Source organism: Cygnus atratus, chromosome 3, assembly GCF_013377495.2.
Source record: "Cygnus atratus isolate AKBS03 ecotype Queensland, Australia chromosome 3, CAtr_DNAZoo_HiC_assembly, whole genome shotgun sequence".
NCBI lineage: Eukaryota > Metazoa > Chordata > Aves > Anseriformes > Anatidae > Cygnus > Cygnus atratus.
In genome coordinates, this window is record NC_066364.1 from 114512157 (window position 1) to 114717265 (window position 205109).

General features: G+C 38.0%; 1 protein-coding gene across 5 annotated transcripts; it reads right to left on the reverse strand.

Moving 5' to 3' along the window:
- Positions 1-1291: 1291 nt before the first annotated feature.
- Positions 1292-204543, reverse strand: PLCB4 (phospholipase C beta 4). Of its 5 annotated transcripts, none has more exons than XM_050709677.1 (40): positions 204401-204513; positions 202503-202657; positions 184261-184321; positions 93465-93565; positions 89335-89415; positions 88982-89041; positions 87497-87640; positions 77734-77813; positions 77147-77200; positions 71737-71818; positions 70513-70613; positions 69838-69895; positions 65017-65125; positions 63838-64048; positions 63131-63224; positions 62411-62490; positions 61865-61949; positions 59314-59404; positions 58309-58404; positions 56685-56785; positions 54944-54979; positions 52101-52242; positions 51400-51484; positions 51044-51168; positions 49065-49116; positions 46665-46767; positions 44250-44414; positions 41273-41477; positions 36307-36395; positions 35593-35743; positions 32784-32833; positions 32597-32662; positions 25083-25198; positions 20805-20880; positions 14810-14985; positions 10342-10443; positions 8621-8678; positions 8124-8210; positions 5999-6035; positions 1292-3226 (listed from the first exon to the last, which is right to left on the reverse strand). In XM_050709677.1, exons 2-40 carry the CDS (start codon positions 202503-202505, stop codon positions 3138-3140), a joined length of 3702 nt encoding a protein of 1233 aa, XP_050565634.1. In that variant the 5' UTR covers positions 202506-202657; positions 204401-204513; the 3' UTR covers positions 1292-3137. The 5 variants fall into 5 exon arrangements, with proteins under 5 accessions (XP_050565634.1, XP_035408816.1, XP_035408817.1 ...); XM_035552923.2 differs by lacking the exon at positions 202503-202657 and adding an exon at positions 172085-172169 and having other exon boundaries at positions 1298-3226; positions 204401-204507; XM_035552924.2 differs by lacking the exon at positions 202503-202657 and having other exon boundaries at positions 1298-3226; positions 204401-204534.
- Positions 204544-205109: the final 566 nt, after the last annotated feature.

Genomic DNA, 205109 nt, shown 5'->3' on the forward strand with positions numbered 1-205109 from the left:
TGTGCAACCAGGGTGTCACAACCCTCCCCATCACAGCTGCACTGACTTTATCTGAAGAAATTAAGTGAGGGAGAATCTACCGCTTCCCTGGATAAAATTTCAGTGAAGTGGAATCCATCACCCTGGTGGAGAGTGACATTTTAAACTGCTTCAGCTCACTATCAATGTTCAAATTGATTAGCCTATTTTATCTCAATAGAAATTCTCACCTCATTACATTAGCAGCCAAATTTCAAATAATTTTTGAATCAAATACTACTTAAACTATTTCAAAATACTTAGCTGACAAAATTCATCACTTAATTTCAAATTACTGTCTGCATTTTATGCTAAATTGTCAGTGGATGAAATACGCAGCAGTTCTATGAGCAGAGCCTAGACACAGAGGCTACCCAGCTCTGTGCTTTCACAGCAGCACGTTTTCTCTCGGACTCGATCAATGTCTCACTCCTGGCTGAGCAGTGAGCACAGACTCACAAGGAGGCTGTGGACAGTTTTTTTTCCCCTCCAAAACCAGCTAATCCCCTGATGTATATGATATTTGTCAGAGAATTATGACGGGGAGATTTGATTTTCCTCAGAGAGGGAAGTGAACTGAACCCAGGTCCTCCATTTCCAGTTAGTTCTTTAACAACTAGAGCAGTGATTTTCAGCTAGGCTGTAACTGAGCCTAGGAAGACTAGTAATGTTCAGTTGTTCACCATCCAGTTCCCTCCATACCTGGTCTGTCGTTTTCTTCTGTCTAGAAACCACAGTAGTATGCATCAGTATTAAATTCCAGCTCACAGCACTGTCTCCACTAGCTGTATTTTGGAAGATATTTTTATTACAAAAATAAAATAAAATTCACCACCCTTTTTGAGCTGCCAGATCCTTTCCAGCATGCTCTGAGAACACTGCTGCTCCCAGCTCCCTCCAGCACTTGGGAAGAGGACCAGCCAAGCTCAGAGAGCAGGGACAGCTGCTCCCAGTGCGGTGGTTCAGTGCGTGTGCACACAACCTGTCTTTAAAATATTACAGATCATAAGGAGCTGGAGGTGCCTCCACAGGTTAAGTGCATCAGAATGGGAATTCTGAATTGGCATCGCAAGTTTGTTTAAATCCTGCCTTAAACACCTAAATACTTCACTGACCTCTGTCTCAGCTGTGTTCTCTGCTACACTGTACTCAGGTTCTTGGATTCTCAATGTAGTGCTGCTACACTGTACTCAGGCTGTTCTGTAGTACTGCAAAGACCAACGCTGCACAGTTCTTCAACCACTTGAAAGAAATAAGACTCATTTGAATAAATAAGCTATGATATAAATATATTTACACTATGCACAGTCTTACAGGAAATACATCTTATTAAAAAATCATAGGCAATAACAACAACACCCTACAATCCACTATGGTCACTACAGGTTTTGAATTTTAAGTTTTTTATTAGAGAAGTTGAAAGTTTCATCTCAGGACCAACAATAACATAATTATCTCTTTTCATTTATTTTGTTTATAGGAATATGTAGAATTCATTTGTACAGGCATATACAACAAAGTAATCGGTGCTTAGTACATTGAAATCAGGAATCTGATTTGTTCTAAACTACCATTTTTCCATGCAGTCATCTTTGAACTGGCAGCATGGACAAATTTCAAGCGGAATGCTTACATGCATCGTTTTGCAATATAACTACAGCAAGCTTTGGAAACATGCAAATTAACACATTAGCAAATTGTTTTTGTATCTAATGGACATAAAAAGGTTATTCCTGATATGAAATTCTGAAAATCTGCATAAATACTTTTGTGTAAAATTAAATTAGTTATGTACTTTTCTTTTACTTGAAGTATCAAGAATGCCCATGTAATTAATATACACACATATATAGAGAGACCTTGTTATGCTAAAAGTCTTTGTAATTAATCAAACAATATTCTGTGCCATTTATTTATTCAGTATTTACTGGCTAAAAGAATGACTGTGGTCATATAGTAGGCATTACAGTCTTATTAGCATTTGTATCACATGCAAACATACTCTTAGCATTTCTGTTTACTAATTTTATCATGTGGCAACATGTATGTGAATTTTTCTACAATGTTGTGATTCTGAAGTGTATAAATACTTTTTACATTTTCACAGTTACAAACTTTTTGCCAAAAGCCATTTAAACAATCTTTAAGTTACAATGAACTGTAATATCTGGGATCTGCAGCAACAGGATCAAAATGCAATTTCTGTACAAGCAATATATGATGTAAACTTTTCTTAAAGTGCCTAATACATAATCCCTTAGAGCACTGAGCAAGTTTGGCACAAATACACTGTATTTCCCTCATGCTAACCATTGCAGTAACTTTCACAGGATATCGGCTTCTTTCAGACATGATGGAGTTGATATGGCGCTTGTGAATTACATCATTGTACTGCAGAAACATCCTGTGAAGTTACTGTTACAGTTGATGAATTTGACAGATGACTTTGTACATATTGTACTTTCAAACATACACAATGTTCAGCTGTTTACCGTCTGCTGCCTGAAAAATACTTTGAAATATAAATTAAAAATTGCCCCAATTCTACTCCTTACTAACTTGATTGGGATCAATATTATTACAGTGACCTAGCAAAAAATCCAGTTCAGTGGGCTCAATGACAGCAGGTGCTGAGCAGCTGATATGTTACGTGTTGTGGTTTGGCGGCATGGGCTTTCTACACAATACATCACACATGAGAACACAAATGGTAGGTAACATGACTTGACTATGGTTTTGTTGCCATTTGAGATAATGTTAAAAATATCTGTTGTGTTTCAAGGCTCTGATTGTGTAATTGATACAGGCAGTCTGCCTGTGGAGATACAGAAAGGAATACAGGACTGGATTTAAAAACTGTGTTCATCTTCTGATTAGTGTTTTCCTGAACCAAAGAAATTCTTATTATGGAAATCCAACAAAGGAAATTCAGTGCTCAGTGTTAAAAAGAAACAATGCAAACCTTAAGACTTGGTGGTCCATAGCTACATTTTCTATATATCAAAAAGAAAAAAAAGAAAAAAAAAAGGGGGAGAAAACAAGGAAAAAGCCCACTTTTCAACCACAGCAATAGTATTTTGAATTTTGCTCTCATTTTAAGGATGCTGTGTTCTCCAACTTCAATTTACATGTTGAGGCTTTAGACCACTGTTGCTGGCCTGCGATCCATCTCTGCTTCCAGCTTCACCATCTGCTGCATCTCCTTTGCCTGCAATCCAAAATAACCACATGAAGCACTGCATCAGATCGTGTGTTCAGAATGATGCACATTTTATATGATAGCATCTGGGTAAAATACAGGCAAAACACACTGAAGATACATGTAATAACACTATGTCTCTCCCCCCTCCCACCACGTCATTATGTTTTCAAAATCAGCTGTAATTCTTATGTCTACAAATTCTAGGAAAATATTTTTGATTTTATTCCAAGATTCATGGGTTGAATTTCTGAAGAAACACACAGTAAAATGCAAAAGCACTAATTTTAGGGAAGAAAACTATTCAGATGCTCATTCAACTGTTTCTCCTGATAAGAAATGTCTTTGGGAATGTATGGTCAATCACTGCTGTGAGAGTACTGCAATATACTTTTTACTTCCTGAAATGTTCAGAGTTAATTTATGATCTGGACCGATTTCTTTCCATAAAGACAACAAATGATGAAAATCTGTCAGCGTAACATCTTTCTTGCAGTATGTTATATAGTTTGCCTTTTTTTTTTTTTTAAATAATCTTTATCTGGCCTGGAGATCTTTCTTGTCTTTTATTATTACAGATGTGAACTATTTCACCTCAAGATTAGACTACTGCTACATGTCCTCCATGGGATTACGCACATTGAATCCACCTGAAATTGCATCCAATTGCATTGTGCAGAATACAGCACTGAATTTATGCCAGATCTTGCAATAAACTCTGCATGTCTCAGGCTTTGCAAGAAGAGTTAAAGCACTGTATAAAAATGTTATCTGGCCTGGGAATCCTCTGCTTAGAGGGAGCTTTTAAAATTCTCTTTCTCTCCATCGCACATACATACTTGTACATGCTTACTCCTCCTGTGGCTCAGCTACAGATTATAAATTGTACTTTGGTTGAAACTCTGTGGTTTGAAAGAACTGGGAGTCACCATCTCTTCATTTTCTGTGACGACTCTCAATCTGTGAAGTTATTTAAATCCATATCCCAAAGGACTCCGAATAACTTGACCCAGAGGGCAAGCTATCTTTACAACCAAGCCTCTGGAGATTAGGACAAGTTTAGGAAGAGGAAAACCAAACTAATCCTTTCTTCAGCGTACCTCCTTTGTATCCGCTAGGCAGGGAAGAATGGTTACTGAACTTGATTTATGTGAACTCTTCCTCAGAAAGTTGTAAATGTTGCTTTGACAGGGAAATTTGATATACAAACTCCTGCTTAAGTAGTCACCTATTCTGGACATGCAAAGACATATATGTGAACATGGGCAGATGTAGATCTAAAGTAATGAGATGCACAGCTATCCATTTTGCAAGGTAAACGTGGGTTTGTACAGATGTGATATACGTGCCTTCTTGAAAAATCTAGCCCTGTACTTTCACAATCATCATCATCATCTTGGGGAAAAAAAGTAATTATGATAATAGCAAAGAAACTGTCATAAATATGATTAAAAATTAATCAATGCTCTCCATTTAAATGAGTTAAAAGCTTGAAAGTAATGAAGAAATAATTTTAACATGGAAATGTGAAAACATAATAAATAAATTAATATGTACAACCTCTTCTGAAATGTTGGCTGGATTTTGCCTGTGTGTGAAGTGCAATTCCAGATAAAACTCTGTGTTTGTTTTTTAGTGACTCATTCATTTTACATTTTAGAGTTGTGACTTAACTGCTGGCACATAGTGTCCTATAAATATTCTGCACGCCAGTGTATAGCGTAGGGAATTATTTTAGAGATAACCTGGTTTCAAAGAACACATTAGCATAGGATCACAGTGCCTATTTTTGCTACTCTGAGGCCAGTTCAGACAGTGCACTCTGACGTGCACACACAAACACAATATGACGAGCTTTCTGGAAGGCAGTGCTAAAGCTACAGTGAATCCGTGAAGTTAGTGGCAGTTAATGGATCCTGCTTGCAAAAGATGCTTGCTCTCTAGTGAAATCTGAGACAGGCTAAGAACCATATATATTAAATGAAGAATCTTTTTTTTTTTTTTTTCTCTAGCCTAATGAATGTTTTTTTCCTCATTAGATGTCTGTAAATACATGTTGCAAAAGTGTGGTGCAATATGTGAGTATGTTATCAATTCAAGAAGATAATTCAGGTCAGGCAATACTGTAAAACTGGATGTTCAAGCCTAATACAACTATTTCCCTTGGAAAGAGAAGGGTTAATAGAGATTTCTTGTGAGTAATGATTATTTAGGAAGCTACAGCAGCACAGCCACACAGTATAATTACCATACTTTGTAATGCGCTGGATTTTAAAGTGAATTTTGAAGTGCTGGAACCCTCTTCTTCAAACACTAAAAAGCTATTTCTAGCAATCTATTTTATACTTCGCTATTTTTAGTGTGGAATTTCTTATTTTATTACCATACTAATATATGTGAATATTCTTTGTCTATCAGCATTACCAGTTAAGCATATGTATGTTAACACTAAAATAGTTTTCTTCAATCAATACACACTTTTTGCAGACAGTTTAGAACTCTGAATGTATCTTTCAGTAACAACAGGTAATGTACAATACAAGTTAATCTCTAAATATTTCCTATTTACATCATTGTTCATATGCATCTGAATTGGAGATGCTAAAGCACAAAATACTGTTAGGCTCAAATACTTGTGTGCAAAAAAGATTAACATTGTGTTCACTATGTCAATGGTACTTCCCAATGGTTGCATTTACAAGGAAGGCTCCAATGATAATGATTCAATTTAGAAGGAAAGCACACTGAAATAAGAGTTTGCTTATTATACGTCCATCCTACCTTGTGTTTGAGACACTGCATGACAGGATTTCAAAAGCTGTTTGTACAAAAATAATAATGTCAAAATTGAGTAATACAAGGAGAAACAAATTAAATGAATGAAAACTGAGGTGAGACTAAAAAATTAATGCAAGGAAAACATACATAAAACAAAAATTTAAATTATAACAGCTTGTATTGAAGGCTGTTTCCACCCATATTTCTACTTTTTACGTTCTATATTTGTATGAAAAGTTTCTTCACCCATTTGATCAGAAAAAAAAAAAACACAACATTTTGAAATGTGCATTAAACAAATACCACCTTTATTTTGATCCAATTAGCTTTCACACATCAATGCATATAGCAACAAAACCAGACCTTGGGTTTGCATTGGTGCACTTTAGGGACTGAAAGGAAGTGGTCAGGACAGCACGTGTGGAAGTATATTTTCTGATGGATTAAATCAAGTGGGTTAAAAAGCTGTTAAGGACTGCCCGTGGTGGAGGCCTCCACATGCCCCCACAAAGTGATAACCTGACAGAACCTGCATGATTTTCCTCTGTTTCATCGCTGATGATGTGGGCTGACCTGCACTGAAATGGAGTATGAGCAAGCTCATGTAGGCTGTTATTGCCTCTCAGCAGTGGAGGCTGTAACCCCAGGTGAGGGAAGAATCTAACTGCTGAAAGAGGTGACTCCTTTAACAACCCACAATTATTTCCCAGCAGCCTATCTCCCTTATACATGATGTGTTTGCCACATTGTGGTTGAAAGTACAACTGTAATCATTCCCTCTTGTCCTTATGTGTTTAAACGCTGGATCTAAGACCCTCTGAAGCCACCAGCAGAAAGACACCACTGATAACACCTGTCTTTGGATCAAGCCCACTATTTTTTGTCAACTAGTTCAGTTTACAGAGTTCTCTGTGATGCTCTCTAAAGTTAACGCTACAGGTCCACTGTACCCCAATTGCCTCCCCTAGGTGTCCTCCCACCCCATCTTTTGATTATGTGCAGCTATTGCTCAGGAGCAGAATGACCAATAGGTTCATTCGTGTTGTATGTCAGAGATGGCATCTACAGAAACCCTGGCAGGGGACAGACTGGAAGTTTTGCTTGCTGTCCAGAAGGAAGGTGGAGCAATCAGAAGGCAGAGCCACAGTGGCCAGGGTTCAGTAGTAGCAGCTGCCTGTGACCCTACTTGCTGTCATCACCCCAGAAGTTAACCCAGTCACACACAGCTTTTGGGACTCTTGTGATACTGGAAACACTTGATTTGGACATACTCTTCCCTCCCCCTCTGCAAGATTACTTTAATTCATAGTATAGTGTCTGCCAGAGAGTTTAAGTTCAGAAAATTTAATAACAAAGAATTAAGTGCATAACCCTTGAAAGCAACAGGTATTAAACACATCCTTTCTCTCTCATCTTACTGAACTGCTGGGTATATCCCCCTTGCAGTTTACACTTGTGTAAGTGCATTACTGCAAGTTCATGCATATTACAGCTCTGCTGGCTCAACCTTTCAGCAAGGGAACTGCTCAGAACAGTACTGCTTCTACCAGAATTAAGATTAGAATTTTCCTTGCCTTGCCAAGTAGCTTTTTCAAATTAAAAAAAAATAATGATTATAAACTAGCAGAAACTAAAAGGTATTTTAATTAGGAAAGGGTGTATTAGCACAGATTAAACTCCCCGTGCTACTATACTCCTCTATTGTTCAGTCCAAACTAAAGTGGCTCTTGGAGTTCAGAGATGCTCTGTGCACATGCTTTACCTCTATTTCCCAGTCAGCACTAGAAATATAAGTTCAAAAGCAACAGAAACAGATTTTCTTGAGGTAGTTTTGTGGAGTAATTAAAATTTGTATGCTGGGCTTTTTATTACTGTCATATCTAGCTAATGAGTACCAAAGTGGCTGAGCTGCTAAAAGGACAGACTGACTAAACAGTTAAGCTTTCACATCTGAAACAGACCGAGTTCTATATCATTCATTTTAACTCCCCCAGGTACTTGAGTGACCACGAACAAGCTCATTTTCCCCAGTTTGGTAATGATTTATATTTAGAAGCATTCTGTTCAGCCTGATTCTGGTTACCATTCTTACTAGTCTGCTTTTATTTTAAGCATTTTTAAAAAATACCTGCTCATTCTGCTTCTCTAAGACTTCTAAATGCTCAAGCTGAACTTTTTTCAACTGATCCATTTCCTTTGACTGCTTCATTGCAAGCTGTAAGCAAGAGAAAATATTGGGAGAGAAATATAATGCATTATTGAAACACAAAACAAAAACTTAATTGAAATATATATATACTGTGTTGCCTCCTTTGGATAGTACAAAACATCACAGGAGGCCCTGTCTTAAGAAGAGTCTTAAGAAGAGCTATTAATATAACAATAATATATTTATACATATTGCATATAATATATATACTACATAGAAGTCTAACAGAGACACATCAACCTTAACTTTGTTGTTTTAAAGTTTCCTCTTATATAGATGTTAGATCTTTATACTACAAGCAAGTGGAACAAAACAAGGACAATCATTCATTTTTATTTATTTATTTTTTTACTAGAGCTGTATTCTCAACACAGAAATGAAAATGAATATCCAGAAATAGTCAAGGTTATAGTTACCCTTTTTCTCTCTTCGAGGAACTTTTTTGTGTTGCTGCTGTTCAGTTCTCTGACTCGTCTAAAAAAATACAAACATTGTCCATGAAGACTTGTTAGAAAAAAAAAAAAAAGAAACTCAAAGGTACCAGCAGAGAGAACCACAAACTTGTAAATTGTATTTTAATTTTTGATTATTTGTCACATATGGCACTAATGGCAAGCTGAACAGTCTTCTAGTTATTACACTTTATTGTTTCCAATGAAGTTTTGACTTTTTGCCTTACTCAGGAGTGGTGAAGAGAACTTAAAAAACTGTTTAATTCATCTGTGTATTCTTCATTTCACTCTCCATTCATCAAAATAAATTGATTACAGAGTGCTACATCTCCAGCAGTGGCAATGGAAAAAACATCTGATCATCATATGTAAAGTTATGGTTTACCAATGCTTTAAGGTTCTTAAAGATATTATTTATACAAAGATAAATATACAATACTAATGTAAGAGACATAATCATAAGACTCTCTTCTTAGGATTCATGTCATGAAATACACCAGAAATAGTTCAAAGAACTGAATCAGCCTAACCTCAAAGCCTGAAAAGTGGAACTGCATTCAGACTGCATTCAAATATCAGAAGAGATTTATTTTCAAGTTGTTACTGGAGGTCTTACATAAACTAAGCATACAGTTACAAAGGCCTCTGACAACTCATCTTTCTGATGAGCTAGGAATTTGTAACACTTAAGAGGCTTAATTCAGTAGGAATAGGTTCAAGCCTTTTGGCCAACACAGCCCAGTATCAAGGAGAAAAAGTAAAGAGGAAAGAATGAGCCAGATGGCAAGCCCAAAGTGAAGGGGAAACCTTGAAGGCTTATGAGACATCATCATGTACATTCTGCTTCTATCTACTTATTTGGAAACGTAAAGAAGAAACTTAAAATAGATATAATACAAATCAATCTTCCAAAAAAGTCTCAGTAGCTGGTACTGGCAAGTCTCTCAAGTCAATTGTGGCTGTCTTCCCCAAACATGCTTTGAACAACCCACTTTTAGAAGTGTAGTTGTGCCCTTGGTTCGCTGAGCTTAGATGCTGGCCAGGTTCCTAATACCAGCACATAATAACGGAGAGAGCTGTGGTTCTGTTCAGGACCAGAGGCAATACACGTGCTGTTCAACAGTACACCTCCAGCTTCTTCACTCCTATCTTTCATCACCCTCTCCATTCATTATCATCGCTTTTAGCACACCTGTCTTCTGTTCCATCTCTCTTCTGTGTTATCAGTAGAAGATGGAGAAAAGCATTCACTGGCACCACCTCCTGTGTTTTTAGTGATGCTGCCTCTTAAGTTATTCTAAGTCCACCTAGCACCAAACCTCAGACTCCCTTTTCAGAACAACCCTAATGTCATTTAAAAAAAAAAAAAAAACAAGTGCAAAAAAGTATACTGCACTCCTAAGTACAGTCATTACAACTCTTAGACTTACACCAGTCACTCACAGATAGTAAGTATAAAGTTCAGGACATTTTTGTTTCCCTGAGAAGGGCATCACATTTATTAAAAGAATAAACACGAGAAAAGTAACACCTTTCTTAAAATGGTCATTTAAAAGTATTCAGCACAATCATTAGACATTGTTTCCCTACATAAAAGCATGGTTTTAACAGAATTAATCTGTGAGTTCACTTGCCAGCTTTTGATAATGTTCTTCTCTTCTCAGAAAGGAAGCTCTGGTACTTACCTCTCTCTTTCTGCTTTGTTTTTGATAGATTTGTCTTGGCTTATGGCTTTGCTGTTCTCCATAGATATTTTAGCCTGGTTGGCACGCATCTCCTTGCTTTCCCTAGGCAAAATCAAATAAAATCATGAATATACAAAATGCAATTGCTGATGAAGTTGGTTTCCTGGTATTACTCTGCATCGTAGCTTATTTTGTCCTTGAAGTATTAGGGAAGAGGAAAGACCAGACTATAACAAAATTGCCTTCCTTTAGGTAGACTTTATACAATTTGAGCAAGCATTCAGAAATCTTCATTTGTCCTAGAGAACATAATTGGAAAGAGAAGCTTTATGCATTTTACACTTTGAATGTTTTTAAAGGGTGGAAAATAGTCTTTTCTCCCTAGTATAAAGTTGTCTGAACATGAGCTACTGTCAGCTATGTAGAAAATGCAACTTACCTATTACATATCCTGCACTCTGAATATGGCTGCAATACAAATAGTAGTAGTACTTCCTAGGGTGGTATGAGCTGACAGCCTTCCTTTCAAGACTTCTACGCTGGGACTGCAAAAAGCCCTATGTTTTAGACCATGGCCAAACCTGTGCTTGTTTTCTCCTTCTGGCCCAGAGAACTCTGCAGTCTTTTCTGTGAAACTGTGTAGCTTTAACAGGAGTTATGATTCATTGTTGGGACTAACAGCACAGATGCTGACTTTCAGAAACGGCTTATGAACTGTGAGTGAACAGAATTTGGCTCAGTCTTGGTAAGCCAGCCGAGCTCCAGAAAGGCCTTCCCTGAAGGCTTTCTCTTACTTTCTGCCTGCTTAGTATTCCAGCTCTGGCAGCTCCTGATCTTAAGTGCTTATTTGAACAGGAATTATATATGGAAATTAGACAGTGAATAACTGGCAATAGTAATTGTGAAGTCCCCAGCAGTGCATAAGCATGTAAAAGTTACCTGTTGCAAGCCAAGGCAGTGCCTCAGTCTCTTTTTCTGGACATATCTTAGAGTAGAACACTGATTAATTATTGTACTTATTAACCCCAAATTTTAAGTATGCACAGGAGAAGAGTGGCACAGAACAGAGAGCTTAATTTAATGAAATGTTGACACAATTTTTGAGGCACTCTTTAATCTCTAGAAGACATTGATGATTAAGTAGCATGAGTAAACTTTGTTCCATAACTTACATTTTTCATACATTGAAACTTTTTTAAAAAAATGCAGCACTCTTTTTTTCCTCTAAGAATTCATAAGAAACATTTCCTGAATACAGACTTAAAAGCAGTAAAAATGAGACAGAGCTCTAAAAAATGTTCTTTTGAGAGCACATTTCATTCCAATTGTCCCTTCTCCAAATAAAAGCTTTTATTTTCTATATTCAGTTTAAAGTAATTTTCAAGAACACTACCTTAAGAGCAGTACTGAAATAATTTTTTTTTAAATTCCTGTGCACAGGGATATGAAAAATGTTAAGTGTGGGTGTTCATACTGACTTAATCTATTTGCATCAGATATAATTTCAGAGTGAAAGCAGTTAAGAGGATTAGAGGACTACTGTGCATCACTGATGACTTAAAATGAGGCTTTGGCCACGGATATGGCTAGAAGAGCCAACACCTATCCATGTGCAACTGTTTCTCTGTTCTGGCAGCTATGATTTAGCTCTCAGTTGCACTGCTAATGGTCTTCCTGGGTGTTTTTGGTTTTCACCACTTGCAGGAAATAGAAGATATTTTTAATAGAAGACATGAAAAATCTCATTGTCCTTTTAAAATCACCAACAAGCGCTTGTAGGGACCACTTCTTGTTTCTAAAATAGCATTTCCCAAAGACAGGGCCAAAGTTCTAGCATCAGTTCACTGCCTAACTGCCTGACCTGGGGCTTCACGTGAAATCCCAAAGTTCAGCCCATATGCCACGAGTAAAGAACTCCCTCCTGCTCAGAGGTGATGGGTATACCTATAGTACAAGTTAACTGCAAAAAGTAGATAAGCCGGGATGGCAAAGGAAAAAGGGATTCTGAAAAAACACCATATGTGACTACAAAATTTAACTGTTGGGTTCCTACTGTATCATACTGATTGTAACTCTGAAATTTGTACAAATGTCTTCTGAAAGGATATGTGAGTTTAAACACGTGAATCTATCCTGGGAATTAATACATATATTTAGATTACATTAAAGTGCATTAATGTTATATCACCAGTCTTGTTTGAGTATCTAGAAAACTCCTTTTGTATTACAAAAAAAAAAAAAAGAAAAAAAAAAGAAAAACATTTTTCCTTTCTCTCTCATGTTATTTAAATACAAAATGCTTGCAGATATGAGCTTCAAGTCCTCAATTTCTGAAATGCTGCAAGCTCACTACATCACAGTCAGTAAAGCTAACCCATTCATGGTAGGTAGGGGGGATGGCATCCCTAGAGTTCAATAAGCTTCAGATTTTTAGTAGTATTTGCTGTCTTCTGCTTTGTTTTTAAATGAGCTCAAAGCATAAACTGTAATTGCTTTTCCCACTGCACATGAAGGGAAACAATCTACCCTGCAGCAGATAACTATCATTTTAGATTACTGATCTTTTCTACCAGCTTTGTGTCCTCTGTTGTGATAGCTAACTGATTACTTCAGCTCACAGAGAAGGGAAACAGCAAGAACAGCATGCTGAGAGTATGGTTCACCTCCCACACTGCTCTCAGATAGATCCCTCTTTTCCTATGGTTACCTGAGCTGTCTCTTGGTTATTACATGCACCTATACATATAAATGTGTATGTGTTCCCACATACAATGCATTCTCTGAAATAGTTCACAAATGATTAAGTGTAAAATTTCTTTGGGGGCATTATTATTCACATTTCAAATTTCCCATTCCAAATTCTTCTGAAATATTCATAGATGTAGACACACTCCTACATTTGTTTTAAACAGGAAAGTTCCCGGTCTGCACATTTGGGGATTACATACAAGCTCCTGAATAAGCAGAAACACTAATTGCCATGAATAAAGCAAAACAAATTTTGAAGGTTGTTACTCCTGGGACAGCTGAGAAGAAAAAGTTCTCAGCATTTATCAGGATGTAAATTTTGAGGTCTGGTTCTTAGGAGCTCTAAAAATAGAACAATATGTGGACTTACACATAAGTGATTGCTATGAAGAGAGAAAAATCCATTACTAAGAATATATGTTCATATATTCATTTACAATAAATTATACAGGGCCAACACAGAGATGCAGAAATTCTAAACCCAAGAGAGCACGTATGGAAAACTAACAAAAACTTAATTTCAAAAAGATGAGGACAAAAATATCCTGTTCCACAAGCAGGGTATACATCAGTAGAATATCTTCTAAGTGCTGGAGTGAATTTCAAACAGGACAGAAAACAGGACTCTCAAAACCAAAGAGATATGATTTCTCTGGGCTGGATGATGCAGCCCAGTAAGATTCAGAGACACAATGCTAAGGACTGCACCTTCCTCTGGCTAGTGTCTTTTGAACAAAGCATTTGTATTATAATTTAACAATTTTCTGACTTTAGTTTTGATGGGGTATGTATTGAACGACAGCTTGAATACATGGGTTAACACAGAGATTAACATAAAGATGAGCTCACTAAAAGCCTTTTGCTGGGACAATTCTCTGTTGGATGGAAAGCTTGCAGGTCCCAGCATGTGTTCTCTGATGCAAAGATAAGCTGCTTTTTTCACTCAGAATTTTTTAAAAAAATAATTTAAATTCCTTCATTAAATGTGATTTATTTATTCCTTTTTCCCTATGGTTTTGATGTGAAAGATGCTGTAGACAATTACATATGAATATGTATATATGTAAACACACATAGTGCATTCATGTGCTTTTAAGGCTGCTTCACATATTAGATCATAGCAGAGGAAAATGATTCCTCTCCTTACTTCCATTTTTTAACAGTCCGGATACTATTTGTATTTAATTTCTTCAAACTTCAAATGTGCAGGACAGTTAATCATACAAGGAATGTGACAGTAGTGTCATGCAGTATCTTCTGCGTTCCCAGTGATTATGGCGGTATATTGTGTGAAGATATTAGTCTAACACAGCCTACCTCATTATCCGTTCTTTTTATGATCTTATGTTTTGTAGATCTTTCTTATAATCAACAACGTTATAAATACATGTACCCACAAGTGCTAGCAATTTAAAGAACATTTCCATATTTGATCTTTCTCAGTTTTTCTGGGTAAAGTCCAGACACATCCACAGCTGATGTGAACTACCACCACTTAATCGCATCCACTGCCTTTAATGAAGTTCCTGCAACTTAATCTGCCAAGAAGCCCATTCCTGCACCTCTCTATTCCTTGCCTGGTAACTTAATTCACTTCTACCATGCATGCAGTCCAGTACCTTTGACAGCAGTACAGGAGCTATCAGCACAAGAAACTAGAGCATTCTACAAAACAGACACCAGCCAAGCCCTCGTCATCAAGTAGCACTGCCCTGCTCACCTGTCATGTGAAAATTTTAGCTGCTGGGTTTGTTGTTCATGAGCATTAATCAGCAGTTTCTTCAGTAGTTCACACTGTTGGTTCAAGTGTAAATCACGGATTTCTTGCTCTTCAGCACTGTGTGTATTGATCATCTCAGACCACTCTTTAGTGTGCTGTGCCACAATCTCTTTGACCTGTAGAGAAGGAACAGCAACTTTGCCAGTGGTTCTCAGGCTATAAGACCAACTATTACTGCTGCTGAAGATGATGTAGAGACAATCATTAAAAAAAAGATTAGAAAGAATGCAGCTAAACTGTGAAAACGAAGTTACACAAGTGAAATTGCTTCAGAGTAATGAAGCCACTGAGGACACTACAGGGTGTTATAAAAACAAATATAAAGCCACCCCCTAACACCTAAAGTGCCCTGAATGAATTGACTGCATTTATGCTTTTGACTGTACTAACATTATTTTAAAACCTTCTCTAACACCAAGTTCATTATAAAATGCTTCCATATTCCTGGTTGCAAGGAAAAAAAGATATTAAGAATATTGAAAGTAACAATGGAAAAACCTAGTGAGTGGGACTTCTCTGAGGGCTTAAATACAGTCTTTGATTTTGTGAGACAGCTTTAAAAACAGTTAGTTTACAGAGACATCCTGTATTTAATACAACCTGAATCTTAGGATAGGTTACGTATTTTTGTTTTATATTCGTTAAGTCAGCAGGGAATCTGACAAGCATTCTTCTTTTGCTTATCTCCCAAGACTCACAAGAAAAAAGAGATTAAAGTTTTGGAAAGTTCCCAAGACACAGTTTGAAGAAGTCTAAATCACTAGAGTTGTTATTATAATAGTATATTACACTCAATGATTTAGAAAAGAAGCTAATAGAAAGATATATTTTATTATCCTTTAATAATCAGCTTTGTGTATTTTGACAAGCTATCCCACTTTTCCATAAGTGGTATACAAAATGTGCCTCACGAAAAATAAACCTATTTTCAGGTACTCATTTCAAGTTCTGCTATAGTAACTAATCGCATTTGGGTTGTCTTCTATCAAAGCTAAACATTACTCTTCGAATCAAAAATTGCCACCATCTTGCTCAAGAAGTGATTGATGCCAGTATTTCAAGTGTGGGCCCACAGAAGCTCTGCATAATGCAGAGCTGATCTTCCTACACACACTGGTGATGGTGAAAGAAGAGGGGGTTGAAAAGACCCAGTCCCCATTCTGCCCTGGAGAGGCTCCTCTGAAGGCCACCCTACACAAAGGACATGTGTAATAAAGCTGGATTCATAATAACAAAAAAGAGCAAGTAATTTTCTAACAGATCTGGGTGACTACCACTACATGAAAAACAGACCTACATTTAACTACAGTTAAACAGGTATTTCATATCAAAACGGATAGGATGTGAAGCAGAAGCAGCTGCAGGTGAGCTACCTGTAATTTTCTGCAGCTGTCATAAAAAAAAAAAAAAAAGCACTTTGAGGGAGGACATTGTAAGACCAAAATAGGCTTAATTCAAGAGGATATTTAAGTGTGAATGTGCCTCCAGAGAAACGAGTCATACTTAATTTTGTGCATGTGGGTAAGCATACTACTAAAACAGAACCTGTGAAGTGATATGAGCACTGAAGGATGTGGAGCTGTTAGTGGGAGTAATAGCTTTAATAAGAAGTTCCTAAGGCAGTACTGCCTTTGGAGCCAGAAAAAAACATAAAGATTTGGTTTTAAAATGGGTCAAAACAAATGCTTGGAAGTTGGTAAGGAAAAAGCACTTATTTTTCAGATGGAGTTTCTGAAAGGTTAAGGGGCAGGCACTCCAACTCACCTCTAGCACTTACTATGGCACTTAGGTTAGGACCAAGTTTAGTCTAAGCTCCTTGTAATGGTGATGAGGAAAGTGGGACAGATTCATAGCAGGATTAATCACACCTACAGATTAAACACTCTCTGGAGATGTCCCTGTAATATTTATAGGGCCTCATGCAACTAGACACTTCGGTTATGAATTTCCTCTCAATACTGATCATTTGGCTTACCCCCAGGGAGACCTGGAGTCTACTTCAGTGGAGCTAAAAGTTAGCCATTGATGAAGTTTTTGGGAAAATCCATTCTTTTTTTTTGATTTACTTTCAGCATGAGTCTCCAGATGGATTCAGCTTCATCCATAATTTGGAGAAAAAAGATTCAGGTAGATCCAAAGTCCTTAGTAACTAAGTGTAATTGCAGAAAATGGACCACGCACTCAGAAAACTTCTATTGTCACAATGTTAAAAAGTATTAATGTTTAGAAAAGAATAATGTAATTATGAGACCCATGATACAGGCAGAGCCAGCAGCAAATCACGTACCATATACCTTGGCACAGCAGCCAACACATGGTTTGCTACAAAGATTTGTGATTCAAATTACCTTCCTATAGAGAATACCCTGACTAGCCTCTGTCCCCTTTCAAAGGTCAATAAAACTGTAGCAGGCGCTGTGAGAGAGCTGTCCGGGTAATCTTCTCCCTCACTTGCTGCTGTGCAACTCTTCCATACAGTCAGTCACTTGGGACTGGGTTTCAGACTACTTTAAATTCCCAGAAAGTGCAGGGGATATTAACATATGAGATCTGATTCCTAGTCACAGTAAGGCTGTTCTACATTGACCCAGAAGGACAGGCATGCGTCCAAGTAAATAAAAGAGTTTGCTTTTATTTAAAGTGTCTTCACCTTGTACAGGAAAAGCAAACAAACTTCGCATAAAAAAGAATTGTGACTCAATAAAACAATGAAACATATAAATGCATAAACAGTGGAAACCTTGGTGAAAGCAAATATTCTGTGACTTAAGTGCAAAGAGCTTCTACAAAGCCCAAATAAATACAGAGAAGGAAAGAATCAAGTGCCCATTACAAATGTTTAATGTGATCACAGTTTTAAAATGGTTGATATATACACTACAGAAGAACTCTAAGGCAGAAATCCTGCATCTCAGGTACACTGATAGCAAAGAAGAAACCCCCAAGGAGACTTAAGCATGGCAGTACTCTTAAGTATTTAATCTGAAAATACAGATAATAAGAATAGAAAAATTGCTTCTGTTCATGGACAGAAATGCTACTATGTGCTACTAATTTCAAAATCAGCATGTAATTTAAGTGGCAGGTATGGCTCCTTGTAAGACGAGTTTTTCTCTTGGGGTGGGAAAGAAATGGAAGATTTCTTTCTTTTTTCTTTTTCTTTTTTTTTTTTTTTTTTAAATATCCTGCAAGCTAGAAGTCTTATTTCAGGAACGGCAAGATATAACTTGATGAGTAGGATGCAAGGGATTTGCCAAACAACAGTTACAAAATTTGAAATACTCAATTTGACTCAGATTCAGATGACCTTAGAACTCAAGAATATTAAATCATCTGAAATCCAATTTTGCTACAGATCTGTGATACACTTCAAAGTTTAGATGTAATAAATTCAATATACATCCTTGCTTTCTTCCAATTTATTAGCATTGCAGTTAAAATGACTATTTCAATTGGGCTGCGTTCTTGTCCTACTTTCCACTATTAAGGTAGTGTTGCTTACCAAAAAGATAAAAAAAATAACCATTAGCTAACTTCACTCTTCTCTGCTCTACAAACTGTGTTTGTAATCCTGTCCTTTCATCTGTTCCTACACTGTGCCTAAGAGACTAATTAATATCTTGATAAGGAACTTTCTTTTGCATAGGATATATGCAAGATGTTTGTTTAGTCACTAAGTTCAAGCAGGAATAATCTTTGAAGTAATCTTTCGTTTTACTTCTTTTCATCCTCTGCCTGTGTGATGCTGGGACCTACTTTTCTAATGCAGGAGAGTAATTTGCGTCTGCTATGGTAACTGTGTGAACTACACATTGGGACATTCAGATCTAATTTAAATATTTTATGCCAAATTGGGCTGGACGTTTCCTCATGACAAGAAGACTTTTGTAGATGAAAAGGCACTTTGGTGCTAAAAGTGTGCATGCACATTGACACAGAGCTACATTGAAGGACATGAGCTGTAATTAAAGCTGAATTATGGTACCATCCAATTTCATATTAGTGGGCCAAATACTGAGAAATGCTGAACAACTGTTAATTAATCAAACTGCCAGTATATCAGTGTAATGCATTCAGCATCTCAGAATTTCATCTAATAGTGCACCTACGTTCATCTATGATAAAAGATAATTTCCCTATGGTCTTGAGCACTGTTTTCTAACTTGTTGCTTGCAACACTGTGAACAATCTCTGGGAATAATTCAAGGGCCCACACAGAGTAATTGAAACAAAGAAATGTGTGAGAATACTAAAATTGGTATATAATGTGGAAAATTTTGATGGAAGCACAGCAAGCAAGATATTGAAAATCACTGACCTAGAGCAAACCACAGAGGTAGATATCTTACAGAGGAATTCTTCAGAAATTTTCCAACATAGAGAGAGAGGCTTGGCATTTCAAAGGAGCTTAGATTTAACTCTCTTTGGAAAATGTCATCCTAAAACCTGACATGGGAGTGGAAAACATCAACCTTTTTTCCAGATACGGATTATAATTTAAACGAACTGTTTTGAAAGCAGGATTTTAAAAGGAACAGAGCTCAGAAATTGCATATATTTGTGGAAAGGGGAAACATGAGTCACATTTATCAGGTCTGGAAGATTAATGAACACTTGGACGGTCCTCGTGTACAAATCAGATATCTTAACTCCAGACTGCCAATGACACAAGCTGAGATCACAGCAAAGAATTTTCTACACAATATAACTTAAAATGAGTTTTGGAGCTCACGTCTGGATGATAGGGACCTAGTGCTCCTCAGAGAGTTTTTTCACTAAGAAATAAATGAATTATCTTTTTAAAGTTGTCAACAAATCTGCTTTAATTAAGAAAACAATTCTGGGCTTATCATAGGAGAAGGAGATAGGAAGATGAGAAAGACACACCAGATATTTTTTTCCTGGTGGTTCTCCTAAATCTTTGGCTGAAGAGGCAACAACAAGAAACAATCCTTGTTTAGAAGACCAGGATCTTCTCCACATGAAATAATACCAAAGAATAAAATTAGGAGAAGAAAAGATGAAAATAACCTTAATTCTCTAGTCTCAAAGATGTGGCTGCTTTTGTTTGTATTATCTATGCTCGTCTGATTCATTTCATGGGTTTCAGCTTTTACATTAACACTCCTGCTTACTTACTGTGTTCAGTCTCCTGCACACTTCTTTCTTCAGACCATTTTGTACATGGGTGTGTCTTCTAATATACCTGCCACCTTCTAGTTTGAATATCTTTTAGAAACTTTAATGCATGTCAACAAGTGGTAGGTAAAACTTTCAAAGAAAATACGCAGTCAGTGAGCATAGTGATAGTATAGAGTTACAGAGGAAACAGCTCTATGCAACTCAACATGAACGATGAATCACAACTTGAAAACAGCTTTTTCAAATGAACTGAGGTTTGGCCTCTGAGCACTTCTATTCTCCAGCACCTTGGAGAAAACAATATAACTAATCCCTGGAGGAAAAAAAAAAGAAAGAAAGAAAGAAGGTGGCACTTGGCTCAAGAGCAACCTGGTCTCCTGCTTCTTTAAAGAGACAGACTAGCAAGTGTTGTCCATGGTGACAAAGATGGAAAATGAAAAAGAAACTTTTATGTATGTATTCTGGGAATGTAATGAATACTCAGATTTCATATAGCTTATTTTTTGTCTCTTTGTTTAGCTAAAACTGACACAAATGGACTCAAATGACCAGTTTTGCCTCATGAGGCATGCATATGGTGCTTTCTTCAATAATTGTTAAAGGGCAGGAAATTGATGTTGCTTTTTAAATATTTTTTGAAGAAACACTTTTAGACACTCAATTACTCCTATTCTTTTTGACACGTTATTATTGCCAAAAATCATTCATATGCTTCCAAGAAAATTAACTACCACTTGGGTCTCAAAATCTCTATTTCAGATGTTGCATGTGTTAAAATTGGCTGTTTGCTTACCTTAGATTTGTGATCTGATGTTAGTGCCTGAATTTTAATTTCAGTTTCTTTCTTCAATTCAACACAATTACTTCCTCTAAAAAAAGCAAAATTGAAAATGTGTGCCACAAGTTAAACATCTTCCCATTCAGTCAGCTCTTACTAATTAAAATGTTAATCAATGTTGAAGTGCTACAGCGTATTGGAATGAAATTATTTCTTCTGGCAATTTATTCACAACTTACAAAATATTGTTGGATTAATGATCATTTAATTCAAACTCCACACAATTAATTCTAGATTGGCCCCGCAATTATTCTGTTGCTGAGGATATGTCAAACATCTCCATTTATAGTACTCAGTTTCTTTTTCCTTGCTAAGATAATCCAGTTTCTGCCTGAAAACCTACAGGCGTACATGTTACCTTGCCGTGATTTTATCCTCTGGTTTAAAAGCCATTTTTGTTATTGTTTTAGTTCAAGGCAGAGAAAAAGAAGTCACTTGAGTAACTGTCTCATGGGGCAATTTGGGCATACTGAATTTGAATGCCTGTTGAAAGTCTCGGTACCCCTTGGTGGGAAAACAGAAGTAAAAGGGTAGCAAAGAAGGGGTCCCATGCGGACGAATCCAAGCATTAGGTGCCTTATGTGACTTGCAGAACAACAATCTTGAAGACAGCCCTTGCTCCTGCAATAGGCTGAATACAGCATGGCCTTTGTGACCAGGTAAAGTTAAGTGTGTTGAATGCAAGTTGCAAAGTTTGTTTTGAGCAGGAGGAAGACTGTGATTCCAAGGAACAGGCTGGTAAAATGGCTGCAGAGGGCCCATGCTGAAGCCCCCCTGACATGCCTGGAGATGAATGACATCTACCTCTCACCCACAGAATTTCCTTCACTAAAGATCGTTATTTGGGCTGTGTACTGGGTAGGGTGGATGCACAGTAAAACTATTACTTTGCAACTACAACAGCAGTTCCAATTACTATGTCACCAAAGTCTATGAATTTTTACAGGCTCCATCTGACAAGCTCCATCTTTACCTATCTAGTTGTTCCCCTTTGTGCAGTAAAACGTTTTTAGAACACAATACAAATCCACACATTGGTAGTCTCAGTTTTTCAGTTTGTAATAATAAAACAAATTTAGAGGAGACTACTTTGAGATCACTGCAATAGTTCTGTGATGGATCATCTGCTGATGTAAACTGATGTAATGCCACTGAATGGATGGAGGTGCATTCATTTTATAATCCGAAGCTGGCCCTAATAAGAATGGTTATTGCTTGACTGCTGTAACATTAATCCATGCTTGCTCTAGAAAAGGAGATTAATGAAACTCTTAACAAGTTTATATCCTGTTTTAATATCAAAGTACTGCTAAACTTATGGAAATTAGCTGAAAACTTTATCATCAAACAGTACCAGGAAAGCCCTTACTGAAAATAGTAGTGTTACGTGCCTTGAGTTCCCAAGGGCCATCAGAAGGACTAGTCATTCATTTTCTGGTTGCAGCAGGAAAATTTTTGTACAGATTTTTAATACTTGTTTGACACTTTGGAAGTAACAAAGCCATAGAGACAGGTTCTGACCATAGTTACCTCTGCCTGATTAAGAAAGAGCTGCAAAGAAAGAGTCTTTGCTTATGCACGTGTGTAGCTGTGATCAGAATCTGGCTCTAATTCATATATGATTTGTCACACACTATGAAAAAGAGTGTTCCTTAGGGGAATTAAACATATTTTTATCCCAAATTAGCCTAACTGGTCCAATCACCAGATTTTTTAGAATCCCAGTCATCAAAACTACCGGTTGAGCCCTTCTCTGGAAATGCAGCTTTCATGACATCTGAGGGAAACCTTCAAGCCAGGCTGGACGTAACTAGAGCTGTCCACACCTGCAGTGACATACAGGATTAAACTGTCAAGTCATAACTGGGGATAAATACCCAGCAATGGTCCAATACAATGTAACATGTCCACACTCATGCACACATATACACTTGGATAGTCTTGATAAATCAGAGGGATCTCTGTGTGTCCCTCAAACTCCATTTCACAGTGGGAACACAAGCATACATATCTCCATAAGCCTCCCCAAAGATTTGTGAGCATTTCAAGTGTACAACAGAATTAGCACAGGGAGCAAAATCCTGTCCATCTGTTGGTGAATTAGCATGTGATTAAAATTTTTACTTTGCTGAACATTATGCAGTTGACATTTTGTCACACCATGTGGCAGAAATGGACCACAAAACACTGCACAACAAATCAGAAGAGAAACTCTTCTATATACCGATTAAAAAGGCTTTTTTTTTTTTTTTTTAGGAAGTGTCAAGTATCTGGCACTTTTAAATATGACTACCTTAAAAACACATTTTACATGCTCATTTACAACTTTTACTGGCTTGTAAAGGCTTCAAAATAATAGCCAAGGAAAAGGAACATGTCCAATACTCACTGAACCCAAGATCCCTTAGTCATCGGATTGTTTCAGTTCCAAAGAGTGTTCAAGTGTCAGCCAGTGTATCCACTTTAAAAGCATGCCCTGAAATACACTACCCAGCTGGGGTGAAGAGACCATGTGTCTAAATACCTGGGTGAATGGGGTTTGAGGGCTGCATACGCAAAGACCCTGAAGGAAGCCCTTACAACATTTTGATGCTCAACTAAAGTGTTTTCACAGAAAGCCTGTGGTGGCATAGGATTTTGATTTGGTTGGTAATTAGATACCAATTGTTATTCTCATAACAAGAAAGAGCCATCAGATGATTGACAGCTCTGAAGTCCCCAAAAAGTACAGAGTTCCGGTGAAAAATAGTATCTGGCTGTGTATTGGATCTGCTTCTGAAGTAGTTATTTACAACTCTTAAAAAAAAAAAGTCAAAACCCAACAATGAACAAATAACTTTGTTGATAATTTAAAATTATCATAAGGGCTTTGGCATCCACAAGGGAGCTGTTATAAAAATTAAGGGAAGACTCTGCAAGTAGCCAACTAAATGATGTCAACCTGGGAATCAAATTATCAGCTACTTTTATACTTGTCCCAATTTGGTATTATTCTCGAAAGCATTGTTACACATGGCTTTCCACTATTCACTGCCCAGAGACAGCCATTACCACCTTCAACTTTGCAACATAGCCTCATTTGCTATTTTACTATGCCAAGAAGAAGCACTGGCCTCTTCTCAAGCCAACAGGAATACTGAACAACAGGAATATTCTCAAATAGCACAGCACTGGGAAACTTTTCTCCCCTTGATGATGGTACAATGTCCAGGGCCTAGTTCAGTGACACTGTAGTAAATGCCCTGGTTTCACGTATAAATCCAGCTATGTCAATAACCTTCTGCTGTGTTATATTCAATGGAAATTGAATCAAAGACAAATTAAATTAATTTGCCCTGTAGTTAATCTCTCTGTTTGATGAATTGGTCATTTTCTGGAAGAAACTACTTAGGTTAGAAGTATTTGGGTGCTTACAATTCCCCCTTCCTGGAAAAAAATCCACAAACTTTTTATAGTTTATGTGCGCTTGTCATTATTTAGTGAAGAAAATTCTCCTTATCTTCCTTACTTAATTCTATTTCTGTTTTAAGTTTGTTATATGGACCCCCGAATATTAAAATAAATAAATAAATAAAATACAACAACTCTGTTATTCCAAATCATTTATAAAACACAAAGTATTTGTGGGAGAATCCAATGCTAAAGATGCATTCATGTTCAGTATTCAGTTAGTGAGCTGGTTGCCGGTTGCTGTTTAGAGATGACAACAATATGCAATTAAGGCTAACTATTAGCACAATTTTATATAGGACTAAATAAAGCAATTGCTGCTTTAAGTCCCAATGGACTTAAAAATGGACTTTTGCATGGCAAACATCTATTATTTTAAAACTAACAGGATTTAGAAGCTAGATTTTTTTCTCAAGATCAATCATTTCCTTCCGATCATTAGTGAGATTGAGGACCTTGGTCAGCTCTCACTGAACACAACAATGACATTCCCTGGAGAATGCAGTGAGACCAGATCAGGCCAAGGAAATGAATATTTGAGGCAATGCCTTTGCTTTCATGTTTCACCTACTGACAGTAGAAAACTAGAGAAAGGCAAAGTGAGTACAACATTTATGGCCCATGGTCAGAGCCTTCAAGCAACTCAAACGCAGTTTGATGTAATATGCTGGTTCAAGCTGCAATTAATTCATCTGAATGACCATTTTATGAATGTTTTATTCCAGAACACAAAGCATAAAAATCTATTTTTAGTCTACAAAAAAATTTAAAATGGTATCTTACCCTTTCTTCTTGATTGCCTTCTCTAACATTTTCTCGTATGATACCTTTTCTTTATCATATTGTGCCACTATTTTGTCAATTTGTGTGCAGTGCAACTTCTGCATAGCGCTGTGCTCCTGGAAAACAGTAGGACCTTACAATTAGGTTGCTGGATTTTTAATGTTTAGTTTTCTTACAGTGTAAAAATCAATGGATGAACAGATAACTTTGACAATGGAATTTAATCTGGGTTAGCCATCTGCTATTAAAGGTTCCAGATATTCCACCGTAAGTGCTACAGCATTTCTCCTTTGTTTGAAAAATGAAAATCTGTACTAGACCTTAAAAATATGGTATATGGTTACATCGAAACAAAATAATTATGGCAAAAAATACCAACTGGTACTATACGCTTAACTTCATCTTTTTGAACAAATGCCCATTTAAGTGCTAAGTTAAAAAAAATAAAAAAAAAAATCAGATTTATAAGCTCAGATCATACACTTTAAATTTTCTGAATACTGAGGAGAACAAAATTCATCCCAATCCCCTTCCTTGACATATTTCATGCTGAATACAGAACTAGCTCCTAGGCCACTGCAAATCAAAAAGCTTCAAGTCCAAAAATAATAGCTAAAAATCAAATAATTAACAACAGAAAATTCTGAAGATCTGTCCTATGACCCCTAATGCAGCAGCAATCTTATCATTAAGAAATTCCATCTTGTTGTAGGGCATCTTCCTTTGCAAGCAATAGTAATCAGTGAAATATGGCATTCAACTACACATGCAGACTGCTGCAAATAACCATTGTCTTGTTTTTTTTTTTTCCCCAAGCAACACAGCACATGTTGACAAACTGGACTTCACAGGGCTATTTGTAAAATATTTCACACTAGGGGTAACTTGCTGTCACTACTACAGTTATGTTATTTACACTGGTGAAGTGGCAGAGGAGGTTTATCCATGGAAAGGGAAGAAAAACCTTTTATAATGAAAAGATAGATCACTAACGCTCCCAATTGGGTCTAGCGCACAGACAGTTCCTTCCCATTACAAGACTGTACTGGAAACAACACTCTTAGTACTTACATGTAGACTTCATTATTAAACTTGACTTCATATTCTCCTTTATCAGAACAGCTGTTCGTGAGGCAAATATTTAACTACAGCTGAGAGCACTAAATATTGAATTTACATTATAATATGAAAATTGCTTGTTAATTTACATTATTTTATTAATATTCAATTGCTCCACATTTTATCTAATCATGACAGAAAGTCTTGCATTAATTAATATGGCCTCTTACCAGGACTTTATCTCTATTTTGCTTTTTATAGCTCGTTTTGAAGTTACACTACCCTTGTTACTCTACTGCTCTTTGTTGTTATTTTCTATACACCTGTGTTTGCCTTATCACTGTTTCTTCCTTTAAAAATACTAATTAAAGACTTTTGCATTCACTTTTACTAAAATGCTAATACAAATGTTGCGATGCTTTAAAAAACATAGCAATGGGATGTATGCAAGCACTCCAACATCTGCTAAGCACTCCCCCAGGGAACATATACAACTCCTGAATTTTATACTTAAGAGTGGAGAATTGAATTTTCTGTTCTACAAAGGGTTTAAAAGGAAACAAATAGATTCCATCAACATTAAAGCATGCCAGCCTCACCAGGGAGTATCTACACTGACTAACCATGTAGAACAAAATATGGGCAGCAAAAAGAATGGCATAAGCTTAACAGTACAACAGTGCCACAGGTGAAGTTGAGGAGAGTATCTAATTGTCCAACTACACACTCTCCCCAAGTCTAAAAGAACAATACAATTGCTGCTATGCAAATATTGAAAAGTATGAGCCATCTGCATGCTCACGTGGCACTTCTGCATAATCTGCACATCACTTGAAACTAGAATACCTGCTTTTACCTAAGGACAACCATGATTTAAGCCTTATCTCTATCACAAACCCACTGTAACCTTTTGCAGAGACTCGCCTCTGATGCCATTGCTCCAAGACAACTCTATCTTATATATGAAACAGACATACTGCAGACTATATCCTTGCTCCCATTTCCTTCCTCCTGCCCACCCAGTTCAATAAACGTGAATTTGAGCACAAATATAAACAGAGCTGGAAGAGGAAGATGGGCTACTGTCAGCCACTGCATGGAAGGCACAGAGTACTGGAAGTCAGCACCATACCAGAAGTCTCCTGAACTACATGACCTTCAAACCCTGGAACACTATTTAAAATGGTTTAGCTGATGTGAGTTTGTTTTTCTGTCTGTGCTCAAAGGAAAATTCATTACAGCTAGCTGTTGCATCCAAAACTGTCAAGATTCTAGGAAATACGAGTAATATCTTAAAACACACTTTCTCAGTATACTTTGTTTTCAGATGCAAAGTTTCAGGCAGAAAAATTCTTGATTGATTCAGAGTATGTTTGCAGATAAAGCTCTTCTCAGCTAGATCTCTCATGATTCTCTTTTTTGAGTTTGCATTTTGAATTCATGCAAATATATTTAAAAATAGATATATTTAAAATAGCACTTAATGATTATACTGATATACATAGATATATTTAAAAATATATATTTTACATAGATATATTTAAACATAGCACTTAATGATTATACTGAAAATTGAAGCCACGGTTCAGCTGGGGCACTGGGTGGTCAACTAACTGATATAAAAAGATGCAAATCAGAGCAAGACTATCTATGGAAAAAAGAAAAGAATCATATACAGTTCCATTAAAAGGAATGTAAAGAAAATCAAAATTCCACCTATTGAAGAGAAGAAAAAGTAAGTTCTTATGATACAAACTGTTATTCCTACATGGTATCTCCCTGACGTAACATTAAAACTCCTTTATACAACTGAAAACTGAAGTACAGAAGACTCTCATTAAAGAATAACAAAATGATGAAACGACAAAAAACCTATTATTTCCAAGTTCACTATCTCTTTCACAGAACTTTATTCATCTAGAGCCCCCAAATCGTTTGTACTGTCTCTTTTGTGCTATGAAATGGAGATTTTTTTTTGGGGGGGCGGTTGTTTTCTTGAAAAAGCTTCTTTTCAAACGGTGCATACATTTAGTGTCAATATAAATGTGTGGGATATGATTCTGAGATTCATGTTTTGGGGTGATAATTATGCTGTTCTGGTTAGTGTCTATGGTCATATTGAATTCTTTTAGGGGACATTTGTGACTATTGCTTTCTTGTCTGAATCTACAAAACCGTATGCTACAGTGACCCGTTGTACCTTTGACTAGTAGAGAATATATTGAGATAATCCCTCATTATCTTGCCTCCTCCTCTGTCTAATGCGAGAGTCACAAAAGCTATGTGACATACCTGCAACAGATTAAAATTCAGTAGGGGTCCATAGGAGCAGGTTGTTAACAGATCAGAGGCTCTGACTCTTAACGTAAGTATGCCTCCTTGTCTTTATAGCTCATCTACCTGCGATGCCACCCAAATCATTTACCTAAACTGTACTCCATATCTAACTTGATAAAAAAATATAAAAACTAATGGACATCATTCATCCATTCTGTAGTTCTACAGTAGCATTCATATGAAGAGACTAAAGTTACTTAAAGGACTGTAGGCAGAAACTACTGTGTTTCAAAAGCTGTCCAGCGTTTTTAAACATTTCTGCAATATGCAGAAGTGGCTGGACATATTATTTTAACAACACCAAAAGCACAGATTACTAAACCTAAGATTCAAGATGAAGTTATTCTTAATATGGATTTTTTAAATGGTGATCATTACACAAACTTGCCACTATTTTTCAAATGTCAAACAAAACAAGGATTGTAGTATAAGAGGCAATTTCAGTTTCAGTGTGCCAGTATAGCTTCTCTGCTTCAGAAGAAGCAGTTGAGTTCTGCAACAGCGCTGTTGAATCAGTTTTTGAACCCAATCCTCTGCTTAGTTTGTGGCCTGGGTAAGAACAGAGAGACTTGTAGAAGGGAGAGTGAACTTAATAGAATCACAGGACTTGTTGTGAAACATTGTCACTCTCCAGTACTCACTACAGTTTGTTCTGCCTTTAATCTCTACTCGATCTCTACTTACTCTATTATTCCCTTACAATCCTTATGGATTTCTCTGAAAACATTCTGCCTTTACAGAGCTTTGAATATGCGCCCTTTACATCACTCTGTCCTGAGTGAAATCTCAACTCTTCACTATTCATACACTTCATGAAATCCAAAATTCTGCATTCTTTGGCAAGCCACTAAATCTGACATCAGGGAATGGGCAAATTTAACTTTATCTGTCACAGAATGTCTGTGTTGTAATGACGATACTAAGAACAGTGATCTTTTTGCAACTTTATGAGCTCTATCAGGAGAACAGAGAAGATCAGAGAAGAGGAGTTGGAAGAAACCGACCAAGATCATCAAGTCCATCTGCCTGATCACTACAGGGCTAACCAAAAGTTAAAGTGTATTATTTAAGAGCATTTTCCAAATGCCTCTTGAATACGGACAGACATGACCAGATATCACATTTTTCCCATATGAAAGTGAAAAAAGTAACCATAAAGATTGTAATTCCAGCTGCCCAAACATCCTATATAAAAATTAACTGGTGCCAGGCTTTTCAGAATACAATACTCTTTGGCTTTGTACTTCTTTGATACTATCTTTCTTTTTATTTTCAATAGTTCAATGTTTCAGCCATTTTCACTCCGGCAGCATAATAAAATTCTCTCATCCCTCTACATATTACTATTAATCTGTTTTTCCTACATGGCATAGCTCCTTGCAACTGTTGTACCCTGTACACACACCCTACATACGGTGACCAAACTTTATGGTTTTGTTATTAACTAATTTTTAAGAGAATATTTATAATTATTTAAGTCAGTGACCATTCATACTCGAAATTTGAGGAGGCATTTCTAAGGAATGCAGAGTGCAAAACTGGCCAGACCTGTGATGTGCAGGAGAGGGATAAATGGATTAATACCTTTTGAAAGGAACTGTTTAAACCTCCTTTCTTCAAGGTCTCCTGAGGATGAGGTGACCACTTGTATTATTGTGCCTCCAATATTCATCATACTGAGAAGTTGAAATAACCACAGAATTACTCCATACAGACCTGGCAGACAGGGCCACTTTTCAAAAGCCCTGTAAATGCCTAATTGACTAAGCTGCACAGAAGTCCCTGGGTTCATAGCCCAACTCCGCAAAAAAAAAACACAAATTTTCCACTGGGCCTTCTGTGCTGGAGAGTTTTACATCCTTCCTGTACCTTTGGCATCAATTCTGTACTGTAGGTGGTACAAAAGTAATTCTGGTAATTAATCTGGAAATGCGGTGCCTGTAACTGTCCTACACATTTACAAACCAGAGACTGACAATACTACGTGTGTTTTCCTACAGAGCAACCAACCTCCACCTGCCACCATTTCAGCAGAGCTGCTAATACTTCTCTACACTGAGTGGATGCTATCAGTGATGAGGACCCTTACTGCTGCCATTTCCTCAGCTACCTCTGCCCAGGGCTATCAGTTTATCTCTGACACTGCTTCACTGCTTTGATCAGAGCCCCTTCCTCTCCCACCCCTCTCTTCCACACTTGCATGCATTAATTTTCCATAATGAATTTTCCACAAAGCCAATTTTAGACAGAGAAGGGTTGGACTTTTTTTTTTTTTTTTTTTTTTGCCTTAAACAATATGAACAGGTTTTTTCGTATTTTCTTATTCCTCCAGACCTCAGGAGTGTCTATGGTTAAATGAGAGCCAACCTACTCCTGCAACTTCTAAGTTCAATGTGCTTAATACAAAGGCTTTCTCTAATTGATCATGGATAACTGACTGCATAGCTCTCCTGCTCCCTCACAGCTTATAAAATGCATTAAGAACACACTGATGAGTACACAAAGCACTTTCCCAAGATCATCTCTGAGCTGCTATGGTCATACTTTTCTGCTCAGATTCTCTTCTCCAAATTCAAGAAGTTGCCCTTTCCAAGGTCTTTAGCAAGACATGCTCTAGACAGGCACTTTCTTGTTAGGACAGACTTGTATTCACTCAGCTTGTACTTGAAAGCAGCAGGACACAGGCTGGCTCAGACCAAAAATAGCTGTGCTTGAGCTAATACTGAAAGCTCTTCTGAGTGCACAGCATCTTCAGATTGTGGCTGGCAATTTTTCCCCCAGATTAGAGGAAGCAAGTGCAAGCCTGAACAAATGAATCAATTTTTTAACATTAGCCAGCGCAGTGTTGGCTAAGATATCCTTACACTGCTGTGGGTCACATACATCAGGGATATATATCATTGAGTATGGCTGTTTCCTACGTAACCATGGTACCATTTTCATTTGCAAGAAGTTGCTACAGCTGACTACTGGGATGTTGTCCAGTGAAAGAGAAAGTAAGTGTTTAAAAATGATAAGCCTAGAAGAAGGCCTAGAAGCTGCCCATGACACAATGACTCACGTAAGAATAACCCATACTTGTAAGATAATCACAGCTGTCCATCATTATGAGACAGAAGTGCTACTTTTGACATGGGTGACACACTCTTGTTCATGAGCATCGGCTTTGTAAACAACACTAAAATGGAGAAATCACTCATTTGCATTCTGCACACAGCCAGTATGGGGTGTTAAAGTTAACTATTTTCTTATACTGCTTTTAATAATAAGAGCCCCAAAAAAGTGTTGATTATTCAAAGTATTTTCTTCATACTTAATTGCACAGACATAGTACTCCATATCCAAACAACAGTCATGAAAAGAAACACAAAGAGTGATATTAAAAAATGTCCAGACATTACTACGTTAGGTCAGATTTGCAATTTAATCTGCAATCAAAGAGAACAAAGGAGTAACTGCTCTAAAAGCCAGAAAGGATTTGTATGCATTGCTAAAATTGAGAATAGTTTCTTCACTTGTTTTGCCATTGTTTGAAACAAGACTAATGGTTTCCTAATGATAATGGGCAGGAGAAAATGGGCCATAATTTTCTAATGTAAAGTATATTTGTGACACTGTTGTATTTGGGATATCACTGCCAACAGTATCAAGCAAAAAGCTAACTATAAAGTGGTAATATATATGTGAGATGGAATAGCACATCTCATTTTTTCACTTACACATTCCAATTCTGTTTGACAATTTTGCAGTTTCTCCTCTGTCTTTGATGCAGCACCCCCTCACATCATTACTGCCTTTCTTCCAAGCTGCCTGCCAATATGTCATGCAAGAGGAAGCTAGGTAAAATCATTATCTGGAAAAGGTGAGCTTTGGATGCTTAAGTGGGTCAAACAAAAGCACACCAAAAACTCAGGGAGACATAAAAAGGGTTGCTAAAGGGAAAATTAACTTACTGGAGCATATTTCAGTACACTTAAAACAGATATGCCCTTTCTTGGTGGTCCAAATACTGTTCCTTAGTTTTTCTTTTCATTTTAATTAGGAGCTGCCTATGCTAGTGAGTGCTGCAACTTATTTCAATTAGAGTGTGTTGCTCAGAGAGCTTTTCATGATCATACCTTTGCATGCTTCTTCTTTAAGGCATTCAGCTCTTTCTGCTGTTTCTTTAAATGCTTTATGTAAGCCTACAAAAAGAGAAGTTGGATCAATTTTTCTGTGGTCATATTGACTGCAGCCAGATAAAAACCTGGCTACTTAAAACAAATAATTAGGAACACATCTTGAAAAGCCTGTGCCCATGCTTACCTTCATTTGCTTTAAATCTTCTATCTTCACTTGAGCAATAAGGTCTATACCTAGGAAGATATTGGTATGGTTTATCTAAAAAAACCTTCATGCATATTACTGTATATCACACTTTTCAATATGAGTTTTACCACAGAAATCTACATTTAAGTTAGCAATTAATTACTATTTTACACCATAAAAAAACTCAGGTTAATGAGAAAATTATTCATTGACATAACAAAGATACAGTTAATTTCCTTTTCAAATGCACTGCTCAGTCAATTGCCTTGTGAAAAAAGGGAATTGGTGAGTGTATTTTAATCTCTTAGAATTTTTCACTGAAGTGTCAAGACACAGCAATCTAAAAACTGGAAAAGCTCCTTTACTGAAAACACAGCAAACCATTTATACACACTAAAGTTGAACTATGCAAACTTCAGAATTTTGGTAAATAGCTGAAGATTGCTCTGGTACTTCTCGTTTCAGGGGGAATGTTTCTTTGGTAAGGTTGTGCATGACTACATACAGAGTTAACTAAGGTTAAATATACTTATTCTTCTTAATTTAAAACACAAAAATTGTGGGAGTGAAAATTTATTTGCAGCCTGTATGTTAACAGAGGTAAACTTTGCATTTTAGTTAATATCAGGCTATTAGAAAAGGAACAATAGTACGGTCCAAGACTAAAGGAGAATTAAAAGAGGAGAAACAAAAAATCACAGTAAGTAGAAATTCTAATGAAAATTCAATGCCACAATCAAATCTATCATGCAAGAATTAATGTACTACTTAGATGAATGAAAATATATTCTGATCTCCTGAACTGTAATGCAAACAAGAACAAATCTAATTTCATCTTTATGGTTTCATGAATGTTTTGTAACATATTATGACTTTTTTTTTTTAAACTACTCAGCATATCCTACATGTAACCATGAATAAAAATGTCAATACAATGCCATGAGAGCTGTAATTTGGGGGGGGGGGGGGGGGGGGGGGGGGAAGGGGTTTTTACATAAAAACATTAGATTGTTCCTAAATACACTGCAAATGTATTTGGTTAAATGCTATTAATAGTGCCCATGGAGAGTAAGGTTCCTCCTTACTTGCAATGAAGTTTCTGCCTTTTAAGGTGAATTTAACTGAGAAAAATCCAGATGCTGTTAAAAAAAAAAAAAAGAGGGGAGGGGAACTGGGGCAATCTCCTTAGGGAACAAGATTTTTCGATTCTCTTAGAAGCATGACATTTTGCTCAATTATATGCTATTAACATTAGTCTTGTGAATGAGACTGGAACAGGCTTAAGCATAGATAAATACAGAGGCTCAAGTTTTCAAAATTGCAGATCACCTAACTACTACTGAAAGTAACATAGAGAACAACGTAAAAAAAACAACATTCTTGTTCATTTGAAAACCTTCCTCAGACACCCTCTCTTGCTGGATATGTAATTTCTAATGGTGAGGTGCATTAAACATTGTAACAGTGGTAGAATTATTAAGATCTTAAAAGATCATAGAGAGAAGTAATACAAAAATAAGGCCTGTTAGTCAGGTATAAAAATGACCAGCTCCATTTTAACATGAGAGAATATGAATAAAAACTGCTTGCAAACAAGAACACACTAGTACCAAAACCTCAGTTTAAGACCAAATCTTAAACAGGGCACCACCAAGTGTGCCATATTCTAAACAAACTTCCTGAGGCTTTTATTTTAAAATGCCAACTCATTTACTTTGTTCACCAGATCTGATTCCATGACAACCAGGAACTAGTTGCCAACCCCAGCAAATTTCATGCCCAATTAATGCTCAATACAACTAATGTTTGTGCATCTTGGTGATGATACATGAAATATTAAAACACCTTGCTGCATAAAATAATCTGGTTTGAAGAACTTTGAAAGCATTCAGGTGCTAGAGATGACCTGTTCTATTGCCAAAAGTGACTCAGGACAGATCACAACTTGTTTCTCAAGAGATTCCTTCACATGTTTGTATTCAGCTATGTCTGCTTATGTTTGAGAACAAGAGCAGTTAGTACTCCTTTGCATTCCTATTGATCCTTTTGGGCCAAGATGGATGAAAGAGAATGAATCAGGCTAATTCTTGAGGGCCATTAACAGAAATATTTATTGTGTTCCATTCAGCTGTACCAAGTTGTTTTCTCACTTAATCTTCATTACCTGTGATGAGCTATGAGAAACAAATAATCCCATCTGACTCTATAAGATGATTTTGTAGAGTGAACAGTGTATAGTGAGAAAAAAATACTTATTCATTTCTAAATGAGCACATTCAATATGGGTATTTTTGACAATAAACACACCATTTCCATAATCACTATTCAGAGTAAAACCACACAATGAAAACATTCCTAATTGTGGGGAAATCTCAACAGAATCCGATGAATTCTAAATACCTTTAATTACTTAAATCTGCAACTCTGCCAAGGGATTTGTGGAGGGAAAAAAGAAAGCAGAGGAGTTCTTGTGGAGTGTGCCAGAAAACAGTCATTCCCGTTGGTGTGGCTCTAGTAAACCTTTGGTAAACTTCTCCCAGAGTCACGTAGGTTGCTACTATTAGCAGTGGGCATACAGCTACACAAAGAGGTCACTAAGTAAAATAAAGCTATATTGGATTTGTGCAGCCTTTTTGGTAATACATGAAATTTATTTGCAAATAGACCAAGACCACTACCAATAGCAGAAGTTATTTTCTAAAGGGTAAGAATAAATAGACCTGCAAAACCAAAAATGAGTATTAAGTACTCTGTGACTTTCTGAACCACATCAGAGCTGATGGAGAGGCCCCTGATTTTTGTTTACCTTTCTTAGCATCAGTCCCAGATCCAAAGCCTGCCGTGGTACTTGGTCGAAGCTCAGAGCTACTCTGAGGAGTCACATTTGCTTTGGCATTATTGGCTTTTCCTCTTCTATCATTCTTTGACGTGTCATTTGGTACATCAGCTATATCACTCTGGAAGAAACATGAACATTGTAACAAATTAATTGCTGTCTTACCTGCAGTACAAGAGTTGGGGTACAGGAGATTTCTGAACTTGTTTGCTTTATACATAATTAGGAACGTTGCAACATATTTTCAAATAACACTATACTCAATAAAGTATTTGTAACCTATTTTAAACGGCTATGAACTAAAATATGGCTCTTTCCTCACTTCTCAAAACTTTCACTTCTATAGGATGTGTTATCATGGCCTGTGGAAAGTTAAACAGTGAACAGGATTTCAGTGCGTGTTAGCACAGGCCAGTGTTATTCAGAGCAGGCCAAAGAGGCTTACATTTGCAGATGAGAAATGGTAAGGTAATATGCATCCATGGGAAAAGGTCCAGTTTACTTAAAAACAAATAACAAACAAAACACAAAAAAGCAGCAATCCAAAAATCAAAGAACTAAACTCACAGACAACTGACCAACTGACGGTGATCTTTTCACAACCTACATTTTACATCCTCTATTATAAAAAAAACTTTCATAATATGAACATAAATGGGCTGTTTGTCATTAAGTTCTACTTACGGTTTCAATGCCCATAGCTCTCATTTGGTCTGCTCTTTTTTCTGTTATAGACAAAAATTTCTTTGGATCCGACAAAGCATCCACAATATCTGTAAAAAAAAAAATAATCAACTTTTTATCACCTTCAGAGGCAGTTAGAAATTCATCTTTTATAAGACCTTCATTCTACTACTGTTATATCAGCCATGGCTTGCAACAACACCCCAGATTTCTACAGTGAATTTGCCTGGACTGAAAGCACTCATCACCAGAGCACCTGAACACATCAGGAACATGAATCAGTTTATGAAGTGCCAAGGGAGTGACATTAATCCAGGTGGTTTATTTTGGAGAGCAGAGCATAGTTACTTTAAGTTCCTCACGGCTGATGTCACTAGAATTTGACACCAGAATGGGATGTCCTGAGTGACACAGTACTAACAACTTCGCCCCTTGGTTATTTGAGGGGGTGCTGACTGACGTGGGATTGCAGGGAATTGTAGAAGATGCTCCGTTATATCTCCTAGTTCAAGCACAAAGCTAAACAGCAATTTCATTTGGGTTGTTTAAAGTGATCAGATAAATCCAGTCTCACTCGCCTTTGTGATGCTTCACACTTGCAACATGGAAGGCTGTGAAATGGCTTTTCTGTGAACCGTTAATGACCAATATTTGAATCTGGCCCATGCCACAGTACTGCTAGTGGTATTGTAGCTCTACTCAGTAACGGACACTATCAGGCTCTTCTGCTAAAGCAGTTAGTATTAAAGACAAGCTCCAGGAAAAAGTAATGATCTCCCTTGTTTCCTCGTATTCAGTAACCCTTTTCCACTCTCTGCTCCCCAGTAGACAGTGAGGATCTGAGGTTGGTTCCTCCAGGATTTCACGCCAGAGTGAAGGCTGTACTAGGTGCTGGCATCGTTTCTTCCAACCTGCTGTGTGAATGAGTCTACAGAGTACAGCGCTGTGATCATTTTGGCCATTGGCACACCAACTACCTGAACCACAACCTTAGCTCTTCCCAATAAAATTGGACACCGCCACTGAAGTCAGTGCACAACTGGCATGACACCAGAATTTGGGCCAGGAGTAGGGGCAAATATGTTATGTGTTCAGCCCACCAGCCCCTGCTGGAGTGTGACAGAAATATATAAAGCTAAAATTAAGAATTGCACTGTGTAAGTTTAACCATATAGATTAAAGAATGCTTTTTCCATATACAGTGATAAAGCTGTAAGCATAGGTCCACGGGAAGACAAAGAAACACAAATCTTTACCTGCATACTGAATAATCTTTTTTCCATGACTAATTTCAAAACAGTCAAAGAATTCACAAATGACAAAGGAGGCCCTCCGCAGCAAGAAATGATTTTACAAATTACACTGGTTCACTATCTACAATACGAACACATTCAGAGACCACAGCAGCGATCTGTTTTGATGATCCTTCTGACACTTTAACTTCAGTATTATGGACAAAAGGGTCACTGGTCTCAGTTAATAAGCCTCCCTTGTCAGAGCAGTAACTTAGGAAAGGAAGTTTAACTGCTGCAGCCCGACTCATCATTCATTACAAAATGTTGTCATTTAATTAACTCAGGCTTTTTGTCATGACCATTAGGGAGACCAAGGAAGGTGACTCACTTGCAAGGAATCTTTTTTTTTCTTTGCAGAATGCTGCTGAGCCCTATTTTCAGCTGCTTACAAGTAAAAGATAAATGTTTTTGTACCCTTACATTTTAAATGGACTCACTAGCATAATAGACAATTATTTCTGCAGTGACAGTTCTGACACTCACAGTTTTCATTATTTGAATGTTGTCCATGTTCCATGTCATATTTTTGGCTATTTTCCAAATTAGCTTACAGCAATGTGAGACAGAGAAGCCAGCCCACTGACTATGTCTGTAATAAACATCCAACCCATCAAAAGCTTCAGGAGGAAGTTTCTATCTTGTTCCAATGGGGGGCTGCACTATATAATCTCTTTTTCAACCTAAGTTGTCTGTGAACTCCTTTGAAGTCACTGGATGCATTTCTCAAGCAAAATAGCACAGACTGGGCTGCCATTCCCACAAAAGTTGTATTAAATAGGCAGCATTAATCTTGACGGCTCCCTTTATTTTCCCAAATAGGTTGCTTCCAGTAACTGGTGACCCAACTATGTCTTCAGAAACTGTACTTTATATACACAAAAACAAAGAATTTATTTTCAGCCATACCCATGGCCTTAGGACCATACCAATGGTAGCGTAGAACTGAGTGCTTCCCTCTTGCCTAACTTAGTAACCATGTATTTTTGTCCTTGGCACTTACTCTTCAATGAAAACCCAGGACTACCCTGCTAACACGATGCGTCATTTGAAAATAGAAGCTGATTATCATCAGCTTCAAGGTAAAAATGACTAACATGTTTGGGAGAATGAGACCTTTGTGCATTGTATTACTAACCATATGAGCACTACACCAATGGCTCAGCATTTCTACAAGTGGGATGTGACTCATCACTGCTTTTCACACTGTCATTTGTCCTCTGTTTACGTTTCTCTTTCCTCAGTGAGGTAAAGTTGGGGTAGGGAATAGCATTCTATAAAAGAATCCCTATTAAATATAGAAGGGGGAAAATCATGGGAAGAGTACATTACAGAGGACTCTAACCACTAACCTAAGCAGCCATGATTAGTGATGTACAAATTTCTACTACAGAAGCTTCTCTTTGGAGAATGCTCCTTCATCTGCATTAATTTGCACCAGTGTTTTGTTTTATTTGGACAGAGTAGCTGATGCAGATAAACCACACACACAAATAAGTAAACTGTACAAAAAATAAAATTATGCATCTTTTAAGAACTATAATAGATTAATGATGAGTTATTATTCAGTACAAGTTTTTAAATCCTACTCATACAAGTTAAAAAATCAAAAGAAAGCAGGCAGCTATTGAATCAAGTTATACCTTCCTACAGGTTTGCTAAAACAATCATGGAGATCCTAATGATAGCTCATAAAACAATAAGAGGTGCACTGCAGATGATAGGTACTTAAAAACACATGCCAGGAGAATATTAATGATTCCACATGAGCGTCAAAAGTTATTTCACAGTTGTTCATCAGCTTGCTCTATATCGATGAGAAAAATAGATGAGGCACATCAAAGCTATCTGGGGAAGGGAGAGAAGAATAAGTGAACTCATTTAGTTCATATTAATATGGAGCCTGTTTTTCCCAACACTACAGCAAGACATGACATCCAGTTTTCTCACTCTAGCAGCACTTCATTGTAATTATAATTATACTTAGGGGTTGTAATATTTTTCTAAGTCCTCAAGTCTGCCAGATAAACCACCTGTAGTAATTGTGACAATGCAGTAGATCAACCAGTACTGAGCTGCACACAATTTGCAAATTCTAAACCAAATTGTTCAAATTCTATATGAAAAGCAATTCTTTCATTTACGAATTTGCATAATGTGCTTAAAAAACAATAATACTTTCTTACTATACAACCAGCACACTCAGCCACTTGAACCATACTAAAGTCCTCTAAGTTTAAATTCTACTCTTAAAAAAAGGGTGGTATCATTCAGAAAAATGTCAATCCCAAATCAGAAGCATGTCCCTAGTTTAGGAAATATTTTAGCTGAGTCATCTACTGGCAACTTTTCTGTCCTTAAGTTCAGAAAAAAATTAAAGCACATGCTTAAATGTGTTCCTTAGATTCATGATCCAATTACAGCCTTGAGGATCTCAAGCTTAAGCAGAAGCTTACATTTGTCTTCAGAGTCCCTGAAGTTAAATACTGTTGATGAAATATGCTGCATAAAGGCATGGCAGAGCTCCAAGACCTGTGGCAAAACTCCAGCTGACTTGCAACAGTCAGGGTTTCACATGTGACCTATATAAATGCTTCTGTAAATATTTCTTCCATGGAATTATTGTTATTGAGGTCTAGGCCTGTTTATTTTTTAAAGTCTGGATAAATACCAGCAAACAGTCTTTTAGATACATTATCTAATGTACTAGGTAAATCTTCTCTTTCTCCAATTTGTACTACGGAAAAGCCACCAAGAATTCTTTGCATAGATACCAAATTTGATATTGTTTTTGCAAAAAGCAAAATATTTTTTTTATTAACAATGTCTCACCAATCAACTTCAAGTTGAGCTTCATTTTGCTGCAGAATCAGAGCACAAACATTTAATATAATTTCTAGTTTACAGTTTTAAGTAGTTTACATATTGTCTAATACACAAGTGAATTTCATCTGCAGTGAAGAACACAATTCCCAGAGGTACACCCTGAGCGTGAACTTACACATTACACAGATTTAAGTGGTGTAATGATTATTCTCAGCTGCTTGCTCGTATCCAGACATGGCAATTTGCCACTGCTCAGTATAAATGATGATAGCCCTGCCAAACTGATCATGGAAATGGCTCAGATTAAAAACAACTTCCCTGAAAATCCAAATATAATTACAACATGCTAAAAACATATAAACTTGGGAAAGAAAAACGCAGAATGTTTTCAGACACTAAGTTCTTTCACTGTCCATTTTTAACAACAATACACCAATATTCTCAGGACTACCAAAGTGGCTTTGTTTGATAGAGTACATGTCTAGACCTATAGGACAAACACTATAGCTTAAACACATTTCACCCTTGCAAACCTATATATCAGAAAAAAATAAAAATAAAGCCTTCCTAGTATTAACAAACAGAAAACAAACTCTAGCATTAGTTTATGTCCCATAATTTTTTGTAATTTAACAGGACACATTTCGTTACCATTAACACCGATTTACTTGGTCTGAAACCTGGTTTCTAAACTGAAGACATGAGGTTTCCACGGCATCTTTCCAGCAGAAACCTCATCTTTCCAGTATTGCATGTCTACTCCTGGCTGGTATACTGACACCACAGTACTTCAGCACTTCCACAACAACACAAGATTTACAGTACACGGAGGTACAGGTTTATCTCACCTCCAAAACCATCAGGCACATATGTTTTAAGCACAATGTTGCAGAAAACCGTTGGAAGAGAGAGTGGTTTGTTGCCTTCATTCCGAAGTGAAATGTGTCTGTAACCTGCTTGCAGACCATCCAGAGGCAGGATCCTCTGACCAATCAACTTATTATTGTCATCATACACTGCTATTCTCAGGACAGCCAGATCAGGAAGAATAACCTGGAAAGCCATAAAATGAAGAAATTTAATGACTAATACAGTAGCACCCTCCCCACCTCCCATGTTTGAAGCAATCTGCTCATTCACTTTGTATGCTAGAAACAGACTCATCACTGAAAGATAACATCAGTCCTTGCAAATCACATACTTTCAGATTCCCTTTCCTAGATTTTTTTTTCACCATAAATAATAGGTAATTTCAGAATTATCCATTCTTACACTTACACTAGCTAAATATTTTGCGTATTTATTTTACGTTACTGGTGACATCAATAACAGGCAGGTAAATACTATTTGGGAAATGGCAGATACCATGGCAACTGAAGAGTAGATAACACTGAATCAGGAGGAATTGTGACCCGAAGACTGGATTTGGGATGTATCCAAAAGGGCAATTAAGAATGGAAGGAATGCAAGCACAAGCTAATGGGGATGTATGCTGAACTTTGGGTTCTGCAGAGTGGAGAAGCAGACAGAGGACAAGACAGGGTGAAAGACCTGCTGAAATGGTGCGCTGCCAGCCAAAGTGGGTAGTCACAACATGAAAGGTATGCATGGTGGGCAGGAATGCTGCCAGCTATCTGCATCTGTCAGCTCTCACCTTGAGTGACCAAAAGAATAGCAAAAAATTCCCTTCCTTCCCAAGAACAAAGATGCTGCCTCTGTGTGGAGCAGCAAGGAGGAGACAGACTAACCAAGATGTGCAGCCTCTGTGTCAGTCTGCCTTGACTGTATGCTGGGAAAGGTTTTCCCAATCTTTCCCTACCCAGTTCTATTCACTGATGCTTATGGTACAAAAGACCTAAGTAAATTGCATCTACCATCAGCCTTGGACTTTCCCCCTAACACTTTAACTTTAGGTTTTAGAAGCCACAAAATAAAGTATGCTTTTGGTTTCTGAACCCACCTGAGCTATTCATAGATGTCCTGCTCTATTGCTCAGGATGAGTGATAACTACTCACTCACAGCACAGGTTACCACCAGGACTGACCCACATTTCCCCTTACACAACAGAGTGACAACACAGAACTTGATTAGAATGACTGAAGCTTTATTTTAATTAAAAACAACAAAACATGACAGAAGAACAATCGAACATGTTACCTGAGAACAACTGTGTAGGATTGAACATCAGCTTAAGGAGAACATTGTAACCCAAATAGGTCAGGTAAGATCTCTCCTCTACAGGCCACAGATGAGTACATCTTTCGTTACTTGATGGGCTCAGAGACTGACTAGGGAGCAGGAGTGGGGACTGAGAGGGTTATAGTTCCCTCTCTATTCATTTGTTCTAGGGTATCCTCGAAGGCATTCCCACCCTCATGACATTTTAGCACTGTGCACCTCACATTTTCATTTCCTTCAATCAGAAGAACTGTTCCTGCTGTGCTTACGCTATTCATCTGCCTTGGTCAACAAAACATATATGTTTTGATTACAGTGCTGAGCTTGATACAATAATGACCTGGGATGAAGAAAAATAATCTCTTGGCTTACAGTATGAGTTACTTGAGAGAATGTATGACCATGTAATTGTTTATTGCAGAGTAGAGCAGAAAGTCCAAGGAATATTAGCATCAGCCATCATATTCATGTCATGATATACAAGTTCCCTGCTTTTACAATGAAGCTGAGTGCACCCTGTACTTTATGGGCCTTTTGATTTGACAAATTGGAAAGCAGCAGATGCTGGCCATATGGCTAGCAAGCCATGGGCAGCATGGTTGCCTGTCATGTGCTTAAGCACTTTCCCTGGGCCTTCTCATACACAGGGTAAAGCGCTTGAATTCACATTCATTTCAGAAAATATCTGAGTCCAGAAGAGTCTCTTGCATTAATTACATTTCTATTAAAAATAGTTATACTGTTTAGAAAGCAGATGATGTGTGTCGTATACCCAAGAGTAAAGTGGTATCACCACGCGGCAAAGTCTGTCACTTTGGAATAAAAGAGCAACAATTCTGCATGACAACAAAACAGGTGTAAGCAAAACAGACACTCTCAAAGACAGCACTGCTAACACATGTAGTCTGGATGAAACTCCAGCTGACAAAAAATATATATGTGTGTGTCATATATATAAAGACTGAGAGATAAAAACTGAACATGGGCAATAACAACTGATCTCTCTTTTTAAATCCCCCATACTAAGAAAAAAAGGTTTGTTTTTCTTTTGTTATTGAGGAAAAAAAAAGGTACATAATGCACATGGAGGAGGGAGCTGGCAACACATCTGAGGAACACAGCACCCTTCCAACTTTTCCATGTAACAACATTGACCTTAGCTTTGGATGCAGCATCTCACCTGCCCTCTGGGCTGAAGGAACAGTGCAAGATAGCAGCCACTGCCAGGGCAGGGAAGAAGAAATCTCCAAGGAATGATGGTGTCCACCAGCGGGGGCTCATTCTGAGCAGACTGCATACCTTGAACACAGGCATGGCCACGATGGAGGTGGCTACCTCCGAGTGGGAAGAGGAAGCAAAGGGGAGGGAAAAGCCAAACAGAAACAAAAAATCATGTGACAGCTACAGAGGTTATCCATTAGAAAAGCAAAACAACACAAAATTAAAAAAAAAAATCTCTTGAAAGCTTCTTTCAGCTTTAGATTGTTTACTGTAGTAAACAGAAACCCTACAAACCCTTTTTCATGGGAGCAGCACTTATTCATGTGAGCAGTCAGACTGAAGCAGGGAAAGGTAGCTCAAGTGAGCAAGGATGCTCATGTGCAAAAGGGCTGGCAACGACAAACCGTACTTTCCAAATATCCTACCTTTCGAAATACAAATGATTCTTCATTGTAAACAGGGTTCAGACCATTGTTCATCACCATGCGTGTTCGAAATTCTTTACGTATTGTGTCCGTGGGTAAACCATACATATCCACTTCTACATACGTACCAATTTTTTTGTCTGATAAAAACTGACCAGATATTACCTGCAACATAATAACAGAAGAGTTAGGAAAAGCAGTACAGAGAATATCAACAATACAATGTACACAGCACAACATGAATACTGGAAATATGGATAATTTTTTATTTAGTGAAGGCACTCTGACAAAAGCTTTATACAGAACAGATATGTTTTTAATCATATGAAAATGGTATAATTACTGCTAAAATTGCACTTACTTGGAAAAATTATGATAAGACCTTGAATATAACCTTAATTTTCATTTTAGTTCTCTGATATGAACTTACAGAGTAAACTCTATAAATGTGAAATGTGACAAAAAATTACTTCAGTCACTATGTTATGGTATTAAAAGTTATAAACAAGTTATAACACAAGAGCCCAATTAGCTGCTGTCTACAGAGGCATTCAAAATTTTAACAAAATATGCTGAATGAAACAAGCACATTGGGCACTACTATTTTGCAACTGCTCTCAAAACATGCTTTAAACTTTTCTGTTCAGAATCTATTATGTGTCTCATCTACAAAGATGTAAAAGGAACCTGTTGCTCTTCTTTCTCTTTGGTGCAGGTTTTATAGAAATCACATGTCAATCTAATTCCATATTCTTTGTCTGGGAAATGCATGATGCTTAAAAAGCAAGCAAACAAACAAACAAAACACCAAGCATGACTCCTCTGTATTGCTATGTATATAAAGATTTGCTGTGATTTTACTTCAAGTCAAGATTAATCTAGTCACAGCAGGTGATTACTCCAGGGCAAATTTATATTCCACCAAGATGATCTATTACTTAAAAATACAGCTAATGTTTTCATTACTAAGATCAAGGAGGGAAGAAAATCATTGAAACGCAATTTTGCAGATCTAAGCTCATTTGAGACATTCTTTTCTTTTCATGATCTAACATTCTTCCAGGGAACACTCTGGATAACAAACCTGAAAAATGTTGTGGCTGTGGGGCACCAGCACTGGCTTTGGTCTACTCTTACAGTTTTTTTATTTTTAAATAACAGTATGCATCTACAAGGGGAGTCCTGCTCTTTGTCAGGGCTTCTAGCTATCACTGCAGTACAAATAAAATTCAGAATCAAAAGACTATGCAGCAGAAGATGGACTCCTTATATAACCCTGATCCATCTCTTTCTCTCTCTTCTGTGCACTCTTCCTGCTGTTTACATCCACCGAGCGTGTTTTCTATTTAATAAGATAGTACATTCTCCTCTGTAAGGACTGTATCTTCCCATGTATCAAATGTGTACAGCATTCTTCAGCAAAGCCCCAACTCAGAGTAGGCACCAAACAGTAATCATTGCAAACTAAACCTTTTATATTTTTCCTCCACAATTCTTGAATGAATTGGTTGACATTATTATTCCATTCTTACGGGTTCAGGGAAGAAGCATGGAATTATACACAAGTTTTAGTCACTCAAGAAAAACAAGTGACAAAATAAGTGATCTAAGAACCATCTCTAGTGTTTTGTAGCACTATGTTCTCACCGCCAGATCCCACTTCCTCCTTGGAGAGATTGTACTGCCTTTAAATTTTGTTTTAATTTTTAAGTTTTTATTCTTCTGGAGGTGCAAATGAAACTTAATTCTCTACAATGCACAATGAATCCTCGTTCAGAGAGACTTTGAGATCTCTATGCTACACACAGAAAGAGACAACTGAAAGCCAAACTTTTGTTAAGCTGCACATAGGGTATTTGAGCAAAGAGAGCCAAGTGTCAAGTCAGAAAACAGGATTTACAAACAATTACCAAAATGCGATGCCTAGCCATGTTTTGGAACCACAACAGAAGATTTATGGACTTTGCTAGTCATAGATGAGTCTAAAGTAATGACCTCAATCACAGGAGCCACTTTTCTCTACTTATTTTGAAAATATCCTGTCCACATATGCCCATATTCCTCCTTGCCCTGTGGTGAGGAGTGAAGTTTGTACAGTTTCATATTATCCACAGAAATGAACTCCACTCATTTACTCGTTTCTGATGTAAATCAAGAAGAGCATGAGGGGGCTTAACATTCAGTGATAACGTGTAATAACAAATCATTTCTAATTATATCACGTTCAATTCAGATCAAGTAAACACAGATGTCTTAACTTGCAATCAAAAAACAACAACAGCTAACAAAAAAAAAAGAAAAAGAATCTGAGGACATACAGACAACCCAAACAGTTTTTGCAACTATCCTATTTCTATTCACATTTAAATGTGATTTTGGATGTCCTGAGATGACAGAAGTCTGTAGCAGTTTTACCTGTACAGAACATGTTGCAGCAATTACACCATCTACAGGAGTTTCAGAGAAAGGGTCAAACGTTCGATCTGGTCGCCGCATGAAATCTGGTTTAAGTAGATAGCTTATTTCAAGAAAAAGAAGAAGAAAGTTATTCTTTTGTGGAAACTGAACTTGTATTAACTACATAATAAGTGGAAATGGATGTTCTAGCTTTAAACAATGAACTCTCCTACAGCACTGTGAAATACAGACTCATTCTAGCTGCAAGTGTGAGGAAATAACACTGCGTACCTAGAATAGAGATAAATGTTAATCTTAATTTTGAATTACCAGCTACTGAGGGATTAAATCAATCCTGGATTTCAAGAGGAAACTAAATGTAATGTAATAAAGGACAGTTCAAAAAAATTTAGTAACACATTTTAAAAATACAGTGAGTTATCATATAATAAAAAATAGATGCTCTCATTTACTTTATTTCTTTAATGCTTTTGAAAAATACAGAGAAAAATGCAGAAAAATACAGTTGAAAAAAATTATTATTATTTTTTTTTTAAATGAAGCACTTCCAGAGAGTCAAGACTCATACAATAAATTTCAGCTTGAAGCTAATTTTTTCATCTCGGTTATAAAACCTTGGGGAAAACAGCTGATATTAGTACTGACAGATTGTTAATTATAGTAGCACGAAAGGTACTACCATAATAACACTTACAATACATCCCTGAGGACTATACACTGGATCAACATATCAATGAAGCTAATACGTGCACTGGTGAATCAAAAGCCAAGGATTCTGCCATCAGAATAAAACAGTAGCTGATCCACAAAAATGCTACGCTATATGACAGGAATTTTGTTCCACTGGTGGAAGAAAATGTGTAACTGGAGTCATCTTGCTAATTCTGTAGCCCTGACAGACAGCAGTTGCTAGGTTTTTTTTTTTGTTGTTTTTTGTTTTTTTTAATCCACATTATAGCCTCTCTAGCAAATCACTGGTACACAATGTTATAAAGTCCTACACAGGATTCAGGAATAACTTAAAAAATGCTAGAAAAACTCTGAAAGACAGACTCTCAATGCATTTTCTCCTATTTTTCATAACATGGTTTCTGTTTAGGAAAGTAATATTGCTTACTATTCTCCCATTAAAAATGTGTGTAATTTCATAATATTTTACTGATTTAAAGTAGACTATGGGCAGAAGGGAACTATCTGAAACATGCTAAGCCTAGACTTCAGGCCTGCTGAAATAAAAAATGTTCATGCTCTCATTTCACCAGCATGAAAACTGTAAATCAGAGAAAAAAAAGGATAACAGACTGAAGGAAATGTAATTTCTAATTTTCATTGCCCTGAGTGTTTTCTCTCTGTGATGAAACAGCACCACATTTACAAAATATTACCACTATATTACTATTACCACTATATTACTGTAATACCAGAAGACTCACACAAGATCCAAGAAATTTAGTGGATAATGAAGCCTGTCTCAGAGAATTTGCCAGAAGTACATAGTTGCTCTTCTACTAGGCTAATGAATCAAATAAAAAAGGAACCATATTCTGGCATAAAGAATTTTGTTTTCTTCTGTTTTTGTTATTTTGCCTGACATGACCAGAGATTGCACTTTTGAGAAACCCAACAGCGTCTATCGGAAGAGTTCACATTTGAAAAGAAGGCATGGAGAGGCGAAGTACTATGCTGACCATTCTGCAGAAGAAGAATTTTTACCAAGCTCCATCTACTCAGATTTTCCTTCTGAATAAGACTTCTGTGAGTAAAAGAGATGTTTCTTCTCCAGGATGAGTTTGCAGACTTTAATGTGTTTCTGGACTGTCATTTCCTACAATTCCTCAAACTTTTTCCCTTCTCTTGATATTAAAGATCAATCTATCCTATTAAGGTATAAACTCAGCATCCAAAAAAATCTATCAACATCGCTTTAGAACCCCTTTTCATGCAAAAATAATGAGCAAGAACCTAGAGATGAAACACCGTTTTCTGTGAAATCTGCTATCCACACAAAGTACAGGCTAAAAACCAAACCCAACCAACAACAAACCTCAATTTATTCCAGGGAAATTTGGCTTTTCTGTGAACTTGCAATGAATCTTCATTCTGAGTCATATTTTTGAAAAAAAAATTGAAAACAGAAGCTGAAGATGGATTTAAGTACCCGTGAATGGTATTCCTGATCATCTTCATAATTTGTACACAAAGCTTCTTCTATCTCATCTTTAAAAACTGGGCATCATTAAAAAGCATACTCATTTCCCTGAATTCTGTTAATTTCTACTCCTCACTTAGCATCCCATTTTTCTTTTTTAACATATAATTAATAGTGACAGAATTTTATTAAAGCCACAGTAAAGAATTCTGATACACAGTGACAACAGTTTAAATCACATCACTCACCCGCATGATCCATTATATTCAAATTTTCCTTGATTCAACTGCATTGCTAAATCTGTCAAAAGAGAAGAATATTACTCTTTCTTCCTGAATAATGCAGATCATGAACAATCCTTTTTAGAGAAGAAAATAAGACTGCGTGTCCAGAATAATCAGTTTAAATGAAAATTAAATTTAATGCATATAAAATACAGACCTACAAACCAAAAGGAAGCAATATGAAAACTTCAGGTTTCTTCACATTTATAACAGCTTTATCAACCAAGCTGAAGCACAAGCTGTGCTTAGAAAACAGCTTCTCCCTGAATTCAAACATAGCCAGTGGTTGTGTTAAGTACCTGGGATAGGATTTTAGTCATCTAATTTTTGGCATTTAGAGTACAGATTTCTCTATTCATGCTAGTGATCTAGAATCACTTTAAATAACAGACACTTTTAACAGTGAAATTAATTTTGTTCTAAGATAGACATCTAAAGCAAACATTCTGGAATTGTGTATTTCTCTACAGTGACCATACAGAACCACCTCTGATGAAGATGCCTGTATCCTGATGTCTTAAAGAAGGCGAGATGAATATTGCACTTTTTCTAAGGGTTTAATTGAATAACGTGCCACAAAAAGAAATCACAGATATCACAGCAGCATTGCTTAGTTTCAACTTTTAAGGCACCTGAGTTTTATTCGGTGCATTATTATGGCATTTGTCTATAAAGACAGAAGAGTAAACTGAAACCCTCTCCCAAACTTCATGATATGTTTTCCTGCAGTCTTCAAATTACACTGGAATACAACATCCTTGTTTAGCAATAACGAAGGTCTTCTTTTGCTCATAGACACTACTTATTAAAGGGAACAAAATTTCTTCTATATATTCTCTGTTACACAAAATACAAGATTCTCATATGCTCATATGAGGTATTATTTATTCTACTGGACAGCCTTAGCTTCTATTTCCTCAACTGTTCTTCAGCTTGCCAGCACTGTTGGAACATGGAAGACTAACAGAGGAAAGTTGTTCATTCCCAATTACAAAATTAACACTCTTACTCTGCAATACAAAGGGGCTGAGAACAATGTGCAATGGCAGAGGCAGTACTGGGAGAAGGGTGAAGCTTGCATATGTGCTCTGATCTCCAAACCATGTTCAGTGACTGGCTTACGAGCAGTGTACTCCAGTACAGCTTTCTCTTGCCTCCTCAGTTAGAAAGCAGTCATGGCAAGGGTGCAAAGCTTTGCAGGACAGAGCTTGTGATCATTAGAAGTTTCTACAGTACCAAAATCACCACTGAAGGAAAAGAAAAGCAAAAAAATACAGAACATTGGTCCTATCACAGATAGAAGATGAAAATGGAAAAACTGCTCTGTTACATATATAGCTGAAGACTTTCCTGTATTAATTAGGAAAGGAAACAAAACAAACACCCTGTTAGTTATACTCACACCTTGATTGAACAGAACAATAGATCTCCTCTCAGTATTTGCTGTGGAGAGGCATTTACATTCCTGGGTATTGTTCTCCAAGATGTGATCTCAGACCTCATTCTTTGATGCTAAACACATGACTCTCTAACACTTCACATCAGTTGGTCTAGAAATGCACTTGGCACAGTCACTACTTTTTACCATCTTAATTTGTATACTCACTTCATCTTTACTTTGGAGACGTGCACAAAACTGTGCCAAAGCAGTGTTTTGTGAAAACAGGGATTCCCCTGCAATTAATATTTTTATTAATAAAACATTATAATTTGAGAAGTTATAGTACTCTATTATTTTTCCATGAAAGGAGGCTAAATTTTCCTTCAAAGTAGAGCTTTTTCATTACTCCTTATCTTACGCTTCCATAATTCCCCCCCACCACATTATTTAGCCATATGTCCGTTTCCTCAAAAAATGCCAGAAGCAAATCCATGGCATCTGTTTGAGAGTTACTGCCCAAATCATTCTTTAGGATCGAGGTTCATTGGTCGTTGCTGCCTACCTGGGGTCTGATAGTTCAGTGAGACCATCTGGCAGCCAGCGTTCCAGAAAATTTGAGGCATGTAATTACTTGAATCCACTCGGCCTCCCTTTGGGTATATCCGACTCATTTGTCGTTTATTATAACTGTATAATTCATCAAGGAAAATGAAATAACATCATAGAAATGTATGGTCACGTCCTGGTAACTTCAGTATTTCTTACATTAATCTTACTATTTCTTATCTTATAAAGCTACTTTCTTTGTTCCACTATAGACGTGGAACACTGCAAACCCAGAAATGTTCATTTGTTGTTTATCTGTAGCATTAATAGAGAGGAGGACCTAGTAATAGCCAGGAAGACTTGAAAGGATACTTCACAAACTCAATGGCATGGGTCTTCAAATACCCTAGTCCAACTGATTCATTGAAAGAAGACATGTTATGATGAATATTACGTTCTAGAAAGAAGAGACAAGATATTTTAAAGCACTTTTGTAATGTCATATTCAAAATAATACACTATGGCTAACAGAAGGATATAGCAAATTTAGGTCTGCTTCCCCATTATCTGTCACTCATTGAATCAAATTATACTGCAGAGAAATTAAGCAACAATTCTGACTTGCCACTTTCTTTCACTTTCTGGGAAATTAACGAAACTTTAATTTTTTCATTACAAGAAAATTGCTCTTTAGAGCCTATGTTGTGTTGCTAGATAAGACAAAAAACATGATAAATGGTCTAATGGTGCAATATGAAAACTTCAGCTAACTGCTGACCACTGTGACAACCACTCTCACCTTACTTTACAGAAAGATGAACTAAAAAAAAGTAATTTATTTGAAAGGGTCTATAGAATATAATCAACCTCAACAGCTTCATATTCTCCCGGTAATTTAGTGACTCCTTGTGGATGATCAATAGAATAGCATGCTAACTTTATATTCAGGGAGACAGATGACAGTCATTAAAATAAATCTTCCACCATTTCTAAATTCATGAAATATAGAGATTAAAAGAACTACCTAGAATAAGCAGACAAATACTTTTATTTCATTCAACCTTTTATGTTACCTTCTGCTACATCGAAACCTTGAAATTTTACAGGCTGAGCATAGTTGACCATTGTTGATAAATATGGATGTATATTTGTTGTGGCACCTACATATTTGTAAGATGCCATCCACGCTTGTTCATCTTCAACAGTTACTAAACCCTGAAAACACATTAAAAAGAATAATCACTATTTGTGTATGCAAATACTGTTAGACTTTCAAATGTGACACAAAATTATACCCGAATCTGCAGAAAGTTAAAGAAAATGCATATTTATATCAGAAAAGAGGAAATTTCATGTCACAAATTATGATTTATTTTCTTGCTGATATATGCACCAAACATTCTCAATATTATAGGATGCATGTGAGAGGACCAATGATTAAAAAAAAAAGATCCTAAGCAGTGGGTAAATATTTCATGATGTTAGTAGGGTAATTTTGGGGATAAAAGAGAAATGTTACAATGGACTGAACAATGCTGGGAGATCATGCTCATTGTCATATAAATTCCTAAGAACTGCAATTTAGTACACACTTTCTGATAACAATTGTGGCAGTAGTGCACACTGTATACTGAGTACAACTTTCTCAGCATCAAAACACAAATTGATTCAATTGCTAATTGTTACTAATAAAAGCAAACCAAAAAATAGGATTTACAGCTTTCATTGGAGAGATGGATGTCACAAGACCAACAAGAGACACAGTACCAAGCTCATATCTCTGGCCACTTACAAGAATAAATATGTGAATCCATCATTTACATGAGGATACACTATATTTTAATAGAACTGCAAGTTTTCTGCAAGTATCTCACATCATAGAAAACCACAATATGAAGCACTTCTCATGTGGATCTACCTGCCAACTTTTGCGGATCTGTCTACCTGTCAATCTTCCTTCCACTTTTTCCTTTCCCTAAATTAGTTTGAAACATATTCTTTTCACTGGGGAGAAGAAAAAAATCTCTGTAAATCCATGCAAATTCTGCAAGGTTTACAGTTCACAGCATTTTCCCACAAACTTGTTTGCTTGTTCTCCTACCAGTGAACCAACAACCAAAAAATCTAGCATCCTGTAGGCTGACTATGAACTTCAGCAAGGAAGTACTAAGTATCTTCAAAATTTCTTAAAGTACAGCTTTTTATTTTCAGAATGCAATCTGTGCTTGTCAGGAAGTTCTCCTCCATTATTGTATCAGCAAATAGTGAATAACAGTGAATAACTGCAAAGTTCTTTCTTAGGCAGTAAGAGTCATCATACTTCACAGCATTAAAACATGGAAGAAGACGACAGTCCACAGTACCTAAACTACTGCAACTCACTTATTCAGGAAATGGAAGATAAAAGTAAATGTGAATCTACTTATCAGTATTATGGGCATGTACCTGCACCTGCTATATAGTTCTGACATGTTTCAAAAAATGAATTTCAAGAAAAAGTATATGCCCTGATATGCTAAGATTAGTCACAAGTACTGCGTGGAATATACAAGTTACCAGAATGAGTCCAGGTACACATGGTTTTATTCACAGTTTAGACTGAATTAAACTTCCAGAGGCCCATGAAGTCAAACTGATGCCTATTTCAATGTTGCTCACCAGGGCTCAAAACAACTGCTTTTCAGGAATCCAGATGTTGAGGGTTCACAGATTTGTTTCCTGAATATGCCAAATGATACACGCTTTTATTAGTAGAATATAGGCTTTTTTGTTAGCAGGTCAATATTTTGTAATATAGTTTAGATCAAATTAAGGCCAAATTCCTTCAAAGGAACTAGTCCTTTTCAGGTTCATCATCATTGGAAGGCCAATATTCAGGAAGATCTAAAAACCCGGCTTCTTCAATGTGCCTTCTGCTGACTGCTCAGAATTGCTAATCATATTTTACTATCTTGATCCAAAAACATCTAAGTACTGAATCACGGTGAAAAGGAATTCAAAACTGTATGCATTAGTGCTGAACAATAGCACCCTGCAGGGTATAGCTGTATGACTAAATTACTGACACACCATCTCTATGATCATTTTCTAAGAAAATCTACTGGCCACTAATTTTATCTTGGTTACCTGCAGACTTGCAATTTTTAAAAATGAACAGCCTATGCTTTTTGCAGTGTTCACAGCTAATAATTTTGAACTTTAAAATTATGAACTAGGGAGGTGAAGTAGGGATGGGATGTTTCTTAAAGCCTACAGAGACAAAGTAAAGGTTACGACAGGACATGACACTTTTGGGGGAGAGAGAGAGAACAAAGGGAGAGTTGATCTTTCTAGGTTATTTGTACCTCCCCACCATCAAGAAAAGAATCAGAACCCACTTAGAAAACAAAATAGACGGAAACAAAGTGTGGTTAGAACAGGAGCAATTTTAATGACAGAAGAGAAGGATGGAGAAGAGTGGAAGGAGGTGGAAAGAGTCTTACAGAAGGGATTCTTGGGAGAAGAAATGCAGAAGTCCCAAGGGAGAGCAAAAGGAGGAAAAAGAGAGAGGAAAACAAAGTGCAGTCAAGGTAAGGGAAAAGATTAAAAAATAAAACAAAACACAACCAAACAAAAAAATGGGAAAGATGCATCTCAACACCATTCAAAGAACTGCTGTTTCCCAGTGCATGACATTTGAGACTGAGATCAGACACTTCTAAGCAGGCACAAGTCATGCACTCCTGTCTGTCCCCATGTCTTCTGAGACCTAACACCAGTATACAACTAGAGGAGGAAAGGAGGCAGAGTCACTTTCAGAAATATACTGTAGGAGTAGTGAAACTGCACATAAAATTGGTAAACCACTAAGAATGCATGTAATATGTATTTTATATATAAAGCAATAAAACAAACTATGTAACAGCCTACATGTCACCTTTTTATTGTTTTCCTGCTCAGAATCTTCAACAGCCTAAGGGGAAAAAATATATATGCATTACCCAAGGAAAATGCAATAGGAGACACTCACAGTAAGGAAAAAAAAAAAAAAACAACTCAAAAAGTTAATGCATTTAGCAAAAAGTACACCCTTTTCCACTTTGTTGCATGGCTCATCTGTCCCATATGAAAAATTTGAAGTTTCTTTCAAATTTGGGTACACAAAGTATGAAATTCAGCAGCTGGCTAGCAGTTAGAACAGGAGAGAGGATGCCAGACAGTTAAGCCCAAACGAGCTCTTATCACTAGATGTTGGGGACTGGAAATTTCAGAGAAGAATGAAAGAATGTCACACCAGAGTACACAAAGGATCATCTGGATATGTAGGCTGCCCAGACTCTGAAAACTTAAGGGTTAAGAAAGCTGTAAATGTGCTTTAGATGTCTACATTTGGAAAAGGCCTATCTCAAGATGCTATTTGCAATGGGACAAGTAAGCCTCTCTGCTGTCTGTCTTCAATTATAAACTACCAGTACCAAGTATCTTAGATAAATGTTGACTTGGCACTGAATATACATTCCTAAAGAATAAGGATCAAGTCACTGACCAGCAAAGAAGCAGAGTAGTTAACAAAGGGTATATACTGATGATGAGTGACTAATTTGAAAAACAAAATAAAAATAATAAAAAGAAAAATGCTCAGGTAGTTAAGGACAAGCTGATTTAGCAAGTGAAACCAGCCCTAGAACAGAGGAGTTAAACAGTTCATTGGGAAGATCCACAAAAATACTGAAGAAGCAAAGATGGAGAACTGAAGAGAAACCAAGAAGGTGACAGGTCTGTTGTCTCTGTGATACTGCTGAAGAGAGAGACAGTGCCAACAGCAATGTCTACTACGAAAGATTTTCTGTACCTATACTTCTATCTGTAGTAAGATCCAAAGGTAGCCAGGCAGGCGAGAAGAAGTGGCCAAAACACTTGAGTGACAGAGGAGCATGATCTGATAAAGCACCTTAGTACTCAATTTTTGTTTTGTTTTGTTTCCCTGTAACAAGTAGCAATAATGTCTTCCGTACCAGAGCAGGCTTAGTTTTGAATTCCAATGTTCTGTATCTAATTATTGTCAAGTAATATTCTGTTCCTGAATACTAAATTTCACTAAACCAAGCACCAGTAGAACAAAGGGGACTCTTACGCTATCTGCCACCTGGCTCTCTGGTACTGCCCCACTGCAGTACCACCCCACTGGAGAGTGATCTTCCTATTTTGCCTTTACTGCTGCAGATGAAAGGGACAATCTACCCTAAGAGTTAACAATAAAGAATCCCTGAAACAAAGACATAGGATGCAGCCTTCCAAAAAACTTTACTGAGCAAGAAAGCTAATACTCATCTCATATTAGGGCTCTGAAACTGAGATGCAAAGTAAAATATCAGAGCCAGATGGAAGAAACTGCTTGCTGCCTTTAATTAGTATGTTTGGTCAAATCCTCCAACTTCATGTACACATTTTTTCCTACATACATTTCTGTTTCCTAAATAAGTATTCTGCCCGAACAAGCAGGGGGTATTTTGATCTACAAAATTTTGTTTTCTCATGAAACTAAACATTAAGAATCTGGTGAAGATCTTGTGTTTGACTCTTCTGACTGTGCTGTGATGCTTCCACAAAACACAATGTCTTTTACACCCGCCTCCATGGAAAGCTTTCAAAGAGATATAAGAAAGAAGCAATCCCACCTTTTTGACACTGATGGCAACAGCTTCTTTTTGACCGTAATCATCTACAGTAAGGTCACTTCCAAATTTGTATTCTGGATGAGCTTCTTCTTCCTGGTCAGCTGCACAAAAAAGAAAGAAGGATCAGTGCAAAAACCACAGCAAACTGCTGTTTTAGCGTGAAACATGAAACAAACGATAGTTGAATACACAGGTTTGGTTACAGCATATCTTTATATAGAAATAGAATCCAGGGTATTAGATTTCCAAGGATTTAGTACTAATAAATTACAGATAAGGCCTGAGATTCTTGTGGCTTTGACATGGTTAATAAGGGAGATTTTTAGTGTATTTCTGAAGGAATCATTGATTTAAAAAAAAAAGGCAAAAAAACACCACCAACAAAGAAACAAACAAACAAAAATGCACCAGCAATATAGGTTTGGGGTAATAACAAGAAATGAAGGCAGGGTGCTCTAACTAAAGATGAAAAAGGTTGCCTGCATCCAAACTCCTCATGTGGCTAGTCAGTCTCTCTTCATGTGCCCCTGTTACAGGGGATCCTTCCCGTTTGCTTTGAGGGTGATTTTCTATAAGAACGTGGTGTTCTCAAAGAAGCTAAAAAGGTCCCTTATGAACACAACATCATTAACCACATTACGCAGCTGGACTTAAACAATAATTTTAGAAAATACTTATTTGAGCCTCTTGGAGGTCTAGCACATAATTAATAATAGCATTATTAGAAATAAGCATTCCAATGGAAATCAGCTTGCCAAACAACAGAATCACCTCTGTGCTCTTAGGTGATTTGAAGAAAGAAACTAAGAGGCCTCTCCAAAAAATCACTGTACTTCAGTCTCTTTCGGAACTGCAAGGACAGACACCATGGATCACCAAGAATATCTACCACGTTGAACTCTACTGACTGTAACAGCAGTGGCTTTGTGCTAGGAAAAAATCAAGGAGAGGATCAAGGGATAGGCTAAAGCTGGGACATTTGGCGTCAGATGGGTCACAGACCAGCAGGTACTGAATGATTTAACTCTTCAGAAGGTGGACATAGGTGAGGTAAATCACAACCTAAAAATGTTTTTTTTCTCTGTTGGCCATAAAGACATTCCGCATCATTGGCTCATATCTAGATGTTTAAACTGAAGGCATCTGAAGTTTGGCAAGAAAAATCCTATCTTCGATTTTATCCTTATAAATGATAATGCAATAATCCCATCTGATGTTGACACAAGCATTATAAATAGTAACAAAATCTCTTTTTGAAACAAAGATTACAGGTTCCCAGTCACTCTACCCCCTCCCTCCCTCAACACATATATGTACAGTGAAAATTGACTTTGTTTCTGTTCCAGTATGATTTCTGAACAGTGAGTAAAAGTTAAAAATTATCCCTAGTACTAACTGAGCTCACATTTCTACCACAGCCTACAACAGAGCCAGGAGCTGCTGTAGTATCTATCTGAGATGAGATGGTAAGGCTGGAAGTCTGTATAAATGGTCCTGCATTGAGCCCATACTTTCTGCTCCTGCCACAGGCTGTGACTCTGTGGGTAATGCAGATACTACTTGATGCCAGTCTACTGTTTTACAATAGGCAGTGTTTGAGAGCCCTTCTCTATGAAATCCTCACCACTTTCTATTTCTTCTTCATTATCATCCTCCAGGATATTTACAGGAGCAGCAGTTTCTCCAGCCTCCATCATCTTTTTCAAAGCATCAAGCTGTTCTGTTCATAAGAAAAATAAAAAGTAATCAGTCATGACATCAACAGTTTGTAGCATAATTAAATACATCAGAACAATCATAAATGATTCTCTGATCCTGAGAGCTACTTTTATTTAAGGGGATCTTTAAGATCGAGTTTTCAGTTAGCAATAAAATTTTACAGAGCATGAGCATCATTAGGCACATACTGTTCTTAGATCTGAAAAGTGGTCAGTAAGAGCTGTATCCAAAGCTCACTGAAGTTACAGAAAATATTTCCATAGACTTCAAAGGCCTTTGGAGCGAGCATATTATTTCTTCAAAGAATAAGTAGACAGCTATCTCTTTGGTGGTTGATGTATGCAAATGGAGACAAGGCACTTGAATTTTCAATTGTGTTGCCATGTGCGTTTCAGCTAGACAGTATGAACACAATCATGTATCGCTGAAGTCAGCAGAAGGTCTGCATGCTTATCTTTTACTGGAGAAGGACCAGGGTCTATCACTTCAGCCATACTGGGAACTAAGATAGCAACATTATTACTGAAAGGAGATAAATATCAGAACTAGCAATAACAAGAAGAAGAGCAATTTGAAATTCCATTTCATTTTTTGCTTATCCTGGAAAAACACAGCAATGTAAACATACCAGTGTAGGCAGAATTTACTAGAGATCCTATCTGTGTTATATTTTAGCTTGAACAGCAATCTGATAAAGTCCCAGGGTTACATTTCCAGGTCTGTCTATGCCCTTGCTGAATGCAGATAGCAAGGCCTAAGCTCTGTCAGTCATATGAAACACAAGGGCAAACAAAGTATCATTTACATGTAATTCATATTCTTTAACAGAAATGTATGAGCAATTTGGAAGCCTTAGTAACAAAGTCCATTCAAATTAATCTAGACTTTTGTTTAAGACAAGATTACTTACTTTTTTCTACTTCAGGTTTCAACCTTTTATTCTTTATGAGAATCTTTCTTTTGAGGTCATTAGGAGAAGGTAAGGCTTTACCTGGATCAAGCTGTAAAATAATTTATAGAAAAGGTTTTAATAACACCTATTTGACCTCTCTGTAACTCAACTGGGGATTTTGACTTTAGGACAGTAATGGTAAGGGGCAGTGAACAAGCAGTGCCACCTCAGGCACAACCCTTGGAGGCAGTCTGACTACAGTTGTCTCCTCTGATTCTTCCCTATCTCATGGGAAACCTGTGCTCATCCCCATCTACACTGGTTATAATGTCTCCCATTCTGTCCTGCCTAGCAGTAGGCACAGAAGAGACCGCCAACCATTCATCAGAGGACTTCCTACTTTCCTTCTCTACATGTGGCTCACATGCAGTTTAAGTCAGAGTTTAGCCCTTTTTAATTTCATCTCTAAATAACTCACCTTTTATAGTCCCTTCAAGCTGTAATAATGGAAGTGAGGCTGCCCACATATGCAGAGTAAAAGTGGGCTGGCATTGGTGAATGGAAAACTGCCCAGTCCTTAGCTAAGTGGTGAAGACTATTTTTGCCAGTAGGGCTACAGGGTCACATCTTCAGTATTTGTGAAAGCCAAATGGCAAGTCTGACATACACAGGAAGTACTACTAAAGGTTTTGTTCCAACTCTGGGAGGGAGAAAATATATTACTGGAAAAAAAAAAAATCCTCTGATTTAAGCCTCATCACACCACTGAGGCTAAGAAACAGATTTGGATATGATAAGTAACACACTCTCCACCTTAGGCTTGCTAAGGATATTATAGAGGGAGTCACTACTATAATGGATTGTGGTTCCCAGATAACTATAAATAGTACAGGAGTAGAAAATATTGCCAGGACTAGTAAAAATTCTTAGAAGAAATGCTCAGGTATTCTGATCCTTAAATCCAACTCTGAGCTACATAGAAGCAGCATTGTGGACAAAGAAACAAAAGAACAAAGCACCACAACTTGAAACCCAATAAAAGAAGCAGAGGTGACAATTAACAACCAGGGAAAAAACAACAACAACAAAAAAAAACAGCCCAACTCCACAAGAATGGGTGCAAACCTCCTTCCAAGAAGGTAACGATATCCATAACTACCAGGGCTAGCATAGTCATTGGAGTTTTGGCATGCTGGATGAAGACAAAATACAACTGTTCCTGAGAGTGCCTGAGTTGTAATTCCACTAGATGTCAGTGCCGCAGAGCTCGTTCATCCCCAAGCACCCCCTCGCACAGGGCATAGCTGCATGCCCATTTGGACGAATATTTCCTTAAAACTAAATCTGCTTCAGCCAGTGCTGTCTCTCTCTGAAGTCTGTCCTCCTCAGTCTGTAGAAGTACCAGAAAACAAGCACTCATACACAATTCAGGCTCCTGTGGCCATCTCTGCCACATTTGCTTTGGTAGCAGCTGGGGACTGAATTCACCCACAACAAGGAAGGGGCACAAACTGCAGAAGGCTCAGTAGTGCTACAGAGCACAGGCATCTGAGACTAATTACTGGGCCCTGAGGTAGCAGCATGGTTCTCTTTGGCCAGCTTTATTTTAGGCTTGCCTGAAAGCTGCTGGAGGTTGTCATTTATGAGGAATGTGGCAAGGTGCTACATACAGCAGGCAACATTACAGGTTTAGTTCTCTCAGATGCACCTTTCATGGCAATGACCTGATATTCACCAAGCCTGGTGAGTTGCTGTCCCTGCAACATGCAAGGAAACCCAAGAAAAGCACAGTTCTGAAGATGATAATACCAGGAGGCCCCTGGCAGGAGACGACAAATAAAGCAGAATATTCTTTGACATGGTCTCCCACAGCACTGAAGAGTGCCTGTAGGTTTTGGGTGGCTGCTGGCAGACAGTGAGCACATTGCTCAGGAGAGTAGCAAAGGACTGGGGGAGTAGTTGCAAGCAGTGGATAACAAGCTATTAAAGCCTCAAACACTGTGTTTGTGGAGGAGTGCCTGTTATTACCTCCTGCCACGCAGGAGAGTGAAGTGCATGCAGATTACAGTGCACTTGATAGTCCAAATGAGACTGCAGGGAACTCTGCTTAATTTAATTGTTAATGCAGTAGTGGGGGCCACCTAGACTTCAGGGTCTGATCTAGAGCATAAAGCATGCAAAGTGTAGCTGAAATAGAAGGTTTCCCCAACTGAGACCATGCAATTTAAAATTAATTGTTTTTCAACAGTGACTGGCAAGTTGCAGAGTTATGTATGACCTGGAAATACAATGTATGCGGTGTATTTTATATAGGAGCTGATATTGCATCACACATCAAGGGGATGGATTTCCCCAGGCTGCTTGCCAGAGCCCTGTACAGAAGAGATTGAACAATCAGATAAGGATGTTTGTACCAAAAAGCGTAGACATTCAAATACACTAGTCATTTTTGAAAGCACAGGACTGGTAGTGATCAGCACTCCAACTATAGGTGATAAGACCCCAGTTTATTGTCTCTTTTAAACACAGATAATGTAAAAAATAGAAACACTGTCAGAAGATAACATACTGGATGTGTTTCTAGAGGCTGCTTCAACAGGAGATCTCCAAAAAGATCTTCACAGTATTTTGACATCTTGTACTGCTGATATTTGCTGTAAAAGATGATGTTGGTTCATTTTTTAAATATAAAAATGAAATCACTATTAGTCAGCAAAACAGAATAATACTAAGTAATGTAGACTTCCCAAATTATATACTACCCAATTTCTCTCAGCTGAGACACATTACTTTACTGTAATTAAACTGTCAAAAAAGGTCTATTATCTGACAGAGATGAATTTAATAAGACCAAGAAAATAGATTAACTGAATCCCACACAACTAATGGAACATGCAAATATATTTCACAGCTTTACCACAGATAAAAAATATTGCTACTATTAAGCTAGCTAAAAATCGACCATTAAAGTACATTCCCTTCCAAGTAACACCCAGCATATCTGCATAGCCCAACACACTTTTCAAGTACATTCAAATAGTAGCATTTTTGAGCTTTATCACCTTTCTCATCCATTGTACTAAAAAAAAAAAAATTTAAAAAGGGCACTATATACCTGCAGTGATTTTCAAATGAAAGAATGACGGGGTATTCTGATGTAACAAACGCTGTTTCCTTAATGGCTTGAATTACATCCTTTAAAATGCAATAATAGGATTCAAAATTAGAACAGATCAAATTACAATCATAATGAAAAAGATTTTTTTGTCCTCCTCCTCATCCTCAGAAACACAGAACTGAGTTTCACATGTGCCAACTGAAACCAGAACTAGAAAAAAAAAAGTATGCTCCTTCTTCTCTGTTCACCCCCCACAAACAACCTGTGCACCAGCACCCAACTGCAGCTGCAGTTTCACCTGCAACCCATCAATGCTACCCTTGAATCTACTACCATCTCCATCCTGCCAGGAAGCACTTCTGTTCCCTGAATGACTCCTGCATCTTCAGGCTGTTTCCACAGCTAAGGAACTTCTCAGACAGCAGGGAGGATATTTACTCTGCTGTTCAAAGAGCCACCGAATATGAAAATATTGGGCAAAGTAATCAAGCCTGCTTTCTGCATTTTTTGTGGAAAGGCAGCAGTAGCACAGGGGTATGTAACGTGAGCAGGAAATGAGCCTTAATATCTGGGAACAAGAAACCATGCCTATGCAATTTGTCAGTCTGTCAAAATGGAGCAGTGGCAGATGCTGAGGAAGAGAGGGGTGCCTTGCATGGATTCTTGTCCAGGGGTCCTACTGGGGTTTGTTGCCAGGTGGAGAGGTCAGGCATTTACCTTGAAAAGAATATCTGTACACATTGCTTTTCCATGCGTTATTATTGGTTCTTGGTCTTCACCTTTTCCATCCCAACAGTCCAGCTCAACACATCTAAAGACCCAAGAAAAATATCACCTTTCTTAGTGCTTCAGTACAGGTGAGCTGCCTGGGACAAGTTCTGAGCAGCAATGTTCAGAGCAGTAAGTTACCAAGCAGTTTTGGGCATTATGCAATTCCTTTTAAGCTGTACCTGTGTAATTTCAGACTGCTTTTATTACCTCAGGTATTCTACCGTAAACACAGTATACGTGGGGCAAGATATTAATACCTGAAGAAAAAAATAGCACTGTAATACTCTTCTATTTATTATCTTACTCAGTTAACTGTGACACATACTAGTAGGTCAAGAAATCAAGCAGGAAATCATAAACATTCTCATTTACTTATAGGGTTCTTAATTACAAAGCAAGAAGCACTCTGAAAGTCTTTGTTTGTCATTTTGATATCAAACTTATCTTTCTTACAACCCAACTCCAGACACCAATTTCTACATCCCACTGCCTTCCAATGTTTTTTGTGACAAAGTCTTAAATATGTATGTTTTCATTTACCACATTGATATCTTTATGCATTCAGTTATACACTATATCTTCACCAAAGTATACTATGTAGTCTTAAAGTATTAGATTCACAAATATTAAAAGACTTATCTACTGCTTCCAACCTGCATCCAGCCAAAAGTACTTGTCTGTACATCTCCACCGAAGACTTGCCACCAAACTGCCTGCCCGTTAAATACGTATTGTGAGAGGAACTGATAAAATAGTGAGCCAAAGGATGGTCCATTTCTTGATATAATTCCAAACGATCTAAGAAAACTGGTGCATTTTCATCTGACATCAAGTATCTGCAAAATCCATCACTTGATATGAGACCTAGAAGGCAGAAGAAATCATAGTAAATTACTACTAGAAATTTATAGTGGGTAGGATTCAAACTATCTTTCAGAACATGAACCCTAGCAAAAAAGGTATGTCTCTAAAGGTTTCTGCAAGCAAACACTTCTTTTCTTCCAGTGCTCCAAGCTGACCAGCAACTGTGTCCTTGATGCAAAATCTGACACTGTGTCCCCAGATAATAAAACCAGATGTACAAGAAAGAATCCTGACAGTAGATAAATTTTTTAAAGGTTTCCCAAATTTATTTAAGACCTCTTGGAAATATAAGTCAAAGAAAGACTCTAAATAATTAGCCACAATTCAGTTCTTGGCTAGAAGAATAAGCCAACATCAATCCCCCGCTACAGCTTTGTGCTTGCAAAATCCTCTTCCTTGCAAATTAGTGAACAACACTTTCCTGTTCTAGATTAAGTCCCACCTTCATAAAACATGATTTTATATGTTCCATCCTAAACAGATGGCAACTTCTGTAGTATACACTTTTTTATTTTGAAAAGCTTGTAAAACTCACTGGAATCAAGAGTACTCAAAGAAGAGTGAATTAAAAAAAAAAAAGTCAGAATTAGAATCAGGTAATTAATACTAATATTTCTATTTCATACATGGCACGTGCTCGATTGTTTCTAGGAGGAGTCGCCACGTTGTTCCCCATTTACTAAATCCGAACGTCAAGCTAACCTCTCCCATTTTGTACCAGGCTAGGCTGTCTGTGTGGCCACAGTGTAACCTGGATCAGGGAATTAATCCTTCTGAAAAATCGCTGATTTTGAGGGGGAGATATTTTTCAGCAAATCAGTTTCCCGGTCTACTTCACTGGTTAGCCCTGCAAGTGCTTGCCCCTGACCACAAGGACCGTAATCTCCCTTCAAAAAGTTTGCAGGCTTCAGAACAAATTCCCCAAATGCCTAAAAAATACCAAATCCTGAATTTCCTCCCACATTTACCTTTACTCTTCAAGTCTTCATCCGGCTCATATGTCTCAATTATCTGCATTGCTCTTTTTGTGTCATAAAAGGGAAATAAAATTTCATTGAGCCGAGGATCTCGTTGATGCTAAGGTCAGAAAACAACAGAATTCAGCAAAACAATATAGTGCATGGCTACCATCCAAGAGCATTTCATTACTGCAGATGAGAAAGAAAGAAGTGGACATTTAAAAAAAAAAAAAAAGCCCTAAAACTTTCAGACTATCCAACAGCAACTTTAGCTTTAGACAGAAAACAAACCTTATCTTCCATAAGAAACTTAGGCAGCTTTATTACAAATATTTCCAAATAAATCCACTGTAACCGTATAACTGGTCTTACTGTTGCTTGTTCATGAAAATAATGACTGCACTTGGTATACATGCCAATGAAGTGTTGACAATAGCTAAGCTCATCTTTATAAAATCTCTCTTCTTCCTTCCAGTCTTTTGTGTAGATCATGTAAACTGACAGGCTTGACTGATGGCACAGTAATCACCTCCGCAAAAATGCATGTCTTCAGCAATATCTATAGCTGAAGTAAAAATTGAAAGTAAAATAAAGCTATACTATATATACATAATTTGAAACCTGAATTTAGAAATATGAAACTACTGATGATTATTTGCGAATCCTAGAAACACTGTGCACTATTCAAAAAAAACTTAAATTCTTAGAAGAGATATATACAATTTAGAAGAACTTTATAGTATCCTCAATTCACAGTAATTTATGGTATTAAGATTTCATAATATATTTAGTATTTCTATGTATTCTAGATGCAATTTAGCAGTGATTTCTAATACACTAAAATTCAGAGGTTTTTTGTTTTGGTTTGGTTTTGCTCACAGTTGTGCTATATAACATTTGTTTTTCTCCATGCTGGATTACAGCTGCACACTGTGTGCCTGATTCTCCATTAAAAGAAAATTAAAAACAGAATTGAACGGAGTAGTGGCATGTAAGCAGATGCAATAAAATGTAAAGAAATAAATACGACCATGAAAACACTCTTTTACCCCAGTAGATGCAATTTTCAAGGTGCAGTTTAAGCAGAATTCAGAAATGTAACAGGCCACCCCCATATCGGTGATCAGTAATTTGGAGTGGACAGGATGGTGTTCACATGGCTTGGCACAGCATTATCAGCATTTGCTGTAATTCCTTATGTATATATATATTTTTGACAGTTTTTCAGGAAGAAAAGTAGTTTCCAATCAAAAATAAGCACTTGATCTCTTTTCTTACAATCAATACATTGATGAATGTGCTTTATTGATTCCAAGAAATTACAACCAATGCCAATTTAATCATGCAGTTAAAGAGGGATCTTTCAAGTAAAGCTACTGACAGTATGCAGCATCTAAATTATAGCATTTTCATTCACTACAGATCGGCTGTCTGGATATCTAAGTAAAACTCAGATGAAATATGAAATGAGAGCAGCTGGATGCAGGACATAACTTGCTAAGCAGAACAGAACAGCAATACAACACTGGCATGCAAAAGCACAGTCTAATATGACAAATGACAAGCTTTATATCATGAAAGACATTTCACTACTTCAAAAAAATTTAAGAAGTAGAAAGAAAGGTTCTTACTCAAGAAGAGTACTCTTACCCATTCTTCTACAGTTAAGCATACAGAATAAAATAAATGGGATAAAGAAAAAAAGCCTCCTCTAGAATAAGACTCTCCAGAATTACTGTAAGGAGCTAAGAGCAAAATATTCTTCTTGTAGCAATGACCATTGCTCATTATCAACTTTTTTACCCATTATAAAATTATGTCTCCATGTTTACTTAGTTTAAAAACCAAAGCAGATCTGACAACTGATGATGTGTTATTTAAAAAAAAAAATGGAAGAATGCTTATTAGTGTATCTTGGGGAAATCTTCTGCATTACTGAGCTTGCTGGCACAGCTGTAACATAAAAGCTGACTGGAACTAAAAGCATGAAGTTTCATCTAGAAAGACAACATGTCCCTGGACTAATTGCATATGTCCAGAGTTGCCTTTGCTTGGTCTAGTTACCATATGAAGTAGAGAACCCCTACCCTAGACATTCTTAACCACGTGAGGGTGAACCATCTAAAAGAATGGGAAGAAAAAAAAATCCTGTATAGTTCTGGAAAGAGAGAAAGACCATTTAGCCTCCCCGACCTGGCCTCCACTCTACTCTCTGAGCAGATATAAACTGAGATGTAAAGTAGCTTTTGTGCCCAAAATAATTTTACTTCTTGAATTTGTCCTGTGCAGTGGGGTAAGAATGGCATCCTTATGTGGAGATGAAAAAACAGAGGGAGACAGAAAAAGAGAGTAAATGAATGGGAAGAAGAGAGTAAGAGCAAGCAAGAGAGTGGAAGGGAGGGAGGAAAGGAAGAAGAAAGGGAAGAAGACAGTGGGAAAGAGAGGGGGGCAGTGGGAAAGAAAGGGAAAGAAAAGGATCTCCTCATACCTCCTTCCCAGGAGAAAGGTTGAATCCTGGTCAGACTACTGAATTTCCACTTTGACATTTACTTAGCTTATAATTTATTGCTGCAAATGAATGGCAGGAACAAATCTCAATAGTAGTGACCTCAGCTGTTTTTCTATTACATTTTCTTTTTTCTAAATTGATCTTAATAACAAAAACAACAAAAAAATTCTAAAACTTAAATTTCTAAAATCTTCCTAGAAGTTTTAATACTGATACACAACTAAATCAGCTGTCAGCCAGAAGCATTTAAAAGGCAAATAGAGACAGCATTTTGACTGGACAGATGCTCACCCTCCACTTATACCCAGTAACATACCATCATGCTCTCTTAAAAAGCTGTAATGCTTACAGTTTTTGTGGCCTGCCCTGGAGGTTATGGAATTCAAATTAATTTAGGCTAAAGACTCCTCTCATGAATAATTGCCCTGCCAAGCAATTCCCTTCTCCTAAATAATCTTCTTGTATTTTCCAGCATTAAATATCACTACTAATTGCAGTACTGGCCTGTTGTAAAGGGGACAGAAATGATCAAATCAGGTGGGAGAATTTAGTTTATTTAGTGCATTTCAAATCATGACCAAAATTTTAAACTCCAAATATATTTGAAGACCAAAATACCTTAAGCACTAAGCCAAAGGCATTGGCTTCAAGTCATCAGACTAAATGTGCCATTCTATAAAACTTTTCTATATTTTTTTCCCAGCTCTAGTCACCAACTAAAGGGAAACAACCATTAGTCATGAAGTATTAATCACAGAATCACAGAACTGTAGGGGTTGGAAGGGACCTCGACAGATTATTGGGTCAACCCCCCTGCCAAAGCAGGTTTCCTAGAGCAAATTGCACACACAGGCGTCCAGATGGGTCTTGAATATCTCCAGAGAAGGAGACTCCACAATCTCCCTGGGCAGCCCTCACCATGAAGAAGTTCTTTCGCATGTTGGTGCAGAACTTCCTGTGCTCCATTTTGTGGCCGTTGCCCCTTGTCCTGTCCCCACAAACCACTGAAAAGAGGTTGGCCATATCGCTTTGTCTCCCACACTTCAGGTCTTTATAAACATTGATAAGATCCCCTCTCAGTTTTCTTTTCTGAAGGCTGAACAGACCCAGGTCTCTCAGCCTCCCCTCACAGGGGAGATGCTCTTCTTTTTGAATATTATTTTTTATATGTAATTTGGTTCGATGAAGAATGAGTGCATTCCCAACTGAAAAAGAAAATTTTACTCTGAAATTGATCTATGAATTCTGAATATGATCTATTTGATTTTTCTATGGGGGAACTTATTGCTTGAATCTTAATATAGCAGTATCAGAAATATATACATTTCTGATATAAATATAAATGGATTTGTAAATAGTAAAATAATTTTAGAAGGAAAGAATTTTGGTAAGGCTTTTGGTCCCTAAAAGATCATGCATCATGCAGAGAAATAAAGCAGCTACCCATGTTCTAGATGACAAGAATGTATTGGTACAAACCCAGGTAGAATGTACTTATTTTCCATGTGTAAGTTCTTGTTAAATAAAGCAGCTACCCATGTTCTAGATGACAAGAATGTATTGGTACAAACCCAGGTAGAATGTACTTATTTTCCATGTGTAAGTTCTTGTTAAATCTACATAGTGCATTTGCTGTTGCAATTCTGATAGAGTCAGCCTTCCACAACTTACTGTGCTTTAGGAATAGAAAAAAAAAAAGAAAAAAAAAAAAGAAACCCCTCACACTGTTTATTTGCACACTCATGATGTTTTTAAGAAATACTAAATACTCTTTCCAACAACTGTATTCTGGAAATACAGCAATAAAAATATTTCCTCTTATGCTGCACACATACTATTTTAAAAATCATATACAAACCCTTAAAATACCCTCTTAGCTCTTAGATTTGTAATAGATAGAAATATACTGTACAGTAGAATCAAACCAATGTTTTTAAAAGCCTATTTCATTTCTTCTATTATTCAAAGGGATAAGCAGATATATTTATCTGTGGCCTTTAGGTAAAAATAATTGCTTATAATAAAATACTGGATGTATTTTTAATAAAAACGCATCGAATGTAACAGTATAAAATGTATTAAACATACACAACACAAGACAACAAGCAAATAATCTACAGATGCAATCTGCAAAAGCCAACATGTAGAAAGCACAAGAACATATGTTGGAGCTGATTTTTGCACCTGGATGTTACCATAATGGAAAGATCAGCAGATCAGAAGCATAGCAAATCATGGCATGATACATGCAATGGATAGACTGGAAGAAGCAAGCCACTGCAGACAGACTTGTATGGTAGTTAATGTATGAAAAAGCTTACTTCATTTAGAAAGCTCACTAATTGGTCTACCGTTAAATAATCAGTTTTGTCTCCATTGCTGAAAAGAAATTTATTAGAGAATGTAAGTTTTCATATATGATGCTACAAGTAGGTATGATTTACATGTTGACATTGTCAATACTTCTAAAACCTTCCACTTCTCTACCTAAAATAACTTTATAATCTCAAAATGAATAGTCACAGAAAACAAACTGTCTATGCTTGACACAATATATCTCCTTTACTTGCTATAATTTAACATACATTACTTCATAAAACAACATGTAAGTCCTCCAGCTGAGAATAAATTGAAGGAAGAAACTTTTAAAACATCAAATTTCTTACTTAATTTAGTTAGTTCACATAGTGTGTTAATCACCTAAAGGAGCAAGTTAAAATTACAGTAGTTAGTAAAGCCAATGCAAAAAAAAAAAAGTTCCAGGTGCTTCTTCTAACTCATGTAAAAGTTGCTCCAAGTACAGAGTGAACTTTTACATTAACAATCTGAGAGGGAAGGAAGGGGAAAAACATAGACTTAAGGCTTGTCTTAACATATTGCTGATGATACTAGGATTCAAGGTTAAACAATCTTTACAGCATTCTGTCACTATTAGATATGGACTAAAATTACAATAAAATTAGTTTAAAGGAAGATTATATTACATTTGAACTTACATCTTCTTAAAGAGGTCCTCTATGTCAGTTCGGGGACATATCTTTTGGGTGAGCTCATAAAATTTGTCATAAGTAAATGCTGCAGGCTCAATTTCATCATTCTGCAACAAAATGCAAAGGCACATTTATTCAGCAAAAGACTGCTTATATGCTTTATTCCTAAGAGTGTTATCTTACATCACAAAAAGCAATCAAATACTGTTTTAGCTCTTTACCCATTATACATTTACTTTACCTAGTTTATTTTGTATTTTTTCCAAACAGTTCTCAATTCATCTTTATCACAGATCTGTCAGTTGTTCATATATTCTGACCTCACAGCAACATTAATTCTACATACACAGATTTGGAACCCAGTGTTTATTTTTTCTAATGAAGCTTAAAAAAATATATCCAAACTAGTGTATTAACTTCAAGATACTTATGCTGAAGCCAAGACACTTCAAGAAAATGTCTCAGGTTTGGTACAGTGGTTTTAAATAGCAAAGCAGCTCTCATACAGGGGTGCATAAAATTTCCATGAGAGGGAATGCACAGCTAACACATTCGGTATCGTGCCCTTCTTTGGCTGAACAAGATGAGAACTGCAGCTGTGAGGAAAAAAAAATCACCCTTGGTGTCAAGCACTGCAACCGCTGGACACCCAGTTTTCTACGCTCCCCCTCCCTGGCTGGAGACAGCGAGCTGCTGAGCCTGCAGGCTGCCTCCCACCAGCCTTGGCAGGTGCCAAGCCAAAAACTATGGGCTGGAGTCTCCAAAATGAAAAAAGGGAGACTTGGCAGGGAGCAAAGGTGAAGAAACCAACCATGACTGTAGCCAGCTGTCACCCCTCTGGGGCTGCTGACAGGGGCTCCAGCTGCAAGCAGGACAGAGCTGGAGAGCAGTTCTTCAGTGGAGGGGAGCAAAAAGCAGGAGGAATCCAAGAAACACAACTGAGAGGGCAGCATGCAGCCATGTTCTGCACTCATGTGCTTTGCATAAATTCATGGGGCGAGGCAGTTATTACAGAAAAGAAGACAAGCCTCATTTAAGAGGTTTAAGGATCGCTATGTCATAAAGATTTGATTACATTTTGATTTTAGTAAACAACCTACAGTGATGAATAAGCTACTCACGAACAATACACATTTTTGCAAGATGCATACGACTTTGATCACAGATATGAATATGAATGATTCATCAGTTTATTAATGTACAAAGAAGTTATTCAGAAATGCAAAATACCTTTCCACTGGGAAGACCTAATTCCTTAAGTGCCTGAAAGATCACTTTTTCTGTTTTACCTGATGCAAAGGTTCTGGTAATGCTAAAACAAAAGAGTGGGGGAAAAAAAGGGAAAAATGTTAGTAACTTTTTAAACAATCAGTTCTCTCTCTCTCTTGCTTTTTACTGCCAACATTTTCCTCCAACTTCAACTGATGAATATAAGCATCTTCCAAGTAATAGTGCAGCTGAAAAAATGCTCCATGTTTCACAGAGCAGCAGTGTTCTGCCTGCAAGCTATCCATTAGAAAACATCAAAATAATGAACTGCAAAAAGAACAGAAGAATTGCTGTTTTTTTCAGTATACTGGGATATGGAGCTATGAAAAGCATTATTCTTTTGGATCTTTTCACCTCCACACATAGATAAATGACTGTTTAAAAAGTAGCAGATTCAACAAGTGAGAAGACTCATGGCTCCAGGCTTTCCTGCTTGCGGTGACTTCTCTTCCTTTCCAAGCATTAACCTATGCCTCCCACATCACCCTTAAGGTAGGCCTGAACCATTCCCAATGGCAGGTTCCTTCCTCTTTCCTTTTCAAGCAGCCTCTGCTAGCCAGGGACTCCTAGATGCATGTCAGATCTTATTCCCTGCTCCTTCACCAGCTGCAGTGTTCACTCCTCCCTTCGAATGCTCCCTTGCCTTGCACGCATTATGAATGCCCCTGTTCTAGATGTACTATGCAGTTAAGTAGGTTTCCACCAAACTGATTAACATCCATTTACTTCCACAAAACAGTAATTCCATTTAAAGCTTAGATATTTGGCATGTTTAATGTAAAAACATTTGGTCTATTTCTGTTTCCATTTGAGACAAGTTTTCCAGAGCCTCTGGCTCTGGAAAAGTAGATCCAAATTTGACACTCTCCTCCTTTCCAGGGTCTAAGCTAAAAAGATGCATCCCAGAACTCCTTGATTTTGATGTCTCAATCTGGAGGGGAAAACTGAGGTCTGTATCCAGTATCTATTGCTAATACTAAGAAAACCTGTATGGGGGAAATACCCTATAGCTGCCTTATGAGAATAAGTTGCTTGTTATCATCAAGACAATCGTTTGCGGAGTCTTTTTGTTAGTCTCATGCATACTAAATAATTTCACAAGGTGAAAGATGTGAAATCAACAGTTGCTGTTATTTGTTGCCATAGCAATTCACAGTTGTTCTACTCTCCAAAACACTCTAAGACTCCTATGTAAATATTTTCATACTAATAAAATGAAGATCAGGAAGCCAAAGATCCAAGTGATGAAGTAGTATTTTAACCTATCTTGGCTATTTTTTTACTGGGTTCTTACAACAGGTTCCCATGTCCCTGTTTAGGTACATAATTAAGTTATTTGACTTCCAAAGCTAAGTACTGTGATGTTTGCACTGAATTATAGAATGAGCTTAACTTTAGGCACCTGTTTCTTAAAAAAAATATACATCTCAAGCAGCTATTTTCTCCTAATGCTATGACACTGAATAACATCAGGTCTATAATTTATAATCTGTCTCCAGCCCTGTAAAAATTCTATGCCTGTTCTAATGAATCAGGCTCCAATAATAAATATAATGCCAAATGTGTAATATTGGCATAAGTAATTACTCAGAAACGGAGAGCCAAGATCCCATGGCTGCAGAAAACTTCTTTTTGGTATCAAACTATCTACTTCACTAAAGATAACAGCAAATATAGCAATGATTTGTAATGAGAGCAGCAGTCTAGAAACAAGTACATGAATTAAAAAAGAGTTTAAAAGTATACTTTCATTTTGCTAAGGGTACTGTAAATAAAACTATTTTTTATTCTATCTGAAGAGACTTCATCCTAGCATATTTACATTCATCTTGTTGTATACCTTGGAAAAAAATTGGATTATTTCTGACACAAACAAGTTGCTGGTTGATAGATACCTACAGGTGTTAACTCCTCATGTTCTATGGTGGATTTTTTTTTCTTTCTTACCTTTTTTTTTTTGTTGTTTGTGAGGGTGGGGGACAATGTATCAATGTGCTCTTTCATTTTTTAAAATACTTCAAATCTAGGACTGAGGGTTATCAATCTACCTTGCCTTTTGATGGATTCAATAACTTAGTTATTTCAAAATATTTACCACTTTCAAATCATTACTTCAAATATCAAATCAACACAGAGACTGTTCAAAACAATCACTTATTCTGGCTACACTGAATTTATCAGTTTGGCTAGAACTGGAAGTACCACTGTGTATACTGTACAAAAAAATCATCTAAAACTACGATTTCCAACCATCATCTAACTATAGGAGCAGACATTTCTTCCAGGCACTCTGGAGTAATCAATACAAAGCTTATTTACTAAAATGTGTAATTTCAAATTAACTTAATTAAACCAGTATGAAACAAATTTAGTCTTTGTGCTTTTTTTTTTTTTTTTTTAATCTTCATAGTTAGATGCTAAATTAACTCAAACTCTTTTAAATGTAGTCATACCAATGGATGATCATAGGTTGACCTAAGTTCATTTCCAGCCAGGCTCTATCTAACAGGCACAACTTTCACATACAGAAAACCTGTTTTCTGCCAATGGAAAGCTGCAGAAACAGAGTATTTTTTTATGTTAACAAGCACTGACCTTTTCTGTTATCATTTATAGTAGTTTGAAAATCTGAAAATACAAAATATTTTAACCAGTGTTCTCCTAAGGCTTTTGCGCTACTAACTGCTAGTATTTCTCTGTCAAGCACATTACATTGATAGTAATAAATATATGCCCCAGACTAGGTTCAAATCCAATAGCAGCTGAGAAGAATCTCCATGACCTTGCAACCCCGACAGTACTAACAAGGAGTCAGGAATATTTGCACCATTTACCACTGACAGCCTAAGGATTTTCACCTTCTCAAGCTTTGTCATTTTCTATGCCCATGTGTTGGCTGCAACAATCTGTATTAAACCTAGAAAGAAATGCAGAGCTCTAACTTCCCAGGTGAGATTTTTTCCTCGGGATTTTACTTCATTTCTGTGTAAAAGTGAACTAAAGGGGATCTTGCGATACATATTCCTATAGCTTAACAGACCTGCTAGGTATTCTCCTTCTGAGAGGATAACATTCCTATCTGTATCCCCAGAGCTACAGTCACTGCTATAGGGGTCTCTGAGCAGCAGGAGGAGGTGGATGTTTGACAGAGCACAGCTGACTAGAAGACACTGAATTTTAAAACAAGGAGGTAATATGGGAGTGACTGACCATAGCAATCTGGAGGTCTGTTGAATGTGAAGCATCAGTAGTTTAAATCAGTAGGAAGATTTACTTGGGTAAACAACCTGAAACTCAACGCATAGCAGAAGCATTCTGCCCAAATTTCCTGGTGCTTCTTGACTTGCCTTCCTTCAGCTGGTTTCCTCACCCGCGTACCCTTCTCCTCATGCATCTAGCTCCTCCTATTCCTTGTCTTCTCCCCCATACTCTTCCTTTGCACTAGTGCTTGTGGGAGGAGGAGAGGTTACCCAGTGATGAGAGATCTGTGTGCCTGTGTCTCACTTCATAATAAGCAGGTGTTGCTGGATCAGGCCACTTTCATGATTTCACTGTCCTCCATCAGGGCTCCGCTGTGGAGGGGAGGACAGAGCTCTGGTTCAACCTTTTTTCCAAGACAGGTCTAGAGAACAGTCTGATTTTTCCCCTGCGTTGTCATTCCTCTTGCTGACATCTCTCCTATTCCTTTCAGCCCGTGATACAGTGCTTACTGGATGAGCACAAAAAGGTTGCCACATTTTACCCACAACAACGTAATGAATTCCTTGAACATGTAAAGATTCAGGTTCCCTCAGCACAGCATGGAATAGTAGATTCTTTACAAATTCACACTGCAAATCGTTTTTGTAAGAAATTAAGCTTTTAGAGACCAATTTGTGTCAACCTGGCACTCTTGGAACTGGAAAGTTCTTTTTAAGTTCACTTAAAGTGAACTTAACTTCAAAGTTACTTGTAAGTTACTTTTCAAAGTTACTTTTAAGTTACTTTTTTCAAAGTTCACTTTTAAGAAAAACTATTCAACTTTAAGAGACTGTTTAAGTCTTCCACAATCCAAACTCTAAATCTGACAGGATGATTTAATTCACTGGAATAACAAGCCAGTGGACTGGACTCTCTTCAGCAATATGCGGCCTTGTCTGCATAAGTAAATTAGTCTGCTATAGCACAGCAGAGAGAACTTGTGCCTCCCTAAATGAAAGGTAAAATATTTCAAGGTGGAAAAAGTTTCAGACAAGCTAGCACACTATTCATTCAATTCTGAGGAATAAAGCTCTGTGTTCAAACACAGACATAAAGCTCTGACGTCTTGAAAATGAATTTGCTCGTCTAATACTGTTCCCACATCTTTACCTTTCAGCTGATATCACTCATGGGACCTCTGCACAGGAGATGCCTCATGGCAGTTCAGTTCAAGTTTCAGGAATAGGCAGGAGCTTGGCAATGTGAAAGCTGAAAAATTAATACACTGAAGCAGCCTTAACATTGTCAATGTGTCAGGTGTTACTTGAATCATGAAACTAAAGAAACCTGGAGGGCAGCATAGCAGGCCCTTTATCTTTTTGCAGATTCTGAAGATGCATAATCCTCTCTTTCTTGCATGGAAAAAAATATCTGTAAGGTTTACTTTACAAAGTCCTTTTTATTGTTCTTTTCTGTGTGTTCCTCCTCATGAAAAATCAGCATGCTCCAAAAGTGGGGGTTCCACATACTGGATGAGAAGGAAAGAAGCTCAACGTATTGGCAAGAACATCTAGAGCAGGGCAGGGAGAATTATTTGCCTAGCCAGAGAAGACTGAAAATCAGTAACCTGAAATAGTTAACAGCTGTACTGAAAATACACTGTTCTAGCTTTTCAGTCACTGACAACTAACCAAATGATTCATTTACCATGTGGAGAAAACCAAATGTTATCCTGGGGGTTCCTATAAAAGCAGAAATAATTTTGGCAGAGCTGTATCTCTCTCTTTTATGAGGAACTACATTTTACAATGTACCTCTTTGTCCCCTACTTAACTGGCCTGCATTTTTATATAGCTCTTCTGTTAAGTATTTTATGAAAAACCCTTCCCAGAGTTTGAAGAGTTGTAAGCTGAGAAAGCTGATGCTCTTAGCTCTTCGTGACTGAAAACAATTACAAGCAATCATATCTTTAAAACGGACTAAGAGAAAAATCATTAGGCTGATAAGAAGTCCTCCCTAGTTTCCAAGGAGGCATGTAACTCAGCTCAGTATATCTAGTTCTATGCTTGTTCTTATATACGTGTTAGACAGTGATAAAGTTGGTATTGTATTTAGTTACTAAGCCATAGAATTGTTATTAACATTATATAACCAGTACTTGATAAAAACTTGAATGCCCAGTTGAGCTTACCTCCGAACTGGAATTTTCCCATTTGTATTTGTTAGAAAGGCCAGCTTCATCCAACTGAAATTAAGAAACAAATATTTTAAAAATACTATTTGTTAAAATTAGGATACTTATATTAAGCTTCAGATTACTGACATCCTTGTGAAATGAGTATAAAGAGATGATTGTTTGGTAATAAAAAATATTTCTCTGTAGTCTTTTAGTGTTTGAGGCAGAGCAGTTCTTTAATTGTAAGGGCAAAAAGCAGCCCAAAAGAATCAGCATATCAGTTAACAGGAGTTTGAAAAGAAGAAAGACTCATGGGATTCTGTTTCCATATACATCAGCAAAAGAACAATCCAGACAATAATTAAAACATACAACATCAACTAATCAAATGAACGGTTATAAATTCTCTTATAATTTCTCTTGGGCAGGTGCCAAATATAGACTTGAGACCTCTTCTGATCACAATGAAGGATAAATCTTAAACTAATTTAACACCATTCAGTTTATTACACTGTATTTTTAAAAATAATTTAAAAGAAATGTAAGAATGAAATTATAAGGCTAGAAAAAAGGAGAAAAGGGGAGGAAAGAAGGTAACTTACTGTTTCTTGAGACATGTCATTGGACTGACATTGTTAGCTCTAAAGTTATGTATGATGGATCCAAGTCCTTCTACCCATTGCTGAAAAACATGAAAATACAGAAGCACCAAATTAGGGAAACTGTAGATGGAAGAAATTGGAAAGTTTGTCTTGACGGAAGGCTTTTCTTCCTTGCAGCTATGGATAATGTTAATGTTCTGAGTTAAGGAAAAGAACTCACCCACTTCACAGCCTACAACACCACAAAAAAGTCCAGCTGCATTTTACCCATTGATATGTTATCCTTCACTAAACAAAGTGATTGTGCTTTCTATTCTTCTAAGTACCACATGCAGCATCTGTGGTGCTATTAAAACAGTTTACTGCCAGCAAAGGAAAGCAGTCCACTGATTGATTTATTAAGCTTTCTAGTTATAGCCCATATAAATATATGCCTCCCTTTCAGTCGTTGCTGGCATTGTTAGCTATTACTAAGCAACATTATACAATATGTGATGACATATTTAATTGGTCCAGTGTTAGAAAAAGGAATGAAACAAAATATTAATAAACTAGAGCAGACCACAGGGATGTACAACAGTTGCTCTCTGATGCTGACCTCATCTAAACACCCTGTTACATATTTAGTCCTGTTTTCTTCCTGGCTTTCATCCTTAAAAAGCAAACATTCCAGTAATCATTGGGATGACTTTTAGCCAACAGCAGCATTACATCACTTATGTAATTCCTTTTTATGGATCTTTTTTTCCACTATAGCTTGTACCTAGACTTGGTACTGCTGTATAGCAGAAGCTTAAGGATTAGACCTTAACATGAACTCTCATTGATTTCACTGAGAATCCTGGCAGGATGAAGCTATAGGAAGAGAAAAAACGATAGCATTACAGGCCAAGTTTGATCTCAATTATGCCATTGTAATGCTAGGATTACTCAACAGATAAATTACACTGGTGAAACCGAGAGGAGATTCAGTCCACTGCTTAACATCAACCTTATGAATAAAGCTTCTTGCTTCCGGCCAAATTCTGTGTGTGCTGCTTGAACTGACTTGGGCAGGATCCAGAATTTGACACTCAAAAATAGATGGAGATTAATATATTTTCATTTTCATGAATGAGTGCTGTACATCTGAAAATCAGATTAAAAAAAAACAAACAGCATTTATATAGGAGGAATACTAGTGTCTTTGGAGATATTGTGAATTGCATGTATTTAAATCCCATTGGCTAAAATAATGCAAAAAAAAGGTTTAAGGTGTCCACTCAACAAATAAACACACTCAAGCAGACCCTTGTACTTGTGACACATTACAAGCCCATCACAAACTTCCTTTTAAACAACAAATTGTTGTCGGACTCCCTTAAATGAACCTTATAGATCTATCTGACTTTGGACAAATCATCCACTTACTAAGACATTTATTAATACTTATATATTCCTTTTTAAGTTATTCTTTTTTTAGGAAGTAATGCATACAAATAGATAAAGTGTGTATCTGAGAATCATCTGAAAATAAAAGTCTGACTTAAAAGAAAGGCATAGTATGTGGGGTTTCTCAGGTGTGTTTTTATGCTTTTCAATCATTCTTCTTGTTATAATTCACAGAATTATTTACCTTTGATTTTGTTATCACATTTGAAATACACAAGATACCACATACATTCATCACACGAGCAAGCAGACAGTCCAACAGACAACCAGGCAGTGAGGTAATGCAAGCGGACATTCCATCAATTACTCTTCTTTCTAAGCACTGCTCTTTCTCTCTCTTTCCCTGTAACATTTGCTCTGCCCTTGCTGCCTCATTGTGCCCTAATAGCCCAACCTACCCTATATTTTCAGGCTTAGCAAGTCCCTGCCAGGGCAAAAGGCAGCCACTTCCCCACCACTCACAACTCCCAGACATATAGGATGTGGTGTCACCTCTAAAGCGGCTTCCACACCTGGGCTTGAAAACAGCCCACTAGTCTGTTCTCCCATTTCTCTTTTCCCAACTTCATGAATAAATGGACTTAGTAGTCAGAGTATGGATGTGCTGTCTAGGGATATAAAGAAAGTAAGGATCATGGGGAGAGATATTTTATTACTATTATTAAAACTAATATAATTGGAAGCCACTGACCGACTTAGGGAACACATATCTTTTCCTACAAATGTTCCCTCACCAAAGATGATACAGGAAGATTGCTTGCAATAATTTCAGGAAAAGTGTCTGAACAAGTCTCACATATATTTAGATTCCCTGGAACTGTGGAAACTTGACTCTGATTTATCAATTATTTTACTTATTTAATTTGATAAATTAGAGTAAAATGTCACTTTATTGCTACACTAACACTGTCACAGCTATATAAAAATTTATTTTCTCTATTCCCTCACAAGCAACTCAACCTTTTAACACTGACCCAGAAAGTAAAATGGTATATGCACTGTAAACAAACAAACATAAAAGAATCCTGCAAGATTTAGTTAGGCAAAATGCATGTTACGAATAAGATTGTCTTAAAAAAAAAAAAAAAAGGCATTTATTTCTGCTAAAAAAACGTCATCAGTGCAGTACTGCCGATGACACCATTTCAACAGGAAATAAACACACACAGATCCATTTTGATTTGAAGGCAACAGACTACAACTACACCAGATATGAGAAAATTTAACATTTAGCAGTAAGATTACCCAGCATTCATTTCCAAAGTTACTTCTATATATTAGGAACAGTTGCCAAAAACAAACAAACAAACAAACAAAAAAAAACCAACACTGCTAGAAAAAAGTAGATACAGTGAGAACTCACTAAGCACTTAGTAAGCAATTTCTTTGCAGGAAGTATCCTGATGATTCCCACTTTAGAGGGACTCCCTAATCTTTACTTAGTGATAAGGCCCTTTCCTGACAGAGATGCCAAATCAGGAACTCGGTTCGTGTTCACTGAAAGGGCACAAAACTGCAGCCAAATGCTGATAAAACACAAAAGCATCACATCTCTGCTGGCACCAAGCAAGAGATTAACCTCAAAGTCTCTGCCCATCTATGAATCGTCTTTACATTGGCATGATGTCCCCTGGGCAGGATATGGGAGCTCAAGAGCCACACTTTTTTATCCGTGCCACATCACACAGCTGCATGATGATGTAGCATCTGGCTGCCTGGGCTTCAGTTTGGGGCTAAAGTAATTTCTGGAGTGTTTCACCAGATCTTCCTCATGGCTACCAGCTGGCTCCAAATTAAAATTGGGAATAAGAGAGCTGAGGAAAAAAAAAATTTTTCTGGATTGTGAAGACACTATGTAGAATTGAAATGACATAGGATGAAGAAAATTCCTCATCCACAGATTGGTATACAGGCTCAGTGCAATACATTCAAATTCTTTGTCAACTGGTCAACGTGAAACATCCTTCTGAGCTAGAATGGTTTCCAAATAACAACCTCCATAATCACTTTTAAGGCAATGTTATCCAGTGCACAGATATTCATAAAGTATCCAAAGCCCGAATACTATATGACAAAAGTCAAGGTGCAACATATTCTTTTCTGTCAGCAAAGCATTGCCAGATTAAACGTACAGCTGTCTGATGACATGGTGGAAGAGATGAAAGAGTTCAGCCTTTTCCCAGCTAACACACCACAAAGAACACAGCAGTGGCAACACTTGTGTGCTGTGAGAGCACTGCTGATTTTACAGATGAAGGTGCAAAACATGTAAACCTATGCAAGTAAACAGGGATAAAGATCCTCAACTCTTTTCCTTTGTGCTCAGCATCTCCATATTGCTATGTCTGCAAAGAAGGAAAATCCTACAAGATGAAACTGAAGTGAGGTAGATACTTCACTTTGGTCTTACAGAAAACAGAGTTGCAAAACGTTTTTTGATAGAAATACAAGATATATTTTTTTCTCATTTATACTAATGCTAAACATTTTCAGATTTTCAAAAATGGCTTAGTACCTTTAATCTGTCAATGGAGCTCCTAAATGGCTCTCTATATACCAATAATTACTCTGGATTCATATAGAAGAGGAATCTGGGCCCTGCTATCTAATCTTAGAGAAACAACAACCAAGAAAAGAAATAAAAATGAAGACAAAGATACCTTAAACACAAACCCTTAGGCTGGCACAAGAGGCCAAAATCTAAGTACGCTGTAGACTGGAATAAGCAAGCTGTTTTGTTTTTCTTTAACAAGATCCAACATTGTCAAATATCTCTATAAGGAGAAGGTGCGTGAAAAATTTATTGAAAAAGCACTCTCCATTTTTGCTGGAATACTCAAATGCTTTTGAGGCACTTAGTGACCTTGTGTTAGCTGAGGTTCATTGATGAAATACAGGCAGCAGCAGCAGGGTGCACAGATAAGTTTGACCTCTCAGCTTTCTTTTAGTCATTAACCTTTCATTTAGGAGTGTTAAAAAGGGCAAAAATTATGAAGCACTAAAAACCACTGTAATCTACAGTTCATGCAATTCCAGACAAGGTCATCTGTGGCATATTTATAAACAAGGTCAGTATTATCCAGACCTCTCTTGAGGTGATTTTACCTTCACTTTTTCATTGCAATCTCTCCATGGTAGCACTCTGCTTAATTCAAGCAGTGGGAAAGCCAGGGAGGCAAGGAGGCATTCCCCCAATTTCAGTATTCAGTGCCTGTGACTGGCTTAATAATTTGAAGTTTCAGGAAACCCACAGAAAACAGAACCATGTTTCTCAATTCTTACTGAGCAAGAAGCGTCCTGGCAGGATTCCCTGGTATTTTGCCCTTATCCATCGATGTTGTGACCAGCAGATGTCCCTCTTCTCTCAACACAGATGTCTCAGAAATCATTTCTGTTCTATAAAAATTACCATGCCTCTACAGCATGAGACAAGAAAAGCCAGGGCAGTAGACTAGAGATAGTACAAAAGCCATCCCCTACCTGATCAACTGGAGCACAGATTTGTCAGCTATTGCTACAAACATTCTGTTACAAAAATAAAAGGGCCTCTTCCTACTTCAAGTATTTCATCTGGAAAGCTGAGGCTCACATAAACACTGCATTGCGAGTCGTGTGATGTGTCCAGATCGCTTTCACCCTTCAACAAAGCCTTCCATCCTGGAATGACTTTTCCAGCACTGGAGGGGTCTACTCTGAAAGCATCTGGAAAACTCTCTTTGGCTGCTTCATTATGCAGGTTCAGACAAACATAGTAGAGATTTACACAGTGAAATAGACCTCCTGGCTACAGAGAACCAAAGCTTAAGTTTTCAACTTATTGATACTTCTGTAGTGGCGTAGCCAAGAAAGAACACGAAAAAAAGCAGAAAGGCAAGCACATCGAAATCACAGACATTTAACCACAGTCTGGCCAGGATATGAAGGTTTCTCTAGTGAACATGGTTTTACTTACTTGGCAAAGGGCTACCTGAACATGTAAGCAGAAGTCATAATTAAGATGGTTATAGTTTAGAAATGTTTATCATGTAGGTTATGAGACATAAGCCATATACTAGCATGACATAGAGAACTGCAGTAGACTTTTAGAGTTACGTTCAAGTATGTTCTGCAGTTTTTTTTAGAAAGACTTACCTTGAAACATAGAAACAAAGCAAAGCTATGGGAAAACAGAACCTTCCTGCAACATATCTTTGGGATATTCCTGTGGGAATCTTCTGCTGTCCTCTAGTTGTCCTCCTAGCAGTATGATTTGGGCAAATAATAACTTGTTTCATGGAGAAAAAAAAAATCAGAGCCAACTGAAAAAAAATATTTTTTCTTTTAAGTAAAAAGAGCCATATACTAGAACAGCAACAAAAAAGATCAATCTGAATAGCTTCACCTTAAAAAAATGATGGTGGTCCATTTGACTGTTTTTTACCAAACATAAATCAATTTAAAAATGAAAAATACTAGTCCAGCTGAAAAGCTGAGCTATTTAAGAACATCAAAATGAAATGATTTCAAACTGCAGTCATCTTCAATGCCAAATATTATCAGTTGGATAATTAAGCTGGCATTTTGCCTATATGCTGCTTTTTAGCATGAATAACAAAGTATTTCAGTATGTGCTAGTCATTCTGGTGCCTCACAGGTTAGCCATCAACATGTGATTCAATGTCTCAGTAACACAACTGTAGAAAACATCAATTTTCTACCAAGTCCAGCTATGCTATTGTAAAAGATCACTCTCTTCTCCTTCCCTCACTGCCTCCCATCCCAACCTACTACCAGCAAAACGGTGTGTGTGAACACTCCTTGAGTAAGGCTATCTCAAACACTGGTGTGAGCTTCAGCCCTAAAAAGTTAATGAATTAGGAAAATTCACTTCCCTGAAGTGAATTAGGAGTGTTCACAAACTCCTCCAACAGCACGGCAGTGGGAACAGTACTTTCTGGGAGAGACGGTCCTTCTCAGTAGCGCAGCTGAACCTGAGAAAGAACGACTGTCAGGACAAACTCATGCCTTTATTAAAGAATGCAAAAAGAGCTGACTTGGGATAATTTTTTAAGTTAAAATCCTCAGTGCATTGCCAAAATGGATGAGCAAAGAAGAAAGTCCGGATTTGGGGTTTTTAAACTACAACAGCTTCACTGGCCTTTTGCCAACATTGAATAGGCAGCCTATAGCCAGGGTGCCTTCACATCAGCACTACATTACTTCCACCGTAAGGAAATTTGCCTCCAAATACTCGATGGCCCTTTCAAATGTCCTATATTGGGGAAAGCAGATTGTCAGATTATTAAGTCACAGGCTGTCCACTTAGGAAGAAAACAAATAAAAAAGCACACGTATGCACACACGTGTGTGTTTTAATTCTAGCTCACAATAATCTCTATAACCTGATTTAATCAGGATTCAAAACATTAGATTTTAAATTCCACCTTTTACAGTCACTCCCTACTACCACATTGAAGTTGCTTTAGGAGTGGACCATGACAGCTGCTTGCAATCAGAGACAGAGTACACCCTATTTTGTCATTGTTTTGTTTTAAGAGTGGAAATGAAAACCAATTTCTCAGCTGAAAACACCAATAAAATTTAAGTAGATAGAATGTAAATACCAGAGTTGGAGCTTGGAGACAAGTGGGAAGATAATAAACACACTCTTTTTGTTGGAATAGTTATCCTTGGAGCTCAGCAATGACTTGGCCAGACCTGCTGAGCACATCACCACAAGAGGCAGAGGAACGTCGGGCTGCCTCAGTGCAGAGATGAGGACAGATCAGTACAGACAGCCCTGCCTGGAGGGAAGGGTTAACTGCTACCCACAGCATCCCTGCCTACCTGCAACAGTGCAGGCACTCCTAAGGGACTGTTCTACACTCGGTTACTCTGTCCTATCCACGTGGCAGAATCTGCTTCCCACTGATCCCATTCCTTATGATATGGATAGCCTGAAGAAGGCAGACACTTGCATTCATTTTCTTCTATGTCATGGTTATGCAGTCCCATTTACAATCCAGCCTTCAACAAGTAACAACTACTTCTTGTCTCATGAAAGTATGCAGTTTACCTGTCCAACATTTACTTATGGGGAAAAAAAAAAGCTTTCCATTGTAGGTTATGGTCTCCTAACTCAAGGAGTTGGACTTGATCCTCATGGGTCCCTTCCAACCTGGGATATTCTATGATTCTGTGATTATCTACAGAAGCAGAATATCTTTTTGCCCTGTTTCTGTCACCCTAAAATAAAGGTTCTGGGCTTTTGCATTTGGATCTGTCACTGAAGTCCCTTGTTTTAAAGCACCCCAATCAGGTGCAAACCAATCCTGATCTTGGTTTATCTGAGGAATGGCTAAAACTTCTGCAGCAAGTAACGCTCACTTTCCTCAAGGCAACCAGTGAAAACAGCACACAACTACAGATACATCCCTTACCCAAATCTGGGCTGCTTAAACCACAGTCATTGCCCCTTTTTCTCCAAACTCTTGTCTCTGTCATTTCACAGTAACAGTTTACTTTTTAATGTGGACTATATATCAAGGCCCATTTTAAACTGCAGTAGTAGCTGCATTGCTACCTAATGACATGTAAAGACCTGCTGCTTCTAGAGGAGATTTAGTATGCTCTGGAAGAAAGATGTTTTCTCATGATCAAAACAGGAAGAATCACAAAGGAACAGTTCTATCTGCAGATAATTCCTAGAAAATTTTATTGCAGCACAGGTATAGTAGCAAGTTGATGCACTCATCATATATGAAAGACCATCATATTACAGACCAAATGAATTCCCATATGTCCACAACCCCAGCAAAGCTGCAGCTTTAGGTGCAACTTAGAAAGCTCTACGTTGTTTTTGACTTGATCTACCTTACCATCTCCCTTGTGTCTCAAACATATTAGATCAGGTGGATCAGCATTGTTGGCAAATTATGGAAAAACTCCCAAATGCAATTCTCTTACATCTATAGGCCTCTTAGAACCCACCCACAAGAAGACTGCAGTATATGACATTTCTGATAAGCATATTGGTGGTTAATGAAGCAGGACATATTTTAGATGGTATAATCAGCTCATCTATTGTGACAGCATATGTAATTGGTTAACATAGACTTCACAAACCAAATAGTCTAGTACAGTTTACGGAGATTAAAGATGGCTATCAAACCTCACTACACCTTTTTTCTTTCCAGAATAAATCAGAGACATTGTTGGGTTAAGTATAAAAGTGAATGCTGCAAGCATTTCTTTTTCTTTGCCTCTTAAATGTTTGTAAAACATAACCATGTCACATTATTTCCCTGAGAGCCTGCTGAAAATCTACACAGTAAAATCCATTTAGTGTGTTCATGTAAGTTATACAAGAATGTCTCCTTTCATGGAGTTTACTCAGTACTCCCAGTGCTTAAAGATGCATGGATCCAAGCAATGAAAAATCAACCAAGTCTGCCAAGGGATTTAATGATGCTGTATTTAACAGGCACTCCATTTTAAAGGAGGGGTTAGCAGGTGTATGTTACTCATCACTATTCAGTATGTATCTCAGAGGCAAAACAGGGTGTAATATTCCATAAGTATGGACAATCAGAAGAGAAAAGCAAAAAATGTGAATTTTTGAAGTCCCTTGAATCTCTGGATTTAAGCTATTAGCAGTACTCTGGACCAAGCTTCTCAGAGCAGTTTAGAGCAGATAGAGAGAATACCAGGTCTTGGTGGAGCCACAGAACTTTCATTGTAAACTGCAATCTTCAACTTGCAGGAAAGATGACGTGTAAAAAAGCACCATTGTTTTCTTAAGGCTGTTCCACATAAACGGGAAACAGAAAAGAACCTGGGTACACTGGAATCCCCTTAACTGTACAGAATTTTCTTTCCTGCTTTTGTCTTTTCAAATCATATGAATCATATGATACAATTAGGTTATCACTGAACAAAATTTTGGAGGGCTGGGCTCCACTCACCATGGAAATAAAAGTAATTGCACTTCCCTTCAGCATCACTATGTGTTATAAATCCACTGCATAAACTCCACATAACGTGCTGTGCAAGCCTCATGCAGACATACTAAAGAGTTAGGGGGAATGTTGTGTCCTATATGTCTCTCTGCTTTTGATTAATTACCATGCATGTAGAGGATGGTAAAGTCACTATGTCCTTTCACCATAGCATATAGACATTTTACAGAATGCTCCAAATGGATGTTTGTTGTCCTTTTGCAGAGTGTGGTAGCAGACATTAAAAACAGGTATTTCAGTCAGCGAAGCAGGCTGACTTACTTCAGAAAAACAATCACGTACTGCTGAGGAGCTCTCCTTTTTTTCCTCCCACGCACTGTTTAACTGTGAAATACCTTGGCTATTTCTGTGTTTTCCGCTACCATGAAAGTGAAGCTGATGTTCACCAGATCTGTGCCACTGCAAACACACACTATCCGTCCTTCCAACTCATTTTCTGCTTTTCCAACAGCCTCAAGTGCAGTTAGTATTTTGGGATCCTGTTAAACAGAATAAACAGCTTGTTACATTTGCAATACTTTTGTTATGCAATGCATTATGGTAAAGATGCTATTCGATCTTCATATACAGTAACACCTTTAAACCTTTGCCAATCATATTAAATGAGTGCTTTCACTTAGGATCATTGTGCGTAAACCTAGAAAACAATATATTCTAACAATCATGAACATGACTGTAAAAGCTCAGCCATAAATGAGCTACTTTAAATACATTTCAGAAAGTTAAGTTAGAAATTACATATATTTTAGTCATGAAAAAAGAAAAATGAATCACTCCAAGGAATGGAAATAGAGAAACAGTATTACCCTCTACGTAAATTATTCCTGTCTAGTTAAGTCTGTAATTACTGAGAGTTATGATCTGTGTGACTTTTTGGCTGTTTCTTAATGATACATCTTACAAGCTGGTATCTCTGCTGAGGGTCAAGAGCTATGAATTTAATGGGCATAAAGAACAAATTACCTATGTAAAGTCAGAGGTGAAGTCTGAAGCATATTGGTATGGTTGGCTGCACATGAAGCATGGGGTTGTCTGCACCACCACTTCTCATGCCCCTTTTCTATGGGGGAAGCATTTTAGTTTATGGAATCCCAAGAGAACTACTAAGAGATGGTTATCTATGGTTAATATAAAAACATTTAGCACTTGAAAGTGGAAATGCAGAGGTCTTAACAGATAGATTTCTTCACAACAAATTTTCTAAACTAAAGGCCTGGAGGAGAGAGGCCCAAATTTAATCTCAGAACATTCTGCTTATGCTTTCTGAAGAATACCATTTAAATTATTTCCAAGTTTTGGGCTTCTACAGAAGCTGTAGCTATTCCTTCTGCTGATGTTCTTCAAAATTGCAGACAGCGACCACTGACTCTCTGACCACCTAACTGCATAAACAGGAATGCAAACAAAACTTTCTAGGCTTTTATATCAAGGAAACAAGAAGAAACAACACATTTTGAACATAAGGAACAAACTTTGGAATATGGAATTTTGTTTTTTTCCAGGTTCTTAAAAAAATGTATCACAATACAATGTTAGAAAAATAATTAAGGACTCCTAACACATAAGCTTAATGCCTATTGTTCCACTTTCACAGCATTCTGAAAGCTAAGCACCATACTAAATCAGGGAGACCAGATTACAGAATCTTCCCAGTGCAAACATACCAAATTACTTGCGTTTAAAACTTAAAATTTTAGACTTATTCCAAGAGAAAAGCTGTGTTGTTGGTATTTGTGAGAGAAATGAATTCTGTTCTGCATTTCATGTTTTGTTTAAGTGCTCTTTGTTTAAAAGAAGAGTATAAATTAGCTATAGAGTACCTTTGGTACAGCTCCAAAACGAACACTGTTGATCAGAGAACATTCTAATACCTGTCCTTCCTGAAATGGCAAAAAAAAAAAAAAAAAAAAAAGTACAGGTTGAAAGGTCTATTAGGAAGTGCACCAAAACCAACAGATTTTATTTGCAATCACTGTTCATTAACACTAAACAGTATTTCCCTCTTGTTTCTGTTAATTCCCTCTTTAAACACTTCTGTAAATTCCAAAAGAACAGAACTAAAGGTAGTTTTGTATATAAAGTAACATGATATTTTACATTTTTAAAAACTAGGCAGTTTATAAACCAAGTGCAATAATACATAATATATATTTTTGACATAACTGTAGTTTACCTTTCCTTCACTTTTCCAGCTCAAAAAAAAGCCAAATTCATCCACTTGAAAGAGACAGTTGCTTTCAAAGACAAAAGATTCCTATACAAAAGAAAATACAGATAATTATTTTAGTCAGTTTGAGAAATGTCATAGATCAATTTATTGCTCAAAAAATAAAAGACTGTTACATTTTTCCCCACGTGCCTTCCTGGGGAATTTGCCATTCCTAAGCAATCAGAAGTGAGAAGGAAGGCTTTTAAAAAATGATAATTTTTAATGATTTGTTTTTTTGCCAACATTTGAAACACTAGGATGCACTTAGTATTTTCATACTTTGCTTTGCAAGTACAACATTTCTTTTTTAATAAAAGCACCAATTCTTAGCTCAAAAACCTTAATGAAATGGAACTTCAAAAATATTTATTGAAAACTGAATACTTCGAACTATACTCAAACTAAGTTCAAAATTATGTAATTGCCAGCATTACCTTCAGGATCAAATGACCACATTTTATTTTAACATTCAGAAACTGGGAAGCACTTTTATGTTAGACTATGATAGCATGTATGCCATGAGTATTTTTTAGCCAGAGTATCTGGCAAGCAGAATTTGAAGGATATTGATTAGTAGAGAAATCAAGAAAGGATAGCATACCAGAGGGACTAGACAAGGCAAAATATCAGATTAGCTGAATTAAAAAAGAAATTTCCTCCACACACCTCCAGCCCCAATTAATGCGTCATAAATTAAGCTAAAATGTAGGGTAACACTGTGCAGAATCAATCATTTTCTCAATAAAAAAGGATCCAGGACTTCCTTACTTCCTTAATTGAAATCCAACAAGCGTGGGGGCAGGCTACAGCACTGCTTACTGTTTCAGAGATCAAAGTGTTTCTCTGCATTAAGGGCTGAGATACCTTTCTGATATGCCCTGTCTCCCTCTGAGCGTATAAGCAAGACCAGCCAGAACATCAGAGGTGTTTCCAGAGTAAAAGGTCTTACATACAGAACAATCTGAATTGAGGTAACAAAACAGGTAAAAACTCCAATGCCCTCAGTCCTTGGAGCATACTTGTAAGTCAGTAACTCTGCCCAGGACAGACTTGTTTCACTGGGTGACTCTGGGGCTGCTCCCCTGCTCAGCCTGGGATGAGGGACTTCATGGGGCAACCAACACTGTCTTTTTGGTGTCTGCCATGGCACAAGGGCCTCAGGTGGGCTGAGGAATACTCACATTCCAGTTAGGTCTTATCCCGACTTGACACCAGGCACAAAGTCAAGCAAGTACCTGGATCCAGAGTTTGGTAATGTCTTTGAGCCCTCCTAGATGGAGGCAGCCAAATGGGCTATGCTGTGCTTGGGATAATTCTTCCTTTTCCCTCGATACACTCGTTATTGAATGGTGTCTACCACTTCTGGACAATGCTTTTTTGTCACCAAATGAGATTTACACAACTTAAGGACTGTAGTTTTCGATCCAAGTAGCAAAGAACTATGTTAATTTTACAAGCAGGGAACTGAGATAGAAAATAGAAAGTTGCTGTAGCTTAGCCTGAGCCAACACCTCTACAAATAAGTTTCCAGCATGTACTGCTCTGCTCATCTTTCTCCACCACAGCTTCTATTTTCCTGCCTTCACCCTAGCACTCATCCCTCATGAAATGTACTTATTGCCAGACAACTCAGATTTACTAGTTTTACAGCCCTTGGAGTCCTGCAATGTTTCATATAAAAACACAGCTAGCTACCAATCAAAATGAGTGCCTCTTGCATTTTCCAGAGAGATTACTCATACAATAAAAGGCAAGCAGGTTTTTTTTGTTGTTGTAAGTTATTGCATCCCCATCTATCAAAAGCTCTTGATGTAACAAAAATGTTTTCACAAAGGTGTTTATGTAAACTGCATTCATGCTGATGTCCCACCCTAGCCTTGATCCTTTTCACTAAATTACTTTTTTTTTCCTGCAATTTGTCTTCTTGCACTGTAAAGAAAGCACCTACCATCAGACCATGTACTTGCAATATGACTAGTAATGTTCCTAATCATGTCTGATTTTTTCTTCCCATATTCTGAGACATTCCTCTTCTAGACTCAGACTTCTCAGCAGTCAAATATGATAACGCTTTGCTCAAAATACATTTCTGCCATTTCGTATTTCTGCCAGCTAAGGGCCTCCCCTATCAGGAAAAAGATGGATAGAGACGCTGCTCCACATTACAGTAACCTACATTTTTCTAGACACTCAACGAAACTTGGGCACAAAAAAGACCTCTCATGCTGTACTAGAGCTATTCAGTCACCGAGACCCTCGACCAAGATTCCTGAGCCCCAGTTCCACACTGACTTGCTGTGTGACCTCAGTTCACTTACCATTTATCTTTTTCCCATATGGTCTTTCTGTTAAGGTTGGGGAATTAAGTACAGAACCTCAATTAGAATGAGAAGGCCAGATCTGAAATATTTATCTTGAAAATTGCAAGCCTTACAGTACAGAATTGGATCTTCCTATGCTTGCATAACATGACTAAAGCAACGGTGTTTTTCTCTTAGGTAGGCTATCTACTTACTACCACAACACAATTAAATCATTGCCTATGTATATCATAAATCTGACAATATCAAACAGCTACACCATCTAGTGCTCACTGTTTACAGGCTATAGATCTTAACTTCTGAGTCACTGTTTTTTTTACAGCCCTTGATGATTCCTTGTAAATTGCAGATGAAATATACCCAAGTTACCCAAGTGAAAGCCTTTTAATGTTTCCAGAAGAGTCCCTTTCAATAAAACAAACCAGGCTTCCAACTGTACAATAGCAAACCTGGAGTGAACTGTAGCAAAACTTGCAGCAATGTAGATGGAGCTTGTCACATGGATGGACAGAGAAAATTCTGTTCCAAAGGTGGCAAGTAGGATCCCCCTTTCCGTGGAGTTTTGGAAGGCAATAAATTCAGCTGGAAAGACCAAGACTACTGGTTCTACCATTTAACCCCATGTATGCACAGCGTTATCTGTTGGCTAGTCTTGCACGAGTGCATGCTGAGCACACCAACCTACCGTACAAAAGAATTTCATTTCAAGATGTCTTTTTCTCCCTATCACTGCATCAAGGACACGTGTGCCACACTGAGCATTCTTGATTCCACACTGAGATCTGAGCACTTGAACTCTTTTCCGTATCATTCTCAGTTTCTCACCTAAGGTGCAAGAGAACCACCATGGTCCATACCTCCTCATTTGGATGCTCACAGACTGAATTTCTGGAATACCATTTACTGAAGGAAAAACAGAGCTTTTAGGAGCCTCCTTTTTAGGTCATTCAATGTCTATTAGTACCTTCTTAGTTTCTCTGTCCCCAAAACTGAACATACACTGTCCTTACCTTGTCGGTTCTCATGATAAAAAATACATTTTACCTACATTTCAAAAGGTTAAGGGAATATCATAATATCCCTGAAGGGACTCACTTCCTGTCCAAATGATTAAAAATAGTCCCTGATAAAATTATTCTCACAGGTATATCAATGCTGAATGTAAGGTAAATGTCTCAGCACTTTATTTTGGTTGCCTGTGTAAAATGTCCTAATTTGCATTCCTTTAATAGATTTGGATTAAAGTACAGCTGAAACCAGGATCACAGTAATCACATTTCAGAAAGATTACAGGTTGATTTTGGAAAGGAGTTAAAACCACTCCAGATCTCAAATTATGCATATGAATCACAATATAAATGCTTTGTATTCTCTTACTTTCCTCTATAACATGCAGGTCCTCAGTTTGTATCTAAAAAGACATAATCTTTCCCCCCACCCCAATCCAATACATTTAAAAGATGCACTTTGTTCAGTAATACGCTTTACAGAACTGCAAAGATGAGAACTTTATGAGCATTACAGATATTTTGATTCTAATCTCCCTTTCTCTTGCTCAGGATTTATTGCAGATCATTGGGATTAAATATATTTTAATGTTATTTCTTTTAAAAGCAAAAATCTGTATAGCAATGAATTGTAATGATATTTTCTCCCCAAACACATTTCTGCAGTTATGTGAAAATTTGTGTACAATGAAAACAAAGCATGGAATGTTCTGAAACATCTACATATATAAAGAGAATAGCAAATGAAATGCAACTGGCCTCTTACCTCTTCATATCTATCAAACACAGCTCCATCTTGCATGAAAGAGGGAACTGGCTTCTGCCAGTTAAATTCGTAAGGTTTTGCCATGATTACAGAAGAAAAACCTGAAATGGAATGAAAGAGCAGAGTTCAATTGCTGTCTTTTAAAAGGAGTATTTCAAAGTCTAAACAGGAAAAATAGTGACTTTTACCTTTTCCGTTCACACAGGAATATTAAAAAGTCACAGTGCATTTCCAAATGAAGTTTTCCTCACTAGAATATTTTTGTTTAGTAATTCAAACGAAAAATTATTACTAAATGTGTGTCAACTATTTGAAAAAACACTTGACACTGTAACATTGCTTTAGTTTAAATATCTGATGCATCACTTCTAGATTATAATGAGGCTGGGATTAATGCAGCCCTAGGTGACACAAAATGTCACAACTGATAGTACACAGGAGTACTTCTTTTCACGGGAAAACATCAAGTATTACATAAACTGATTTATTTTTTTTTCAATACACTAAATTGCATACTACCTAGACAAAACATTTTTTACCCCTCTGAATTTTGTGTTTCAAAATCCATCAATATTAATTACAGTTATGGTTATTTACAGTAATATTTTACACATAACTCAAGATACACGTAATATATAGGTCCAAATTCATGGGGAAAAAAACTGTTTAGGAATAGAGGCCATTAAATGAAACTAGCTAGCAGCATTGCTCATTTGTGTAAGTTTAGGAATGCAAATAAAAGAAACTGTTAATTTAGAATACAATATGGAAGTCAAAACATATAGACCTTACAACAAAGCCTATCAAATTATTCAGTATCTTTTCCATCACCTTGGTGCTTTCTAGGTTATGTTGTTGTACACCACAAAATGTTCCAATTACATACTCTGCAAAGTTTAAACAGCATATGCGTCATGCCCGCTTACTAACGCCATCTTGGTTACTCCTTCATACGCTAGGCCAGAGCTTTGCGTGAGAGGGAATACACTTGGCAGCAGCATGATAGGACTGACTCACAGATGTCAGCAAATCCATTCCATGAAACGATGTATTAAGACAAATGGAGCACACAGTCACAATAATCTGACCCTTCGTGCTCCTGCCTATTTCACAGGCAAACAACACCTTACCCTGTTCTTATGGGCTTGGCCTAACCCTCCTCTGACAACTGCTCCAGACACACTGCTCAGGAAAGGTGGTATTATACAATGTAGGAATAAAAGACTGTACAAATACTGCACCAGGAGAAAGATGGGTCTTTCACAACAAAGCAACACGCAGATGTTAAGACCATAACAAATAAAGTCCATCCTACACATGGCAACCATCTGAAGCCACACTGCTCTAAAAGCAAACTCAGGGCTGCAACTCGTAACTCAGTTTTCTGATTCCCTTTGCATCATGAAACAGCAGTCTTCACCAGCCCTAAACTTCGTACTGGTTACTCTTACCTTTGCTGGACAGATGTACAGAAAAGAGGAAGTTGCCATCCCATAATCCTGCTCTTTCACCACGCTTTCCTCCCTAGTCCTCACCACGTTGAAGGTACTGCTATTGGAAGGTGGCAGTGGACCCCCGCTGCCATCAAAGTGAGGTTAACCCAGGAAAACACAATTGCTTCTCCCCCCAGTGTATTTGAAATGAGGTTCAACAAGTTGTTGAAGGTGAGAAACATCTAATAATTTCAGGAAGCAAATTCTGGGGAGAAGATCTCTCTATGCTTGCCTTAGTCTTACGTTCATCTACTATTGATCAACCCTAGCAACACAATACGGAGTAAGTGCAACCAGCACAATTCTTACTCTGTTATAGTGCAGGCACCTAGCCCAAACAAAGTTTGTCTAAGTGAGCAGAACAAAAAGCATACATAAAATTAAAGGGAAAGTATGACAGCCTGTGTAATCTATGCTATGCAAACCATCTTTGTAGTGTTTACTTATACCAAAACTCTGAATAGGAGACTAAAATATTACCGATTAGGTAACAATCCTTCAGTGATGCTCTTAGACTGAAATGGCTACTTTGACTGAACTTTAAACCCAGAATAGATACAAGTGCTTAAAAAAAAATAAGAATTTTGCAGTGCCCTTCTTCTCCGTCATGTTCTCATTCCTATCAAAGATGTTCCAGCAAGAAAAAACAACAAAAGGACTCAGCAAATACTATTAAGGACTCCATCTAACACTGGCCTTAAGAACAGTTACTTTTGATAGTTCTATGTTGAAAAAAATATCCCTACTTAAAAAAACAAAACATGCAAAATGCATTTTGATGCTGCCTATCTCTTCATCTCCTGCCCTTTTTAGGTCATTGATGTATAAACATGCATATTATGCTTCCAAAGCCTTGTAAGTTACATGAATTCATTCTCTGTAACTATCAAAAATACAATTTGACAGTAATATATACCACCATTAAGTGTTCCCTTCTTTTAAATATTCATCCTTTTTTGTTGTTGTTTTGTTTGTTTGCTTGCTTGTTTTGGTTGGTTGGTTGGTTTTCTTTTGTTTTTGTTACGAAGAGATGATTTAAACAAAATAGAGAGCAAAGAACTAGGACCAAGAAGTGATCAGCTACATTTATTACTCTGCAAAAAGCCTCCCCCCGAGCATTTGGTTCTTACTACTCTGTAAAAGAACAGTAATATCTTCCTCATGAGGACTGCAATGTTCTGAGATCCTTTCAGGGAATGTGCCAAATTATTGAATGTTTATTATTGTTTTAAACGTGCTTATAATTTTAGGTTCTCTCCCGGTTTAAGCTGGCACAGAGCTGCTTTTTTGTCATTCTATGGAGAAAGCTGTATAGTAGGACGGACTTCCCATTGCAGTAGCATGATAGCGTCTTGTTCTACACAGCTCTCAGACTTCACAAAGTAGCTCAGGGTAATCACAGCACCTTGAAAATGTAGTGCTTGTTCTTACAACAAAGCTACATTTAGAGAAACATCTTCAAAAAGAAGTTTTCTTACTTCACAGGCTTTACTAATGGCAAAATTTGAAACCAGCACCAAAAAAAACCCTATACTATACAGCAACTCCTCAAAAATCTTGGGAAAATACCCCTTAGATTTAAAGGTAACTTAAAACATACACACCTGAAGCGATAAACACTCCATTTTGACAGTATATTGACCATTCCCCTATAAACATGCTTTTATCTATTTAAATGACTTTTACTATCAAAATGTTCCCAAGAAGAAAAGTCACTTTAATGTGATAGGTAGTTTATGTAGTAATACACACTGCCAGCATGTGAAGTCCTTCTGGGAAAGGCAGATACGTTCTGTGCTAAATCATAAGCAATGTGATGACACTTTTAAGGCTGTGAAGAATACTCTTCAACAGTCCCTATATTACATCCACAGCATTCAACCTTTGTTTTCTTCTTCTCCAAACAGACACTGAACCCCATACAGACAGATTTTAAAACCTAAAAGCTCTGCAACTGCTCTGAACCCCTGTACAAGATACATCATAACATTTCATCCAGCATCTGCCACTCTGAATCCTGTATGTAGCAAGTGCTTGAAAGGACACCTATCTTCCAGAAAGAGTAATTACTTTCGCACTACAGACATGCACTTTATTGACAATTTCAACTTGGTTGAGTTCATCATCCAGTCACTGAAACATGACTTTCTTTACAGATATATTATCCTTGTCTGAGCGCTTAGTACAATGAAGTTGTCTCATTACTTCATCACTGAAATTAAATAGATTGAGCTCCTCAGTTTCTTGCTGCAATGCACACTTTACAAATCTTGGTGTCAGCCCGAACCCTCTCCAGTTTCCCAGCTGTTTTTCTGAAGTTGGGGGTCTGGACCAGGACATAGAAAACAACACAGCCCTCTATCATACAAGCTGGAATAATTCTTATTTGCATAACCTTGCATTTAGCTGCAAGAAAACACGCTTGATTGCTCATGATTTAGCAAGCAATCAAGTTCTGTGTCAGGGACTCAAGTTCATTGTTATTACCACCTCACCAATCTCTTCTTAGCTCTACTCTCTCACAGGTCTCACAGTTTACAGATGAACTAAGACAGATGAAGTGTGAGGGAAAGATGGCTTGCATACACATAGCAAGGATTCAGACAAATCGTAACAAACAAGATTTTTAAGCCATATGCTTTGGCAGCTGAGTAGAAGCTGAAGAAATTTTTCTCTCCTTTTAGAAAAGCTCTTCTCAGTCTCTCACATTTCTTACACTCCTCTCAAAAATCTGTTCTTCCACAAACCTCTCAGCTTTTAAGATCACCAAAAGAAAATATAATACTCCCTTGCTACTTTTTGGAACTCTAAATCTTCATCAACTACCAAGCAGTTTGAGCAAAGCTTAAAACAAACAAACATACAAAACACACAGCATTCCAACATGCATTTGATTGCAAATATATGCATGCATACACCATTGCCAGGATGAAAATCAAGAAGTACTCTCTTTAACAGAATTTAATAACTATTAAGTGTGAAGATTCAGCTAGGAGAGGGAGAGGTTTTAAGAACACAACTTAAAAACAGTCATTCTAAAAAATTTCACTCCGTTAAAATTTTAAAACAACATTTAAAAATTAAAAATGTTTTCACTGACATAGCATTCTGTAAGTATAAAAATGTCTCTGAATACATACCATTCACAAAAGCAGAAAAAAACACTCATATAAAATACACCTCAGGAGTTGATCCATGACCACAAGGGAGAAGCAGGTAAAGTCTCAAATGCGGTAGTTAAATGCCTTCTGAGCTATCTCCATTTCCTTCAACACTGATTTATGCCTGAGGTCATAATTTGGGTCATATAAAAAAAACAAAAAACACCTGATTCACCTGGAGTACCCAAAGAGTTAGGACACAAAATTAACCATATCCAGAACAGCGTTATTTAACGCAGAAGTCTTCTTTGCTGTACTATGCTAAATCTGGGGTGTGGGGGGTAAAAGGATTATAAATCCTGTTTTTTTCATTCTTTGACCAAACTAAAGACAAGGTGTGGCTGAACAGGAGGAGGAAAGGATTCTGTTAATACAAAACAGACAAATGTTTGGGGAAAGAGGTGATATTCTAAACTAACCCACAGGGCTGGCTAGCATGATGGATAGGATACTCCTCGGATCCCATAAACATCCTGTCAATGTTGAGACACTGTTGGAAAGGACAGCAGTATTCCTTAGAACTGACACCCCCCAGCCTAAAACGCAGTAACTCACAATTTCCAGTTTGCTTAGCCCCGAGCATTATAACAATACCTGTACAATTTTTTATTTTTTATTTTTTTTTTAGTAATTACTATTTTTGCCTCTGGAATGAATCACTACCTGCTGAGTGGAGGAAGGTGAGGAGGTTCCACACTCTGTGTTAGCCATTTCACCACTCACCTCATCAAATTACGCTCCCTAAAGAGTGCACTGGTTACTGTCTAGGTGGTTTACAGGGGCAAAGTATAAGCAGCCACAAAATATGTTTAGCAATCTTGCTCTGTCATATATATTTTTCTTACAGTTACAAGGAAACAACTTTAAAAAAAAAAAACTAATGAATTTCCTACTCTTTCCCCTCTTGAAGTACATACATCCTTCACCACCACTCCTCTTTAGTAAACAAGATTCGTCATAATAAAGACAACCAGATCCACATCAGCAGGCCTGTGTAACTTCTTGGGTTTGTTGTGGTATTCATTCCAATCCAGAAAGTCTACCTGCAGGGATATAGTTGCAGGGTTGTGATCCAGAGTGAGGAACTAGCTACGCAAGGCTCCTGCTGATCAGGCAGTGCAATGTTTAAGTTCTTATAAAAAAGCCACACTTGTTTTTTACCCTGAAGCACTGTCATATGCAAATGCCTCAATTGTTTCTAGATCTCTGTTGGAAGAAGACTCAGATCTTCATGTGTTTACTCCTCACAGTCAAATTTACTTGGTCTTAAATGTGCCAGCATTATCACATGAAAAATGCATAGAAAGGCTGTTTTTTAAACCAGAAAATGTGGTTTCTACTCTAGAACTTAAAATTCAGAGCAAGTTTCAAGAAAATTTAGAAAATAAGAGCAACTACAGTGCAAGTCCTATGTAAAATGTAATGGTGAGAGCCACACTGCTGAATTTCTGCAGCATCCATACTATATTTTAAAGCAAGTCCAAGTTTTGACAGCTCACCAGGCTCTTACACAGTCATATTTTGTTGTTGTTGTTTTTAAAAAAAGAATGCTCTTTCAAGCAGGTTATTTTTAAACACATTATTCCCACAGCTAATGCAAGCAACTTAACAGTTCTCCCAAAAAACAAGGTCCAGAAGCAAGAAAAGACATACAACAGAGCTCAGGCATTGAAAATGTATTGTTTAAGTAATGGTCTCATTTTCCATTTTGTTTTAATTGCTGGAATGCATTGGCATGCAGGGGCACCTCAGAGGTTAGCCCAAAACAAGAAGTGGCCTGTTTGTCACTAACCTCTTTAGCATTTCACACAAGGTCAGTGGGGCTGCCCACTGCAGAGCTCCGCTTCAGGCCAAGAAATGAGTCTCTCTGCTGCTGACAGCAGAAAACAAAAATTGCTTACGCCATAGTGCTGAAAATGAGATGGCCCTGCCTCAACATAAGGTCTGAACTGTGCTTCAGTCATTACCTCTGATGACAGCCATTATCTCTAACAAGTAGAGTTCCTGATAGACCAGAGGAGCCAAACATGACCTCCCTGCTTCCTTAGCTGATTTTCTATTTGTCCCAAGGCCTTCCTCATTTGTTAATACTTACAGTGTTGCCCAGTTCATTCCCATTCATTCCAACTCTCTCATAATATGCCCTAAGTACTTACGACCCATCCTTTTTTGAGGAGCATTACACTTTCTGAGAAATCTACCGTACGTAAAGAAACATACTGGTATGTAAAGAAATTTATTCTGGGTAAAGTACATTTGCAACAGCATAACAAGAATGTGTTCTGGCTTTTAGAAGTATATTTAAATGGGGATCTTAAGGAAAGCTTCTCAGTTAGATGATTCAGGCCTAACTCCTCACTCCACCGAAAAACAGAAAGCCAATTAAGCCATCTCATGCTTAAAGCAAATACTCACTCCTGAAAAGGTAAATTATTCCTAAGCTCAGCAGCAACAGAGTCACTGGAGCAGATTCTTCAATTTGGATCAATTCAAAAGCGATCACTGAAGTCATTTCAACTCTTCACATAAATTCTGACAAGACTGCAATCAGTCCTCATGTGCCACCATTGCAAACTAGAATTATTACCTTATATGCTGACCAAAATGAGCCTTTAGATAAGTGCCACTTGAAGTGCTAAGAAAAACAAAAGCAACTTGGCAATTTCAACAGCAAAGTGTTAAAATAAAAAGGGTAAATTTTTACTGATAGTGCATGAGGAAACTCCTACAATGAAAATAGAAGCTCATCTAGACGCATCCCTAGGAAACATATGTTTTGAATAGTAAAGCTAACTTCAGAGCTATCCTAACATAATGGAAAGTCAGTAAAAATTTAAGTGCTAAAAAATCATACAAAAGCATAAACTTTATGGAATAAGTAGTTTTTTGTTACTGTTCTTTCCTCCTGGTGATGGAAACTTTGATGTTTACATTTTCAAATTTGTAACAGTGAAAGCAAAAGGCAAGGATCTTCCCAAAGGATGATATCAGAAACAGACCTACACTTAGTGCTGTCAATTGTACACAGAACTTAGCAAAATGCCTCATTAAACATATGATGATAATTAATTTTCATTTACATGTATTCTTCAGTACCCCTCTAACAATAATTTATTGCTCTGACCAGTCAAGAGAAGGTAATTTCATAACATGAGCATATGACGAACCTTTTCCTAGAACTTTTCCTGTTTTGTCTCATTCTAATAATCAACACTAGCCATATATAAAATTGTGTAAAAGAGTTGAAGACATCAGGTTTATCTTTAGTTAAACAGCAGAATTGTTAGAGGCATTCAATATTTTAGCATAATATCAAACACGCCATTTCCTTGAAGTCATCTCCTCCCCAGGTAGTAATCGAGAGTGAATTGGACGTAGATGAAAGCAATGGTTTGTGTAATAATTGTCAAAATCTTTTCTGAATTGCTATAGCATATGATGTATGTATAACATGTATCTTGATTTAAGAGGCAATGAATTTTATTAACTTTAATTACTTCACTCCTTGGCTTTCAAATGCAGAGTGTTAAAACAAAGAACTTCTACTTCATAGAACAATCAAGAAAACAACAACAACAAAAAAACACCACCACCATCAAATACATATCACTTGCAAAAAGATCATATATTTCCTGAATTACTTGACACTAAATCTTTTCTTTACGGTCTTTTAAATCTGACACCCGATATAATTACAGCAATGAGTCCCACAGGAAAGAGACATCTGATTTATTAAAAACTAAATAAAACAACAGACTCTTTGGTACAGTATTTGGGCAATTAACACCATACTTAATTTGTACTGCCATTTAATCTGCAACTGACAGCTAACGTATCTTTTAAAACTGTGAATTCTGTTTCTCCCTTTTATGTACACCTCTATGATGTGTCAGTTATTTTAATTAAAAATATTAACGATTTTGACATTTAGAACATGAGTTTCTTCTTTGTAGTCTCTTTCTGGGGTTAAGTGCTCTAAGAAGTCTCACACAGAAGTGAGTCCTGTACTTCAATGTGATAGGAATACATAAATACACGTTTAAAATTAAAATGCTAGGAAGTATTCAGGTGGAAGTATGAAAAAACACCGAATAACCTTAATGTAGAAGCTTTCCTGTTATGGTGCAATAGTTCAGGAATTCCAGGCCATAAGACAACTGCAAAAGTCTAAGACCAAATTATTACTTACAAATACCGTGAAAAAAGCAACACAAACTTCCAAACTAAACAAATATCAATAGCCTTTCATTTTTAAATGCAAGGAAAAGTTATGGAAATAACATCAGCTAGTATCTCAAACAAAAATAAAGCAAAATACAAGTATCAGCTGCTCCATGAACACATCTTGAGGACACACTTGTCTGTTTCCAAACATTCACACAGATTTGGTATTTGTATTCAAGACTTGTCAGACTTGTATTAATAAAATTTAACAAAAGGTCAAGATCACATTTTTGTATTAGCTTCTAAATCTGTTTGAAATAATCCCTTCACAGTCAGATACATTAGATCAAACCAAACTTCATTAAAGTTTTGACATGGCTTAATATGAATTTGCTCAAAATATACAGATATTTTAAAAACTAATAAGCTGTAAGGAACATTGATGTTACTCTAAAATCTGAAACTAGGAAAGCAACAATATAACTGCAGGACTCAATTCTAACTGGTTTTCTAGATGATTTCTGAAAAAAAAGCAGTTAGCCACAATGCCAGCTTAAAAGATCAGATAAAAGCTGAAGTGATCTTTAGAGATCGCTCTAGTAATCTAAAATGTATTAATGAAAAAAAAAAAAGCATTCATTATTTGATAGTACTGTGGGTGGGGTTAAAAGTAGGTATTTGTGGAAAGCTTAAATCAATTACAAATTTATTGGTAGCCTGGGCAAAGCCTATAAACTACAATCACTATGAAAATACAGCTTTTTATACTATTTAGGTGAAATTCTCATGGTGCACTTTAACCCACAGCACTAGTCAGAAAATTTTTGCCTGCATTTTAGAAGTGATAACACTGCTCAGATTTCTTCTTAGCATCCACCTTGCACCTTCGAGGTTTTTGCATCCCCTTCTTTAAACAATAAAAGATAATATGGAATGAAAAGTAGGAAACAGATCTAGTATCTGCATTTGAGCAGTACACTCTTCCCTTTTGTGTACACAATATCCTTTCTCTTGTTTTCATCAGCCTTCGTTTCCCCTGCTATCCTGCTCGCTCCCACACTGGCACCTGCCCTGATTCAAGTCTCAGCACAAGCACAGTGTTACCAGCTGGCTGGAATGGAAATCACCCCCTGCTGTCCACCAATCCAGCCCCAGCAGCTGTGGTAAATGCAAACCGTGGGTAACAGAGTGGTAGGAGCAGCCTTTCTTCTTCAGTTCTGTGTTATAAGGAGAGCTCAAGTAAGGGTGGCAGCAGGACAGCTGGAACCTGGCTGGCACAGGCTGCAGCTCCCCCAGAGCTTTTGTGTTTTGGTTAGTTAGTTTAATTGCATTTTTCTGAAAAAAAAAAAAAAAGGTTCAAATCAAACCAAAATACGAAGAAACAGAACAAATTAATTGTCTTTAACGAAAGCTCTTCCTATGATTCCTCCCAGTCAGTATCAGGAGAAGACAGACCCTTGGTGTTCATGGCATGCACCTTAACAGCATTGTGCAAAAAGCAAATCTAGGAACTGGGGTGACATTTAACAGATGGAAGAAGATAATCAAACCATCTGGCCTGAACACTGCTGTATAGGATCAATTTGTCTATTTTCCTCACTCAAAAACACTCCCATTGTATGCAGAAACAATGTTCATTACCAATTGTTCAGGGAGAAAAATAAATAAATAATAAAAAAAATACAGCCCCTTTGGATTACCTGGGAGTCAAGGGACTTGGGTAACAGCTGAGGTTCAGCCACACAGCTCTGGAATCCTAGCTGGACACTGCGCTGCTTTCCATTTTCCTCTTATCCCTCTATAAAATGAGCCTAGCAAGACTTGTCTTAATTACACTTTTATTGATACTTTTTTTTTTAAATCCATACAGAGAGTTTGAAGGCAGTGACAGCAAGATGTCCCAGAACTAAAAGTTATTAATGCTATACACCTTTAATCACCAAGAACATTCCGTATTAACTCATTAATACATAACTGGTCATTTTTTTCTGAAGATGAGACTGCCACAGTTCTGAACCATAATGTATCACAACTAGGCGAGGTGAAAAGTAAAATGTTACTTAAAATTTGGAAACCTAGCTCTCTTTCCAGCAGGACAGCTGCCCACATATGGACAGCCACATTTGAGATGCACCGAGTGATCAGCTACTTACAGCTTTAATTTCATAGAGATTCAAGAGGAAATGATACTGGTTTTGAACTTGAAATTATTATTGTCACTATACTATTGTAGGTAGGTGGCAGAGTAAGCCTTTCTTGTAAATTTGTTTTAGCCAAAGTTCTTTTCAAATGGTTGTTGTGCCACTGCCCAGAAGCTCTAAAAGCAATGGAGACAGAATAGAGAAGAGTGCTTTCATTAAAAAAAATAATGACACTGATCCCTCAGTTGATAATTTCATAGTTAAACATAAATGGAAGACAGGGATGCATGAAACATGATATCACATTCTCTTTTCACTGCCTCAGAAAAACACTGCGATCTATATATATGCTTCTATCAAGTAAATATGAAAACAACTCTCTTGACGTTGTGGCATGCTTCCCATCACATCAGGCATTATTGAATAGAAGTTGTCTCTTTGGGGTAAAATAAGATTGCAGGAGATATCTCTGATAAGTTTATTTGATAAAACAGTTCAGGAGTGCTAATGCACTCATTAATGATGCCTTCAATTGTTTACATTCCTTGAGAACAATGTCCCTAAAATGTCTTTCTGAACATTAACGTACCTCTTGTTTAAAAACTGGGGCACAACTGGCCATGCCAACTGTTGAAGAGAGGGGTGGGAGAGTGTTCCAAGCCAGCAGCCTCTCCAAATCCTGCTGCAGGCTGCATTTTGGCTTGTTCAACTATTCATAATGTACACGAAGATTTCTGGAAGAAAGGCATCTCAATTTCTGTATTGCTCCAAATGGATGATTTGACATAGTATTCCAAAAGGGATAAAAATAAAAGTGTTGGTATGTAACCTATTTGTCCACTATGGAGACAAAAAGGAGAGCCAGTCTGCCAGTCAGGGGTGCTGGTATGGCATGCTGGCATACACAACCCATTTTGAACACTTATTTGACATCTCATAATAAACAGCAGGCTTTACAGCATGCTGAGAGATTCAATTTATTCAGACTTTTCTGGACCAACTGGAGACACCAGAGCGAAGGGACTTACTTCTCTAAATTCCTAACATTAAGATGTGATTCAGTGTTACACAGCAGGAAAAAAAAAAGCAGGGGGTGGAGTGGGGGGAGCTGATACCTTTCCCAGCCCGCAGTACAGAGTAAATGGCCTCATCGGTTCTCTTTGTCACGTCATAGCTGGTATGAGCTACTTCCACCGAGGTGAAAAGGACACATACAGCATGAGCAGAAGATACCTCTGCCCTCATGCTGAGACAGGTGTATAATGGAACATGTTCACATAGGTAGGAACATAAAAAGCATTCTCCATGGAAAGGTGAGAATACACACATCATGCCCGAATATGAAAACGTTATTGATTATGTACAACCATTTGGGGAGAAAGAAATGAAAGGCATGTATAGCAAAGCGCACAAGAATTAAAAAGAGGAGGAGGAAACTAGCAAAAAAATGCAGAAAGCAAGGACAGGATGTCTGACACTGATGTGAGCTTCAACAGCATAATGAAGCACCTGAGAAGGCCAATAAAGCTAAAATGAAAAGGGAAGGTGGCTCACAATGCTAGAGAAGAACAGTGGGTAGTTTGGAATAGCTGAAATGGAAATGGTTTGGGATAGCACAAGCATGGCTATTTTTAGAGACTGTTCAGAAACAGAGCTCAGTTTCTGCAATAGGGCTGGAAAAGAAGGGACAGAGTGGAATATATACTAGGAAAGACCAACAAAACAAAATGCTGGTGTCTGTGTGGGGGGTAAAGAAGTGGCAAGAACAGTGCCAACATTCCAGGCAAGAGCAGACTGGGGTTATTTATTGCGGCAGCTTGGGAGTGGGGATGGCATGGCTCCCGGAGACAAGAAGTTCAGCATTCCCCCTTGCTGCAGACAAATTGAGGGGATGTGTGAGTGAGATGCTTGGGAAGGTGCAACAACTGATTCTAGACCACAGGGTGGAGGTCAAAGGCAGAAGAGCCAGTTCGGAAGTCATCAGATGCAGTAGGAATCAAAGGATGCAACTCATTACACCAAAAAAAAAAAAAAAACAACAATTGATAAAGCAGCGCTTACAGAGACAGAAAAAATATTTTGCCATTTGCGTGGGCTGTATTACACTGAGGTGTTCTTTGGTGCTGAACTAATGCTGCCACTCTCCACACTGGCCTCCTGCAACTTCGCACCGAGTGGTACGCATACTAAACAAGCACAGTGCCCACCAAAATCAAGAGTAGTGACGTATGCAAAGCGTAGCAGACCCTGGAGGTAAAAGCAACATTTTTACATGCCTAAAACCAGCTTTGCTCCATATATCACCATTAAGCATTTCCAACATGGTAATTACCATTGCACAGAATAATATCTTAGGCCCAGCAGGCTTTTCCCATAAGAAAACCGGTCAGCTAGTTCAGACTGCTTTTCTTCCTGTCACATCCCTATTAAATGCTCCAGACTGTTTAATGTGATAAAAATGTCTAGACTGTTTTTTGACTGAAAGCATAAAGAAGAGAGTTCTTTGCCCTTGGCTAGCAATCCCCTTCTTTGCAACTTTCCTGGTAAGCACAATAATGTGCACGCTGTACTTCTGCTGACCACACTTTCTGCTATGGTAAATGTTTTTCTGGTGTCTTTGTAAATCCAAGATTTTAGAGACAAGCCCAGTGGAAGGTGGAGAATATACACCCTGTATATATATATATATATATGTGTGTGTGTGTGTGTGTGTATATGTGTATATATATATGTATATGTATACATATATATGTATATGTATTATGTATATAATGTGTGTATATGTGTATATATGTGTGTATATATATACACACACACACACACAGTGCTCTACAGTGTTGCTTTGCAAGGAAAAATGTTGAGCTTATAATGAAGTGTAAATGTTGCTGAAGGAAAGACAATGAAAGAGCACCTCTCAGTCAAGTGAACAAGAAAAGGAGAAACTAAAGAGAGGAATCTCTGTAAAGATTAGTAAAGAGCAAGATGGTTTGCTAAAGCAGGAAATAAAGGTAAAGTATTGGCAAGAAATTCCAGTGGACACATTAGAAAAAGCATTACCAAATGTGAATTAGTGCTTTGAATACTTTATGGTCCCTAGTTGCCCTCAGTCTTTAGCAGCTGTTTATTTTTGTGTAACAAAACTTCTGACATAATTACAATCATGCTAAACTTAGATGCAAGTACACAATTTATACTAAAAATAACCCTCTGGCAGTGAAATTACCCAGCTCAACTGGTACACACCCTTCAGCCCTTTCTTTTCAGGCTCTATAAATCTGCATCTGTGGAGTGGGTTGTGGTCAAGGAACAGGTGCATCTGATTCTTGTCAGCATGTGTGACTTGTGTGTTGGAAACTAAGCTGCATACCATGGAAAAAGCTTGAGAAGAAACACTATCCCTGGACACCACTCATTGTAGCTGACTCTCATAGGAAATACAGCTATTGCCAAAAGAATTCATGGACAATGTGATGTGACAGAAACATCTCTTTGGCACAGTCGCAACTAGCTTGTCAAATAACATATTGAAGTCCCACTTTCCATTTTCCTGTACCCCGTTTGTTCCCAGATCAGCATAGTCTTAACACCCTGAGGGTGACTTTTTGTTTAAAGTGCCCTTACTTCTCATCCAAGATCCCTAAATTGCTCGTTCTCTGTGATCAGACCATAAGGTGCACAGCCAAAGGTGCTGAAGAAGAGACAACTGAACACTCCACGGGATAACAACCAAGGGCTTGGGAATATCTGTGGGAAGGTTGATCCGAGGGAAAAAAAACGCAGCTTTTCCACATTAAAAAGCTCTGGGCAGAAAGACCTGTACAGTGAAAGTACTGGCCCACCACTGAGCACTTCTATTTTCCATCCTCAAGGTACCATTTCTGTTGAGCAAGTCAATGTTCCCCTCTGTTAAAAGTGAGAATAGGGTTTTCCAGCATCACCGGAGGTGATCTTACTGTTTTTGAAGCACTGAAACACTGCACTACTTAATACAATACAGTGGAAAACTGTACAGTATTATATATATTAGAGCAAATTGACAATTTTTGAAAAGAGGTTTTCGTGAAACAACTGTGTGTGCATGTTGAAAGTTTGGATCAGGACGGTTGCACACTGATTTTTTTAAAAACTACTAATACAGTTTCTAGGTCAATAAGCCTTTCATCTTGTCAGTCCACTCCTGCAATCCTTGTGCCTGCACAGTTCCCACTCATGTCAGAGGGTGCTTTGCACAGCCATGGCACTTCTGAATTAAGACCTTTCTTTGCTGTATATATGCACAGTTCCTCTAGGCATCCGAGTGAAATGGCACACACAGGGAAAAGGGAATAGGCTCAGCCAGCATTTCTCTGAAAAGCTTCACACCACCCTGAGTAACAGAGAGCTCTGCAAACTCTTTATGCTGAGCAGCTGGTAGGAACCTCCTGAAGGAAGGCACCCGCTCTGTACTTACTGAGATACCACACTGCTGGGGAGTTTTTTTTGGATGGGAGACAAAAGCAGCACAGGGAAGAGAAAGGCTGTTGCTTTTCCTGAAACAGAAGTGGCTGGCACAGACAAAGAAAGAACAGACTTCATAGCACCTTTTGGCACTAAGACAGGCAGTGTGTGGCCAAGAGATGCAAGAGCACCAACTTTTTTGGTGGCTGCAAGCTGTGATATCAGGCCAGCCAATCTCGTCTAACACACACTACTGAGAAAAGTCATTGTGATTTTGGGAACTTTGGGGTTGATTTTTAGTATGCTTCCTCTCAGGACTCTGAGTTTTCTGCATTCCATTTTCTGAGGACTGTTGTTTGAGAATTGGTTAATCAGACTAAGTTTGCTATTTCTGTAAATTTTACCACAGACTGCAAACTCTGCTTTAATGCAAAAACAACAAATCTAGAGCCACAGCTTCTGCTAACTTAGCTGATAAATTGAAATAATTTCAAGAGCTACTTTGTTCCTTTTTTTTTTTTTTAAATAAATCCTGTGTGACCATAGACAGCAGAACAAAGAAGGGCACAATTTATTTATTTATTTATTTATTTAAGCTATGAAACCTGATTTTAAAGTTCAGGATGGCAATACTTGAAAGTCAGGTTGAATATAAGATTATGCAGGTGCTGGATGTGATAAGTAGAAAAACTGAACTTTCCTTCAGAAATCCAAATTCATGCATGAGATAAGAAGGAATAAGGTACTCAGATATGCAAAAACCTATCACTGTGGCAAAACTATCAGGTTTAGGAAACAAAGGCCACACTTTTCGAGCTTCTATAATGAACAGTGTGCTGTTACAATTAAAGAAACCCGATTTCCTTTCTCATTTGGACTGGGTCCTGGTAGGCACATGCCAAAGTCAGTTCTATCCAAATCTGCCTTTCTAAGGAGGTGTGCCTTTGTTTTGGATCACAAATATGAAATAGATACCAGAATAAAACTGTCACAAGATCCTAAACTAGCAAAAAGGCACAATGACAAATAAGAGCTCCAGACAGGCTACCTGAACCCCTACAACTGTAGTCTCTGGCATGCGCACAAGTTGAACTTGAGGAACGCAAAATGCAATCTGCAATACTACACTGCAGGGAAAAGCCACCCACCTGCTCTGTAACCATGCCTGTGGCCGAAGGTAAGAAGAGACACCACAGAACTGCTGTACAGATGATATGTCATAAGACCAGTTTACTTAATCTTTATAAAATAGTCTTGAAAAACATTTGTTAAATCCTTAAAATATAAGCCAATATTAAACAAGCAAAAAAAAATATGAAACTGAAGATTTTTCCTTTTTTTTCAGGCATTAGTATTAAGAGATACATCCCTTTTTCTTGTATAAAGAATGCAGAGGACTCCTGGATGAATGCATACCTCAATCCAGCATTTTGTTCATACACAAAAATCTTCTGGCATGTATGAATTGATGTTTCCTACTGGAACTAGGTGGTCGGTCCCACAGTGGTAACACTGGTCAAAGATCAGGTATTTCTGATGCACAGGTTGGTAACAGAGAAAAAGCAGCTCAGACTACAATAGCGCATGCATCTCTTATTCCAATGTTCAGTGGGCACACTGGTGCTGTGCAGTATACCTTGTAGATGTGCAAGTAGGCTCTGAGCTTTCTGGGATGCTATAAGCACCGTGCAGGTTAATTTAGTCTGCTTCTCAGCCACGCAGAGCTCCACATTGCTACAGCAAGGCTGCTTCCAGCTCACTCAGTGCTTGCCCAGGGATCTTTGGTATTTCTACCCATTACAGTATGTAGGGCAAACATACCTTCTGCTGCGAAACTGTAGTGTGAATGCTGCTTTGCAGTACATTTACAGTCACTCAAAACAGGCTGGCTGAAAGCCGTAAGACATCATAAAGCCATCTTTGAAGCAGAGATGATTTTAGACTGCAGTAATGTTCTCAAAGACTCTTCACTAACACTTGTCTTTGTTGAAATAACAGCCTGCAGTTACTGGATCTTCTATAAATTACTCCGTACTAGCAGTATTGCCATAATATTCATTTTCACAACCTATAAACAGTACCTGCTCCTATGTAACAACAAGACAGTGAAAATTCAAGTCTCTGTAATAGATTTCTGTCTTCTAACAATTAGCTTCTCCAGGCTAGTGCACTACAAGATAAGATTACTCCAGCAAAGCACAAGTGAAATATGAACCCCAGGTTTATACTCTAGCCTTTAAAATTGAAAATTTACTTCAATAAAAGCACTGTTTAAGGATTGGGTTGAAACTGATACTCAGGAAACTGAAGCAAATTCAGCTGTAAAAAAGCATTTATTTTTCCCCACGGAAAAGGTACTCAAAAGGCAGTGCACTCAGCTCATACACCACTTCTTAGGAACAACCTGTAAGAACCCCATAAGGCATTTGCAAGTTCTGCTTCAACTTATGCAACCTGCTTGCTAGATCTCATCTCCAGAACATCTCGAATGGAATGCCGAAGCTAATTTTTTCTTATTCTGTAAGAGACATAAGCAAACAGTTATAAATGGTAACAGCCAACATACAGAGATGAAATGAAACAACCAACTTCTGGGAAGAGGCCAGTGTGCCTTGATTATAAACATTGTGACAGAAATGGGATGTTCTGGGACACCTGGGAGATGCAAAGGATGCAAGTCACGATCGCTCTGCTTGCAGAGGATCAGCCAGCAGCACCCTGTGTGAGACACTGAGTTTCATCACAATTTTCATAACATTTTTTGCTTTTCCCAAAGCCCTTGATAGCACATGATTAAGCAAAAGTCTCTGCATCCATCTTCCTTGTGGTTGCAGATAAAACTTTTTTAAAAATCTGAAATACCATTACAATAAGAGACAAATTTTTGCAAACACACAAATTTCAGTTAATCCTTTTCAGTTCTTCTTGAGCAGTTTGCAAGATTTCATACAGCTCTGGTTGCATTAAGATTTTGAAGCTCTAGCAGCAACAGGCATTTCTCATCAGTATAATGAACTCTGAGGCATCTTGCATGTCTTGAGTGATACAAGCCATCTGAAGCATCATTAGAATTATATTTCAGTAATATTCTAATAGAGGAGGAGGAAGAAAAGTTGTTTGACAAACATTTTGGATCAGCACCGAATGAATCAAACAGAAGACAGCTTATAGGTTTTAAATATTTGTACACACACACACATATATACACATGCACCCCGAGTCAGAAGGACAAAGGGATTCATTAACCTGGGAATCTCCAATATCATTTGGTTTGGCTGTGAAAAATTTTCCCAGCTCTTAATTCTATGTCATTTATAAAGGTCTTTGTACAGTTGCAATGTAAATACAGTCAATAGGTAATTTTGAAAACAGTGTTCTAATGCTGAACAGAAACATGTCTGTAAAAGGCACAGAGACTGAAAAGCCAGTGGACATATGCTTTGATGAAGAACCAGATGATCTGGTTTAACATTTGATTTTCCTCCCAGGGCAGTCCCACCTACTTAATGAAAAGGAATATATGCCTTGTTAGCAAGTCTTCCTAAATTTGACTGCCTGTTTTGTGTAGTATGAAAACACTACAACATTACCTCAATGCACAAAACCCAAAAATTCAAGCTGTGCTAAACCCAATCATATGAACTATTTTCTTGTACATCTCAGTCTGTTTTCCTATTAGCAAGGCATGAAAATAAGCCAGTAATAAGGAACAGTAATAGATATTGTTAATATCAATATTAACCAGGTATAATAAACAGCAAAAGAGAAGAACTGGGAGGAATATTGGTGGAATTAACTCACAAAGATATTGCTTAAGGAAGATTTCTGTGCATTGTGGACAACAGCAGAACAAACCTAATTAAAAATAACTAATAACATGACTAAAATCTTGGAGCCACTAAATGTTCACTATACTTTAACATCACAGAATCTATTTACTGTTTTATTAGCTGGATACCACTTGCATCTACCAATCATCTTGTTTGTTTATATTTTACAAAAGAAAATTTTGGGGTTTAGAGAATCCAGTTTACTTAACAGGCACTCAAAAATAATACATATCATTTTTAAAGATTACCAGGGTGATCATATGTAACATCTCTATTTCACCTTGTTTTATGTTTCTGGTGGTAAATCCTTGTTGTATACACAAGATGTCTACTGTTTATATATGTAGTGCCGTGCTTAATACTCCCTCTTAGAAAGACAGGAGAAAAATTAAAGCTAACTTGTTTCATTCCCTACTCTCGTGTAACATAACATTCTTCTGCTTCACAGCAATACTTAGACACAAAATCAGTACTTAATAGCCTTGTATTAGTTATTGAAAATTACTGAAATAGATTTATGATGAACAGAAAATTGTAAATTGTAAAGATAAAAAAAAATGGAAGAAAAATAGGCAATGCTAATGAATTTGAAGAGACTGTCTCCACCCAAGTATTATGATAAATATTAAAACCTTACCTTTTTCCACAAACTGCTAATCTTATTTGTTTATATGCTGATATATATTTAATTGGCTTCTTGAAATTAAAATTTATGTATGCAGCAGGAGGAATTGATCTTCTTAAATCAAAAGGACTTTCACATTTTTACCTTAAAGTCTGAGCATATTGTACAAACATTTAAGTCTTCCTCAAAAAAAAAAAAAAGAGAAAAAATTCTCTTCAAATCTCTTCAGGATTTAAGATTCAAAGTCTGGTCCAGTAATAAACTTGACTATAGACTGCAGTGCTCATCAGATGGTCAGAAAGCTCCCAAGAAAAACAGACACCTTTCATAGACAAGAAAGGCTACGAATGGCAGAAAACAGACATGATCTAAGAGAATAATTTTATTTATCATCCACCAGATGTGGAATGGTATTAATTTTATACACCAGAGGCTCTAATTTCACCAGAATACCTAATCTGACATTGCAACTACTGCACATGTGCTTACAGGTTAAGCACCTATACATATACAAACAGACAGCTGGGACAAGTTCACTCATTTACATGTATACACTTACTTGATGTACAAGTTTGAAGACCATGAACTATCTTTCAAGAGGAGCACAGAGATATAATAATACCAAAGAAGCTGTTTAGTGAAATGTCCAGAATCACCTCTTAGACTCAGCTAACTCACACTAGTCTGTAAACCCCCGTGAAACACCACCTACACTGCTACACATTTAAATACACTTGTAAATCTGGTACTAGGAATGCGTAAAGTCAAAAGCGCATCAAAGCAGAGACAGGTCCCCAAAAGCCTGATTCCCGTCAATATACTGAGAATTATGCTATGTTATTCCTGGAGTCAGAACTTCAACCGGATATCTCAGTAAACAGTTCCAATCAACGCAAATGCTTGATAATAATTTTCCTCCAATTTCTGACCTGCTTATAAGGTCAACTTTCTGAATGTCACACACTGCCACAATACCTACCAAATGCTTCTAGGACCATCTGGATGCTTTTTCCAGCTATAAAGCATACATTTTCAATTCTTGTCATCATGGGATTTATCCCAATCTATTTTGAGAACTATCCCCACAAAAAGGTCTAACAGACTTCCATTATCACGCAAGTTAAAGCTTGAAATAAGCACAATGCTTCTACCCCATTTTGGTACTCTTCAATCATAGCTAGCAAAATTGTCATTTCTAATATTCAAGCCAAAGTAAAATTCACAATGTCATTATATTGGATCTGCAACATTTTCACATTAATTTGCAGGTTTCTCATTCATTCTTATTTCGTGCTTTGAATATGCTTGGATCCCAAACCAATTTCCTGAGATATATTCCAAAATGTTCAAGATTTAAATGTCATGAAGGAATCTGTAATTCATATTCAGACCAACTTTTGCTCAGCTTTGTAATTCCCTCCATATTAAAGCACCTTCATTAGATACTGTTACTTCGAGTGCTTTACCAGAATGGTTATGGCTTGGAAATATGACTTCAGTCATATTAAAAGTAGCAAGTCTCATTTTCCTATTTGCAATGTTCCCTTAACATATGCAGAACAATACAGACAAATTGGGCAGACAAAAATTAATATGAAGATGTCACCAAGTACAGTAGCATAACAAAGCAAGTGTCTGAGCCGCAAGAGATGTGACCAGTGGTGAGCTACAATTATGAAGAATAAACACTGGCTGCATTTTCATCTGATTTTTATTAGTATAGATTTTTGCTATCCTTTACCTGCTTGGAAAAGCCGATGAGTATAGTTTCCACCACTAGATAATATCTTAGCTTTTGAGTACCTTTACTTCAAATTATTTCTCTCTACAAAACTATTAAATAATCTTGCATTATTCAATGTGCAGAGACATAATGATAAGGATGAATAATGAGAGAGAATTCAGCATGATCACTGCATGCACTGTTTAGGACAGGCAGCTTCATCTACCTCATAGTTTGGTTGCCACTTTACGGAAAAATTAATGCCACAACTTACAGAGACAAGGATACAATTCATTCGAAACTTGAAAGCATCAGAAAACTGCACAGTAGAAATACATTTCCATACTGCTCATGGAGACAGAGGTGTTTTTACCTGTCTAATGCACTTCATCAAATCTGCCTACAAGAGCTCCAGATGTCTGACAGGAGACAAACACATTCCCATGGGAGAGCTGGGCATGCACGTGCAGGAGAGACCTACAGATCCCACTGGTGCTGTCCCGAAGTACAGCAGGTATCTGCAGTCTGGCAACCTGCCACTTACTGCATAGCACAGAGGTTGATACCAAAACTGGACACAGTTGAGCTTGCAAAGCTATCAAACACCTGCTGCACAGCACAACAAACAGGATGTCTCAGGTCCTAGGTAGGATAATACTGAGATAATCTGTTCTGGTATACAGTAAGCAGTCATCACTTGCTCTTCAGGAGCTGCAAAATACACTTAATTTTAACTTAGTGCCAGACATCTGCTTTTAACTGTTTAAAACAGAATACAGATCAGGACCAAAGCACTTTTCCATACCACCCCTATTATCATGCCACTAACATAATACTTGCATGAGTTTTACTACCTAAAATTTTCTATTCAGCTTCAGCCTAGATTAAAAGGATGCAAGGAATTAAAGAAGAATGAGCTTTTCAAAACAGATCTACATACAGTCCCATCTAAGCAAAGATGTGGTTACCATGGTCCAACAATGACTTAAATACTATGATCTACAAGTGTCTGCAAAAGGTTAACTACACGGATTATATCTAGTTTCACTGCACAAGTATTCACATGTTTAGTTTTGTTCCCCCCACCCCACTTATTCTGGTATTTATGAGACTGATGCATTTGAAATAAATTCAAATGGGGTCTTAATCCATAATTTTTCAAAGACAACGGCAACAACGGAAACCTCTACTAAGCAAAGAAATGGTCAGTACACTGATCTTCTGAACTTGGAATACACACTTTTCTTCTATGTTTACCGTTTTGTTGGGAGAAAACACTATTGTTTAACTATTACACATAATGAAAAATAAAATCAATTTTCTCAATTTGAAATTATGGTATCTCTGAAAATTTATACACCAGTCACTGAAACACTGTAATAAGATGACAGGCAACCAACAACATTTAATTAGTTGATCTACAACTTCCTCTTGATTGCCAAGACCTATTCTAAATTACGTATAAACACTACTGCCTGCCCGAGGCTCAAGGCATGCTCTCATATTTATTTGGTAGTTGCAGTAAAATTAATGAGTTAACAAATATTGAAAGTGTTTCTAGGATTAGGACACAACTGCTGAGTAGAAACCTCTTGACCAAATTCCTTTTCCTGATAGCTTAAATCTGGCCACATCCCAAAATTTTGTGATTTAAATAATTTACACTCAGCCACTCAGAATGTTCCTTTGCCTTATATGCAAACTCTTTTGCAGGAATTTCTATGGGAAATTAGCATATGCTACTACTGTCTGACAGTGGCATGTGTTTCAAAATAAGCACAATTAAAAACTGAAAGTGACAATGAAAGACAATCACACTTACTAAGTAACGTAACAGAGAGCTCTAATAGTCATTTTAGAAAGTATAACGAATTGGCAAAAATTAAGATTCATATGATCACTCCACCTCAGTTTAATTACTCTCCCAAGAGAATATCACATGCATAATCAGTGCCAGCTATACTCTCTGATTCACAGTTTAAACACTTACGTAAGATGATCTCTATTTCTGTAACAGAAGAGGAAAGCCCATCTTACGGACGGTAAAATTATATGATGCAGGGAAGGTGACAAATCCAGGTTTACCAAACTCTGAATTACGTTGAATGGCTTTAAACTGGAACTCCTTTTGGAACACTGCCAAGGATCTAGTATCAAGGGATACTTTAGAGCAACATATTCTGCATGCAAAAGTGCCAAGAGAGTATGTTAGAGAAATTAAATCATTCTGTTCCACTATTCAGCACCCGTGGAAGCCTACGCAGAGGCTGGTAATTAGCTAATTTGCATGGACTCTGTGAAGAAGAGTATTTAAAAGAATTCCAGCAATATAATCTTTAAAGAGCAAGACAGCCTGGCCTGACTGGCTAGCTGCTTGCATATCTTGTATTCCCTCTGTCTGTGGCAAGACAAGCCATTTTTAGCTGTACAAGGATGGGTTGGTAGACTTCTGAAAATAGTTACATCTACAGCTCAATGTGTAATTTCCTCACAAAGAATCTAATCAGACTCCAATTTAAGTGGACTGCAAAAGCTGGATCAAGAAAAGGAATTAATCCATCCCTCCTTCAAAACACCCTGTAGAAAAATAAACATTCTTCTTGTGTTTATCCAATTATCTTTGTGATCACAACCAGGAAAAGTACCAGGGCAGTCACAGATGAACTCAGGAGATCCATTTTAGGCACTGTAGAGCAAAATGCAGCCTCTATGGATGCTGTGATAGCCCTTGGAAATACCACAGACTTCTCTACTCCTCTGTCAGGGAACAGTAACCCCTAACCCAGAAATGGGAGGTTGAAGCCAAGGCATTTCTTCTGTCAATTTTCTTTGAGAAATGATTATTTTGGAGTCATTTACTACTGGTGGTAAATTACTATGTCTACAATTTTTCAGATGTTCCAAATAAGGGTTTTAGATTGAAATACAACAATTACCTTTCCTGTATATGAAGTATTATCTTCCAAAGCTCTAATTCTCAGTTTTATGCCAAGGCCTGAGATTTGCAATGGCAAAATCACAGTAAGTCAAGCCTGAGTCCTTAGCTACAACAAACCATATTTTACATATAAAAGGAAAACGGCTGCACCAGCACGAACCTCTGGTTTTATATTACTAGTGTTTTGTACATGGCACTTCAATGACTGTGGTATATCATCTGTTTATAAGCTGATTAATTCTGTACATGCAATGTGCATTTCAGAGGTAATATTTTTTTTTCCTGATGATACAGCTTTATATCCTGCATATGAGACACCAGCCCAAAAGCTGTTTTCAAAGTTACACAAATATTACATCCAGTCTACTATGCAAACATTCATTCTGGAATCTTGACAACAAGGAACTAACTTTTAATGCTTCAACAACATTTGCAAGTTGGAAAAAAATAAAGAAATGTTCTGCGTCAACAGGATCCTCCCCTTCAAGGAAATTAAATGCCAAAAATAAATATGGAATTCCCTCATGTGGCCCTGATGTTTTCTTCACTGTTTTCCCATAGACTTCAAAAACCAGAAGAGTATGCCTGGATTTTAAAGAAACACATATATATAGAAGCTGTTTTGCAGAAGGAAAGAAAATCTACATATTTCTACCAGGTTTTGCAGTTTCCTATTAACTACATGATGTGTATGGATAAAGTTAGCACAGTGAGATGAAATTTGCAGATTTTGTCCAGTTTCTTTAACTGAGAATAGCTGAAAAGAAAACAGAAAAGCTTTTGGACACGGAAGCCATATTTTAGTACTGAAACAGAAATAGCAATGTTGAAGCTAAATGCAGATTATATTTGAGCTTTTTTTTTTTTCCCTTGATCTTCTCCTGATTTTTCTGACGTTTGCAGCCACACCTCCCAGTCCCTAGGATGAGGGAAGCAATCCTGTATAGCAAGCATAACAGAGGCTCTGTTGCCCTCTGTGCACCTTCCCCAAGACGTTTCCCTTTTCTGCCTGTCCCCTTCTCTGTTCAGACATCTCCCAGCTCTTCACAGACCTCCCCTCTTGCTGAATTGGTTGGCTCCACTGCTGTGATTCAAGCCACTGTCTCCCTTCCAGACTCTCACACCCATCTCATTTCATCTTCTCCTTTATCATCATACTTCTTTTGTCCCTTGTCTCCCTTCTCCAAACACAAATTGCTCACGTACTTCTGACTCCACTGTTCATGGCAATTTCTGTTCTCCTCCTTTATCTTTGACTGTTCATGAGCCATTTTAAACCGTATCAGGCAGGGAGGCTTGCCTCACAGACACGGCCTACAAAGATTCAGGTCAGACCCTTGTTCAATTACCAACTTGACTGCAGGTAACCTGTGCCTAACAACCTAACAACCTGTGCCACTCCAGGCAACACTGCTCATGCTGCATTTCTACAGCAGAAATACAAGGTTATGATTTTCCTTCTTCAATGGTAGCACTATGAGGATAAAGAGAGGCTGGAGCATACTCACTGATTCAAAATCTTTAGACACAGACACAGATTTCTAGGTTGGAAGAGACCTCAAGATCATCGAGTCCAGCCTCCGACCTAACACTAAGTACTCCACTAAACCATATCGCTAAGCTCTACATCTAAACATCTCTTAAAGACCTCCAGGGATGGTGACTCCACCACCTCCCTGGGCAGCCCGTTCCAATGCTTAATAACCCTTTCGGTAAAGAAGTACTTCCTAACATCCAACCTAAAACTCCCCTGTCGCAACTTTCGCCCATTCCCCCTCGTCCTGTCACCAGGCACGTGGGAGAACAGACCAACCCCCACCTCTCTACAGCCTCCTTTAAGGTAACTGTAGAGGGCGATAAGGTCGCCCCTGAGCCTCCTCTTCTCCAGGCTGAACAACCCCAGCTCCCTCAGCCGCTCCTCGTAAGACTTGTTCTCCAGACCCCTCACCAGCTTGGTCGCCCTTCTCTGGACTCGCTTGAGCACCTCCATGTCCTTCCTGTAGCGAGGGGCCCAAAACTGAACACAGTACTCAAGGTGCAGCCTCACCAGAGCCGAGTACAGGGGCACAATCACTTCCCTAGACCTGCTGGCCACACTGCTTCTTATACAGGCCAGGATGCTGTTGGCCTTCTTGGCCACCTGAGCACACTGCTGGCTCATATTCAGCCGACTATCAACCAATACTCCCAGGTCCTTCTCGGCCAGGCAGCTTTCCAACCACTCATCTCCCAGCCTGTAGCTCTGCTTGGGGTTGTTGCGCCCCAGGTGCAGGACCCGGCACTTGGCCTTGTTGAACTTCATACAGTTGACCTCAGCCCATCGCTCCAGCCTATCCAGATCCTCCTGCAGAGCCTTCCTGCCCTCGAGCAGATCGACACACGCACTTAGCTTGGTGTCATCTGCAAACTTACTGAGGGTGCACTGGACGCCCTCATCCAGATCATCGATAAAGATATTAAAGAGGACCGGCCCCAGCACTGAGCCCTGGGGGACACCACTTGTGACTAGCCTCCAACCAGATTTGACTCCATTCACCACAACTCTCTGGGCCCGGCTATCCAGCCAGTTTCTAACCCAGCGAAGCGTACGCCAGTCCAAGCCCCGAGCAGCCAGTTTCTTGAGGAGAATGTTGTGGGGAACGGTGTCAAAAGCCTTACTGAGGTCAAGGTAAACCACATCCACAGCCTTTGTAAACCACATCCACAGCCTTTGGAGAACTTCAGTGTAAAACTCAAAGTATACAAGGAGTAGTCTTCCAAAGTCTAAAGCTCTGTCTAATCTAGGTGATTTTCTATGGAGAAATGGACATAACTGCCTCAACGCAACTTCAACCACCTTATTGAGTACAAACTGTAAGAGCCAAGGACTGTTCATTCTGGTTCTGTATATGTTAGAGTACTATCAAGACACCTAGTACCGAACAAATTCTAAATAGTAACCCTTTTACTTTTTTTTTTTTTTAAACACAGAAGCAAAACACCCATTTATAAATTGAAGAGCATATTAACACATCAAGTATTTTTGATGCCACTACATCGAAACACAAACCAAGCACCATTTAATTAAAAATGCTACTTTCTTAAGGGTATGTAAATAACAGGTGACTTTTTAATTTTTGGATCTTTCATGATGTAGGCAATATGAAAATCTTGGACTAAGTGAGTTATTTGATCCTAAAACTGAAAAGCCAAGCAGCAAACAAACACTATTACAGTGGCATACCAAAATTAACAAAACAGAGTATCAGATATCAACTTTCAGGGCCCTGTCCTAAAGGACGCAATGGCCAAAGAGCATGGGAAAAATGTTCAAGTGTTGGCTGCACCTGCAAAACTCTGCATGCAGACAATCGTGCTGAGAATAAACAACTAGTCAGCCATGCAGCTATTTGCAGAGCTATTTGCTCTTAAAAATGTCTACTTTCATACATAAATGCTGGGCTTGAAGGGCACAGCATTCACGTCTCTACAGTGAAAAAGAGAAATTATGATCTTCGTGTTTAGGACTGTTCATGTGAGACATCCAACTCTGTAAGTCCTAGCTGTCATTCCTACACAATTAGAGCCCCTCCTAATTCCTGCCAACCAAGATCTGATGTGGCTACAGCTTAATTCAGACTGTTTGATGTTCCTTTGTAGTCTGTGCTTTATGCATCTACCTTTTAAATACCAGTTTTATAAGGTTCCTGTGCAAAAAATCCTTCTTGCTTCTTGGGGAAAAGGGAAATTAATTCTAAAATCAAAACAAAACAAAAACCCAAACCCAACACCAAAAAAAAAAACAACAACAAAAACCCTCAGACATTGAAGGACTTGGTCAGCCTGGTCTGGGAAGAAACTTTCCCCTTTCTTCTCTTTCTGTCTAAGCTCAGGGATTCCCATGAGGGGAGGTGCCTCGCAATACTGGACAGCCCACCAGTAGAGGTACAGAGGTCAGTACCTATACAGGCTCTGTCACTGCCAAAGCCACCGGCATAACAGGCAAAGAGAAGAGAAATGTTGGCACGTCATGAGAGTACAAGGAGGAAGAAACAGACATCAGACTATTCTTTCTTTTACAGCAAAATACTAAAAAGCAGCAATATTTTAAAAGATGCTATGTTCTGCTGCAGGCATAGGGATTCCTATCTCTGTGTTTGTCAGGCAACGACTTTATATTTGATTTAATTTCTCTTTGATTTTTATTTGAATAAACTTTGTATTTGGTCAAGTAAACTCTGCATACCAAAACATTGCCAAACATGGTATGCTAGTAACAGAACTGAGTAAAAAGGCATTGTGTGAAGGGAGGAATTTAGATGGATGGGAGGATACTCACATATAAAATGTCAATCAATTATGCAACCATCTGCATGACTCAGTAGATGTGAAAAATTATTCTCCTAAAGGAATGTACTTAAAAACATATGGAACAATATTCTTTCTCCATAACTTTCCTCTACTCCACAGTTCCTCAGTCCATTTACCAATCACAAAGGTGCTTCAACACCGTTATGGATTACAGAATATTTCATTAAACCTTAATCTTTTGCAGGAAATAACAAGACTACAGCCTGTAGCTGCTTCACCCAGGCTTCACTTCCCACATCGTGGTAACTCCTGCTATCCAAGTATGAAACTCAGTAACCCACTATATTGCTGCGCAGGACATTATCTCAGAACAGGATTTTCCCTTTTTTAGGTCAAGAAAAAAAAATGAAAACTTGAGCCCTCTGGGTAATGGTCAGACACTTATAACTGCTTTACTGTACCAAGAGTCATGTAACACATCATAGTACACAAAGAGGGCCAGATTTTCAAAGCTGCTCAATACTTAAGGCTTCAAGAGAATTTCACTCCTTTTTAGGCTCATGAGTGAAGTGCCTGAATTTTCAAGTGCTCAGCACCCAGTGAGAACAAACAGTCCTGTTCGTATCACTTGTACAGCAATTGGCCATTTCTCAGAGGACATTATCAAAAGCTGTTCCAGCTCTGTTCTTTTCAACAGCATTGCTGCCTAATGGCACCAAACATTTCCTGCAAAATAAAGATAGGCTTACTTAGCTTTTCAAAATAATCAATTTGAAAAAAATGGGACAGAACATGTGGAATGTATTAACAGGTCCCTATTTTCAGGAGGAGCTGTCAGTTGGTCTGTATGAGAGTAGACCACTCTCCTGCTGTGTAAGCTTTGCACTTTAGGAATTTAGAAGCTGGCCAATGGCGGGAGGAGGTAAGAAATTCCTTTTCTGCTGAACTCAGTCGTAAAAGGATCTGAGCTCTGAGGTACCTTGTCACTTTGCTTTCTAAGAAATAAATTCTCTAAAAAATGAGTATGTTTTGCTAATCTGTGCAAGTCATAAAAGCAAGTTTACATAGTCTGGTGTTTCCCCGCTACGCAAAAGATATTTCTGTTACAACTACAGTTAAGAAACAAGATGTAAGTATGGTGACTGAAGCACAGTACAAGTTCAGGAACAGACTGTTCTCTATTGAATAATCTTCTGGAAAAAAAAACAGGCAAAGCAGAGACTTGACATTGTTTGCCATCGTGACCGTTTTCTGATTGTGTCTCAGTATGTGTGCATGTATGCAAAAGCACCTTTATATAAGTAACACAGTTATAGAAGCAACAGGTGGCTTAGTAATAAAACTGAATTAAACTTAAGCATAAAATCTTAAGACTTTTTTTTTTTTTTTTAAGTCTTTTCTTCCCCATTTTCTGTTAAAGTCTGAAAAAAGGCCAAATTTAAGTAATGCTTGCTGACTTTTTTTTTTTTTTTGATAACATTAAATACAAGAACCCCTCAAATAACCCACACCAAAGCCACAGCTGTGGAACTGGGACAGCTAAGCAAAAATGAGGAATCCGCATTGCTTACATGGCCTGCTTCCCACTCAGGAATGGCTATTCAGGAATTTCAGTGGTCCCAAGGTACCTTGAGATCTCCGACTCCCTCCCTTCACAAGTCCCCCATAAGAAAATGTTATGTCTCCATTATTAATGTATGGTTCCTTGTCAGTAACCTCTCCACAGCAGAGTGGCATTTTAATCTATATAAGACTTCAGGCAATGGTAACAGCATTCAAATTCTAGAGGGTCAAATTTTAGCTTTAAATTATGTCTGCATTAGGCTTATAACTTTTGTATTTTCTCCCTCTGCCACTTTTCCCCCTCTTACTCCTACTATCTTTCATGGCAGCTTCTAAGTTTCAGAAAACTCAAGAGCAGTAAAATACTCTAATTTTGGTGCTCATGCATTGCAAATATACTCACAGGGAAACCTAGGCATCACCCTTAAGACATGCAATTCAGTGCAAGCAGAAAACGCCAGACAGTTCAATAAGATAATATGAGAATACACAAAATATGCAAGCAAAGAGAACAGCAATCAAAGCTCAAACAGATGGTATATGAGATAGTACAATCTCAGAGTCTGAAATCATCACTTACAGCACTGAGGTGAGGTGCAGGAAAACAACCACATCGCAGAAGCATTACTTCAGCTGAGAGTCAACACAAATCAAAACCAAATTGCAATCCACCGGGAAAACGTGCTCTACTAGTCTGTGAGTTTACAAAAATACAAAAAGACAACACTTCTCCACTATAGCATAATATAGCCTTGCTTTTTAGCAAACTGCACTCAGATGTTGCTCCTCTGACATCATTAATCTCCATGGAAACCTTAGAATGACTGCTGGCCTGAAATAGGCTCTGTCATCCCAGATCGACTCATAAGTAGTCCAGCAAAAGATCTTATATCTCATATTTTTGGCTGTACATTTTCACCAGTGAGCACAACTGAAGAGTTACAATTCCCTTGGCCGCTATGAAATAAAGCTTTCATTCCTGATAATCAGAACATGCAAAAGTTGAAACATTTTTCCAGCTGAGTCCAAGATAGATTCAAAGATCACCTAATTCTAGAGTAAGATGCAGACTGAAAACAAATGAAAAAAACAACAAAAGATACGTCTTTACTGAAGGTTAAAAGATGATAAAAACTAGAAGACTAACCTCCTGAAAATCCACTTGTATATCTGCATAGCAGATTTGCAGAGCATGCTATTTTCCATAGCATTTCTCTCTACAAGCAGAGAGCAGTGTAGAGCAAAGAGAACTTTCTAAAAACATTTATTAGTATTTACTTTGGGGGGTCATCAGGGAAATGCCTGCATTAAATGGAGTGCAACCAGATGGCTTGTGTTGGGTTTTTCTTTCTCCTTCTCCATGCTAATACTGCCAGCCTCCATGACTAATGTCCCCAGCACAGGGTCAAAGTGTTACTCAGAGATGTTTCACCTACAAACAAGTCCTCTGCAAGTTTTCTGCCGAGTTAAACTGACAGACTGAGACAAGTAGATACACTAAGTGTCAGGAAAGCTGTTCTCTTGGCAAGAAGCCACATGCACAAATTGTTTCTATGAAGAAAATATGCATTTGTATACATACAGGCAGTATGTGTTATACACATGCAGAAATAATCAGACTTCTTAGGGACCAAAATTGAGAAAATCTTAAAGAGTTTTGAGCCTTGCATAGTTCCTGCACTAAATAAACTTGCTTTCTTGAATGTAAATCAGTCATTGTTATGAATTTCCAAGGATAATTAAACAAATTGCCATATAATTTTTTCTGTGAGATGTGAAAGAAAAGAGAGTTGCAAAAGAAAACAAGAGAAAAAAACTAAATTGGTATATAAGGATTTCTACTTATTTCATTCATTTTCAACAGTCTGAACAAGCACGCAGAAAATTACAGGATTCAATCCTAAAATGAGGCACCTCCACTTACAGCTGCAAGTACTTAGGCATTTCCAGAAAACCACACCCTTACTTCCTTAGGTCTGAGCTTCCCAATTTTAACTCTTCCAAGTCATTCCTTGATCATAGTTTATTTCAGTTCTGGATGGCAAATGTCTTCTGTAGCGTATTTGTCTTCTTTCAAACCCAATGAAATCCTGGGCCTCTCTATATACCTGGGTTTTATATACTACAGTATTATGGTACAACAGAAATATCTTAAGACCAAGTTGTTAAAGGCTCACTAACTCAAGCAACACCACTAACTGCTAATAATATCTAAGCTATACAGTCAAGTCTGTGGATTTGGATGTTTGTTGTTGTTCTGTTTGTTTTTTTTTGTACCTCAGCAGCTTGGAGAAGTGCTCTAGACAGAAAGGGCTGAACTTGATAGATGCCTGACTGATACCTTTAATTTAACGTGTATGTTGTAACCATCTGAATTTATGAGTTCACTTGTTAAGTACCTAAGCACTTAAGGGTAAGCACCTACATGCTTGGAGACCCACTAGAGACCGACAGTGTCTGTACAGAGAGGTCCACATCGATTCAGAGGGGATACAAACATGCCACCAAATAGTAGCATTGTTGTGTATTATAGGAAACCAATCTGACAGATCACAGAGGTCTTAACCATAGCTCTTTGAATGGTGGGGTATAGTCATTGCTAGCACTTGGCTCCGCACAAGCTTCATTTAATCATCAAACAAGTTCTCTGCCTGCTGCATAAATGTCAGGCCCTTTGCATACCTACTCTTTTACCAGGGAAACACAAAAGAGGATGAGAGGTATACATCTGATGAACATCTTGCTGGACTGTGATCTCCAGCTATTACCTAAGGTGCCCAAAGCCACATGCTCTCTAGATTTGTCCTTCCTCCAACTAACAAGAAGAAATAACAGGGCACCTGCATAGTGGCATCTTTATTACTAAAGTGCTGAGCAGGAGTGAATTCACCAAAACATTAGGACTGAATGATGTCAGTTTTACAAGCATGGATCTTGAGGGGGCACAATCAGCTCTTACCTTTTTCTCTCTGTGGAGGGACCAAATATACACCCCTATTTTTGTGCTCATTACTGATTACAGGGACAGAGTCCACAGGATGGCAACAAACAGAGCTTGTCCAACATGGGAGCAGAGGAAAGCAAATGCCAGACAGAAATGCCTTTTGCTCCCTCTAGGAGTCCCCTGTAGTCTGGTGTATGTTGTGCCTTACACTAGCTAAGGATATACCTGTGCATTTATTTTTATTTTTTTAATTTCTGAAGAGAATCAATGAACCACTGGATTTAACCATTAAAGATGTGTGCACCCAATAATACAACCATCATAGAAGGTCTAATAAAGATTTTACCACCAATGGTGGCCATGAGGTGATACCTAGGGGAACATATCTGATCAGACCAGGTGTATAACTACACTTTTCTCAGAACATTCTTCTGTATTTTGGTGCCCCACATCTTTTAGCCACAGGCAGCATTTTTATGTTAAATGTTTCCCTTGGTGGGCATTTCTTTCATGAGTTTGTATAATCTATTTATTACACATTCATAAGAACAAGCTCTAATTAACACAAACCCATGCTAACAGATATATAATCTAATCTGCTAGCTCTGACTAAACTTCCACCCTTGGAACCTAGGCATGGATATCTGAGGAGGGACAGCAGTGGGATTGCTGCTTACGCCTATCTCTGTATTTTTTCCTCCAGGTTTCCCTTCATTTTTATGATGGCTTCAGAACCATCGAAACATAGTGCAGCATGAAAACACAAAACCTTTCAGCCAGAAAAATGACTCAGTAAATTAGATTAGAATTACAGCAATAAATTGCAGCTTGTGTTTTTGTTTTCTGTTCCGTTTTTTGTTCATTTGTTTTCCCTAATTCTGCAAATCTAGCCCACCTTCTTTTCCCCTGCTCCTACCTCTGAGAGTAAGAAGTTATGAAGCCTTAATAACCCTGCTACTAGCATGAAGGAGAAATTGCTTGGCTCCTGCTCCCCATGAGGCTTTTATGAAACATTTAGACTTCACCAGCTCTGCAAACAGAATACAAAACACTGCCTGTAGCACAGAACATCAAGGTACGATACACTTGATAAACAGAAAGAAAGGGCAAGTAATTTTTTTTTTGTAGCAACTGATGTTAAATTTCATAAAGGGCTACTCAAGTTTTTGTAACAAACCGCATGCCCTGGTTGCTTTTGTTACTCATCCTGACCACAATAAAATGTGGCATGCTGGTCTTCAAACAATTAACTGTAACAAAGAGAAGTTGCAGGGAGAAAAAGAAAAGAAAATACACAGAAGACTACTGAACTTCTAAGCATTTATGAAGTGGATTTAGGACCAAATGAGGTAACATCTGATAGAAAGGTGACATACATATCCTTCCAAGACAAAAGCTCTGTCTGTATTGGCAGCCTGACATTGCCAGGCAACTCACACTGAAGCACCAAGGGCATATCAATGCAAGGAGTTTGTTAATTGTTGTAAAGCCACCATGTCATTTTATAATGCAGGAAGCACCAGACATAGCAACAGATGAAAAGAAATGTTTTAAATGTTCCCTATTTTTTAAAAAAATGCTCATTGGATACAAGCTCTCTTTTCCAATATTTTCAGCAAACTTCTGTACTAAACAGATCTCAACCATTGTGCACTCGTGTACTTACATAAAAGAAAGTTTTCTAATTGCTGCCTTATTGCAAGGATCTCACATGCAGGTTTTTAAACTTTCAGTCTTGCAGCAAAAAAAAAAGTATAATTCTGAGAAAGGTTCAAACAGGCTTCTGAGCTGCACACAAAATATTCAAGGCCAGTAAAACCATCATAAGGCTTAATTACAGAATACAAACAGTTGATTAAGATAAACCCTCACAGAGCACAGAATCTTTTGTTAGAGATTTAGCACTGGACTTAGATGCTACAGCTTGTTTGTTTTTAGATAAATAGAATAACACCTATAATAGATACTGAAATACTGGTTTATACTTCTTAAATAACACTAATTTAAAAGTAAGCCCTAACATAACCTGATCATGTTTGGTATTTTGAAATTTCAATAAAGACACATTTTCATTTAGGAAATATATACCCATGCACCAAACGACGCCTGAAGCTAACAATACGAAAGCTTTCTGAACTGAGCCTGGATATTGTTCTACCGTAGCCCAGTACTTCATTATCCACTTGATTTCTGAACAGCATGTATTCTCTCCAACCCATATGAATGCCAAAAGAAACTTCTGTTGCTGTTTGTCAGTTGCCATGCTATTGTCAATTATTTCACCCTTTGGGAATACAACATCCACCCACAATTTCTCAAGTTTGTATTAGTAAGCTCTGCCTAGCACTAGCTGTATTCCCAGGAAAAAGATACCATTTTTCAACTATCCCTATCACTTATTTAAGCTTTATAACAACATAAACAGATTCAGTTTAAGCATTAACAGTGATACTTGAATCATATCCAATAGCAAAGAGGGGAAAAAAAAAAAAAGAGCAATACCCTTTGGTATATTCCCAGCTCCATATTTTCTGTGGACATTAGATCAGAAAATGCTGAGTTGTTTGGCCTAGAGTTGAATTTATGGATTAAAAAGGCAAGTCTGAGTAATGCCTGTACCAAATAGTCCTCCCTTTTTCTTCACTGTTGGGTATGCACAAATTTGTCTGCCCAGTACTGATAGAAGAGAGAAAGATTCAAACTTTCTCCAATGTTTACAGTGAGATTTGCTTTGGTGATCCAGAGCCCCTGGTGATAATGAACCATCAGACCACAGGATATAAGTACACTGTCTGCTCCACAGTGTTTCGCAGTTTATCACTGGAACATCACCCTAATTTTTCCAGAAGGATTTAATAGATTACTTAAGAGAGCACAGCAGTGGGCTCCCACGATAAACAGATATGCTTTAAGGAGCGAGACATTTGGGTGCATCACAAGAAGTTGTCCGGAGGAATAGTCGTTTACATCTCCCAGAGTGAACCTAATGGGATCCTAAAATGTGTACTACATACCATATCCTCTACGGTGAAAAATTTTGGCATTACACTCTAACCTATACCTCCTAAAGTGAGCAAGCTGTAAGAGCCACAGTAAGGTAGCAACAAACTGAGTAATGCTGATTACAGACAACTCCTATGACTGGAGGAAAGGGATTCCATTGGGCTTGAAATCTCAGATAGCTGTTGACCTATATAATAAAAGACTGGATGTAAAAAACAAAACAAAACAAAAAAACTCTCAATTTAGGACACATATCCAGTATTTCTTATTAATCTGTATGCTGTGCACTGCTGCAGCTTCAATTGTTGCACGACACTCACACATGGCAACAGAGCTCAAAATTTCATCATGAAGATGTCTCCTATTTAGAAAGGGCAAGAACTAGATGGAACATCTAGCTGATCTTTTTGCTGGCTTGATTTTGTAATGAGACAGAGGTTACTATGAACCAAACAAAAGCTAGGCAAGTGCCAAACCTACGTTATAGTTTTGTTATGGTGACCTGCAATCTGGGAGTGCTTCTGGAATCCCATTAGCTGCTTGGGCAGCCCTGCTATACAGAAATGTGTTTCCATCTGCTACTTCATGAAGTTCCTCTTCACAAGTTGGTCATCTACATGGTAATAATCCCCGACTACTTCCTCTCAAAGTAAGCAGGCTCTTTTTGTGGAAATATTGCTACTATCAGCTACCTCAGAATTTACCCGTCACTAGTTTTCCAGTGGCAATAGCCCATAGCCCACATGCTATAGTCACTCCCCAGAAAAACATAATAAAGCTGGCAGCAGGCTGTGATTTTAAAGTATTATAAGCCAATACCACTGTGAAACACATAAAACCCAGAAATTAACTGCTAAAGTAACAGCCTCCCTGTTCTCTCATACTCATAATCACTTTTATTTTCACTAATCATGGGATAATGTATATGAAACCAAGTCATACACTTGTTAATCTATAGGGAATTGATTAAAAGAGTGATACAATAGTGGACTGAAAGCTTAAACTCAGAGACAGAAAGAGAGGAAGGAGGGCGCAAGGAATAGAACTGGAATAGAATTTGCAAATTCTATTCCACTTATAATTTCTAGTTTTTAAACAAGTAACTTACAAAGTAGCTCTGGACCGGATGGAAAAACAGTAGCCTAATTAGGCTGATTAGATGGGAAACTCTTCCTTCTGTGAAGCAATAAAACAAAAAGAAGTTCAATATAAAACCTGGTGTCATCTACTAAATCTCACTATAGGCAAAAACACACCCCTTCCACAGTTCACAAAAGTACAGTATCAAGATAATTTATTTTTTTTTAATTAAGAACAGGATTCAGTTAGGACACCTAAATCTTTCATTGGAAAGTTTTTGCTATGTGTCTTTGCATAGAAAAAGATAAGTTATGGCTGGTAGTGCTGGAAGCTCTGGATGAAGTATGCCATTCCCCACTGCACTGTGCCAGGACAGTTTTTAAAATTCATAAAGCATCCTGAATGATTAATAATCATCACAAAGGAACAGCTGAACAGTGCTGCCACATTTATATCTTCCAGAATAAACGCTAGCTGATTTTAATTGTTTGCGTTTCATGTGTTCCTTAGATGAGCAACATAAAGTTATGGAGCCTCAATCATATACCGCACACTATTTTGTGTAGCATTGTACCAAAACAGAACCAAAGACATTCTGTGTCCTAAACTGCTCATGGGAAAAGTTGATAGCACACATAGCTAAACTAAAGGGGTAAAGCATTGGAATTAAGATAACACTGGTCACACAGGGGTCTTGAAACAGCAGTATTTTCAGAGAAAAGAGATTTTCTATGATGAACTGAAGAAGGATAAATGATGTAGCTTGTCAGATGTTAAGGTAGTACCATTTGCTGCAAGAAGAAGCAAAAAATCAGAGTATAAAGAGGTCTTGAGTTGAGGATGTAAGAAGTGAGCAATGAATGCTTGGGTCCTGGACTGCTCAGTGGTGAGGGTGTATTTCTTATTACAGAAACAGAACAGAGGTGAAAACCACTGAGAATCATGGTAAAGAGCCCTGAAAGTACAAAAGAGTAGTTGACGTTTGATGTCCAAGACAGGGGAGGACGCAAACAGGGCAATGGCATCGTCAAAGAAACAGGGTAAAAACTGTGGAACCATTTCAAATTGGCATGAGCGAAGTAGGACTCCATTTTATCAAGACAAGTCAAAACATTTATCAAGACAACAGGAACGTGACATATTAAGAATCTGGGGAAGAATCTCATGTGTGCATGGATAAGAAACTTTTTTATAACAGATATTAGGCTAAATGCATGACACTCCATTCTTCAGTCCGTGACCCAAAGAGACCAGATTAACAGAACTGCTTAACACCTAAAATTATCAGTCAGAGAAGCATCATGATGGTGCTCACAGCACTTACTTCTGGGAAAGAGGGAAGTAGCAAAGGAATTTACATGAGACCAAGAAGGACAAAGGAGGCCCTGTAGAGAAAGGGTGCAAAAGCAGCTTTTAGCTGTATGTGTGAATTTAAGAAAAAAATTAAGATGGATAGGGGAGACTGAATTTAACAAAGTGCGCCAACAGTAGATGGAGCTGTGAGATAAGAGAAAAATCTAACTTTTAAGGGGATGAGTTAAAATAGCAACTCTGAAAAATCCAAACTTAAAACCCCATCTTCATGTTAAGTCATTAAACAATCCACAAGAGCTGTTTGATATGCATATGACAGCCATACCACATTAGCAGAAGGAGCTGAAACAACCTGTACCTTCTTTTTCCTGCCCTTAAATAAGCAAACATTGTCCATGCCTAGTGCAAGTTAAATCCCAGCCAGCTTGCTGTCAACCAAGTGCCAGGATTAGCCAAGCACTAAGCAAATGCAAACTCTTGATCTGATTTAACAACTGCATTGAGGGGTTGTACACATTCTTCATACTTTGCAGTCTACACTGCATGCTAATACCTTCTGATTTTTTTCATAGAAGCACAGATGAGAATTTCATACTATTTTCTGAGATCTATTAGAAATAAAAGAATTATTTACGATGAAGTCTGTTTACCTCTGGAAAGACACAAGTAATACTTTGAGGTACAGGGTAATAAACACTAAGGATATTTTAAAAGATCTGCAGAGACCACTGGTATCACACCATCACCATAAGGAAGTCTATAAACAGACTGAAGCAACGCAGGCTCCACTCCAGACCCAAAACAAAGCCGGACAACACTAATAACTCCAGATGGAATTAGAAATTTTATCTGAAACTTTTCTGTAAACAGAAACAAGGAAAAAAAAATAAACACCTAGTCCTGTATAAAATGGATTCCTTTATTGAGCAATGTACAGTGAGCCTGTCAAGGGTAAGAAAAGCTTTCCCTGTCATTCCCAGGACAAATTGACACATTTTAACATCTGATTCTTCTGTGCACACTCTCCAAAAGCAGCATGCTCATGCTTGTATGCAACTGAGGCACAAAAATGGAACTACTTCTAGCCTCTCTCACTGAAGAAAGACCCCAGAAGCGCTGTGAGAAGAACCAAAAATAGGGAGATGATATATCATCTTTAATCCTTCATTCCATGAGGAAACCTTACCACTACCCCAATTCCACAAGTAATCTGGTGGCCAGAACACACAGATGATCAAATTGGCATTACCAGGCCTACTTTTCCAGAGACCTGGAAAAGAGCCTGTGTTCAAAAGCTTGTTTACAGATCTCATCAGTTAGCCTGATAAAAAATATCATCTGCTCCTCCAAATCTTGTTTCTTCAGGTAAAAAAGAAACAAATGTGTTAAATATAAGCACCTGATTGGCAATATTTATAAACAATTCACAGGGGTGTCACTGAGGCCTAACTGCGTCACATGGTGCTAATTGCAGTGTGGGGCCTAGTTCAACAAGCTGTCAGATGGCCTGTCAAATGGGAATTATGTGCATAGCTACAGGATAATAAATTGAAGTATATGATTAACTTGATCAACAATAACAGAGTGGGAGTATAGGACAGGTTTCATTTTGTACATAAATGGGTCCACAGTCACACAGCTAGCCTGCTGTACATCAAACAATCCATTTCTCTTATTTTTGTGAAGCTGAGCTTTAAATCATGTTACATAATTTATAAATCACTATACTGTAGCCTACTGATTAATACCATGCTTGCCAGTACTCAACCAAGTCATTTCCAGACACAGGGGAAGCCACAGAATTGTTCTGGGGCCCTTCAGACTACTGACATTCATGCTAATTATTTGCCACTTCATGGTCACGTATAGTTAGATATAAAGTACAGCATGACAGGGTTGGTTAAGTCCTTTATTATTTAAAACATTTTTACATGTTATTCCTCCTCCTCCTGCCCCCCCTCCCCAAATCAGCATCACAGCAAACATACAAACGACACTGAAACTCATTCAGCACACAGACGACAATTGCCCCTGCCACATGCTGTCCCTAACTGCAACACCCTTACAAGCACAGAGCCCGAACATGTGCACACACAAACAAAATCCATGATGAGCAAATGCACAGCTGCCTGCTGAGATGTCCTGCTTCCCACTGCAGGGCCTCTGCATCTCTCTCTGTGCTCAGTGAACCTTGCTCCTGAAGACTTGATCAATGAAGAGACAACAAGAAAGGGGTTAGACACACAGCTATCCACCTACTCAAAGTGAATGGCACTGCTAGTACATGACCAGGAACAGTCACCCAAAGGGGAGGTGGGGGAGGTTAGAATAGCAAACATTTTCTATTTGTTTCTACAAACTCAAGCATTCGATCATTATAAAAGAAAACGCAGTAAAAATAATGTTTAGATCTAACAACTGCCAAAGCCAACAATACAAAATCTTTCTGGTCCCCAGCGTAGCTAGTCAGCTGTACAGTATGCTAACAATTGAAATTTTATTGTTGTTGAAGAAAAAAAAAGTGATTGGAAGTACTGCAGTAGAATTCCAGGCAGAGCAGTAATTTCTGCCATAACAGAAGGACTGCTAGACGATTTGGAAGATTAATAAGAAAGCCAACATTCACAACAACACTGCTGGATAGGCATGGAGTAAGGAGGGGAGGGGAATGGCAGTGCTATTTTATTTTCTTGAAGAATACTGGTCTTGATAGTTTCTAATGACAGTGAAATACTTCTGGGAAGATCAAGTTGATAAACACACACGATCAAGTTTGCCTAAATTTGGCACCTAGTAGAAGCCACATTCTTATAAAAATTCCTAAAAACCCTGTAGCAAGCAAGTAGGGAAAGAAGGGGGTTTGTCTATCCAAGTTCACAAATCCTAAATAAGAGAGATGTGAACTTCCTCTAAACCCTTCGTAACACCTACAAAGAACATTATACAAAGATCATTATACAAAGAACACAGGAATTACACAAGGAACACCAATACTTATTTTAGGGAGACTGCATTGTCACCAGGTGCAATCTAAGTTGACCACTAGTTTCCTAATGGCAAAGCCACTTTAAGGGGTTCCTACCATCTTTCGTGCAGAATTATGTAAATTGGCGGTCTACTGCTGTCCTACTCATCTGTTGTGTCCGTGCCGCTGTTTGCGAGACTTGAATAATTTTAAGAGAAAACAACAAATCACAAAACCCTACCTCTATCCTTCCTTCCTACATTCTTTTTTCCTTATTTTCTAAAATTAGTTCACTGATAAGGGTTACAGTTTGGATTGACAAACAGATGCATGAGCACAGTTGAGGCAATACTAAGTAACAGTGGAATAAGGAGAAAAAACCATCAGACTCGGAGTAGGAATTATTAAAAAAAAAAAAAAAAACTTTACACCCAAAGCAATACAACATGGACCTGCGCCCTCACATTCCTATTTCATACTGGCCAGAGGCATTCATGTTTTTCTTCAGCGCTGCCTTGTGTGTGCACTTTAATTGTAGCATGCTAACAGCAGTTGGCATTTTAAAAAATCCTGGAACTAGGGATTAAAGTCTTAAAGGATTTAAGGGCTGCGATTTCAAGCTGCTTTACAATAGTAAAGAACATTGACTTCTACAGAGAGTTGTAACAGGAGCAGTAAAAATCATGTCCAAATGGATGTGGGGAAGACAGACGGTATTCAAAATGATGAGATTTTAAGAACCAGCATACAGTAACGTGCCACAGCTAGAGCAACACATGGAAAATGAACTAAAACTCTTAACTGTTTGCTGGACTTTGCAACTGCTACTTCTCTATTGAGTCAGGGATCTTTCTGTTAGTGCTGATGTATATATGTACCGTAACCAGTGACTTACCCACTATTATACCCCTAGTGTGAAATCCCGGGCTTACATTAGACAACAGAGAAAACTGCACCAATGTCAATAAACAGAGGTTCCTGAACTGGGGTAAGGAGAGTACTATTAAAGGGCAGAGGGAGACAACTCTTCCGGAACAGATGCACTTAGCTATGCTTTTAGCTTGGTCTCCCCTCACACTAACTTCAGCTGTAGGCTCAGACTATTCACCTGTGTGCAGCCTTTTCACCTGAAAAGACAAAGCATGTAGTAAGCACCTGCCTGCACACTGTTGCTATTGAAAGCCGGCACTTCCAGTAAATCACAGAATCGTCTAGGTTGGAAGAGACCTCCAAGATCACCTAGTCCAACCTCTGACCTAACACTAACAAGTCCTCCACTAAACCATATCACTAAGCTCTACATCTAAACATCTCTTAAAGACCTCCAGGGATGGTGACTCAACCACCTCCCTGGGCAGTCCATTCCAATGCCTAACAACCCTTTCAGTAAAGAAGTTCTTCCTAATATCCAACCTAAACCTCCCCTGGCGCAACTTTAGCCCATTCCCCCTTGTCCTGTCACCAGGCATGTGGGAGAATACACCAACCCCCACCTCGCTACAGCCTCCTTTAAGGTACCTATAAAGCGCGATAAGGTCACCCCTGAGCCTCCTCTTCTCCAGGCTGAACAATCCCAGCTCCCTCAGCTGCTCCTCGTAAGACTTGTTCTCCAGACCCCTCACCAGCTTCATTGCCCTTCTCTGGACTCTCTCGAGCACCTCCATGTCCTTCTTGTAGCGAGGGGCCCAAAACTGAACACAGTACTTGAGGTGCAGCCTCACCAGAGTCGAGTACAGGGGGACAATCACTTCCCTAGACCTGCTGGCCACACTGCTTCTTATACAAGCCAGGATGCTGTTGGCCTTCTTGGCCACCTGAGCACACTGCTTGCTCAAATGCTCTTGCCCAACTGCCTGGTGCCAGTATCAGCTGAGCAAACCCACTCTGGAGATCACTGCAAGAATGTAAATTGGGCAAGACCACAGCAGTGAGAGAAGCTTATGTATTACCCCTCTGCTTCTGCAGCAACAGGCACAACACTAATCCTGGGAGCCCAAGGTCGCACCCCTCTGCTCCACAGAAGGGCCTTGGATTCTGGGGATGTTTTTGGTTATCTGTTTTTGGCATCAAACTCCCTCACATGCCTCTCCAAAAGGTTCAAGTTTTAAATCTATACATCTTCTCAAAACACCCAGCAACAAGTTTGTTCTGAAGCCTCAAGTGTTAGGAGTTCATGGGAGCTCATTCTGCCTTGAAATGATAGCTGCACATCACTCCTCTTTCCTACAGCACTGTACTGAGTCTTTGATATTATTTATTGCATTCACTTTAGAGCAATTGAAATGTAAAAAGAGGAAGACCTTCAAAACCACGAGGCCATTTCAAGAAAAATGCCAACACTCCCCCATACTCAATTACAAAGGTTTGCAGACTGGTCAAACAGAAGCCCACAGTTGCCACAGAAAGTAAAGAACCTTCTGTAAGACAGGATGTGGCAGGACCAGAGAGAAAAAGCCACAAAAATATTTTCATCACAGCAGTAACTGCCTAATTCAGCTTGATGAAACCCATCATTTGTTACTGGAGACAGCACTGATTCCTTCGGCAGTGACTCAGGAGTGATACAAAAGTGCCTCTACAGAGCAGCCACACCATATGTAAATCCCCACAAGTGGAGATTTCTTGTAAATAGACAAATATTTTGTGCCTGAAGAGAGAAAATACGCATGTGAAATAGAAATGAAGTGCCAAACTCTAGATAGATGGCAGCCAGTAGAAATAAAACGATTTAAAATATATGTTTATATTCACTGAAGATCTAGGTGCTCTGACTCGCACAATTCTGTGAAGGACTGCAATGAAATGAATTAAGCAGAAATACCGAATGATGATTCCCCAAATTTTCACTTTGTGTTCTAAAGGATTAAACTTGAAAACAGAAAAAGGTGGCCCCTTTCTGGCTGCAAAATGATTTGTGAAGATTTTCAGAAGGTGGCAGTTTGACAGTTTAAAGAAGTTAGGACAGCATAAAGTCACGGCAAAGTACTACCATCCTAAAAAAGCAGCATATTTTGCATCTAGTCTTTCTTCTGATATTTCTATTTCCTTTTTCTTACTAGGTCAGAATAAAACAAGATTTTCTTCTACATATCCTTTTGCTACTGATTTGAATGAAAAAAGAATACACTGACTGTCATTATAACTTGCTTGGAACATAATGAGGTATTTTGGAGAGTTGTGTCTATTCTAGCCTTGTGGTGATAGAAACAGAGAATCTATCATGACTTCCATATATACTGTACTTCATGGTTGGTTTTTGTTTGGTTTTCCCCCCTAAGGGTATACCAGAAGACTGTTTTTTTAAAGAAGACTGAAAGAAACACAATTCCTTCTTATGTGAAAGATAATGAAGTTAAGGAGTAACTATCTGTATTTTTCCAATGGAATTCTATCTTCAATTTTTCTATTCATTCTTTGCTTTTGTTTTGTCTCATAGAGATCAAATTAAATGATTATCTTAAATTTCCACATATCATTTGCACAAGCCAGATTTGTATTATTTTTGACCAGAAAAATCTCAACAATGGTGTGTTTCTAATCCTTCAGCCTTACACCCACTTCCATATTTATATAATGGTATTTATTCACTTCCAGATACTGACTGTAGATTTCAGTGACACAAGTGGCTTTATTATTATTATGAATCAAATTAGATTAATATTTCTAATGCATGAATAGAAGCTCTTAGTGGAACACTGCCTTTGGTCTTGTCAACATACACATTTTTACAAATTATGACTCCTTCAGATTTCTTCAGCATAAGGCGGCAACTCTGCAACCACTTGCTCAATGGGGCCTCAATTGGTTTGAACTCAAATGATCCAAAACCTGAACCAATTGTCAAGGCCTCACCACAATGCAGCCATATCCTGATTTTTATTCCCCAGTAGCATGTAACTCATGTTTTGTGGAAAGGCCGTATACTGACTTCCCTGTGGTTGGTTTATTGACAGGTCTACAAGGTGCCATCCCTACTCAGCAGCCTGTATGAGAGCTTCCCAGGGCAAATGCCATGTCTGCCGCAGGAACGCCATCTATGGTCGGGTATCTAGTATATCACATTTATCTTCAAGAAAGCTGTAATACAGAAAGTCTCAAGTAATTCGGGTTTATACAGTAAATGCTCAAAAGGGTTACAGTAACAGTCTATAAGCCGAGGTTTTACTTGTCTACTGCATCTTTTAAGGCAATGATATTCTCTAAATTTTCATTTTACTGTCTAATAATGAAGCATATCACCACCTAATCTTTTTCTCTCTCCAGTTCTACTCTTTTAACCTGTCATGCACTATGGCTTTAATACGATACATCACTTTGACATATATACCCAGCTTCTGTAAACAAGGAGGGCCACTGATTTCAACTATGCAATGTATACTGTCTCAAAAAGGAATCTGTCGTACCTACATGTTCATTAACATTTCAACCAGAAATAACAGGGGAGCTATTATTTCAATCAGGAGCAGCAAGATGAAGCATGTGAGAATCATACTTAATTTACATTCAGTGATTATTCCTTTTGAGACAAGGCTAGGGTACTGCTGGGATGGGCAATCTGTGAGGGTCACTTAGGGATGGATCTCAAGTGGCTCCCCCGTGCTCTGAGACAGGACTTCATTCCCCCAGAAGTCCACATAATGGCTGTTAACAGTAGTTTTCAGCACTGTCAACCCCATCACCAGGTCACCTCTGGCAAAACAGCACAAGGAACTTGAGGACTCCTGTGAAAATCTCAGACCAAATATGAACAACTGTGACAATTTGTTTTCAATCCCTATGCCTAGGCTGGGCCCAAGGAAAAATCCCTCTGCAGACCCGACAATGTTGCCAAGTCAAATACAGCAGACTTCTTAGAAAGAACTCCAACTGATAACCACCACTCAAAGTAAGACCTTCCTAATGCAACAAAACATTGATTTCTATGGAAATTCCAGACATTTTCAAAAAAAGTTGTCTATTCTAGATTCCTTGAGCATCTGAGTATTTGCATCTCTGAATGTATTCATGTGAATGAGACTTAAACAAAAAAAAAACAACACTGCTGCAATGGTTTGTTCACAACAGTATTTCTTCAACTGAAGTTCACTAAAGTTTGGTACTGGCCCAATGACTGATGGGTCACCATTCCCATGAGATAACTATTTGAACTTGTGCACATATGGGAACATAATGCTGACCTATTTATATTTTTAAGCCAGTCCGTATAAGATGCATCTGTAATGATACAGTGCTCATGGATCTCTCACTGAACTTCTGCCATGTTTCCCACTTTAAAAGCCATTCCCTTTGGAAGCTATATGTGATCAAAGAGCTTTAAACATTTTTCATGTCACTGGAATGGTAATGATTTCAGCACTGGAAGCTTCTTATTTGAGTAGGAGTTCATGAACAATCACAAAAGTACATGATGTCACTATGGTCAAACGATCCTGTCTGGAACGGAATGAAAACATATACAGACATTTAATACATAACTGGAGAAGAAAAGGTCCATTCTTCAGAACATCAAGTTAAACGTTTTCAGCATCAACAATAAAAGCTAAACTATGATAACATTTTCAGTTTCATGTATTTAGAGAATCAGTTGAGTGCGTATACAAATATATTACAATACTAAAAAAAAAAAGTTAACAAAGAACTACAAAGGAAATATGCAAACTTGCAGAGCCCCAAACATATACCCTTCATGCAAGTGGTTGGGCTATATGATATAAACACTTAAGATTTGCATTTCATTTAATAGGATGGTTTTGGTAAAGAACTCTAAGTTCACTACTAAAATGATGGCTTGTCATTCAGCAACTAAATGCGCTAATTCATTTAAATGTATGAATCAAGTCTTACTCAAATTTTATGCTAACCCTGTTTCATCTTATAATGATTACCAGTAAAATGGCACAAAAAAAAAAACCTGCATGGATCAATGTTTCCTCACGAGGGGAGCGGAGGGGCAGGCGCTGAGCTCTGCTCTCTGGGGACAGCGACAGGACCCGAGGGAACGGCATGGAGCTGGGACAGGGGAGGGTCAGGCTGGGTGTTAGGAAAAGGTTCTGCATCCAGAGGGTGGTCGGGCACTGGGACAGGTTCCCCAGGGCAGTGGGCATGGCACTGAGCTGCCAGAGTTTAAGAAGAATTTCGACAATGCTCTCAGACATAGGGTCTGGTTTTGGGGTGGTCCTGTGTGGAGCCAGGAGTCGGTCTCCATGATCCTTGCAGGTCCCTCCCAACTCAGGGTATTCTATCATGCTGTACGCTATCATTTCCCACGAAAATCTCTATATAAGCAAATATCGTAAGGACATCAATGCAGTGCCATATAAAATTATCCAGTATCACAAAAGTCTGAAAAGCCAGGTACTTCAACTGTCATCTTATAAAAAAAAGATTGGTCCAAAGTATTCTGTATTGAAGTATTCTGAATATATATATTCTGTATTGCCAACATCAAGCCTTATACAATTATTTAATTCTAGAAAGACTATTTGGAAGTTGCAGAGAAGTCACATTTTAACAGAGAAAGGCCTTGATAGAAATGCGTACATTTAAGCCTATGATTGACCACACTTCCGTGAGGCTAGTCGTGAAAATTAAAAAAGGCCTAAAAATTATTATTTACAAAAAGAAGAACAAAATCATCAGACATTCTATTCTGCGGGAAAACTGAACAAAAGCAAGTTCTAGAAACTGAGGAGCATTCCAGGGAGCCTTTGTATGGAGTAAGATCCCCGCCCCCCCTTTTTTTTTTTTTCCCTAAAGCTCCAGAAAAGCCAACAATAAGCAAAAATGAGTGATACAAAGACAAAAAGAGGAAATGACCTTAGGTAAAAATGCAATAACAGAAAAATGTAAACATATATGCTTTCATATTTGTTTCTTTATAAAATATTTGTCTATATACTTAGATAATTTTCAAAGCAAAGTTGATGATACAAAATTTTGATGATACAAATCCTCCACTTGGACTTAGAACAGCTTGACAGTAACTTTTTTGTTTTCTACTTTACTTGTAACATATAGATAATAACCTACATAGCCACTATTTTTTCCCTATAACTTAAATCTCCTAAAAGCTACAAATACACTCTGTCCAAAAGAAAGATGCTTTTCTTTGGGCATTCTTAGAATTCCCCATGATGATTACTGAACAGAAAGACTATTCACAGTGATCTTATCACTCTACTCCCACATATTATAGTCTAGTTTGCTTCAGTGCAGGCAGGTGGAATGCAAGTGATTTCATCTGGACTGCATTTGGCCCTTACAAAGCTAATTACAAACCTGTATGGAATGAGCTTAAAGAAAATGCATGAAATAATTTACAATACAGTTACTTTGTGCTTTAAGAAGATCACAAATGAAGCTGCATCAGGTTTCTTTTTATAGTCAACCAAGCATCTCATTTCACACAGAAAAATGCTTTTCTTCTTTGGGCACATTACCTGCACCTCTAATTTCTTACATTTGACATTACACACAGAAATAAACTGGTGGGGTCATATTTGTTACTGTTTAAATAAGTTGTATCATGAGAGCTGTAAAATCACAGCTGAGCTGTACAACTACAAAAAAAGGCAGCTTTTTAGAGCTGTTTGGGGGGGCTTTTACTTGCCATGTAAAAACTACCCAGTTTTCCATGCTTGTTTACTCTCTCCTTTCCCCCTAGACTCCACAAGAGTCTAGAACAGAAAGAAACTGCATTCCTGGCTTTGGCTTGCCACTGTTTCTTCTAAGGATTTTTTTTTTTTTTTAATGGTTATGAATCAGACAATGAGCATGATTTCAAAGTCAAAGTGAATTCTGTCACTGACTTAATTAGAGCTAGGATTTCATACAGAGAATGTTACCATATGCTATTTAACATTATCTGTAATGTAAACTGTTATATGAAATACTGTCTGACTGTTAAAAGAACCAAAAGCTGTCTAGCGACTTCCTGGTTCATCATATTTCCAAAATTTGTCTGCTATAAAAACTCAAGCTCCTTTTTTCTGCTATTCTGCTATTTCTGCTTTTCTGCTTTTTTCTGCTATAAAAACTCAAGCTCTCCCATTCCTTGCCAGAGAACCTCTTCATTTAAGAAGGAAAAAAAAAAAAGGAAAAAAGGTAAAAAAAATTGTTTCTCCATGCAAAGCCAGGAACATATCTAAGCATAAAATTTCACCAGTATTGTAGCAGACTGGTTTCAATTTATTAAAACCACTGATTTGATAAAGACTAGAAATAGGAGAAACAGGAAACTATATAAAGAATAGAAAAACTGATACCTTAAATATGGAACTTTTTGGCTCAAAGTATGTGATCTTTAATAAATTGACATGTGAAGAGGCAGTCAGTGTGACTCGTCCAGCTAACTACATTGTTGCTCAGATCAAAGATGAATTTTAATTGTTTTGAAAGAAAAGGGAATAACCTGCAGAACTAGAATATGTTTTTTAAACAATACAAGGTGTTTGTTGATGTAAGGAAACAGGACATGACAACCACTGTACATTAAAAAGATGAAACTATATTTTTCATCTGGCAGTGTCCCTGATCAAATGCCAGACCACAAAAATACCAGAATAGTTTCAATTGGCCTGCAAGGGCACTGTCCATACCCCACCCCTGGAAGTGTTTAATACCAGGTTGGATGGGGCTTTGAGCAACCTGGTCTGATGGGAGGTGTCCTTGCCCATGGCAGGGGGGTTGGAATTAGATTGGCTTTAAGGTCTCCCAACCCAACCCACTCTGTGATTCATTCTATGCTGTATGCAGAGCCAGGCCTGAACCTCACAGCAATACCCAAGCATACCCTCCCAGACATCCAGGGCTTCCTTGCCTGGGAATTTTGGCTGGCTCACTGCAGGCTTCAAAACAACAGCACCAGACAGCTTAGATCACCCAGGTGTTTGGGTTCAGCTGCAAATTTAAGCCTAGAGCTATCACCAGTGGTACAGATGTAGCCTATTTGAATTTACAGATTACATCCCATAGTCTTCACTACAACACAGACAAAAGTGGTGACCTACAATGGAGATTGCCTAGGTAGGTAACTCTCTGCCACATATAATTAGGGTAACTGTTCCTCTCCATACAGAAGTCTACTCTGAATTTTGTAGCCAAGCAGATGACCAGTCAATTTTGAAGGAGGGGGAGAGACTGACACTTTACCAGATAGAGCTGCAAATACGGCTTCATAATTCATATGCAAAGTTTCCATTTTCAACATTTATGTAAAGGTTCTTGCAATGTTTCACAACTTTTCTATAGGTATTTGATTTGGCTTATTTTGAAAGAGTTGCTTGAACTATGCTTATTTTATGAGGACTCCATTACTCATGTAATTCCGTAGGTTAAGTAAAAATAGATAAATATATTTCATTACATTTTACTGGATTTTCAACAAAGTTTTATTGAATTTTTTTCAGTAGGGAAGAATTTACAGGAAAAAGTCTCGTAAGTCTTTTGACATTTTAAATTGCTAACTTTTCTATGCTGTAATAGGTACTTCTATGGCAAAGAAAACCAACAACGCCTCTGCCAAAAAGTCACAATAGGTTATGTACAACTTTAATAAGCACAACAAAACAAAACAAAAAGAGCTGTTATCAGACATCTTCCAGTTGCAAGTTAGAATTAAAATGGCACTTACTATATATAAACTATTGTGTATTAGACCAGTTTTGCCTTTATTTGTGTATGTGTACCCATCATATTGCAGTTCTGTAAAAACAAAACTGAATGAACAAATGGTTTACAATTGATTCATCTAACTCAATCGGTACATATTTTATTTCATTTAATTTTTAAAAAGGAAGAAATCTTATGCGTGCCCCAGCTATGCTCACCATAATTTAACAGTAATGTATCCAGACAGCCTCTAAGTCAATGAACCTTCACTTTTCATCAATTTGCAATGCAATGCCATTCCCCACCAGCAGCTCCGTGCCATTCCATTCACATCACCCATTTCCCATGCACTGTCTTCCACCTGTCCACAAAATGCTCTTGAGCTTCATGTCAGTGATACTGTAATTCAATACTTCTCCTTTAATTAGAAGGGCAGCTAACATGGGAAGATATAATTGATATAAAATCTGATGCATTTCAAACAAAACAACAGTCTCTTCATTACAGCTTCAATCTGTCAGGCTACTGGCCCATTTCCATGATTCTCTAGTAGCATTTTTCAGTATCTTACACTTGTCTTGCATGTTATTGAGTGAATGAAAGATAATTTTACTCTCTACCACTCCTATAAATGTTCTTGAGTTAAAAATAAATCAACCAATACACAACAAAAATACAAGTAACAAGGAAAGTGACCAAGTGTATAACCACACAGAGGAACTGCTCATGCAAGTATGTGCTTACAGGCCTTAACTGATTGGATGTATAAAGGACACATTAAAAATAACATTAACCACTGTCAGGGCAGAAACAGTCTGTATTTTATTATCTTCTTTGCTAGCTTTCAGTTGCAGCAAACTAAAACTATATCAATCAAGAAGTGTTGTAATCAATACTACATAAATTCAGGTGGGATGAATTATATCAACCAAAACCTACCAGAAACCAAATCTGATTTTTTTTCTTATCCAAACAAATCTGAATTGCAAAAAGCAACTGTATAGAACCATTAAGAATACATTTTTTTTCTGTATATACACACATTTATTCTTAAATAAGTAAAGCATAAAAAGGACTTTTATCTTTTAAAACCCCAATGCTATTCTCCATCTAACCACTCCTTGATACAACTCATCTCTTCTGTGAAAAATAAATGGCACAAGAATGAGCCTGAAAACATGTCTGTATTACATCTGCCAACCTTTAACAGTGGACACAGCTAACACTGCTGCTGGAGGCGGCGTTGCTGCACGCACCGAGGTGCTCAGCCACTCTTCATCCTGCCAGCACCAGTGAGGCCAGTCAGTGCAATGCTAGAGGGGGCTGCCTCTTGGTGCAGGTACCCAGACGTGCCTGCTTCTCCAGTGGTGCTGACATTTCTGTTAGCACTGTTGCATCCCTACTAGCACCCAACCAAGCAAGGCAGATGGGTGACGCTTCAAATATGACTCTCGATGCTGTGCTCACACAGCCAGCTGCAGGACAGAGGTAGCATAAACCCAGCAAAAACTTAACTGGAATCACTCTGACAGTGCTATTCTATGTCTTCCTCCATGTGAGAAACAAATTCCTTCTCCTGAGATCTGAATTGCCTCACCCTGCAGTACAGGGCACAACAACATCATGCCAGAATGACTTCTACAGGGCACAGAGAAAAAGGAAAAAGCAAAAGATGGAAAATAAATTCGTCTCTGTCTCCTCAAAGTCAGGTAACTCTACCCCACACACACTCTACCAGTTGATCCAGTGCCTCTCACTGCTTTGGCTAAGGCTGACCCTCAGAAACAGAAGGTAATCATTATCCATCGTATTTGCCATCCCCACGCTACTAGCCTCTCTGCAAACCTGTGAAAGGATCTGTTAGCACAGAACACGGTTCTATCACATTAGCCATTTTCCTTTCACTTATCTCTTTCTATTGATTTTTAAACAAGCCATCAGAACTTGAACGAGACACAGCTCCTGCACTAAAAACTAAGCAGCGTCTCAAGACTGCAGGCAAAGTGCTAAATTCAGGACAAAACTCTCAAAGTGTTCTATGATAAAGATTGGGCCTCCTGGGCAACCGTACAATTACAGCATAATGCAAATAAATACCTGTGTCTGCATTATCACAATAACATCATCATCAGACAACACTAGATCATCACTGACTGTTGGTTCAGAATGCCACCTAATGTAGAAAACGAATTATCTGGTGCTGTCTCTGCAGTTATCTCCCATTTTGCTGACCCCTCCCCCCCAAGAAAGCACAAAACGGACAAATTTAGAAGGCAAATTAGTCATCTTTTCAATTTGTTCAAAATCATCGTCTAGGAAATGATAAGAGAATTCCCTTGTGCAGTATTGCAAATGAAAATAAGATGTTATGAGAGAGCTAAAGAACAACTATACTACAGCTGAAGAGGACAATAAAGGCATTATGCTAAATGGTTTCAGTGCCCCATCTATCTACTATTTTCCAGTTATGATTAAAAGCAGAGGCAATGCAAAAAGACTGATAATATTGATTCTGTTTGACATAAATTTCCTACCAGACAGCAAACTACTGTGAAAGAATGCCTGGTGACAGATTTTATGGTCACATACAAAACAGGCCCAAATTATCACAGAAATAATTAAAAATAAAAATCAGCAGACCACACAGATTGTTAATTGCATTTTTATTACACATTCTCTGAATATACTTGCAGATCAGATCCATTTTGTAAACAGGATTTTTATGGCTTAAATTCCATAAAGTAAATAAATAATCATCATCAGAGTAATCAACTACTGACCCCAACCTAAAAAACTGTGCTTGTCTGGAGCGGGAGCTTGCATTGTGCCGTTACTTAAAAGTAAGAGCATATATAACTACGAGCTCTCCCTCACCTAAACAAACATTCATTTTTGTTTTGCATTCCTCTGATCCGTTGTGGGGTTTTTGGTTCATCTTTTTGTTGTTGTTGTTTTTTGGTTCTTGTTTTTTTGTTTGATTGGTTTTATTTAAAAAAAAAATTACCACATACTGACAATAGCTCTTGGTACAATGCAAGCCAGCCACGATTTTCTTCCAATATAGGCCATGTAGCCCTTCCAAATAATTGAGGTCCAGTCACTCCCACATTTGCCATATAAATGGAGTAAGCAAAATGGTCCTAGAAGTTATCTGCAGTTTATCTACCTCTCTGTCCTCTAACTAGCAATACTCAAGTAGGCCAAATAATCAAGAATGAAAATGCACACAAAGGCAGTCAATTTTTAACTGTATTTTTTTTCTTTGGAAAACATAAAACCTTCAAAAGAGTCACATGTTTATAAGAGAAAAGGGAAAGTATCTGCAGACATAGCCTAATCAATTTTTCCCTTATGTGGGTATAGCCTAGAGCAATGCACTCAACTCCCAAACCTCTAGATCCCTAACACAATAAGGCATGCGAGTTGATACATACACGAAGAATACCCCTGTACAAGAAATAAACCAAACATTTCTTTTTACTAACCTTAAAAATATATTTACAGTGACGCTTTTTAGAGATGAAATGTAGTGAAAAGCTTCCAAAACGCATTTGGCTTCATATTTATAAGTATCTATTAATTCTGTAAAGTTCAGCTGATAAGCTCCTGTTAATTATAACACTTTCTGTGCATGCCTTTCATCTGAGGTTCTGGAAGTGCTTGGAAAATCTTAATTAGGTCTCAGAACACCACTGTGAAGAAAGAGTATTCTCTTTGCACAGAAGTAAAGACAAGGTGCAGACAGATTACGTGATTTGCCAAAGGTCAGAAGAAGGCTCTGGTCCTAACTGGCACTTAGCAGACACCAGTGTTAGCAGAGCTGTTCTCTCCAATACCCTCATCTCCAGTCGCATCTTGCAACCACCACACCGCTTACTTCTGTCCCTCACGTAAATATTGTATCCCCTCTTTGATTTTCAGTCACAGATTTAGCTGGAGCCCATGGAGACTCAGTCTATTCCAAGGAAAGTTCATTTCTAGTTTGGGGCAGTTGCGTAAATTTCTCTTCTTTAATCTGAACTGGTCTATGCAGGCACAACTGTTTGTTAAAGCTACAGCAAACCTTGCTTGGTATAATTAAATGTTGTGCCTGGAAGGCTGGAATATCTTATAGCATCAAAGGTTTAAAATCTCATTTTCAGCCCCAATTACTTGAACCACTACTATAAAACTACAATGGATAAAATCTCATCTGAAGCCCATTAAATCTTTGCTGTTGTAATGGAAGAGTAGCAAACAATCAATTTGCATTTTCCAGGGATATTTACCTCTACTGCAGCTTTCAGTTCTGCAGTGAAGCATACTGTCTGCCAACTTGGTCTAACTTAAGTCCAAAACTTCCATTTTTTGTTGCCAATCATCTGCTTCAACAAACCATACTAAAAAAAACATAAATATTAAAATCTGCTTTCATTTGTTTAAAATCAAGTGAGTAATTCTATTTGGCAGGATTTATGATAGCTGTAATACAAACGTGAAGTAATGAGATGACAGTTATAAAATAAAAGCTCTAAAAAAATGGGAGTGATAAGGAGAAAGATGATCAATTCTTCTAGTTGTAAGCTAAAACATTATTCAGCTTCCTACACAAACTTATTCTGACGTGTCTGACAAGATGTTTGATGCATACATGCCCTTGTACCCATACAGAATCAGAACTACTCAGACACCTCAAAAAAAAACCAAACCACTTTTCAGGAGTGATCAGTGCACACAGCACATAACCTTTGTGCTCGTCAATAGATTTTCAGAAGATCAGGACCTGGTGGCAGCAAACCTGAGATGAGAGCATATTGCTCTCCTGAAAAGTTGACATTTACCATGGAATCCAACTGGCAGCTCAGCTTGGGGGAATAAGGGAGGGGAGGGGGGGCCAGAAATCAAGTTCACACTGCCACTACACTTTCAATTGAATTTAAACCTCACCTAAAACACAGCAGATTAGGAGTAGTCAAGCTAGTGTATCCAAGATATTACTCATTCACCAGGCAGGGAAAAGGTTCATTTTTGAATAGGGAATAGACCACTACAAATTATTCCAAATCCTTTTCTATTTTGTCCCAGTTAAAGCTTCTTACTTACTCACTCCTTGAAAATATAAGATATGCTTTCATTCATATTACAAAAAAAAAAACACAACAAAAAACACTGCTGCTTCACACTACTCATTAATTTGAGACTTGTATTTGGAACCATCATTTTCCATTCCAACTGTACTGGTGAGATGCACAAAGACGAAAGAGTTGTCAAACAAAACAGCATACAGTTTTTAAATGCAAACACAGCCAATAGGAGCTTTTAGAAAAACACAACCTTGCAAAAATCATTTGGAAGTTGAAACTGTGGGTATACCCAGCACTTCCAGAAAAAAAACAAGAAGCATGGACAGCAAGCAAGAAAAGTAGTGCACAGTGCTTCTACATTAAAAAAAGTTGGAAGTGGCCCCTCATACATAGAAGAATGGAGATGAAAGCATTTCTCACCCAGGTCAGACTGATGAAAACCTGGGTGGGGATAGTGAAGACCTGATCCTAAACAACAACATGAAAAAAAAAAAAAAGTCACCCCACTATTTTCACATACCAATAGGAAGAAAAGAGTAGTTGGTGAACCCCCTGATATTGATGAGGAGCAGAAGGGCTGCTGCCAGCCACCCACAGATGCATTCCAAAAGAATATACTTTCTTTAACAACGTTAGAGATATTTCAACTTATTGTTGTGCTTAGAGACAGTAGCAGTGAGATGTTTTCAAACTGGGCCTCATTTCTGAGCCCATGGTTTGCCCCCAGAGGGCACTGCATGTTGAACAAAATCCAGTCTTACAACCCTGAGGCAAGTGAACAGCTCTCATGACAATATATGGACAGACAACCCAAAACAAATCAGTCAATACTCAGAAAACATGCTGGCTCCTTGAACCCACTTGCACAACCAGCCAGAGCCCCTTATTTATAGCTTTTCAGATCGCAGGGAAGCTGAGGATAGACTGTGTTAATTTTATATCATGTTTTTTAATTAAATTTTTCAGAAACTCAGAACCCAATTTTCTCTTCATAATATGAAGCTTTACTGGATATCTGTAAATAGAACATGAATTCATTTCCATATAAAGAGATCTAAATATACTACCCTTCACCAGTGGAAAAAAATAGAAAACCCCATGTTAACTAACAATCCATCTAATCTTTCACAGACTTTACACAGTGAAATCATTAATACAGCTCATGCTGCTACACATCAGTCCCTCTGAATAAAATACAGGCACTAGTAATGGGTATCAGTGATACTTTAGTCCAACTCTCCGCGGCTAAAGAAACACTTCATTAAACTGAATGAGAAGAATGAGTATCAGGTTGGAAAACAATGGCCTTTGAATTCCCGCTTCTACTGAACTAGATCGACATTTTGCCACTGATTTTAGCAAGGGCTGAAATCACAATTAATTCTGAAGAGCACCAGTAAAAGCAGCAGAATTTCCCACTGAATTTCCTCCATGAAGTGCATTTTTGCCAAGCAGGGTGTCAGTTGCAGCCATAAAGCAATGCCTTCTGAGGAACCTTTCCTCCTGCTTTCTAACTATGAAAGAGCACAGGGGAAAACAGAAAGAACCGACTACTAAAACAGGACGTGAGAAGTGAAGAGCTGTTTGTTGTTTTTATTTCAAGCACTCCATGGTTTCTCGAGTCATAATCATCACAATGACAGGGTTTTTCCTCAGGTCTTCATAACTAACCTAAACTGTACATTGGGATTTGTGGACATAACTTAGCAGACAAAGGGTTGGTCAACGGTAGGTAGAAAAAAATCCAGTTGGTTGTCTGTGCTCAGGTTTACTCCTGGTACATGCAAATTACCACAATTTCTAATACATTCATTACACAAGAAACATCATAAACTTAAGCTATAGTGTAATAATATTAAAAAAATAAATTTTAGAAACTATGCATGTTTTGAACATGTAATAAAATAAGGCATTATATCTGTTCTTTCTACTTACTATCTAATGCATACACACATTTGTCAGGGAAAAATCATATTTCTTCAGATGTTTAAAAATGTTCATTAATTAATCGTCCAACTACTCATTTAGTTTAATAAAAAAATTATTTTAGCAATGAAGTGAAAAAAAAGAAATCATTGGCTTTCGAAAGAAAAACAGCTACAGAGTTTAAAAATATATGCAATTAAACTGTAAGCTAAAAAGCAGAGTTCTACATATACCATTTCCAAACGGTTTTTGTACAACATAACCAGGGAGGCTGGCTTCATTTCCCAGCATTGCTTGTTAATAGCTTGAGAATGAAATACTTATTGTGGGATTCTGGTGACTACACCACTCAATTGTTAGAATGATTGCAATGTCACTCAATAATTTGATTGTCCTTACTGAGAGCCATTAGACACTGAATGTTTCTGAAAATCTGGGACTTGTTTAACCAGGAACTGATCTCTTCTCAAAATATCACCGATTATTTATGAGGGAATAGTTGTTTAAGAGCTTTTGACAATTCAAATGTCTTCTAAACCCAGAATCATGTAAGAATTAGCTAATGATTCTGATGGTAAATTATCTTAGCAGGAATGCAAGAAGGATAATGCTTGGTTTTAAATCATCATATACTACCACAGAATAATAAATAATATATATATATATATTTTTTTTTTAAAGTAACAGAGGTATTTACCAGGCAGTAAAGCAAGAGCCAGTGAGTCCTAGACTAGTAAGTTTCTTTGTGTGGGGAATCACTTGAGTCTTCGGGTATTCTTTAGCAGCTTTGGAGCAGTCCTTGCGTCAATAATCTGAAACACATTTCAACAATTTTCCTCTCCCTGAGGAACCATGCTCTCAGGTCAGGGTGTGGGACTGTGAAAAACTGGAGTGGAAGAAGTTGACATCACGGGTGTAAACACCTAGGCTGCACATGGCTAGGTGCATAGCAGAAAGGTGAAGGAGGTAGAGAGTACAGAGAAAAGGGCATACCTTAAGTTGGGGCAGAAGGATTTCCTAGTAGGATGGGTAAAATAAAGAACATGTGGCTATGGAAGCATGGTGGGAAGGTGACAGTTAGAGAAAGTAGGGGAGACATGACTGATTTCATAAATCAGATACAAAGCTGAAACTGCTGCTGTCACGAGTAGCAGTTCCAAAGCAAACTATGGATGAGAACTCATGTAAGGTTATAAATAAGCATCACAACAAATAGAGCTTGTCCCCAAGCTCCACTGTTTCCAGCAGAGGTACTCAGTTTGTACAGCCAAGACTCCCTCAACATAAACCAGTTCATGTTAAAGGAAGGAGCATCCACCTTTGAGATCAGGGGAAGTATACAACATCCCGCTTCCAAAATGAGGAAAGTTAGGTGACAAGCCATCAGGAACACTAGGATCCCCAAGCAACCAGCAGGAGAAGTTCTCTATTCCCCACCCCCATTAACTTCTGGTCTGTAACAGGAAACACCTTTTTCTACCTTCTCTGGAAAGCAGGCTCTGACCTAAAAACAAAGGCAGATAATTCACTGGAGCATTGAAGTGTGCAAGTGAGCAAACAGCATGATTCCAGAGCAAAGGGCGCAGACAGCAGAACTCCTCCTGTTCCGAGCTTTTCATCCTGACTCAGTGTAAGAAGAGATTTACCTGATGAGGAAAGAATCAGTACAATAAGCAGAAAGGAACCAGCACTGCTGAAGAAAGGGTGAATGTGACCCCTTTTTCTCACACTTCCACCAACACGGGAAATCGCCTGCCAAACTCTCTCTGCCTTCATTTGGCACAGGAGAGCAAGCAGTCTGAGTTACATTGCTGCTCATACCAGCAAGCTTTGCACCTTTCAGAGAAGTCCTTGCTCTCATTATCTATCCAGATCATCTTATCACCATCATCATACACACTTCTCTGATACACTCTCTCTCTTTGCTCCTTGCCTTTTCTCTTCTTCACTCCCCAAAACGGCAATATTAGCAATACTACCTTAAAACGGTAATAAAATAATCAAAGCCAGCATGAAGTCTGAACTAAATTCACTTCCTCCTTGAGTTGTTTCTTACTCGCTCATTCTTCTCTTACTTTTGACCCAGATTATTACCAGGGCTAATCTACAATTTTCAATCAAACCTGGGATTTTTATGGAGAAAACACGCATTTGATTACACTTATTTTTGCCTGACCCCATTCTCATCAATGATTCAGTTTTGGGGCTGCTGTTATCACACTGGCACTATCACAAACTCTTTTTTCCTCAAGAGAAAGCAATCGGTGATTAGCTGTAGTTCCACGTTTCTGGGTGAGGAGTCTGCATCTTGTGTTTGCTTGGTATTGCAAACACTGCATGCAGCCATATGAAAGCTTTTTTCAAGTCTGTCAACACAGCTTTTTCCCAGTCCACCTTATTGATACCCTACTAAAATTGACATGCGTAAAAGTTACTAGCACTAAAACAGAAAATACTGACTTCAGTAGTTCTCAGGCTATTTTGTAACAATCACTCAAGTCAAATGCTAAAGGAAACACCTGAAATTTATTTTATTTCATTTATTTCCAAATGAAATCAAAACACGGATGACCCCTATTTGCTTATCACACTTGATGGTATTCTCAAGAGTGACATTACTTAGGTTTCATAGATGCACTAATCTAAAAGCTGTCAGAAAATTCAGGTGTGTCAGAAGAATTTTGTACTGGAAGCATACTGTAAATCACAGACTGCTTCAGAGATGACATTTTCAGAAAAGCTTCTGAGACTAGCAGTAAGCCAAATAAGGATTTTTTTCAATGAGTCTACTACACAGTACTTTGTTACTCTCGATCTTTCTCCTTCCCACAAGATCTGTAGACAGAAAGCAGATTTCATTCACTGTGACTTGCAGTCCATGACTCAAAGATGTTCAGAAAGAAACTCAATGAGGGCAGCATTCCAGATTGCTTTCCGGACACAACATAACATCCCATCACCCCCAGAGGAAACACACACACAAGTGTTGAAATTCCTACTGGAACATGTGCTCCCGCTTCACTTGGCAAAATCTCACAAGCCAAAAAGCCTCAGCTGCTGTATGATACCACGTGCCAAAACAGATATCAAAGCCTTTGACATCATTCAACCTCAAACAGGAGAAATTCTTTTTATAACCACATGTAGTAGTTCTATGTATGCAAAATTTCTTAAAATGACACTTACGTGTACAGCTCTTGAACTGTCCCATATGCTTCCTTCCCTTCTTTCCCTATCAACACTATCTTTACATCAGTATCAATAATACTTATTCCCATCAGAGGCTTTGCATACTTGCCACGGAAAACACTGCACTCTAATTTTTTCTCTTAAACTATTAATTTGCTCGTAGATATTAAGACCTTGTTTTATGAGAAGTGTATGCTCACATCTTGAGTTAGCCCAGACGGTACTAAAGGCACAAAATTTATCGCCTGCTCACTTTTGGAGACTTACGATACAAGCAGACGGCGGAATACCCTGTTTTTCCCCAAGGATCATCTAATACAGCAAGATCAAATGAGATGAAAAAGTTGTCTTACAGAGCAAGTATCAGCAAATTTCAAAGCACTAGAAACACAAAGTGGATTAGAACATCTCCCTATAAAAAAAGGATCAGATAACTCCTGATCCGACAATGCCTGGCTACCTATCTTTGAACAACACATTTCACCTTTGTGTTTTATCATCTCTACAACTGGGGATAATGCCATCTCACGGGACTGTTTTGAGGTTTAATTATTAGTTGTAAAGGCCTTCAACTTCCTGAGCTGAAAGGCACAGTTTTAAACATTAGTAGCATCCATAATGTAGATCCGTATAGCTTACAGACCTTAGCAGTCAATCCTAGCAAATAAAGCCAGAATATGTTACACATTAATGTTGTGCTGCTACACGCAAGCATGCAGAGGATTGCGCACATTATTTAAATTAAACTTAAGGCTCTGCGACAAGGGAAGCTATTTGACTTTACCATGGGGGTAAAGTCTACTCACTTAAAAGCTGCAATAAATCTATCAGGAACATTTCTGTATTAAATACTAGACATAGTTGTACGAGCTTTCAATACTCCTGACAAACTCCTCCCCTAAAAAAACAAGAGTTGGTAAAGAAAAATACAAGTAGAGGACATGAAACATTTAGCCTCTAGGAGAAAGGGGCTAACAGATCTAACGTAAGAGGAAAGTCAGTTCTGTGCAAAATGTATAGGTGCTTGCATAACAAGCTTTTTTTTTTTTTCCCCTTCTCATCTGCCACCTTTTTTCCCCTCCAACAAAGGGCTTACTGTACAGCATGGGAAAGAGGCAGCTGCTCCCATAGGACCTCTAATAAACTTTGGGCCTATACTCTCATATGAAAATGATACAGCCCTTACCAAATCTGATTTTACCAAATAAGGGCCTTATTCTGAGCTAATGTCCTTAAAGTCACCTGTCAAACTCATCTAGCTACTTCCTTCTAGCTTATGCCAGTATGGATGAGCGGAGTATCAAGGCAATCCCTACCACAGGAGACCTTGCTCCCCTCGGAGGTGGGACTGCATCTCCCCTATTCAACCAGACATTCAAGGCTCCACCACACCTCCCCAGCATGCGTTGCTTCTCTTCCTCATTTCACTCTCAGTACATCTTGAATGCATACTGTCTTCCCACAGCTCAGCATGTGGTGCCAGCAGAAGGAATCCCTCACACTGTTCACGTACTGCTCTCATTTACACAGGTGAGCACGATATACAATGGATTAGGAAATCAATATTCATTCCAACCGCACTGCAGCTAAACCTCAGTACAGTGTGCTCTATTTAATAAATTCTCCCACTTCTGATAGTTTAAGTTTCAGAAAACCAAATTAGTATGTTAGACTGAAATAAAAAAAATATAAATACAGCCAACCCAAAAAACACCTGCTGATCTTTTTATCCATGTTTCAAGAGATACAGAACTACTTTCCAGTTTAGCTTTTTGTCATGAGCATTGTCTGCCTTTGAAACAAAAATACAATGAAAAGAGATAGCTGTGATCATCAGTAATTCATTCCTTTCCATGTGCATTTATACTTACACCCGTTAGGTCTCTACAACTAAATGCTGCACCCTATCAATATGCAAATAGCTGCTTTCTCACTTCAAGTTTCAGACACAAAAGAATGAAAGACTAGTTCATTTAATAATTGCTTTCAAGAGACCAGTGAGAATCATCAACAGTAAGTGTTCTTACGGGTTTCACTCTGATCTTGGACAGGAATACAATCAATATGTGCTGAGAGAAAGGTCCATGCTGAAAAGCAGGACTGATGAACTGTTTGGCAGAGGAGTGGGGGAAGATCCTGTCTCTGCAGCAGGCTGTGCATGTAGGCAGGGAAAGGATATACACACATGTACCATACTCTCATTGTAATCCGAAGGCTGGATGAATGACAGCAAGTCACCTGTAACTTGAATTTCAGTCCTTTATAATGTATTAATGAAAAACCAAGACTGAGGTCACACAAGGAGGCTTATATAAATTAAATGCTAGAACGAAGGAAAAAAAGGGAAAGTTTACTAGCTAATGAACAGGTTGGCCTATTCCTTGAATCCAAGCCGGGATATTATGGTCCAGAGATGGGGACAACTAGGTGGCTGGGTTCAGACAGCAGTGATTAATGAGTCTCAGTCTACGTAGATGCTGGTGACAGGCCAGCTACCACAGGATCATGCTTAATACTGAGAAAGGTTTCAGTGAACCCATGGAGATAAACTGACAGCTGCTTGGAGACTAGCAGGATAGAGTGAAGAGTCATAGTCGCAGAGAAGTGTGTAAGACACATTTGTGTTGTTTTCAATTTATTAAAGTTTTATATAAGAGAAAGAAGGTATTTATTTTTGAGGTTTCAAAAAAAATGAAGATAATCTGCAAAGGTCAATATGCAACGCATGATTACAAACTATTTAAAGGCCAAAGAGACTATTGTGCCACTGCTGAAAGTCAGTTGCTGTTCTGTAACCTTTAGAATGACTTTCTTATCAACAGTGAGTAATTGTGACCTTTCTCATCAAAAAAGTGCGATCAAATTCTAAATCCATTATAGAGAACACTGTGGAAAGAACGTTTTCCTCCTTTATTGTTACAACGTTTATGCAAGCCATAGGCAATGAACAGTTTCAGATGGTATTTTGATGTGTCAGGATAAAGACCAAACGGAGTTTTTTTGTTTGTTTGTTTTTGTCATTAGGAAATGAAGGCTTGTATCCTCAATTTAGTTTTCTATAACAGTTTTCTGCTTTTTTTGGGGGAAAAACAAATATAGCCTTTTTCAGCTATTCTAAAATTGAAGCAGAGGCCTAATATTTCCCTTTGTTAATTATACGAAGTGTTTACGTGATAACATGATAGCAATGTTGAACAAAATTCAATAACATTATACACAACATCACTTTAAAACAAGTAATTCTTTTAGCACATTTGACAATTTCAAGGGCAACTACTTGAACTAGAACAGTAACAAGCACAAGAAAAATAGTGAATACGTGTAAACCTCGGACAACAGCTCTTGTGGTAACCATAAAAATGAAGGACTACAAATCACCTTACGTGCAGAGTTAGCTTTACAGAGAAAATGAGCAGTTGAAACATGAGTTTAATGAAGCTGAAATTTCTCACCTAATTCAAGAGTCTAAGAGCTATATGCACAAGCTAAGTTATCTGTCTAGCTCTAATGACTGCAAAATGTTAGACACCTCCGGAAGACAAGTCATACCATCCTTGGATATTTGTCTAGAACAAGACAGATGAATCATTCCCCCAGAGGTGCCTTATTCTCTCCTGCAACTTCAGGAGCCACCAAACCAATAGCTTAAATAGATGCGTTGCTTTAGGCAGCCAAACTAGGTGAGATAAATCCTACCCATACAGCTAGACAGCATATCAAATAATACTATATATCCACTTTATGTGGAAACTGAGATGTGCCCTTTTTTCCTGTACTGTAACTTAATACCTCCTTTGTAACTCATCCCTCATCTAACCTGTTTTATGCATTCTCTTAAAAATATTTTCTCCCCCGGTTCCCCCTCTCACTGCTCTCATCTCTTTAGAGAGAAATTAAAAAAAAAATCGAAACTTTTTAAAAAAGAAATTTTCAAAATTGTGTAGATCTCAGTTTAGATAACACTAGAACTGAAAGAAATTTTAAAGCACCTGGAAACATCCCCTGCATCATAAGTTTACTTTATGCCACAAAATCACTTCCCGAGCTTCCCCTGCAGTGTTGTGGAGGATTATTTTTTTTTTTGATGCACATTAATTAGTATTATTCTATCAAAAATACACTTAATTCTCCTAAGTGTAATAAATACAGAAAATATTAGAAATACTGTATTTTACCAGAACACCAATAAAATCAGTGTAGCAATGAGTACTTGAGAACGCTACTCATTATATGTTTGGTATTAGTTACAGCTCTTTTCTAAAGACTCAGTACAAAAATGTGGACAGAAAGATGCAAAGGCTCACGAAACTGCATGAACAGGGCTTTTATTAAGCATTTATGACCACGTAGACCATTGGTTTGATGTCATTCTTCAATTTTACCAAAAGTACCAGAGATAAAGATAATTTCTTGTCAAATGAAACAAGCGCAATAAAAACAAAAAGAGCAGTGTAAGACCTTACAATTACTTCAACATCACCATATAAGTTAACTACAGAAATTAGCTCATGTGGAACATTTTATGATTATAAGCTATCAGAACACTGGCAGTTGATGTTATTCAGTGAATACCAGGAAAAAGTAATTATATGAGAGCACAGAGTTAGAATAAATATCTTCCCTGATAGGTGTAAAAAAAAGGAACAGACGCATGCCTGATGCAAACTCAAATGTTTTTTTGGAAGTTACTGGCATCTGAAGATGTGGACTAACATTTTTATGTTTAAGGAAAAAAGTAAAGAAAGAAGAAAGTAAGGAGCATAATCCTAATTATGTAAATGCCTTTTTTGTTGAACAAGGTAGTTGCAATTTTGCATTAAATCAAGCTACATGATTTCATCCTAAAAATTCTGTTAAGTAGTGTAGGTGTAAGAAGTGACCTTGTTCAGAATGAGAGCAGCCTGGCGTTAACACCACGGACTCAAAACTCTGTTAGAGGTAAGAGAATAGTACAGTGTTCTGGCTACTACCTGGCTGCTCATACAGTATTTCGTCAAGTATTCCTGCAGTTACACATGCACAAAACAGCTGAAATTATCTTCCTCTCCATAGTACTGGGATTCTCAAGTAGAGTATTTCAAAAATGCCTTCCATTGGTTCTACTGCACAGCTGCTGTCCTGACAGCAAAGACAGTTTGATTAACCAAAAGCAAGTTTGCTTGGACCTCATAGAGCTTTCTCCTCATAAGCTGACACAGAAATACATCCAATATATACAAGTGCATATGTAGAATCCAGCAGCAAAGACTGACCTAAAGTACCAACTACCTTTGTAAATGTAGCAGTTATCTGTAGAAAAATAAATAAATAAATCACCCCTTAAGTTAAAAAAACACAAAGTCACATCATGCTAAGAAGTAAAGATGGAGAGATAAAAAAATCCACCACATAGTGCCTTTTATGCTAAAAAAAATGTATATACCTAGTGGAGTAAAGGCAGAGGAAGATGCACAGACTTCAGATTCTTATGTTCCAAGGAGCTCAGAGGAACAAACCATATGCCTAAAGTACGTTCTCATCCCTGAGGGTATTCTAAAGAAAACAAAAGCATAGACTGTCCTCCTGAAAAGGGCAAAAAAAGTCAAGCGTACAGTAAAGGACAAAGTGGGATAGGAGTTGAATCATACCTGCAGAAAGAAAACAAAAGGAATCTACAAAACAGTCTGCATTTGTCTTTTGATAAAGCTCCTAACAGATCTTTTAAAATGTATTCTGTTTCTCGTAGCTCTGATTAAAAGAACAGAAAAAGTTGCTACACATTCTATGTTCTCCCAGATGTTCTTGTTGATGAACAGAAAACTTTTCTACTTTCATAAGCACAGGCTCCTTCACAAAGCCTGTGGAAGCCACAAAAGTGAGACTTACGATAGTTTTCCAAACATTGAAGTTGTTATGATTCTGATTCAGCAAAAGCAAACACAAATTCATGAAAGCAGTTATTCACACTGCCATTAATGAAACCAGCCCCACAAATTAAGTTGCATGATATTCAGCAAACCATTCTCTCCCTCTGAAACTATCAATTGAAGAGAACACATTTACAAGCTTGTTCTAAGAACCTCCAAGCGGAATAAAATAGTTTAGTTTCTGCTGTTAGGGAGATTCATTAGTCTATATTTTATTTATTCCACTAAAAATATTGTGAATATTTACCTAGTTTAAAATACTGTCTCAGGAAGAACAGCCCTGATCCAAGAAGAGCTGAAAACAAACTGTTCATCATCTTGAGTTGAAGTAACTCCACTAAGAACAGAGATTTACTGAGAAAGACCTTTTTGCACTCTTTTCCTATAGCTTACAAATAAATTAAGTTGGAGAATATGGATGGGCAAACATGAACAATGCTCTGATAAATATTCAAAGTATTTGTGAATCAGAATCAGTGTTTAGAAGAAATGAAAGTATACAGCTGCATATACCTGACATAAACCTTGAAATCTGTTGTCTTTTAAATCCTAACTTGACAGCAGAAGTATTTACTGGGTATACACTACTATACTTAAAAAGTGAAAAAGATAAACATTTATCAGTATGCTATCGAGAAAGGTAGTTTTTTTTTTTTTTTTTTTTAAAACATAAGAGCCGCATCGGCTCTCTTCATCCTAGAGAAAACAGAACTCAGAACAAGGTAATCTTAGACAAAACTTAAAATACAGTTAAAGGAAACAAACATATGTTAAAATTGACCTCTTTTTCAATATATATCTCAGTGAACAATAAAGCAGTATGAAAAATAGGGAGACAAATGTAAATGTTTTCATTTTCTAAGTTTACTGATATTTTTATTACTTGAACATGTACCTGAGCTGTATAGTACAAAGCAGTATCTAAGTAATGCAGAACAGCTACTATTCATACTTATAAAACACAATTTCTCCACGAATTACCTTCAGTAAGTCCCCAAACCAAAACAGAAAATTATACTTCAGTAACACTGGCAAACTTTCAAGCCCTCTCACTTTCCGAAGATTAAACTATATGGAAAGAAAACAATAAAATGAGTATCTTCAGTTTTACAGAAAACAAACGTTGCAGATTCTAAGATAGAAATCCTTAGAAGTCTGAACTACATTTCACTTGAACAGTAAGACATTTGAATGGTAAAAAAAAAAAAAAAAAACAAGCTATTTCTTACAGGCAGCAGAATGGTAGCACTAGGAATAAATTCTCACCTAGCCTAGCAGCTAACGCCTCAAAACACCTTCCTGTGCTGGAATATGCCCTTTTCTTCCATACCTACTTTTTCTTCTTTACGTAGCTTTAAACTACGCTTACAAACCACAAAAATTAAAGTAGTGGTTAGGGTGCATACACGCGTACCTGGCTCTCTCTTAAACTAACAATTGTAACAACATCTGTTTAAATACGGCTTCTTCAGTGCCAGATTACTGATCAAAATCTCATCCCAAAACCCACTTTTTGCTGGGGGCCACTTGTAACTCTATTTTGCAGACCTTTGGGCTTACACAGCTACCCCTAAAGTTCTCTATTATTACAGTTCCTTAATCAAAGCAACATAGATTGAAGTCTACACCTGCCTGCAATGCAATCCTCTCACCTAGCTGTAATGCAGGTACAAAATTTTAAGTTTTAGATTGGGATCAAGAAGTTTAACATCTAATCTGTTCAGTATACACAATATTACTGACCTCTTTCAACTGAGCCATTTCAGACATCTGCCCAAGCAATATTCCTCAATCTAGGGAAAGTTAGCTTTCTGAATAATGTATCTTGCATTTCCTCCCAAGCAATATGCTTCCATCCTGGCTATCAATTTGCAAGACAAACCAAAAGATGTCCATAGACAAACATGGTTCAGTCCAATTGTTTTCTGCTTTCATACCCTAACAGAACAGGGAGGGAAAGACCAGGAAGAAACAAAAACAACATTTTCATCTTAAAATAGGACACAAAAAATGCACCACACTAAGACACCAGGACACCATGTTTCTAAAAGTCAATTTAATTAACCTCACCCTGCAACAGCTGAAGTCTTCAATTTCCAACCAAATTACTATTTCAGTAAGTAAAAGAGTAATTTTCTTACATTAAGACACAGCATAGAATTAATGTTGTTTTCGTTACATTTTAATGAAGCTCAAAGTGACACATGCAAAACATCAGAAATAAGAGCATCACCAATCTGAAAACAAATATTTTAAAACAAAGAGAACCAAGGTTATTTTACTGTGCCCTCCCTAGTTTCCCCCAAACATTTCATTTTACTATTTCATTTTCCTGTTTTTTAAAGCATACTTCTCTCTCCTGGGACTGAGTAACCTTTAAATGGATCTCTAGTGCAAGTGAAACGCCTGACTGACTATTCAAGAGAAAAAGTGGAACTATAACTCACAGAGCACTCTCTAATGCACAAAGTAAACAAACAGGAAAGATGGAAAATCCCACTATTTATTTTGTGGTCACCTTCTGATAAATATAAATGGGAGAGTTGAATTCTACCAGTAGAAAGGTGACTTACAACTAGACAAGTATTACTGAGGAGAAATAAGTATGTTTCAACTGTTTGCTCTGAAACTTTACTGACTTTCTAGGTTTTGCAGTTTTCCAGAAGCTGAGGAAAAACCCTCATCAGGTCACATCTCACTGAAGCAAACCAGAAAGCAATGCTACAAATGGAAATCACGAGGAATGTTCTGACCATGCCACTTTTCCAAAGGCATGTCACAGTTCTTGAAGAAAAAAAAAACAAACTAAAAAAAACAGAGTGGCAGGGTGCAGGGTCAACATCAGCAAGTTTTCCCTCCAGCATGGTTTTGGTGTGCCTAACAATCTCTCGTGGAAACAAGCCTGTGCAGTATCAGCACCCCCCAAGTGCTTCCAGCAGCCCTGATCAGGCTGGGACGTGCAGATCTTCCAGGTCTCAGAGGGGCTGGACTCTGGAGAAGCCACAGCTGAGGAAAGACCTCAGTCTCTGAGCATCCATGGACAATTAGGTCTTCAAACTACCAAAAAATAAACACTAGAATTATTTGCAGGACATTCTCCTCAGACTAGTTTTGTTCTAGAACTAAACTATTTTATTTGTTTTGTATTTTATTTCCTCCAAGAGTGGGTTTTCATGTACTCTAGAAGGGTACATCTATGCATTCATACAATTATTTATCCAAGGATATCCTGTATCTATAAAATGTCACTTATCCATACACGTAGTATAGATTTTTTTTTATATTTCTAATTGATACGAACATATTTAGATGTGTTATAGTTATATGCATTTTTAATATATCCATATAGCTGTACATTTGCAGCTAATGTTTTTGTTACATCATTATATAAATATTGTTATATCTTTTCTTCTCCCTTCAAGAATTAATCACTTGTAATCCAACAGAACAACATATTACTTGTCTAACTGGTGGGTGCAGTGTACAGAAAATCAAATGTGTATTTCTTTTTTTGTTGATGCTTTTTTTTTTTTTTTTTTGCTATGTATAGCATGTGTTTCATTGTTACAGAATGTTTCTATGAGGCAGAGTGACATTAATGACAAAAAAATGGACTCATCAGACACTCTGGAGAGTTGCTGGTAGTTTTTTTTTTGTTTTGATTTTAAGTATTATGGGCACATGGAAGAGTTGGCATTTCTGATTGTATACACTTAGCACAGAGGTGAATGTCAGTACAACAGATCCACTTACTTAAAAATAAGTAAATATCAAGAATGTAAGACTTCCACCTCCCTGACTAGTCTTTACTATGACACAGTATTAATCTGAAACACATTTGTATGGTTAGACATTTTACTTTTCTTAAGCCATAAGTAGAGAAATGGTGTAAGAAAGGATCTTTAGACAAAATCTTAGTGACTGCGGTACACTCTAGCCATGTAGGAAGCAGCAAGGAGGAGAGTTGAACCATGGTCTCAAATTTTACCGCATCTCTTCCCAACTTCCCTTGTGTAGTCCTGTTAATGTGGGTACACATTGCATGAGTTATATGATAAACATTGTAAGAATAGTTAGCAATTAACTGAGAAAAATATTTGGATTTATATCCTGAAATTTAAAAAATAATAAAAGAAAAGAGATTGTGAGCCCTAAAATGGTTCAGCTTTATTTCTACAGCCAGTCTCATTCTCCTTGACACTGCCACTTGATTGCCTTTTTAGTCCCCCTCAAACACAGACACACACACACAAAATAACAACAGGTTTACAGAGAAGCTGTTAAGGCACAGTTGTGGAAAATACTATAGTGTCACTGAGCTAAACAGCCTCCCCAGCTTCGCTCTGCAAGTTTGCCTTTAGGAACATCAGTGGCTGGATGCCTGTCTGCGAGTCCTCCTTCAGAGGCACGTTCTCTCTTCAGAGAGAATACTCTACCCTTTCAGTGTACTTTGACTCCTGTTCAACCAAAGATACGGCACTTGTGCACACTGTTCTTTGAAAATACATCCGACATTATAAAATCCTCAGAATTATGTTCAAATGAGTAGTGTATCTGCAGCCCTAGCACATCAGATCGTTCCTTGTTGCAGTTTTGGAGCTGAAGGCTCCCCAGCCTGCTCGCTACCCAAATATACAGCTTGTATGCTGGACCTATCAATGAGTTGGTTCATGTGCTGTCACTATGAACTAGTTATCTAAAGTTCCTAGAGATAATTGTGTTTTTCTACTTAAGCATTAAAAATTATACTACATATATAACAGGCAGACTAACACACACAAACTAAGCAGAAACAAACCAGCCAATTGAATTTTTAACAGTCAATGCAAGATTTGGTTAGCGTTTACTGAAGTTCATCTGGTAACTTGGTATGTAGGCTAAAGCTGGCCTAGAATATCTTGTATTAATAAAATTATTATAAACCATTCACAGCCCCACTCAGCATCAGGTTTGACATACCACAGCTCTGATTCTACAGCAAATCTAAGGAAAACTGCATTTGTTCTCTCATCTTGCTCAAAAGGGTACTTTATTCTGTAGTTTTTCTAAGTGCCCTAGAAGTGATATGTATATGTTAATGGAACAGTATATAAAGTCACCTCAAAGACAATTGTTTTAAAATTGTAAACCCCTACAGATGGGATGTAGGGTGACAAGTTAATTTAAAATTAGATTCCTGGATATAGTGCACACCTGCTAATTGAGAGAAGTGGGAGGAGGGAGAAGAAGGTTACTGCTCTATATTTGAAAAGGTGAATCCCTCCTTCATTAGGAGAGGAGAGGAACGAAATCCAGAACCATACTGCACAGCAGATGTAACTGCTACCAATTGCAAGGATTTCTGAACAGCTGCAGGGGATGGGGATGGTTGTATCCATGCTTGTGCTTTTTCACTACAGGTGAAATCCATCCAAGTTCAAGGAAGCTGTCAGGGTGTTGTGGTAAAGAGAAAGACCGCTGAATACAAAGTCTCAAACAGCCCAACATATGCTCTTCTGCGGCCCTCTCTCATCACTGGAGAGCAGCGGAAATCCAGAGACACTACCGCCCCCATCTCCATCACTGCTCAGACCTGCCCACAGGGCACCCTGAGAACGGCCTCTGTGCTCTCCCAAGGCACAGAGGCACCGCATCCAACCTGGTGCCCCTTGCCGACCTCGGCGTTGAGGCACACCAACCACCCTTTCGTGCGCCTTGTTGAATTTCACACCCACAGCCCATGCAGAAACCTCACTTTCTTCCCAATGTTTCACACCAGCAGCACCTACCAGCAAAGCTGAGGAGAAAAAGACAGGGCACGTGTGTGTTGCCATTCCCACTTCTGCAAGGCCACAGGATTTGGTGGTGTAACACAACATTGCTACAGGTTATTTCTACCAACAGCAATTGTTATTTGCGAAATGCCAGCACTGTGTGCGACGAAGTATGACACTAAAGTAGAGCAAGAAATTTAGCTTTGTCACCCACTTATGGCACTCAAAAGAGGAGCAGACGGAACAGAGACAATGAACAGAGAATATGGCCACTGTAGCTTCTTATTTTACTAATGGTTCTAATTGCTGACATTCAACATTCAATTATTCATACGCAGTTACATGTTCCTATTGTGCCAGAAGCATCGTAGGGACTTTGAAGATAAGAGTTGATAACAGCTGCACTTAGAAGTATTTTGCCTTAATTACTTAGGAGAATACTTGCATATGAAATATCTAGAAACACACAAGGCAATGTGAGCATTAGGAAATAAGCCAAACCCTGTAGGTTTAAGAAGCGTGCATAAGTGCGCTCCCCTTCCTAGCTCCTGAGGCTCCAGCATTTTGCCTTGTAATTTAAAAGAGCCCCAAACGCAATTTCACAACTGTTGTTAGAACTGCAATTGCAGGTAAGCATGTATACATGTTCACACATACAACTACCAAGAAAGTAAATACGTATGCTGGACAGTACATCTCTAGAAATGTCTGATGAACAAAATAAAACAATGGGCTACAGTTTAATTCTTTTTAAATAAAATACATAAAAATAGTCATAACAACAGCAAAACCCTATACAAGAAGCTTACAAAACAACTAGCAGACGTGAATCAACACAACTGAAACCAAATCAAAATTCTATCTTTATGTTTTCCTTTTTACACTTCTACAAAAGAGTCAACCTAAAATTACAAGGATGTAAAAATGCTCCACTTTGGAAAAATTAAAAAAAAGTGGCATGCAATAAAATATCTATTATTAGCTTTGTCACTGTTCTATTTGTCTTCAATATCTTTCATAATAAAACCTAGAAGAATGAAGGGCAATATAATTATTTCTAAATCTCTACATAAACAAAAAGGGACTGTCCCCATTTATAGTTTAATATAGAATTAAACACCAAATCAATATTAAATAATGACTGAAATTGTTTAGGCAGCTGGCTGCATTTATGTTGACCTTACCTGCCATTTGATCAAGAATTTTCCATATACTGAATACAAAATAGCTTACAGGACACAAAGCTGATTATTATGTCAGACAAACTCTTCTCCTTTAAGTTCATACAACTAACCCTATGGCAAGCCTCTAAGAGACTTTTGTCTTCTTCTGCATTACGAGGGGGGTACTTTAAGTGATGCCAAATTCAGTTTTTTAAAATACAGATCTTGAAACTACTGAAACACTTTGGAAAGAAGCACAGTCATTTACTCAAATTCCCTCCATGCTAACAATTGACTAATTACAGTTCCTTCTGTTAGCAAAGCTCGCAGTACATTTTTCTTGCATATTAGCCAGATTTTGTTTGGAGTAACTTTTCAGCTTTTTCTCTTTGCTAAGTACTTTTTAGCCCCACAGTGTCTGAGAAGCCCCTCTGAAAATATTAAAAAAAATAATAATACGCGCCATCAACAACGCTTCTATTCTGCACTGCGGCTACAGAAGAAAGAGAAAGAAAGGAAGAAAGAGGAAACTGCTGACATGTTCTCCACCTGGTGTTTAAATGGTTTTACCCACGAGACAAACTGGACTTCAGACTGCTCAGATTTAAAGGCTCTCAATTTTAAGTTTGATGTGTTAACTTCAGCACGTGAAAATAAAAATCAAGAGTTAAGATACATGGCTTTCTTTTTACAACATTGAGCTGGCACTGGCAAACAAACCCTGTTTCACTGATTCTTTTGTGGGTGTGGTACTTTGAGTCACAGAAACAAAACCAGAACGAAGCATATGGGATGCTTAGGACCCTTGAGAGAATTCTGTGGTTTGCTGTCCTGCAGTTGAGCTATGAACAGTTACTGCTGTGGTCTAACCCATCTACCCCATGAACTCCAACAAATGTTTACCTATCTGCCGCTCTAATGTGTTACTCAGCAATTCTACAACAGTGTTTGAATTCACCAAACCCCTGGGAGCTGTTTGCAATATTTCATTGCATTCTGCAGAATGCACGCTCACATACTTAAAATACACAGTGGGAAAGCACTGTACTGAGAAAGGGCTGAACGACCATTGACACAGCAGCAGTGAATTGCACGTGGACAGTAAAAACAAGAGAGGAATCCATTTGTTATGAAAAGCACATTAGATATGAAGAGGTCAGGGACTAGTTCCATTAGCACTAGCCTAACAGTAACCTTGAACTAGCTTTTAATTACTTTCAATTTCTGCAGCCATTGCTCTTAAGACAGGCACAGCTGTTGAAATCCTGATATCCCAAACAAGAGCTCCCATTCCTGTTAAGATGATCAGGATTTTTGTCTGTTTCCTCAGTAGCAAAAAGATTTTTGCTGCTTTACTCTGAATATGGTTTCAGTAGCAGTGGAATAGGGGAAAAAGCAATAGCCACATTGCTTGCTTGGTCCAACAACACACACACACCCCTTTAATTTGCTCAAGTTTTGCATTAGCGCTCATCAGAAAAGCAACGGAGAAGCAACTTTTGTTCTTCTGCACATGCGTTGAAAGCAACAAAAAAAAATCTCATTCTCACAAGCCTCAGCCTATCCAAACGGCCTGAAATAACTTCCTCCTTAATTTTTAGTGTTTTCTGTGAACTTAGACATTCATCAAAAAACTATATATAGGAACAACATCTAAAGATGCATGGGAAATACTCCCTTATCTTGGAGCCTGGGATCATTTATTTTACTGCAAAAAATATAAAATCAATGCCTGAAAAAGTACTGAAGAATTATGATCATATTCTTAAATACATTAGTTCTGTATCTGATTACACTAGCAAAAAAAATGGGCAACAGGCACTGAGTGTCTTGGTATTGAATTACCATGCAACCTTTTCCTCTAGCAACGCAAATTTTCAGTGTATAGACTATGAGTAAAATACTAGTTTAACACTAGTTTAAATTTGAAGTTATTGGCCACAACTGCCAGTTTCATGGCAGATGCAAGGTTCTGTTAAACAAAAGCTGGGTATATTATTTACCACAATTACCTATGAAATACCACATGCAGAAAAATAAAGGCAAAGCCAGCTAAAACTGTACTAAAATCAGCGTGACATCTTTAAAATAAATTTCTTCATATCTTCAAAGCTTCAAAGAAATGGAAATATTAATTTGGAATGTTATAATTCACAGTAACCCCTGATCCACTGTTCTTCTGCTTATGACTTTGTTCTACCATAAATTGTTTCATATCAGCTTGCTGAACAATAAATAAAAGTTTCTGAAATTGCTCAGTACAATTACAGGAAGCACACCAGCACTCCCCTATCTAAAAAAACTGAACTGTACAGCTAATAAGAATAATCATTGTGATCAATACACATCAATCTGGTGATTATCACACGAGAATACCCTTTGGCTGCTCAGTTTTTCTGGTTTTCTTTTAACCTTAATGGAACTGGGATGCAAAGAGGAAAGCTGAGCGCAAGAATTCCTCAAACAGGAGGACTCCTGCAACCAGAAATACCAGAAATGCAGAAGCACATCGTGGTACCAGCAGGGATCCTGGTTTCATTGTGCTAACTGCTCTGCTGACAGATGGAGGGGCGCTTTTCTTTGAAGAATTTTTAAGGAGTAGAAAAATGGCTAAGAAAGTGATATGAGCAATCCAGAATCAGTCACTGAACATGCAACCTGTGCCTGCATTGCAGATCAATGGTGTCCCCTCTGAACCTGCCTGTTGATAGATTAACAGGGGAACTACAGGATAGTAGCAAAATCACATCACTACAAGAACAGGGGACACATGCAGATGAGACACCTAGCACCAAAATAAAGTTGCAAAAACAACAGCCAAAACACCGATGCTATCAAAAGCTCTGCAGGCTATACAATCTGCCACAGGAGCTGCAAGATTTGGTGAAAAGCCCCCATTATGCCAACAGTCTTGCCAACCAAATGAAATAAATTGAAGTGAAACATGAGAGAGTGAGAGAGAGAGAGAGAGTGAGAGAGAGATGGAAAAACAAAAAAAAATTTAAGAATTTATTTGGGTTCTCTCTTAAAGCACACGAATGCAAATGGTAAAGCTGATTCCACTGATTTCAGCAGGCTGTATCACCAACTCCTGAATAATAAATCTTCTTTCTAGTTCAGATCAGTGAAAAATCAACTGATACAAGATGTTACAGTGCTTGTGAAGTGTCCTGGCTGGAACATTGTCCAGGGATTAGAACAATTAAAGACTATTCAGGCTCCATCCTTTAAATCCAATTCTACTCCATTAAAATAGTTGGATTTTTTCCCTTGTAACTGTGAGAAGAATTTGGCCTTAAATTACAATTGTCTGATAGCTATATTTACAGAACTAGCAATACCCTGAAAATACAGAACCTCCAAGAGAAAAGAGCTCATAAAAAAAACCTTATGGGATTATCAATTAAGACATTCTAGCTTCCAAACTTAAAATAAATGGAAAATATGTCATATGAACCTCTGTAGATATTCAATCATTTTATTTTTATTATATTGAGACCCGTAATTGCACCTGGAAGGAAGGAAAAACTGGATCACTTTGTCCCCATTGGTCTAAAAGCACAAGTACCATCAAGAGACATACCTGACTCACGAGCAGAGTGAGCAGCAATGAGACCAGTATTAACAAGCTTCACATGAAAAAAATAATTAGGACAGTCAGGAAAAAAAAAAATCAGAGGATTTAATTGTTCACATAGCTATGAAATAGAATCCACACCGTTTAGAAAGTTCAATGAAACAATACTGAAGTAAGGAGTTCTGCCTCTTACCAATCACACATACTGCCGTATAATCCACTACATATGCTAAATATACCTATTTTTGGATCTTAACTTTATCTTCCATTTTGTGACTGATATTTAAAACATAGGAATCATTTTAGCACAATACGGTTTGTATGTAACACACAGAAAACAAACTTTTCTTGAATCATGTGTGCATGCATTTTACCAGATAAGTCCAACAAATCAGCCTTTATCTTCTCCACACAATATTATGTGCATTTTCATAGAAATAATCATCTAGGTATAAACAGGAATGGCTCGACTGGTGTTAACACTGTCCCCTAAGGAAACAGAGGTGTTTATGCACCAGAGAAAAGTAACCTGCCATTGAAGAGAACTGAAGTATAAATAGCAGAGAGGGTCTCTGCACTTAATATTAAGCATATATGACAACTGAGAATGAAAAAAAATGAAGAAATGCCAACACAGAAAACTATTTACAAGAGGACATAATCAAGATTCAAGTTTAAACCTACCAGGAGCTTGCTCCCATCTTGTTCTCTATTTTCAAGCATAATCAATTGAACCAGAAAGCAGTAATACAAAAATACTTACATGAGAAAGGCCTTGCTTTTCAGAAAACCGTTACAAAGGAATGTTCATTAAACAGGCATCTTATGTATTGCAACACCTCTAGTGCCTGCACAAAGCAAAACAATACCTTTAATAAAGTAGAAGCCAGCAGCTTTCCTAATGCATCTCATAAAACTGGTGTGTGTAAAGCTCTATCAACCCTCCATTTCAATTTCCATACACATCAATATTTCTCATTTACTGCTCATCTAAAAAGAGGAATAAACCAGTTGCCTATCTGCTGAAATAAGGTTTGTGGAAAAAACTTCACTGAAAGAAAGAGAACATTTTAAACTAGAAAATATATAATTAAAACATGTTTCATTCTAAAATAAAAAAACCCACAATGAAATAGCTTGGGTTTACTCGTCCTGTTTTTTTTTCCCGTCTGCAACATATTTTCTGTCAAGTATGTTGCAAAGCACACATACCTGATAAAGCCAGACATCCAAGTGGACCAGACACCATGCAGCAGACATTTTGTTTACCAGAGACATTTATAATTCAATTTGGAGATATTTGCAAATGTTAGCTTTCAGACTGCCCTCTTAATGTGTTCTTTAACAACTCAGTAGATGCACAGTAACTGCAGGTATATTAGTATAATCAGTCTCGGGAGTAAATTATGCCATCTAGCCTTTTAGTAATGTTTTAGTTGCAAAATTCCAAAAAGAAAAAGCTATTTCAAGTAAAACAGGCCACCTGGTTCAAAGGAAACCTGTCTGGTGGACATGTTACATAAGTGAGAAAATGCAATATCAAATCATCTCTAATTATATTCTGAACATTTGTTCTGATGTTTTGAAAAGTTCTGGATAGTTTAGCTGTTAAATCTTTAAAGTGAACTGCAGAAGTACTTCCTCAGTGGAAATAAAGGAAACTTTATTTGACAGACAACGCAAGATAAAAATTCAGCTTGCTTCAGAAATCTTGTGGTTTTTTTTTTTTTGACATCTTAATAGTTTTTTAAAACATTGTTATTTTAACTGACTTCAATACATTTCCTTTAGCAAAGAATCCAAGTTTTAGACTATACTGTCAAAGTCCCGATAAAACAGATACTTCCACCAAAAGGTAATAATACATGGTATCTTTTGCAATCCTGAGCTCATTAAAAACATTGACATCACAGCGAAAGAAGTGGAACAAAATGCTTCTAAAATTAATATTTTAGGAGAAAAATCTCAAGATCCTCAAGTCACTAAGAGAAATCAGGTAAAAGCTTAAAAACAGGGGAGAAGGAAGATTTTTTTTTAACCTTTTGGTAAAGTGTCAAAATGTAATATTAGATTTTCTCAGAGTGCGAAAAATTAAGAGTACTATCAAGCTATTAAACCTTCCAGTGGATCATTTGTGGTATGAGTTATTAGCATAATTGGGGGCACGCTTTATTATGACCTCTGCAAAACTTTCATTTCCCAAATGTGATAGATACAAAGTGCTTTTGTAATACCAATAATGATTATTTCCTATGGGAAACTGCCAATTATAAGTTGGTGAAAAAGGCTATACTGGGTGTACGTTGAGAAAGCGAACACACCTACCAACAGTCAGACTAATTAAAGCCATTCTTCAAATATTAATAAAGCTTTCCAATTCCATGAAATATAACCTGTACATTTCAGTTCAACCACATCCTTGTCAGGTCATTCATTCAACAATAATAAATATTTGACTACTGTTTAAATACAGCATTTATGCTGAACATTCACCTCTCCCTGGCAGTAAACCAAAACATGTGGGAAGCTGTTTTAACATTTAACCACTTGACTCAATTTCGTATTATTTATATCAAGTCACATCAAGCGCCAGCAAAAACACAGACACAGAAACAAGTCCCTTGTGTTCTGGAAACAAGTATTTGAAAAAAATAAATCATAGCGAAGATCACCTATAAGGGTAAGCAATAAACTGCCAAAGAGTGTGTTTTATAACACTGACTCCAGTATATTCTGCTGAGGTCACAAGTACAAGAGGTAGCAGAGTCAATAGCATCATTTCCTGCTCTTCTGTCACCTGCTGTCTCGTACCCTCAGCTGCCAAGGTTCACATGCTAATGCACACCACCAAGAAAAGAGGGGACAGAGGGCACAGCCAGACAAAATTCCTGAACATGCCAACTTGACAGCCAAAAGACAGGACAACCACCTTCCCATCCACCCACCCACCCAGAGTGTCCAGCTCTACACGCGTACTTTAGGCATGCCAGAGTGGGAATGTTTTTCAGCAACACCAGCCTGAAGCATCCTGTTCGCAAAGCTTCTGTTGCAGCCGTGAAACCATACTGCACAGAAATGGCAAAGCCTTCCAGAAAATGCAGTTTTAGGATATACAGCGCACACAGTCTCTTCATAGATAAGCCCTGGCATTTCAAAGCTCTCCCTGGATCCCACTGGTTGTACAGACTGAGTTCGTAGGCTGCAGAATCATACCAGAGAATAGATGAGAGCAAATGAAGCTCCATTAAGGAATACTTGGGATACAACCATGTGCTCCCACATTACTGAATAGGCTTCAGCTTTTACTGATTAGCCATTCCAGACACTGCTGCTTTAATTACCATTACCTCATATTTAAAAGGCATTTGCGGTAATGTCTTTGCTTTAGCCATCATAATTTTTAGAAGTTCTTAGAGTCTGATTCCCATTTATGCTCCTGCCAATTTGCAATACCTTTGCGAGATGAAATAGACGTAAAAGCAGATGTAGAAATATTGTACTACACCTCTACCTCATCTCTGGATTAACAAAAAAAAATTGAGTATTAATGACAAATCTGATTTGAAGCTTCATGTGACATTAGAAAACACTCCATGCTGATACATGAATTGAGAAAAGAGGAAAGCTTTTACTTTCCTTAATATATTCTCCTGGAAACTGCCTAAATTGTTTAAAATTTTACAAGAGCAAACTCCCCAGTTCACCAGTTGTTTATATGCACCATTTATGAAGAAAAAAATGTTCTGGAGAGTCTATGCAACAGACAGCTTGATTAGGGCATGGAGGAAGAGGCATGTTAAACCAACAGAATAAAAGAGATCATTTATAAATCACTTAAGGAAGTTTGTTCTAGGTTCTTCAGGATATCTTGCACAATGAATATCTACATCCTTAAAATCAGATGTGTTTACACAAAAGCAGGTTGTAAAGACTCTCACAGAAACAAGACAGCTAGATTTCAGGCATACAGACCCAGCTGATTTGTAGATGGGGTTATATGTGCAAATGTTTTTCTATTTTTCCCCTACAAGTTATAATTATATTGTTCAGTCTGACAAAAGACACTTAGCCTAATGAAAGATTTCACTTTGCTTAGTTCCAACATGGCCACAGGCAAATGCCATGTGGATGTTTGATATGAATCCTTCCTTCTCAGAGTTAGGACAGGCAGAACTGACTTTTGAAAGGAACCACGGGCACCAGCTCCAACTTCAGCAAACAAGTTCTGATCCACCTGGACCACAAGTTTTCCATCTTGTGTCTACCTTTCAGAGAGGGAGTTAAATGGCTTAGTGGACCACACATAAGAATCGATGTGTGCAAGCCCACACTTTATTTGGTGAAATTGAAAAAGTCAATTTAAAAACTCATTTACTTAGTTTTCAAAGAGAAAGATTCAGAAATAACTTGAACAAGCCATCAAAGTACCAACGTGAGGCAGACATGCCTGACCATCCTGCTGAAAAGGACCTCCTGAATTCAAAGATCCAGCTGCTCAGCATAAATGTAATTCAAACAAGCCACATATATTTTAATAGCCAGGCTGCTTAGCTTTTCTCCTCCCAGAAAGTTTGTAAAGAATGAAAGACACAGTAGCTTTCTAAAGGCTACAATATAGCTAAGCTCAAGGTGAGATGCCATGCAAGAAGAAAGTGACTGAATTAATTTTTGTCAGACTGAACTTACAAACTAGAGCTGGAGATATACATGTGACCACCTAGACCTGATTAAATGCAGTAAGCAAAGCACTGCCTCTTTTGTACGAGAAGAGTGATCTGGTAACCAGGCCATTTATAAAAACAGCCTGTGTATCAGTACAGGAGTTACCTGTAACCTCTACAGCAGTGCTGAAGATAGGCTCCCAACTGCTAACCCAGACTGCAGAAGATCTCATAATGATCTTTTTTACAATCCAGATTTTGTCTGCTACAGATCAAACTGCAGTTATTAAATCTATTTACTAGATTTACTTATTACTTTTCACTGTAATGTTTAATATGACTACTTATTAATTCTGAAAAGAAAGCTAAAAATATAAACAACTGAAAGGGGGGAATGTGTGCCATTAAGCAATAAACAACATTCCATATTTCTGTCTTTCCCCTTTGTTTTACAAAAAATAACAAGACAGTAGTCTCATCACTCCACATACTGTAACTTTCAAAACTTGGCAGAGCAACTCTTGCACATTGTGTTTCAGATCCAATAACTCAATACATGCTTCAAAGATCTGGCAGCAGTTCTTTTAGGACTTATTTCCTACTTTTCTGGCTTATGCAACCTGTTGAGTTTAGAAAATTTAGACTCAGTAGATTAAGATGATGTACACAGAGAAAGAGGAAATCATAATAACCACAATAATTATAAATGAAATTTTGAATGCAAATTTGATTGGCCACAGATATTTCCATTGCCTGCAAGGAATCATTCTGATGAAGAACAGCACACACAACCCTCTCAGATTCCAGCTTTCACAGGTACTACAACCAAAAACATTTTGTTAGGGTAAACTGCTGCCAATAGGGCAGACTCCGTAACTATCACACACGCAAACTCCCTGTTCTCTAATGCAATACACGTTTTAAGAGCAACAGAATTACAACAGGTAAGGTATGGAAACTAGAACAAAAGCAGGTTCTGGCAAAGCCACAGGGTGATGGGGAGTTTTGCCTTTGATTAGAATCTGTTTACTTAAACACTCAGCCAAGCATCTCTCCTCTAAACCAGACCACAAATGTAATTATGGAAAATTTCACAGGGATGTTTTCTGTAGTTTCGTAGTTTAAAGAAGTTGCAGACACTGGGAGGGGGGGGAAAAAAAAATGTCCTTTCCAAATGCAATGCATTTTCTGGCATTAGTTGAGTAGTTTTCTTTTTGGCTTCACCAGACTACAGTAAGACCTAAAGCTGAATGCACCATTTACATTGTATAAGAACACACATCAGTTTAAAAGAAAATATATACTGGGCAAATAATCTTAGTGTATCTCTAGTAGGGCTTGGCAGGTAGTTTCGACAGGAAAATGGAATCAGAAATGAATAAAACATTTTATCCAAACTCATCTGTGCACATGACCTCTTGCTTCCTCCCCCACAACATATTTCCTACATCTGACAGTTTTATTTTTACATTTCCTGCTTTTTCCACCACACTCTTTATTTTTCAGTTTTTCCCCTACCTTCCAAACTGTTCTGCCTATTCTGTAGCCTTCCATTTCTTTCTCATACACTTGGCTCCAGTTGAGTTCAGTGGCAAAAATCCCACCAACCTGACTGCACAGGGATTCCTTGGGAACATCACCTACTACCTCTGCCCCCTGCCACCACCACCCTTTAGCTTTCACACTGAGTCATGTCATCCAATTTTATGTTGAGAAACTGGAAAGGGAATAGTTTCCTCCACTCTTTTCTACTCTACCCTCTCCATTGCCAGGGGCGTACTTCCACCAGTTAGATTGAGCAGACTCCAGGAGGCAATTCAAATCACTATCAAGGAAGAAAGCAACCCAGAAAAAAAAGAAAAAAAAAGAGGAAAACACCAAAAGTCAGCACTTAGTGTCTTAGTGAGCTGAGCCTGCACAGAGCAAAACTGTTCACAAAAATTCCACTTTCTTCAGGTTTCATTGAGGCCTAACAACACGAGCTGTCATTTTGTCTTACTTTCAGACCGTTTTCTCACCCACTGCAGTTTATCCCACATTGCCCACCTTTGCATATAAGACCAGGTCTTTCCATATTTTAATGAAATAATGCTCTAGTGTTGGGCACTAATGAAATATAAATTTTGAATAAAATAGCAGCATAGCTTAGTTCCTTATATAACATTCCGCTACCTGTGTGCTTTCCTTCCTGGGGAGTGCACAAGAAAAATCTAAAGGGAAAAGCTTTACTAGGCAGCCAAATGAAGAAATATCCAAACAAAAGAAAGCAAGCATTCCCAGCCTAAAACAAGTGCTAATTCATTTTACTTGTCACACACCCTTGTATACATACACCACTTCCAACAAGAGTCATGTATGCAGGAACACTTTGGGGGAAGCAGCTTTTATTTCCTAAGTGTCTGATCTTTCCCAGTAAATTACGGGTACAGATAGACAGACTGGATCAGACCCAAGGCCTGTCTACTGCAGTACTGTCTTGGATGCCACCACCAGATGCTTTAGATGAACGCATGAGAATCTTGCGGTAGGCAGTTATTGGATAATTTGCCCCCCCACATAAGACTCATGCTGATCACCGATAGTCTGAGGTTGTCTTATGCAATGAGAAATAAGTTAATTATCCCTTCCAAATTTTTATTATTAGTTATAATGATTATATGGCTATCAAACAAAATATTCAGCAGCCAAGAATTATTTCCTCCTTTTTTATTTCCCTGCATTAGAACTCCTGAAGATTCAGCCACGGTTTAAGACAGACCAACCATGGAAATGATGGAATCATAATCAGCTCTCATCTTACAGATTTATGAACAATTTTGAGGCAGTTCTCTGCTAAACTTCAAGAGTCCTCTCCAGAAATCCACCAGTCCCTCATTCTTCCCCTACTAACCTCCACTCTGCCACCACACATGAAAACAGACTCATTTCAGGATTTTATTTAGCAAATCTACTTCTTGGCCAGATCGGTTCCGTGATTCACTAGTCGCTTGCACAGGCTTTTGATGTAAATGAGCATCCTGGGACAGAAATCAGAGGCTGGGAGTGAGATTGGGGACTGCTTTCTTTAGCAGCAGTGTACATGAAACTACAGGGAACCTGACAACCACAGCCGTGACTACCACCATAAGTGATCTATATACTTTTGTTATCACTTGCTTTTTAATTCCCAGAGCTCTCTCCCTTCTCTCTGAGCCACCAGCCTCCCTCAATCTGAGACTCTCACTAGTCCGTACTTCCTGCTCCATCCATGCTTACCTTTCCCAAAGAGGTCTACCTGCCACTAGATTTTGCTGTAATTATCTGAACAGTCTTTCACAGTAAAGTGTGAAGAATATGTGATTTCCAAACAGCAGGGAATGTTTAGAAAACAATGCTTCATCTGGATGCAGTAAGCTTCTTTTAATTTTTTCTTTTTTTTTTCCCCCCTCTGTTTTACATCATTGACTCCAAGTTTTGATGACAAGATATTTTAAGCATTTCTGACTTAGAAGTGTGCTAAAAATAAGAGAATTTTTTTTTTTTTTGGAAAACATTGCCTAACTTAAGGGAAACTTGGTATATACACCACCTAAGCAAGCTATGCATGTTGCTTACAAACAGCAGATAACTTTTCAGACCTAAAAACTCGATTTCTGGAAGCCAGAGATAACATGCATAAACAATCTGACAGGCTGTAGGATTCAATGGACCTGATTAAAAGAACAGAATTACGAGTCATGGGCAAAACAGATGCTACAGAGCAAAATTCATCTCAAGTGGAAAATACCTACGCAAAATATCTTAATTGCTGTGCTTGTCAGGGACAATAAGAAGATATTCAGTGGAGACAGAGTCTAAAGCTAAGGTTACAAACCTCTGTATTTTGAGAATAGTAGACTGAGCAAATTGCACTGGTCTATTACAAGAAGAGAACTTCTCTTCTTTGTCCTTCCCTATAAAATGTCACTTCCATTTTGGGAGTGGTTACCATGCCCTATATAATGATCAGAAGGCAAATACTTCAGGACTAAAATTCATCCTCAATTATGTGAGTGCATATATAGTTATGCTGTGTGGGTGGGAAGTCATACACTGGCATAAGGAAAACAAACGCAGAGTATTTCTGGGTTCATAGCAAAAAAGATTACATAGAAGTTCATCAGGTTTTGGACTTTTAAAGTAAAGAAGTAAACAGTGCAACACTGGAAATTACAGTATGTAACTCGTACAAGTACATTGGGTGTAAGCAGCACCACATTAACAGTGTTTGCATTTGCACTTGCAGTACTTTCACAGCTACAGGACAATGTCTGTGGGTATGTGTCAGTATTTTGGAGGCTCCAGAGAAGTGAATGAACTAGTCACCTAAGTCTACCAAGTAAACCAACTGTTAAAGTAAAAACAGTTATAGATTCAGCTATAAAGATCAGAGCAGACTTACTCTGTTAAGCTTCAGTATTCTTAAGAACCTAGGTTTTTAAAAGAGCCAGTAAATCGCTACTATTTTGTAATCACAACAGGGTGGAGAAACTTGAGCAACTGGATTACTGACTGATCTGTTAATGATCTTCTTGAATACAGAAGAAACTTGCATCATTTCTCTCCTACTCTAGCAACCTTCATGTTCAGGTTCTCAATCCTTTCTCCCACCCTGCCAGGATGGATCAGAGCACACAGGCCCCCTGATGAACTGGTTCCAATCGGTCATATGCAGCAGGATGGACAAACACTATTTACATGTCCTGGAGGGACACAGTTGTGAACATCACTGTTCAAATCTGTTCCATTACCTACAGCACAAGAACTGCTACCCTGAAGGAATCTGCTAGTACCCTTAATACTACCCTCAACGTAATTACAAGATTAAGATTTAAAAAAGTGCTTTTTTGTTTGAATAGTAAATACAAACTGCACAGATGCAGAACAGAGAAACAGGTAAAAGAGAAACAAAAGAAAGGTATATCTGTGTGTGTGCGGCTAATATGTTAGCTCCTAATATGCCTGCCTTTGTGATTCTAGCCAATAGTCCATCAGGTGTTCAAACTCTGGCTTGAGGATCCAGTTATACAATAACATCTTCAAACCACATTAATGGGAAATGTTTATGGACAATGTGTTAGTAGTGAGAACCCTTACTTTCTTTTACAGTTCGACTTATCTTTGGTGATGGCTCTAATTTGTGTCTCTCCCTTCCTCCACTTCCACTCAGTCAGGAAGGCATTTCAACTGCTTCATAGCTGAGCAGGAAGATATCAGTTTCAGAAAAATATTAGTGTTTCTTGAGCATAGTCAGATTCAACTACTGTCTGCCTACAGGGTAAACAGTCAGCTAGTGACTGTTCCAGTGGGCTGCTACCTCCTAAACAGAACATTAGCAGAATGCTCATTTCCACAAGTCTGGGCTATCAGGGAGTGAGGCGTTTCCTTGTGTATTCCATGTAAATATACAGGTGGGTTATTTTTTTTTTAATAACATCATACACAGTTACGTAGTTAGGATTAACAGAGGCAGGATTAACATAACTGGCTCTTACTGAAGACAACATACAGAGATCATTAAGAATCACTTTGGGGTGAATGTTCTTAACTCCACATCTGAGAGAGAGAATGTCACAGAAGTACGCACATGAGAGCACTAGCAATTTCATCAAAAATACCAAGGCCCAATAATTTGACTGTACCCTTCACTCCAGAAAAACAACTCTACACTTCTAATCTGTAAAAATGCCATAGGGATCTTATTTACCTCCATAAAAATCAACTAAAATGTGGTAATTAATAAAAATCATGTAATGATCAGGACATTGTTTTAATTACCACTCTGGTCAGGAATGCCCACTGAACATTATGCCCAGCTTCAACACTACAGACTTTGATCAGGGGTTTAGTACTCCTCCTTTCAAGGGTGTCAAAAACTATAATCAATAAAGCAATTTTTATTTGGGTAATAGCCCAGTCTCTCTGTGAGTAGGAAAGTGGCAAAAGTTCCCGTAGCTGCTGACAGCATTAAAAGAGGTGATTATTATACATAGAGATGTGTTATGATTCAGGCAACATCTCTTATTTGCACCCCCCTGTCCTCCCAGCACTCCGTAAGCAGAATGAACCTGTAAGGACCTACTGGCTGACCTCAGCTCCTGAAGCGATACTGTTCAAAATCACACACTTTAATAAAAGACAATATTGCACAACAGTCTCACTTACCTTTAATAATCTGTTAGCGTGCTTGCTATCCAAAAAAATTCTCCCAGGCATCCTCAAGGTAACTAGTATTAACTGCAGTACACTGCTAGCAGACCTTGTAACTGACTGTATAAATTACAACTGCCCCGGGCTATTTTTGTTTTGTTTTTGTTTTCTTGTTACTGAGCCAAATTCTCTTCATATTTACTTGATGTAAGTTCAGAAGTTGTGGAATTAACTTTTCCTTTGTTCCAAAAGGTTTTAACGTCTTTGACTTTAGATGTGCAAAGCCTACAGCATATCCCCATGCACATTATGTTTAAATGGCTAAAATTGCGTCCAAGTAGAAAGCGAAAAGGAGCAATCATAACTTTCTTCACCTAATTCCACGCTTAATGACTCTTACCACCGCTATGTAGAGTTTTATTTTGAAGGCATGCAAGTTGCTCAAATGCAATAGCTAAGGTACACTCAAGGTAAGGTACACTGATTCATCCCCTCCTTCTTTACCAGTTCTAACAAATGAGCCAGTTATCCCAGCAGTTCTGTCACTAGTGTGATTTCATTCTGAATCTCCAGTAAGTTCTACTACTTACACCTGGATATGAGTTTAGTTAGCACTACCTGTATTTTCAGACTGTTGCTCTAAGAAAACATTTACAGTAGTTTCTACTTTCCAAGAAAGCTATTTCTGGCCAATGTAGGTTTTATTTATTTATTTATTATTATTTTAGCAAACAGCACTTTTGCCCATAAAAGAAATATTTTAATCATTTACAAATAAACAGACCAATTGTGATAGAACACCGTGTCACTGTGCAACAAATTTCCCAAATCCTTGTGGTGTACATTGTGGGAATAAACCAACAACCAAGAAGTAAAAAAATAATCTTGGGATGTTTTAGTGACTAATACCAAGGTTATATGTACATAAAACACTGCCTACAGCCATTGTGTTATTACTTCTAAAATTCTAGAAGACTAGGGCACCCACACACCCTTTGGTATCAATTACTTTTCTGCACTGAAATTTTCCTGAGACATCCCTGCACAGCAGATCCGTCTGGAATTGGAATCCTCATCTCAGATTCCTGATGATCCTGAGATTCCTGATATGAATTTAGATAAATTTTTATATAAGCAACAACAAAAAGTAAATATATTATCCCATAATGGTCATTTACAACAATTTCAGTCGAAGGAAGAATGAATGTTCTAAACTGTATGTGCATGGGTAGAGCTCTGCTCCTATATACTGAGGTGATAGGCAAAGAACTCATTTAAACTAAACTGAATGGATTGGCCAACAGGGCAAGGCTGAGGTCTCACCCAGAATTGGTGAGAAACTAGCATTTGCTTCAACAGCCCTTTTGGCCTGCTCAAGATCTGGATACTGAACCAAGTGGAATTTTGTGCTGATTTGGTGCTTTCAGAGGAGAGCAGACTCTAGTCAGCAGCATCCAAAAGGGTAAGAATCCTTGATGCCAAATGGCATATATAAAACTACAGTCAGACTAGAAGTACTTCAAGCGTGAAATCAAGGTGGTGTGCAAGTGACCAGAGTGCTTAAAAAAAAAAAAAAACACAAAAAACCAACAACAACAAAAAATGTTTTCTGCAAATCTGAGGTGAGAAGAAATCGTTGGAACTACTTCAAAACTAGAGCACTTTCATTGCCTTTGCAGCTGTTATATGAATAAATCCACATAAGCTCGGGAGTTAGGTTGGGCCTTAGCAGGAAAGAGAGGTTAGTTGAGTCCTTACCCCTTCTCCACAGGATGTTAGGCCACTACAAAAAGATGAGGTCAACAAGTACCTATAAAACCCTCAGTTGCCAGTGGTACCGAGCCATCCTCACACATCTTTCTTAGTGTCAAGGTACCTGGTTTTTGGGAGAGCTCAGCATACTCTGAAGTTGCAGACTTGTGACCTAAATTCCTGATGAAGTCTCTCCCCTCATGAACCTAAACTATTGTTCTTTCAGAACACATTCCTCATTCTACCAAGACTGCCAGCACAGCAACAAAACACTGAACAATATTTTAAAACTTGAAGTAAGTTATCTAGTAAAAAAAAAAAAAAGATCAGATTAAAAGGTTAATAGAAAAACACTTACTTTTCGAAAAATCGGGAATTACTCCGTAGAAATTCCCATTGTAGAAGATGACGTCCTTTCCCTAAAAAAGGAAAGGAAACAAAAAAAGCCTTAATTGTACAAACTAATACCCAGTTAATAAAATGCAGTGAGCTACATCAAGACATTTTTAACCCCCAGAAATAATTTCTCATAATGGATCAGAATACATCCATTATTGGACTTGAGGATAATATCCATACAACAAGCAAAGCAGCATATTTACAGAAAGAGGAATGAAGGGGACAGAAGTGTTCAGAACTGAAGTCAAATCCAAATTTAGATTAGAAACCTATGCATCAGAAGAGGCTTTGAAAGGAAAAAAACAAGTGTTCAGTTTTCAAAATAATGAAAAATTAACTTAAATAGATCTTTCAAATGAATGTCCATCAAGAACTCCTGCACCTTAGGACTGAAGTTCTATTTTTTGCTCTGTCATTAAACTTCATGTTTTTTTCTTCCCTTGAAGGTAAAATAAATTGAAGCCTAGAATCGAGCACATCCACTAGGCACATACTCAGGATTAAATCTGACCTGGTACCTTTCAGATTTTTATGAAGTGCAGGAGAAAAAATGTGTGCGCTTGTACACATATGCATGTGTACATACACACAGATACCTTGGCAAGATTAGAAACAGAGGTTCTGGGAACCCAAACTCTCAGCCAAAGATATGCCAGAGCATGATGAAGGTCTAGCATTTTGCCCTGAAAACTCATGGTGCATAAAATGCCCTAAGTATCATACTAGAGTCACTAAGAACCATGGCACTCACAATTACAGCAACGAGAGCAGTTAAAGAAAATCATTTCCTGTTTTGGTGAAGTCTCCAGTAGTTACCCAAAAATTCTACTAAAACAGAACTTTTTCCAAAACATAAATAGCTACTCAGGGGATGATGGCTAGGTATTTCATTCTTATTAAATATTGACAGTGCGCTCTTCTAATAAAAGACCACACAGTACTTTTGCTTTTTTTTATGCCCCAAACTCTTATTTTGCTAGTACACTTCCAGGATGGCCTGAGTAGCATCTAATTACATGAGAAGGTATCATCACATCTCCACCACCTAACAACTACACACAGAAGTGTCCTTATACTTATTTCTAGGGTCAACTGAAATCAGTTTAGTGCTAAAATAAACTCACAGCTCAAAACATGTTATTGTTGGAAAAACGATGTTACAAAAATATTTTAAGGCATGTAAACTACTTTAGTAGTCTGCAATGGCAGATACACATTCAGTATTTTTTTCTTGCAGATTGTGGTCAAATTTTAACACAGTTACATCAGCATAAAACGTAGCACAGCTCCACTGAAATCAGTAGCATCACACCACACCTAATGCACATAACAGAAGCAGAATCTGTTTCTCAACTGTTTTCAATCATTTACAGCTTTCAGGGTAAAACTGCCACTGGGCTCTGAAATTTCTCATGTTCCACATACACAGATGAATACAATCTCAAAATTAAATGAAAAAAATCATCTTCTCTTTAATTACATAAATATCAAAATCATTTTCTTTTCACCAGTTGAGTATTTCTTCAAGATCTTGTTTGTGTTCAAAATCTCCAAAGGCCTTTTAGTAACACTGTAAATTCTTTGACGGAAACACTTAGAGCCAGAGTCAGGTCTCAGTTACACAGGCAGAAATGCAGAGCAACCCTTAATTCACAGTAACTCAAATACTGACAGGGAAACAGCCTGCAGCTGCAGCCTCAGGTTTATCCTTTGTTCCACAGCTGGTTGTAAAGGCCAAAAAAAGACAGACCTAATAATTCCTAATATTTTCATTCCTTTCCTGTCCCAAGAAAAATAAATGAAGGAACCAAGAGGTAAATAAGCTGGTCTTAAATACCTTGATACCTTTTTTTTTTCCAGAGAATCATTGATTTTATGTTCCTAAATTCCTGAACACTTAACCAGACAGATATCACAGATCTCAATTGCAACTAAAAACCTAAACAGTTGTTGAGGCATCAAATGCAGAAGTGTTCACTAATCATCACTGGCTACACCACAGATAACACTAATCCTTCTTCTACTTGAGACGTTACAGGTAGAGATTTTCACCTTGGGGTTTACAGACTCCTGGAGACTCAGATTGCTGCTAAAGATCCATGAAGAGCCGCTTAGAAAAGCAAGACCAACAGCATACTTTCCATTCTGAAACCCAGCTTCCCTAAATATACCTAAGTGTCCCAGACTTAGCAATTCAATTATTTTGTCCAGCACAAATTATAATCTAGTAGTAAACAGAATACCTCTCACTAACTAGCCATCCAATTCTTTGTATTTAATAGTGCTATCAAAACTACTGTTGTCTCTCTTCCTTTCTTTCTTAAGAGTATCCTTATACATTTTGTGCTTGCCAGTTGATCCAGGCCTTACAAGCAAGGTAAAACTTCTTTTCTTAACTTTGGTCCTTTCACAACAGGAAAGGAAACGGGACATTCAGCTGCCGCTGGGAATGTGCAAATGCATTTCTGCATGAGCCAGAGTATTGCCAAGACTAGAAAACCTCATACTGTTACAGAAGAGCAGTTTCTTCCGGCAGGAAAGAAAATCCAACTTCCTGGTGGAAAAAGAAGAAGCCAAGCAACTCCAGCAGCATCTATTCATTGCTGAACTCAAGAAATGGATCAGTATTAAAAATAAGCTTTCAACTTGAATCAAGGGCAGCTCCTATTTTATACTGCAGAGATTTGCTACTCTCACCAGCACACTCGTATATGTGAAGTATGAGCTGAAAGGGAATCATTGAAAGTGAACTGATCTGTTTTTCAAAAACATTTAGAAAACATGGCCATTAAGCTTAATAGTTTTGTACGGTACAGTTGAGAGAGACTGTGCAAGTGAGCTGTGTCTTGCTCAGCTGCACATGTCCAGTGACATCAACTCTTCCTGGTATGGTAGCAATCATTTATAAATTAGCCTTAAAATCTACTAGGTGCACTGCAGTATTCACCAGAAAGTTCTGGCCCTATCAGAATGCCAAGCAACACAAAAATGGTCTTCAAAATCCCTCTGAAAAGCAGTTATGTTAGAGCTGAGCCATTGGAACCATACATCTTCACTTCCATATCATGGATAGCAAATGGAGCTTTTATTTCTCCTATTGAAGTGTCACTAACACCAAGAGACAAAGCTCTTACCTGGTTCTGAGCTACTGTTCAGAAAGGCAAGACTTGTTTCTTGACTAGTCATCTGAACCATGCTATCACCTTAACCAGGCAGCAGAGCTTTGCCTAGTTGTCTGTCTCTCCCCACTGTACGACTTCAGGTTTTTCTTTATAGGTTACCAGGGGATTAGGTCTTCAAAATCCCCAGTTAAATCATGATGATCCATCATCACAACGGACAGCTTTCATTGAGACCCTGGGTTTGTCAACAGATCCCAAACATCCCTTTACTTTTTTGAACAAGCAAACAACCTTTTTTTTTAATAAAAACAAAACAAACAAAAAAAACAACAACTTTGATCTCTGAAAAGATCAAAGAATGACCTGACAGGAACACATTCCTAGAAGTCTCCAGTGGTTTCCCACCTAAGAACAGTTGGCAGAGGATGAAGAGCACTTGCTTGAGTTGCCCACTGGGAGAATAAAACCTTAGAACTCGAATAAGGACTTTTTGCCTGATTCTAATTAAAAGTGGAGTAATAGTACCTGATTTAGAAAAGACTTAAAATCTTAATTTAACCACAATGATTTTGGTCCTACTCTAAAACAGTCATTACCTTCCAAACTTTCACTCATTTTGTCCCAAAAAGGACCATCAACCATAGTGTTGTGTTAGTTGTTTTTAGACATGTATTTCTTTTAAATTCCAGAGACCTAAATCCCCTATGCAATAACATGACAATTTCCAGAACAATTCTTTCTTCCTTTGCAACTTTTTTCAAGATCTGCAAATAAATAAAAGCTGCAAATCACACTTGCTTTAATGTTAACTCCTTGAGAAGACAATGCCAGCTGGTACACACTTGTGGGCAGGAAACCCCACACACTAAAGGAACGTGATGACAGCCCCCTGCCTCCGACAGCACACAGCAAGGCTGTGCGCTGCCAGGTCCTGCCTTCAATGGTGCAAGCTGTTCTAGCTAGGGCCACGCTGTCAAGTTGTTCATCCTCGCCCGAAGCCTCGGAGAAACCTCAGCTCCTTCCTGGAGTGGACCCGTGCCAGGGACATCAGTCTGTTGCTGGTGACACACACTACACACAATTCAGTGGCTTCCTGCTCAAAGCATTACATAATTTGAGCCTCTGGCATATCTTTCTGGAACATTTCACGTACTAACCCACAAGATCAGTGGCCTTTTCAGTCACCAGATAACTCTGCATCTTTTCTTCACCGATTCAGATGGTACTGACTGCAGGCCTAAGGCTGTCTATTCCCAAGGAAATAAAAAACGGACAGTTATGACCTACAGGCACAGACAAAAGCAGCAGCTAAACAAATATGTCAGTAACTTCAGAGCCAGTGAAAAAATATATAATCTATTTCTGCCAAAAGAATACCACGATCAAAAATCGCATCTGGATTAATTAAGAACAGTTGCAGTTAGCTTCACGGAATTAAGCCAGAAAGTTATTAAACAAAGGAAACACACAACCTGCTGCTAGTGCCATGTGATACACTACCTACCGGTCATACATCTGACCCCAGCCATGCTCTCATGAGTCAAGAAAGTTCTCAACTCAAGACCTGCATGCATATAGCTATGTTGAAAAATTAGTTCTTCAACTACTTCTTGGTGTTTGCTGAGCGGAGTTCAGTGTCTTGAATTCCTGAAATAGGCAGACTATTTTCCATAGAGATGCCAAAAAAATTGGAGGCCAGAAATTATTCTTTATGAAAAGTATATTGATGAATAATAGTTAAGTACACTCTCAAGAATTATTTATGTAAATAAATCTTTCAGGCTTGTTCATACAGTGAATGAGTTATATTTATCTGATAAAACCACACCATTTGAGCCAAGCAATAAACAGCAGTGTGTTTATGCAATACAAAATAGATACCGCAAACTCTTATCAGTATGCAAATGTAACAGGCCTACAAAACAATCTGCAACTTGAGTGCTGACATTTCAGGGTATCCTAAAGTTCCTGCAGGTAATTTTGCTTATGTCTTAGGAGAATATTTTGCTTTTCCCCAGAAAAACAAACACTATCTTCAGTCATCTACAGTAATTCTCTGGAACCAAAATTATCCTGCTGCAGTTTTGAGAGGTTTTTAATCTATGAAGTCACTCACTGCAGATGAAAGCAGTAACAATCCAAGACCTCACTTAAGGCATTGCAAAGAATCCAGCTCAATTATGTGTAGATGCTTTTATTCTCCTTCGGCCAATAAAATTATTTTCACAAAAAAAAAATTGCACTCTGACTAAGAGCAAGTAAGACCTCTCACCATACCCAAAGAAAACAGAAATGAAGGGGCAATCCCAGAATCCATCCTGCAACCTGGGCAGCCGATGCAGGCACCAGGAAACAAGCAGCAGGTGAGAAGAGGGGAAGAAGATGGATGCTTCTTTCAGGCCAGCAAGCCACCAGCTGCCAGCTCTTTAAATCACTAAGATAAAATGCAATAATCTAAGGTCTCCAGGGACATCTCAATATGATCACAGAAGTCCTACCACAGCTCAGTCATTCTTTTTGAGATGCGCCCCTGTGCTCCAGAGTCTGAGAGTTCATTTCTTGTTGTTCATGTTTCAAAATGCAGACCAGCAACTCCCACGCAGCATATTTTGATCTGTGCTTTTATAATTGCAACCCTCGACAACAGTAAGAGAGAGGGATTACACAGCATTATTTCTCCCCTTGAATATTTACTGAGATAATTATGTATCAGTTATAATACTAGTTGAACCGCACAGTGCAAAAACAACACTGAGTGGGCATGCCATTTTATTCAAGTCTTTTTGTCCCGTAACATATTGGGAAGTACACGGCCGATCATATTAGGGTAAGATCCTCCAGGATAGATGTGCTCAGCTTTTAAATACAGTCCCTTTTTTGGCAGTCATATTAAGATACATCCCCTCCCCCTACCAAAAAAAAAAAAAAAAAAAAAAACCACCACTACATGACAAAACATTATCAATTACTAAAGCCACCTGCACTTCCAGAGAATGTTCCCTTCCATACCTTCTTTCCTTCCTTCTGGGCTGCACAGTGAAGAAGGAGCAGTATATTTACAACAAATTTTATGCTAGCAGATTTTATACCACAAAAAAACCTGCTTTGCTCCAAGTTCAGCAAGGTGGTGGGAAGAAGTTCACGTAATCAGGCATTATGAACTAAAGCAAACCACAGGACAGACATTTAATTTTATGTAAATATCTTTTCCCCCTTTCTCACTCTGCTTTCCCATTTGTTTTAATTCCACAGGTGAATGTGACTGGCAGTCACTTCATAATGCACTGCAAGGCCTAAGTGCCAGCAGCTTTTCTCGTCTCAACAAAATGCACAGAGCTGAAATTAAATTACCGCTGGCTTAAACACACTTATTTTACTGCTACCCACCTAGAACACATACCCAGTTCAAAGTAAACATGTTTAGTCACTGCATAATATAAAGCATAAAAGAAAAATGTTCACTGTACTTAACTGAGAGTTACGTTCCAAAACAATTTTGATTACTATCTCTGAATCTAGCAGCAACCAGCTAGCTAAAACTGGCATTATTGTGATGGAAATAGCATGATATTTCAATGCAAGAAAATAAAACTTCTACCAGATACTAGCACAGGATTTGAAATCCACCCAAGAAAACCATTCGCATTATCAATTTGTATTATTCTGCTCTTGCATTTTAACACCAAGTTTAAACATTAAGCTGCAAGTACAATGCTTTTTTTTTTTTTTTTTTTAAACTGATGCAATTTCTTGGGGGCAAAATCTGATACAGCTGGTCAGATTTCCTGTCAAGCAAAAAAGTGGGAGACATGGGTTTAGTTTTCTATTTGTCCAGTAAGCAGATTAAAGCATTACACACCTGCAACAGGGGTTTACAGAGCCTCACTGTGCAAACATCCTGGGTCCTATGCTGTAGGCTATATTAAAACCAATCACTGATGATGGTAACCAGCACCAGTTTCTGCTAGGTTGCAGAGAGTAAAAGCTTACACCTAAAAGCGAGCCAATAATTTTGTAGTCCCACTTGACTGAAAACTATTACTACATGCAGCTTCAATTTTTAGACTGATCTTTACCACTGCAATTAGAAGAATTGCTGAATGCTTATGTTGTTGCCTCTGTTTGAAAAATTGTATTCAACTCCAGGCTCCTTCAATATTGATGTTACAAATGCATTTGGGCAAACAGCATTTTTAACAAGTACGTATAATGCCTAAAAAGAGGTTCCAGAACCACCATTAGATCTGAGTGCTGTAAGACTGCAAAGTGTCAAATAATTTTAAGCACAGCTGAAACATCTTTCTAGATGTATGCTTTGTATATTTGACAGCAATTTCTGCCCAATCTCTCCTATTGCTTTCCTCATCCAACTATGCAGTCTGTTTTTGTTGCCTTTCACAGAACTAGAAAAGAGAGGGAGGAAACAAACAACACAACCCAGATAAATGGGTTTAAAACCGACAGGGATATTCTGTAGCAGACTTCATGTGTGCAGCTGCTTCAGTGCATTTTTTAAAAAAACAAAATAAAAAGCCATATATATATATGTATGGTTTTGACTTGAGACTGTCCCTTTAAGCAAGCTTTGCTGATTCAGACTATGGCTGTACAGTTGCCAAGGGGGAGGCAGGGGGGAGAGCTCCTGAGTTATGCTCTGACTTAGGAGGTTTACATAGGGAATCCTCATACCTAGAAATAACACCAAGAAGCACATTTACATTTTCGCTGGAAGACTGGTGTCACAGATTATACGAAAACAGACTGCTTGATAAATACTCTGTATCAGACTATACTTCTAAAACCGAACAGAATGGAACCTCGCTACTGCTGGGCTATAAATCAAAACTGGATCTGTTCCATAACAAAGGTATTAAAGACAATGGCCTCTAATATTGCATGACACGTCAATCTAAGCAGAATGAGCAATGCTTTACTCCATACATTAAGCTGCATGCCTGGGAGTTTGCTCTGCTATAGTATGTGCATGCCCCTGATTTACTACATTCTGATTTGCAATTCAAGGTCAAGAAGTAATTTACCAGAATCCCTGTTAACACGCATGCTGCTAGCTTCTGTAAGCCCTCTTATTACACTAAAGTAGTCTCAACAATTGGAATATAAAAATATAACAAATTGTCTTAATCATGCTGAGAACTGCCTTATACCTTTAGACACTTCAGCATATTGAATTGAACAACATGGATGCCATTTCTTTTTAACTTACAACACTCAATAGTGTAGTTAAAAACACTGTGCTGCAGTATATTATCTCATCTGAAGTACCAATGAACGGTCACCAGCCAGGTCAAAAGGAAAAAAAAAAAGAGAGGAAATGCAATATATGCCATAAAATAAATAATGCAAGGATAGTCCCTGCCCCAGAAACCTTGCAATTTAGGGCATGAATAAAGAACCCTTAAGGGATCGTACCAAACCTACGTAACATTCCTGAATTCCCATACTTTAAGGGCTCAAACTGCAAGTATGTGTTGCAGAAGATTGTTGTGTATCCAAGTATTCATAAGAGAATGAACTGTCATGTCAGGCACTACCATGACAGATAAGAGAGATATTGGAAAATTATCATAGTCAGACCACCAGAGGTGGGGTGTGTGTGCAAGACACTGTATTTAACCCAGATCCTGGCCTGGAACATAAAGAAATGTAAATTTAAAAAAGTTCTCACTACAGCCAGATATGCCTATGTCCAAACAATACAGGAAGAAAAAATGGGGCAAGACTCTGGAATTATCACACAGCAAAGAAACAGCCTTCAAGGCGGGCCTTATCCTTCCTACGCCACAAAAGTCTACAAGCTCTAACCTTCAGCCCAGTCCTACAGTTAGAAACATGTTTGTCTTGAGCCAACTTTTTGGATATACATTTCATTTTAGATGGAGTAACTTGACCTTCCTTGGATGTATACCAAGGAAATTGTCAAATTCAGTTCTGAAGCCAAATGAAGTACTTCACCTGCAAAACATACAAACTGATGTAATCATATCTCAAGTTCTGAAGGGTTGGGCTGTTGCAGGTGCAGCATGCTGTGCCCAGTTCAGTTTTATTTCTCACAGATGGCATGCCTCCTTTTAGTTCCTGAGTCAAAGCCCAACGTAGGTGCCAGGAGGGCTCTGCTGGTGGAGGTGCTGCCCTTTACAACAGGTGAAGGAATATAATCATCATTTCTGATCATTCAATATACTACACACTTCTCAGATTTTGGTTCTCTCTTTGTCAGGTCTAATTTCAAGAGAGGGAAAAAATGAGGAGCCTCTTTTTATGCTTTATCTATTGGGTAGAATAGCTTTTTCTTTTACTCCCACTCTGTCTTCTGCTTTGCTTCCGAGTATTATAAAGCAACTGATAGCTTTTTAGAGGTAGTAAGTAGACCAGTACAAAATAATCATAGAAATAATATACTATAGCACCACTGATACAGCATATCAAAGCAGTCAGCAGACAGGCATCATCCAAGCTTCACTAATACCTTGCAAGGTGACAAAGTCTCTTTCTAAAGATGGGAAGCTGAACAGAGAGGAAAAATTAGAGTGACTTGCTCTAACTTTTGCCAGGCCAAAACACAGTCCCAATGACAGCGCAACACTGGCATCATTGAGCTAGACATGGTCTACAGAGCCACTTGCTGTATTAATGTTAAAATTTATATACCCTGCTTCTTATCAGCTCTTCAAAGATCATCTCACCAATCCTTACCTCATGGGCTTTGCTCAGAAGGAGCTGCGCTGAGAACAGAACAAATCACGTCTCCACTCATGTACCCCTCATACGGTAATTTTCCTCTATTATTATTTTCCCTTTTAACAATAAAAAATAGACAAGTAAGTAGACACAAACAGTTTTGGCCTATAAAACCTGCAGATGCAGAAATCTAGCTGTGAAGGAATTACAATAAGAGAACACAAATTGGAACAGCTTTCTGAGAGACTTCTTAGCTGAGGCACAAAGTGATTTGGAAATGAATACAAGGCTCACATTGACTTAAGTTACATGGTTGTAACACACACGCTTTGTCAATAGACATTGCTGAACATAAAGAGACAACTTTGGTTAAAAATTTTGTTTCAGTCATTAAGAAACATGCTAATTACCAGCTGAACTGCAGACTATCCAGCTAAGCAAAATGTGACCTGTCAAAGCCTTTAAGACAACATTCTTCAATTTCTAAAAACCTGAGAGGTTATGATACTTTGAAGAGATGGAAAGAAAAAAGATTTGTCCACTTTCAGTCATTTTTAAATAAAAATTCCTTTCTGTGTTTTAAAAATAACTATGAAGTATCACCTTTCCTTCAACTTCTACAAAAGGGAAAAAGACAGCCAGGAATTTATTTGTATTTCATGTGTTGAGAAGGAGTTGGTTTCTTAGTTATTGAGGGATTCCATGAAATTTTGAGGGCTTATGAAATTAAGCAATATTACACCAGAAAGCCATTATCATTTAAATTACCAATTATTTTTAAGGAAGAGATGTACCTTACATAACAAATACCACAGGTTTACAAGGTACCACCTTTCAGATATAAAGTTTTAAAGCTCTTAAAAAAACTGACATCTTGCTCTGATAATTACTACCCCTAAAATTTGAAGAAAGGCTTTGCCTTTCATCTGAGAGCTGTGGAAACCAACACCTTCATGATCCAAGTTATGGTTAAAGTTTCAAATTAGTCATGAAGGTCTTTATTGTACTTCAGTGCCACTAAAAGGCAGGAGCTATTCTTTTAGATATCGGCCTTTATTAAGAGAATGGAAAAAAAGGAAGTAATTAAAAAACTAAGTCTATGAAAATTTAATGTAATTTTACATGACTTTTTTTTTTATTTTGCTGCATTAAGATTGTGTCTTGTAGAAAAATCCATTAAAAATTGAAAAAAGAAAGTTAAATGAAAATACACAGCAAACATTCTCACACTAAATTACGGTGGTATGGAGCCAACTTCTCAGAATTGTATAATGTAACAGTTAATACAGCAATGTAATTCGCTGTCATTTCTACCTGTGAATTTCAAGATCTGTTTTTCAGTTTTCAAGAGTCATAAAGTAATCTCCACATTGCTCAGCACCTGAATCATGGAAAACTACTCACCGTATCAATCATTTGATGATTCAAAATTACCTGAAGAACTACCTGTATTTCTTTCCGCATAATTTCAGATCAATTTAATAGATGTTTTTAACATAGCAAGCATCTGAGAGCTTGGATTATATCTTTGTTTTCACAATATTCAACCTCAATTGTTCTGTGGGGAGGGGAGGTGGTTATGCTAAATTAAAGTGAGCAGTCTCTCATCAAGGATAAAATAGAAACATAACCAGGATGAGAACTGTGAAGATTACAGGGCACTATTTAAGCAAGCATAACTAAAACAAAGATACATAAATTGAGCGTGTACGTATTGACAGATTGAGTCAGTTTAGAAAACTGAAGTGCTACAAAGATGATAAAGTCCTCAGCAGCTAAGCTCACTGTTTGTTGTTTTTGTTTTTAAATTACCCTACTTTACACCAACTCACAGCTACTCATGTAAGTATTGCTTTCATCTCAAATTTTTTTTTTTTTTTAAATACTAGAGAAGTTTACAAAATAAATGTGTTTGTATAGCAGAGAATTACTACAAACATATACTTTCGATTTCCCCACACTTAGGATTACATTTGCATTACACAAGGCCTTTAGCTCATCGTAGGAAGTTGTTAGAAACTAACACAAGGATCTAAGCAAAATCTGGAAAGTAGAATTTACCTTCCATTTTCAAAAAAAAAAAAAAAAAAACAAGAAAAACAAAACCACCAACTGAATAAGCAAACTGGTGATCTGTTACCATAGCCGAGAGCAACAACACGTTAATTTTTCTGGGGCTGCAATTTAGTGAAAGGAGCAGCACTGAAAGTGAAGATGCAGTAGATAAATGGTGATTGAGGTTTTACACACAACCTGGACTAGCTGATAAAGGTTTAAGTAGTGAGCTGGGATTCCCCTATCAACCCCAATTTGCAGTGTAGACTTCATTAATAAAAATTCTTGTAAACGAACTTAAGCAGACTAGCAGAAATTAAGATTTATACCTTCCATAGCAATTGAATGAAAACACACAGTAGGAACAGCAACACTCAACACAACTCCGTAGTAATGTTCATAAAGCTTAAGAGAGAAAAACAAAATGCAGAAGACTGATACAGCTGTTTCTTTTTCCTGTCCATCTAAGCGCCCATGCGTCTTTACTACCAGTTCACTGAAGAGAACTAGAGTGATCATCAGCCGTCTTCCTCTTCCAAAGTAAATGTTTATTAACAGCTAAATCTGCAAAAAGAGACGTTTGGGGTACTCACTCCTACGCACACAATCCGTGCATCCGTTCAGAAAAGTACCAATACAGGTTACCAAGGTCATCAGCAGTACATCAACTTTTTAATTGGATTTGCCTCTGAGACTGTTAAATGCCATATGGTCCTTCCAAGGTGTCAGTCTTCATTAATTCAACAAGGGATGAGATGGCAAAAACTCACATAAAAGCAGTACAAATACTTCTTCCATTACCTGACACAAAGGCCAATTTAGCTGCAAGACATTTTCTTGTCTAAAGATACACACACGAAACAGCACACAGTTACAAACCACTGTTATATGACTTCAAGTTAACCTTATGCTCTCATTAGGATATCTCAAAGGAGACCATTCTATCGTATACCACCTGTTGGGCAGGCTAGGCGTACGTGCACATTCTACTACTTTCAGTCTGCGAAGGAGGTAGGGCAGGGGTGGAAGACAATGAAAAAAGCACACGGGGCCAAACATGCATAACGTTTTAGGATGCAGCCAAGTAGATGAGGGACTGCCTGAGGTGTGCAGTGTTAAATGAATGATACATGAATGCAGGGAAGCAGTAACCTGTACAATTAATAAGCTGCCCATTTTGTTCTGACCTGGGCAAAGGCTTTCTAAGAAGTTAGTTCTGTTCCGTGCCACCTGCTATAGTCACAGGTCAACAAACGCCTGTAAGTGTTTCATAGCTGAAAAACTGCACACCAGCAAAAAGAACAGCCGGACTGCTAGATATTGCCAGATGTGAAGGGTTTGGAAGCAATTGCTGTACCGGTTCAACCGAGGCAGAAAGAGATTACAAGACCAACAGATCCTCCACAGGGAAAACGTGACACAAGGGCTACCTCTCCTCATTTCACAGCAAGCAGAAGCAGCTACAGCTGCTGTGGGGGGCAGAATATGGCACCACCATCTCCCCAGGATAACGAGCAGCAGCTGAATCCCCTCCCCGCTCAGGCTGCCCTGTTTGAGCCTTCCGTTATTCTCCCAGGTTGCAGCTCTGCCGTCTCCTCCATACCCCCACCTTCTGCTTCAGCATGGGAATTCACCAATCAAAGCAGATAGCTGCATCATGTGAGGGCTAGCAGACAGGCTGAGGGAATTTCCAAGAGCTCCCCTGCACCTGCAGCATACAGGGATGCAGGAGATTTCCAATGTGAAAATTACAAGCTGAGCCGCGATGTCAAAATACTCATATTAGCTGCAACTAACAGCTCTTATGCCAGACTGCAGCACCTCATTTGCAAGCTGCTCTGATACACCTGCAATCACATTCCATCTTCCCTTGTTGTTTAGCATATGACAATTATTCTGAGGCATATTTTGTAGAGAAGTGGTACACAAATAACAGACTGTAAGACCAGAAAGAAATCATTACTCAGTCTATTCTTTGCTGATGTCAGGCGTGCAGTACAGTTCTCTGCATCCAGCAGAGAGACCAATTAATCTGCACCAACCCTCAAGAGCTATATCTGGAGGAAAAAAAATAATTTAAATCATGCAACAGCCCCTGTCTGCCTTACAGTCAAAGTTTAGGAACAATACATAGTCCATTTGATCAGCAGACCTTGCCACACAACCTCTCCTTTCACAAAAATATGCTCTATTGTAATTTCTGCAAACAAACCTACCTGGAGTTTCTCAGCCCCTCCCCCTTCTTCTTCAAAACCACTGTTCCTTCTCTGATCACAGTCCTTCACAGAAATGATTATACCAATTCTGTTTGGTTCAACAAATCATGTCAGCCTAGCCAGAGCAACCATTCCATGACTCCACTTCATACATCCCAATATGTCATTTATCTTCTATTTCCACTCACTTTTCTGAGAAGAACTCTGGATGAATTAGAGTAATGTGCCCTTATCGTGTCTGTATAAGGAAAAGAGCAACTTGCATGAAGGTATTAATATTGAAAATTGCTTTTAAAAAAAAAAAAAAAAAACTTTCATCCTAATTTGAGTATTTCAAAACAAGTAGGCTCTTACTGTAGCTGTTAATTCTGTTTCCTTCCTATGTTTCCCTTTAGCAGCTGCAGCAACAATATAGATGTCTAAAGGCTGCGATAAGGACAAGCATCTTAGATCCAGAACATAGCCTCAACTAAGAGGAAACTAGAAAAAAAAAATGTGCAAAAGATCATAGAGCAAGAATAATGAACGTCACCAACATCTCAGGTAGGAAAACCAAAAAACAAATGTGAGAGAGACAGCAATTTCAAGCACAGGAAAGAAGAGTGATAGAGGAGAAGGGGAAAAAAAAAAAAAAAAAAAAAGGAGAACAGAAAATCTCTTACAGTTTTGGAATGAAGGCCTAGAAGATCAAGGAGGAAAATTACCACTTTGACATGAGAAGCTCTTTCATCCAACCTATCTTGTTCAAAACCACAGCTTACATTTCACAGGCCTTCCTTATTATTTTCCACAACATCACATTGTTCACAGGATCACGGAAACTAGATCGCTGGAATCCAAGAGATGTTTCTTACTAACCTTTTAAGTCCTTACTCTATTTGCTCCCTTTGTTAGTCACTCACTTCCAGTCTGCAGGAAGATGTGTGCCTAAGTTCAATATAGATGTTGTTAGAAAAAGAAATCCATCTACAAGTTCAAGAATAATGTGCTCTTCAATACATTTTTCATAACAGTTTCCTCCTCACTAAAATGCACACAAATGTGGATATAGTTGGATATCCAACTTCCTCAGATGGCATAATGATAGACCAGATATAATATGTTTTTATACAACTCTGATAGGTGGATTACATCTGTACATTTTTCTCTTCATGTTTTCATATTGTATTGCATAAAAAAAAAAAATGCAAGCAAAGGCCTAGATCATTCATTTCTTTGAAATGTTGTAATCTATCAATATAACATCTTAAAAGGAACAGTGCATTCAACCTGACCAGTTACTCTTGAACCTAACCCTGAACCTGCACCTTAATAGATCTTCTTGTGGTCATCCAAAGTTATCTCACAAAGAAAGTCAGAATCTGAGAGCCCCAAAGTCAACTGAATAGAAACAACTTTTCTCAAACCTAGGAGCTGTGAACCCAGTTGCCTAGAACTCCAAGTTATTGTTACTGGTTAAAGAAACAAGCTCTTGATTTGAGAAAAGAACAAGCCCTTAATTGTCCAAGCATAGAGTTTCATCATCATTGTGGTAAAATAATAGCTTCCATGTGAAATGAAAAATAAGGCCAAAACTTTAGATATATGACAGCTGTCATTTACCTACTTAAACCATGTTTCTTAACAAGTAGAAGCAAGAGGAGAGATGCAACATCAAACTTTCTGGTTATGGAGCAGAACTGCTATCAGAGAGCACTCAGCTATTGCAGAAAGTCAGATTATGGATTCACCTCCTCATTCAATGAGTTGGTCACAACACGGGAGGACAAGTGAAACCTCTCCATCCCTGTAGCTATGGGCTGTGTGATCTCCACTGTCCCACAACCAGCTCTTAGCCATTGGTGGGATAGGATCAATACAAGTAGCTGGCAATGGAAGAGCAGGAAGCCGCAGAGAGGTCAAAGTAAGGGCCCAAGTGGCCACAGAAACCTAAGCTGTGAAAGAGGCAAGTGGCTTTACCTAGCTGGAGACCTCGCAGTTTTCCCTTTTCATGAGCGACAACTGCACTGATCCCTGGAACAGGTTTCCTTGCACAGAAAAGACAGACTGGTGCTTCTTAGAACTCCAAAGGTAAAACAAAGCTTTACAACCACTGGCAAATACCGTTCATCAAAGCCTAGTAACATGCCAAACAGGCCAGTATGACTTTGTAACAGTCTGCCTGATGGCTGGGCTCTTCAGTAGAGGAGAAGAGAGTTTTGTTTCATCCCTTCCTTCTCCAGAAATTGATAGCCTTTTGCTGTTGCCTGGGTGCAGATTTAATGAGTTCTTCATTGAGTGGATGATACCTAGATATTGCACCATCCTATTAACAGCAGTAACAGCCTCACCAGAGAATGCCTTGTATAGACAAACTGACAAAAGAAACCACAGCACCTCACCACCTTACATAAGGCTGATATAGGTCTTCAAAAGGAGGGAACATAACTATTGGTTTTCCTCCAAGATCCCAGCAGCAATATCCTCACAGGTATAAGATCAGCCCAACATCCAGAAGGCTGCTGGAGAGGAATCTCTGAAGCCATAATACTGCTGCTCCATCTATTTCTGTGCCTCACATAACTGCCCGGAATCATACTGCCCTGAAAGTACAGAGTCCTGGCATTAACACTACAAGAACAGCTGTGAAAGGGCCATCCTGACACTCCTACTCAAGTTGTAGCTCTGTTCTAAGCACTCAGATGTATCAGTACATCCTTCTGGAACCTGGAAGTTACTGCTGGCATTGTTAGTTAGACTCTGAGCCATTCTGGAACTGTTGTCTTCCACAGTTTCATAAACCTCTTTATCCATATTTAGAAAATTTCCAGAAACCTCTACCTTAAAGAGATGGGTAAGGAACAGTGAGATAGATTTTTACAGTTAATGTTCAGAGTGAGAGCATAAGCAAAGCAGGCCCCTTAACATCAAAGCACAGTATTTTTGGTATTTATATCGGCATTGCATATATTCAAACCCACTAGAGGTCAGATCTTTGGAAATACAAGTCCAATACCACACATCAAAGTCAAGCCTACACATACTTTTAGTGCAGCAGTAAGAGTACCACAAAGCCTGCTCCCAGAAAGTCCCACTGAATAAAATTCATGCGAGCCTTTGATGCATGCACTTAAGTCATTTTGTTGTGATAAGTACTACACGAGTCTTTCATAAAAAGATGTCCTAAACAGTATAATAATAAAAATAATCAAAAAACAACAAAGAAACAGCAACAAAAAACAGGTTAATAGCCTGTCATAAATATCTCCGTCACGTACAACCTCTGATGACATTAAAGAGTCTTCCCAAAACTGTACATATAACACATCTTGCAAAATCAGTAAATGAACTCAAGCTATCAAGTTTGCAATACTTGAAGCGGCACAATGCACCTATTTATTAGAGAATGGAACTAAGCCCAGGCTACTCATTAGCCACCCTGCAAATAATGCTTATGCAACCTTTCATAATGATTCCCACCAACAACCATCCAGAGATTTTACAAATTGGAAAATTTCAGTTCTAAACTAATTTACAACAATTTTCTGAGTCTAATGAGAGAGATGATTAAAACTACAGAGGAAACCAGTCTTCTCCAAAAAATCAATGAGGTATCAATTTTCATAACTAGTTACTCTTAGGTGAAATGCCTGGATTAAGTTTTTGTTCTCATTTTTAAAATTCTGATAAGCATTCCTCTGTCCCTTTTCTCCCTTCCAACTGGAAAAGGGATTAATTCAATTTTAAGAAAAATATGAAAACAGCAGTCTCAGACTTCATTCTTCTGCAAGTTACAAACAGGAAGGAACAGCAATTGAGCTGTTAAAACCACTGAGGGAAAGTAAACCACAAAACAATACAAGTAGACCACTAAAAGTGACAAGTTAAAAAAATGAACAAGAAAGACAAAATAAGTAAACTCACAAAGTATGGAAATTATAATCCTAGAAGTTTTCAACATAGCGTACGGAAATGTTGCAAAAATAAAGTCATCAATTCCTACAAAGCTGTAATAAATATTTGACAGACTAACATAGCCCCAAGTTCATCATCACAGTCAGATATTACTGGAACAAATGGCCAAGTCTGCAACAGAAGTCAGCAGCATATACCAAGCCAAAACAACTCACCATTATTTTAGAAAAATAGGAAAGCCGAACACAACCAGTGATTTTGGGTGGCACATAATAAGAAGGTATTTCCTCTGTCAGTAAGGGAAATTCATATGAAATCTCTCTTCCCCCCTTTTGGTCTTTACCTCTTCCCTCTCAAGGTTCTTTATTCCCTGCACAGTAAGAAAAAGCAGAGTGTACATTACGCATAAATTCATGACAGAAAAAACTGTTTTAGAACAAAGCTCCTCTGCGTGGGTGCATGTCTATAAAATAATAGGCATTGTTACTCAACCATGTACGTATCCACATCCAGCAATCAAATCAGATCCTAAAATTTTATTTTGACAGCTACATGCAGTTATATTCTCACCAGAGGTTTAACTTTCACATTAATACCTGGTTTTAGTGCTATCATCAAGAGATGAATCAAAATTGACATTTGAAGCTAGAGTGGTATTAATAGGTGGGAAAGGAATTCTCATCCCTGAAAACTGTAATTTATTTTAATTACTTTACGAAGTTACCAGTTGCGGAGAGGAATAAGTCTCTTCCCAACTCACATTAAGGAACCATCTCTGTGTAATACAAAATCACTCCGCTCTACATAACAATAATTATTTTGTGGAACACACCAATATTAGATACCCTTCATCCGGAAAAAGCCTGTAAATACTGTCAACGTTACACTTTCAGAAGTTAGAGAAAATACTGTCAGCTTGCTACAACTCCTCAAGTAAATGACAGAATACAACCACCAACACAAGCATGTTATGAAAGAATCTGCTCCATCCTTTCGCAGAATCAGAAATGCGACGTTTTCTCCGCGCTCCACGTCAACTCCGTGTATTAATTTGAGAATTCCACAGTGCAACATCATGTGAATTTTGAAAGCCCAAACATTATTTAAGCATTATGAGAGTGTTTTACAGTTGAATATAGATTTATGCTGTGCAAGACTTGGATTCCGGGTAGCCCTGACTGCCAGTCTTTCTTATGGATGCATCCCCATGGGCACTTTAATGTTATATAAATTCTCTCAGAGATAAAGATTATTTGATAACTTTCCAAAATCATTCCTCTTCGAGAAAGCATTACCTAACAAAGACGCATCACACACTTCACAAACAGATTAGATTCCCGGGTTTCTACTACATGCTAGCATGAAAGAATACCTGCCATTTATTTTCAGATATTCAATAAAGAAGAGCGAGGCTGGCTAACTGTAGCTGGAAAGGATAAACAGCATTAAGTAACAGGTGTCTGACCGCACATATTTCAAAGCCACGCATCAAACAGGGTGCACAGCCTTGGTGGCAAAAGGGAAACATTGTTTTGCACCTGGCTTTGGAAGTTACCACTGAGCAAGCGGCTTCAAAAGCCTGCATCTACTTCACACACACACACACGCAGGCAACCCAGACACTCGTATCCCCAGAGACCTTTCATTTCATCTGGAAGAAAACAAACAAAAACCTTCAAAGGTGAGCCTTCTTCCAAGAAGGAGGAAGAAAGGAAAAAAAAAAAAAAAGAAAGAAAGAAACCACCGCAAAAAAGTTATACTTAACTCCACAGAAACATTTGTCAAACCGCCCAGCCCTGACAAAATCCGGATGCTCTGAAGGAACTACGGCGAGCTGCACAGCTGGCAGCGAGGATGAGGAGGGGAAGCGCCCCCACGCACACCGCGACAGCCACACGCCGGGCTCCGGGGCTGGGGACCGAGGCTGAGGGGACCCGGGGGGACCGGGGAAGCCGCCCCGGGCAGAGCGGGGAGCCCAAGGTTACGGCCCGGGGCGGGCACAGCCGCTGCTGAGGAACGACGCGGTGCTGCTGCCGGCACCCCAGCGGTCACCCCCCAACGGTCACCCCCCTCAGCGGTCGCAGCGCGCACGCAGCCCGCCGCCGCCTTTTACCTCAGCCGCGCTGCGCAGGGTGGCGGTGGCCGCGGCCGCGCCGAGGCGCCGACCTCCTCCTTCCTCCTCTTTCCTCCTCCTCCTCCGCACACTGTGCTTGTGCGAGTGTGTGCAACCCGCCCGCCTCGGAGCGGCGGCTCCCGGCTCCTCCTCCTCCCTTCCCTTTTTTCCCTTTTTCCTCCTCCTCCTCCTCCTCCTCCTCCCCCCCGCCCGGCGGCCCCGCCGCGCCCGCCTCAGCCCCCGCAGCGCGGAGGAGGGCGGTAGGGAAGGGGGAACCCCAGCGCCGCTTGGGCCGGCCCGGCCGCGATCCACCGCGCCGCCCCCCCCCCCTTCTTCTTCTTCTTCTTCTTCCTCCTCCTCGTCCTCCTCCTCCTCCAACGCCCAGGGCCGCGGGCAGCGCATGGCAAGTGACGCCGGGCTGTGTTTTGTCCCCGTGTCACCCACGCGGCTGTGTCTGGCCAGGCCCCCGCACCGTGTTTACTACGGGGCTTTTAAGGGTGTGGAAGAAATCTACCCCCCCCCCCCCCCTGCCACCGGTCGGGCCTCTGTTGAGTTTGGCGCAGAACGCGCTGCTGGGGAGAGAAAGGATTGTTTCAGAGGTGGCTGGAGGGTTCCCCGGTTCTCTCACGTTGAGAGGAAAATGAGGCTTACCGACCCAAAAAGAGGCAGGAGATGACTGTCTTGAGTACAGAAACACTCCTCAAAGAAA

What these genes read in the sequence shown, in the direction of transcription:
- PLCB4 (XM_050709677.1), bottom strand. An exon ending in AGCCTCTAGAAACACATCCA is followed by an intron (nt 59,405 to 61,864) that starts GTATGTTATCTT and finishes ATTATTTTACAG; the next exon opens with CTTGATCCAGGTAAAGCCTT. An exon ending in TGTGCCTGATGGTTTTGGAG is followed by an intron (nt 36,396 to 41,272) that starts GTGAGATAAACC and finishes TTTTTTTTACAG; the next exon opens with ATATTGTGGATGCTTTGTCG.